General features: G+C 42.9%; 1 protein-coding gene across 2 annotated transcripts; it reads right to left on the bottom strand.

Moving 5' to 3' along the window:
* Positions 1–157,267: 157,267 nt before the first annotated feature.
* SFMBT2 (Scm like with four mbt domains 2) lies at positions 157,268–272,991 on the bottom strand. Of its 2 annotated transcripts, none has more exons than XM_027639811.1 (21): positions 272,704–272,991; positions 258,878–259,047; positions 255,510–255,604; positions 251,909–252,149; positions 225,683–225,771; positions 222,298–222,544; positions 216,658–216,755; positions 204,146–204,247; positions 203,379–203,526; positions 197,398–197,480; positions 194,714–194,840; positions 188,707–188,820; positions 187,391–187,433; positions 186,751–186,821; positions 185,463–185,602; positions 177,944–178,053; positions 170,920–171,095; positions 169,192–169,364; positions 167,172–167,420; positions 166,355–166,483; positions 157,268–164,353 (listed from the first exon to the last, which is right to left on the bottom strand). In XM_027639811.1, the coding sequence occupies exons 2-21, from the start codon at positions 258,981–258,983 to the stop codon at positions 164,213–164,215; spliced, it is 2,682 nt and encodes an 893-aa protein (XP_027495612.1). In that variant the 5' UTR covers positions 258,984–259,047; positions 272,704–272,991; the 3' UTR covers positions 157,268–164,212. The 2 variants fall into 2 exon arrangements, with proteins under 2 accessions (XP_027495612.1, XP_027495611.1); XM_027639810.1 differs by lacking the exon at positions 272,704–272,991 and adding an exon at positions 271,923–272,035.
* Between the last annotated feature and the right edge of the window lie 15,367 nt (positions 272,992–288,358).

Here is a 288,358-nt window from a genome sequence, read left to right as displayed (position 1 = left end):
AGAGAGTCAAGGGTTACGGATGCTACAAAGGAAGAAGGAAGCTTGACTTTCAAAAGAATAGAGTTTTTACAGCAGCCTCAAGTTACATCATATGAACTTAAAAAAAAAAATTTGTGCTCCCAGCTGAAAAGCCTGGGAATAAATGAAACTAAAATAAACCTCTTCAGCTTCATGCACAGAGGAATATTATTCTTTTCCCTGTTGCTATACTTTCAGGTTGGTGTAATTCCAAATAATTCGTTTGTTCTACTTCTGTTTGTGCCAGATTTGGTGAGAAGAGATTCAGACCTAAGCACTGGTTTAATGATTGACTCATCTTTTCCATTACAGAGAGAAAAACAGTGAATAGAGTTTTTATGGCTAAATCTGGATTTTGAACTGCATAAATTAAACATATATATATACATGTTTATATTTATATACATATGCACATATATGTCTGTATGCATGTATATGTATGTGTACTTCCTTTTGAATTTCTCTAAAACACATTGGACCTTGGGTTTTTTTAGACAGACTCTTGAAATGCACCACTTAAAGAGAATTTATGTTCGAGGTAGATCTGAAATGTGAAATTTAGAAGACTGTTTGACAGTGTGACAGGCCAAAATAAAAGAAATGATGCAATCTCTAAAATTGACTGGATAATGGCACATTCTGGTAACCTATTACTCATGTATGTTTTTGTATAAATGTGTATATTCTTCTTCTCTTTTTTTTTTTTTTTTTAATGCAATAATTCAAGGAAAAGCTGTTTTCCAACACATTTCTACAGATATATGAGGATCAATTCAGACTTCAACTATTCGGACATATAAATCAGGCCTGGAGCCCATGAACAGCCCATAATGTTAAAAAAGGTAGAAAGATTTTTCTGTGAATCAATGTTGCCAATATTTATGTGTCCGTACTCTTACTGGAATAAAATTGTTCAAGTGTTTGCAGGATGGAGCTATTAATTAAATAAGAAGTAATATGGGGTAATGTATAACACACTATCTTGCTGTCTTACTGTTGGAGTATCACTTTATCTCTCTCTTTGATAGTAACTGCTTAAAGGGAAAAAGTGGTGCCTTATTATAAATTCTTACTTTGTAAAAAAGGCAATCGCACTGAAGGCAATTAAAATACCAAAGGGCATCTCCTGTGATGTGCATTCACTGGCTCTAATGGCAGTAATGGATTTGAACTCCAGTGAGAGGGAATTAGGGCAAACATTGGGGATGTTTCATCAGCTGTGACCAAGATAGTCTGATCGGGTTGCTCCAGGTTTGTTGGATGCTCCATTGCTTGAGGTTTGAAGAACGAGTCAGGTGAACTTGCATGTGTACAAAAACTTGTGGGAGATTCAAATGAGGAATTAAATTTGGGCATGCAGTGATAGGACAAGGAGTAATGGCTTCAAACTGACAGGGAGGAGATTTATATTAGATAGGAGGAAGAAATTCTTCCCTGTGAGGGTGGTAAGGCCCTGGCACAGGTTGTCCAGAGAAGCTGTGGCTGCCCTAAACCTGGAAATGTTTAAGGACAGCTTGGAGGGGTTTGGAGCAACCTGGGATAGTGGAAGGTGTTCTTTCCCATGGCAGGGGTGTTGGAATTAGAGGATCTTTAAGGTCCCTTCCAGCTCAAACTATTCCATGATTCTATGCTATAGAGAACTGAAACAGGTAGGGTTGATCCCACTCAGGGACAGATGATGGAGGAGATGGTGTCTTGAGATCCTGTTTTACTGTGATTTTATGACTCACACCACCTATGAGTTCAGATTTATATTTTTCTTTAAACATTTGTGTGCAGCACAAATAAGAGCATTTACTCTAGATGAGAAACACAGCGAATTTCAGTGGGCAACATAAGGTTTCAATCCACATCACATTTAATGGAAATTATGCATCTGAGTTACAGACCAAATAACAACACAGAAAACAAGAGGTGTTAAGAGGCTATACATTTGCACCTTGTAGCAAAAAAGTTCTAACTGCAATTAGCTTAATAAAATTTTGCTGTTAGCCTGTGAGCAGTTAATCCTGAGTTCAAAATCCTAAGACCAGCTTTTCTAAATTTAAATGGGAAAACAGAACATTGTATGAAAAATCTATTGCAGCGTGCAAATGACTCATTTGCTTTCTGAACTTTATAAAGTTTCTTTGCTGATGATATGAGAGAGTTTCTCTTTTTTGGATCTTAATATTATGAGTGATGCTCTGTTTCAGAAAGATGGGCACTGAAGAGGAAGTAGCAGCATTAAATGGACGTGGTCACCAGCACTGAGGTCACACTTAAATTGTAATTGACACAAATGGACCATGAAATGTCAGAGACACTTGGAGTCAAACTAATTCTTGCTGAACATGTCTGGAGAGCCAGAGTTCAAATCCTGGAAGTCAAGGCAAAAAGAAGGAACTCAAGCAGACCTTTTAGGATTTCCAGAATTACTTTGGAGCTGCTGATGGGGTTTTGTGCCCACATGGAAAGTGTATAATAGGGTCAAACCTCAAAAAAGCCTGAGTGTCATCCCCTGAAGGTGAGGCTTGCTTAAAATTCTTTGCTGAGCACCCAAAAATGAAGCTTCTCAAAATAGTGGCAGCTTATCAGATTCTTGGGCAATGTGCTGGAGAAGAATCCTTGTGAAGATTAACTCTGTGGGGAATGAGGAACTGGAAGATGCCTGAAGGAATGAAACTCTTCTCAGCCTTGCAAACTTTCTAGAGCTTTTCTGGCCTTGATTTATTGGCTGTCAAGGCTGTCAGGCAGTTTAAACATTACTCCAGCAGCAATCTCATGTACATGTGTATCGAACACAGCAACAGGAGTCAGGTCATGCATCTCATTTCACAAAACAGTAACAAGCCAATCAATACTCCAAGTGAGTTTAACACGTTTTTCCCAACAATGGAAGCTTTTATCCTGGAATCAATATTCTTTGCATACTGGAGATGTAGCTGCATGGCATTTACTGAAAACCACGAGGTATGAGCAAGACACCCCAAGTGCCTCTAAATGAAGTGAACAAAGAACTTGGAATTTGGAAATCTCTGGTTTGGCAAGCTTCCATGAACTGCAAAACATGGAAACACAAGCAGTTAATCAGAAGCAGCTAATGCATGGTAACAGGGTAGTGCACAGTAATTCTCATGTGTGAAAGTTCCACGACGAGAAATAATTGAAACTCAGACCCTGAAGAAAGTGGGGTCTTGGCAAACACCCCTTGGGAGTGATTAATGAACATTTAATGGTGTAAGGAGTAAACTTAAGTAATGAAAAGGAGTCATATATTGCCTGGAAGATGAGCCTGGATATAAACACTAAACAAACTGCATCTGCAGGGAGAGAGAAGAGCCACTGGTTCATTTTGTATCACCACGTTAAGCATGTCACGGAAACGAAAACATTTCTGAGAGCAGCTGGCTGTAAAACACTTCATGCTTTTAATGTTTTTCAGCTAACTCAGGCAGAGGAAGTTAACTGTGAAAATGTGCAGCAGGGATGGAAGGAGTACTGCACTCCACACCGAGACACGTGAGAGTGATCCCTTAAAACAGCTATTACCGAAAGAAGCTGAAAACATAGAAGACTTTATGACTGACTTAAGATTGAAGAGAAATTCTTGCTTTGTGGGAGGGTAGATCCCTTGACAGAGTTCAGAGTGAGAAGGTAATCAGGAACTAAAACATCAGAAAAAGAAGGTATTGGCAGATTAAGAATTAACCCCTGATGATGTGGTTAAGATGCATTAAGGAAAAACTGGGAGATAGTTCCCTCAATGCACAGCCAGAACTGTGACACCTGAACGTGACATCATGAAGGCCCACACTCAGTTGAGGATGTAGTAAGGGCCTTCCAGTGCCATCAACACCAGTGGCAGTTGATGTTTCCATCCATAGCTGCAGTTTTGGGTTTTCTGTGGGGCCAGGTACTGCCCAGAAGCACCACATGTAAGTTTAGCACAGGGTTTATGTGGATGGTTATGTTACTTCAAGACTGCAACACATGCCTACACAAAACCTTTGGAACAGTAATATTGGATTTGGTGACCACCTGTGATAGTAAGCATGTTGGTAAATCCCCTGGTTCTTGAGGCATTATCCAAATGTCTCCACAGACATGATCAGACAGCTGGAGTGTCAGCCTGCAAGGAATCTGACCAACATGGGATTCAAGACTTCACAAAACTTTTCAAAAATTGGGCAGATTAATTAGAGTCCTATGCAGAGTTAATACAGATAAGATGCCCATAAACACTTTCAAGAAGGTGCGTAAGAACAAGAGTTCAAGTCAAACCAGTAGTAGGTCAGAGCAAGGCTTGCTGTTCATAGACTTTCTGTAGTTGTGGCTTTACATTCAGTACCTCTTTATGGATTTTCCTTCTACCAGTTTAGCTGGTTGCTTTTTGCATACCAGACACCTTCCAATATTCACCACATCCTACAAGGAGAATCACATGCACTGGCCTCCTGCAATACAAGTACTTACCAATATCACCACCACCAACAGTGTAGTTATTGCACAGGGGACCTGGAAGACCAGTATCTCCAGAATCTCGTTGAACTGCTCTATCAAACCTCAATAATTTATGACTATCTCTCATAATTTCAAGTTTTGCCTTCTATTAGTGTTGACTAATGTTACTCTTGCCACTCTTTTATTTGGTATTATGGACAAAGGGATCTAGAAAAAGAATATGTGCAGAACTGTGTTTCTAAGAGGTTTTGTTATAAGCCTGGTGGATCCAGCAGTACAGGTGCAGCCAGGACCTGCTTTGGGTCAACTTTGCTAGATTATTTATCTTCGAGTCAGTCCTGAACCAATGTCTGGAAGGAATTTTCAGACCTGTATTGTCTCTGTTCCCTTCCAATTGCTGCAGATAAACCACATACCTTTTGCACCATAACCTGGTTTCCAAAGTCATGGCCTTTGCCAAAGCATCCCAGTCCAGCTGTGACCCTCTGAAGCATCTCCTCATCACATGGTCATGGTGATGGTGCAGCAGCAAACAGCAGGGCTCTGCACCACACAGAATGAAACCACAACCAACACCAGCCCTCCCTCCACCCGAGCAAGGAGGATACGCTACTGGTGGTGATGGGGGCTGCTCCCCTGTCTGCACTCTGTGAGAACTGAGGTTTGGGTGCAGAAGGGCTTTTGTCTCCCAACTGCCTGTCCAAAAGCAAAGAAAAGGAGTTCAAGAAAAGGAGTTAAGGAGTGGACGGAGCCAGGGCAGTCACAAACTTCTGGGCTCAGTAGACAAAATTAATAAAATAAAAAATATAGGAGGGGAGTGAGAGAGGATTTCAGTGGATGAGGGTGTTGAGAGGTGTTTTCTGGAGATCAACAAAGCAGCTCAGAGAAAGTCTATTTAAGTCAGGTTGAAATGTTTTGTTCCTCCCCAGGTTCAGCGGTTTCTTTATTTCCCCTGTATTTAACCATCTGTCTGTTCACAGTTAACTCCACTTCTCAGGGGAAACAGGCTGCTCAAAGTCCCAATGTTTCATTTTGGAAAAGCAGAAATACATCATCTTAACACTTCCACTCCTCTTTTTTTGAGAGGTGAGTTTCTCTATTGAATTCTACACAGGTTGCTCCATACTTTTGGCCAGCCCATTTTTTCCTTTTGTTATCTTCCTCACACACTCCCACTCATCAGCCAGAGCCCATCTCCATGTCTTTTGCTAACCCACCCCATCAGTCTCAGCCACCAGTTCTTGTCCTACTTGTCATTAAGCTGAACAGATATCCCCTGGCTTGGAGGCTGAAAAGCTCTGGAGGGACCTGGCCCAGGGACCAAGAGTCAATGTCCCTCCTGAGATGGTGATCTCTCATTTCTACTCCGCAAGATCCCCTTGGGAACATGATTCCCAGAGCCAAGTGAAATATCTGATACCTATGAGAGAGGAGCATGCAAGAACTGTTTGTGTGGTATGACTATGCCTGATTTGGGCATGAAGTCTCTGAATCACAGACTTTTCCACAGGGTTGAAATCCTCTGACCAGGCCTCCATGAGTTTGGTTCAGCTTTAACTTCCTCATAAACAAGCACCATAATATTTGATTTTCCTTCTAGGAAAAGCAGAAGTTCATGAATCATAAAGGGCCTTGGTTATGAGAACAGCTCTGTTTAACCTTTCACTCTGCTGCCTCAGAACAGCCCTTTGATGCCTATTTCCTGTGGCAAGTGAAAAACAAAAGAAAAGAATAGATGTATGGGAACACCTTTTTATTGTTTTTCTTTTACCCTGTTTTTGATGATTCAGTAGCACCTGTCACACTGTGTTACCTTTCCCTGGGATGAAGGCATAAGGGGAGAGATGGAAACCAGTAGATATGTCCCCACTGTGGATTCACTGGGGCTCGGGGCAGCTGCATCTGGGCAAACTGCAGAGTCCCATGGATCAAGGCCCCAAGACTGAGCTGGGAGTGTCTGAGAGACCATAAACGAGCTGCTTTTAAGGTTTCTGCTTGAGTTTATTTTCCTGTTGCTCAGGTAACTCTGAAGGTGAATGAGTGAGGGGAGGTGAGGGAAGAGTAAGAAACTCTCCAGCCTGTGCCTCCCCACGGAGCCCAAGAGGAAGGAGATATTGTCTCTGTGGTTAGAAAACCAGACATGTGTCAAACGCTTGCATTCGAATTTTTGGTAGAAAAAATTGTCACACGAGATGTGTCGTAGCTTGTGGCAAAGCTTTATCTGCTGGGCCCACCGAGGGTTGGTTTGAGGTGGAAAAATGTAACACCCAAATGCATCTATTTGCCTCCTGCAGAAGGACACTTGCAAACTTTTCCATCTTGGGGTCTTCAGGGGTGTCTCCTCCCTGATGTGTGGCCCACAGCTCTGGAGGAACAAGACTGGCAGCAGCAGCAAAGCAGGTCCCTGAAAATCAGACTTTCTGTCTGCGCTTTTAAGAAAAAGGAGTGTTCGGTCTTTTTTTTTTTTTTTTTTTTAAATGTGTGAAATTCAAGCCCTTGATGAACCAAAGCAGAGTGTGATAAATAAACAAGGTCTGGCATACAATCACTTTACATCATGGGGAAGAAGCACATGGGCACACCCTTTCTGCAATTATTTCGGCACGCAGACTAGAAGAACACCCTTTGCATCATGGTCCCTGACTGCCAGCTCTGTGTAGACCTGTTCACCATCCCAGATCTTAACTTCTCTGTGCTGTTCTAGCATGTGAGGGGTTGGTCTGACTTTATGTGCCTATCATGGTTTAGGCACAAGACAGGCCATACCAATGAGCCTGGGGACAGAGAAGGTGTCCTGACCTATTTAGCTCATTACTACAGGTACAGGACTGTGGGTTCAGTTCAGTTTTGGGCCCCTCACTACAAGAAAGACATTGAAGGTCTGGAGTGAGTCCAGAGGAGGGAAGGGAGCTGGGGAAGCTTCCGGAGAACAAGTCTGACGAGGAGAAGCTGAGAGAGCTGGGAGGCCTCAACCTGGAGAAAAGGAGGGTCAGGAGGGACCTTTTCACTCCCTACAACTCCCTGACAGGAGGGGGGAGCCAGGGGTGGGTCACACTCTGCTCCCAGGGAACAAGTGACAGGACAAGAGGCAACGGCCTCAAGTTGTACAAGCAGAGGTTTAGATTGGATATTCGTAAAAATTTTTTCATCGAAAAAGTGGTCAAGCTCTAGAACAGGCTGCACAAGGAAATAGTGGAATTGCCATTCCTGGAGAGATTTAAAAGCTGTGTAGAAATGGCACTTGGGTACAGTGGTTTAGTGGTGAACACAGTGGTGCTGGGTTAGCAGTTGGGCTCAATCTTAGAGGGCTTTTCCAACCTTAATGATTCTTTGATTCTATGTCATCTTGGCTTTCCAGGGTCTCTTTTAGGTCATTCCCTATACTTAGTTCCCTTATTGGGACTCTACATGACCCAGGACACAGCAGAAAGGACAATTCTTATCCTCATAGTTTTCTTTAGGCAGCAAATGGTGACAACTTGTTGAGATCCTTGATATGCAGACAAATATGCAGACAAGGTTGACTCCTAAATATGTCAATGAAAATAAAATTAGCACTTTAAAGAAAATTATTTCCACCTGACTTACAGTTGGGTGTCTGAAACAAAAGATGCAGGAGAGAGAGCACAGTTTTTGAGGTGGGCACAGATCATCACGTTTTGCCTCAGCAGATGGTTCCTTCACAGGAAGCTGCCGCAAGTTTTGTTCTGTAGCTGAACAGATCATGAAAACCCTCAGTGCTGCCACCTCACTCATCCACACCAGTGGAAAGAAAAGTTAAAGGAACCATTTTCTTCAACCCTTTGGGGGCCTGAAAATCTTTTTACCAAGCTGTGGTTGTCACAATGTTGTGGTGTGGCTTGGGCGGTAAGGCTGAGCAATGATGGTTGGAGAATGTTAGTACTTGGTTTTTTTACTTTTCTTCTATCAGGGAACTAATTTAAGTTGTTCTTTAGTAACAGCTACTCTAATAGAAAATTTTATAAATTGCATTGAATGACCACAACAGCTCAGAGCATAGGACCAGACCTGGCAATTTCTTCCCACAGGTCAATAACACGTGTTTATAGGGAAGGAGGTGGATTACCATGTAGAGATTTCCAGGCTCAGGCCAGCCTGGATGTGTGCAGCACACAGCACAGCTCAGCACAGCTCTGCTGATGTGGGGTGCAATCAGTGCTTCTCCCATCCAGCATCCTACATCCAACTCAGACCAGCCCTTTCTGTGGCTCCTTGGGAAGCCTGGGATGATAATTCTGGTTCTGTTTGAGATTTTCTTCTGAACTTTACTGGACAGGAATAACTGAAGTGCGAATATGAGTATGAACTATCTCAAACTTTCAGCAACAGATTAGAACAACATAAATCCTGTGATGGATTTGTCATCTTAGTAACAAACAGGGTCAAACACACATAAAGGAATATTATACAATTTTTAAGTGACAGGTATTGTGGTCAGAGTGTAGTAGGTTAATCATTCTCAAGATAATGTAAGTGAAATCAGCATTTCTCAAACATATGAAGCTCTTCAAGAACATTCATAGCAGAAAATAATGTAGGAATGGAGTGTGCTTTGCTTACAGATGTTCCAGATGTGGATCCATCAGGACTGGTAGTCACAGCTGAAAGAGTCAGACACTGAAGCCAAGGGAGACTTAAGTATCCTGTAAAAGGACGCTGAGATAGCTTAGAGATGAGAAAGAGGAATTTCTTCTTCCTACAAATAAAATTTTATAAGAAAACTACCCATTGTTAAATGTTAACCTTATGATTACACAGATGTCTGAAGAACCCCTGCTGATTCACATGTGTAGGTCAAATGCATGTGTTGGATCTGTTGATAAGACTAAATTATAAATAAAACTATGATCGGGCATGGGATCATCTTTTCCATCTGGTCAGCAGTTAAAAGAGAGGAGTAAGTGCAAATGAAACACAAAATCTGATCGAGTCACTGTCAAGCTGAGGGGAGACGCTTGGATGTTTGTGGAAATAAATTAACATATGTTATGCGTGAAGGGTACAGTCACTCTTTAAAAGACCCAGTGACAAAAACCTAATCAAATGACAGTTATAATGACTTGAGCCCAAAGGGAACTGTTAAAATAATTATACAACATGCAGAGGGTTGTAACAGCAGGGTGTCACTTACTAAAAGATGAAAGGATCATGTCAAATGGAAGGATTTGTATTCTAAGAGATGCTTGGGGTGCACAAAGAACAGAGCAGAGGAAAGGTGCATCAGGAATCAATTTACATTAAGTAGTTTTGGCCCCAGGGGCTGCATGGTTGGACTGACACCGGAGTGGAACATGGATTGGTTGGTGCAGTGTGTGAACAGGGAAAGGGGATTCAGCCTCAGACCAAAAGACCCTGTGGAGGGTGATGAAGGTTTGCAGCTGGGCTGGCTGGTGCTCTGAGCCACCATCTCTGATTGTCAGAGTACAAGATGCCAGCTACTTAGAACATTAGTCAGTGAGTGACATCAAGACATCTCCTTTTATCCTCACGCAGATCACCTTTGTCTTGCCTAAGGTGGTACTTGCAATGTTCCTGAGTGAAATTTCCAAAATGGAGGCTTGAAGTGCCCAGTGGAGTGTGGAACTAAACTGAGAATTAGTATGGGATTTTTGTCCTAACATAATATATATTTCCTAAGACGACTTTCTTGATTTTTCTCCATCATTTTCTCCATCTGTTCAACTCTGTTTCATGAACTCACTGTTGCAGCAAAAAAAAGGTGTGATGTCAAGACAACATAGGTAAATGCCTTGATGCACAGTTGTGTTTTCCTATATAAATGAAAACAAAAGTAGATATCATGAACTAGGCATCCCTGCACTTCAGGCAAGGCCTATGATAAGTTTAAAGGTGTTGTGCCCCTTATATTGCCATATATTTAATTACAATAGGAACATACCTATGGAATATTAGTGATTATCCTATAAAATGAGAACTTGATAGGGAAATTTGTACCACAGATCTTATGCATTTCACAGGTCAAAAAATTCTACTATCAAAATCTGAAGTCATCTCCTCTTCAGACTGAGAAAAAGAGAATATGTTCTTCCCTGCTCTCTAATTTTCTTAAGAACATGATAGCTTTATTTTTCTAAAATTGAATACTAATAATATGTGTGGCCTGCTTTCACTTCAGAGACTGATTTTCCTGAGGGCCAAGAGGAATACTTTATTCCAAAGCTTTTTATCCTTTAGGCTATCCTCTTCCTGTCAATCTGGATGGATGATCCTTCCTAACAGCTGGGGCTCCCAGAGTTATTCCTAGATTTTTAAGAAGAAATTAAATAGCTGTTGGGGAGCAACAGATAATGGAAATAAGTCTGAGATGCGGACTTGTAGCTTCAGCAAAATGGAAAAGGACGTTTTCAAATATGAACATCGGTGACACTGGAGCCAGACCACATGTTGGATCTGTGACTGTTTAAGATGTACTCTTATCCTATTGTCCAGTAAATTTCTGGTTGTTTACCCAATTCTCTGAGTAATGAATCCGTTTTTCCCTCTGTAGCTCGCAGTTGTTGAAAAATCGTTGTACTGAGAGGGTCTGACTCACTCCTAACTAGCACTGCGTCAGAACTAGGCTGGAATATATATGACAGTGGATAAGAGCCAGTGGCTCAAGCCTGGCTCAGGGATGTCAACTCCTGCTTGGATTGGTTCTGGATTGTATATCCTACCATTAAAAAAAACCCCAAAAAAACCCAAAATACCAAAATTAGCTGAAAATACCATTACAATCTCTGTGTTCATTTTGTCTCTGTGGTTTCCTTTAATATTTCTGTCTCTGAGCACTATTAATTCTGTTAATTCCCAGCTGTTGCTTTTTGAGAAGCAGCCTGATGATCAAGAAACAAATGTTTATACTCTCTTAGCCACAGTACCCAGATATTAAAGGATAGTTCCCTTAATGCTCTACACCACAACTTTACTGACACCTGACATATGGTGTAATTTATCCCTGTTGACAAAAGGAACTGAAATCAGCACGTTTGTTTTACAGCCTAATCCCGTACTTCGTATTGATGTGTTAACAGTGACACATGAGAATTTAACTGCGTGACATAAAATGTACATCAGCATTGAGGGAATGTGCCTGTGCATTGCAGGGAAGGGTTGTTGTGGGGTTTTTTTTGTGTTTTTTTTTTTTTTTTTTTCTTCAGGGAAGACTTTTTTTCTTCACACAGAAATCTGGATAAAATAAGAACAAACCACCTGAGTTGGAAAAAGCAAACGAGTGCAATACTTAAAGAGCAAAAGGAGATAATGCAGCTCTTTGTGATACCCTGAGAGATGCAGATGTTCAAATTTAGAGTCCAATGCCAATCTGTGAGTTTGATGGACGCTCAGTCTCCACTACAGTCCATGGAGACCTAGTGCAGGCAGCCAGCAGAGCCTAAAGAGTGACTCAACATCCCCCTAAGGCAAATGTTAAAGGTCACATGTGGCTTGTACCATTTTAGACACATCCCAGCTGGCCTCCAGCTCTTGCTCTGGATTGATACAGTCTGTCATAGGTCATCTATTATATTTACTAGCCCTGTGCTGACACCTTGGATAACTTAGGGCAGCTCAATTGCCCCAGATGCCCCTAGTTAGGCAATGGACTTGCATCCCTCTGCATGGTCAGCCAGTCACTTGAATCATTAAGGTTAGAGAAGACCTCCAAGATCATCAATTCCAACCTGCTGCCTCTATTATCTCCTGGTCTCAGTCCAATTACCCAGCCATAGTGACACAAACAATAAGATAACCAAACATATTTGTGGCATCTGCATTAGGATTCCTTTATACTTCAGGATCAGCAGCTGGAGTCTGGGTGACTTCCACAACTGAGCTGTGCCCCATGTCCCTCTGATCCACAAAAGAAAGCTTGGCTACATAACACATGAATAGGCTTTAAGATCTCTGCAATCTGGGAGGAATTCAGCTCCAAATTCAGGCACTTGGATTTGAGTGTCTGGAATTGAATACACAGCAAGGATGTGCTCACGAATCAACTTGATTCTGGAGTAAAGATTTGTGAGAGTTGCTATGATGACCAGTTCTGGAAAGAATACTTTCCAGAATTTACATGCTGCAGATCTAACAGGACTAAATCAAACATCTAAGAATATCAGTTATTAAGAATATAAGTTATAGAAATATTATAGATATTAGTTATAGAAATTATATTCATTATAGAAATTAGCTATCAAGCCTAAATTAGAGTTGCTTGTAACTTGTATGGAAAAGTCTAGACCAAACTTAGAATTTCTTGGGTACATTTATCCTATTAATGTAGACCCTGAAACATATTTAGCTGTTTGAAAGTTTGTGTAGCTTTTGGCTTGGAGGAATGGGAAGATCTTTCTTCTTCTGCCTTGGTTTACATATGTTCTAAATTCTTGCCACCTGATTTAGCACAGATCCCCAGTTTTCATACAAAAGTTGCCTGAATTACAAGGCTGTCACCTCTAGAGGAAGAAAAAAGCACAGTGACCAAGTTCCTCTGCCTTCTTTCCCTTGAACCCAGGCAACACTGAGACATCTGCATTTGTGGGTGATCTGGCTGCTCCTGGAAAACAGTGGCAAATCCAGGTAAGGCCTGGGGTCCTTAAAGTGACATAAAAGCAGATGAATTTCACCTGTTTTAATTTTTCTCGGGACTGTAGCCATCATGTGGGAGATTAACATGAATAGGGATGTTGGGCATGAAGGATGAGATTTGTGTGCTCAAATTTAGGTTTTTATTCTGAGAGAAACAGGCACTTCCAGAACACATTCAACTCAGACTAACACACATGTGGAATCATATGAATCATATCCTAAAAATTACCACATTTCCCCTTAATCATAAGTGGGGAATGGGACTGACACCTACAGAAATCATATTAGGTGGGATGAATCCCACCCTCAGTGCCTCTGAAAATGAGGTAATTTTAGCTGATGAGACACAAGGTTGATGTTCCAGACATAAGGGACAATATGCTCTATGAGTCTGTCTGAAAAATATGAGGTCTTCAGGATTTATAAAATCCAGAGAGTCACAGCGTTACTGTCTTGTATGTATTTGTGAGGGAAGACAGGCTCCAGAGCTGCACTGGCCTGAGGACTTCTGTGCATTCAGAATTCTTGCTGTGGCAGGGAGTGACACATTTGGGGTTGCTGAGGACTCTCTAATAGACCAGTCAGATTCATAGACATCTCCTGCTCACAAACTATGGCACTTCTGCCAGGCCTATGATGGATGTAACATACAATTAAAATTTTAAGTTTTAATTATTCTAATACAAAACTTCTTGATCAAGAAAAGTGCCATTTGTGCTCTGTTAGGAAGCCTTTGCCAATACAACAATAACAGAAAAACATCATTACACTATTATGTAAATCTTTCCATGTCCTTTAGCTGATGTTATTTATGTTGCTGTCCTGTCTCCCCACCTGAGAGCACAATATCCTGGGACTGGAAACAGTGGGAGAGGGACAAAATGCTAAAACATAGAATTATTTCTCTATGATGAACTATTACACACCCTAGGATTTTTTTTTGTTTTAAAAAAAGTAGCTAAGTGGGCACCTGCTATAAATGAATGCAGGAACAGGAGCAACTTGTATCTAACTTTCCTAACACTAAAACCCAGGGGAACATCAAATAGCATTACTGCCTGAATAGTTCAGAAAAACCAAGAAGACATATTTCTTGTATCAGTGTGAAGTACAGCTGTGAAACACTTTGACAGATGACAAGGAGATGATAATACCTATATGCTTTCAAAAAGTGATAGAACATATTCTGGGAAGAAAGCTCAATTAAGGACTCTACTTATCATCCTGCTAGCTGTTGTCAGGATGTTCTTGGTCTTCCTCTTCTTTATTTATTTTCTGTTGGACATTTCTGGAGGCAGAACTTTGCTAAGCAGACCTTTACTCTGACCTCAGACTTTATGCTACTTCATCACATACAGTCTGTACCCACCACATAGGTGAGATCTGTGTGCTCTGTAGGAGCCCTCTTGAAGTAACTGTGTCCAGCAAATATTTTACCTTGACCTGAAGCAGAGGCAAAACCCCAAATTACTTCAGGAAACCTGATGCTTTATGCAGTCTGGGTGAGATGTTTATTAACAAAGTACTCATATGTGTTATTAGCTTTAAGTACACAGGGCATGTAAGAGGAGAATTTGTGAGACTCCAACAAGGATTTAAGAATGAGAACATTTCAAGAACAAAGCCCTAGTTTTCCTGCATATTTTATATCCTCTTTAGAAAGAGAAGGAAACACTTCTGGCACTGCTGTCTGCAAGGCACTACAGTGAGGCTGGGAGTCCAAATGTCCAGTGTGCAGAAGACAACCCTTGGCTGGAGGGTCCCCAACATGGGGTCTATCAGTGCCCTCCATTCACCAGCTCTGTCCATCTTTGTGTCTCTGGACTCTTCCACACAATGAAGCCAGTGACACCCTCCCTCAGCACAAAGGAGCTGGACCTTCATGGACATTGAAAGGGACGAGAACAACTTTGAGTAGAAATGTCTGTGTTGACATTGCCTGCTTGACCATGAGCAAGCACAGCAGAGCCCAATTTTGTTTTGTTGAGCGAGGCTGTAACTAATTTTCACACCTATGATCTGGATCAGGTGTGGAGCATGACAAATAGAGAGGTGCAGAACCCTTGTGTCACTTCCTCTGTGACCTCCTGTGCCTGGCACCAAGTCTCATCCTGACCAGAAGCTCTAGATCTTTATGGTCGTGCCATGGAAGAGTGGTCAGGACACCGCAGTGCAGACAGGACTCTGTTTCATGGCACTGTGGGCATAAGAAACCTTCCAGATATCACCTGCTCAGCTGCTGTTTGACACCATCCTCCTCCCACTGCCACAAGAACTTTAAACCCGATGGTTTAAAGCCTCATGAGGCCTTGACAAATTCAGGAGTCAAGGTGAAATCATAGATGAAGTCAACATTCAACTCTTTACCAGCTTTATCAGGGGATTGTCCTGCCTGTGTGGTGAAAGCTGGCTGCTTTTGAATGCAGAGAAACAAGAGTAGGACTCCAGCCTTGTTGAGCTGATTTGGCTTTCAGCATTAAAATCAGCATGGAAAAAAATTAGATGTTTCTGGCTTGTGATTCCTTCCTTCCCTGTTTCCAGCCTCTTCCCTTCATGAACTGTTTTAGTGTTTCCCACATACAAGGAAGGCCCAGGGAGGAAAACTGTTTCCAATCAGGCAGCTCAGTGAAGTGTTGAAGAACTGAGGAGCAAAACTTTCTGGTCCAGCAGGTCAGCTAACAACGTCTCTCACAGAGAAACAAACTGGAGGGGTTCAACTCCTTTAATCCATCTCTGACAGAAACGTGGTTGGGAGCACACACTGTTGTCTGCCTGCCAGAGCACACATCTGCTGCCAGTCCTCCCTGAGTCCACCAGGCAGGTGCAATGAAGTTTAACAGAAGGACAGCAGCCTCAGAGGTGCTACCAGTCAGTCCTACAAGTGTTCAGAGTGTGGGTGCAGGGAAGAACTCAAGCCCTTTGGATTTTCTGTTGTGATTACACCCACAGATCAACACGGAGACTCTTCGTCTCAGTGGAGAGGGGAAGATAAAAATGAAGAATTATGTAAACCAGTTTTTGAAACTAATTAGCCTTCCAGCACCTAAAGAGGGGCTTATAAGAACGTTGGAGAGGGACTTTTCACAGAGGTATGTAGTGATAAGACAAGGGAAAATGGCTTTAAACTGAAGGAGGGTAGATTTAGATTAGATATTAGGAAGAAATTCTTCCCTGTGAGGGTGGTGAGGCCCTGGCACAGGTTGCCCAGAGAAGCTGTGGCTGCCCCATCCCTGGAAGTGTTCAAGTGCAGGTTGGACAGGGCTTGGAGCAACCCGTGGAACAAGATGATCTTTCCAACCTAAACCATTGTATGATTCTGTGATTCTATGAATTAGCACCCCTTTGGCCACAGAGTGATCTACGGGTGACCATGCTTATCAGTTACCTGTCCTGGTTATCTGAGAAAAGTTAGACAGCAGTAACCAGGCCTTTCTGTTTGAAAACTGGATAGTGCAAACTTCCTTCTCTCCCACAAATTGCATAGCTGTTGGGACAAGCTTTTTAGTTACTGCTGAAATGCTGCTGCTTCCATTCCTGGGCTATGGCCCTTCTCCTGTTCGATTGGAAGGATCCAAAGTTCATTCCTGTCAAGCCCTGGTTAAGTAATATTAACCCAGCATCTGCCAGGCTGTTCTGAATAGCTGCTGATATCTTTAAGCTAAAAGAAAAGGCTTTTCAAGTGTTGCATACATTACCCAGAACAGTGGGGAAGGATGTTAATAATTCATTCATGCTCTCAGACTCCGGAGTGTGCTAGATCTTTCAACTTATAACAATAGACATCACCCTGCAGGCTGTCATGTCCTGCTTTTAACAAAGGGAAAGAAAAGAGAGGGGGTGAAAAGGAGGAAGATTTCCTGGGTGGAAAATTTGAAGCTTGATGAAGAATTAAAGCCTGTTAAATGTCTACTTGAGCCAGCCATTGAGCAATAAAACCTATTTGCAACCGGTTGTTAGAAGAAAGAGCTGCGTGTGCAGGAAAATGCATTTGTTGAGAAGATGCTGGCATTGCTTTCCATTGGTTGTGGAATATATCAACCCCCTGGGGTGCCTGTTCAGCAAGTTTTTCTTATTCAAACCACAGCAGAGATAGAAGAGGAAGGAGTTACCCTGAGAAAACATATGTGTAGAATTGTTTTCATGTAACTGGACCATCATTTGAGTATCTGAATTGCCTTCAGATATAGCCTGTCCCCATAGGATATTCCCAGTGGAGGTGATAAGAGTCTCAAGCACCTATTTCCAGTTATACCAGAAATGACAAGAGGACTTGTTTGGGACCTAGGACAAAGCAGGCAGGAAAGCAGCCACTGCTGAAGGCACAGATAGGACTTTTGGGCTGGTGACCATTGCTGAAGTGTGGCCACCCCCAGCAGCAATCACTGTGCCCATCACACAGGGGCAGGGAGAGAAGCCATCACTTCTTTAAGACTTGTGCTGGGTCTGTGTTGCTGCTTTTACCTCCTCCTTCTGCTTACATGAGTGGAACAACTTGAGCTTCTTTGCTCCATCACTCCCAAGGTGGTAAAATCCTGCCTGTCATGTTGAGAAACCCCACACCAGTCTGACAGTCAAGGAGTGTCCTTGTCTTGGACAAACTACATTTTTAAAGAGAAAGACTGAGGTCCTTTGTGTTGTGGGTGCTAAACTGCATCCAAAAATAACAAGAAGGCCCCTCCAGCAAAGAGTGGACCATGTGAATGAGCAAAAGAAGATGACTGAATTGAAATGTTTCCTTCCTGGGTTAGGTAGTAGATAAATAAATAGAATTTAATCCTTCTGAAATCCAACCAACCTTCTAATTTCTGTAACCATGTCAACAGTTCTGAAACATTTAACAAATTCTTTGTGTACCTCCCCTCATTCTCATTCAGAATGATCTCAAATTAGTTGACAAATGGAGAAGAGGCATCAAGTCCTATCACCACATTTAATGACTTGATGAAAACTCTGGTTTTCATGGCATGTGCTGGCCCATTGAATACAGCATTTTACTCCCTGGAGTTCACTTTCTGCTATTTTCCATGGAAAACTTCCCATGGACATTATTGTGCACATGGGAGAATAAAAGCAATGCTTTAATTCTTCCCTTGCACAAGTCGGCACATCAACCACAGAACAGTTTTCCTTCAGAAGGACAGGTTCCCTCAAAGCAGAATTACAGTTTGAGCGCAGCTGCACATAACAACAAATTGGAGGTTTCAGGCTTCGTGCACTCAGTTGTACTTTAAGTTCAGCACAGGCAGATTCTGATGGGAATTATTTATAGCTGCCTGCAAAGATGCTGGGCACCTCTGCACAGAGTGGGAACACTGACACTTTGGAGAGAAAGCCAAGAGAAAGCACTTCACAGTGCAGGGATTGAACATGGTAAGTCATGTTAGGTGAATAGCTGAGGGAAGGAGAGAGAATTGTCCAACAAAATTTTGCTGATGCATTTCTTTTTTACAGTCCTGAACGGAAAATCCATCTGGACAGCTTGTGCCTCTCATGGTTGTAATTTGAGTTCTCCCTCTGGTTGAGGCTGAGTTCAAATTTTGCTGTTCCTTTATGTTTCCTGCTCAGGCTGACACTCTTTTTAAGAGGGGTGGGTGCTGAAGTTTTTCACTCAACGCTTCATATCCATGGGAAAACTTCTCATTTACACTGTGACCCATTGAAGAGACCTGAGAAGGCAGAGGCAAAGGTGACAGGGTGAAGAGGCCTGCCCAAGATCACATAGAAAGGGAATTGGATTTGTATCTGTATGTGCACTAAAGCTGTAGGAGTGATCTTCTCCCCATCTCAGTTTTCCCTAGTTTTCATGCCTTTGTGCAGTGACATACAAAAGATTACAGAGCTGAGAGTGCAAAGGGCTGTGATACAGTAGTTTCTGAAGGACTGTGACCATAAGGCCAAGACATCAGCTCAAACATCTCTTATCTTTGCCCTGTCTCATTTCCATCTGCCAAGTGCTTCCAAAAAGGTCTCTCACAACCTGACAACCTGTAGACAACTCCAAGCTCAAAATTAAATGAGTCCTCTAAGGACACAAAGCCTCTCAATGGGCATTGTTCTGCTGACTTCCATGGAAAAGAAGACTAATTTACACAATTTGTGTGCTTGTGGTATGATCATTTTTGTTCGTGCTACAAACAAAAGCTCCACCAGAACACCAGCACCAGCTGTTTTGTCCTGTAGTGAAGGCAATCCATCAGCTGGCAGTTGCTGCTGAAATTTTTCCAAGAGATGGTGCTCACAGGGCTGGTTTACAGCCAGTGCTGAGCTGTGTTAGGAGTCCTACTACACATCACAGCCGTTCATGTTTTGCTCAATCTTCTCTGATGAGGTGAAAGAAGATGATTTTTAAATGACGGCCAAAATGATTGCCCAAAATAAAAAAAGGTCTGATTTAAGGGCACTTTAAGTTTTTGAGCTAAGACTTGTGACATGGTGGACTGTGGCAAACATCCTCCAATTTCTTCATCCATAAGTGTGCAAGACCACCTGGCATCCAGAGATGCATCAAGGAGCCAATGGTGAGTTTCTAAGGCTGCCTTACACTGAAGAGCTTTCAGGCCACAAAGGGTCATAGCATGGTTTGGTTCAGGAGACCTTAAAGATCATCTGGTTCCAACCCAAGGAAGGGACATCTTCCACTAGAGCAGGTTGCCCATAGTCCCATCCAACCAGGCCTTGAAAATTTCCAGATCACAGGGCATGGAGCAGTGGCAGAAGGCAGAAGCTGGGCCTCCTTTTTGGTGCCCCTGTGCCTGGTGGAGTGACAAAGTGAGGAGAGAAGCTGTTGGCAGAAGGGCATTGAGGCCCAGGAGAGTTTAGGTGAGTTGACAACCCCCTCAAGGAGCCCTCTGAGATGCTAAGCTTGGTCTTTCAGAGCTAAAGCTGCCTCAGGAAGGATTCGTCAGTTGTGCTGGGACGTTGGTTTGACCAAAGCCAGTATCCCTGTAATTATGTGTTGAACAGAGACTTCCCAGGGAACTTTAAATCAATACTTGGGATTTGTCTGTTCGACCCCTTGTCAGCTAGCTCCACCAAGCCCCCTAAAACCTCCTTCATGGGTCGGAGGTCTTCTGAGGCATAGAGATCTCTCTATATGGAGATCATAGAACTTCCTGAGTGAGATCTTAGAGAAGGAGATAGATGGGTACTGCCATGCCTTCCCTTGGCCCCTCCGTTCACCCATCTTCCCTGTCACCCTGGCTGTCTCTTCTGCAGAGGTGCCAGTAGGATGTGACAAGATTGCAAAGAGTCTTGGCACAGGACTCCCAATTTCTTTTTTCATTCTGTCTGCAGGGACGTGCAGCCAAGAAAGTGTCAACTCCATAACTCTGCCCCAGCAGAGCCCTGCAAAATTCCTCAGCCAAAGCAGCTGAATAGGAAAAGTGATGGAGCTGGAAACTTGTCCTTGTCAGCTGGGTTCTCCATCCAACAACTCATAAAAACTCCAACATGAAGGCAGCCAGAACCATTATAGCTTGGTCCTATCTGAGAAATGGCATTCAATGCCCCCACTGTTTATTTAACTCTACACAACAGTTGTGTAATGTCATGCTGTTCTGTCCTCATCGTATTCCACAGAGAGGCTTTTTGGCTAAGGAAATTCATGGGTCAAACTGCCAGGTCTTGGTGTTTTGCAGAGCTCTGCCATGCAAATGATTATTTTAAAAATGGAATCCCGCTAACCCAGAACTTTTGAGACCTGCAAATTTTTTTTCTACTTTAGATATATTTGTGATGAAACACTTGCATAGATTCCCAGGTGTAGTGGGGTTTTTTTTCCAGTCATAATTTTTAAGATCATTTTGGGACTATTGAACCCTTGGACTGGGTTTTTCTTTTTTTCTGATTACACCTGAATGACTTGATTTCCTATTGAAATCACTCAGCTGAAGCCAAGAAGGGTGGCACAGCTGAGAACAAAATTTAGTCTCATGCTCCTCAAACAGGACCTTTAGAATTAACTCTTCAAAACCTGCTCACCTTCCAAAGCTAAACAATGCAGAAGGGAGATGTCTTGAATAAAATATTTCCCCCCCATGCTCAGTAAACAAGAGGGAGCAAAGAGATTTATTTTGCATACAGTAATGCAACTCGTGTATGTGTGTTTACTCTCATATTCCAGTTCTGTTAGAATGTAAGCAAGGAAAATTTAGACCTAGGAAAATCGCTTGCACTGAGTTACAAGTACATCAGTACAGAAATATTCACTTATCACCTGGAAAGTCTGCAGTGACTTTATTCTGCTGTTCTCCAATATCCTCTTGCTTAGATTGTTTTTGTGCAGTAAGACATTTACATTTAACAACAAACACAAGAAGCACAGATTTAGGTTTGATAAAAGCAACTTGCATAGCCACTGAGAATGACATTTAAATGCAATAACTGTTGTGCCAAAGAAATCATAGAATCATAAAATGGTTTGAGTTGGAAGTGACCTTAAAGCTCATCCTGTTCCAATCCCCTTCCATGGGCGGGGACACCTTCCACTATCCCAGGTTGCTCCAAGCCCCGTCCACCCTGGCCTTGGACACTTCCAGGGATGGGGCAGCCACAGCTTCTCTGGGCAACCTGTGCCAGGGCCTCACCACCCTCACAGGGAAGAACGTCTTCCTAACTGCTAATCTAAATCTCTCCTCTTTTAGTTTAAAATCATTCCCACTTGTTCTGTAGCTATTTGTCCATGTAAAAATTCTCTTTCTCTGTTTTTCATAATTCCCACTTAAATTCTGAAAGGATGCACACCAGAGATTTAGCAAAGTCTAAAGCTGTAGATGAGACTAGGTTTGGCATTTTCCCTGGCACAGTGTTTTTGAACATCATGTTATTTTCTTGCTGCCAACCAGTGCTAAGAAGAATATGCCAAATGATCACCACCAAAACACCAACCCTACACCTTCACCTGTGCTTAGGTAAGCAGGTGCAATAGTTATCATAGTCAGAAATGAACACAAGAAATATTCAGTTTCCATTTAACTGTGTCGCAAATAAATAATCATTGACAAATCTCAGGGAACAGGGTTGAGGGGCAGTGACGCTGTAAACGCCCAGGGAAGGGTGAATTCCATTTAAGAAGTTCCTGAAAATATGAACTTGATGTCTTTTCAAAAAGGACCTCCAGTGGTGGAGAGCCCAAGACTGCCTTGGGAAGGTGATTTTTGTGCTTTATCAGTCTCCTGATGGAAACTGATAACCATTCCTGTTACATGCAGGGAGCAAACCACAACACAGCACTGTCTGGCCAACTCAGAGACTGCCAGTGCTGGCTCCAGACCGATCTGTTTTGTGGCTGCTCTCGCAGAGCACGATCAAGAACAGCCTTCCTTCCATTCTCAGCCCTTTTCCCCACTGCACACATGGAGCAACAAATGGTATCTAAATATACGACAAGCGACGGATACAACAAGCAGATGGCGGGAGAACAAGGGCCCAGATCCCTTAGCAGAAACCTGGATCAACTAGTGGATGAATCACCGACTCAAATCAGGGGTAAATACGCAACAGACACTCCATGCCAGCCATTCTGGACGTCTTGAGAGACAAATCCAGGGCTCTCGCTTCCTTGCACGTGTCTTTTCACCGATGTACACAGGAGGGCAGCAGACATTTACTCAGAGTTGGGCACCGCATCCCTTCCCAAGCCCTCCCATAAATAGATGCTGTTGGGATCGTATAAACTGCCCGTCAGCACGAGGGGATGGATGCCTGCGAAATAGCCCCATAAAAAAACCCAAAGTGACTGTGATTAGACAGAGTGCACATTTCACTGTTATGACTAACACAAAGGTTGTCTTGGATTTTTTCCTGCTGTTGGGCTAAATTCATCCCCCACCAGATTATCTCTGGATATTCCTTTCTTCTCTCCAGTTCAGTTTTATAGAGTGTTTGCTATTCCTTGTGTAAGTTTTTGCAGTGGTTTTCATTCTCCAGGGAAAACACACTTTTATATTTCCTACTGAGATGCTGACACAGGCATCTCAAAACTTCTCCTTCCCCTTATTTCCCCATGGACAACACATTGGGGATGGGGAAAGAGGAGAATGAGTTAGAAATATCCTCTAATGAAGTTTGTCAGTGACTATGAAAATCATTATTTAGGTTTGGAAAATAAAAGCCTGCAAGAGAGTGTTTCTCAGCAACGATTCTATTTTTTTGTAAGTGGGTATAATTAAAGCAATTGTCTTTAGCCTGCAAAAATACCCACTGCCTCCTTCCTGCTCCCAGCCCAGATCCATTCACTCCTTTGACTTTGGCTTCTTGCTGACTTTGTCCATGATCCAGCACAAGCAATTCTGCACATTTGTTTTGATGCTGATTCATATTAAAGACTTTTGGGCAGAGCAGTGTATTTTGCCTAAGAATTTGCTCTGGCTGATCCTTATTAAAGTATTAATTGCCATGTGGTTGGATTCTCTTCAGCTGCCTGAAATGAGCTGTGGGTGAGTGTCTAAGCTGAGATGAGCTACCCTTCACAGTCTCCTTGACTACAAGAGGTGTCAGTGCTGGCTACCCACTCTCGAACATCCCATTCCATAGAATCATAGCATCATTAAGGCTGGAAAAGACCTCTAAAACCATCAAGTCCAACCACTAACCCAGCACTGCCAAGCCCACCACGAAACCATAGCCCTAAACAACACATCTACATGTCTTTCAGACACTTCCAGGGACATTTCCCTGGGCAGCCTGTTCCAACACTTGACAATCCTTTCTGTGGAGAAATTTTTTCCTAATGTCTAAAAGTCCCTGGCAATTGAAGCCATTTCTCTCTGTCCTATAACTTGTTACCTGGCACAAGAGGCTGATCCCCACCCACCTCTTTCAGGTAGTTGTAGAGAGAGAGGAGGTCCCCGCTGGGCCCCTTTTCTCCAGGCTGAGCCCCTCCCAGCTTCCTCAGTTGCTCCTCATCATATTTGTGGTCCAGACCTTTCAATAATCTAAAATTATGTAGGAAGAATTCCGAGGCAAAGGCCAATCTTCTTTCCATTTAACTCTGTGCACCAGACCGTGGGTGCACATCTGGTGTACAAAGCACCCCTACAGACCAAGAAGACACTGATCTCTTGGGTAGTTTGCACCACCCTCTGAAATAGCTGTTTTCTTCGGCAGTAGAGAGGGATTTTCCGAAATAACATCCTCAGGTAGGCGCTTAAAATTAGGTAGGGTGATTTGTGCCCAAAAGTCAAATTTTACATGATTTTTGAGCACTGAAATTAATGGGATTTGGGAACCTAGATGCTTTAATAAAAAAACCCAACAGAGTTGATTCATCTGCCCATGATCCTGTTGGTAAATGTGTGATAGGAATTGAACACAGATCTGTGTGTTGGTGTAATCCACTAAGAATAATCATTCCCGCTGCGAGATTCCACGGCCTGACACACACGGAGCAATCCCATCACAAACAACAAGCATCAAAAGTCATGGTGGGAAAATGACTGGAAGTGTATGAAATAGTAACACTGCCTGTTGCTGTAATCTTTAATAGGATAATGTCACTGGGGACTGGGATTATGGGAGATGGTGTGCGGAATGAGGCTGGTTTGTATCACAGGAGTCCACTAAGACAAAACACAAATTAAAGAAAAGCCTGACCAAGCAAAAACCAGACATTGTCCAGCTGTGATTTCATGGCAACAAACAGGATTGGGGATTTTGCTTATCTCAAAGTTTTATCCCGTCTTTTGCCAGAGAATTGCAGCCCAAACCATGAATTCTGATTCGAGGAGTTCACCTCCTGAAACAGAAATGTGGAGGCTGGGAGTGACAGGAATACAGGAACTGTCTCAGTGTGTTAAAATAAAAATCCCTGGCATGGTTTGCATTGGTAGTTGTATTGGGAATACAATGTTAATTGCTGGACTAGGCTTTGGGCAGCTAATGAGTAAAGAATCTCAATGGATTGGGGTCTTAATTACCTCATTTACTTTAACCTGATTTCCTCTAACCCACTAGGTCAGTGGGACTAATCCCAGAACAAGACACCATGTTATGTGATATCTTCAAACAGGTCCAAGGATTTCCAAAGATGAAGAAGGAAGTGGGAAAAGGTGCTAATCTCAGTGGAAATTAGACACCTATGCTTGATATAATGATATGGAAATAACCCTTTGCTACTTACCAGCCTGAAAACCCAAAGGCCCCCAGGGAGCACTGTCGTGCCTGGACTTCTGCTCCTGCCCCCAGTCAAGCTAAGGGAGCACTGTGGAAAGAATTTTACCTGACTTTGGAGGCTTTCAGTGTCATCATCTCCCCTTCTCAAAACTTCTCTCTCTGTTGTACAGACACCTCTACAATTTTCTCTTTCTCTCAGCTGGAAATAAAAAAAAACAATATAGAGTCATAGAATCATTAGGGTTGGAAAAGATGTCCAAGATCATCAAGTCCAACCTTCATCATCAAGTCCAAACCTTCTTATGAATTGAGAACATCACACAGAGGGAAGGCACGTGTCTGAACCAGTAAACTCATGGTAAGTCAGGCTTGGTGAGACCAGCACTTGAGTTAACCATATGAACTCCAAATCTTTATCCTTTTCTTCTACCTGATGCTTGCCATTCTTTACCTCTTAGATCTCACTATTCTCAGAAACTGAAGTTTGCCCTGGGTGCAACTTCTTGGAAGTGATTTGCATAACTCTGCTCACTTTTCCCCCATGGGACTCATTTTGGTTACACTCTACATCCAAGCAAGTATCTGGCCTTCCTTTTCTATTATCCTTTCAGAAGTAGTACTGGGTGTTGCTCAGTGGTGAAAATCAGGTTAGAATGAGGTCCCTGAGCCCGTGGACAAAGTGTCTTCTGGGCTCTATGATGAAGGTGATAAACTCTGCCATCTAGAGAGGACATTTCTCTTCTCATCCTGTCTTACTAACACAGAAGGATGGTCAAAGGATTATAGGAGTTATTCTAATAACTCAAATTAAATGAAATATTCATAAAAAAATAGCCCTGTTTCTGAGTTAAGGGTCTTTTATAGTTCTTTTTGTTTTGTTGTGCTTTATCTCATATTCTGCGCTCCTCGCTTGGTGTCTTCAGCCTTTGTCTCATTAAGAGACAAGAGAAAAAGGAAAATAAATGGAAGAGAATCAGCATTAAAATTCATACCCATAAAAGCTTTCAAGTAAAAATGAGTTGGACATAGCAATTTGTAAGCTAAGTCTCAAATTCATCTCACTTTCTTCAGTGGCCTAAGAGTTGGGCTTTTAGTCTAGGCTACCTCTGTCTTTATTAGCCATAGACACAGGAAAAACAGAGATTTCTCCAGAGACTGCTGTCTAAGATGATTTATCATTAATTGAATAGTCTCACTGGGCCATAAACTGAGCATATCTTGTGCTTGAAGTGACACATATGCCTAAATGATTAGGAACTACAATTATGAGCAGTAAAAGTTGATATTCCTTGGGTTGTGATGACATGCAAAGCCTGTTTATATCAGGGAACCTGAGTCAACCTTTACTGTAGAAATCTGTACCCACACATCTACAGCAGGAACAAAACTGCTCTTTAAAGCTGCTTACTTTGCCTATTTTTAAAATCCAGTAATGGAGAATCCATCACACATGTGGGTAACTTAATTTTATGCCTACTATAATTATGTGGTAAGTTATTCTTCGGAATAGAGTATGTCAGTACCTTTCTTCTTTAGCAGAATATCTAAAGTTTTTAAGTGAAACTAATGTTTTTCCCATTTGTAAAGCCCAGAATGAACATTTTGAGCACCTTGTTTGATCTCCTAACGACAGCTGTCTACAGAATTATACCCCTCTATTCCTGAATTTAGCATCCAAACATAATGCATGCATTTCATGAGGACAACCAACCTTTAGTAAGGTTGAACAAGTGAAATCCAATCAAGTTTCTGATTTATATGTTGATTACCTTTTTTTTTTTTTTACAAATACAGAAAATTTGAAAAGTGAATTTAAAATTAAGGAGTGCAGTCTTTTCCCCCCAGAATAATGTAAACAAGACAATGTTCAACTCTGTTGCTTCCCAACTACTGATCTGCTGCTCTGACCTTGTAATCAGAGAAGACTGTGAGCCCTGCCATTTGTCTTTGAAGGCTGCTAATAATTAAATCCCATTGTTTCACTGAAACAGAACATGACTCTCGCAATTTGTAACCAGAAGCAGTGTAGCTGCATGGAACAATGTTGGATAAACATGCCCTTCAAAGATCAAAGGATGTAGGGCTTTGTCAATTAAAAGAAAAAAAAAATCAGCATAGCTAAGCTGCTGTTTCTCAGCAACTTGGTGTGGGTGCAGATCTGAGGCTGCCCAGATTGCTCTGCTTTCATTCCACAGTCTCGAGGGTCTCCTTATTCCCTGCAGTGCAGGGGGAAGCTGGCACACCCAGATGTGGGTAGGGAGTCTGTGGGCAGAGGGAGAGAGTACCCCCCTCACCACTAATTAAAAGTTCAAAGGATTCGTGCTCCCTCCAAGCAGCACATCTTTGTGGCATTAAACGAAAATCGGCCTCAAAGAGAAAACACACACGCCATGTGTTCAACAAGGCAATGGGCAGGAGGGTAACGGGGAGGATTTGGCTCTGCAGTGACACTGTTTGCTTTCTTTACTTCCCTGTGAGAACCCTTCCCTTCTCCATGGATTTCCACTGGAGTATTTGTCCTCTTTACCAATCAGAAACTCATCTTCATGCCACTTTGCCCATGCAGCTCCAAGAGGAGAGAGGAGAACCCATGGTTGGTTAAGGGGGTCACCCCTTCCCATGAATGGCCATATCTTCAAATGATCCCTTTCCAGTGCAGACGGGGAGTAAATATCTGGTGGAGAGTGGAAACGGTCTCTTTATGGAACTTAAATAGGGCTATAAGGTTTTAATCTGAAATAGGGAAGGAAAAGGCATTTTTATTCTGAGAATGAGGCTATTTGTTCCCTTTACTTCCCATCCTTCTGGACTCCAATGCTTCTAATTATGTTTATCTGGACTCAGATTTAGGAATGAGGGGAATATAAAGTGTGTAATGTTGAACCTATGTGCAAGAGAATTACCTAACCCAGGCTCCTGCTAAAGAATTACAGATATTTGTTGTTTGCTACACTTTTTAATAAAGCAGAGCTATTCTGCCCTGATTCCTGTTTATACTCCATTTTTACTTCCCAGTTCTTAGACAATATCATTCCACTTTGGTGAACATTTTACAGTTTTCCTCAAAATAAATCTCTCTCTCCACCTTCCTGTCTACTAAAGACAAAACCTTATTTTAATGAGTTAAATTCTATTATCAGTTAAACTGAGGAAAGAATCTGGCCCATAAAATTTGACAAATGATGATCATTTTAAAAAATAAAATGTACACATTGTGTCTAAACACAATTGACCTCACTCCCCTCAGCTGTCCTGATGTTCAGCTGCTTGGAAAGTTTCCTCCAGGGGAAACCTTTATTAAATGATTTGTGCATCTTTTACATTTGGTTCCAAATTATCTCGCTCCCTTGTTTTATTTTTTCTTCAGGCTGGCTGCTTGCTAAGGCTAATTTGGTTGTCCTTGCTGGGACTACCATAAATACTCTTTCCCAGTAGTACTTTGTACGCTGAATTAGTCAAGTGATCTTGGTTATAACATTCAAGAAAATAGTCGATAAGATTAAAGACTGGGAGAACTTTATGGTTGGAGACATCCTTGTAAAGTCACCCATAAAGGTGCAAGAGCAAAAAATGCTGACAAGGCCAAAAACATTCCACAGATGCTAAAATTTTGACCTTCAGGATTGTATTAAGAGAGATAACTGTTCACTCTCTCCTCTCCCTACAAATGACTGTATTAAAGCATGACACCCCCTCTGGAACTGGTAACAAGGAGCCTTTCTTAAAAATAGATGAAATATCAGATTAAAAACAAGGAGATAAAGCCTGACCTGCAAATTGAAAGACAAAGCATTGAAGCCTCCATGAGCCTCCAGGAGTTCTGGATCTGACTGCGAAGGTGAGAAGGTGACATCCTACCTGGGGGAAGTGGTACCACGGTCACCAAAGCAACAGAAAAAGTTGTTTTTTCATCTCCATCTTTGCTCTCTGGGCTCTTATTTCACCCTGGCAGCACTTACAACTTTAACCTGTGTAGGGCTGTTCCTGTTTTTATTTTAAAGCTCTAGAGACATCTCATTCACTGAAACCTAATTCCAGGGTAGCAGAGGTGACAACAGGGCTGGAATTATTTCTGACTGGGTGGAATTGATGAAGATCTTTTCGTCAAAAAGTCATCTTTTTTTTTTTATTATTTTTCCAACCAAGCGCAAGTTGGAACATTTAATTTCAGCATTTTTGAAAGCAAATGTTCTTCCTTTTCAGTTTTAAAATAACTGTTTTCAAGTCTGAAATTGCCAATGCTTCATTTAGAAGAGTTCTGAAAATCATTAAAAATGCCCCGTCAGCCACACAAAATGTTTTTACTTGAAATATATCTATTAATTAATTAAAAAAAATTTGCTTTCCCTCCCAAAGTTGACCTTACATGCCTCTCCACCCTTCACCTTCCCAAAAGAGATTTCGAGATCATGAAATCATTATTATTAAGCTTGGAATCAATCATTCTTACAGTTTGCTCAAACCTTTTGAGATGTGGTAGACAGAGCTACTTTCATGTTAAGGTTGACTTTAGACAAAGAAGTCTTCTAATACTAAATTGAAAAGTCTCACTTTATCCTAATGAAAAAGGTGAACAATTACAACAAGAAAAGTATTAAAATATCAACATTTCTTGTAGAGTCAGAAGCCCATATTTGTTTAACTTTTGTACCACACACAGGATAGATATGTCTTTATTTTTACAAGATCTCGATGTTAAAAGGTAAGTCTATTCACCTTATAATAAACCTGGAAAATTGCAGGGTGCAAAAATGCATGAGACAGCATAAACACGATCTGAGACACTTTGGGTATAAGCAACAATTCCACTTTTCTTGTAACAGATGACACCCTTTGACATTAGAACAAGAAATACCTGTTGCCTGCACTGTAACATCTCTTGCAAACAGCTTCTTATTTGTGGCACTGATAAAAAGGCTGTGTTTTTATGTGTTTTATGGAGCTTACCCAACCAGCTTTGCTATGCCAGGTTATCACAGATACATTTTTTTCCAACTCATTTTGAAACCAACTGCTGTTAAGAGGCTGTAACAAGGGATGTAACTTGCTCCTTTCACTGCCATTCAGACAGTTTGAATAAACCCCCATTTCAGCCTTTATGGTCCCTCTTTCCATTATACTTATTTTATTTTACTTTTCTCCGTGGGGATTGAGCCACTTCATTCAGGTCATTTTCTGCTATATCATGTTAACCCATTAAAATGTCAAATAATTTATTGTCCATTCAGTCCACCTGCCTGTCCTTTTCCCCTGAAAAGCACTATCAACTCCATAAGCTCTCCATTCCCCTGCATGTTCAAAGGGCCTCGTGGTTCCCCTCACCTTCTTGTTAAATCTCACTGAAGAACAGTTGCCTTGGAAACCAGGGAGTTAACACCTTGGTTTAACATCCTCACCTTGCCTTGACTTTGGTGGGAGGTGAAGCCATGCAGGACTTCTGAAAGGACACTCAGCCCAGGGCCAGCAGAGAAACCATTAGACACTAACTACTGCTTTCCTCTAGTGTCAGGATGATGGGAAGTGATGCTGGTCCTTACACACCCTCCAATCCTCCACATAAACAGCAGATAGAGGCTGAAACAGCTGATGCTTTTCTGGCATCTGTGGACTCTTTTTAAGAGAGTGTGGAAATGCAAACACATTCTAAATACCATTCAAATGAACAAACTTTTTCTGGAAGTCTAAGACAACCCAGCTTTCTTTGCAGGCTATTTATAATTGTGTCAGTGCATTTGCAAGGGAGCTGACAAGGTCGCTACAGACACGGGGTATGAAACCAGTTTGGATTAAAAAAAGAAAAGAAAACCAAATAAACAGCACATCTTACATGTTCCTTGAGAGGAGAGACAGCATCCTTCCAAGGACTCAGCCAATGTAAGCACTAAATCTCAACATTTCCAAGAAAAACACCCCAGGGTTTGGAAAATTGCCAATGAAAAATGAAGACCTGATTGCAGTGATAATCCCAGCAAGAGGTAACTCCAGCAGATAAACTATACCCTGGGAACAGAACTGGCTCTCCTCAAGCCACCCTGCAAAGTCACTCAAATGCAGCAAGTTTGCTTCCAGTGCCAGCTCAGTCCTGGATCAGGATACCTGTTTCCATGAAGCCTCCAGACCTCCCTATGAGTTCTCCCCAGGCTCACCTGATTCCATACAGAGCCATTTCTTGGATGTGCACCTTGATATAGGTACCACTGGTCAAGGTCCAGAAGAGCAGAGCACCTATCAAGCCTATGCAAACCCAGGAAAAAAAGAAGAGACTTTTGCAGGATCACAGTCTAATGGAAATGAAAAATTCTGCCTCATTCTTAGCTGGAGATCTCAAATGCCTCATTGGAGCTTGCTCCTGATCCTTATGTGCTGGCACTAAGAGGTTCATGTGTTGTGTATCTGAGAAGATGTTTCCCTTCTGAATGAAGGTCATGCCAGATTTTCTTCTCTTCAAATGTGATGGACATTTTTACCCCCAAACAAAAGTTTGCTCCTATGGGGTTGCAAATCTTTCTCTGGGCTGTTCCCACAAGGAATATCACCATCTTCTCATCCACAAACAACATACAGTGTCTTGACTAACCCGAGCCAGAGAGTGGTGAATGCTGAGGCAATTTCTGCTGATCCCAAGTTTTTTTTTCAGATACCAGATTTGGTGAAGATATTTTGCAGAAAGTCTCCAGGAATAGTTTTTAGTACTCCTGTTCTTGGTACTTCTACTGCTCATTCTCAAATAAGTTTTTATTTGCTTTGTTTTCTTTATGTTTGGTTCTGCTATGTATTATAAGTAAATAGGAAAGGAAAAATAAGAAAGGAACTAAAATCCTTAGGGTCAAAAGGTTTTATTTGAGATGGAAAGGACTTTTTGAACTTGAGAAAATGAGCACTGGAAAGAAGTCTGAACTCAACACCCATTTGAGAAGTAGAACCTTCTTCTTTTGCACAGGTCCATCTGAAAGCCTTCCTACCCAAAAGCAGTCTCTTAAAAATTACTGTGCTACAAAAAGGCAGAACTTCCCATGGAAAGATGTGAGGACAAAAATTTGCCATGCCACTTGATGCTTTTCTTCAAAATTCCTCATGTCTTTGTTTCCATCTGGAGCTGATGTTTTTAAAGAGAAATACAAATGACTTGAAAATTATATTTTAGTCACGTCTAGAGGCACTAAATGACATTGGAGCTACCAGCTAATAAATGCTACAGAAACACCAACGAAATTACTTTTCCTTCCTTGAAATATTTTCAACTGGGATACAAGTTAGCAAAAAGGATTCAATATCTTGGGTTCCCCAAGTTCACTCAGGGCACGAGGAATGACTCTCCCATCATCACCCAGAAGTGTATAAAACAGAATCATAGGATAGTTTGGGTTGAAAGGGACCTTAAGGATCATCTAGTGCCAACCACCTTCCATGAGCAGGGACACCTTCCACTACTCCAGGTTGCTCAGGGTCCCATCCAGCCTGGCCTTGAACACTTCCAGTGATGTGGAGTCCACAACCCTCTGAGCAACAAGAAAAGATAGAAAATCAGATTTGAATGACACAATGTAGGATGGACAAAAGCTTGTAGAATGGCAATTACAGAGTTTTTGGTGTGCTTTTTCCAGCACAAGGAACCTACTGAGGATCTGAATCTGTGAGAACAATTGGGCGTGAGAAGGACAGTGCTGATGGGAATATGGCACTGAAGTTTTATCTGGGGCCATGAACTCAGCTGAGCCACCTACAGCAAAACTGTGCTCTTCTGAAAATCCAGCCACGAGCAGAGTTTAAAAAAACTTCTTACTCAAGCTAAAATACACTAGCCCCTACTTTATAGAAGCAGTTGGTGCTAAATGTCTCTCTCCTCTGCCCTTTTCTCCATCATTTGCATTGCCAAATTTTCTTCCAGAGATTGTTCCTCTGCAGGGGCTGAAAGAACAGCTGATAGTGAGAAGCTTTCTAATACCCACAGCAAGGACAGAATAAAGTTGGGGAAGAAGAATTCACTATTACCATCCTAACACTGCAAGGCTGGCACCACACTTGGTGTTCACATGATAACAGAGAACTTCCAGGGCATTCCTAGCCCTTAGGGATCCTGGATCTGAATTCCTTTCCCTGCTGTAAACTGATTTTCTCTCTGATCTTGGGCAAGCCTATATTCAAACAAGTGTCCAGTCTCACCTTGAAAATAAGGATAAATGCATTTCTGAAGTGCAAAATGTTTGGACAAAAGCCTCTTGCTTACAGTAGATGGACTAAGGAGGAGGCAGGTCTGGATCCCTCTGTTGCAGGGATTTACACCTCCAAAAGAGGCTTTTTGTACTGACTAATAATATGCTTCTAATTAAGGCTGTTGCTGTAAAACCTCTAATCTGATAACACATTGTGCAGGAAGCAAGGAGACATCTGTTCCTCTGAACACATCAATATTAAGGTGGATTCTGGATGCAAAATTCTCCCCATGCTGTTTGATAATGCCACTGGCAGGAGACATCTCCTGCCTTAATATTTGGCAGCAAATGTTTTGCAACAAGGCCATGAATTCCATGGAGGATTGTGTGAACATAAGATCTAATTTTCCCTGGCAAAGCATCCATCGTGCATGTGAATTTTTTTGTGGAAGACAACAATACCTCCCGTCAATAAAATCAAGACTAGGTAGAGACACAAACACTCTCACCTCCACCATCTGTGGCCTTTGTTTGGGACTTTCTAAGTGGAAAGCATTTGGAGCTGGGTGAGACTTTCTGATATGGCATCTCTTTGGTGTTTGTATCCAAGCCTCTGAGGGTTGCCCAAGTGCTTTTGGAGCCATGTCATCCTTAAATGATGAGGGAGAACAAGAAGTGGGGCTGCGCAGCTGATGGCCAGAAGAATTACCCTGGGCCTTGGGCAAGGGGAGGTTGTGGAATCACATCAGGCAAAGGGATATATCCATAACGCAAGACAAAGGCAGAAACAGTGACTTTGGGAGGTATTTGTAACACTTCATTTATTGGAAGGCTGAGAGATGGTAGAAGAAAGTGTCGTGTCTGTTGTTGAAGGAGAGGTTTTTGAGTGGAGGGGAGCTGTGTGTTAAGTGGCAAGGTTCTTGTGCATTCGTAAGAGAGATGCCAAAGTGTGACCCCATCACATGGCTTGATGCAAAACTTGTGCTGTTCTTGTCATAGAACAACAGAATCACAGAATGGTTTGGGTTGGAAGGGACCTTAAAGAGCATCTTGTTCCCCTGCCATGGGCAGGGACACCTTCCACTAGACCAGGTTGCTCAGAGCCCCATCCAACCTGGTCTTGAACACCTCCAGGGATGGGGAGTCCACACTCTTTCTGGGTAACCTGTTCCAGTACCTCACCACCCTCACAATAAAGAATTTATTTATAATATCCCATATAACCCTGTCCTCTGTCAGTTTAAAGCCATTCCCCCTTGTCTTGTCACAACATCCCTTGTCCAAAGTCCCTCTCCAACTCTCTTGGAGCCCCTTCAGGATCTGGAAGAGGCTCTAAGTTGTCCCTGGAGCCTTTTCTTCTCCAGGCTGAACAGCCCCGAGTCTCTCAGCCTGGCTCCAAAGCACAGGTGCTCCAGCCCTGTGAACAACTTAGTGACCTTATATGGACCCATTCCAACAGGTCTTTCTCGTGCTGTGTGTCCCAGAGCTGGACACAGCACACAGGGTGGGAGGACTGCAGTCAGGAGTGAGTGGAAGAGCATACCTGGGTTAAGATATTGTTCCCTTCATCCCACAGTTATATTTTACCCCCAGGCCCTACTGCATTCATTGAGGACCTCAAAGCTTCTTCTCAAGGAAAGCAGGATAATGTAAGACTGACTTTTCCAGAACAACCCAAATGCTGTATTGACTCAGCAGTCTGTCTGCACTGATAGTCAAGCACAAATCCCTTGTAGTATTTCATGGAGAGAGCCTCTCCAAGTACCCCTTTTTTTCTCCAACAACTTCCTCCTCAGAGTACTATAAGCCAGAGTTAGTGTCTCCATATTTAACTGCCCTCAATGCCTTTTTCTTCCATGAGTTTCTCCTGCTGCTTTTCTGAACCTGTGTAACGTCACAGCATCCATATCCCCCTGCAGTAAAGACTTGCAGGACTAGGCACAAACTTTGAGAAGAGCTACACATTTCTGCTCTCCTAGGCTTCCACTGGCATTTGCTATTTTTTTTGGTTTGGATTCAAAGTGTACTTGCTACAGTTAGGCTCATTAGCTTTCTGTCAGGCATTTTTTTTCCTTGAACTTGATTTTTTTCTATGCAAGTAGAAAGCAGTTTCTGGTTTTGTCATACAGATGTCTTGGTGCCAGGGGCCAGCCCCTAGAAATAACTTTGTTTCTAACATCCAACACCAGACTTTTTGGTTTTACCAAGAATGGAAGAGGAAGTGTAATGAACTACACGTAGGAGGTGAAAAAATAACCCCCCAACTCACACCTAAACAAAGCAGCACTCAACAACTCAGGACCATGCAACTGACATTGTATATGAAGAAGCAGGAGCAGCTCCTGATGTGAAAGACTTTCTACTTGTCCAGGACATCCACTCTTAAAACAAAGATTGTAATAAACTCAACCAGCAAGAACTCAAAGAAGTGCAGAGGGAATGTGTTTATGGAGGTGGTTCTCCATAAAGGGCTGGTCTCCTATGCAGGGCAATACAGATCTAAAAGGACCTACTGAAGGAATCATGGGTTTTGACATACAGCAGATTTAGGTGTCCCTTTTGGATCCTTTTATTATCTCTAATAATTGTTTTGGTCACAATTTATCACAGAAAAACAAGAACAACCTTTCTAGACATACCTAATCCTGTTGAAGATTCCTTTATAACATATGCATCTCTTCTTATGAAAGGATTCTATGGATTTAGACTAAATTTTGGCCATTGTTGGTGAATCTTTAGAGATGTGTACAGAGACAAAGCCCTGTCTGTCTCCCAGTTGTAGGTTCAGGTCATGTTCAGCCTTGGTGATCATCTGCCTGTGCTGGACACTGGTGAAGCTGCACCTCAAATCCTGGGTTCAGTTTTGGGTTCCTCACTACATGAAAGACATTGAGGTGCTGGAGCATGTCCAGAGAAGGGAACACAAGTATGATGAGGAGCAGCTGAGGGAGCTGGGGGGGCTCAGCCTGGAGAAAAGGAGACTCAGGAGGGACCTTCTTACTCTCTACAACTCCTTGACAGGAGGGGGGAGCCGGGTGGGGGTTGGGCTCTGCTCCCAGGGAACAAGTGACAGGACAAGAGGGAATGGCCTCAAGTTGCACCAGAGGAGGTTAAGTTTGCAAATTAGGAAAAATTTCTTCACTGAAAGGGTGATCAGACACTGGCACAGCTGTCCAGGGCAATGGTGGGGTCACCATCCCTGGAGGGATTTAAAAACCATGTAGATGTGGCACTTGGGCTCAGGGGTTAGCGGAGACCTTGGCAGTGCTGGGTTGGTGGTTGGATTTGGTGACCTTTGAGGTCTCTTCCAACATAAATGAATCTATGGGAGAAGGAGAGAGGCTCCATGCAGAGCCACAAGGCTACCATGTCTAAAGCCAACTCTGCCTTCCAGTGCTTAGAGCAAGGGACATTCAGCTCTCCTACATTTCAGATCCCAGTTTTGATACCAGTTCATCATATGTCCTTGAGCCTCATGTATTTTAGATCTTTAATACATTAGCAGAATGACAAGAAGAGAGCCAGCAGCAGCAGAAGAGGAGGTGAGGGTGCAGTAACACTGAATGATGCGGCAAGAGGTGTCTTCAGAGAAAAAAAAAAAACATCTCTGAGGCTGGCTTGGAGCACGGAAACCTGTGTCAGAATTAAAGATTTGCACTTCTCAGCCATCAGTGTTACACTGGAGGATAGACTGGCAGATAGATTATGCAAATAAGGATCAAAATACTTGCACATCTGCTTCAGTCTTATTTTCTTAGGTTTTTAAAATCATAATCAAAAGTGTATATATTACAGCCCGGATACCCAGAGGAATTCAGATACCTTGTTCCCATGCCACACGCCAGGAAAAATATATCAGAGCACAGGACTAACAAGGAGCAACGTGCTTCACAGCACTTACAGACAGAATGCAAATGTAATACAACTGCTCTTCCCTGTTCATTTGAAAAGAGGCTCCAAACCAAGGGTTCAGATCCATGCAGGACTCAGCATGGCTTGAGGAGCTCCCACACACTGACTCTTTGTGGTTATGACCTGATTGTCTCTTCTCAGTCCGTGAAAAATAACACAGCAGCAACGATGGAACAGGTTGTCCAGAGAAGCTGTGGATCCCTGGAACTGTTCAAGGCCAGGTTGGATGGGGCTCTGAGCAACCTGGTCTAGTGGAAGGTGTCTCTGCCCATGGCAGAGGGCATAGAACGAGACAATCTTTAAGGTCACTTCCAACCTAAACCAATTATATGATTTAATGACATAAGCAGACCTTCTTCTTGCCCCTGTTGCCTGCAGGGGTTGGGTCAGTGTGTTATGACCTCTCCATCCATCTGCCAGTCTCCCTATCTCTGTCTCTGGGATGAAGCCATGGGAGGGCTAATAGGTCTGACCTGCCTAAACCCCTTTTCAACCCTGTCTCCATCCTGTATTAAATATAATCATAGACCTAAACTATCACATTCAAGGACATCAAGCATCAGATCCACAACTCATCAAGATCAGCAGGAGTCTTTCCATTACTACCCCTGAGATTTGCAGAGCTAAGCCCCAGCAAAGAGAAGAGCAGAACTGGCTCTGGTCTTTCCCAAAACTAACAGAAACAGCCAGAAACCTTTCTTTCTACAGCGACCCTCAGCAGATTTGTTGTTTTGTCTTTTATTTTCCCTGAATGAGGTGAGAGTGGATGGTTTTGTACTAGTAAAAAGTTTCCATGGAAAACAAACAAGCTGCCCACTGTCACACCAGGAGCCCACGTGAGCACGGCTGGGATCTCTAGCTGGTCACATCACATGTAAAATTCATGCAGCTCTATCTGTATCTGAGGCACTTGTGCAGCCCAGCCAGGGCTGGGAATGGTTCATGTGCATCCCAGACCATTTCTTCTCCACAGTTTCCAAAAGGTTTCCTGCTCTCCACAGCCAGGCAAGACAGATGAAATCCCCACTTCCCCAAATGCACGTCTCAAAGAAGAGATTTGCTGCTCGGAGCCAAGAACACCGAACTCCTTTACCTTTCATTTTGATGGTTTCCATGGAAACCACAAAATTAAGCTATGCAGTTACTCACTGCAACATTACATAATCTGCCAAACACTCAGTTGTTTTTCAACAAACATGTTTGTTCTGGTTTGCCTCTTTTTTTTTTTTCCCCTTTCCGGTATGATCAGCCCCGCTCTGTGTTGATCTGATTAAATAAGAAGCAATGGTGTAAAATCAGGTATTAAAATGCAACTTCTGTCAGTTCTCCTCTCCAGAGAATGACAGGCTGCCTGCTTCCACTGCCTTGCAGCTGCAGTTAAAGTATTACAGCACAGCTCATCTCCTGATCATATGGATGGGGTTGGATTGGTGAGGGTCTGATCCCAGTTCCGGCCTTGGGGATAATAAATAGGTTGCAGTTCCACAGTTTCAGGTTACTAGCATCCATGCAAATAGTATGCAAAAAAATGGTCATATGCAGTGATTTTTTTGTTTAATTAGGGCCACAAGACAGGGTAGAATGGACTAAATTCCATTCAGTTTCACATCTGGACCTGAGAGATCATATTTTGGACAAGCGCTGTGGAATATCCTGCAATTTTTAGTATGAAAGTCAAATCTCACTATAAAGCAACGTTAATACCAATTTTTCCATGTTTCAGGCACTCAGCTACCCCTGATGGAACCGGACCAGAGACAGCAGTGATGTTTGGGATGAAGGAATGTTCTGTACAATCACCTTTTAACTTTTGTGGCCAGACTTGTTACTTGAAATAGAGCTCAGCAAAGCCACTTAGCTCTTTGTTTTTTCCAGGATACACAACCCTGCCACAGTAGAGAATAGTGCCAAAAGTTTCTCATCATTGGTGAGAATAAGCTGTTCCTTTTATAGCTGCAGAGGGCAAAGGAAAGGCCTCAGCTGGACCTTAGGACTTGCACAGAAAAAAAAGGCAAATGGAAAAAGGAGGCCACAACCACAGAGGGATGTATAAGCAATGTCTTAGGAGAAGGGTATGAAAGGGATTACAAGCTGTGGCTCAACATCTATTACCTTCCAGTGCTGTGTCTCTCAGAATATGTCTTTGCTAGTAAGTTAAAAACTCCCAGGAGATTACTCAGGCCAGAACGAGCCATTATTTGGATGCCTTAGTACTGACTTGGTCCTGTGCCAGGTCTCACATGATGCTGAGGAGTTGTGCACATACAGCACAGAAGAGGTTAACCTATCTGGGGTGCAGAAAAAGAGAGTTCAGGTGTCATGATGTTTTCATGAGGCCCAGAAATCGGCCTTGGTCCATTTTATTTGCCAGTCAGTTAAGACATATTTTCAAAGAAGTTATGAAGTCCAGCATGGGTAGTGCAAATTAAAGCTGACAGAGATGCAGTCGGCTCCTCTTGGCAGCATCCTTCCTTATCTCTTCAATCAATTTATCCCTTCAGCAAAACCCACATCTTCCTTTAGCACTGCCAAGCCTTGGCACAGCACCTTGAAAATCCCTTTTTGGGATGATGCTCTTTGTTTTTGAAATGCTGCTGACAAACCCAAAGGAAAGCTGGGATCCCTTCTCACATCACTGACTATGTTTGCCTTCAGGTGACATCACAAAAACACCACCCATATCCCTGGAAAATCTGTCTTTTCATGGGTTAATCTCATCCAACCTCTTCTCACTCACTGGCTTTGTGTGACATGTGAGACAGTAAATTTAGCATGCTACAAAGTCATAAAATGCTAAGTAACTGAAGCAGCTGCTGGCACATCATTTGAAGATCACACATATCCAATAAAAGAGGCATTTACAATGTTTATAAATAGCTGGAAATAGCAGACAACTAATTATTTGAGTGTCACAAAAACTCTAGGCAACCTCAGTTGACGTAACAACAGATGTCATGACTAATAACTTCCAGCCTGAGATGAGCTGAAGATGAAATTTGAAGGAACTCAAATTTGGAGGTCTCCTGGATTTGCCAAATCAGGTCAGTCTATTTTTCCCATTTCAGTGCTAAATACTGGAGAACTTTCTCTCACTGAATACTTACATATTCCACTCTGAAGTCAAGAGGTTTAGTCAGGTAAACTGCCACTTCTGTAAAGAAACTGGTTATACAGCTGGAGAGGCCAGTGTCAGTATTTCTTGTATCTTTTGAATTGTAGAAAAAACTGTATTTGCTTAAACTGCATAATAAATCTCTGCATTGTTAAGACTGTGTTTAACATTTCTACAGGGTCTATTCCTTTGAATTTTCTGGTTTGCTGTTTCTGTGCTTTCTAAATAACACTTGATGTGAAGAGTTTTCTCACTATATATTAATTTTCTCCTATCTCAAGCAGCATCATTGCTAGATGATTAAACCATGGGATAGTAAAAATTTCACCATAATAGAGACTCACCACTAAGCATAATACTGGTGGTTCTCTTCTTTTTCCTGAACTGGGTTTTATTGAGCTTGCAGACAGACCTTCTTGTGAGAAACTCTATCCATGAACTTGCAACATCTGGATGATCAACCCACAGGCTTATTTGTCTTCCAAAACTTTGTGGTGCAGTTTAACTCCTTTTCATTGTTATTTTTTTAATAAGCAGCTCAAGATTATTAGCTGCAAAGCTCAAAGGCAGTTGTTATCCCCTTGATTTTCTTTCTGTTTCTTTCTGCAGATGGTTGTTCACACATTTCCCTGCTACATGAGAGTAGTGCAGTTACTATAGTTACTCTGGTTACTACTCCTATTTCCAGCCTGAAGGATTATTCAAAACACCAGAACGTGAAAACAGGTACAATGCAGCTACCACTGGTGACGTGTCAGGAGTCTCTTAAGGGAGAAGTTTGTGTCAAGAGGAGTTTTCAACCAGAAAGAAACTCTGTTGTGTGTTTTCTGACACAGTGACATCGGGTGGATAAGCCACAACCATAGTTAAACTTGCAGAACCTTGTTGTCTTCACCCTCACCACGGGGAGTGAGAAACTGGAACTATTCTCCTTTATATAACAGGAAAACTTTCCAAAGGAAACAAATCTTATTAGCAATTCCTTAGAAAAGTCTCCACACCTTGTGACTTTTGGAGGAGAGAATTTCATCAGGGCCATGCATCCTTCCCTATTGAATCCAACTTTAGAGATGCTTCTCTATGGATATCAACTCAAAAGAACATTATTTTGGCTACCAAAGTCTTTAACTGGGATAGCTCAGAAATGACATGCTAAACCAAGGCCCAGTGAAACCTCCCATGCAAAAATCCATTGGTTTGCACCCAATGATCAAGAGTTTCTACCCCCTGGGGCTGTCAGTGGGAAGCCAGCTGGGTTGGCAAACTTTCCTACTCCATGAGGATACACACCTTAAATGTGGGCAACTGCAAAAGGATCTTGAATCTCTCAGACTCCTCAATGTAAAAAAAACCCCTAGACTGAGGAATTCAACAACATCAAATCACGAAGCATAAGAATCAAGCCCTAATTTCTACATAATTGCCTAAAAGTCACATATACATACCTTATATAGATATATAGATCTACATCTATAAATATATATATTAGATACATTATATATCTCATATATATTTTAGATATGCATTATATACATTATATCTATTCTCTCTCTATGTATATATATGAAGAGGTATAAATATCTATATCATACATATCTGTATTTCTAGAAGTCTAAAATATAGATGATTTAATGACCCTGTGACACACATACATTCATGCATATATTACATGTGTCTGTGTAATCAGATGGACATGTAACTAAACACACTTATAAACAATATTAAGGTGTGTCTCTGCATGGCTGTGTATAATTTGAAAGTACAGAAACATTAGGCATTGATTTCTCCTGAACTAACAGGATTTGTGATTGGACCCTGCATCTCAGCAGGATGATTTAGAGCTAGGGAGGGACTTTTGTGCACGACAATTTCCCTCCCTGTTTGGAGGCATTAGCTCCCAGTTTGCAATTCCTTTTAAAACCATCAATGTGAAATGTGCCCTTCTGCAGGTGCTGCAGGTCATGCCAAAACCTGAGTCCTTTGCTGTTGCTCATTGTGAACACTCAGGGTAAGGAGAGGTAACAAGTTGGGTATGTTAAAGTCCCTGATTAAGCATTAACTGAGCACTGCCCACTTTGGAAGGATTTCACACTCACACCAATAGTTTTACACAGACTTTGACCAAATCCACGGCCAATGTCATTGAACATAAAAGCATCCATAGGTGGGCAGGCCACCCCTGTGCACTCTGAGGAATCATCAGTGAGCAAATTTCAGTTCTTTCCAACCCCTGTTTACTACATCCCTAATACAACTATGGCAGAACTTAGCCCAGAACTTGAATTATATTTTCAAGTGGCCAAAAATTACGTCAGTGGTATTTGGCATATAGAATTGAACTGTTCTCCCAACAGTTCAACTTTATGTTCTCTATCCTGAAAATCCAAAGAGCTGTGACTTTTGGATCCTGACTGTAAGTACTTTGTCTCTGCAGGATAGAGAGGATAAGAAAGAACAGTTTGATACCACCAGGAAGCTTCAACATTGTACAGAAAAGAGAGTCCCAGGCGAAATAAATTGTAGGATACCTTGGTCATCCAGCTCTACCAGTCCTGTGGTGTTTTGAGGGTTCATTTCAAGTTAAAGCACAAGTGATGGAGACGTCCCAGTTCCTGTCTTCCTATCAGACCTCAGGATAAATCAGCTGGTTTAACTCTGCTAAGCCATAACTCAAAATAAGTAATTTCTTATTATATGGATCAGAATTACTAGACTGGAACAAGGTAGCAGTGCCTAAATACTCACTGTGCTCTGGCCACTTCTTTGTAATGATTCCTTCCAACGACACGATACAAGAAAAGCTTAAAAAAAAATCAGAAAAGCCTTGATGAGGATAATTTTTGGAATTTATAAGTTACAAACTCACACCTGGCACTCAGCTCTTCTCAGGAAACAGCACTGCAGTTTGCTCTCTACAAGTGGTACTGCTTACTCAGAGAAGACACTTTTAGGGATATTTTTACGCTCCTCAGCCTGTGCATCTGTCTGAAGAGCAGAAGTGACTCCTTGCCTCCCCCTCCCAGTGTGGGCTCTTCATTTATGCAGCGGAGATTCTTATGGTGTCTGGGATGTAATGACCTCAAGGCCTGCTTTCTTCCAGGTTTATTGTCCTCCTGGCTGCCACTCCAGGTACTCAGTGCCAGATGTTCAGGTACTTAGCAATGTCTTTTTGGTGCCCAGCAATCAGAATCTCAAATAATGATCTCATGGTTTGAGTGAAATCTTTGATACTCTTGTGTCTCCTTTAATAGAGTGGCACTTGTTTTTCTTTCCCTCAGTTTCTATCATCTCTCTTCTCCACCTGAACAGTGCGGAGAAGAAAACATGGAAAATTACTCAATAGACACCACAGACAGAATTTCTCATCTACATGTGCGTAGTCACTCAATCTCCCTTTAGTTTAGGAAAAGAATAAATTATTTCCAAAGCCTGGAGAGTTTCCTCTCTGAGAGGTAGAATGGGTGTCTTGTAGATGCACTGATGCCAACCCAAGTGTGCAGTGTCGCACCCCCGCTCCCTGTGACACAGATTCGTGCTATCACCTGGATGAAAAGAACAGGTATTCAGACAAAAAGTTGGCCAAACATCCCTAATGCTGAGAAATTTGCCTGTTCTTCTTTAGAGACCAAAAACTTGGGCGTACTTGGCCATGGATAAAGGTGGAAATAACTCCCACGCTTCATGTCTCTGAAGAACATGCCTTCAGCTTCTGAGCTGCTCAAATTAGGTGTCTTTCATGCACTGACCTAAAAAAAAACCAGCTGAACTGCTGACCCTCTTTGGGTTTTGGCCCTTTTAGATGCATAATGTGGCTGCTTCTTTGCCCCTCTTACTTGACCTCATGCAGAAACTCTGACAGTTTCTGTGCACATTTAAAAGGAGCTGGAAACCACTACCCTAATATAGGCTGTTTCCTTTTCACCTATGCAAGTTTTGTAACATTATGTGTGAGATTGACCTTTAAATCATGGGGAGTTTTCTGGTTTAAACTCTGCCTAAATGAGTATTTCTGTCTCAGCAACAGAATTAGTCTCCTTCTCCAAATGAAGTTCAAGACTTCTTCACTTACAAACTCTCGCTAAAACTGAGGTTCTGCTGAGAAACTACTGTGATGTTTAGAGCTTTCTTTCATTAGGTATGTCCAGAGCATATCTTGCTTTCCCAGTGTTATATGACATTGTTGTTCCCATTACCTGGCCTGTGATTACTTTTTACAGTCTAGAGGAGGAGCTGCCCAATATGAAAGACCAGCTCCTTCTTTTGTGCTGGAATTTACACAGTGCCCCCAGTTGTTAATTTTTTTTTCTGGATCAGGTCTATAATAGAAAATAAAATCATCTGGGAAAATCATCTGTGTGGAGGCAGCACAGAACAGGTTGTGTCCACTAGACTAAAATCTCCTTTCTCCTAACATGCCTCATCTAAACTGAGAAGGCTCCAGGGAAACCCTAGAGCCCCTTCCAGTACCTGAAGGGGACCGACGAGAAAGCTAGAGAGGGACTTTTGACAAGGTCATGGAGTGACAGGACACGGTCAAATGGCTTCAAACTGAAAAAGGGTGGGTTTAGATTAGATGTTAGGATGAAATTATTTACTGTTAGGGTGGTGAGACCCTGGCACAGGTTGCCCAGAGAAGCTGTGGCTGCCCCATCCCTGGAAGTGTCCAAGGCCAGGTCAGACTCTTGGAGCAGCCTGGTCTAGTGGAAGGGGGGCTGAAAATGGCTGATCATTAAGGTCCCTTCCAACCCTAATCAGTTCTATGGTTCTGTGATTCTATGAATTCATGGCCCAGGGCAACTTCCCTGAGCAGCAGAAACCATGTGAAACGTGTTAATAAATGAAGAGCATGAATAATCAGAAGACACATGCCATTTCACCTGCAAGTATAGATAAAACTTGTGTGCTTACAGGAGCAGAAGTATGCACTTAAGGGAGAGGACAGGACTGTGAACAGGAAGGCCATGCCACCCTAATACCCTCTTAGTTTAGCATGAGCATCCTAGCAGACTAGGATAACTATATGACAACTTCATGTTCGAAAAAAACAACTCCCTCTTTTTTTTTTTTTTTTTTTTTGGTAAGACTAGATTGACTCCTGCACCCATACTCTCACACAAAGGAGCAGAGGGGTCTGGTGAACTGTGGGGCTGACACAAAAGGAATGGTTGGGAATGGGCAGCTTGATGAGGGGAGGGAGAGGGACGACTTACAGGCACCAATCATTAGACCGAGTTAGATTGGTGTGAAACTGTAACCTCAGAGCACAATGGTTTGGTGAGCCCAGTGGGCTTCCTATGAATAGGTTGATAGTCAAGTCCCTGACATAGATATGTCCACACAGATATAGTGCTCTTGCTTTCCTCAAGATCTCATTAACCCTCCTGACCCAGATGGCTGACTGCTGGCTCTAACTCATTTTTCCCCCCTTCTCCTTCCATCATTATCCCCCCAGAAATGTTTCTGGTTAATATCTTGCCTTTAAAACTACTGCTTCATTTTCTCTTCTGCCAACAAACTCATCTTCAGTGCAAAGGTGCTAAAGAAGATATATTTTCCCTGCAAACTTTACATCTCAGCAATATGAGCTCTCATCAAGCAGTGACACCAAACTGGGGAGGGGGTGGGTGTTGGAGTAGGATTTGATCTCTTTTTGTTGCAGGAGGTGACCAGGAAGATTTGTCTACATACCTGTGCAGGGACAGAAAGGTTTGGATCCTGCAGCTGGGGCTCAGTCGTCTAAAAGTCTTATGAGTGTAGAGACTGCTTTTATTATTTACTTCTTTCACCTCTGATAAAAACCTCTTCCAAATCAGCACCTGCTCACTGATTGCCACTGTCTCTGGATGACGCCACGGATGAAGTGGGTGCATTACCTGTGCCAGTGGCTCCCAAAACTCTGAGCAACTACAGATCTCTGTCAACTCTAAAATTCCCCATGTTCAGGCCTGTTAGTGCTGATAAGTCTGTAGATTGCTGTGCTTAATTTGACTTTGCATAAAAGCTTCAGACCACAAAGGGCAGTCTCCTGGACCACAGTTTGGACTGAAGCAACATCTTCCAGGTCTTCTGGAAAGCAACTGCCTCTATTCCACATACAAGTCAAAATGTCGAATTCTACAGTTAGGATGCAGTAATACCAGGCACAAGTATAAACTGGGAGAGGAGTGGCAAGAGAGCAGCCCTGCAGAAAGGGACCTGGGAGTGCTGCCTGGCAGAGGCTCAGTAGGAACCAGCAGTGAGGGCAAAGTGCATCCTGGAGTGCATCAAACACAGCATAACCAAAGGAGTTAGCAAGGTAAAGGAGGGTATTATCCTGCTGCTTTCAGTGCTGGTGCAGCCTCACCTTGAGCATCACGTGGAGTTCTGGGCCCCACAATTTAAGATAAGTGTGAAGAAGAAGGCAACAAAGTTGGTGAATGGGCTGGAAGAAATGTCCTGTGAGGACCAGCAAAGGACTCTGGGTTTGTCTAATTTGGAGAAAAGAAGGCTGAGGGGTGACATCATTCTCCCTACAGCTTCCTGAGCAGAGAAAGCAGGGAGGGATATCTGATCTCTTCTCCCTGGTATCCAGTGGCAGGACATGTGGGAATGGTTCAAAGCTGTGCCAGAGAAGGTTTAAGCTGGACATGATGAAGCATTTCTTTACTGAGAGGTGGTCAAACACTGGAACAGGCTTCCTAGAGAGGTGGTTGATGCCCTAGGCCTGTCAGTGTTAAAGAGGTGTTTTGACAATGCCCTTAACAACATGCTTTAAATTTTGGGCAGCCCTGAAATAGTCTGGTATTTGGACTAGATCATCAATACAGGACCCTACCAACTGAAATATTCTATTCTATTCTATTCTACTCTATATTTTTCATTGTGTCATTTAGAAAGCTGTATTATTTGTGCAAAAAAAAAGTTTTAAAATTGGCAGTGTCCTAACTTCCTCAGTGTTGTAAGACTAACTAAGTAGCTTTTTTGCTCAGTACAACCTGTATCTCATACTGACTCTGTTCTCTGACTGCCTCATCCCACAGTGCAAGGAAACAAACAAAAATTAAGAGTTCAGTTTTTCTGTCAACTAGAAATTCCAAGTAAAAAGAAAAGAAGAAACTAAATCCTCTATCTCAGATGAGTGAGATACAGAATATTGTTATTTTTATATCACTCACTCAATCATGAGTTGAGCTATAAAAAGTCCTAAATTCCTCACGTTTCAGTATTGAGATGGAAGTTAATGCTTCATTAGCAGTAAAAGCTTCAGGTTACCTTAGTGAGTAACCTTTTGTTCAAACATGATGTCTGACATTTGCATAAGTACGTCTGTCTCTGAGCTACTGAGATGATGTGACTCACCAGGCTCTTGTAAACAGGTTATTTTTTCTACCTCCTCTCGATGCCATACATCCTCTCACAGTTTGCTTTCTCAGGAGCACAGCTGTCTATAGGGCAATGATGTTCTTAGGATTCATCAACCCTTCACATCAAAACCATCTCTATCATGTACCTGGCAGCTGGTCCCAGAGGTGAGAGAGCCTAAACCAGCCTTGTGTAACTCAGGTGAGCACCTGGGTTACGTGGGATGTAGGTGCAATATACGGTTCTGCAGAAACAGCAAAGCAGAGATGAAATTGCTTTCTCATGGTGTCCCAAAGATCTCTGCACTGCTCCTGATTTCATGCAGTGGGAAGGTGACCTAACAAATTCCTTCTATATACTCCTTCTGTAATTACTTATTTGAGTTTACATGTAAAATTAACATCAGGACTTGTTTAGCCTCAAGCCATCTCTGAACTCTGACACAAGAACAAACTAACCTTTGTGGAGCAGTGCATGCATATCCATACATAGAAAACAAGTTTATATATTTATTTTTGCCTATTATCAAGTATTCCCAGTCACATACTGTAAAATAGACGAGAATCTAGTTCAGGCATCCTGTTAAAATGCTGTCAGCTGTGAGCTCTTTAATATTTTCCCTTCAAGGATCCATAAATATTCAGTGTTCTTGTCCTGAAGGGGCAGTTATTTTAGACTTATGGATGCCTTGACATCCTTAAAAGCTAAAGTCCACCAAAAGTACCAATAAACTTAGTTGTTTCCAGACCCATGTGGAGAAAGGCAGGTGTTAGAAGTGCAAGGTCCCAGTTGCAGCAAACTGGTTTGCAGACTTAACAGGGTAAACAGCAACAAAGTAAAAGCAGGAACAAAGAAATACCTTTCATGGTCACATTTGGGGTGCGATTACGGGAACATGTGAGCTGCCATGGAGAGGCAGAATCTGTCACACACTTTCTTCTCATTTTTCCTCTCCTACTGCCATCTCTTCTGTCCTTCTCTCCTGCTCTGCCTCCCCTTAGTATCAATGCTGCTACTTATCAGAGTGTTCTGGTCCTGCTTAGCTTGGTGAACCATATGGAAAACAGTTCATGAGCCCTTTTTTTGGAAGGAAGGATGGAGGCGAAGGTCCATTCTTTTCCAGGTTAGGCAGTTGTGCTGGCTTTCAGCATCATCCAAGGAACTGGTAAAATATACACAACATGTGACCAGAGATGAGAAAGAGAAAAATCTGGATGTGTAAAACAGGAAATTAGATCCGTTTACTTTGTCCTGTGCAACTTTAACTTCTGATGTTGTGGACTTCTTCCCTGGAGAGTGTATTTACTGTTGTGAGATTTCCTTGATTTGCACATGGTGAAGCCTTGAACAAAAGGTGAGATTTGCCTTTTCTACCTGCAGGATCTGATGAGAAAAGGCAGTTGCCTTCAGAGCAGTAATTGGAACAAATCTCCATGGAGAAGGTAACAGAGCTCTCAGCAAAAGGACAGCAATTAGTGCCTGATTTCCCTTTGATTTAGGATGAGGCCACTAATGAGCACCCATGAAGATACGGACAATGCCATCCTTCTATGGAAGAAAAAACTTGTCCTGGCTTGATGTTTCATACCAACCAAAAAGGATACACCATTTCTTTTTGTTTGCTTTGGGTTTTGTGTGTTTGTGTGTTTGTTTTTATGAGTGTGTGTGACGGGAGTTGTTTCCTTTAGGGGTTTTTTGGGTTTGTTTTTTGTCCATGCAACATCAAATGTTTCAGAGTTTGGACTTTGGGCACTGTCTGCAAGAAGGTGGTGGCACCTGGATTGGAAAGGAAGCTGGAACTCAGTAAATTCCTCTGAGGGGTCTGACCCAGACACTTCCCATACCTCTTTACTTTTTGAAGTAAGGTGTAAAAGCTGACTTCATACACTCTTGAACCTCATGTTTTTCTGCTTCTTTGCACAACATTAAGGAGCCACTCCTAATCCTACAGTGCTCCATAGAGTTATACGTAGGATGCCCATACTGACAAACCAGGGAGACAAAGTCTTTACTCAATAAAGTTCATGTGAAAGGAGAATTGGGTGGTTTCTCTGCAGAATGGGTCTGGTTTCAAGCTCTCCCTTGATTTACATGTGCTGTACCCAGACAACGCTTCCTGGAGAATGGGAAGTAAATTCCAATCAGCCTGATACGCCCTCCTTCCTCTCAGATTGGATACCCAGCCCAACAGGAGGAAAAGGACTGGCTTTAAAATTCAGCAGGTTGTTTCTCTGGTTAAATTGGTGATTTAGATTCTGGTTTGGAGCATAAGGAAGCATAAATTATAACACAAATGAGAATGTGGGAGACAGTGTAGCAAAATTCTGTATTAAAAAAAAAAAGCAGAGAGGGAACAACATTTGGGGAATAAAAAGTAGGGCAGATTTTGAAATACTCTCAAAACCATTTAACACCATCTGTCAGGGGCTTGTGTTGCTAGGGATTTATCATCTCCTATCTACAAAATCCTCTGGCTAGTGAAAACAAATTTGGGAAAAGATGATTAAACTTCTTCTACCCATCAACTCCCACCCCTGCACCCCCACCAGCCAACTCAATCATCCTAACTACACTGGGAGGAGGAATCGCCTGAATCCACGAACAGCTCTATGGAATGACCAGCAATATTTAGAAAATCCTAATTAATAGTTGCAATACTGTCCCTTTTAGCTTGCCACAATGTAGTCTTGATTTTGCACTGTTTATATAGCCCAAAGGGTCAGCCAAGCTCTAAGTGATAATGTCCCTGAGGCAGAGGATTGATTCACAGAAGGGAAGCAGAAACCCCAAAGCACTGGATACAGAAACCTCACAAGCAACTCCCAGGGTTTTTATTACTGCATGTCCTGGAAGACTTTTGGCAAAAATCTACCTTGAATGTTTTTAAATCCTATTGATCACACTTGGCCTAGAAGTTGCCTTTGCAAAGGGCCAATTAATGGTCTGTAGTGCTGCTCTAGTTGTATAATGATACTATGAGCAAGCTAATGGATGTCAAGTGCTGAAATAACCTTCTGGACCAGAAATGGTTAAACGTGTGCGAATTTCAATATCATTTTTATTTCAAATAAGCAATAGAGTCAGTTCCTAATTGCTGTAACACTGCCTTTGGGGAGGAACTAGAACATTATTTGCTCCCACTCAGTAGGTTTCCTTGCTTTCCTACATGCCTCAGGGTACAACATGAGGTGTCCTTACAGATGAGCAGAGAGGGAAAAACATTTGGGGAATAAAAAGTATTCCGTGGAATCCTGGCCATAACAAGATGCAGGGGATGTAAACCCCCCCAGGTCTTCTTTATCCACAGACAAGAATGTAGAGACAGCTACACTAAATATCTCACAGGGTATTTCTGCAGAATAATAGGAAAAAAAATTGCGTTCTTGTACATTTCAATGCAATGGAAAATAATTTGAAAATTACCTGGATGTTACCTTTGTGAAAAGCTTGCTTAAATAATCTAGTTTTAGGGGGGGGAAAAAGTGTTTTAATAATTTTTTACACACTCTACCATTTAAGTTTTTCTAATAAACAGGTTATTTCAACTCCTCTTTAGGCACCAAGTAGCCTGCTATAAATGTCTTAGAAATATGCCTTTAGGTTGAATGTTGTCCTTGATGTCGTTTTTTTTCCTTTCTGAAAGCAAATTATAGACTCCATGCAAATGAAATAATCAGAAAAGACTTTTAAATAAAAGTACGTACGCTGAGACAATTAAATTGTAACTGTCTAATAACAGAGGCTCTGGAATGCCAACAGAACCCCAGGAAGTACAATGGAGAGAAATACTGTCATGAATTATTCCATATACTGGGGAGATGGACCACAGATTGCCAAGGGGTGTGGGCTGGTCTGATTAGTGTGAGGAAAAAAAGGATGTAAAGGGGGTCGGCTCCATGCTCTACTCTGTGCTCTGTAGTGACATCAGTGCTTCCAGAGCCTTTGTTTTTAGGGGAAATAAGACTAAATGTTTGGGATGATGAGAGTTAATAGGTAGAAGGAATTTGAGGAAACAGTGAGAATGGAAGCAGAAGATCAAAGAAATCAGTAGCACAGCACCTGATTTCCCATGGTGGGAGAGGGCTGATTTAGGAAGGTGTGAATGTGGGAGTGGGTTTCCATTTCTAAGCAAGTTATAGACTCTGGGTTTAAATTTTATTGAGGTTGTCCTCAACTAATTTGAATAAGAGATATTCTCAGGACACATTCAGGCATGAGTGTACATTGGTGTTTCTGGAGACACCAAGACCTTGTACTCCTATCCTGCAGTATGACCAACAGTGGTTTTCTGCCAGCTGGAATTTGAATGTGTCATTCTTGGCTCAGCTGAGATGCCATTTTGACACCAATCCAAAGGATGAAGTGGTGTGTGTTTGCTTGCCACAAGCCAGACAATCAATGGCTCATTTTTCATTCATTCATTCTTTCTGTCTCCACAGAAAAGCCGTGTGTGCATCTGCCAGACCTTCTTGCTGGGATATTCCTGACAAATAACAGCTTCCACACAGAATCAGGAAATGTGCTCCTTGGTCATAGCCTGCAGGTATGACACCTCTCCCCATGAGACTGTTCTGGAGCTAACTCCAGGCAAAAGGAAAAGGAATCCAGCACATTGTTGACTCAGGTGTGCATTTTTTTGAGTGCATGGGACCATGAAAGACCCACAGCACTGGACAGGAGAAGGATTCATCAGCTGTGTGCAGATGAAATATGACTGAAGCTTATCTAACATCCAAAAAGTGAAGGTTGACTTTTTCATTGATTTCAATGGCCTTACAATGAAATCTGTGATTCTTTCTTAAGTTAAATGTCAACCAAAGCAGCCAAACATTCCCAGGTGTTTTCAGGCTGCAGAGTCAACAGCAGGCAGCACACACCTGAATTGCTGCAACCACCCAAAATATGCATCCCTTTCTCTTCATCCTGCAAAATGGTCTGAGTGATATGGCAAAGAATAATTTCTCATGTAGGTTACACTGGAACTGTATGTTCTACATGACTGGCCTGTAATGTCAACAAGAGCCACCTCTACACAACTCTTAGAAGAATTTGTCCAAAAAGTGAAGGCAAATGGAACAGCTTGTCTATCCCACTGTTTACAATTTGGAATGGCTAATTCCTAGTATCTGTGAATTTGCTGAACTATTACTAAGTGCTGAGCTCTGGGAAGCTGTGTAAACTTGCAGGCAAATCATACAGGATGTTGTTTTAATCCTATTGGCGCTGATGGCTCAACCCTCTTATCTCTAGAGGTGTTAGAATTTAACCTTGAGTTCAAGAGTACTAACCAGATGGATAATGAACAGGTAGACAGATATAGTGCCAAAATGGATATAAGCTTTTCTTTCATTTCAAATTGGGCTTTAGGAGGAAAGTCTACCTTAGCAACCCTTTACTCCCAGAAAGCAAAGGTTTTGAATGCTGGCTTTTAATAATTCATGCAGTGATTCTTGCTGCACGCTGTGCGGGTATGAATTTGCTTTTCTTCCTTATAAAGCTTACATTCAATTGGGAGAAAAGATCTAATATTTACATGTGTGAGGATTAACCGATCATGGTATTTGTGAGGTGAGAAATCTTATTATTGCCTCAGAACGCATTTATGAAATGGGCTTGAGTTGAGGATTTGAAGTTTCCCACAGCTAAGGGAAGACTGTTCTAGTCAGACAAATGCTATTCTCTGTGACTGCAGAGTAAGTCTGATTCATATCTGAGTCCATAACTGTGCTTGGAATATGTTTAAATGAGTCTTTCAAGTCCCTCTGCTCACTTTATTCAGATCCACACTTCAGTATTCCTCTAACCCAGCTGTGGCAGTGACAAATCAGTTTCCACAGTCACTTAATGGCAACTCTCAGTACTGGGCCACTTGCAGACAGACCAACTGTGATGTCTGTAATTCAGAAGTAATGACATTTGTCCACTGAAAACTCGATCAATGCACTAAATCCTTTTCACTACAAATCAGAGAATTTCAGTTACTACCGAGCTAAGTAGGAGCTACTGACTCCATCAGCACATCACTAAATAAAGAGCTCAAAACCCTCCCCATAATTCTGTCTTCTACCCTACATGTGAATTCTGTCTTCAGACAAGGGTAAATAAAAACACGGACTGATTACAACAAAAGAACTTTCCAAGTTTCCTTTTCATATGAAACCAACCTTTTGTTTCCCTCTCTCTGTTGAAGGATGTCTCCTAGAAGAAATATCAAAAACTGAAGATATTAAAAATGCAGAAAAATAGACTTTCCCTTACATGGGTTTTTCATGATTCGAATTTTTTTGACAGCTTTAGTAACTGCTGAATGGAAAAGTTTTGGGGAGAGGTCTCTGTAGTCCCTGTTGTATTCTACAGGAGCTGGATGAGGAATAGCTCTGAGGATGTGAGACTAAGTTTCCCAGGGCAACTAGAGTCAAACAGGGATTTGAAGATGGCTATACCAATGCCAAGCTGTCATGGTAATCCTTGGATTTTCCTCCCTCCTTCCCAACTGCATCATCCATGGCAGAAACAGAACATCCTCACTAAGCTGGAGGAGACTGGACCAACCTGCAGATGAACCCATTTGCCATTAAAACCCTCATCTACGTCTCTAAAAATGCAAATTTATCTTGAATTTAGCACGGAAGCCAAGCCTACCTGGTGACTCATTTTGCAGTGGGGACCTTTTGAATCATTTCTCCCCACACATAACACACTTAACGCCTGCGCACAGAGAAAGAACTCAGAAGCCCGACTCCTTTCTGTGAACAGCAATGGTTTCAGTCTGAACTGAAGTCATTGATGCTGGGAGAGTTTTGCAGAGGATCTGAGAGTTCCCATGCCTATGTATTGCTTAACCACCAAATCCTCAGCCCAGGGCTGTGTGCACAGAATCCAGCGAAGACAAAGCAGACAGGTATGTCCCCAGCCTGCCCTGACAACAGTGCTCTGTGTTGGGGCCTTGAAGCACCTCCAGTCATTGGGTCAGATGGACACAATCCTGTGTGTGTTGCATGTCACATGGCAGATGGAGCTTGTACAGCAGAGATCTTATTTTTTGCTGGTACATATGAGCCCTCCCAGAAATAACTCTTCCCAGTGAGTGCACGCATGAGGGAATTCTCATAACTTGAACATTGATTTTTTTATATGACCTGATGCAGAATCCTGTCTCTTGTCCCTAATCCATTTGTGCTTGTCATTTAGGTGAGCTGATATAAGCCAAAATGTGCACCTACACAGCCAACATAAGAGAGTGGTGTTAGCTGGGAGCTACGAGTAATCATGGGACAACCTGCACTCAATTAGAATGTATTTGTGTATTCAATTACTCGTGCTCAGAAGTTTATGCAAGATCAAGGCTTAGTATTGTACCCATGGCCTTTATATTCCCTGCATGGGCAGTAACAAAAAGACAATACTCTTTGTCCAAGTTGCAAGGTTTCTGCCAATATTTGCCATCTGGGATACATTCTCTATCTTTGCTCTTGCCTTTCAGTCTGAAGCAGCATCATCTCAATGGCAAGACGTTGTAGTCACACATGCTTAGTGTTTGTTACTTGGCTTATATTCAGACTCCATGGAGAAACACTCATGAAAATTGTCCTGATCAAAGGACAATAGCAACAAAACTCTGCAGACGTGTTAATGAGATATCTGGGGCTGGACAAAGAGTTAAAAGTCGTGCCATTTGAAGGCAGAGTCTTTAATGGATCCATTCTGTGTGGATGCTGGCTATGACAAATCTGTTTCCAAGAACATTGTAAAATTTCAAATGATTCATCTTCTCCTACTGAAGCACCATGGGATTATGTCTGTGCAGTTCTGCCAAAGCTTTCTGGAGAGTTTCTTAGGTTTAAGGTCTCTACTTGGCATCATTACCTACCCTGCAGCTCCTGACAATGCTCCTACAGCTTCATGCAGACAAGAATTTACTGTTAAGACAGCTTGAAAAATGTTTTATTTTTCTTAGAGGCCAACATTTATACCTCTGTGAAAATCAGGTTGATTTCTTTTCCTCTTTTGTTCCTATCTAGGGAGATCCTTCCTCTCTTGGAGCAGGAGCAGGTACAAAGGGGTGACACACCAAGCCCCATTATCCTTTCCAGCACTACGGATGCACTGCTGTCCTGGGAAACTGCCAAAAGCCACAAAAAGGATGCAATCAAAAAGAATTGGTTTCTCCTGGTCCAGGACATCAGCACTGCAGCCGCCAGTGAAACTTTGCATTGAACTCTCAGTAGTGAAAACAACTGATGTGATTTGGTGCCAAACTCTACTGTTTAAAATTTTCCTACAGCAACTCACAATTGGAGTCATATTAAAGTCAAATTGCAAGGATTAATTTTAATAGCATTGAAATGTCTCATTCCACCTGCAATTGTTTAGAAGTTTACAGCACAGTTGTCCAAAAGGTATTTTTGTAGGAAAATGTTATGTGGAAAGAAAAGTAAAAAACTTTTTTTAAAAAGACCTCATTGACCTCATCAACCTCATCAGACAACTTTTTGTTTTAGGTCTGCTTCTAAGAAGACAAAACCTTTAAAACCTTCCACCCAGCGATGTGAAGTGTCCAGCCAGGTAGATGGATGGCCTGTAGGGAAGCACCATTGTCCATGAAAGTGGTCTGGCTTAACATGGCTGTTACAGATGGCCATCAGATTAACTGAGAGACAGACACACAGATCCTGTGTCTATCCTCTAACCCTTCTTTTTTTTTTCTTTTAATGCTAAAGACTCCTTCCCAGCTTCCAAAACCTTCCTGATTAGTCTTTATGAATCCCACAGTCAGAAATTAAGTGGAAATCACAAAGAACCCCTTAAAAGGCTCATTACTTGAATTTTTGGGGGTGTAGAGGTTGAGTGTGGAAAGGACTGATCCCTATGCAGTCACCATTATTTCTATCTTTTATGTGGGCATAAAAGAATGTTAGAAACAACATCTCCTGTCACCCAGTCCTCACTCACATTTGGAACACTCCATCTTTTCAAAAGCCATCTCATAGCAACTGATGGTCTTCTTTCCAGCCTTGAGCAGCTTTTCAGGAGCAATTAAAATGCTTGGGGATGTGTCTGGGGGAGAAGATATTCCTCTGGCCTCTATTTAAATGAAGCTGCTATTCATTCACTAACATTTCTAATTACAAGCACTGTAATTGAAATACTGGAGTAATCTATTTGAGGAAGGGGAGCAGGGGGGAAGGGTGATTTTATGAAAACATGGTTTGGAAAACTTGGTGCCAATGTCAGTTGAGCAAATGTGATTCAGCTTGGGGGGATGCAGGTAAAGATGAAGAAGAGACAAAGGAATGGTGCAGAGACAGCCAGGAAGTGGATGGAGATTTGACACAGTTTGCTCTGTTTGCCTTTTCTAGGGGTTTCTCTATGTCTTCTGTTTGAATTGAGATTCCCCATGGCAGATACTGTCTCCTGTAACTGCAAAGCCCTTGTCTGGGTTACATGAATGTCCTTCCACAGCAAATGCAACCAAGGATCTGCTACAGAAGTTTAGGATGAGACTGAGTTCACAGATTCCAACATCAAACTTGAGAGGACATGATGGGTAAGACAGAGGAAATGACAGCCTGCAGTGAGTCTGGATGCTGGGGTGTACTGAAGAACCAAAAGATTAGAGCTTTTACCCTACCTGATTATCTCACACACTCACTCACTCCCCCCAGCACCACCTGGACGAGGTCTTGATCTCCATTCCCAGCAAGGAACTCCCACTGTTGGTCCAGGCAACAGGTTTAGTCAGTTCCCATGTCTTTGTTCAAACTGGAGGAACCAGGACATGTCACTCCATGAACAAGATACATGGCACTGCCAATGATATTAAGCACATCTGTATGGGCAACTTGAGACTTCACTGTCTGCCAAGATAAGAGCCTAAAGGTGTCACTGCACACATACATGTTCCCCTCTGCACTCCTCACCTGGTCTTAGCTTCGAGAGAAATTCAGTCATCTCCATTCGCTGAGGCAGGAAACATTTTAGTTCTGAGAAAGACTTGGTGTGAATGTTGTAAAAACAGACTGACATATGTATTCCCTTTCTTCAAAAGCTGAAAATCTTAATGGAAACACAGCAGAACAAGAGGCTACAGACAGAGTGCCATGGATGTCAGGCCTATTGAAATGTCTTACAGGAATACATTTTGACAGCTGATCTTGCTCATCCTTCCCTTGAGATGTGTTGAGCTGGTTAGATGAGAGGTTCTCAGGTGGATAGTGGATGTGGCACGGTGAGACAGGAGTCACTTCACAGCAATGTGCCCTGAGGCCATGTCCTGACTGTGCACACTGACAGGTTCTTCTCTAAGCAGCCAGAAACATTTTCCATATCATCAGTGATACCAAGACAACCATTAACTGTGTCCAGGTCCTAACCCTGACAGCAATCAATGTGCCTATGTATCTGTCCCCACGGCCCAACTCCAGGTCTGGCATTAGGAGAGAATATAAGTACTTTGTTCCCCATCACATCTTTGACTGCACTGTTTTTCCCCTTTCCCTGTGGAAAATCAGCTATGCAGTTGTAAGCTCACTCTGTGTTTTGTACGTGATTAAACTCATACTTGTGTCCAGCTCTAGAGTTTAATATTGCCTGAGCAGTAAAGGGCCATGAAAATAGCCAGGCTCCTTCTTTAGATAATAGCCAGCTGTGAAGTCTGGATGTTGCTCCAAATATCCCCATAGTTTGGGTCTGTGCCAAACTGGGGATGCAGTATGAGCTAATCACTCACAGAAATTAGAGGCTGCTCTGAAAGGCAAGTGGTTGTTGTGCTGAATGCACAATATTAAGATCTTATCTTGCTTTACAAGCAGACTAAACCCAGAATGAATCAATTATGAGATTAGAATTAATCCAATAATCCTCTGTTTTTCTGTGCCTGGAATCAGATGGCTCATCTGTAAAGATAGTGTTAGTTACGGCAAATGAGATCACCGTTTGTCCCATTTTATTAAAAGCCTTTCCCAAGCGTTAACAGCTCGGGTGAGAGGTTGAAATGAAATTAAATTGCCATCTCTTCTCTTTGACTGATTGTCATTGTGCACACATCTTTGGCCTCAGCAGCCCAGAGGGGATGGCCAGCACAGGAAACTGTGACTGTTGGAATGGGATGCGGAGAAGTTCTGCTGAGGGATTTCCACCCCTGGATGCAGCTGACAGTGTAACTGGGCTTGTGGTGTGGAAGAAGCCATGAAGCACTACTGGCCTCCTTAATTTCCTTTTACAAACTCCTCTTCCAACGCTGCAGCTCAGGCTCAGGGCAGAAAGCTGAAACGTGCTTCCCTGGCCACCACTTGTGCCTCTCACCAGCCAGGTCCTGCAGCGCTTGTCCTCTCTCCCCTCTTCTGCATGGTTTTTACATTCCCATTTGCCTTGGCCTAAATCTGGAAAGTTGCTCTTCCTAACTTATCTTTTGTGCATGAGACCAAGCCCAATTCTGTCATTTGCCTGGTTTTACTGCTCAATGTACTTCAAAACCAAACTTTTACTTGAGCATTCCATACCTTTCCCTCTTTTTATTTAAAGAATTAAAATAAACCAAACAAAACGAAAGTCCGAAGTAACACTGCTACAGGCTGCTATAATCACTTCTTATTTGGGCCACCAGGGCTTGAAACTGAGATTTTTAGTGCTCATATAGCTCTGTCACTGGGGCTGAGATGTGAACTGTTGAGTGGCACTGTTACCTCTTTGCATGCTCTCAAGGGATGTGCAAGATGCTGCTCATCCCAGAGCTCTCTGGAAAGCTCAGCCACGCCAAAGAGCTGGAGAAAGGTGAAAATGAGACATGCAGAGGTGGTTTTGACTATGGCAAAGTAACAAGACCTATTAGTCAGAGAAGAAAGCTGAGTAGATCAGTGGGTATCACTTCTTTCCACAGGGGTTTGCAGTGCTGTTTTTCACAGGGAAGTTGCCTGTTAGACTGGCACTGGAGATCTGACATTTTGCAAGGCAAGGGTAAGTTTGAGGCTATTACGGAAAAGACCTGGTACAGCCTTTCTTCTCTGTAGTTACCCTATCTGCAAAATGAGGCAGTGAAGCATTTTGCCAGATCTAGATCAATCAGAAGTGTCATGAAATGCATAACACTGAGTATCATCCAGGGGAAGAGATGGGATTCAATGAAGAAGAAGATGACTCTTTTCACTGTGGTCCTGCCTATGTGTCCTTCAGGAAGCTGGGTTTTGTGCAGGGTCTGTGCCTTGAAGATGATTATTTAGAATTTGAAGACTTCTGCTGAGACAAGTGCTCTCCCTGTACCACCTTTCAAATCAAATTTCCAATCAAAACCACTTGGAAAAAAATTGATATCAGTGAATTTTCTTTTCATTCCACTAAAGAGAACCTTGTCAAATTTGTTCAGACTTTCCAAAATAACTGTCTGATGCAGAGACACCTGGATGATCCCAGCTTTCACAATTAATATTGTCAAATTTCAGTGCAACTGAAAACAGAAGCTCAGGAAAAGCATTTTTCCACATCTTTAACATTAGAGCTCTGTTATTGGAATGCACTACTAAATGCCAAAAGCCAAATGGCAGTAGGAAGGTTAGGATGAATGCTTCCATATTAAGTGAACATATTAAGTTCCATATTAAGTTAAGTGAACAGAGCATTTAGTGCACTGTAATCAACAGAAACTGAAGTTAAGGTTTCCAGCCAGTGTGCGTTTTAAACTGTGCCCTTGATCTAAAGCCTTTCTCTAACACCCTATCTCGAAAAACAAATTGCAGTCCCCAACAACAAGGTATAAGCAACAGCCCCATGAATATGTAAAGACCTTTCAGATGATATTTTAAAGCAGCATTCAGTAACCATTATGCCACAGTTAACTGACTTCACCAGGCTTAAAAACAGGAGTCTTTAATTACAGTCGTTTATATTTCCAAAGATAGACTATAACATATTTATAAACAATCTGTGCACTTGGTGAGTAAATGACATACGGCATGAATCATTCCCTAACAGTTCTTATATAATATTCAAAGTGGGCATGAATGTTTCATGAAGGTACTTCCACTACTGAACTTGGTAGGAAACTGAGCTTCTTTCTTTTCTAGGCAGCCTCTTCCATTCCTTTTTCTTCTGTGAAAGCCCTGAAAGCCTCGAATTCCTGTCAGAAAGAAACAACTTTGGATTTGTTGGGCTATTTCCAGTGACGGATCATTGCAACTAAGATTTGTAGCATCTGTGCTAGGAGTGCAGAGAGACACACTTTGTCACAAGAAATTACATCTAAAATAGCAAACCTCTTGTGTCTCACGGATTTGGCACCAGTCCCTTACATGTCATGACGAGATACTCCTCAAACATGTGAGATGTCCAACATGGCACCTCAGACATGAGAAAAGTGTGGGAGATGAATTTGCAGCCATTCAAAGGGTTCTGTTCTTGACTGTGAAACACTGAGGTGATGTTCTTAGTAGCACTTTAAGTGGTAGAAAGGCTTGCACTGGGCTCCATCAATGCTAGACATGGACAAGCCTCCACATAAACCCCAGCTCAATGCTAACTGTCTCAAAAAGTCATCAGGCACATTCCTGGGGGATAGACCCTAGAAAGTAAGTCCTATGAGGAGTAGCTGAGGGAGCTCGGGTTGTTTACCCTGGAGAAAAGGAGGCTCAGGGGGGACCTTCTCACTCTCTACAACTCCCTGAAAGGAGGTTGTAGCCAGATGGGAGTTGGTCTCTTCTCCTACGTAACAAGCAATAGGACAAGAGGAAACGGCCTCAAGTTGTGCCAGGTGAGGTTTAAGCTGGACATTAGGAAAAATTTCTTCATGGAAAGGGTTGTCAAGCATTGGAACTGGCTGCCTAAGGAAGTGGTGGAGTCACCATCCCTGGAGGTATTTAAATAAGTCATGTGGATGTGGCACTTGGGGAAATGGTTTAGTGGTGGGCTTGGCAGTGTTAACAGTTGGACTTGACGTTTATGATCTTAAAGGTCTTTTCCAACCTAAATGACTCTATGATTCTATTAATAATCATAAAAATGGCCTAGATAATTGTAAAAATGGCCTAGATGCTTCTCTAAGGTCAAGGCATCCCTAAACTAACAGTTGACACAAGCTGGCTCACCATATCAAGAAAGAAATGTTTTCTCTGGGTGTTTCCAATTGCATTTATTGTGTCTCAGGTTTTCTAAGGTCTCTGCTCCTGGCCAGTGTTAGAGCAGAGGTGAATGTATTGATCCATACCTCATTTTTCCTTCCAGCCCATGTCTTCCTTAAACCCAAAACAAGTCAGCATATCAAGGGACTGTAAAAGAGAAGAAACCCAAGCTAGCTGCTGCCCAGTGTCAAAAAGGAGCGAGGGGTATGAAACTCCTGAGTTTAGTGGGAAACACATCCAGACATCCTACTGGTAGAGCAGAATGTGTATGTGTGCGTGTGTGTGTGTGTGTATGTGCCAGAAGGGAAGGGGAATTCCTTTTATCCACCCCATGTGATGGTGCTGCAGTTGTTCTGAGCCAATGCACACTGTGACCCCAGGAGAACATCTCACCTGGGGAAAAAAATAGGGTTTTTATGTTGTCACAACTCTTTGCTACCCTCACTCAGTCCTTTGAGGCCTATCTGATCCTCAGATGGACAGAGAGACTCTTCCACATCAGAGGGGTAAAGTTCTGGTGTTCAGGGGAGATCCCACATTTGGGTCTGATTTTCTTATTCGTTGGCAGGACTGACACGACGTGATTTAGTAACATTCATGTGTTGCTCAAATCCATCTCTCCTGTTAAATCAGTTATTGTTGCATCTGCCCAAAGTCAGGGTCTTGGCATAAGGAGGGATTTATGCTCCTTTTCTGACCTTTCTTTTCCCAAGGCAAGTCTGTTCTGCCCATAATCATAATTGGTGAGTGATCCCTCCCTGCCCTTATCCTGACCCATGAGCCTTTCATTATATTTTCTCTCCCCTGTCCAGCTGAGGAGGGGAGTGATGGAGCAGCTTTGGTGGGCACTTGGTATCCAGCCAGGGTCGTCCTGCCACAGGTGAAGAGGAGTAAAAAAACACAGGACATGGGAAATTAGGCTCCAACATTTCCACTCCTTATGGAAGAGTCTGATTCCTCTTCACTTGAGAAATCATGTTTTCTTATAAAAAAATACTATCTTGGGTTAAACAAAACACACAGCAAAATGAGTCCAAGCTTTTAGTGACATTCCTAGGGAAAAGCTGGTAAAACACCCCAGGGAAGCATAGTGAGAGACACTACTGCAATTCACTGAATTTTCATTGAAAACTACGTATTCTGTGAAAGAAATCAGCTATTTTATTTGCAATAGGGGAAAAATAAAAAGGACCTATGCTGGTGCTGGTGTAGAGCTCACTGGTGGGGGCTCACAGCAGGATGCTGCCCAGTGGGCCTGCAGGTTCTGTGCTGTGCCAGCTGTATGGGGCTATTTTGGGGCAATTCAACACCTCTCCAAAACTTCTGTAAAGAAGTCACAGGCAGCTGCAACAGTTTCATCTCAGGTCTGAGACAAGGACCATTTTTACTCTTTCTGTGCTTGTACAGCACTAGCACAAAGGGAGCCTGGTTGTAATTAGGGCTCTAATGTGAGATGATGCTCTAAGAAACATACAATTATACTTCTAAAAACTTTCTGCTTTTGTCTATTACACTTCGAATTCCCTAAATTGGTAGATGTTCAAGTCACTGAACTGTCCAGACAGATTGGATAATGATCCTTTGTGTGGACAGCAGTGAATATTGATGTGAACAATCCATTGTTAGGTGAGTGGCTTTATTGATACATGACAGCTTGGACAGCAGGGGTTACTGGAGTCATCCTGTTCTGCTTTTGCTGTTTTAATCCCCCTAGAAGCCTCAAGGGCCAAATGCAAGTGTGAATGAATAAGTAAGAAGATACCCATTTGCAATATGTCCACAATTGTCTTCCTCAGAGCATTCCCTATCTATAGCCAAGTGTCCCAAAATTACACCAGGCAAATTTCACAGACATCCATTCTTCCCTGACTTTCATTAAAACATGCTGTTCATAGCAGCAATAAAGCATATCGGTTTTAAATGGACCTAGATTTGTATTTTATATGGGCTGCTCAGTTGTTGTTGTTGCAATAATAAATGACATGGAGACAATTTCAGATTGTTCTGACAAAAATCAGGACTCCTAAGGGGAGTCTGCCTCGTGCTCATGAAGTTGTAGCTCTGAGCAACCAGCTTGGAAGATGCAATTAATTTCCCCCTTGTGAGTAAAGCCATTATATAAAATACCACAGTTGCCTTGAGGGCCAAATTGAAGGCACTGAATTATGTATTATCAAAACTGACTTTACAATGATGTCTTCATGGGCACTGCTGTGGCTTGTGAATGGAAAAGGAACGGCAGTTGGCTGCCAGGACTTTATTTCCCTCTCGCTCACTGTAAACAATAAACTGCAAATGGGAAGACTATGATGAGATGGAATGACATTGCTCTTTCCCTTAAGATAGTGGCATAGGAAGGAAAGGAAGTCCTGGGAACTCTGCTTAATTATATTATGTATAGATCCACCCAAATCCACTGTGCTTTGCTCAAGACACAGAGATTTAGGGGTTTTCCACCCCATTTCTCTCCTGTTGGAACAACACTCATGAAAGACCTGAGCTGAGCAGCTACTTCCAATCTACTGGAGCCATTTTATGTCTGGGATAAAAGTCTGAAGCCTCAATATTCACTTTCAGTACCTTCTGCTTCAGGATCATAGAGTCTTTAGAATGGTTTGGGCTGCAAGGGACATTAAAGATCCTCCAGTTCCAACCTCCTGCCACGGGCAGGGATACCTTTCATTAGACCAGATTACTCAGAGCTCCATCCAACCTGTTCTTGAACACTTCCAGGGATGGGGCAGCCACAGCTTCTCAGGGCAACCCATTCCAGTGTCTCACCACCCTCACAGTAAAGAACTTTCTCCTAATATCCAATCTAAATCTACTCTGTCAGTTTGAAGTCATTCCCCTTTGTCCTGTCACTACATGCTCTTGTAAATGCAACACGAACAGAAAATACCCCCATTAAAAACCGTGGAATTTCATCTCCCTTCTGTAGCCACTATACTGGCAAGTAATGTGGAGGTTTTTCCTTGTATTCCATGGGGAAAGAGAGGGAGGAACAGGGGGATTGAGATTATATCAGTGCTCTTGTCAGGCAGAGAAGACCGTATGAGATGTGCCAGAGAACAGGCGTAAAGTCCAGCACATCAAACCAGACCAAGAACTGGTTATTGAAGAGTATTTTCAGCTGGGCATTCACAAGATACATTTCTACACAGAATAAAATCTTTTACATTTCACAATTTCAAGCCAGTAAACCAACATCCTGTATGTTATAGTTATCCTAAACAGGAGGTAAGGAACAAAAAATTGCACTGCCTGGAGCAAAACTGGATGGTTGCTCAGTGAAAAGGGAGAAGTGGGTTTCATTTTTCATGAGTGTTTTCACTTCTTGCTGGCTTCTGATCTCAGTCATCACACTGCTGCTGTGAGGCAGGTATTCACATTCAAAGCAACAACTACTTAATTAAACTTCAGGTACTCTGAACTATTCAAATAGAAATAGAAAAAGGGAAAATATACATATTTCTTCCAGTAAATGATTGTCACACAACAAGTTGTGATAGAAACATCAGCAGTGCAGTGAGACAGGACATATTTTGCTCGTCTTATAAATGATAAAAAACAAATCAAGGTTGTTCCTTTCCCTTCAGTCTCTCATTGTGGCAAACTAAAAGCCTTCAGGAAAGGAAGTCCTGTCCACTCAGGAGAGGAAGCATCCCACAGGACAGATTGCTTCACTGTGACAACTGAAACTTTCCTGGTCTGACTCTCAACAAGGATGAGCCCTTCTCTTTGCTGAGCAGCTCGAAGAGGCAGCAGATGATGTGGCAACACAAGTGGCTGCAGACACGGCACATCTCCCTGTCAGCGGGAAAAAGGCACCACAGACCCCGAGCTGGAACTTACCTTGAGATTCTCCCCCTGGAAAGCCCATGGTTATTTAAAACATGCAGAACTACCTACTAAAAGTAGTTATTATTCCTTTACAGAGGAAAAAATATTAAAACCTTTCAGACAAATAATTCCTGACTAGGGAGATGTGGGATACTTGGGACCAACAAAACAATTTGTGGAAGCCTGTTCCCTCTGCCACACCCCTCCTGCACATGGAGCAGTTCAAATACAGAAAAACCTCTGAATATTCAACTCTCTTTGAGGGATTCCCACTTTATTTTCTCATTCAGCTTGCCTGGGCTATTTGCCAGCTTCTCTTTGTGCTGCAAAGGTAAACCCTAAGCTTACTGCCCTTTCCTCTTGTCCTGAGATGTTCCTGGGAGCTCATGAAATTCTAGGTGACAAAGCAACCACTCAGGGAGCAGGATGAGTGTGTATGTAGTGCACTTGTGCCTGCTGGGCACCTCTACATTGAGAGGAAGAATTGTCTCTTGTCAGAGTTCGAAAGAAATGTTTCTGTTCCTATTAATTAACCACGATGGGAAAATATAGACCTTTACCAGAAATTTTAAAGTCATCAGAAAAACAGTTGAGCAATGCAGAGTAATAAACACTTTAAATGGCTCTATATGAGTACTTTAGATAAAATGTCATCTGGCAATTTCTATCTAGGATCAAAATGATTTATAGGAACCATAGAGGTGGGTTATCCTGACTGTGATTGAGTTAAAACAGATGTCACTGGCCTCTAAAACACCTTTTCCAAGTTCACCTCTGTGCTTAGTGCCCATCGTGATCTGCTCACAGACCTGCTGGGCCACTCTCTGTATGATGAAGTCATGGAAAGGTTTGTGTTGGAAAGTACCTTAAATATCATCTAGTTCCAACCCCCCTGTCACGTTTTTTATCCTTTGTCTACTGAAATAGCCCAAATTTGCTGTTACTCTTCAAATAAGAGGGTTTGTTCCTAACCTCAGGCAAAGTGTATCATTCACAGAAATGTTGTTTGGAAGGAAGCTCTGGAAGTCTCCAGTTCCATCTCCTTTCTGAATCAGGACCATCACCAACACCAGAAGCTGACCCAGCCCTTTGTCTAGCCAACAAAAAAATCCTCTTTAAGATGGAGACTCCATCACCTCTCAGGATGTCGTGGTTGGTAGCATCAAGTTAAGGAGTCTTTACTCACATAGTTACACTGGCAGATTAAGCTTAGAAATAACTCAGGGCAGCGTGAAAAGGAGGTCACTCCTCCCCTTAAATCTTATATGTACACTTACTAGCCCTGCTGAAACCACAGTCATATCTTTGGAGAGCAACAACCTCTGTCCTACATCTGCACAGTGCCTTATCCTGGAGCATTTAAGGTAGTTGCATCATTAAAGAGGTGTCTGTCCTGACAGTCTGTTCTCAGCCCAGGATTCACTCAGGCAGTTCATCCCCTCCTCTTTTTGGGAAGAAGAGGAGGAAATAGCAAACATACTTCACTTGTTTTTGCCAAGGTAAAAGGTAAACATGTGGTATGTGCTGGGGTGAAGTGCCTGCCTATTTACCAAACCCAGGAACTGAAAGGGTAACCAGCCATTTCTCTACGTTCTAGGAGTGTCCTTTAGGCAATTTGGAGGATTTCATGAAACTCTTCAGATTAGTGGGGTTTTTTTTCATATCCAGTAGCAAACAAGTCCTTCTGAAAAGTGGGGAACCAGAGCACAATGTAAATTACTTTTAGTTCTCCTCTCTGGATCTTGTTCCCAATACAAGAATGTGGTGATTTGAAACACAAGAATCTCCTCTTCATTTTTATCTGAAAATAAAGAATAGACTTCTGGGGCATTTCTGTAATCTACACACTAGACAGAAAATATTTCATACCATACAAGAAGTTTCACTGGAATCACAGCCTTTGTTTGAGCACATCCATGTCAAGGATATTGATTCTCCAGATTGACTGATTCCAGACTTGATTCTGCAGGATGCTGGACAGGACTGAGAGGATGTGAACCCCTAGGGCTCATAACTGCCTTTATAGTCATCTACAGGGTGTGAGTCACCTCAACCTCATGTAGATGTTTAGATAGATTGCATGAATTTAGATCACTTTTATAGAAGTATTTTCCTTTTTCTGTTGACAATGTAGCTTAGACAACCAGCTCAGATGGGCTGTCAACGTTGTGACTGAAGATACGGGAGACAAATCCCACACTTTGGTTCCTTCCTTCATCTCACAAAATGCAGGAGCATGGTCTGTGGGGAGAATCTGAATGTTAAAAATAGCTTTGATTGACTTCACTGAAATGTCACTGTAGCACTCTCTCTGAAAGTTTAGCCCTACTAATTTGAAAGATCTGTATCAGTCATCCTGAATTGCTGGGCTCACCAAAAACTGGATTCACATCTATGTTGTAAAATCATCAATACCAGCACCAAAAATTAGCCTGATCAGCTCTGGAGGTTTCCTGTTTAAATGAATTTGGGATGCATAAAGGTTGTTACCATGACACATTTCTAACTGGATGAGTGTTCATTGCACTTAACTTTCTTGGATTCGCTTTGGATGATCTTATTATCATTCCTCTTAAACAAAAGGCCTTATTCTAAATTCCTTTTTCATTTTTTTTCAAATCGCTTTCTTCCTAAACCATCCTGTTGGCTTCAGTGAGATTTCCCTAAGAGTGTTGTACTATGGGAAGGGAGGGCACAGTCTGCCCAGAGTGACTAATTTGGATTTTTAACTCCTTTCCTGAAGCTTCATTTTTATCTTTTCTGTTTATTCCATTATTCATGTCTCAGTCTGTAGCTACTCCAAAGACTGTATTGTAGTCCCTGTCACAGGGATGTATCTTTTGAACACAATGGGGTCCTTTCTGGGAGATGCTGAGCTGCCCCCTTTGGAGTGTTGGTATTCTTTGGTGATTTGCTGAATCCAATCTCCTTTTGTTCTTCCTTTCTTCCAGTGTGTGATCAGTTCACAGCTGGGCATTTTCCAAGTGTGTTGTCTTTCCTGCACACATCCTGCTCTGCAGATGTGGTGCCCTTGCACTTTCAGAGGTTGCTGTGGGTACGTGTGCTGACTCAGTCTTTTGTTCTGGTTAGAAATTGCTCACAGCTGAGCACTTTGTGCTATCACCCGTTCCTTAACTGGCAACCAGTAGAATTCCTGAGATGTAAAATGATGGCCTTTTTCTCTTCAGAAGTAAGGGTACCTCATGGCTGAGGCAGATGAGTTTGGGTAGGAGACTGGGCTTATCTAGAGACATGTAAATTTTCTTAAGTATTCAGTGTTGTTTTCCTGGAAATTCTATTTCTGCTGTGTGTGTCCAAGTCCTCTATGCTGTGCTATAAAGGGCAGGCAAGAAATAATGGAGCTGATTAGAAAGGCAAAGCAAATGTTCAAAAAAAAAATAGTTAAATTTGATTTTAATTATTAGAATTTGCAACTAATGATATTTAGTCTGACTGTGACTGGATCTGATTCATGTAATTTCTTCAGACTTTATTGTTTTTGTCGTATTTATCCAGTGTACCATCTGTTGTTTTACAGTTCTCTGGTTCCTTTTTTTTGCCCAAGGTTTAGTTAAATGAATTTTGTAGACATCAGAAAGCAGTACACCTGGAGGAGATGCCAAGAGGCCACCAAGTCCATGCAGTTTTCTAAAGGCAGCACCAACCACCTAGGTTGCATGGTTATATGACGTGTCATTCTGCAGGAAACCTGTTTCATCTCTTTCTTTACAAAACCTTTTTTATCCTGGACAAATGCAGGATAAAGATTTGGATTTGGAAGATATGTGTCTCAGTTTGGAGAAAAAAAGCTGAAAAATGACACCACTGAAAGGGACCTTTGGAAGAGGTGCTGTAAGAAAGCAAATCAAAGCCTGAGAAGTGATGAGGCAACAGGTCAGTAATTGCCATTTTCGGCTGTAATCTGAAGTTATAAAAAACCCAGTGGGGTTGCCCTGTGCAGACCAGTTGAACTCAGTGGTCCTTGTGGGTCCCTTCCAGGCCAGGATATTCTAGGATTTTATAAGATTATTGCAGGTCATTTCAGCTGGAGGGTTGGAAATCAAACCACTTACTCAATGGATAGAAAAATACAATTGAGGTAAGGGCATAAACAGCAAACTTGAACATTCAGGTTTGACAGCACTGAGATTGATGAATTAAATAGTGCCAGTTCAGCTGATATAAACAGTGGCTGTCCAATGAAATTCAAAAAGAGATTATTGGTCCTTAGCAGCCTAAGGTTTTTCTCATCATTTTTCGTTTAGACCCATCGCCCATTGGTAACACTCTACTAATTATGTCAGGTCAGGAACAAGCCAATGCATTACCAGAATACACTCAACTGGCTGTCTCCATAGGTATTCCCACTAAGAAATGGGAGGACATGGGAAATGAGGGCACAATTTGATAACGTGGAGTAAAGAAGGAGAGAGGAAAAAGGCAAAGGAAGTAGAAATAAGAAGTAGAGCAGTTAGTGCCCTGTAAGTGGAACATTCCTCTTGGTTCAGTCACTGATCAAAGGCAAAACCAAAAAGCAACAGGCAGATGCAGTCACAGAAATCAGAAGACAAAGGGAAGCAGCCAGATCAGTGTGCTGACTCTCATCAGCACCAATCTCCCCACCTTTTCATCCCACTGAGGAAACTTAAAAAAAAAAAAAAGGAAACAATAAAATCGCCAAACTAAATTCTTAGTGTAGTTGCAAACCTAAACAATGTGTAATAGAAATTTTCTTGTGGTCTCTTCTGCCTGTTCCCAAGGTAATGATCTCTTATTACAACAGCTGAATTTGTCACAGATGTTGGTTTTGACTTTGAAATCACTGACAAGGGATCTTAAAACTCCCATTGATTTTTATTAATCAACACCAAATTTGTTATGTCATTCAAGTTAAATATATGTTAAGGAATTTACTGGCTTAGGGATGGAGAGAGATTCTGTTCCATTCTATGACCCAAATCTGGATAAACTTTACCTGCTTCCTTCCTGACATATGCCTGTCTACTCTGTTTCAAGGACCAATATGAGAAGAGTTGAAGTGGGAAATGGGAAAATATGACTTTGAAGGAGATGAAAAAGGATTTAAATCAACCTGTATCAGTTCCAGCCCAGTCTTTCTTTGGTTTGTTGATCAACAGTCAGTCCCTACCAGTGTGTATCTCTATGCCTGTGCCAGATAGCAAGATATGAGTGCTGGGTTCTTATCACTTTGAACTCCCCTCTGTGTCTTTTTCATCTCAGATTTCAAAACCCCTGAGGTTGCACTGTGGTCTTTTATGACAAGTCAGCAACTGTTAATGTCTTCGGAAAACAGCCTGAAAATGGGTGCTCTTGCCTTTGACAGCAACAAACCCCTTCCTGAGCCTGCAGCTAATGCAGAAACACTTTGAAAGCCAGTAAACATGAGATTTCTCTAACCCTCATCATCTTCTTCCATCACAGCCCCTGGCTGGAGGCCTTTTCCCTCCTGTCTCTGTCTGACAAACATTTTGCATAGGGAGTAGAAGTTAATGGTTCAGTTACAGAACAGAGAAGAAATAATTTGTTTAGTGTGACGAAAATTTCTGGCTGAATTGTCCTCAATGTGGTATCACTTCAGCATAGGGGACTGAAAATCTTGTATCCAGGGAAACTGTTTTCTCTTCCTAAGATTTCTCAACCCGGTATGAGAAATTCCAAGACTTGGGATCCACTGAAAAATCACACACCTCTGGAATGAACTTGTTCAATGCTGTGGAAATTGTTGCTTGTTAAGGCTTCCTCTCAGTCATGGCTGCATGAGACAAAAGGATCTGGGTTTGCCAGTCAGGGAGTTTGCAGCAGTGGAAGACATGGATACTGGAAGACATGCAGTAGTGGAAGTTGTTACATGAAATTACTTCACTTCTTTATAAATAAAATTGAGGGGGTTTGCAGTGGTTGAATAAGGCAGCAAAGTCTGGCAGCTGTTCATTTATTGGACCCAAATGCCTTTGTCACATGGAATGGATATCTGAGCGTTAGGGATGAGTGTGCTTTGACAAGATATTAATGGACTGTGACTCTTCTGTCTCTCTGGATTTGTAAGGTCCTTGTGGAAGGGGTTTAAATGTAAATAAATTCATTTTTAAACACAGGATTCAGGGAGGTTTATCTGCACCCTGGGGTGTACATGCCTTGTAGGGTATATGAGCAACACAAAATACTGATGAAGACAAATTCAACCTGTTCTTTAGTCCCAACTCCTCCACTTACAAGACAGAACAGCTGGATTTCAGTGTGAAATAATGGGAAAAATACCTGTGTTTTCATGCATCTCACTTTTCTCATTTTCAAAATGAGTGAGCAAGATTAACAAACAGCCCATGATTAAAAGAACAGTAGAGTAGATAAAATATCGGACTTGAAAGAATGGTCAAGAGAAACTTCTGACAAGATAATAATTCTCAACACTTGCTGGTCATCTTGGTCTGTCCTGCCTAAAGGATGATGGGTTCGAAAGGAGCAGTGAGTGGAATCTGGCTTGGTAAGAATCCTCCTTTGATTATCACATGAGAACATACACATGTGGCCTCTTGACCACAGGAGGAAGTCAGCCTGTGGCTTTCTACCTTCACTTTAAGTCAAACTCACCAGAAAAAAACCCTTCTAACTTTTAATTGAGCCTTATTTGATCTTGACCTCCTCAGATAGTCACCACTCTTAAAAAAAAGTTTTATCCGTGAGATTTCCAGTTATTATTCTCTATGTACAGTGTGAACCTTGATTGATCTTAACCTTGGTCATATCTTCAGAGGCAACAACATCACACCAAAAATTTCAGCTGGAATATTATCAAATTCCATTAAAAAAATGTCTGCAGTGAACACATAAGCTTGTAAATACTCACTGGTTTTACTTGTTTCCCATTGGCCCTTCACAGTTTTTTGATGGGGGCTGGAACTATCAGAGCTTCTTGACAAGATCTGGGAAAAGAGCTAATATTAGAAATTTTACCTTTTGGAGGGCAGCTTCATCCACACACCTGACAACTTCAGAGTGTCCCAAAAATTCATCTTTATATATACAGATATACAGATAGATAGATAGATATTTTCTTTTCCTTTTGACAATTCATGGGGCACTGAAAATCTACCTCTCAGGTGCAGAAATCTGCTCTCAGATGTTGCAGGATCAGGGACAGAAGTACACCACTTTTTAGAGAGAGCAGAAATGGTTTCACAAGTACCAGCCTTGGTGGTCTCACACAGTCAGGAATATGGAGGACCCTGGCATTCCACAGCACTGGATTACAGGACAGAGGATGAGAATTCTTGATAATTGTCTTCGAACTTAAACTCCTTGCTTAGGCAGCAGACCATTATTTTACTACTGTTTTCGCTAACAGCTTAAACATTGCATACTTGTGAGACTGCCTCTAAAAACAGTGGGCTGGGTCACAAAACAGACAGGGAATAATTACTAATTAATCAACCATCAGACTAATAATGGGCCTTCAGTTTTGCCAACAAACCCCACTACTCAATTGCTCCCCTATTACCAATAACTACCAATTTGGAGGCTGCGTTATTGTAGTAGTTTTATTAATATCACATTCAGAAGGATACTGTAGCAATAAACTGGCATAAGGCTGTAAAAAGAGAGTTGTTGTACATATTAATAATGTATTTTATGGTGCAGTTTAATATTCTGAATCCAGGCTGCCTTGCTTTATAATCAGAAGAGGAAAAAAAGCAAGTCGATCAATCATCCTCACCTGTTCTTACAGGAGCCTGATAACTCGTCATGGTGATATATATGGGGATAATATCTTGTTACAAAAATCTTATTATTAAGCAACACTATTAGTTCTGATTTGTTTTAATGCATTATAATAATCTTAGTAATAAGTTTCTAAATGATTTATAGGTGTTTCTTTTTTAAGCAGGAGACGTCTGCAGTCTCTCCAGGAGATGTGATTCATGGCTTGAGTGAAATGGATCTCTCTGAGCAAGAGGAGAGCACTCTTGTTATGTGGACTTCCCAAGGCTGGGCACATTCCTTCCTCCAGGTTTTCTCCATGTGGGAAAAACAGCATCCTAGGTGCTAAAGCTACAGTGATCCATGATGGGCTGCAGAGCAGCCAGGAAGCTGTTGTTGGATTTCCCCTCCCTGGCTTTGCCACAGAAGACCCTTACTTTCACCTGGGGTGGGACAGTTGACTCCCAGTCTGAGAACATGTAGAACTCTGTATGATTTAGGGGTTTAGGAATCTCCATGGGTCCAGATCTTCGTCCTCAGTTTGTAAACCAGACATTTTTTATACTATTTCCCTCTGATAACAGAGTGATGAAAGATTAATTAGCTGTTGAAATATACTCAGATAATATGATGAGAGAGCCCAAACAAATATTTATAAGGAAAAGTCTTTGCCTTCCCTATCTCCATACTGACAACCAGTGGTCTTAGTTTAGCTGATATTTAATATAACTGGCTTTGTGTCCTCTGGGAAGGAAGCTCATGGGAATATTCATTTGCAAAGAGACTTGGACAGATTAGATGGATGATACAATATTTGTCAGCTTGCTCTGACTGTCCTTGTAGCAGAACTGCTTGGGAGCTCTGCAAAGGCCACCAAGGAATTAAGAAAAGTCTCCTGACTAAGCATGGTCAATCCAACAGCATAACACAAGGAGCAGGAACCCTTTGCTCCGCATTTAACACCTTGTCATGACAGGATAAGATGGTTGGACAAGTCCTACTAAATCCTCCCTGTGACTGTGCTCTTTACCTGGCTTAGAAAAGGAAGATTTGTGCTTCTACTGCCAGTCACAGCTGTGACATCTGTTCCACACGTAACAAACTGTAGATCAGAGTGATCTGTCAGAGGGCAACTGGCCCAGCAGATGGACCACCCAAACCATGACGAGGAATAAAATGATCATCCTTGTGGGATGTGCATGACTCCCCTCACTGTTGCAGCTGAGCTTCAGCTGGCGGGTTGGAAATGAGGACAGGAGAAGGTGGCACAACCAAGCAGGATGAAGGGGTAAGTGTGGATTTGCACTTAAAACCCTGACACCCAGCCAAGGGCTCTATTTTCCCTATCACAAGAGATGATTGTTTCTGTCTGCCGTGTAAATTATGGGCTTTTAACTGTAGCTGCAGCCCTTAATTTAACACAAAGAACAGCATTTCTGTTCCTTCCCAATGGAACATGTCATTTGAGTCCAGTGACTCTGATTATGGCCCCCACTTGCTGGTGATGGACAGGGCTCTTCCCCTCCCAGTAAGCTGAGGAACAAGGCCAGATGGCCTCAGCATCAACTGTGGTTTTATAACTCCTGTGAAGGTCTGTAACCTAGACTAGGCCTTCAAGTAAGTTTGCTTCTAATGAGTGATGGACAGGAGTAAAGGATGCCTGGAGTCAAGTCCAGGGGTGGATTCTCACTTGGTGTAAAATCATGTGGTGTAACTTCCACTGGATGGTATTTAAGGCTCTACCCTGGAGAAGTCCTGTATTTGGCTAAGATGAAGCACAGACCAACTAAAACAGTCCTTGCCTAGTTTCTTACTGACCAGGCACACTGAAATGTTTATGGAAAAATTACAGAGGTCCTATTAAACAGAGTTAATATTCTTCATTAATATAATAAAAGTTTACTGTCCTGTTGCAATGGTACTTGACAGAAGTTGGACGACAAAGTCGTAAAAACATTACCCTGAGGAAAGTACCACATAATCGCCCTGTTAAACATGTGTTTTTTACCATAGATTAGCCACTTTACAGATTAATTTTCTAAATATTTCTTAGCTGCACTGAATAATTCATTAAACTAGCATGTTTAGTGACTGCACAGATCACTTCTGTCAGGTCTACCACACTATGTCACTTTGCTGTTGACTAAAAACAATTCCCATTCATCTGGCTTGTTCCAACTGAATAGTTGAGGCTTGTCTTCTCTGTGCTCACATTTCACCAAATGTGAACATTTCACTGAAATCCAGATTTCAGCAGGGACAATGAGAATGTGCTCCAGAGATGTCTAAAATCTTCTGGAGGCATGTTTTGGGTGGGGACAGTCCAAGAAAAGGGATATGAACAGAATGTCATCTCTTGTATGGAAATACCTCATCCTACCCACTCTGTTCAGGTAACTGTGCAACTTCCCTGTCCACTTCCCATCACTTGCAGTTTGCTTGGGGCTGGTGGCTTTGCTGCCTTATTTGCTCAGTGAGTCACTAAATCAGGGCATAGCTGAGTGCTGTGAGGTGATTTTCCCATGGGAGACAGGTTTGTTCCCACAGGGACAGATCCTGGCTCCTTCACCCCACCAGAAGAAAGTGAACCTCAATCAAAATCTAATTTAAAAGGGAAAAAGATGAAGGCTATGCTGTTATTAAAGGCAAATCCCTGCAGATCCCTGAGAATATAGTTGTTGTCTAATGGAAGTCGCTAATAAACCAAAAAAGCACTGTACAGGGAAACAATCCATTATTTATATGACAGGTAAACTGCACAAAGACTCCTTATCAAGTTAACATTCTGGGCCAGATACTGCTGTTCTAATCTCCAAAAAGTCTTAAGAAGTACTTAGGCAGAGGTTTGTTTTTATTCAGTACTTTTGATAGCTACGTGAGCACCTGCCATTTCCCCAAGAGTTGTGCTCTGCATGATTTACGCTGCTGCTGGATTGTTTGGAAATATTCCTTCTGAATACTGACAATAAATTACTGCTTTTCATGATTTAGACATTTTTAAATGTTTCTAATCTCCCCCCCCAGCTCCTTTTATTGTCAACAAATTCAATATTCGTTATACTATCAAGGATATCGTGTTATTCTTTCTTTATTGTTGTATATTATGTATGTTACAGGAATGCTTAGTTGCTCCTCACGTGACACACTAATAATACCCTTCAGCTGGATGTCTCACGTCTCTGAAGATCTTCAAATATTTTGTAAACTTTAATTAACTCCCAAATTTCACATACTGTTATGTCAGGCTAGATACTTAAGGTACTTTTTCCAAGTGCTGATGAGACATCTGCACTCAGGTTGACAAATTTGGGTAAAACAAATCACCTACCCAGTCAAGTGTTTCTGAACTCAGGTCTTTGCAGGTAAACAGGCTTTTTAAGAAGGTATAAAATAGGACAGGGAGAGTCTTTAATATGTAATTTAGTCCATTCCCATCCGATCCATTGTATATAAACCAATCATGGCAGACATTGGTCTAATCTGTTTTAAATTCTCCAGAGGCAGGAATTGTTCCCTGGACATAGTATGTTCCAGTGCTTCAAGGTTTTCCAAAGTCTTTCTACATTTCATAGCATCATGGAATCACTAAGGTTGGAAAAGACCTCTAAGATCATCAAGTCCAACCAGCAATCCCAATATTTTCCTATAATACCTTAGAACAGAATAATGGAATGGTTTGGGTTGGAAGGGACCTTAAAGACCACCTGGTTCAAACTGCCCTGCCATGAGGAGGGAGACCTTCCACAAGACAAAATGGATTTATTAAAAAAAAAATTAACATTCTGTAGAGAAATAGCAAATCATTAATATTTTTGCTTTGATGGTACGTCAACAGTTTTGAAAAGTCTATCATGTAAGAATAAAAAGCAAAAGTGCACCCAGACATGCATCTTATACATCTGCACACACGAACAGCAGACTTAAAGAGCTTTATTAAAATTTCTAGGTGAAAAGAAAGATGAAAAGTTGGGAGATGTCTTTGCTCCTTTCCTTAAAGATCCTTAAGCACTCTTCATGTAGTTCTTTGTGGATTTGCTTTTTAATTACAGCCATATGAACGCTTTTTTATTACTCTGTGAGTAAATAAAACAAGAATTATTATAAAATGAACTGAACTGAGCAAGCTGAGGTTTGTCACATGTGAATAAAAGCTTCATAAATCTACCATTTGAGATTTTAAATTTGTTTTTAAGAGGTTTTCTTGAAGCTGATCCGAATGAGGCAAGGCCAGATTTTTGGTTACTCGCTCAGTAACTACTGGGACTGTTACCTTGCAAATTCACTCCTTGGATCTCAAAAAGGTTCATGTCCTTTCCATTCACTCAGCAGAGATGCAGAACCAACGCACAGCACAATGGAAGAGGCTTGCAGAGCATCACTGAGCAGGTCTATGGCAGAAACAGGTGTTGAACTGTCTTCTGCTGACAGCTGTTCACTGGAGTCCAGCAAATGTCTGAAATTCACCCTGAACTACTCAAAAAGTTCTGTGTTGGCTCTGTGCTTCCAGGATGAGGCAGTTCTCCGTGGGATACACTCTCTGCTGGGAAATCACAGGGTGCCATTGCAAGAAGAACAGCCTTGATGCTTTCATAACTCTTTTTTTTGTCTACAAAACTACTTTGAGCCAACAATCCTACCATCCAACAACACCTCCTTGTGTGCCAATACTCCATGCAGGGCTGGGGGAAAGAGGCAGATGTTTTCTATATTTGCAGCTGATCTAAAACATCTTGGTAAATCTCAGTGGTTTACATGGGAAAATCTGGTCTATAATGTAAGAATGTGTGTCTGCATTTCAGCTGGGGCATGAAAAACACAGGCATCTGGTGGAGTTTTAAATGTTTCCTGGAAAGGTACAGGTCTCAAACACATCCCATCTCGGCTCCAGCCTCATGGGTGTCCCTTGTGCAGCCCAAGGCATCTCATTTGGCCACAGGTACTTTGCTTGCAACCTGGGAGAAAAGCACCAGCAAAGCCACTGCAGCCCAGGGGAGGTTTTCCTCTGGCTTGCAGGATCAGGATTTTGTGAGAGCAGCAGTGAGTGAACCTCGGATTTCATGCTAGAAAATTGGGAGAGATTTGCTGTGAGCTGCCTTATTCCTTGGACCCAAGTTCCATCAAGGCAGGTTTATATTAAGTATTAGGAAAAATTTCTTCATGGAAAGGGCTGTCAAGCACTGAACAGGGTGTCCACGGAAGTGGTGACCACTTCACCACTATCCAAGCAAAGTTTTCCTTTTACTAAGATGGGTCCTGACTGTCCATTGGCTGGTTCCCCTGTATCCAAGCAAGATCTGCCTGGCATAGTTTATTTGGGAGAGCAAGTCTTTGCCGTGTTCTTGATTGTAACAACTTTTTGCTTTCTGGGTACCTCCTGGAGCTCTTGCAAGGAGCTCAGCTCCTGCAGCAGCTGAGCTGTTTCATCAACACTTTTTGCTCCATGCTCAGGGCAATGGCAAAGCAGACTCCATCTTTTAATCGGTCCATTACAGAGGCCTTTTCCAATCCAAATGATTCTGTGATTCCATGACACAAAGGCTGGCACATCCCTGATCTTGTTACCTGCACCCAGGCAGTTTCAGCAGGATTTCAGTTTGTGTCCTTGGAACACATGAGTATCCCGGGGCTGCCCGTGGCTGCAGTGGCTGGGAGGCACCATCCTCAGCAATTGTTATGATCTTCCCACCATCAGTGGTTTGCCCAGTGCCAGCAGTCAGACTCTGACATCTCATCCCAGTGTGAGAATATACTCACTTCTTGATGAATTTGAGAGGAGACAGAGTCATCGAAGCAAAACTATTTTATTAAACAAATCAGGTGAATCAGGTGTCTCTCTCCAAGGAGGCACACCACTCACCAAAATGGACAACCTTTTATATCCTTCCCCTGCCGGGAGTGATCCCCATCCCCTTTCCCATTGACTGGGTACTCAGGGACTTACATTCCCTCCCTCCTGCCTACTTTGCCCCAAGTCTCCCTCCCCCATTCCCCTTTCATCTTCTTCCTCTTTTGGCAAATCTTTAGCACAGCCTTTCCTGTTGCTTCTTAACATGGCTTTGCAGGTGCGAGGAACAGTCAAAAGCACAACTAAGCAATAAGCAGCTCTAAGCAAGAAAGAGGGGTTAGCCTCCCCCACCCCCAGAGTCACTCTGGCTCAGCAAAACATCTCACAGTCCCACCGTCAGTGGTTTGCCCAGTGCCAGTGTCAGACTCTGGCATCCTATCCCAGGCAGGGGCCTGATGCCACTCTGATGTCCTGGCACATATGAATCCATCATGCAGGTCTGGTACAAGCCAGAAAGACACAGAAAGGAGGTGTTCAAAGCCAGGTTGGATGGGGCTCTGAGCAGCCTGGTCTAGTGGGAGGTGTCCCTGCCCAGGGCAGGGGAGTTGAAAACTGATGATCTTTAAGGTCCCTTCCAACCCAAACTATTCTGTAATTTTGTGATTTGATGAAATGGTGGTTGTGATGAGACCACAACCAGAAATGGGGTTGGAAAGAGTCACTGTGAATCAAAGGGCACCTTTGAGTCTGTCACCCAAAGACCTGTTAGTGACAGACTGTGGCATTTTCATGTGAGAGTTAGTGTGACTCAGTGTGGTGAACTCTGTAGCGTGTTTCAGGGGCAGATTGTTTTTAATCCATGGCCCAGAAACTCTGGCTGTCATTTCCTGAGCTGTTGTTGCAATTCTTAAGAGATAGTGGGGTGACTCTGGGGGTGATATAAGGGTAATTTGGTCTGAGAACTCAGGTCCCCTGGAGACAACTGATCATGTGATAGACCTGGGCTAATTTCATAACAGGCAAGTCTACAGCTAGACAAAAAGAAGTGAAAGAACAGGAAGCAAAAATAAGAGCATAAATAAAACAAAAATAACACTTAAAATGGAAAAATATCATAACTTTTAAGCTATTAATGTAACTTAGTAGCTCACAAGTTTTGAAAACGTTGAGAATAATAAATTCTCTTCTGTGATAGCAAAAATATTTCCTCCCTGGCAAATATCCCTGGGTTAAAGCACAGATTTATTTGTAGAGTGGTTTCATAGTAGCTCCAAAATGTAAGATTTTTCTCCCTAAGACTCTAAGCCCTGTGTGATTTAGTGCTGGGGGAAGAGATCACCATTTAATTGATTTTTTAAATAAGCAAATGCTAAAAGCATAAAGATAAAAAGTCCTTCATTCAAGCTTTTTAAGAATAAGTTGTCACGTCAACTAAAACACTAAAACCAAAACAGAGGTATAAATTGTTCGGAGTTTGGATCTACAGCTAATTTAATCCTCTTACGTTTAGTTTAGGGGGGAAAAAAGCACTAACAGCTTGATTTATGTCTAATTCCTCCTGCTGTAAGGCAGAAGAATTGCTGCCAACAGACCAGCACTCATGAACAAGTTGTCAACAATTAATGTCTGCCCTATGCAAAACACGGGACGTGAAAGTGCCTCCAACAAATGCCCAGAGCTTCAGGTGCTCTGAACTAATTCAATGTGGACCAAGCAACTGCACGTTCTTCCTAGAAAGTGCAGATCTCACCCCCACAAAAATATTTTCTAGATCTGTTTTGGTTTTTTTTCCCATGCATCAGGGCTTGCTGTGCTTGTATTGCAGCAGTTCTACTATGATGATGAAAAATAAGAACACAGACATCAGACTTTCACATACAAACATGGAATAAAAAGGTGTGTTCACAGACATCCTGTCCTCAGGTTGCAAACATATCTATCACTGCATACAGCCATGTGATGAACACACAACATATGGCAGCTTAACCATAACAGTAAATAAAAGTAATTCTCTGTGTCAGTAGAAGGAGAGGAGCCACCACATGTCATCTGTGTTTGTCTCCCACCAAAAAGGTTGAAGGAGACAAAGGAAGTTGCAATGGATAGGGATGGACTAAGAGACGCCAATGACAAATTTTATTCTTCCATTTAAGGTATAGAGGAAGAAGAATGGGAAGCTTTTCTGATCCTTTCTGTCTCAGACCAGAGTTTTTCTGTGGCTGTGGATGAGACACATTCATGAGTTGCCTGAGGGAGCCAAGGAGGAGGATTTCTGAGGGAAGAGCAGGGGCGTGTGGTGGAAATTGTTCCCTGAGTCTCACCACTCCACGTGGGGTTGCACAGAAGGGAGGAGCCCTTGAACCTTGAGAGAAAAACAGTGACACCTCTTCCATCAGTCCATGATGGTCCATCCCTTCTTTTCAGAAGCTCTAAAGACCATACCTGGTCTTCTCTCACAGCCCACATCCCACAGGTCAGAGCCCATGAGGTAGAATTTGGCTTGACCTAAGAATAACAAGGATTTCCACCCTGTAGATGTTTTGCAACTGAAAACCGTGGACCTCTTTACTTCCAGCAGGCACAGGTTGTTTTAGTGTCTTTTCCACTACACTGAGATCTCCAGAAATTGCTGCCTGATAATAAACTCTTTAAATCCATGAACTAGATACGTTACTGCTCTCATTTTTGGAGCAGATTGCTATTAGTTTTCACCGAGATTCAATCCACTTTGAGAGTGGTCAGTAATTACAAAGGTTTACGATGGTATTTTAGGAGTTTATTTTCAGAAATACAGTTCTGCTTCCAGGGAAGAAAAAATAAGAGAATAAATGGACCATCATTTAAACAGGAGAATCTTTGGGGCCTGAGTAAAATCCAGTCATCAAGGCCAGTAGATACCCACAACAAATTTGAGCTGACAGATGTTTTCTCCGGGGCTAAATGTGTACCAAAGGGTTTAGGAAACATAAGAAACTAATCATCTCACCCTGAGAGAAATGAGTTAAGTATGAAAGGATTAAAGGAACCCTGAAAACTGAGAGGAAGAGTAAAGAAGCTTTCCATAAACCATCTTTTTTGATACTCAGTAGAGTTTTTTTCACTAGGAATAGTTGTCTAGACGTATTAAAGTCACTATCTGTTCTGCCAGCAGCACATCTCCTCTGTAAAGAAGGGTGCACACACTGCTCTGGAACAAATGCAAATTTGGAGGGATTCATACAACATGCCTTTACTCATCTAGGTGAGTGCTGAGATTTTATTTGGTATTTAACCTTCCTCATTGCAAGATGAGACACAAAAATGCTCCCAAACAGCAAAGACTGAATTGCCATCCTTTTTTGTTTTGGTTTTTTTTTTTTTACAAACAGAAAAACTCTTTTCTCAGTTCTGCAAAAATGGCATATGAGGGTTGGGACATCCCAGAGAATAATGATATCTCATTCCTCTGTTCAGGGAGCTGAATTTAGGGCAATCTGCATTACTGTTTTAAACCCAGGTCCATGGAGTGATAAAGTATGAAAATTGAGAGGTCTGCAACACTCTTCTTACAGCAGAGGTCTAACTACAGGCAGCATTTCATGGATCACAAGGGCCAATTTAATTGGTCTTACACCATAGTCATGACTGTATTTGTAGGGCATAAGCCAGTTTCTGGAAGCCTGGAATCAGGAAGTAGTTTTCCCTTCTTATTTTTCTCCTGCTACTTTTCCATACATCCCTCTGCATTTGGCCATTACCAGAGACAGGAGTGGTATAGCGGGGCATTTCCTCAGGCACCTGCACCTCCCCTTCTCTTTCTGTATTTTCCCTTCCCCAGGGGAGGTTTAGATTGAACATTAGAAAAAAATTCTTCATTGAAAGTGTTGTCAAGCACAGGAAGAGGCTGCCTGGGGAAGTGGTGGAATCACCATCCCTGGAGGGATTTAAAAGACGTTTAGATGTGATATTTGGGGACATGGTTTAGTGGTGGCCCTGGCAGTGCTGAGTTAATGACTGGACTGGATGATCTTAGACGTCTTTTTCAACCTTAATTATTCTGAGATTCCATGATACTTTTCCCTGAATCCTGTTGCTGCCTCAACCCTTTTCCCTGACTGTGCCAGCAAATCCTCATACCTATCTATAGATGGCAGCAGCTTTCCAAATGAGTAGCAGATGCCGATGAACCGAGATGGTCTCTGGCTTCCTACGGACAGAAGTGTTTCACTGCATGAAACAGGTAACAAACTGTACATGAATTTAATGGTATGTACAAAGAAGTTCACTCACTCCTAAGGCGGGAGGGTAAGGGGGAATGTTTTTGGATTTTTTTTTTTTTTTAATGTGCTTCTGAAAAGGTTTGGATTGACAGCAGAGACATACATGGGGGTGGAGGAGGCAGTTGGAGGAAGTGTGTGGATTTCTTTATGCTTCTATTAACTGCCAGCTCAGAAATATTAAAAAAAAAGTATTAAAAAATTGTACTCCCTGACTGTGATTGTTGCTGGCTCTTAACATATGTCAGGCTCTTATCACTTCAGAGCAGCTGGCAAGTTCATGCAGAACCACCAGGCGGCCCAACGTGGCCAATAATCAGTTAAGTACAGATGTCCAAATAGATGTAACTTCCATTAAACTTTAAATAAAGATAATTTATGCTGAGTAAACAGACGAGTGAGCACATTTGCCCAAATACAGATGGCACTACCTGATAGCAGTGCATTAGAAGGGTCATTAAACAGGGAGGTTCAATAACATAGTAGTCAAAGATGGTCTTCTGTAAGGAAAAATAGCTGAGATCAGGGGTATAAAGTCTAACTCTGCATTTATTTTTTTTCCCTGCTTCTTTTTAAATAGGTTGGCAGGTTTGAAGTCTTAATGGGATGTAAAGAGAAACACACTTTCTTCTACACCTGTCTAAAGAAAAAATAAATTAAGAAAAAGGCATTGTAATCTATCTCACTTGGAAACCAGGATAAATGTGCTCCTAAGTATGCAAGGAGAAGATGTTTCTGAAGTTGATGGCCTTAATATGAAGCCTGGTGACTTCAGGAAGGGAGTTCCACTGCAAGGGGCTTTGCCTTTGCCCTGAATCCCCCAAGGAAGGTAGGCACTGTTGTCACACCCACAATGCCACATTCTGCCTTGGAATGGATCCTGCATGGATTACATGCACACACACATGCACACATACAAATGTGCCTGCCTGCCTTCCTTCCTTCCTTCCTCTCTCCCTCCCTTCATCCCTCCCTCCCTTTCCTCTCTCCTTCCCTCTAACTGCACAGTAGGGATGCAGAGTTTTCTTGAGGGCTTCAATGCTACCTCTTCAGTAAGGAGATGGAATTCAACTGAGGACCCAGATGCTGGGTTTTAAGCACCAGATGCTGGGGTTTTGGTCTTCCTAGAACATTGGAAAGCTTAGTAAGGAATAAAAAGGTGAGATCATTGAGCAGAGCCATAGCATCCAGGACATCATGAAGGTGCCCCATCCTGTGGACATCTCAGATGAGCATCCAGCTGGTTGCATGCTGCTGAGTTCAGTGGCCAACCACTGAAAATTCACAGCAGGACTGAGTTCAGATTGGGACAGGGGCTGCCATCACCTCTCTCCTGGCCTCTGTTTGCTTGGTCCAACACAAAGCCCAGGGCTTGGCTGTAACAGTGACAGCATGGCAGGAGTGAGGGGTTTGGTGTCCTCAGCCCTTCAGCTGTGGAGATGAGGACACATTTTGTCAACTGCAGTGCCATTTAACTGACCTGTTAAAGGGAATATCAGCGCCATGTAGACTATCTACATTCACAGGTAACCAATGTTACTTTCTATCTGAGCTCTCTGTAAGTTTATGGTGACAGCCACCTCTCTGACTGTCACCTACTCTGTAATAACTCTACATGTCTCCTTGTCTGTGATCCACAACAGCCACCTTATTTCAGCTTATTTCATGCACTGGAACAATATCCCCATTCTTTTTTAGTCATAGAAAGCACGGATGGGATTTTTCTTGCCTGTTAACAGGTGGGTCTCCAGGCTAAGCTTGTTGTCTGGGTTCCTTCTGCAGCTGGAGGAGCTTCCCAGGGCAACTCATGCCCTGTAAAGAGCTGTGATGAATCACCTCTGGAACTGCTTCTCTCTACTGACTATTGAGAGAGTCCAGATGTCTGCACTAGGCCAGATGCCTTGTTTTCAGATGGCTAATATTAGATAAAAGAAATCCAACTCAAAAGGGAGCATCAGCCTGTCTTTATTATTTTTATTTACTGTGTTCTTCTCTTTGCCTCAGCTTGGTCCTTGTGGAATAAGGATAATGTTACATCAATTCTAATGTGATGTCCTGCTGTCTCAAACCTCCTCTCATCTGTGGTAAAATATTCCAGGGTAGGGAGCACTGGATTCAGGTTACAGTACAATGTACAAGGGAGGGAAATTGGCAATACTTTGGGAAAGGTGCAGTGGGGATGGTGGGGATGGGAAAATGTCAAACTAGGATGAAGACACAAACTCCACCGAGGCATTCCTAGGGAAAGAAAATCCTGCACAAGTGACGTGGATCTCTGCTTCACTGCTCACTGGAGCTCCCTGTTCTGCTTCTCTTTAATGCTGATGAAGAGACCCTGTGAGCCCCAGACCCCCAGATGCTGCTCCCTCACATATTTCCACTTCAAAGCTTCCCTCTGTCCTTGCAGGCAGAACACTGGGGCAAAGGGCAGCCAACCTTCCCCCCTGGCTGTCAGAAAGGTACCCAGGCTCAGCCCTCAGCCTCCAGAAGCCTTTCTGGGACACCTTCAATGGGACAACTTGTTCGGTTATTCCAGATGTGCTTTGAGAAATTAAACACAAAGCTCCTGGTATTTGAGTCTTGCACTTATGAACTTGCCTCCCTTTTATTTGTTATGAAATAATTTATTTTCAACTTATCTGTAGGGTCAAAATCTCTTCTCCCCACGTTACAAGATATTGTCTTTCATTTGACTGTCTCAGCATCCTCCCTCCAGTGACTCATTTTAATCCAGGGCCCTTTTCTAAAAACTCTTGGTCTGGTTTGATCCCATTCATGGCATTGACTTACTCAAAACCTTTCACCTCCCCTCAAATTTCCTCTCCCATCATTTTGAAATCGTGCCTAAAATGATAAAAATGTGTCACATCAAATCCTGTAACTCTTGATGGTGAGATTCTCTAACAAGAACACGTGTTCATACTGCTACAGGCACTGACGAAACATTTTTGCCTGAAATTCTCTCAATAATATTTAAATTAATGGCAAATGGCCGGGATGAGGCACTGAACAACAGAATTTGTTGCTGCATTGAAGATTTCCAGCATCATGTGTTATTCAAAGCATTTAGTTCTTCAGGGTGATTACTTCATTTTACATTTGCTGGCCTCATGCTCATGTCACACCCCAGTTCCTGTGGCTGTCAGATTAAACACTGCTTTATCAGAAGAAATGCCACTGAATTATACAATTTCTTTGGCCATTTAACACCTTTATCTCTGCCTTGCCTCTGACAGGATTATTGACACAGATTTGTCCTGTCCTTGCTTTCCCAGAAAACTCCTAAAATGTATGTAGGAGGACTTCCTAGGGAGTATTTTTAACACACCTTTAGCACATACACAAAACCCCTGTTTAAGTCATGGAAAACTGAGCAGGTACAAATGAGCTTTTCATCTTCGAAATACCATAATTTTTAAAATAAAAAAAATCTCATGAATGCATGAGATTCTTTCTGAATCTTACTGGTTTCTTCCCTGTTAAACACAAGACCCTTGCTCACATAAACCCGTTTCAAGCACCTGAAAGTCACCCCTTGGAGCTGACACTCTCTTGCTGTAAGCAGGTATACAAGCATTAACCTTGATGGAGCTGTCACCCAGGACCAGGTAAAAGGAACTAAAGTCCATCTGAATGGTCTAGAGCACTCAGAGCATCTCTCTGCCTCATGCAGAGGATTTTTTGCTGTTCACACACATGCACAGAGTGACTCTCCATGGGAGAGACAAAGGACCCTGCCAATGCCGTGGGGTCACAGCTCAGGGTCACGGTTGCATGTAGGATCATTTCATCCTTGGACAGTCCCAACCTGAGAGGGGTGACAGAAGGTGACGGGCTCTGCTGTGAGGCAGCCTGTGCCAGATCAGCTGCACAGCTTCTGGTCAGCTCAGAGCACAGCCACAGCAAACAAAATCTGCTTGGAAAGCGTCATCCTGTGTCTGCCTGTGAAATACCCTGTGGTCGTACCCTGAAACACGGCAGGAGGGGAAGCAGGGGGGCTGCCCTGACCTAGGCTTGGCTTTGCTATTCTGTAGCTTAAAGCAACTGCCTTAACCTCCCCAACCATATGAAAAATCATAGAATCATAGAATAGTTTGGGTTGGAAGGGACCTTTAAATGTTATCTAGTCCAATCTCCCTGCAACGAGCAGGGACATCTTCAGCTAGATCAGGTTGCTGAGAGCCCTCTCCAGCCTGACCTTGACCCAGGGATGGGTCAAGAATGATATGTGGAGGGTTTATCCTCTAAAAGAAAGGACTATCCCTAACTCCATGTGAGGTTGGATTAGATTCTAAATTCTAACACCAGCACTGAGGGGTCATTAGAGGTAGCAGCCAGGGAAGAAGTGGGAAGGAAGGATACCCCCACTCACACTTTGGCTGATCTAACTGTAATACTGAGTGAAAAGACTTCAGGTGCTTGGTTCTGACATGACCTGATCATGATATGACCTGATATGACCCAGATCATCAACCATGTAAGATTCATTTGAGGGTCATAAGAAGTTATGACAATCACTTACCCTGACTTTTTGAAGAAGCCAGAGAATCACATACACTGTGGGATGTAGACAGAGCTCTGGTCACCAAGTCTGAATAAGGACCAGTATTCCCCAGGAGGCTAATGGGTCTTCAAACCTCCTGATTCCTTTCTGAGGAAGCTTCCAGATTCCTTCTTCAAGCTGTGAAGTCCAGTTCTGGCTTTAGGCTTTCCTCAGATACAGCAATTTTTGTCCCCGAGAGGTATTATGGTGTTTTTGTGTGTCATCAGCAGTAAGTTTTTCTACTTTGGTGCGTCTCCTTAGGGCCAATTTGTGCTAGACATTGTCAAAACATTTCCTTGTTCATCAAAAAAAAAAAAAAAAAAAAGAAAATATCAAGAGATAACACTTCCTTAGCCAAGATGAGATGTGTCCGTGTTCTGCAGCCAGCAGTCTCACTCCCAGCCATTCCCACCAAGTGATCCACCTGCCAAATGGGATTCCTTCTTCTGGCTGCCGTGATCATTCTCTTTCCAAGAACAACTGCTGAACAGACAACTGACTCATTGCCTTAGAAAGGTACTAGGCAGGCACACATGGGAGAGAAAATCGTGGAGTTGTCCCAGTGTTTGAAATCACAGCTAATTGCCCTGACTCGGCACAGTGGCCACAGCCCCAGCTCTCTGAAGTAGGGGATGGTGGCGTGTGGAGAACACCCTCAGGGAGACATTAGTGAATTGTTCCTCCATTTGCTGCTTTTTAGATGTGATGGTAGTTCTGACACCTTCAATTTAAACACCCAGGGCTGCCAACGTGACTGGAACCCCCAGGGTTTCTCCATGCAACATGTCAGTCTAAGATGGCATTTTTTAAATGACCTTAGTTAGACTGGTGGACACGGCTGTGGGCAAAATGCTGATTTTGGTTTCAGACAGGCTGTATTTAGATATTTAACCTGGTTTAAATAAAGCTCTTTTGGATTGTATTAATTAAAGCAGTTCAATCTTGTGGAAGAAAAACCCAGGAGTAGTTAAAAGAAACCAACAAGTCAAGAAAAAAGCACGAAGGCAGCTCCATCTCAAGGATGCAAATGAATGTTCATGGGGGTTTTTTCCCCTTTATATTACTCAATCTCTAATTTATTTTATTTAGTTTCTGGCCAGAGGCTTAGGAACTAAATATTCTATAGCAAAGAAAATACTCCTCTTGTTTTTAATAGGGGCAGGGAATCATAGAATCATAGAACAGTTAGAGTTGGAAGGCACCTTAAAAATTGTTTAGTTCCAATCTTGAGGTAAGACTCTTACTTGTTCTGCCAGGGTGAGAATACTTCAATTCTGTGAGCAAAATATAATCCTTAGTGTGACCAGATGCCTCCAACCATCTGACTGGTTTAAAATAGGAGGAACAGCTTTTCCAACTAAAGTTATTAGGTCAAATTCTTTCTCCTTTCTCGTCCCAGTTTGCAGCACAGTGATGTCACTGATGCTGCTGGTAAGAAAATGTTGACTGACACAACCTGTCAGAAAAAGAAAGGGTATAAGAAATGGGTTAAATATTTCAGGCTCTGAATTAACAGCCATCTGAGTTAGTATCAACTTATATATTGATGGCAAGAAACTCTGAGTGCTTGCAAAGCAGAGGAAAGGGGCTGATAGATCAGATCAGCCCAAGCACAAAGCACTCTTAAAAATGCACATATACATGGCAAGGTTATTCAGCTCCTGCCTTTGGGTGGAATAATTGCTGTGTGAAACATTAGTGAATCAGCATGAATGTTTCATAAGTTTGAATTTATAAAATATTTCTGATTTTCCTGTACACATGCCTTCCAAAGATAACTTTCAAGTGCTCGTTGTATTATGCATCTCACTTTTCAAGAGAACAGCATGATTTCCTTGAAGACATATCTGTTTAGAGAGTTGCCATGGCAATTTGTTCCCACCCCCCAAAAATACTTAAAAACAGATTTTTTCCATTGTCTTCTGATTTCTGCAGATTACAACATGCTTCACTTTTCTCTCTTCCCTAGAGTGGCTCTAGGTGAGCGTACAGAAAGTGAAATCTCTGATTTTTTTATTTAAATTACCTTCTGATGGAAGCAGAAAGCTTTTTCCTCTAAAGTTTAGTCAAAACCCAGGCAAAATTGTCTTACTATATGAAACAATCATTTATTAGCATGATTTTTTTTTAATCCCAGGAGAACCCTGATAAAAATTGCCTGTGCAAACATAAAACCTCTTTTTACATATGCAAGGTAATTATTAATCCAATTAACCATCTGCATACCAGTATATTTAATTAGTTCTCAGTATTACTCTTTTCTTGCTGTAATTGAACTAACTATCCTGTACAATCTGTAAACCTGACCTAACATTTTGTTGAGCCTTTTTTAAAAAGAAAAGGTAGGTTTTGGTAAAAATGGGATCATATCAAGAATTTTCCGTGTTTCGGTTTTTTGTTTATTTGTTTGTTTTGTTTCTGCTCCCAAAGTAAAGCAATCTGGGATGAGGATTATGTTTTCAAGTACTGGCAAATTATGGTTTTATTTCTAAAGAGAAAAAAAAAAAGAAAAAATTAATATAGTGATATTTTTATCCCCATTAAGTTTTTAACAATTATGCTCTTTGATCATTGTTAATTGCTTGGTCCCTTAGCATAATCAGAGCATTTTGAGTCAAGAACAGACTGCTTTGCTTGTAAACACTCCTTCTTTCCCTCTTTATTGGAAAATAAAATGAAAAACTAATAGTGCTTGACAAGTCCATTCTTAGTCTTGTTTCATATCAGAGGCTGTGCTTTTACAATAATATTGCTCTTCCACAATTCCAGTTTTAATTGCTCTGCTGGGGCGGATGGGTCAGCACAAAGAACATGTCCTGATGTTTGTCCTCCGTGCAGGAAAGTCTCTGAATAACTCCAGGGAACCAAAACATGTGAATGGGTTTAACCAGAGCAGCTCCTGGAGGCTGGAGCTCTTTCCACTGATATGAGGAAAACAAAATGAAAAGGGATATTAGATGGGAGGAGCACAGGGGAAAAATAAATATCATCTACCATCACTTGAGATGCCCTGGAGGCATCTGAGCCCTCCTCACAGGATGACCTGTGGCAGACTATGCCCAAAAGGAAGCAGGCTGGGCACTGGATGGTTGTGTTGAGGAAACTGGACCATATTCTTGTCCTCTACAAACACTGGAGGTTTGCCTGCCAGCCCAGGGCCTCCCAGGTGGAGATACCATCCATTTGTGTCTTAGCAGTAAACTGAAGCTTTGTTTCCTTTTCTGTCTCATCCTGTGGTAAGTCTGCTCCTGACCAAGCCACTGGAAGAACTGGTATTTTCACCATTCTACCTGACCTTTGCATCCCATCCTGGTTTGTCACACTCTGTGCAGGAGGGACAAAATAAGTACCTGCAGCATGAAGTCAGTTCATCAGGCCTTGGATGTTCTTTCCCTAAAGGAGTCCAAGGCACGACCCTGGTTGATCACTGTACACAAACATGGTGGGAGCTCTGTATCTCAGTGGTATGTGGCCCCAGGAAACCCAATTCAGTCACCATGAAATCAGTGTTTGATGAATTTTGGTGCAGAATTTATGAGAATCTGGACTATGTATTAGGAATTGTGGCTAAACCTCAGGTCCTGATGACATATCAAAGACATTACAGTAGCTCAACAAGTGTGCAAGACTCCCAGAGTGCAAGACTTGGTGATTTCAGGCTCTCTGCAGCCTTTAGAGTGTGACAATTATTTTCTGCTCTCCCTGTTATTCTCCTGTTTGAACAACTTAAACCATTACTGCTTCACTGAAACAGTTCCTGCTTGCCTTTGCTATTATGTGTTCTGGAACAATGAACACAATCACCCATTTCAGGATAGGATTTTGACTGTGTGTTTGTAAATAGGCTTCCAAGCAGAAAGGGAGGGTAGGGAAATAAAGGAATTGCTATCTGATTTCCCTGTATCTCACTCTCTCTCTCTCTCTCTCTCTCTCTCTCTCTCAGTATATCTATAAATAAATACAGCTTTCTGATTCTTTGCTGCTTCCCAGTATGGGTTACAAAAGGGTAAATTAGAGTCAGTGGGATTTTCTCTTTTGCCTCACAGATATATCTGTGGTTTAATTACAAAATAATCTAACTACAAAGTTGATCCAACTGAACCAGACACAATGTTCATTTTAGCAATGCAGTGTGCATGTAAGCAGAGAGGAGATTTGAATGCTGATTTCCTCTCTGCCTCATTGCTGTTTAAATAAGAAAAGGCAAAAAAAGAAAATTTATATAAGTAAGGATCACCAAGCTGGAGTGAATGTAAATCTAAGAAATAAGTTATTGAAATATCGAAGACAACTTTGTACTGTGCTATATCAGAGCAATATCTTTGCTCTGTTCTTACCTGTTGTGCTGTTTTTTGGGTCTCACAGGGCAGATTCCACTCAGATCCACTGGTGTCCTAAGCCCTCTGACCTGGCATGTGTCTGTCATGGGCATCTCACAGTCACAGTTGCAGTGATTGGAACATGGACAGGACAAGAGGAATAGCTTATAGGATAAGAGGAAATGGCCTCAAGTTGCATGAGAGGAGGTTTAGGTTGGATATTAGGAAAAATTTCTTCACCGAAAGAGTTGTCAAGCATTGGAACAGGCTGCCCAGGGAAGTGGTGGAATCACCACTCCTGAAAGCATTCAAAAAACATGTGAAAGTGGCACTTAGGAACATGTTTTCATGGTGGACCTGGCAGTGTTAGGTTAACAGTGTGACTTGGTGATCCCAGAGGTATTTTCCAGCCTAAACGATTCTATGATAACAGCCGAAAGCTTTGAGTCTTCAAACAGCATTGGATGTACCATCTCAGGAAAAGGTGTTGGAAGCAAAGGGATCCAAAACTTTGCTGGTGAATGTTGCCATGAACTCGGGAGAGCTGCGTAAAAACCACAGGAATTCAAAATTGCCAACAGTGGATGGTACATCAATGCTAGAAAAAACAGGTTGCTGTCAGCCTGCTTTCGTCTGAAACAAAATAAAGTTGTATGTCACGAGCAGGCCCGTCTTCTTCCTCTGGATTTCACTGTAGGTGTGAGACAGGAACACACCAGAGTACAGACACATTCATCTTCTCATTTGGCCTGAGGATGCCCCAGGAAAAAAACAATCCTTTCAATTCACTGTCTTTGTAACAAGAAACAAGAGCAAAAGCAAGCAAGTTGCTACTTGCCTGTGGGTCCTAAAGGAAATTTAGCTGAACTTCTCTGGAGCTCCCTGAAGATGCTGCCACAGATCTTGCAACTCATACGGATAGTTTCGAGTCATGATAACGAACCTCTGTGTGATTTCCACTTCTGATTCCTCTGATCTTGGCTTCTGACCCCTATATCAGTCAAGAGTTTATGCAGAACCAAGCCACCCTTCTAATAGCCAGCCAAAACACAGCTGTGCCGGACACCTTAGGCTGGTATATGCCGATCCTCATCCTTTGATTCCTCCACCACTGGCTTTTTAGAAATGTTACACCACCAGAGCTGTCAGAGCAGCATAAAACTAATAACCAGGCTGTACTACGTCTTGATGATGTGACAATGGTACTGATGGTGCTTATTCTCAGAGACTACAAGGCAGCATTCCTTTGATTGCTTATGGGAACACTTTACAGTTGAAGTATAATTTCATTTATTAGAGGCAGACAGCTTATAAAAATGTGTGAAACACAACAGGTACCAAAAGGAAAGCTCAGCAAGACTAATGAGGCGCAGGGCTTGTACCTTTAAAGAAAACAAAGGTTTCTACAGAGAAACGGCTGATGCAGTTTGTTTTTTATAGACGTAAATCAATCAAAATATTCAAACCATGTTATCCTGGAGAGATACAGCAAATGCATTTCATCTGAAATTATTGATGACTTTGCTTTTAAATAGAGGAAGGAACCAAAAGGAAAACAGGGAGGAAAAAAATCTTTCACATTCAAAGAAATGCAGCTGGAGTGAAAACCAATCTTACAGAAGGGGGAAATGTGCACAAGTAGAATTGTAATAGTATTGTTACTGTCTTTTCCTCAGAACTGTCTCCCCCCTGTGCGAGCACTCAGGGACAGAATTAAAGTGAAATGTGGTGCAAACATCTTCAGTGTGGATCCAAATGTGAAAAGGTTGGCATGGTTTAAGAGAGACAAAACTGCCCCAAGCAGCCTGTGAAAGGTTTTACAGGTTTGTTTCCCAGCTGGTGAGAGATGTCCTTGCTGAATGGCAGACATGGAGCAAAGATCGAATGAGGAATCAGGATCAAATGGACCCTGTGTGCTTCATCTCTGAACCAGTGCTGAGAGGGGGCTGAAGGGCCAAAAGAGAATCATTGATTAGGATCCTGATTAGGAGGAGGCTCAGAAATCAACAGTGAATGTCCCAGTTGTATGGTCAAAGCAAGAAGATGGAGAAGGCAAAGGCTGCGAGGGGTTTCCAAATGTTAGAAAGCACTGGTCGTATGTGCAGAGGGATGAAAGACCTTCAGTTCCTTTGGAAAGCTCCCAATGGCTTCCTCATATGTTCCTACATATATGTATGTATCTCATGGGCTTGATAAAGGTCTTATCCAACTTAAATTATTCTATGTCTATGTTCTATGCAGAGGTGTGCAATGAGGCACTGACTGATCCTGTGCACACTCCTTGTTGGTGAGCCAAGAGCCACCTTGGCACAGCCTGATGCCATACAGGTGACCTAGACAGGGTTTCTTCAGCCTAGAGGTTTTGAGCATTTATTTTGATATGGATGGCCAAAAAAGAAAAATAAATCCAGGCATTCCTGCCATGCAGTATTTGCTCAGGGGGATTATTGTGTGGTGTTTCTGACCAGGATGCCAAACATCCAGCAGTGCTAAAAACTTTCCCCCTCAAAAAAAAACCTCGCACCTATGAATGAGTGAGGGAAGGAAAACAAGCAAAGGCACCCCAGAATCCTGCACTATACCTTCCAGAGGAGTACTGATTTGGGATCCTACCAGCCTGGAAGAAAGGAGGAGCAGCTGTACCCCACTTGAACCTGTCTTTCCAGACATTTTCAAGACATCCCAGGCTGTAAAGGTCAAGAGAACTCAATTATATTCCTATATCACAGACCTGTTAGAAGTCTTCAGGCAAGTCAATCTCCCTTGATACCTCAATTTCCTCACCTGTTAACTGAAATTGGAGTTACTGATCTATAAGCGTAGAATAATTTGTGTTGCAAGGGACCTTTGAAGGTCCTTTAGTTCAACCTCCTGCCATGGGCAGGGACACCTTCCACCAGACCGGGTTTCTTAGAGCTCCATCCAACTTGGCCTTGAATGCTTCCAGGGATGAGGCATCCACCACTTCTCTGGGAAAACTATTTCAGTGTTTTACCACCTCCTTTGTAAAAAACTTCTTCCTTATATCTAATCTGAATCAACTCTCCTTCAGTTTAAAACCATTATCCCCTGTCCTATCACAATATGCCCTGCTAAAAGGTCTGTCCCCATCTGCCTGTTCTGCTCCAGGCTGAACACCCCCAACTCTCTCAGCCTGTCCTCATAGAGAAGGTGCTCCATCACTCCAGTGATCTTTGTGGCCTCCTCTGGACCCACTCCTACATATCATTGTAAAGAATCTTCAGACACATCTGGGTAGATTGCTGGGCAACAGATGTTAAGTCTTTGGGCCAGCATTTGGAGATAGGCCTGGAGGTGGAGACAGAAGACCTTGGCCTCTCACTGATACTGTGCATTTTTGCCATCTTGGATTAGGAGCCTGTGCTGGCATCTTCTGCCATGGTGCTAACAATTTCTGCCACAGATTAAACAACAGCTCTGAAAGTTTCATCTGGAAGTGCTGTTTAATGCTCTGTTGGCCATGGGCCTTTCTTCACATAGTTTTGTGGGATATGCTCTGTAATTTACGTCTGTTTATCCTAATCACAGCTATTTCTCCTTTGGGCCCTCTATACCAGGTACCCAGAGCCAGGTTTTCTAGTACTCTCTCTAAATACTTTTAGCTTTGGATTACAATCCTAATAAAGGAATTAATGAGTTGAGCTTTGCCAGCTTCTGTTAAGAAAACTACCAAATATGTTTTGTGAGGGAAGAGAACAAGGAAGCAAAATGTTTGATACCTTTCCCTCTCTCTACCACCACCCCATTTCTCTGATGACATTGTTTGTGATCCATCACAGAGTCATTATTTCTTATCCAATTTTTTTTCACATTTTGTTGCATTCAGGTAGGCATAATGGAACTAATTCAGTTCCCATCCTCTTGGCTGTGTGGTTGTGGGTTTTGGCGAAATACAAAAGGAAAGAGTTGGGAGTCTGGCAAATACCTATTTTCTTTCATGTGAAAGACATTTAACACTGCTGGGGAGGGGGAGATTGAGGGAGGAGTCAAGTACCATGTACCTTTGTTTGAAGTCCTGACATGTTCTGAAGAATAAGAGACCTGTGTGTAAAGGAGAATCAAGCCCATGGATGTGAATGGAATAGAACAGAATAGAATCATTAAGTTTGGAAAAGCTCTCTAAGATCATCAGGTCCAACCATATTAACCTAACAGTGCTAGGTCCACCACATCTACACATCTTTTGAATACCTCCAGGGATAGTGACTGCACTGCTTCTCTGGGCAGCCTGTTCCAATGCTTGTGAGTGCCTAAGCTTTGCCTGCCACACAGGAACCACCACTCTACTACTGCATCTTGAGCCCCATCTCTTACTGGAAATGAGCACATCAGTTACAGGGATGCTGTGTTTGGATATAACAGCTCTACATGGATTTCCACCTGGCTGAGTGAGTGTAACCCTGAGCCATTCTCAAGCCCAGACCCACCCCATACTTTCAGCCCTCTTACTCACACTGTCTGATTCCCTTGGCTCAAACATGATGCTCTTCATGGGATGCCAGACTCCTTTCTGTGCCCTCAGGATGTGCTCAGTGCATTACCCCCATTCTGCCCTGACCACCCACAGTTCTCCATGATCCAGTTCTTTCTAAAAGTAATGTGGTTGCTTTCATTATGAACCACATGAAGGCAGCACTAACAGACAAGTCTGAACCGGCTTTTCCCCTTCCTTATATAACTTATGTCAGAGGGAATAGAGCACATGCTTGAGAAAGCTGCCCCAGTGCTCAGGAACATTAACTCCAGGCTATCCCAGCTGATGCCAGCAGGAATGAGGACTCCTGGGTAGGAAACAGCATAATCTCCATTCACTTCTTACACAGCTCTTCTGCTGTGTGAGGACAAGGAAAAGAAATTAGCTGACTTAGCAAGGCGTTGCATTCTGGAACAGGTCACGTATAATATTACACCCAGGGTGTAATCTCAGTGCTGAGTGTTGTGCTCCAAGTGAAGGCTTTGTTACTTGTGCTCAGTGAAGTCACTGCAGCAGAATAAATGCAATGCCAGGACGACTCTGCTTTGCTCTCCCTCCCTTCCCTCCAATGCATAATGGAGAGAAGGTAAAGGGAATGAAGAATATCACTTGCTATTGTGCTCTGGCAGAGAGGGCTCATTTGAACAACTGCCAGCCATGGAATTTCGTCTCAGTTTCCCAGATAAAATCTCCTGTTTCAGGGACTGTATTTACTCTGTGTATTTAATGTGACAATGAAAACTACACGCACCCCAATCTTTTAAATAATGAAACCCCAACAATGAAAATGTCACAGGCAGCCTAATAAGTGGAAAGTTAATAAGTGGCAAAACCAGAAGATAAAATTCTACCCAGTAAAGCAGAAAGGGACCATTCCTATTTCTTACAACTGAAGGAGCACAAAAAACCTTAACTGTTATGCTGTTTCATATCCACCTTAAATATTGAACATTACCATGTAGGTTCTCCTTGCCCACCTTCCTCTGGGCAGAGTGCCTTCAAAGGATGGAACATTGTTCTGTGCCTACAGGATGTGGACCACTTTCAAGAGGTTTTGTTTCATCTAGTTCGAACCCCACTGCCATGTGGACAGGGATGTCACCCACTACACTGGGTTGCTCTGGGCTCCATCAAACCCACCCTCTAACACCTCCAGGGACGGGGCAGCCACAGCTTCTCTGGGCAACACGTTCCAGTGCCTCACCACCCTCCCAGTAAAGAATCTCTTTCCTCTTTAGTAATTCCTTGGTAAAGGATTACCCTTTACTGTCAGCTCTGCCTTAAGTGTGGATGAGCTCAGAGACTCACTTTTCCTGCAAAAGCACTAAGGACAGTAATGAATATCCAAATAATTTGTTGAGAAATGCCAGACTGATGGGGGACAGAGAACTTTGGGACTTCTGGGGTAAGCTATCCAGCAGCAGTCTAAGGAGACAGTGAAGGGACTGTGCTTGTCAAAAAGATGCAAAACAAGACCCAAAGTCATACTTTACATGCACCCTGAGTTACTGCTTGCAGGTAACAGTTCATGATCCTTCTGGGAGTCCCCTATTAAAAGTAAAGCATTTGAAGCTGACTAACAAACTGATCACAGGCTGCATTATTGATTGTACCATTAAGGTCTTCGTTTGAACCATTAGCAGGGTTAATGAAATGATCGAACGCTTCTCTCCAGCACAGCCAGCACTGTGTGTCTTTCCAGCTCCACTTTTAGGGTTCAGGTCACATTGGACCCAAGGGGGACCAGGCTGCTGTCTCTTGTAGGAATAGGTTGGCTGCACTGTAAAACAAACCTATGGATGAAATATTAGCAGGGCATTAGCCATGGAAAAGAATAGGAAAGTTACTATGTACTGGTTCATTATGCAGTAATTTACTAATGAAGTCAGAGGCTGTAAATGTGAGTGTATTTAACTCCACATCTTCTAGTCACTCAGCTGAGGCAGCTGATGTGCAGTTTGCTCCCCTGCACCACCAGCTTCAACAGACAAGAATCATTTGTCTCAGTTACACTGAGAGATCAAAACTCACCTGATTCCCCACCCAAAGAGCAAGATCAAACAGCAGGAACATCAGTCCCAGTTTTTTTGTCTTTTTCAGTCAGCTTTGCAATGTTTTTAACTCCTTCTCAGAACTTTAGGCAAAAAGGACCTTTATTGTTTGGAGGATGAGGGTAAAATAACCTATATTGCCTTGGTCCGGCAGTGGGAATATTTTCTTCCCAGCTGCTGGTCCTTTCCCTCTCCTCACTACCTGTGCTCAGGTTTCCCCTGCATCCCTACAACTCTCCCCACCAGCAGGTGTGGGCAGAAGTAACTCTGCACCCCTGGAGTGTCATAGGCAGGGGTTTGGGTCCAATTCCAGTAGCCCATCACCCACCTCCACAACCAAGAGCAGGCTCTGACTCTCCTTCTCCATCAATATGTCACTGAGACAATTTCAGTGTGAGAAATCAGCACACACTGGTTTGTGCTTTGCTACCTTTTAACTTCAGTTATTTTTCTGTGACGATCCACAAGAACCACAATGTTTTTTAAGTGACTGGCAGAACAATGGTTAAAAAGAAAACATTACATCTTCCTCACAGCGCTTTTACCTTTAGATTTTAAAAGTGTTGCTTAATAAAGTCATTCTGTGGCATGTGTTTAAAACATCTCAGAAGTAATTGAATTCACAGTGCTTTGTAAAATTTCCATCAGTTGCACATGTATGTATATAACTTAACCAACTGCAAATGTAATCTTTCAGAGTCCTTCTCCCATTTTCTTCCTCTCCATCCCAGCAGCTTTTCTTCCCCCACTCTCCCAATTTCCAATGCTGCCTTTGCTGTCTTCATTCCCTTCTCCACAGGTCTTGACTGCCCACAAGCTGACCCATTTCAGAAACCCTTTTATCAGTGTGCACAGTATCTACCTCATTGGGAATAGTGGAAGCTGGCAGCCACCTTTAGTAAAGCTGGTTACACACTCCTATTTCAGGAAAAAAATATATGGAACAAGGAGTTATAATGCTGGTTGCATATTTCTTGGTGGTCATGATTCTTGGTTCCTGTGGACTTGGTACATGGTACATCAGCCTTGAGACAGCCCCTCAAAAGGCCCAAGAGACCCCCATCATTTAACCCAATCCTGCTTCACACAACTGCCATGGCCCCAATAAAACTCAACCCTCCTGCTCTATATCACTTTTTTCCCTACTGGATTGAAAATCCTGGGGAAAATCCAGTTCCAGCTTTGGATGGCTATGGAGAAATTCAGCTTTAGTGATGGCCTAGGAGGTGATGGTGAATAAACACAGATGATGAGAGAAACTGCTCCATCTCGCTGCTACTGCATCTGCAGGGACATAGACACATCATGAGGGGCATGAGCAAGTGAGGAAGGTGACAGAAGGGAAGTAAAAAGTCTTAGAGGGATTTTTACCACTCATCAGAATAAACGAAACATCAGCATTCCTGTGGCTTTGCATGGAATGGGCATTGTTGAGAGGACATGTGGAATTAAGGTATGGGAGTAGTCAGGTAAAGTAACCTTTTCTTTTTTTTTTAAAAGAAACTTAAAAAAAATTATCTTCTTGCTGACCAGTTCTTCATGCCCTTTGCCTTCTATTTCAATCAATTTAAATTGCAAATATCTTATCCCAGTGACTTTCTGCTGACGATTCACCTGTTGAGAATCTGAGCTCACAGGTCTCTCCCTGGGTCTCATCTCTGTTCTCCTCAGGGAAGTGGAAGGACAGCTGCCTACATCCACTCTTATCTCCATAATTTCATTATGCTTTGTAGCTTCTTTGGCTGCTGCTCCATCTTCTCCAAAGTCACCTCTGCAGTGAACACAGAAGCCCAGGGAAGGATTCAGACTCTCACCTTGGGGGATTCAATCCAGTTGCCCAAGCACTGGTAAAACTGGGGGGGTCCTACTTGGTCTCCAAATACTGTTCTAGGCAATAGGGGGCTCCTGTAAATCCCAAGTTGCACTTGCCAACCCTACAAGTATCTCTCAAGCAGCATTCTGTCTGCAACAAGGCTCCTGCCTATGGGCAAATGGCTCAAATCCTTGTCGGATTCTTACAATTGGAACAGCCTGTAACTGCTTTAAAAAGTCTGTATTTGAGCAGGTAGAAGCCACTGCCTTTACTCAATAATAGACCACATGGCACCTGATTTTGTCCTACTACTGGAACAAATGCAGGGAGATAGATCTGCTTACCCTGAGCTTTTCATCAGTCAATCAGTAACCTTTCAAGAAACAAAAATTTTCCTATTTCTATGACTACATTAATTCTCCAACAGCTTTTCTTGATATATCTTCCCTTATTCCCTCAAAAGTGCTGTTCACACGGGGGGAAAGAATGGATTTTAAGCATTTGGTCAGGATTTTTGGATGTCTAGCAACCTAGACACAGCAGATTAACCAAAATGACCTCTGCATATCCTGAAATGCCAAAGATTGATGTTCTCAGGGCAATGCCTGCAGTGCAAGTGATCTGTGTCCTGCTGATTCCGTGCAGCCAACAGATGACTTTGATCCCCACTCTTGGAAAATATAAACCGAGGCCATACAAGTGCATGGACTGCTCTACTGGTCCAACCTGAGCTGAAAATTAAATTTTTTTCTGAGGAAGAGGAATTCTTTGGGAGAATAAAAAGGGCTGGGAAATAAATTTCAGAGGCTGAAGAGTTTAATATTTGGTTTTGAGCAGGCCAGAAACTTTTTGCTTTAAGCAGTCCAATGTTAAACTTTTATATATATATATATATATGGGCAGTATCACCGCAGACATCTGCTTTTCCCACTTTCAGAGATCAGGATTTCTTAGTTTTTTCTTTCTGGCTCAATGCAGCCAATTTTGTGCCTTGTGCCCTGAGAGGAGTGGTCACTTCAGGATCCTGTGTCCCAGTATCATTCCAGGGATGGGACTTGCTTCCATGTAAGGGTCTACGTTGGTGGATGTTTGGGCTTGGGGAGGACACAACTCGCTGCATCCTCATTTTTATCCTAAATCTGTACAAACACTGCCACACATATTTGTTGTTAGGTGCAAGGTATTAAGGGACATGAGCAGCTCAAACACTATAAAGCCTTCAAGGTAAAAGGGCCATATAAAAATCACCATCCTGTCCAAGTTGCTTCTTGCACTGGTGCTCACTGGGATGCTGTGGGTCTTGCTGATCTCTACTTATACCATCCTTCCCTCCCTTGCAGGTAAAATCTGTGTTACCTGCTTAGGACCACAATACTTGTGATTTATTTACTCTGTTTGAAAACAGCTCTTTCACAGAGCACAAATTCTCCTGAATTTATCAATCAAAGAAGAGGCTTTGGAGAGCAATTAATGTTTCCAGGGAGAATAGGTACAAATGGATGTACAGTGACAAAAGGTGTATAAGGGTTTGAAAAAAGGCAGTTTTAAGATGGATTGTTTCTTCCTATGGTTCAAAACAGGAGCTGGATCCTAAAGGAGAAGGGATTGTTCATTGAAAGAGTAACCAAGTTTTGCTATTCCAGCAAGAGAGCAGTCAGTAGCTTAGCTCCAAGGAATTATATTACCAGTCCAGCCTCTCTTTCTTTCCCTCTATTTTCTTTTCCTTTCTGTCTTTGTAAAGTTCTATGTACCTTTCAGTGAAGAAAGGAGAAACATGATTTTAAAATGAGTTGGGGTTGAGCCTTGGGGCAGAAACAATGCTCAGAAACTATGTTTTAATGAATAGAAAATATTACACTATGAAAATCAGTGGCTGTTGCTACTGCCTTTTTTTTTTTTTTAAGATATGTTAATTTTTGTTGCTTTTAAATACTCTTGTTGCTGGGAAACCACCTCATATGCTGTAATTGAAATTGGTTCTTCATATCCCATTTTGTCCTTGGCAGGTTTGAAGTGTTCTTAAAAGCTGAAAAGTCTGCTGAGGAAAGGCAAGGTGCACCTGATGGCAGATCCATTGGCATTTCTTTGGGCAAAAGACATCATGAAATGCATTCAGACAAATTAAAGCATTGGGGCAGGATACACAGTGAAAATGGCAGGGGGTTATGGTGAATATATTGGAGTGTGAGGTAGTGGGTGAGAAGATTTGGAAGGTTGGGAAGGATATTTAATGGACTGTGGGAATTAGAGGTTCTATTTCATACAGATCTGCCTCGGTCTGAAATCACTCTGACATCCAACATTTCTCCCTTCAGGGATTATAACTCTTGCTCCCAAAGTTTTCAAGGCTCTGGTACACAGACAGTTTGCAAAGCTCTGACTGTGTAATAATCAGTTGTATTCTTCATTTGCAGATCAGTTTGCTCTTACTTATGTTTTAAAAGATGTGTCACTTTTCTATCCTTTTTTTCCCCAGTGACTTGTTTAGCACCTTCTGTTATCTTGCGGGATTTATACGAGTAGCTGAGCAATGTGGCTTCAGAGTAAAGATCAGCACACAGCTTAACTCTATTTTAAGATGCTTAATATGCACTCTTGTTCTAAATCATTGTGTCTCTGAGATGAAAATATACTTGCTGTTCCTCTGACATAAATCCCTCTTTTATCTGCGTTGTTTGGCTCCTCCATGGAGTGCAACTTGGCCAGATCTGAGTACTGGGTCCACAGGGAGAAAGTTAAACCAGAAACACTTAAATGTTATTAAATACAAAGCTCTTGACTCTTCACCTTCTTGATTAATGCTGCTTATAACTGTTTCTTATATAAGAAAGAACAAGAGACTCACAGAAACAAAGGCTCTGCTGAAGTTTATGGGCTGAATTGCAGCAACACATGTCCCACTCCCTTTTTTATTCTCATCTGCTCCAGCCTTGCCTCTCCCTTAGCCTGTAAACTCCTCTGTGCACAGCTCTGTTGTGCTCAAGTGCTATTCACATCTTTCATCCTACATAAATAATAATACATCACAGTAATAAAGCAGCTGTTGGGAGTTAATTCCGACCAAACTGCGATCTACCCCCGTGTAACAAGATGTCTGCACAATCACTCTCAGTAATAAGTCCTGGGAAATGCTGTGCAATAATCTCAGTGCTTGATTAATTTTTATTTCATAACAAGTCTTTATTAATGGGCCAGATGCTGATGGGTTTGTTCGTGGTGAGGACTTTCTGACTGCAAGAGATGTGGCCTTAAAAGAAAGGAAAGCAAGTGAAAACCGAGCTACCCAAGGATATTCTGGTGCATCACTGCCAGAATAAAACAGCTAGTGAGTCAAACAAAACAAGATCAGCTTTTAGAAGCAAGTACAATGATTTGCTGCCTCGAAGAGATAATATTCCTCTTTTAGTTTCTTGTGTCATGCAGTAAAAGAACAGTGAAAAGTTCCCAGAATATCTGTGCAGGGAGTTAACATTTCCAAAAAAAAAAAAAAAAAAAGAAGAAAAAGAAAAAAACCTGTACAAAAGAGGTTTTCTTTCTTCCAGGCTCTTCAGAGAAAGGCTGGGTAAAAAGAAAAGAGCGAGGAAAAAGTCTGGGCGAACTCAGAAGAAAAACATCAAGTCTTTTCAGCAGGGAATGAAAGCACAAAGGCAAGTCCCTGGCAAATGTCAATATTTACATGAATCGTGGTAAAACTGCTGGCCTAGGGGGAGAGCAGGGAAGGGTATTCAGAAAAGTGACCTTCTGGCCACCAAGCACAGGCTTTCCTTTGGCACTGCAGGGTGCAGGGTCACCCACCCACAACGACCGAGACAAGAGCCACTGATGTAATGACAACCCTGCCACGCTGAACCAAAACCACCCCAACCAAAAAGCCCCAGTCTCTTGATGAATTGATTTGCAAAGCCAGCAGTTCTCCTAGGAGGGCAAAGCAAGGGTGCAGGGTCTCCACATTCAGGGTGTGAATACCAAAACGAGCCATGCAGTCATCACTGCCTCATACAAATAGGAACAGGGTCCTGGGAGAGGAACTTAAACTGCCTCAGACAACTAAACCCATCCTACACTTAGCTAGTTTAGTGAAGCCACCTTGAGTTTACCCTGGAAATGACGAGGACTGGCTCAGGCCCTGCAGATCTGCACTGATCAAGCCAGATGAAGGAACCAGGCCCCTCCTCAGTCATGTTTCAGATATAATCAGCCTGACAAACCCAATCCATACTTTCTCCTGAAAATCATTAGTCATCATATTAAATCATATTATGTGAACAAATTGCTTCCATCTTCATATTGTTCAAGCAAACAGTCAAGCAAGGGGCAGCTTTGGTTTGAGAAAATGACTTGGCCAGAGCTGATAGCAAATTGTGTGCACTAATTGAAATTCTAAATTAACACCATGTAGCACAGTTTGACTTAATTGCTTTAAAAAGAGTTTTCCAGGGTACAGTCTTGAAGCTTCCACAGTTACACTGCCAAGGCAGTTCTGACTTGTGAAGATGGACGAAACAGTTTAGGAAAGGCTCAAGTGTTCCCTTTGACCACATTGATTTTCCTCTGTGTTTATTAAAATCTCTCTTCAGCTGTTGCAGTACTGCTCCGTGCTTGGTCTCAGGAGGTTTTTCCTCCATGAACACAGATGCAGATATAACAGGACTCTCTAATAACTTCATGCTTTATAGATCCAGCCAGGATCAGACCCTGAGTGATGTCTGAGTACCTCGAGAATGCCAGTGCTCTAATGAGCCCCACACAGGCACGAGGGACAAGACACAGAAGGAACAGGAAAAAAAAAAATCACTGCCCTTTTTGCAAAAAAACAGAGCTAACAAAAGAGATTTTCTAGATAAATGTTGAATCTTAATATAACCACAAACCATGGATATGCACTGCCATTTGAAATGCTGTGGGGAATCAGAGATGCCCAAGAGGGACTGAGAGATGCAGTTGGGTTTAGGGGAGATGTTCACACTGGAGGCCAGGAGGAAACCCCAGACCACCAAAACCAGCACTAGACCCCATGCTCAGACAACTGGATGCCGATTTACATAGGTTAACTTGGGAATTTACAATCACAACGTACACAGAAACATACATGGAGACACTGAGATTTAGAAATTTTAATCTGCAAGCTAAATCCTACAATGGAAGCTAGATGAATTTATCCCACCTCACTGAAACAAGCTCTAACATCTCCAACCCCAGACACATGAGCAAGAAAGATTATGAACTGAGCTTGGCTTGAGTCTCCAGAAACTCATCTGCAAGCCTGTGCTCCTTGGGGTAAAAAGGACAGATTCCAGCTTGAACTTCATCTATGGAAGTGTAAGCATTAAATTAGGATAAAATAGAAAAGGTTAAGTCCAAAGAACAAATTATTGTGGACGTGTTTGTATTTGCACAGCTGAAACAGTTTAAAACCTCTGCTCGTACCAGCTGTATTTCTGTGAGGTGGTTCCAGGGACATCTGCTCTGCCCCAAACAAAGAACTTGAAAAAAAAAAAAAAATCTTTAAATCCTGTCTTAAAGGAAACACCCAGATGGAAAAACGGGGTGTTTCCTAAGAACCACAAATGTAGTTGAACCTGCTTTGTTGGGTGAGTTGGACTAGAGGATCTCCAGAGCTCCCTTCCAACCCCAACCCTTCTGGGATGGTGTGATGCTGTGGGTGATCTGGCTGTCCTTTCAGCTGAGCTGTGGCTGCAGACTTTGTGGGCACTGCCAACCAGCACCTGCACAAATTAAATAAATCACAGCCTCAGGATGGCAACATAATCTGCTGCAGCTCTCCCACAAGCACATCTTTCAGCAGGACACCAGCAGTTCATGTAAATCTCCTCTGCCACATGCACAAACCAGTGTCTTAACCTGGTTCTTTCCTCTTTTGAGACAATAACACAGGGCAGGCAGCACTGAGAGCACGTCTCACACTGATCCTCTTCTCTGTGGAGCTGCTGGGGTTGCTCCTTCTCTGTGTAGGTCACTCATTACACCATCCCAGCACCCTACATTGTTTTTAACTTCAATGTCAACAGCTACAACCACCCAACAGGTTTCTACCAGTGGAACTCCAAATGCCTGGAGATGCTGCAAGAGCACAGCCCTATTTGGCACAAGGACACATGTGAAGCTGTTATATGCCAGTGGTGGAAATATGATCTGTTTTTCACTTAGTGTGTCCTTCTTGTGATATATCTTCGGTCTTTCAATACCTCAAATGGTCAGGCAGAGAAACAGCCACGATCTGCAAAAGCTGGAGGAAGGTTTTTAGATGTTTTAAAAGTTACTCTGCATTATACTAGGCCAGAAAAGGGACAGGAATAGAAGATTTCATTTAGATTATGGATTCCCGAGAGAACAAGCTGCCTATGACTGTGTTTCTGTACGGTGCCTGACATAATACACTCTCTGAATGCATATCCACAAACCTGCACATAGAGCAGAGAGCCCCAAGTGAAACGACAAGAGCCTAACATGCAGTTTGCAGTGCCATTTCCTGGGGTAGAAATGACCCCAGGAATGTTTTACAGGTCTCCATTACAGCAAACCACATCTGAAATATTTATCCTAGTCCATGGAGAGCAATGGGCATTTCCCAGACATGATTCATCTGCACTAACCCAGATTAGTTTCTCCCCAGAAGGCCTTATTTCTCTCTTCTGATTATAAGTGTGGAGGTGGAGAAATTTACCTCTTATGCGTCTACATTTGATTGCACAAATCCCATCAAGGGTGGCAAAGACACCGTGTTGAGAATGCAATTAAATTTCCAAGGAACAAAGGAGTCATTTGACATTTTCTTCTCCAGCCCATCATGGTTATTACAGCAAGGGTGAACAGGCATATGGTGCCCAAGGTTCCCACTGCTGGTGCTGGACACTCTTTATGATCTATATGAAGGATTGAAGGTGGCTGAAGAGTTCCTGGATACTGCAGATGGATATTCTATCCTGAAGTCTCATTTCCAGCAAGCCGAGAAAGGCAAAAACCTCTGGAAAAGAAACACTTCAGCATTTAAGTAGAGCAAGGAAGATACTTGTCATGTAAGATGTGCAATGACCTGTTTGGTGAGAAGATAAAGCCACAGTGGTGAAGTGGTCTCCATCTTCATAGGAGAGTATTCAAGGTGTCAGGATGAGTAGTCAGGAGAGTGTTAAACCAGGAAAAATGGAAGGCAGAGAGGGAGGAATGAATGAGCATTCATTTAGCTCGAAATTAAGATGTCAAGAACAAAATTAATCAAGGCACCAAGGGATGTGAAGAGAAGAAATTCTTTAATTGCCTATACTGCGATGCTGGGAGTCTGAGTAATAAACAAGAACTGGAATTGGAGTAGCTCATTTATGAGTATACATTAGGCCTTGCTGGCATTATTGAAATCTTGGGGGAAGATTTGCATGATTAGAATATTAAAATCACTCATTATAATCTATTTAGGAAGGATAAAGTGGGCAAATGCAGAAGGGGAGTGGCACTCAACATCAAATGTGTTTCTGTGGGAATCAGGTGCCTAAGCACTTCTTGTAAAGCCTTTCAGGCACTTCTGTATGTTTTACATCTGAAGAGACAGAAAGAGATGGATGGCATGGATTTGCAAGGTGAGATCTTTTGAAACCTCAGTTTTTGGAAGGTACATGGTGTTTGTAACCCTTGAAGGACTATATCTCAAAAAAATCAGACTCTTAGTGAATGAAGGGATATTCTGGGCAAATCATTGCTTTTTTACTGTGCACAAAAACTCAGAGCACAGTTTGAATGGCATTACTGAAATTTGCCATAAATAAAATGAGACATAATCAGCTTGATCCTACACTCTGATTAAATACTACAGACATCTTGTGTACAGAATTACAGAGACTAAATGATTCAGAAGAGCATTAATACCTAGCTGTGTTTGACCCTTCCTGGCACTACACACAGAAGAAATCTGGCCCTTTATATTTTTCAATGGCGTAAATTATCGCTGTGCCTTTGGAAGATGCAGTATTGGCAGGTCTGCAGAATAAGAGAGGCTCTAATCATCACTTATTCTTCTTGCTGCTATTTCCCTGACATCACTTTAAATTCTCACCCTCACTATATATACACATATTTTATTTCCTAGGTAATTTTCATGATTCTTTCTACACTTTTCCAGGTGAATGAGCTATTCCCTAAGCACAGAAAATTCTCTAAGCCATTATCTCCTATGTCTTTAAGGCTCACCTTTTTCCTCCCTCCTGCCCTATTCAATCCTTATATCCATTCTGACTTTGGCAACAATTTAATTCATCCTAATTGAAAATCCTACACAGTATCACAGAGTTCATACTGCCAAGCTAATTTCATGCCCTCATTATTGTGATCTTTATTCTGCTTCACACTACAGAAGCCCCCCCCACTCTGCATCATGCTATCAGAAAAACATCTCAAAAACCCAAATGCCAGAACAGCTCCAAAGTTTTTCTTCCCATATGTCAAGAATTATTTATTTTTACCCAAAAGTTCAGAGCTAAACAGTAATAACCTGAATATGTCTTGATTACTCTGAAAAGTTCTTTATGAGAACCGTGTGTGTGTGTGTGTTGTAGAAGGAGTAAAGCCAAAAAGAATCACTGGCTGTCCTGAATTGGAAGGGACCCACAAGGATCATGGAGTCCAACTCCTGGCCCTGCACAAGACACTTCAACAATCCCACCCTGTGCCTGAGAGCGTTGTCCAAACGCTCCTCAAGCTCTGGCAGCCTTGGTGCTGTGACCACTTCCATGAGGAGCCCATTCCAGTGCCGCCCCTCCCCCCCCTCGGGGTGAAGAACCTTTTCCTAATATCCCACCTAAATCTCCCCTGACACAGCTTCCTGCTGTTGGAAGAGATGAGAAGATGTGCTTGACTGGAGGAGCAGCTCACCTCAAAATGGGTGGGTCACTGTGTTGCAAGGTGACAACCAGCAGGTTCTGGCTGGGCTGGGACTCAGCTTGCACAGGTCACCCACAAATCCCTTGGTTGTGTGTAGATTTTTTTCTCTCTCTCTCTCTCTCCAAAAACATGTGCTTTTCTGGTGTAAAAAAAGTATGTCCCTATACTTGTGCTGTCTCTGTTTGAGCCAGTGACTCACTCTGCCTTTTCACAACAAAGCAAACTGAAGTAATGGCAGAGCATGAAAGAAAGACACAATTCAGACTTCACTCCTGATTTTATGCTTGAACAATATTCCTGAGTACAAAGTAACCTCAGTCAGCCTCTTGTCCATACAATGCTGGACTAAGTGAAGGCAAAATTGGGATTAACAAGGTCTGTGGTTTTGCAAAGCTTTGTAAATTTTTTTTCCCCTACAAAATTAGTGTCAGTTTATAAACTGAATCCAGCCACTACAATACAGGGTCCTTCAGCCAATTAGCTAATTAGTGCATGGTTCCCCAGTTCCATCTGAAGCTCAGCCCAAGCTGCTGCAGACACATTTCCCCCCAAGACAGTACGAGATGCCCGTGGTTGTTACAGCACCGTGTTCATCTGGCTGAACAGGCATCTATTCGTATTGACACAGTTCCAGAGGCACTTCCCAGAATCTCCTGGGAAATATTACTTGAAGCAAAACTCATTCAATTAACTCATGGGGAGGCACTGCCATGGCTATGGGGCTGTAAACAAAAGGCAATGTCTGTCACCTAAGACTGGAGTTAAAAGGAGACATCCTGGACATGATGGCAGTGTGGAGAGCAGCAGATTTGGTCTCTGCTCTGTTCATACTAAAGAAAATAACAGGTACTGCTAATAACCAAAGTGAGGAGCAGCAGTAAGGGCAGAAAAATAACAAGAGAAGAGGTTAGAAATATTAGCTGGAAATAAGGGGTGTGATTCAGCTGAATTAAAAAAAAAAAAAAAAAAAAACATGAAAAGGAAATTTGGGACCAAATTTGCAAGGTTTGACGCTGCAGTGGGACATATGAATGAGAGGCATGATATGTAGCAATATAAAAGGAAGACGATCCAAGAAGGAGGAGAAATGACCTGAAAATTGGTTGGGTTGGTGTGCAAAGACTTGAAAAGGCATGTATTACCTGGCTCAGTGAAGTGCAGAATAGAAGAAATAGAAAAAAAAAAGACGACGACGACCTAACCATAGATTTGAACTGCAGGGTAAAGGTTCCATCCCCCAGGCTGCAGGGCACTGCAGTTCTCACTCCTTCACCCTCACAAAGGCTATTTCAGGGGCTGTGCCAAGGGAACAGCAGAGTATAACATAAAACAGGTTTAAATTCCAGCAAACATCCTGGGGGAATACCGAGACCAAGAGAGCAAAGACATCAGCTCTTCTTGGTCGTAGCTACATTGGGATCACTCTTCCTTTGGATTTGTACCTGTGCCTCATGGAGTGTTATGTCCCTACTCATTCCTTCTTGAGTTCTGCCCCTGTGCACCGAGCTCTGCTACTTTCTGTGCAGCATCTTCAGCCGCATCAATTGTATGAGCTTGTGGGGGTCCCAGAGTAAGGAATTTAAGATTCAACTAGACAAAAGTAGTAGGAGCTGCCACTGAGGGATAATTCAGTTTTAATGTAGAGATGCAATTACTGATCTGCTCTTTGGGCTTTGTCCCTGGTTTAGCACACCTGTGTCATTTAGATTAAGTCATTCATCACTGCAGCAGTACATACCTGATCTGAACTGATGGTCCTGGTTAACTGTAGTGTTCAACTTAGTTTATTTCACTAAAGACAAGCAGTAACATTTGCCCTTCCCCAAACCCTTACAAAAAGCAAAACTCTTTAATATATATACCCTTTTAATAAATCATGCATTTCATTGGATAAAATGTACAGTAACGTGTGTGTGCATGTGGGTGGATATATACACTGTGGTGTTTTATTGAAAATCAGGAATATTCTTATGTTTAGGTGGACACAAACTGGCAACTACAAGAAGCCAAGGTTGGAGCAGACCCTCCTTCCCTCATAGGATATTCCTCTAGTGCCCTCATGAGAGCTGAAGAAGTCCCTCAAGGGAGCAGAGATGAGCTAAAGCCAATCCATCATGCAGGAAATAACTGCAGTGAGTGTTGCAAGGCTCCTTGGATTAACTAACCCACTTCAAAACAAGTTTCAGAAGTGATTTATCTTTTCCCCTTAACACTTTTAAGCCAGTTGTCATTGTAATGGGCTAAAACAGCAGCTCCTAAAAAATAAAAAAAAGGAAAAATAAAAAAAATTTAATTAAAAAAAAAATTTAAAAAAGGGGATTATCTTTATTCTTCAAGTGGAAGAGCAATGATTTAGATTTAGCCTGCTATGATATTGCTGTATTCAGGTTTTTGGTTTTTTTTTTTTTTCCCCTCTTTCTTTTTAATGTTTGTCTTCCTTTCACAGGGAAATTGATTGTTTGAAAGAACCAAGATTGATGCACCTAATATTTACAAACAGCACACACTTCTGGACACTCTATTTTCTGGTGTAACCTAATAAGAAATTGATTTGTTAGTTGATGGGTCTTCGCCTTGTTCAACACATTTTAAAATATTTATATATGTACATTAAGACTAATCAGCCTTGAAAATGATGAACAGGCTAGTTAGAATTCTAATAAACTGAATTTTTGGTCCTACAATATCCACTAGAAATGATCAATCTAAAATTTTTCTGTCATCTACACACATATCTAGGAAATATTTCTTAGTTAAGGATGGCTTTTCTGGAATAAGCAAGAATTTTATCACTTTCTTCTGTGATCATCTGTTGTCAGCTCTGTATCCCTCAGGCTTTTGTGTTACTTTTGTTTTGATTTATCATTTGATCTTTTTCATTTTGTCATCTTTGAACACGACTGAAATCCAGCAATGAGGATCATATGAAAAGAAACACGTTTTTGCACGCATTAAAAGCTGAAAGAATTTAATAAGAAGCTTTCCTCCCTGTCTCTCAGAATGGAACATTCATCTGGTTTGTCTGGCTGTTCATGTGGACCTCTGAAGTCCAGCACCACCACACTCCTTATTGGGACAGCAGTGAAGAGTGATGGGATTTGTAGTCCCGAAAGTAAAATGTCCTCACAGAAATAAACTTCCAGAAGGATCAATCTGGGGAAGGATTAAGGGCTGGCTACTTTTGAGGTTAAATACTTGTTTGAATATTGAAGTGGGTGTTGAGACCCTGAAATATTGAAAGAGGAACAAATCCTGTGTTTGGGTTGAAAGGCAACTTAAAGATCATCCATGTGAATTACAATGTAATCATAGAATCATGGAATAGTTTGGGGTGGAAGTGATCTAAAAGATCATTTAGTTCCAGTCCCTCTGTCATGGGTAGAGACCTTCTCAACCTTCCCTCTGTCAGTTTGAAGCCGTCCCCTCTTGTCCTGTCACTCAGTGCTCTTCCCCAGCTTTCTTGGAGTCCTTTCAGGAACTGGAAGGGGCTCTAAGGTCTCCCCAGAGCCTTCTCTTCTCCAGACTGAACACCCCCAGCTCTCCCAGCCTGTCTCCAGAGCAGAGGGGCTCCAGCCCTTGGAGCATCTTCATGACCCGCATCTGGATTCGCTCCAACAGGTCCATGGATCTACATTTGGTCTAAGAAATGCCAAGTAAAAAGAGGAGATGATTTCCCATGACCTTTTGGCTCCAATTATACCAGTTCAAACCAATAACCTCTTAACACTTCAGGCTGCTGAGGTGACCATCTACCCCAGATTCTCTTCAGAACTAATGGTAGATGGTCACAATGAGCACCCACCCCACATTCTTTTCAGCAGAGCTGCTATGGCAGAATGTGTGAACATGCAGCTCAGGGATTATTTTTTGGTCCAGCACAATGAAAATATGACCTATCTTCTAAGCACTAAAACAACTTTATATCTTGAGAGAGCACAGCTCCCATTTAATGTCCTCAGCTCAGGCTGAGCACTTTCTTGTCCCCAGGTTGGTTCCTTAAAAAGCCCTTGGGCTGCTCAGGTTTCCAGGGTTGGAGACTGCCTTACCTGAATCTGTCACTGCTGCTTTTGTTCCCACCCTGTTTCTGTGATCACAGCACTGCACTGCGTAGCTGCTCCCTCCTCAGCAGACTTCCTGACAGGTGATTACTTTACAATAAAGATTTAGGATAAAACAAATGTTGAGTTCCCGGTGACACCCTCCTTTTCTCCCTCCAGCATTTCAAGTCTGGGTTCATTATCACCTCTTTAATTGGGTTATTATAATAGAGCTGACAATCACTTGGTGCCATCCAACGGCATTTTTGATCTCACCAATTTTTTAATGTGTACATGTAGATATATATTAAACCCAGAACAATTAAATTCTTTTCCTTTGTCACATCCTTTCCAAGAATACCAGAGAGCCCAAACTGGATGTAAATGTGTGTAGAGCCAGGAATGACCCAGTCCCCAGCCATTACCTCACCCAAGCAGCTTTATGGCCACTCAGATAACGATTATCAAAGCTATAGAGGATGATGAGGGAACCCAATTTAAACAGCATTTAACAAATTAAGTAAAGGATGGGCATCCTAACACCAAAACCAGCCCAGGACTAGCTACAGCTGCTTCCAGTATGACTGTGTTTAAAGGGAAGTGGTGGATCACTTCACTAGTCTCACCATGGGAGAAGGAAAAGCAGCAAAACAAGGAAGCTCTGCTGGCAGACTCTTAGTCCCAGGAGTGAGTAATATTAATAGACTGCCTGCAATCTATTAGGAAAAGGAATTAATTAGTATCTTTAGATGAGTTTGTTTTGTGTTTGTTTAATTATGCACACAGGGAAAAAAAAATACCATCTGCCCTTTTGAAAAAGAATAAAAATGCAATCACACAGGAGCAGATGCCTGGAGAAGGCAAGTGGAACTGCAGCACACAGCCAAGCTGATGGTTAAGCACTGCTCCATTTCCTGTAAGCACATTTTAAATGGCCAAAACTTTCTTCTGCATTCCCTGAGAGATAATATTATTAAAGGGAACTTTTCTGTGCTGCAGGAAAACTCTTCCATCAACACTAGAAAATGTTTTGGTAACAGTGCAGTCCATTTGGGATAAATTCAACAACCCTAATGATCACAGAACCACTGAGGTTGGAAGGGATCTCTAGAAAGCATCCATTCCACCTCCTCTGTTCAGAGCAGAGGCAACCACCATAGATTTGCCCAACACCAGGTCCAGTAGTTCCTCAAATATCTTTAGAGATGGAGACCCAACCTCTCTGGACAAACTGTTTCAGTGTTCAATCATCCTGACAGTAAAAAACTTTTCTTGTGTTTAAACAATTTGATGTGCTTCAGTTTGTGTCCCTTGTCTCCTGTCCAGCCACTGGGCAACTCTGAGAAAAACTGAGCTTCAACTTCTTCATTCCCCCATCACATATTTATAGACAGTGCTAAGATCCCCCTAGAACTTTGTCTCCTCCAGGCTGAACAGTCACAGGTCTTTCAGTTTCTTATATGCAACCTCTTAATCATCAACAATATTTTAATCACCTGACTGGCTTTCAGTGACTCTATGGCTGTTCCTTCCCAGGTGCAGGACTTCACCTTCACCTCTGTTGAACAAACAGCTTTCCCCTCTGACCATTTTTCCAGCCTATCAACATAATTGTGAAAGCAACGCAACCATTTTAGGTATCAGCCACTCCTCAGAGTTTTGCATCACCTGCAAACTTCCTGAAAGAGTGGCCTGTCCCATCAACCAGATCATTGATAATGGTGTTACTTTGTTGGTCTCAGTACTGGCCTCTGGTGCTCACCACTTGTACCTGATCTCCAGCTGGACTTCATCCCACCAACTGGGACCCTTCCAGTCCAGCAATTAGTTTTCAATCCAACTCACTGTCTGCTTGTCTAACCTGTATTTAATCAGCTTGAAAATGAGGATGTTGTGACAAATGGTGTCAAAAGCCTTGTTAAATTATGAAAACAATCACTGCTCTTCTCTCACCCACTAAACTGGTCATTTCCTTGCAGAAAGCTTTGGTCAGACACAGTTTCATCTTCATGAATCCACGCTGACTACTGAGCATGTAGGGATGACATTTGGAAAGCTTTACCACATCTCTATCTTGGGTGACCTGATCTGGCCCTGCTTCGACCTCTTATACACTCTTTTTTAAAATGTTTGAGCCTTCATTCATCCATGAAGGCTTTGTGCAATCTCTGCTTGTGGGAAGTACCAGTCTTTGCTATATGCAAAGCCTCAAAGCAGCCTTGGTACTAAGGAAGAAGGAATCTGCTCCTCAAATTATTGGGCACAAACCATTTTCCCAGAGGAGCATCAGAAGAAAAGCTTCAAATTCCCATCCAGCTCTTGGCATGTACAGCTACCTTTGACTTTGCAGAGGCTGCATTGCAGTAACTGAGTCCTTTTTCCATAACTGCCTCCATCCAGGATCCCTGGAGTTTTGCAAACCAATAAAAATTTATCAATGCTTTAGAACATGTTCTTCTCTTGAATACATTTTCTTTTCCTTATGGATCTTTTATGGGAGATAATGATAGTTGTAGATGTCAGATAGTTTGGTAGTAGGGATGAACTGCTTGGACAATCACATCCAGTACAGGATATTATGGACAGTGCAGGTGATAAAATCCTTCTCCTTAGTATATTTTCCAAGAGAAGAGGAGGAAAATGGAATTGAATGTTTTTGTGTTATTAATTGCAAACAGTGGCCATATTTAAAAGGCAGAATTTGTTGAATGATGAGCCTGTGATGGGTGTGTGAGAACCAGTAAATCCATATAATCCCTTTGGTTTTCCAAGCCATATTAGCATCACTTGGTATTAAAAAGGAAATTGCTATGATTGTTACGCAGTTGTGGATCACATGTGAAAAGGTACCAGTGCTTTTTAGTGGTACCATGTATTTCCTTAGACTTAGAGATTAAGAGGAAAGATGTTTCTTCAGTTCTTGGAAACTGATGTCGTGGCCTGATGGTAAAATCTCTGATTCATGGAAATGGTTCCATTGGCACTGGTCAGTCTGCTCTCCATGAATGTGACTGCACACCACAAGGGATTATCAGTCTAGATAAGCAAATATTTTCTGTCCAGTGGTCAGTTCCACTTGTTCCAGAAAAACAGGGGGGAAACCTAGGTGCAATCAGTAAATGACCTTTCTGTATTTAGAGATCATTTTCCTTATCATCAGTTCTGATAGGGTGGGTTACAGCCTGGAGTGGTGAGTTTCAACCCTTCTGAAATCATAAATAAGAAGTTTTTTTCCACTGGAAAATACACATCCATGCAACTTCAGCTCCAGCTTGTTTCCACTGTTTCCCTGGGATCATCCTTTCTTGCAATTCCCCATTAAGGACAGAGTAATTTGCTGAATGAAACACAACATTTTACAAAGAGGACACTTCCCCTTTCCAGGTTGCTACGAAGAAGGACTATTTGTCACATACCACCAAACCTCCCATCTCTGGGATTTAGTTTGACTGGAGAACATAAAGTACCATCAAAAATTCTTGTGTTAAAAATGTCCAGGGAAAACTGAGTTCAAGCTTTTCCCCAAATCATTCGTGCTTCAACTGTTTCTTCCTCAGGATGGTTCAGACCTCTGTCCTGCCATGGGCACCTTTATTGCTCATGGACAAGGTCTCAAACAGCCACGTTCAACCTGATGAAATGTAGGAATGGTGACACCCCATCCCTGGAAGTGTCCAAGGCCAGGTTGGATGGGGCTTGGAGCAACCTGGTCTAGTGGAAGTTGTCCCTGCCCATGGCCAGGGGGTTGGAACTGGATGATCCTAAAGGACCATTTCATGTTTCTATGACACATCTTATTTGAGTCTACAGTAGAAAACCATTGGGTGCTGATATTTAATTTAATTTCACTGCTATCTTAAATGGATTTTAGAATTAAGATACACTCCACAGGAATAGTTGCTATATATATTTAATGTGTATCATTTATAAAGAGACAATTTCCTAGGGCTATATGGAGACATCCAGGGGCATGTATCAATATGTATGGGTATAATAGAAAAGAGCTGGAAGGTTTGAGCTGAAATAATCCGTGCTCCAAAAACGTCTATTTTAAACAATGAAACAACAGCAGCAGCATTTGTCTTTGTTTTAGGGATCATGCTGAGTGGCTTAACTGTGCCAGATGGTTTGCTCATGTCTTATGAGTGAAAAGAAATGTCTGTGAGCTCACCCAAACTTGAATTTCCCTTGCTGAGACACTTCTGACATGAAAATAATGAAGATGCTGAGATGAAAGTAACTTATAGGACATTTATTCGATTTCATACTAGATATACAAAGAACAAACCAGACAACGTGTCACAAGAGATAGCAGCAAGGAAAAGACTGAAAAGAAGGAATATATAGAATCTGTACAGGTGCTGCAGGAACATACAGGGTGGGAGTAAAGTTATTTATGAAGGAGCTTGGGGTGCACAGGAAAGATTTGCATTCCCCTGGGATCACACTTGCTGCTTTATCCTCTGCTCCAGGCTGCAGGGCTCAGCTCAGTCCTGAAGGAGAAAGGGGTATTTTATTTCAGTCCAAGTTTCCTTATAAAGAGCTAAGTGAAACTGAAAAATGTCCCTTCATGGCAAATCCTCTGGATATTTCTATTTTGTGTTTTCCCCCAACATCAGGGCAAAAGAAATGTGTGTTTTTCTTTCTACAGAATGGACGAGGGAGCGACAAAGAAATTCAATTTGGAAAGGTCAAAACACAACAGATGTCAAATGCTCTTTTTGACATTTTCAGCTGAAGAGAAATGTTTCGACATGCCTGAAATCAAAACCTTTCCATTTGGGTTGCTGAAAGGTTTTGTTTTGAGTCATGTCAACGTTCAGTTTTGTTTTCTCACAGCAGCACGTGGTCTTGTGGGAACTGTAGTTAAAACAGAAACATTCACATTTCCCCCACTCTCCTAGGCCAGGCTTCCTGCTCATAATAATTACACGCTAATTACAAGTTAATGTAATGTCCATGACACAACACATTTCTTGGCTGGTGGGAAGTCAGCACAGTTACTTAGTGGAAACACAATCCTCTGAGGAGATTATTTTATTGGTGAAAATGGGGCTGAAACTACTGGTCCCATTAGGCTGTACAACAGCAGGAAAATGGAGTTTAATATTTTGCTAAGCTATTTCCAAAAGAAGCACACTCTGAGCAACCCAGAAGGAAAATATAGGTCTTTCACAAAACTCTCAAAAAGTTTCCTTAAAAATTTATACATATATAGAAAAGTTTTTAGGCTGGAAAGGTCTTGTTCATCTGTAATTAGAAATGATGCACCCCATCCTGGTGAGCCACAGCTCTCACAAATGACATGTAGAATAAGTCTTAGTGTCTACAGGAGAAAAGTGTTTTACCAGTGACAGGACACAAAGAATAAAAAGGAAAAAAAAATATAAAATTTTAACTTTGCCACGTAATGGAATATATTCTTTTATTAAACAGCCCTCCTACACAGAAAAATTATATTAAAAAACCCCACCTTAAAACACTGCAGAGCTGATTCCAGTCTGAATGACAATAATTGTAATGTACATTTGTGTGGTGTCAGTCATCCTCACAAAATCCCAAGTGTTTCTTAAGCTGTGAATAAAGAGATCCTTCAGCAGTTATTGGGGTGGAAGGCAACAACCACTCTGCACCGGCAAAGGTGCTCATTGGATATTTTGGGGATGGACTGTGCAGCTGGGAGAAGAGGAGGGGGATTTTATTTGCAAGCACAATTCCTACCAAAGCTCTCTGGCATCAGGGACACCAGCCAGGGATAAAATCCTTTATTTAGGACCTAGGAACCCTAACCAGGGTCTAGGGTTAGATCCCCCAGCTTTGTCCCTGACCCACCCTGGAAAGATTGTCCGAGCTGAAACAGGACTTCAAAGGCTCATGAGGTCCTGAGGTGCCTCCATCTGTGATTTTGCTTTTCCTGCACTCAATTCTGTGTCTTTTCACATGCCTGGAATGAGGGTGGTACACAAAGGATAAAGCAGCCAGGTAGGCATCATGACCAGGTATTCCCCAAGCCAGTGTCTTTGTCACTGAGTGCCTCCAGAACACTCAGCCCCCTACAAGGACTCAGATGCCCAGAAAATGCCCCTTGATTTCCAAACACCACCTGGAAATAGAGTTATTACCCAAGAAATTCATGCAGAAGGGTTGCAAGGACAAACCTGTGCAGAACAGCATAAGGCATCTGCTGGAAGAGGTTATGAGTGCACAGCCTTGAGCAAAGGTGAGATAAAGTAATTTTATCCTTTCAGAGCCTGGACTGTAACCATTTCAAGTAGATTGTTGCTTTTCCAAAACAAAACCAAAAAAAAAGCACCAAAAAACCAAAAATCCTCAAACAAACAGTTTGCTTCCACTGCCTTTTAGGATGATTCAGTCTTTCTTCGTTCTGTTTATAGTGTCAGCTTTTAAAAGCTCTAAACTTGCAGCTCTTGTGCTTGGAGTTTTGTTATGTTTTCTGGTTATACAGAAACTCATTTTCCACTCTCTCCTAGGGACATTCTTGCCCTGCTTTAAAGTCTTCTGGGTGGAAGATGGTGAATGGATAACAGAAAATACAGTTATCATCAAGATTTTAGGTCCCAGATTGGGAAGCAATGGGATCACTACAGTGCTTCTGGACCCAGCATGAGAGAAATGTTCCTTCCAGGAAATTTAAGGAAGGCAAATGGAAAACTGGCAGTCAAAGACATAGAGTGAAGTCCCATAGGGAGCTGAGCTAACCTTGCTGCCAACAAGGGAACCTTGCTTTGGGATAACTCCCTTTTCCCTGTTCCATCCTCATTATTTCTGTTCTTCTCACCTTTCTTTCCCTTTGCAAAAAACACGTGCTGTTAAACTGCTTCAATCCACTTGTGAAAATATCAAAATAAGAGGCTGCATGAGTTAATGTGAGACACAGAGGGAATATAAAACCATGTCCAGAATAGAGCTGCTGTACAAGGAGAAAAAAGTCATCCCTCTGTTGGAGTTGGTGCTCTCCAAAGGGCAGATGAATATTTAACAAGGCAGGGCAAATAAAAAAATAAGCAGAAGGGGAAATAAATGTATAAGAACTGGGGGAAAGACAAGTCACTGGGCATGTATAGAGTTTATTTATAGATTTATTAATGGTATATATAGAATAAATGGCTAAAGGTAACAACATAGAACAGCTGAGTGGGGATGTGATGGTGTGAGCACACACACCTTCTAAGGTTCGCCTACTAATTTATAGCAGAATCCTTCCCGTCAGTAATTTTCGGTGTTCTTCTGATCCTATAAATTACTCTTTTCTTGGAAAGAAAAGGACTGGAGTGAGGCAGACATGAGATGACACCCACTGAAAAGATAAATACAAATATATTGCCTTTTTCCAGCAGCTTTTCTTTCACATTAACAAGCAGAGGAATAAGATGCTGCACAATTGTCTGTAATTACCTGACTTTACAGTCCATCTTCTGTGAGTGAGCAGTCGAGTCTCACTAGTCTTATCCAGTCTTACTTTTTGTCTAGATCCTGACATGGTGACAAAAATCCTGTTGGATTCTTGGGAATTAGGGTTTACACTCTGAATTATGTTGCCAGTGGTGTAAAATTTTCACTGAAACTGCAGTAACTATGGTGGTTTGCACTAAATTTGATACAGGCTTATCAAAGTCACCTTCTCTCATCATGCTTCCTATGGGCTGGAGTGATTGAATGGCATAATTTCTTTTTAGTTTTTTGTATGAATAAATGCATTATGGTGTGACCTCAGATTTCCATATTCACTTACCAAGTTATTATTAATGTTACTAATGTTAACTTTTCTTTCAGACAAACTAAATGCATTAATACAACCAAAAATCCCCAATATTTGATATCAGCAAACACCACTTTTCCTCCTGTTCTTTCATTCCATGGGGTTTTGCACGCCTACAGGTACACTTGTGTGTACTTCCAAGAATAATACTGCCATTCTGGAAGGAATCACCTGGCCCATATTTGTCAGTCAGATCCTTCCAGGTTGGCTGTAATTTCCTACAGCCATAGAATGGTTTGCATTGGAAGGGTCATTAAAGATCATCTCATTCCAACCCCCTACCATGGGCAGGGACACTTTACATTAGACCAGGTTGCTCAGAGCCCCATCCAACCTGGCCTTGAACACTTCCAGGGATGGGGTATCCACAGCTTCTCTGAGCAACCTGTGCCGGGGCCTCACCACCCTCACAGTAAAGAATTTCTTTCAAATATCCAATATAAACTTGCTCTCATGTCTCCATTTTGACACTCAGACAACTATTAATTATTGATTTGGGGTGCCTTGTCTTTTAGAGGACTTGAATTGTTCATGTGTACTGAAAAACTGATTAGAGCGTAAGGGGGTAAAAGGTCTGTATCTGAGAGCTAGAAACACCAAGGATGGTGTAGGACAGAAGGAAGGAAAGAGAAATACATCTCAACATGACAGAAACCTTTCACTTGTCTATAGGCCTCTAATTTTATTATAATGGACAAAGTCCAGACGAAAAAACCCATATGTCTTCAGGCTGCTGCCCACTTGGGATTTCCAGCACTGGTATTTCTTCCCAAACCTGGAAATCCATGAAAAAAATCATACTGATTTTTGGTGTAATCAGGTGACCTTCTTAAATATTGAGTTAAATCAAGGGAACGTTGACACCAGGAGCAGATTTTTTTCCTGGAGTCCAGGGAAGGTTTCCATGTGTGACAACTCTTTCTAAGCCATTCTGAGCAGCAGTTGGAGCTGTCACCTTGTCATGCAGAAGAGTTGCAAGGACAAACCTGTGCAGAACAGCACAAGGCATCTGCTGGAAGAGTTTATGAGTGTACAGCCTTGAGCAGAGGTGAGGTAAAGTAATTTTATCCTTTCAGAGCTTTGGCTGTAACCATATCAAGTGGACTGTTGCATTTCCAAAACAAAAAGAAACTAATTTCCTTCCACTACCTTTTAGGATGATTCAGTCTTTCTTCATTCTCTTTATTCTGTCAGCTACTAAAAGCTCTAAACTTTCAGCTCTTGTGCTTGGAGTTTTGTTGTGTTTTCTTATTATACAGAAATTAATCTCCTCTTGATGTTTTTGCTTGCTTTCGAAAGCTCATTAAAAATAACAAGTAACAAATTGGGTGGAAAAATGAATTGTCGATGAATCATCCTTTTCTTTGTCATCTTGAGAAGACTGAATTCTTTTCAATTCACGAGTAAAGAACAGATCCTTGTTATCCTTGTTAGCCATCTAAATGCCAAAGTGTGGCTGCAAGAGGTGCCATGACCGTGGCCTAGTCTGTGACTTTATCACCTCCTCTTGACGCCTCTGAAGGTGGTTTGTAAAATCTTTGTCAAATGTCCCTTGGGATGCTCCAAAGGCAATCTCTGGTCATAGCCAGGGTGGCTCTTTCAGGCTTTTGGCCAGGATGGACAGAGAACTTTGTCTTGATTGCAGATTTAGGGCATCTCCTTGCAAGATATACTCTTTAAACATCTGAGAGATTAGTCCTTTGGAAGGACTCCTGCACAGCTTAATGAGTTTTTGGAAAGTTTGTGGATCTTCTAAAGAGAATGCAACTGCAGCCACGTGAAGCTTTACTGAAAGCAGAGACACTGTCTTGCTCACATGATGGTAATGCCTTGTGCTAAACATGATGCTAATACGGTGTTTCAAACCCTAGGCAAGATTATGTGACCGAGTTATCACTATGACAAAACAAAACATGTCTCCAAAGACATATCAAACTGTTCACAGATTTGGCCAACAATGATAAAGAGCAGAGCCAGTAAAAAATTCTTAGAAGGGAATATATCTTGAAGGAGATAATGTGCCAGGGAGAGCAGTCACACCTTCTCTTTGCCTTTGGGGAGTCCTTTCTCCTTTCTACAAAATACTAGCATGGATCTCCAATACAGGATATTTTTCCTGCATATTTTAAGCATTGAAGCAGTTAATAATGTTGCCATCAGAATCCTTATCATGTTCATCTGAATAGTCCTCAGGATAATTCCCTTTAAGACTTTCTGCAGACTCGTGCAGATGAGGTTCTCCATTTTCAAAGTGAATCGTGTTATGTGACAACTTATCAGAAGAATGGAATGGGCTAAACAGTTTCAAACCAGAGGAAGGAAACCTCTGCACATACTCGGTAATGAGTTAAAAGCTATGTAACTTTTCAAAGTTAAATAGTAATTTAAACAATTTAAAATAATAATTAACTAATTAAACCCCAAAATTGTGAAGAGTGTTTGTTGATTTGGATTGCAGGAAAAGGCATGACTTGCCCAACAGCCATTTGGCTGTTCCATTAGGTTCCTAATTCCAGCTATTTCCTCTCTTTACATGGCTTGCCTTCGTGATTATAGATGGAATTACTGGGATGTTTTCTAACAGAGATAGATATAACTTAGTACGTCTCAAAATTTAATGTTTATAAACATACCTCTAGGCAAAGGCAATGAAACAACTGAAAAAATAAACCCATCAGTTACACTCTTATAGCCTGCAATACTTTTTGTTCTAGAGCCCATTTGTACTGAGGTAAAATCATGTAACAAAAACATGAAGATCCTCATCCAAAGTCATTGTAATGGGACTTCGAATGAGATTCAAAGGCCTTTTGTGGGGCTTAATTCAGTCTTATGTTCCTAGGAAGAGTTCAAGCCTGAAATATTGCAAAATTCCAAAGAAAATATATAGAAACTCTTGTGGGTTTTGTATTTTGTTTTTAAGAAGATTGACTTATACCCTGATCTGACACCTTGTCCCCCAGCTTCATCCAGCCCCCATGTCCAACCCCAACTCCCTGCATTCCTGCACCTCACCTTGCTGCCCTCACCCACAACCAGAGTCCTCCTCAGTCATATGAACACTTCCCTATTTTGATTTGTGTCTTAAAATGCAGTCATAGAATCATAGAATGGTTTGTATTGAAAGGGACTTTTAAGATCATCTTGTTCCAATTCCTCTGCCATGGGCAGGGACATCTTCCACTAGACCAGGTTGCTCTAAGTCCCATCCAACCTGGCCTTGAACCTTTCCAGGGGTAGGACAGCCACAACTTCTCTGGGAAAACTGTGCCAGGGCCTCACCACCCTCACAGTCAAGAATTTCGTATTAATATCTAACCTAAATATACCCTCCTTCAGGTTAAAGCCATTAATTAAGGATCTCTGGCTCTCTCCATTAAAGCCATCAGCCACATTTGAGTCCTCTTTACTCCAGCACTTACCTGAGTGAAAGCAAGCTGAAATTAACCCTTGGTCCATTAAGTAACATGCCAGACTTACTGATGAAAGATCCACCTCAGAAAATGAGTGTCACATCCTCACACTCCGAGTTGTACATATTAAAGCCTTGTCAACCTCAGTGCTCATCACAGATCCTGCATCTCTTTCTTTCTCTCCTTCTGCTCATAATAAGGCTGCTCACTGTCAGTGCCACGCTCGGAGAGGGCACATGGAACTATGTGGGAGGTGTTTGCTTTATGGGGCTTTATGGTGACGATGGCGAGGCCGCTTCCGATGAGCTCCCGCGAGCTCCTCGTACCCACCCCGTGGGATGGCAGCATGATGGAGAGCTCCCATTACGAGGGCTAGCATGGGGAGGGGATTGCTTTCCACCATCCGGGCCCAAGAGCAGCTAGTCCTCATGATATATTGGAGGGAACGCCGACAAATGCAGCAATGTCACTCCCCGACAGGGAGGACTGCCACGCATGCTGGGGCAAACGAAAATAGATGGGGTGCGTGTAAGTATTCAAACAATAAAAGCTGTGGGAGTAAATCATCTCTTATTGCTTCATACATCTTCTCCGGAGCTGCTTCCTATTCCTTAACCAGCAGAGCCTCCCCAGTAATGCTGATTTTCTTCCTGCTATTCCAGATGCGTTAATATTGTTTACCCAGCTGAGGCAAAAATGCTGACTATTCCCCCCTGCCCATGACACACCTTCACCTCCTCCCCATGCTTGTTTCTTGAGGTACTTTTCCAAGCTAAGAATAGGACTATGAGGGAAGTGAGGGAGTGGAGGAGAGAAATGCACACCATCCTCACAGTGGGAACTGGACAAAGCCACATCTCCACTGTTCCCAGCCAAAGGCGTTTATCACCAGTTGTCATTATTTGTTCTGGAATGTTGATTCGCAGGAGTGGAAGCTGTTTCGCTTCATCTGCTTGGTACATGTTGTCATCCACCATGGAGGAGGCTGCTAAGTCTGGTGTCACGTTTTGTGTTTAATAGCACTGAGTATATCAGGCAAATATTCTGTCCCCATCATCCACACTTTGTAGTTTAATGCACTGGATGGATACTGCATTATTAACAACAGCAATAATAGTAATAATAATAGTAGTAATAATAATAATAATAATAATAATAATAATCTTGACTTTCTGTAGTTCATTTATATGAGGGGATTCCCCCAGCACTGTTCAAAGAGGTATTGCGATCTTAATTTAATATATGGGGAACCTGAGGCAGTAAACCAGCATTTCTTGTTTGTACTGTGGAAAAACTAAATTCCAGACCTTTGCAGATTGGTCCAGATTTATAATCCACTAATTCCTACAGTGTCTTCTGGATAAATAGTTGTAACTGGGTAGTTTTTGCAGTGCTTTTCTGATATCTGCTTTTCCTTAGGAAAGCTGATACACATGAAGTCAAAGTGCCAATCTATACTGGCTTAGGATATAAAGTAAAGAACAAGTGATAAGGAGGGAAAATGTGAATTTTTCTCCCACTGGGCCATGGTCTTCCATACATATAGGACAATATATGTTGTGGTAAGGCATGTGCACAAGCTACTTTGGAGAGATCTTTGTACTGTCTGATCCTATTTTAGTTCATTCATTTGATCATTGTCCTCATTAAACTGGTGAAATGGATTGTTTGGAAAATTCCCCATTTAAAATTCACTCACTTCAGGTTTTTCAGATTGATTGTTTTCAGTTGCTCTGTCTTACACTCTCCCAATGGTGTGAAACAGGATAATCATGTCCTGACACGCCTTGTGGCCCTAATAAGTCTTTCTCTACTTCCAGTTTCTTCAGTATTATTTACCTGAATATTAAGGATATTTGCCTGGAAGATGAAGAACTTTATCTATGTCCTGTTTCCTAAGGTGCTTACGTTTGCTGCTTCAAATATTTAAAGCTATTTTACAGCTTGTGGTAAATGTAATGTAACCACCAGAAGCCAATAGGAAATCTGATGTTAGTGTCCCACTTTTCCAGGTTGCAGGGAATGGACTGAATGGTCCCCAGAAACTCCTTTTCTCAGAGTGGAGGTTGTAGTCAGAGGTTGCTTCAGGATGCATTAATATTTGGGCATGTAAAACCTCAGTATTTCAGACTCAGGCAGTGGTGGCTTGGGGAATCTTTGCAGGTTAAAGCTCAGCACAATTTATTGACTCTGAAAAAGCCTTTATTAATCTGAAAAGGCCTTTTTGAAGCTTTGGGCAACCTCCACGTTGGCCCACAGTGGGGACTAGCATGACTCCAGGGCCTTCTTAGTAAAGAGCTCCCTATGACTTTGTTGCCACCCCACCACAGATCCCACTTTGCCTCCCCAGCTGAAGAAGTGTCTTCTAGGAAGGTCAGCAATGCCACAGTGGGATGTTTGTGGATACAAAGGGAAAACTTTAGTGGGGAGCACTGGGATATGGATTGGGTGGAGGATGCTGAGGCAGTTAGGCATAAAGAAGTAAGGAGAAGGGTTCAGCCAAGGTTGGAACCAACAAATATAAATATTAATAGAGAATTTAGGACATAAATTGATGACAGTGGTGAGAAATAAATGCTTACTTCTCAATTTCATACAGGAAGGACCCAAGGGGAAAGATCATTTAGGTCTTACCTGTCACTTTTCTGGGTCAATGAGTGATCCAGAGCTGTCCCTTCCCCAATTCCCCATCCCTGTTTCTCTCTTTGGACTGATGACATTTATTTCCAGCCCTGTATGAGCCACTGGTAGTTAAATTTTATGCCTTAGGTAACAAACGCCCAAGTTAGTCCTCACAACTGCTGTGGTATCTCAGTGCAAAATTGCAATAAACTCCTGGGATTGTTCCTCCAGGGATCTGCCAGAGCCTTGGTCCGTGGGTAGGAAGACATAGACAAAACTTAAGAGCTTTTTGCATATGTGTTGTAGGTACAATGGATACAGCCCAGTGGGTTTCACAGAGATTTCAGGAATTACAAGAACATGGAAGAATGCAAGGCCAGAGAGATCTGTCTGGGATTCCCCTGGAAGTGCTCTTGCCCAAAGACAAATTCTTTTTTTCTTTTCACCCACAGAGACCAGACAGGGGCTTCTCTGCGTCTTTAACCTGCCAGCCTGGATTTACACCCTTCTGTCTTCTTAATTAAAATATGGCTCTGTCCCTGCTAAAGACCTTGCAGACTCTGGATCTGTTGTATCACCACGGTCAACAATAGCAACCTGGTTTAAAAGAAGTATTAAAAAAGGATATTTAGTCAGTTTATTGAGATCTAGCAGCTGGGAACATCAACTCACCTGCACTTTGACCAGTACATAACACTAGCAGTAAAAAAGTAACAAACTCTGTTTTTTAACTGCCTGCACATAATACAAGCAGTACTGCACCATGCAATAATCATAAAATAAAACCCATCCATGGCACAGATGATTTAACATGTTAGAGGAGGAAGAAAGAGCAACGAAAAGAGAAAAGGAGAGGAGAAAGGAAGGAGGAAGTAGGAAATAAAGGGAAGATGGGAAGAAGAGATGATTATATAAGTCCTCCTTGTGCTTAAGAAGCTGGAAGCCTGTTCACTACTATACAAGGTGCTCTTGCCCATCTCCCTCTGCCACTTTTGGAGGTGCCACCTGTCTGTCCCAACCTTTGCTGGTGGGCACTGCCTCCAACCAAACACCTGCTCCACCTCAGCTGCTCCATTTCGTACATGGCCTCCAACTTCTCGTGAAAGTGAGTTTCTCTCAGGACACTGGGCTGTGAACAAGCACTGCTGGGACATATGAGCATATGTTTTCTCCAGCTGCCTCTCTTGCAGGAGCGTGACCTGTGCTGAGAAGGAGACAGCAAGCATCTGGGAGGAGCCAATGCTGTCATGGCTCTTTGCTCAGTGAATGCCAGCCAAATATCCAAGATAATTAATGGTGAGAAATGATTGGGCCCCAGTGATACCCGTTGCTCTGGACCTGCAGTTGGCTGATGCATCTGTAGCTCCTTACGAGAGCTGAGCGTTCTCCCATCCTTCCCTTGGCAATCCAGCACCAGCTCTGGTCTCCCAGTGTACTTATAGGCACAGACCCACCTGGAACTTGTAGAGATCACAAGTGCCTGAGGCTCATGGGGCTGGTTTTGGCACTGAAGGTATTGTCAGTGCTTAAATATACTCATTACTCCTCTTATTCACAATTTCTTCATTGTTTTAATTCACTATCCTCTCATTTTTGCCCCTTCACTGAGACTTTCCAGTTCTCTGGAGACAGACCTTGGTTAAACTGGTATCTGCGGCTCAGAAGACTCTGTAGCATCAGGCTGCAAACATTATGTTAATTGTTTAGGTTCTTTACCACCTTTCAGATCACGTGGGCCATACCCATCAGGAGCCCCGTCTGCCCAGACTGACTCTGTACAGAGAGACATTGGATAGGCAACAATATCACAGTTACTCAAAATTCATACATTGTGCAAAGACAAATTTCCCCCATAAAAACAATTCAGTTTAAATCTGACTGGATGGGTTTAGAGTAGATGGATTAGCTCCTGCAGGGAAACTGGACAGAAAGACAACCCAGTTACCAGATTAACTGCCTTTCTCGCCTAAATAAAACCAAATACACCCCTACAAAGTAGGAGAGGCATTATTAGAAATCTTCTATTTTTATGGATAGGAATGAATTTTTATGGAGCTGATAATGCAGATAGAACACACAATTGGTCTAGTCAAAATGAAAGATGAATACAAATTGCAAATCAGCTCCTGAGCTATAAAATTTGGTGTAACCTTCTCAGCAATAACTGATTGTTTAGGAGGCTCAAATAGAGTCACAGTGATGTTTCTTCCAGCCTTATTAAGCATCATAGTTGTCATATTAAACCAATGATGTATGAGTATTTGCTTATTGTAATGAGTTCTGGAGACAGTAGCTGGAACAGCAATACAAAAAACCCTCAGGCTGAAGATTTTGGATAATTTTTTCTCAGTCCCTGAGGGAAATATTTCTCTCTTTTATTTCACTAACATCAAAGACTGTCTCAAACCCTGATACAGACAGAACTCCTGAAGCTAAATCTCTGGGATCTAATGCCCCTTCCCCCTCAATGGACTGTAAATGTAACTCCAGATGTATCTGATGTTCTTGTGTATTTTCACTTTCCTGGGAGTAATGGAAAATTATTATTCTTTTGTATATGGTAGGCTAGAGGATCCCAAGTTCCCTTCCAAGCTTTAGCAAAACCCTCTTGGGAAATAAATTTGGAGGTGTCAGTAGTCGTGTTGTTTGGAGGTCAGATTCTTGCTGCAGCAGGAGCTTTGGAGGACTTTAGAGTAGAGTGATATGGGGCACTCCAGGCTCAACTAAGAGAGCTTCAAAGGGAGAAAAAAGATATGTGCTGTTGAAGAAAGCTTGGAGAAACCTTTAGGGAGGAGAGGCAGCCAGGTGATGTTTGATTATCTGATATTCATGCTATACATGTGTCTTATCTGCTCTGGAGCAAGGCCACTTGCAGGACAGCAGTTATTAAGACGATGCTTTGATGTTCTCATAGGCAAATTCAGGTTTTACCTTCAATGCTTCTGTCATAGGAGGTGTTGCAATGACATATCTAGTAGCCATAAACTTCTATATTCCAGCCTGCAGCTCTGTTAAAAGGAATTAGGATGGGAGGCACACTGAGCATCCCCCCACCTTGTGCTTGAACTGATGGTGGGAGAATCACAAAACCTCTTCATTTCTTGATGAAATTTATGTCCATCACTTCTTGTTCTGTCTCCTGTGGGCACACAGAAAGGTTTATCTCCTTTATAACACCCTGGTTATAGCTCCACCTTAATTCTTTCTCCTTTGGCTAAACTCTTCCACTAGTTCCTACACAACATTTACATCACACTTACGATCATATCCCCCTGGGAACACTCCCAATGGCCCAACCATCTTTCTTGAAGTCTCATATCAAAACCAGACATGGGAGGCCACTTGGGACAGACTGGAGAATGGCTTCCATTGTCTTGCAGGCTATTACCCAGCTGACACAACCACACTGTTTGAAACAGCATGAGCATACACATGCTCAGCTTGTTCACCCTGTATTGTATAACTGTTGGTTTGCTCTGCTCTGGAAAGGAAGTTGGAGTCAAACTGAATTATCAGCACTTCCCCTTTTCTCCCTTTTTTCTCTTTAACAGCCAGGTACTTTTTGTTCTTCTTTAATCTTCTGGATTCACATCATTACAGGAGGTATTTAAGCCCCATCTCATGCTCAAGACAAATCCCCTTTGCCACTAAACATATTCCACCTGCACAGGCGAAGAAAAGAGGAGCTAATTCAAGTTGTATTCCCAAACATAATCTGGCCTTTCTTTTCCAGTGCTTGTCTTGGCAGCTAAAAACATTTTTACAGAGCTGTCATATGTCATTATTAGAAGAGTTGCAGCCATGAGCTGAATTAAATCTTTGCAAGGCTGGTATGTTTATTCCATACATTTTGCAGATGGGGTCTTTGTCCTTGGGGAGATAAGTGATTGCCAGGATTATATAGGCTTCATCTATACAGTGTTTGGGATTTGTCCAAGAAACAGAGCACGGTCCCCAGGCCATGTGGTAGAAGCTGTTTTATGTCTATACTGTTCAAACATCAGCAGTCTTTGGAGCTCAAGGTGTGTCCTTGCAGGACACTTTGAGAGCTCTTCCTGCTGTTTTTCATGCCTAGAGAACACGCAGCTGCTCCCAACCCACTGGGGAAAGCTTGAGGATTGCTGGAATAGCCTCAGAAGACAAAAATGGCCTGAGGAAGCAACATCTTGAATGTATGCTGTATGTAAAATACGGATTTCAGCATGAGATATTTTCCAGTCTGTGTCATTCATTTTTGACCAGGAAAGGAATAATTTCACACTGGAGTCGAAAGTGGGTTGAGCTAACATATCTGCAGTTATAGTTGTCATGCTAAAAGAGGCAGTATTCATGCTGGATTAAATATGATAACAAACTTCATTGAATAGAGAAGGCAAAGTGGTACACTCCTTCCTTCTCAAATGTTTCAGAGAGCCTACAGGTATTTTAGAGGTGTCTGGAGTAGTGAAACTTGTCACAGTATAACAGTGGCCTGCTGTTAGATAAACACCAAGACAGGCACTGCCAGGATGTCAGGGGGTTATTAATGGACATTTATGAGTTGCTCTCTGAAGTCACTCTCAGTTAAGTGACTCACTAATGTGACCTGCAGATTGAGGGAGGGGATTCTGCCCCTCTGCTCTGCTGAGACCCCCCCTGCAGAACTGCCTCCAGCTCTGGGGGACAAACATCAGAAGGACGTGGAACTGCTGGAGTGGAGTCCAGAGGAGGCCACGGAGATGCTCCAAGGGCTGGAGCCCCTCTGCTCTGGAGACAGGCTGGGAGAGCTACGGGTGTTCACCTGGAGAAGAGAAGGTTCTGGGTAGACCTTAGAGCCCCTTCCAGGGCCTGAAGGGGCTCCAAGAGAATTGGAGAGGGACTTTGGACAAGGACATGGAGTGACAGGATAAGGGAGAATGGCTTCAAATTGACAGAGGACAGAGTTAGGTGGGATATTGGGAAGAAAGTCTTCACTGTGAGGGTGGTGATGCCCTGGCACAGGTTGCCCAGAGAAACTGTGGCTGCCCCATCCCTGGAAGTGTCCAAGGCCAGGTTGGATGGGGCTCTGAGCAATCTGGTGTAGTGGAAGGTGTCTAGTGATTGGAAGAACACGATCCTTAGAATCCCTTCCAACCCAAATGATTCTGGATTCTATGATTCTGCAAATGTGCATCTTGCCTTGAGAGCCCCCAGACACTTAAACATGTTTGGAGAAAATGGGATTTGTTTTGTTTATGATTCATTTTAGATTTTCTCAGTGTAGGCTTTTCAGGTATCATAACAGACTTAATGAGCAGTTGCTGTATATCCCTGGGTCAACACGGGCAGCAAAGCAGGGTTTGCAGTGTTTTACTGTTGCAGTGATTGCTCACAGAATGAAAAAGATATGATCCTATTTGCCTACTCCTTGACCACCTAACAAAGCAGTATATTTTCCATGCAATACACTATAAACCAGGTTAAAGAGAACATGAGCTTGCACTGTAGTTTCAGACCCCTCTCCTGAGATTATCTCAGAGGTACTTTCCATGATTCACAGCACCAACAAGACTAAAACCATAAAAACACCAGTCAGTTCCTGCAATAAAATTTGAGCTCAAATATTATGTAATTTAAAACTATGGAAATGCAAGTTTATTCCTGTATCTTTGCAGCAGGATGCCCTAGGTTCCCATTTTCCAGTTTTTTTCCTGTAAGAAGAAAGAAGACAAGGAATACAGAAAGAAGAGAGGACGAAGAGGCCAGAAGGCCACTCTGTTATGATTGCAGCAAAACTTACCAATAAAAGCCCTCACCAAATACTGCGGCACTGCAATGTGCCCCTGGGAGTTGGCAAGATCATGTCAGACATGCAGAGCAGAGTGCTTTTGCCGTCATCCTCCCTGATAAATATTGATTTAAAAAGCAAGTTGAACCTCTGTGAGCTCCTAGATACATGCAAGTTGGGTTATTTGGACAATTAACAGAGGTGTTACATGAAAAACTCAGTCACCATCTGCTCCTCTTGAGTCACCAGAGGGCAGGGGAGCCCCTGAGGAGCACAGTGTAATCCCCTGAAATCCAAATCAAGCCCAAGGGATCATGTTTCTCTCTGGTCATTTCAGAGGAGGGATTTCAAACCCTTCTTCAAGTTTCAGACCCTGTAGACACTTTACATTGGCGATGAAGACCCTGAGGAGCAGATTTCCATCTGTTGACTACAGGCTGGCTTTCCTTAGTTATCTTTTGGGTTCACTGGAAAGGCTTAGATGTGGCAAGCTCCTGCTTGACAAGGAGCCAAGGATAATTAGCTGTGCCTCCATTCAGTGCTCCAGGGTTATCTGGGATGAATCCAGACCTGATTACTCCCAAAAGGATGCTCACTCTGACAACTTTCCCAGGGAGGCCTTGTATAGAAAATTTACGCATTTTTGGATGCTCTTCAAGGATGATGCTTCTTCCCAGGCTCTTCTGGAGCCAGGAAGCCTGGAGGCAAGGAGATGTTTCCAGGCTGGATTGTGAATGCTTAAGATGATTATGACATTAACTGAGAGGTGTAGATGAGTTACGACTAAGGGATGCTCGTGTATTGACTCCTAAGAGTCTGGCCTTGAAAGACGTGGAATCTCTTCAGTGTTGGTGAGATGCTTCCCTGTGTAATGTCTGGGAACTCTCCCTGCAGTGGCAGCTGAAGTGTTCCAGCAACAATGGACTGAGGATAACAGTGGTATGGGGGCCAGGGATAGCATTTCCACCCTCAAAGCTTGTTGAATTTAACTCCTGTTAAATACTGAAGGTTCATGGAGGTGGAAAAAAGGCCAGGATTTTAGTCACATGCTTTTTTTTAATAAAAAAGGCTAAAAAGGCATTAGGACCTGATATGGAAAGAAGCTGGGAGACTTGACAGCTTAATTCTTGCCATAGCTAGAAACCTGCAAAATTTAAAAAACTCTCTACTTTTGTTTGTAAATGCAAATTTTTCATAGGTAGTAAGTATAAATACGCTTACAGAGGCTAATATGCCTTATTCTTGTTTTCCTACCTCAGCAAAAAGGTGAAAGAGCGCTCCAAAGTTCCCTGAAGTTAATGAAAATCTTACTTTTTCACTCACAAAGTCCCAGACAGCCTTTTAATTCCTCTTGAACAGGGTGTGACCTGCCTGAAATAAAAGCGTGGGGATCATGAGACTTGGTTCAGTCTCTCCTAGAACAGACAAAATATGCTTGCTGATTTTTTAATGAGAGTACTCTGTGAAGTATTACATCTGTCCATTTTTATATTGCCTTTGTGACATTTCTCTCTCTGTCTCCCTCCCTTGTCTGAAACAAAAGCACCAGTGAAAGACTCACAGCAGAGAGGAGTCAGCCAGCAGACAGCCAGAGGACAGCTCTCTGCAGTTCAGTGTGTCCAGAAAGCCAACCATGGCCTGGGCTGTATCAAAAGAAGAGTGACCAGAAGGTCATGGGTGAGGTTCTGCTCCTCTGCTTCACTCAGGTGGAGATTCCACCTGCAGCTCTGGAGCCCCAACACTGGAAAGACATGGAGCTGTTGGAACCAGTCCAGAGGAGGCCACGGAGATGCTCTGGAGACAGGGTGGGAGAGATGAGGATGTTCAGCCTGGAGAAGAGAAGGCTCCAGGGAGACCTTAGAGCCCCTTCCAGGGCCTAAAGGGGCCCCAAGAGAGCTGGAAAGGGACTTTGAACAAGGGGGAATGGTTTCCCACTGCCAGAGGGCAGGGTTAGATGGGATACTGGAAAGAAATTCTTTACTATGAGGGTGGTGACGCCCTGGCACAGGTTGCCCAGAAAAGTTGTGGCTGTCCCATCCCTGGAAGTGTCCAAGGCCAGGCTGGATGAGGCTCGGAGCAATCTGGTGTTGTGGAAGGTGTCCCTGCCCATGGCAGTGAATTAGAACTAGATAATCTTGAAAGTCTGTTCCAACCCAAACCATTCTATCATTGTGAATACTGTAATGGTCTGGACATGCTTGGTCCAATTTTGGTCCCTGGACTATTCAAGATCACTTCACCTAAGAAACGCTCTGAGTTCCTCTCTGACCTGCCAATAAGCCCATTCAGAGGTGATTTAAATAAAACACAATTTAAAAAAAAGCAAATGAGAAAAAAAGCCGTCAGGAGATGGAGTAATTTGGGTTTATTTTTTAGGTGGGATCTGGGAAACCTTTGTTGTTATATAAACCTTAGGGTAAGAGTCAGATTTCTCTACTGGATTTTACATTGCCTATTTGGTAGATATTTATACATTCATTTGGGTGTGTATGAACAGGTTTATCTTTAGCAGAGCCATTCATTCTATACTTTAGTGGAAGACACTCTTTACTCAGAAGAAAAAATTCTTTAAATGGACAAGAGAAATTTTCTAGACTGGAAAAGTATATACTTTGACATATACTCACACTTTAAGAAACACTTTTCTGTAGCTGGAGCAGCTGTGGAAGCCTGTTTGGATGGCACCACCTCCCAGTTTTCAGTCTGTTCAATTGCTCTCAGAGTTTATAGAACAGAGATTAAAACAGAACTTTGGGGGAAGTGGCTCTGTAAAGCAAAGGAGTTGCAACCAGACCTATTGCTCTTCCTCTGGGGCAGACTGGAGGATAGAGAGGAAAGCAGGGAAAAGCCAGCTGGCTCTGCAGCCCTGGAAATGGAGGGGATTAAACATTTTGACTTTTAGACAGTCAAAGTATTAACTTTTTTTAATCTATTTCCCAGAAGCACAGAGCATTCCACAGTAGATGAGAGGAAAAAGCACTTTTGTATCTAGTTTAACCCAAGCATGACACCTGAAAACTTCTCTGAGCAGTCCATGTCACACCATGATTCCTACTGAAGTTGGATTCTGAAATCCTTCACTTTCCATTTTTGTGTCCCATCAACAACAGCACAATTTGCTTTTTTATCACCTCTGAGGCTCTGCAGTCTAAGGGTACATTCATCCATGAGTGAAGCACAGTCCAGCAGAATTATAAAATCTGTCAGAACTCTTTTGTAATTACTTGCTTTTGAGGAGAGGCAGGTGGAGGTTGTGTTTTGATCTGCAAACTCTTGTACACAGCAATTGATTTAATAGTTTAATAATTAATCAGTGGGGGAAGACTGAAGGCATTTAAAAAGGGCTGATAGGAAATTGATGGCGAGGAGAGCACGTGGCTGCTCAGGGAGAAATAAGGAGTGCATCAGGTTGGACTGAGAAAAATAATCCTGAGAATATTTAGAGAGGCCAGAAATATTCAGTATCACTTAGAAAAGGGCTCTGGCTTTTTACCTTTGCAAGCAGGAATGGCTGAAAAACTTCTCTGGCTTTGTGAGGTGAGAAGAGAAGGACATTTGGTTTTCCAGTGCCTTGCCTGCTGGTCATGGAAAAGGCATGGCAAGGATTCCTTTCCCATGATTTTCTCACCCTCTTTTCTGTGATTGGTACCCTGGGAGACTGTTCTTTCCCAGGAATCCTATAAAGCATGTTTCTTTAGAAGAGAAGGAAGACATATTCTGTAACTTCAGGAAAAGGACTATATACTGCCTGTTTGTGTAGAAATCTCAATCAAACATCTCTAAATTAAACCTCCACTGCCTAATCCAATGTGATTTGGGGAATAGATTATTAATGAATTTAATTAAAATAATAATAAAAGAAAAAGAAACACAAAGGAAATGGTTTTATAATGTGCTCTGGTTTCTCCTTTGCCCAGAGAAAATGTGTTTATCTGACTCATCCAAGCATTTTCAGCTGCCTCTTCAGCTGAAAAACAACTTAACTTGACTATGAGTAAATAATTTTATTTATTTATTTTGCAGGTTGGATTCCAGTTGCACTTTTTGGGGTTAAGCAGCAGCCGCTGAACAGAACATGAGAAGCAGTTCCCCGGATTCGCTGTCATTGGAATAAGACACCCAGCAGTCCTTAGACTAAAAGAAATGCACCAAACTGTTAATTGATTTTTAAAGGAGAATTATGATGCTTTTAACAAGCCACTTATCTTGCTAAGCATTGTTAGGATAGTGTATCTTCCACCGAAATGGCTGTTCCACAATGTGAGTCCCTAATTGCTTATAAAGCACACTGTTTATTGAGTATTAGCTCTAGCATAGCTGTTTATTACAGGAGTGCATTGCTTAATGCTTGTAAAAAGCCATCTTACTTAAATATGCTCTGTCTCCTCCCTTACCCTCCGATGCTCCCATGAACACATGCTCTCCATCGCTAAGTTTGCAGCGGGAAGAGAGGAAAAGTATCAGCAGTGCTGTGGAGAGCTGGAGGAGGTTGCCTGGTAACCGTGAAAAAGGGAGTCTGACTCGGGAGTTTATTGACTATATATTATCTTCCACGCTCTGCCTGCAATTAATAGGTCAGTGACCCAGAGAAACATTTGAGATGAAGTCAAACTATTAGCTGGACAAATGTGTCTCAAGTACCGCTGTGCGCCGGCTCCGAGTGATTGCGATACATTCCCTGCTGGAGGAGGAAGCATGAATCAGGAATGCACTCGGCTGAGCCCGCAGTGTCCTGCAGCTCAGCAGCCTCCCGGGCGTGAGTGATGCCTGTTATCATCATAAGACATGAAGCTTTCAGTTCCTGTGATCTACAGGATGGTTACTCTGCAGCAGAGATGCATCTGCTTTGTCCCGCTCTGCTCTGCGCTGGGGCTGCCTCACCTTGAATATTGTGGCAGTTTTGGTCACTGCAATGTAAGAAAGACATTAAGCTCTTAGAACGTCCAAAGGAGGGCAATGAAGATGGTGAAGGGCCTTGAGGTGAAGTTGTGAGTGGCCTGAAGTTGCATCAGGGGAGGTTTAGGTTGGATATTATAAAAAGGTTCTTCACCCAGAGCGTGGTTGGGCACCAGAACGGGCTCCCCAGAGCAGGGGTCACAGCACCAAGCCTGACAGAGCTCAAGAATCATCTGGGCAATACTCTCAGACACATGGTGTGACTCTTGGGGGTGGTTCTGTGCAGGGTCAGGAGTTGGACTCGATGATCCTTGTGTGATTCTGCGATTCTATTCCAAGGGCATTTGTCATTCCTTTTAGTGACATGGGCAGTATTTTCAGGCATAGGGAGGAAAATGCCATGAGAGAGAAGACAAAGACACAGATATACTGACGCCTGTTTGGTTATAGCTCCTTCTTTAAGAGTAGGAATGACTTTATTTTGCTGCTCCTATGAGGAGCGAGTAGGTAGATTTACCAACCCTTGGTCTCCCCCCCCCTACAACTGAAGCAGGCAGCTAGAAAGATGACACTCAGCTTCTGATGTCTACTTTCTGTGAAGTTAGAAAACCTCTTTTCTTGTCAAAAGAACTGCCTGAACTGTAGGAGTAGCTGAATAAATGTTTTCTGTGTTTGACTGAGATGGATAAACTGTGGGGGATTTGCAGAGTGAACAACTATTTTACTGCACTCTTTAGTTGGTCTTCTTGAACTGCAGCTTGCACTGGTTTTGTGGTGTTCCCTACCAGTGGCCATGTCCCACAACTCTTCACAAAGGAATATGGGGAGGTGGGAGTTGGCCTCTTCTCCCAGGCAGTTAGAGACAGGACAAGGGGAAATGGCCTCAAGTCATGCCAGGGGAGGTTCAGGTTGGATATTGGGAATTGTTTTTTCACTGAAACTATGGTTAAGTATTGGAACGAGCTGCCCAGGGAATTGGTGGAGTCACAGTCCATGGAAGTGTTAAAAAAAACAAGTAGACCTGGCACTTTGTGATCTGGTGGGCATGGAGGTATTAGGTCAAAAGTTAGACTTGATCTTGGAGTCTTTTCCAGCCTTAATGATTCTATGATTCTAAGAGATCAATCCCTAGTTGTATCCCTAGATAAAGACTGTTTTTGAGGACTTGACAAAAGAATATAGAGTCAAGACAGATACTTTCCTATGATGGTCTTGGTGGAACACAAAGCTTCTTAAAAGTGAAATGAAACGATTTGCCAGCGCACAATCATGCTTAGTGTTTTCCTACAGGAAAAAATAAAAGCAGTGGAAAAGAAATATCTTCATTTTAAAACCTGGCTTGCTCTAATATCAAAGAGAAATGCTGCAAACCTACTGGTGCCTTGAACTCAGCAGTCTGGTATAAGATTTTGCATCTTAGCATGCAACTGTTTGTTTCTTGGAAATACGGCTTCTCCATTCTTCTTTCCAGTGAAGCTGTAACACTGCTTTGTGGGGAAAAAGAGAATGATGTGAGAGTAGTATATCAGATTCAGATTTAGAGGCATCAAAGTGTGGTTTGCATGGATTTCTTCTGTTTAAGATCTACTCAGTTCTTTGTTGATGAGCTGGATGAATTCTTAATGTTTCATCTATCTTGTCAACCTATTCTAATGCAAGATTTCCCTCTGCTTAATCTCTCAGACACTTTATTTCGTTAGCAGCAGAAAACAGTATCGTGTTCCTCTGCAGTAGTCTCAAGGGCTTTGTGGATCCTCAAAAAGACCTTTGAAATTAGAAATTACCAGCCATCTTTGTAACCAAAGCTGTGTAACAGTCAATTTCCCGACCGTCTGAAATTAAATACTGTTGCCCCACTTAATGCCATGATTTGGATAAGTTGATTTCTAAGGGAGCTCAGGAAGCTGCAGCAACTTACTTTTAAGTGAAAGTCGCTTTGAAGGAGACCATTTGGGATTTCAAATGGCCTTAAATGGAAAAATCCAAATCCACAGTAAAACTAAATGGGAAAGTCCCTTGAGATCATGTGTTTCAATGAGCTTCACTCACTAAGATTATTAAGAAAAATGTCAGCAAATACAACACTGAAAAATCCACAGAGTATTTCTGCTCACATCAAAAATTTTACAGTCTGAGACTACACTGCTCTATATTTATATCAACTGGTTAATTAAATTACACAGTGTTAGTTTAACTCATTGGGAAAAGATTTTCCTTTGGTACTAATCTCTGAATTAAATGCTAAGACTGCACCATAGAAAAGGCAAGATCACATAATTTATAAATATATATATGTAGATAGATATTTACTTTCAGATATATATGATTATTACAGTTATCTCTGTGCCAGATCAACAAGCTCCACTAAACTACATCTCATCTTGCAGAGAGATACCAGTTCTTGATGACGAAATATTTGCAACATAAGTTTAAGTGCCTTATAAAGTAAAAATCCCAAGTATTTGAGTGTGTACTCTCAATATCCCATCTTTGTAAACTTTCTAACACATTTGTAACACATTTAAAATTAATTAAATGTCTGTTTGTTGATCTGGAAAGGACTGAAGGTTAAGTTGAATACGTGATCAGTCTGGAGTGGACACACCTGTCTTGACTAAGATGCTTCCAGTATATTCGACCAAACTGGTTGTCTAGACTACTTTTATAGTCAGCGGAGGAAAGAAACACTTTCAGAAAAATTTTAAATAATTTTAGAAAAAAATTATCCATGTCACTGTAAAACAATTGTCTAAAATAGGTCACACAAATTCTAAAAATGACTGTCTCCTTTGGCCCAGCTTGGAGCTGAGGGTTAACAGCTGGACCTCGTATGAGTGAAATTCATTTAACTCAGGTGGCTTGTGTATCTCATCAGCTAAATTCAAACCTATGCCATCTGTAGCCACTGAAAAGCAATGGGCTCTTCACAGACAATCAAGTCACCATCTGCTGATGCAACTAGAGGTTGTCATCTTGGAGGGTGAGATCTGGAAGAAGAAAAGTAATAGAAGAAAGTGGTGAGTTATCTTAGTGCTGGTCTCTTTTGCATACTCTGGCTCTACAGCAGTACAATCCATTTCTAGCACAGTCAGGTGAACAGAGCAGGGATACCAGCTCCAAACAACCTCTCCTCGAACCAATTCATCTTTTCTGGAAGGTCTTCTTCATGCGATGGGGACCTCTAGTTAAGCCTTTCCTCTTTTGCCCCATAAGGAGTTGGAAAAATAACTTGTTTAGCAAGTCTGTTGTCAAAACTGTGCTTTGATCTACCTGCATTTTCTTCTGCAGTGTTTGCATGGATGTAATCAATTTGTAAGAAGGCAATCACGCTGCTTTGCTTCTTTTCCTAAGCCTGTAGTAGATAAATGTATTAACACTTTGTGATAACAATCTTCGAGCTGCTTCTAATCCAGTTTTAACTCTCCCACCAACCTCTGAGTAGTATTATTCGTAGTTTTCAAAGGTGGATATCAAAGCCCAAATAACTATTACTTTCAGAAATGGTTACTTAAATCTGGGCAGACACACCACTGAGAAGACCAGGACATGGTCAGTGGAGTTGGTCACAGGATGAGAAGGAGCAGTGGGATGAACACAATGAAAGACAACCCTCACACACACAAAAACCAGCCAACCAAATAAACCCAACCCCACACTCACCCAAAAGAGGTGCATTTTTCAATGCTCTCCGAAGTGGTAGGAAGGAAAAATTGGTAGAGCCATCCTGAATCCAGCTTACACCATCTGAAATGGTTGTCCCTATGCATTCCTTTGGATGTAAGGCCAGAAGAAAACTTTCTATTTGCAAAGCATAGCTTTTGTAAACACACTTTTGTGGTGATGGCTATTTTATTGTCTGACTGATGCACCGTCGGGAGCACAATTCTAAGTTTTCCTGTAGGCTACATTTTTATTTGCAGCCAGATGTCACAATAAAATTGTATAAGAAGAAACGATACAAATAAGATGCCAAATTGAGAAAAAATAATCAGCTCAGGGAGGAAGAAAACACATATCAGTCTCCAAAACATCAGCAGAAACTCTTATATTTCCATTATAAAAATAGATTACATTCTTAATGTAGAGGTCTGACATGCTCTGTAATATTATATTGTCCTGCATATAGTTATCTTGTGAGAAAGCTCTATTGTAAATATTCTCTTGCTAAATCTTTTCTACTGTACCCTATAAATACCTAATATCTATTTGCAACTCAGATTTGGTTAGCACTTCGATGTATTTTGGGGAAAACTGCCATAAGAGTTGCTCATTCTTCATCATATTTGAGGGGTGACTTTTATGTGTTCACCACATATTTTGATAAAAGGGACCCCAGGACAGTTGAATTACTGAAATTCTGCTGAAGTCACAGAATTAAGGAGGTGCAGCACTTTTGGCTTCCCAAGTGATATTTAAATCACTTATGTCCTAATAGCGAGACTGTAGCACTATCAAATTATTAGTCTTACTTTTTTTTACTGAGGTTTCCAAGTATTCTATGGCATTAACACTATAACTGTTAAAAAGTAGGAAAAGTGAACATGTAAATATGAAATTATTTGCCCTAAACTGGATGGTGCCAGGAGTAGACAAAAGGTCTCTTGGAGTCCAGTGTTCACTTCAGCAGGAGAGAAGCTCTGCCCACAGGTGCCTCCAAGAGCTACAGCAGGATCAAGGCAAGGTATGAGCTGAGAACTGAATGTCACTGAATGTGACAGCAGAAATACCTGAACCATCTTTCTTCCCTGTGAGAGTGGTGAGGCCCTGGCACAGGTTGCCCGGAGAAGTTGTGGCTGCCCCATCCCTGGAAGTGTCCAAGGCCAGGCTGGACAGGTATTGGAGCAACTTGGGCTATTGGAAGGTGTCCCTGCCCACAGCAGGGGGTTGGAACTGGATGGTCTTTAAGGTCCCTTCCAAACCAAACTATTCCATGATTCCATTATTTCAGCTGAAATGTGGTTTCACGCCAGACTCCTCTGCAACAATGAAATGTTTCTTTTTGTAATCCAGCACTGAGGTGGAATACCAGGATTCAATTTTCTTGACCTGCAGGAATCTGAAATCACATTCATCCTGTCTTTATGGGAAGTCTGAGATGTAACACAGGAAGGAGCCACACCATGCACCTGAATTACTTCACTTTAAACTTGTTCAAGGCAAGCAAAGATAAAAATCACAGTGGCTGCTAAATATTTTTTCTGGAGCCTCAGACCACCACGCAAAGCAAGTCTTGTGCTCCAGCAGTACTTGTATGCCCCTACCAGGTAAAACCAGATGGTGGAAAAACTTGTGAGAGTGAGCCCTTGGAGAAGGTACTGTCTGTTGTGCTCAGGAGTCCCTGCCCTCTAGGCATGTCTCCAGCCCCTCTCTAATGCATGTTTGAACATTTTATGGAAAGTAGAGAGAAATGTAGGAGAGACTGAAAAAATCAGACTGAAAAAATCAGTCATGGAATAGTTTGGGTTGTAAGGGACTTTTAAAGGTCATCTAGTCCAACCCCCACTATGCAGAACATGAACAATCATTTGTGGTGCTTGGTTAATGGTTGGACTTGATGATCTTAGGGGTCTTTTCCAAACTCAATGATTCTATGATTCCATGATTTGCATCCTCCCAGGCAGAGAGGGGCAGTGGGCAACACCCAAGACTCCAAAACCTGAGCATATTTACCCTGAGCTGCCCCCTGTGGATGAAAGACACCTCAGCCCAGCTTTCCAGTTGTCACAAGTTCCCAAACTATAGATATGAATGAATTATTCTGACAATTCATAGGAAATTTGTGTCAGTTGCCCCCAATCCTCTTTTTTTTTTTATGTGAAAAAAAAAAAATTATTTCCATCTTGAAACAAGTCAAACTGGATGTTTGTATTATGTTTAATTTTGAGGGTAGACAAGGGGGTCAGCCCCCAAACAGTGACTCATTTTTCACAACCAACAGGAAGAGGCACCTGGCATGAGTTTATAAACCCAAGCAGTGGAGACAGGTTACAGTGAGCCCTGCACAAAAACCTACTCTGAAAGAGAAAGCACACATTCCACTCAATAAAAGAATAATAAAGTGTCAGGTAGGAAATAAATATTGAAACTCATTTCCCACCAGGGAAATCTTTTTGCAGTAACTAATTTAGATGGAGAATAAAACAAAAAGGCCCTATATCTCAACCTTGGCAATAACCTGTCACTGAGCACCGCTCACCTCTTGTGTCTGCTTAGACCTGATGCTTGCACGGGAAGAAAAGGTGACAACTGCTTTGGTGTCTCCCTTTATAAATCAAATCAAGTCAAATAAATCATGCACGAAAGGAGTTCCTGCAAAATAATAACAGTGCATTAGGGTCCCTTGGACATTCTTGAGCAGCAAGGACAAGGTTTTTCCTCTCAATGCTGTCAGTAATTACATGAGATACTGCAGGTGAAGGGGTTGCTTTGGTATTCTGTCAAGAAATTAAAATCTTTTCATGGTGAAGGCAAAGCTTTTCAGTTGCCACTGGTGGTTTTCTTGTTTAAACTTCTCTGATGATTAAAACTGAGGCTGGATGAACAATGCAGAAGAGATGGCAAAGTGTTAACCTGTGGAGTACATGGGCTGGAGACCACAAGAAGACAAGTGATGTTTGACTCCCGTGGAAGCAGAAGCAACAAAGTGATGTCCAGGACCCACACAGGCTGTCCCAGCTGTGGTGAACGTGGCACTTCTCCATTCTGGTTTCCCCTTGTGCTCCCTTTCAGGGGGAAACTTCACACTGTGCCACTGGCTCTTCCCTGCAGAGCAGCTCATGGTGACTTTGTGGGTCTGACTGGCAGAAGTGTGTCTGTTGGGATATACATGCACTGCGGGTCCCTGTGAGCAGGTGCACCCCTCACCTGTGGGCTGGCATTACAACCTTTCCCTGGAAAACCAGATGTTGCTCCTGTGTGACCTGCTTGCAGAGCCCTGTATGCAAGCACCACGGGAAGGTCACATCCCCCTTTTTTCTCTTTCTGTTCCTCTGGAAGCAAAAATGGGGAGAGCAGCCGAGTGCCTTCTTAGCAGTCAAAAGGAAAAGGTGGCAACTGCTTTCTGTGTGACAAGTGCCTTCTCAGCAATCAAAAGGAAAACAGTAACAGAGAAAAGAAGAACTAGGAAAAAAAAAAAAACCAGTTAGAATCACTGTCCCTGCCTGCAGAAAGTCCACATCTGAGTTGTCCCCGCTCTGGAATGTATTTGCCTCCATCCCTGACTACCCGGAGCAAAGAATCAAGACCTTGTCATGGTCCTTCCCTGATATCACCTGTCAATGTGCAGAATCCAGCAGATTAGAGTGACTGTTTCCTGAAGGCTTAAAGAGAGTTTCCATTTAAACACCAACATCTACCCTCTCAGATGCTTCATAACTTCTGGGTAGGCTCATCCTCCATCAGGCTTCCTGGTTAACCTCTCCCAACTCCTTCAGTGCCTGTTTCTCTTTGCTGTGCTCCACAGCTCAGTCTGGGCACAAGGCTGTTGCTCACACAGAGACCTCTAGTACTGGATGTGCCCTCCTAGGACACCTGAGGTAACCCCCATGGTACTGATGGGGCACAGGACAGATGGGAGAGATTCATTTTTGGGGCAGTAATTAGAGGTGAGGCAGCATACAGTGGAACACCACTGATAGTGATTGGCACTTGCTTACACAGTTGAATATTCTGCTTTCTGTATTTTCCTTAAAATATTAATAAAAATGTTCATATACCCATAAATATTAATATATTCCTACCTTAATAAAAATATTAATATGTTTATAAAATAGCTTCTTGCAGATGATGCATGCCTGAGTTTCCACAGAGCAAAGCACATCCATCCAATATGAGACAACTTATATATCTCTACAGCCTGAAAAACAACCACAAAAAATTAGGGTGTTCTGGAAGGGGAGAAAAATGTGGAAGAAAGCATGGAGGAAAGCCATTTTACTACCCAGGCAGCATCAGCTCAGAAATGTCTGTGACTGTAGGTGGAAACACCTACACTGGAACTACTCATCCAGGGTGTTACTCCACTACTTTAGTGTCCTGTGCACCATTGGACACTCCTTGAATTACTTGAGCAACCCACACACATTAATAGATGTGCCATCAGCTACCACGGGAAACAGGGAATTGGAAATAGAGCATTATTATCTCAATGGTCTTAAACATCTGAACTAGAGCAGGAGAAATCATTCTATTGGAAAGGTTGTGTCTCTCCAGTGATTTTAAAGAAGTCCAAAAATCCCTTCCAAGAAAGAAATGTCCTGTTTACCCCAAAACTCTGAAAGTCTAAGTGGTAATGCAGAGAAAAAACAGTTCTCACCACCCTCACCTACACCTGGAGTGTGAGATTCCTTCATCTCATGTTTGTCTTGCTCTGGCATCTCATCAATATCTCCTTACAAGTCCTTAGCACAAGGAAACTTGTCTTCCTGCTACACCTCTAAAGCATCATGTAATTTTATGTGAATGCTGCATTAAAATAAATAACTGTGTGTTTCTGTGTCTAAGGGTCTCAAGCCCAGAAAATAAATTGCCCATCTCACTTTACAGCTTTACCATTGGCACCTTGAAGAAGTAGCTCATTAACGAGTGAAGGAGGATGCAGAAGAGGGGGGGAATCCAATTTCTAGCTTGCAGTATTTTGCTAAAAACGTTGATAACAATTTCTGCTATTAGTCTCTGTCAGAAATGCCAGAGTCATTACTGAGATGGTGTGGCCAGAGGGCACCCAGCATCACAGCTCGCTGTGGAGTCTGAATAAACATTATAAAGCACAGAAAAATGGTCTGTGTTTGAAAGTTTTCAAGTAATTAAAGAAGTACTCAGCTCTGTTGGTAGCAGACAGTCAAGCTGGAAGGAAATCACACCTTCTGCTTTACCACACCCCAGCTAAATCACTGCATTGTGGTTGCTGTCCCAGCCTGCATCTGTGTGGGTAGGGCTGGCTGAGCACACATTTGAGTGTCTGGCCCAAGCAGCAAATGGATCCACGCAGGATCCCCTTGGAGCACACTAGAATGCATACTTTGCATTGAGGTGAGAGTTCAACAATCATTTTCCCCCTTCCCACAGTTCCTTTCCTTACGCCAGCTGATGTTATGTTACACAGTACCATCCAGGAGAGCTGAGCTCACCTGTACACCACCGTGTCCATCAGGTCAGGACTCAAATGTGAAGACAGAAGAGTTCTTGGATGGTGAGAAGAGAGGCACCCACAGAGCTGCCAATCAAGATCAAAAATCTTATTGCCCCAAAGCACAGTAAGTTGTCAGTGGCTACTTGTGTGCTTCCATGAGGACCACGTTCCCAAGAAGAAAAGGCCAATAACATCTTTGAATGTGTTCCCAGTATTTCATAGAAATCATAGAATATCCTGAGTTGGAAGGGATCCACAAGGATAATTGAGTTGAATTCCTGACCCTGCACAGGACTACCCCAAGAATCCCACCCTGTGCCTTCTACAAGCCAGTGGAGATTTCTGCCTCTTGTGTGTTCACATTCCCCAGGGATTTCCACAGGCATTGGGTACTGAAGGGACATTGTGAATCTGGGTTTTCACCTTCCTGAGCACGAAAGTACCCACCAGCTGCAAGATCCAAGAAGCTTGAGATCTACTGTCTTTACTACTGACTCTCCTCTGAATAAATGAAGTAATGATTCACCTTTTGGGCACTCTGCGAGAATTACTTAATGTTTGGGAGACGTTTTAATGATATGAAGTGTGGTAAAAATGCTAAGTATTATTATTGTTCCACTTTGTCTTCCACTTAAATATAAAGGGAGGATTGTACAGCTACTTCCCAAGTGTCTCCCAAGGGTGTTTCTAAAGCAATTATGTTGGCTGACACTGTTGAGCTTCAGAAAATGGAAACGATTCAGGGGCTGACCAATCAGCCCCTTTGCCAGCAGATGAATCTAACGACTTCAAAGCTATTCATTAGGCAGTTCTATGAATTGATTACATAAATTAGCATGCTGCTGACAAGGCAGGGAAGGGAGGAGAAGATGGGAGAGGAGGCCGACATAACACATCCCTCATTTGGCAAAGACAGTGGTTATTAGGAGCCCGGAGCTAATGAAAGAGACAGATCCATTAGGCACGTGTCGCTGTAGGGGATTGATTGCTCCCCCTGAAAAAGGGCTGCTCCTCTTGTTAACTGGAGGATTATATTTGTTCTAGCTTGTTGATCCAGGGGCAACTGTCACATTTAACAAAAAAAAAAAGAAAGTGTGGTTTGTAAAGAGAGGGAAGGGAGATGACAAACCTGTTATTGAAATCTTCCAAGACCAAGCACTGCAAGGCAGGTTGGTTTAGTTGTTAAAAGGGAAGACCTATGAGGAGGAGGATTTTTTGTCTGAAGCAGCTCTATTTGGGAGAATTCCAGTCAGAACCGCTGGAAACAGGAAGTTTTTCAGTGGAAACTTTGAATGACAAAATCTAACCGGCACACTTGAACCCTGCCTCTGATGAAAACTGCCTGTTCAGGAGTAGCACAACGCTAAGTCTCAGTGAAGGCTCCCTTGAGCTTTGCAAAGCTGGACCAGAGCTAAGAGGATCAGATCCTTTGTGCAAAACCTCATCAGACCTCAGCTCACTGCAGCCAGACCCCGTCTGTCTGTGTTTGGAGCTTGCTTTCCCCTCTGCACTAGTTGGTATGTTTGTTCCTACCTGTAGTCCCAGCACACTGTAAAATCCTTCACTCATGTTTGGAGCCACTTTAATTTCAGGTGGGTCAACCATGAGCTGACAACATCATCTCTCCAGGCAAAGCAAGTATCATTTCACAGAGCAACTTCCTTCCATGATAACTGGAGAGGGATTAAATAAAACAGACTGATTTTAATGATTTATTCAACTTCTTTATTCACAGCTCTCTGGACAGTCCTGTCAGTAGCTCCCTGTTTAGTTTAGTACAGAATATTCCTGTGTAGCTCTAAGTACAGATAAATCCCTTGTATTTTTTGCTAGAAGTAGGTTTTCCATCTATTGGAGTTGCTTCTGGCTCTGCTTTAGGGGAAGCTGGGTTCAGTAAGCTTTTGTTGCTGGCCTGTACTGCAGCATGATCTGAGTAATCTCTAATTAGAGGGGCATAAGTGTGTTGTTCAGCCCTTCAAACCCTTAAGTATATGCTTAAATTAAGCACATGTTGAAGGGCTCTTCTGAATCAGGAGCCTGGGCAAGCTCAGGACGAGTTTTCTGCTGTATGTTGAAATTACTGCAATCCATTATTCCAAGTGCAGCTCAGGCATTGAAACTAAACAAAAGCTCTTGGAAAAAGAAACTCTTCAGCAAAAGTCACATTTTACAGACTCTGCTTGGTGTGTTTGATGCTGCTATTTGTTTAGCAAAGGAACATAACACCCTTGTCATTTTGTGAGTCATGTTAGTTAACAAAATATTTTGTACTCTTTCAAGAATGAATTGATCTTTTACTCTGTAGCTTTCTTGCCAAAGAGGCAGGAATCCTGAATGTGGTCTCTATTCAGATCTCTTCCAAATTTGCAAGAAAAATGTTTTGATTTAAAAAGGCAACCAGTCACAAGCTGGTGAGTGTGGCTCCAGGAACAGACCTCCCCACAGTTCCGGGTGGCTTGCTCGTTTCTGCTGGAGAAAAAACAGGGTTTGATGGATCACCAAGAAAATCCATTATGGCAACTGAATGCTGATGGCAGCTGCACAAATTTAGAACAACTGACTTTTCATGTTGCAGTAAGAATTCAGCAAGATCAGAAACTACCAGAGCATCATTAAATTTCGATATTTAATGGAGCAGCTTTGTGCAACAATTGAACTTCAGAGATGATTTTTCTGTCCTTCAGCATTGGAGTAATTTGGTGGATTTGTTATTAACCAAGAAAAAAAAACAGCTGGGATAGAATATCTTGCTAACTCTGGCTGCCCAGGGATTACACAGAGCCTGCTGTATTATGCAGTTGTTCCTTTGCATATTTCACTGACTCTGGGGGAAATATTAAAATTTATAATTTCCATATAGCCAGATTATCGTACACTCTCCATTGATTGTTCTCTCAATTTTTTATAATCTGTCAATTTTCACACTTTTTAAAAAGACAATTTGACTGCCTTAATGCCAGAAAAAAAAAAATCTCACAGGGTATTTTCTTTCTTTTTCTTTCCTCAGCACAGGAAAGACTATTTTTAGGGCTAGAAACCTATCATTATCATTCATTGAACACCTTCCCTTGCCATTGCAGATAAACACTGAGTTTAACAGTTTTTAGCCTTGAAAAAAAATAAATAAAATTACAAATCTGCTTCCAGGAAGTCTTTGGTAAATAACATGTCACCATGGATTGCCACATTAATAGAGAGTGTGAAATACAAGTGTGAAGTCTACGATATATCTATACCCTGTGCTTTTATATGTCATAATATTTAGTTATCCACAGCTAAAGAACTCACAAGATTTCTGAAGTGCAGTAAGCAGTACTTTGCACATTTTACAGACAGGGAGATGGAAAAACACACAGAATAGATGTGGTGGCTGGCAGGAGCTCCTCAAGTACAGCTCTTGGTACTGATCTGCCATCTTCCTATCCCATGCACAGCCCAGTGCCTCCAGATTTCATTCAAATAAGAATGAAATAATAAGAATGGATGAGATAAAAGGCTTAATAAGAGGAGGTACAAAGCTTGTCAACAGAGAGACACATGTGAATGCTTTTTCACAATAATTAATGGTGGGAATTAAAAGTGGATTTGTCAGTTCCTTTTTCAAGTCTCAGTGTCAATACTTGCTCCAAACGAATTGCCCTTAAGTTTATTTGCACAAGAACCTGCTGTTGGGGGGACAGAACAGCAGCAATGGGTGTTCTGATGTTTTGACCATCACCCACCAGTTCTCTACAAACTGAGGCTGATCCGAGTGTCCTCGGATCAGGGAGTAGGATAACAAATGCAATCACCTTCATTCTCCACTGCGCAAGGTGCAGAGGTTTTCTGCAGATCAGATGGTCCCAAGGTAACCTGACAAAGCCACTCTACTGGGAGCAGGGGCTTTCTAGGAGGGGCACGGCAGAAAAGGGTCTTGAGTCAGGCTCTAGTGCTGCTGCCAAAATACTTTTCACTGAAGAAAATGATGAAGTATGCACTGCTAGAGGTCAAGTGCCTCTCTCATGAGATAAGCAGAGGGGATAAGAGGCAAAACTATTAGGAAGAAGTCCTTGATTATGAGCATGGTGAGACACTGGACCAAGTTGTCTAGAAAATTTGGGGATGCCCTATTCTTGGAAGTGTTCAAGGCCAGGTTGGATGGGGCTTGGAGCAACCTGGTCTAGTGGAAGGTGTCCCTGTCCATGGCAGAGTGTTGGAACTAGAGAATATTTAAGGTCCCTTCCAACCCAAACCATTCCGTGATTCTATGAAAATAATAGGGAAATAGTCATGCTGTTTTGGAAGCCACTAAACTCTTCACACTGATGTGATCCTCTGGTATGGCTAAAAATACATGGCAGAAACAGAGACTCTGAGCACCTTCCTAAACAAACCTCAATGGAAAACTGCTACAGAGGAAAAAAAGTTGTAGAGCCAGAGAACAACATACCCATTCAAGCACTTTTAAGGTTTCATTAGTTCCTAATGAAAGCTTTGCAGATGGAGGAGGCAGCAATTAACAATTAACAGCAATTAACAATTATTCCTTCTGCTTGCTTCCTGCTGGAAAAGGGAGACAATTAAAGTCTTTAATCCTGTCCCTGCTCTTGTCCCTCTCTACCTTGGGAATTATGTTATCAGGGAATCATTTTATTTATCAAAGTACTTGCTTTGGCTTGTGGTAAACGGTCAATGCCTCAGGGTCAGGTTTTTAGAAATGCCTGAAGATGCAGCTGAGTACTTCCTTCTTAGGTGCTTTGGGAGGGAAAGAGGAAAATGGCATTTTAAAATGTTAAAGTCTTTGTTTTTTTTTAACGGAGCAAAGTCAAGCTTTCATCTAACTGAAAAGCATGGATAACTGGTGGTAAAACTGAAGTGGGGTCAGTAGGGAAAGACTGGTCAGCTTTTATGGAGGAACTATCAGTATGTCAAGAGAATGAGCTGTATGAGACACAACAACTCTCCTGCCCTGCACGTGGTATGAAGAAGTGTCTGCCTTTGTCCCTTGGACTATGGCAACTCCTGTACCTGATTCCAGTGTAAATCCATGTGCAACTGAAAGAGATGATCCTTTCTTCCTTTCCTCCTTTCCCTCCCAAGTGCTTGCTTCTCCCCATCCCAAAATACTGATGGAAGAGCTTGTGCATCCAGGTAGATAGACCGGGAAAATGAGCCAGCTGAGAGATAAAATATAAAATATATATGTAAACTTATATAAACTTTATAAAACCCATATAAAACGGGTTAGTCTTTTTCCAGATGAATTTCCCAACTGCCGAATATTGATGCCACCATGAGTGAAAAAGCCAGACTGATACAGGGAGAGGAGGGGACCACTCACTGAAGCAGGAAGCACTAACATTAAGGTGACAGTGTAACCTTGGCTGGTGGGTTAAGTGCATTACATTGCTCCATGTTTACTATGGACCACAAACCTATATTTAGGTAGTTATTACAAGTAGATGAACAAAAGTTCATACTAGTTCTTCGTCTCCTGTCACTTTTTCACACCTCTATGCTCAGAAACTACCAACCTGTTTTCATCCAGAACGGGCAGACTGAGGAAGAGATATTGTTGAATAATATTGCATGACCCACTAATCCTGATCTGTGAATGCAAGAGATATTCTGTAATTAATCATTTAGAAACAGGCCATTAATACTCCAAAGACTGTAATTTATATACCTTCTGCCAGCTTTGCTATCCAGATCAGAGGATAAAAGACAGGGGTTGCAAGGATCTGAGAAGGAAGCAGCCCACAAATCTTCACTGCAAGCTCAGCACTGAGAAAAGTTCGTGAGCATTAAACTGCTCATCCATCTCAGAGCAGCTGCCTGGACCCCACGTATTCCTTCAGAGACAGAAACAACAAAGAAAGTGTGGATTTGGGTGTCTCAATAAGGCTAATGGAAGCCTAAGTGTGGGTGTCTGTGATCATACCTGGTACAGTCAGGATCGTACCTGGACCTGCAGGAGCAGAAATCCAACTGAGACTTGAGCGAGTTGACATAAAATGGTTGTTTACCACTATGAGAGACCCCAAAATGCCATTTCTGCTAATGCCTCAAGAGAGTGTGATGTTTCCTTGGATTTGCCATCCCATTCATTCTTGGATGCCCTGAGGTGATCACGAGCTCCAGCCCTGGCTGGAGTCAGGTTAGAAGCTCCCTGCCAAGGCAACTGAAAATTAAATAACACTTATCCTAGTGCTTTTCTGCTCTGCCCTTAGTGGCTGCAAGCCTCAGCCCATAGGTTGCCTGAACAGCCCAGACTTCCCTGTTCTGTGCTCATATAAGACAAGACTGATCTGACTCCTGTCTGGAGTCAGAAGGGATGAGATTCCTCCAGAAAATGCATGATGCTGGATCCTCAAGCCTTTTTCTCTACAATGCCATCAGCCAGGCTTCCCCTTGCCTGCTCTTTTCTGCTCTTAGTCACTTCCTAAAACCAGAGTGGTCACAGAATCACAGAATGGTTTGGGTTGGAACGGATCTTAAAGGTCATCTCGTTCCAAGCCCCTGCCCTGGACAGGGACATCTTCCACAGGTGTCCTCACTTGGAGCAATACCTAAGGAAGATACAACCAAGATGTTCACTTCGTAAACTAAGATTTCCATCAGTATTTAGTCTGCATTGTAAGATGGTGTCTAGGACATGTTTTATGACAATTTTTTTCCAACTCTGTATTCTCTGAAATGTTGCCAAATTTCATCATTATTCCAAAATTTAAAGTCCCTTTCTTTCCACTTCTAAAAATTCTGCCAAGTATCCACTAGATTATTTGAACCAAACCTGTCTTCAGATGCCTGTCAATAATACTTATAAAAAATGCAGCAAATGCTTCTTTGCCTCACATCTCTAATGCTCTATCAGTAAAAATTAAAGATAGATTTGTCTGAAATAAGTTATAATTTAGAGTGTCTTTTCCTATTCTACATGAAGGGACTCATCTTCAAAGCAACTGCACAAATCCCATTAACAGCAATAACAGAATTTGTGCAAGTAACTCCCCAAACACCACTTTGAACATTAAGCCCTTTACTTAATTCAATATCAGATAAAAACACGATCTAAGGAAATGCAAAGACTGGATATTCTGGTTTGTGTTCCACAATGGGCTGGAGACTCTCACACACAGACACACACACAGATACCACAGCTCAACAATGGTAAATGGAAACAGAAAAGCTGTTTTTTATTAGAGGAATTAAATGGTGGTGGGGGGGAAGAAGTAAAGAGAAAGGCCCCAAAGAGCAACCTCAAATAGCAGCTCCATTCCCAGAAGAGAAGTAAAACCTGGAAACACATTTCTGAAAATGGTGGGATTTGGTTTCAGAGGAGTCATGGCAGAAAACATCTCCCCAAACTGGGTGCATCACTCTGCAGCCTGCAACTAAATTTCCAGCCTCTTCTCCAGTTTCCATCTTCTCTCCTTTCTGTCCTACTGTCTATCCCATCAATCACTAGGCATCCTGGCTCCCAGCTTCTTTTAAGTCAAAGGAAAGACTGTCTTCACTAGGTATGGACCTGACCCCTCCATCACATGCATCCCAAGCTTTGATCATTCTGCATCTGAACCTCATGGTGAGGACCTTCTTTGAGACCTGTGGGCACAATAATGAGCTCAGGACTCGTGATGGAAATGATTACCACACTGGTTCACTTGAAATCTAATCCATCTTAACTATGAATTTTCTTCTCTTACTTTTATTAATTGCTACATTAATCACTAGTCATATTGAGCTTTTCAAAATGAAGTGGCCCTTCAATGGCAACATCAGCTCAGTGGTTTTGCCTGGGAATATTACACTTCATCATCCAAATGCCATCACTTTTTTTTATATGCTGTGGAAGTGCTGGGCAATGGCTTGTTGCTGGAGGTCTTATTTTGACACTCATCTGAAGGTCAGGTTAAACAAATGCCAAATAGGAATAAGATTTGTCTAATTGGTCCTGCCTTGCAGAGGGGAAACAGTCAACCTGAACCTCAAGGTGTCCTGCAGCACTATTTTTTCTCTGGCTTTAAGATTTTATGATTTATTAGAGAAGACAGTATAATTACAGCTTCAGCTGAGATGTAGTTATAAAATCAACTTATAGTAATTGAGTACAGACACCATAGCAAGAGGTGTATCACATTTAAGTAAATATTGTAGTAGTAGAGGGACTTTGAGGACCATTAAATTTCACAGAAAGGCATGAATCTTGAAATTAAAAAAGCAATAAAAATGCTATCAAAAGCAGCAGTAACAGCAACAGCATGGTTATTAAAAACAATAATTATTTGCCTTGGAAGTCTGTCTAGAAACCTTAGCAATGAAATATAACTGCTTGTTTTGTTCATTCTGTACGCAGAAAAGAAAGATGTTGTTTCCCCAGAGATCTGAAAATCAGACTTTATTTTTTGTAGGATTTTTTTATGGAGTAGTTGGCAACATGTTGGTGTTCATACTGCCACTTCCATGGGTGCTTGATTGTGTCAACAAAACAAGTTGCCATTTTATATGACAACTATATTTCATGTGCTGGTCATTAATTTCAAGGAGTTCAGTTGGAAAATCTTGCCACCTTTTTACTAAAAATCACTTCACATTACATTCTTCAAAAATTAGCTCTCTGCAGAGCTCTGAGCGTGTCTTCCCTGAGCTGGGGAAGAAATTTAAAAACCAGTGTCTGACCTTTGCATTACTTTTAAATGACTATGTAATAAACTGCAGGCAGATACATGGATTTATCTTTACATCTGGATGCTGAAGAATATCATAAACCATTCAAGCTTTTGCTCTTTTAGTTTTATGTCACCATCAGATTGATCTCAGAATTATTTCCTTTCATAAATCCTTCCCATCTTCTACATCACTTTTCAGTGAGGTCTTCTGTGGTCTAGCAAGCCATTTGTGAACACACATCACAACCCATTGCTCTGATGCTTTGCTCTCCAGGTTGCTTGGACAGGTTACTTCACTGACCACCTGTACTTCTGCCCCTCCCAAAGCATGGGCTGTGGTACAGTATCATAACAAGTAAGACCAAAGGATTTTCATCCCAAGACTGTATTAACATTGTAAAAACAATCTTTTCAGTGGCTTGGTCCTTTTGTAATTCACCCTAAACCCACCTGCTCGCCCATTGTTGTATTTTTGCCTGATAAAAAACAGCCAGTCTTGATGAAATAAGAAAATAGAGGAAGATGGAAGGAGCAATTCTGTTTCTCCCCTTCTGCTGTATCCGCAAGAATGGTACTGATGGAGCAAAAACAGAACAAAACAAGGGTTGTCCAAGTTCTTGTCATCTAATTCTGTGCTCACTTTCTCCCATGCACCCACCAATGGATGCTGTCGGGGTGTGCACCACCCCACTTTCACTGGGGGATGGGGTGGGGGGTGATGAGATCAATGAAAAGTGCTTGGTAGCCAAGCAGGCCCAACAGAGACCTTCACAGCAGAACTCAGGATGCCACTGAGAGGTCTGAAAAGAGAGACAACTTGTAAAGCTGGAACATAAGCTCCTCAATGCATCCTTGATGCATCCTGTGACTGCAGAGAAAATGTTATATGAGACATGTAAGAAACACAAGGTTGTGTTTCACAAAACATGTCAACATCTCTGCAGCTCACCCTTTGGAATACACAAACTGCTCTTTTCCACCACTGCAGGATGGCTTTGCCCACCTTCAATGGCTGCTGTGTACCTGGAGAAGTTGTATTTTGTGTCTCTACTCCATGTGCTGTGGCCCTGCTGTAATACTTGTAGTGCCACCATCAGCTCCTCTGTCCCTAAACCCTTCTTTGCCTATTGCTCGTTGCATCACCTTCATTCCTGTCTTTCACCCTGATCTCTATCACTCTCCTAAAAGGTCTTTAGAAAATCTTGTGTCTCTTCAGCCACCATCATTCTTGTTTCATGTTCTCCCGTTCTGCTTCTGGGAAGAACTTGCAGGCACATAAACCCAAACCCTGAAGCTTGGCATTTATGGAGTGCTGAGCCAGGGAGTCTGTGCTGTACCTCCCTGGAGGTCTGGGGGTTTAGTGAGGGAAGACTCTGGTCCAGGCAGCTTGGGCACATTCATCAGGCCTTTGTGTGGACTATGCAGAGCACACAGACACATCAAAATACAGCCCAGTTAAACAAAAAACTACGCTGGATGGTTTATTCTTACTTTATTAACAACGTAGCTTACGACTGTTTCAAGTAAAAAGGGGATTTATTTAATTCTGAATAAAAATTAAAATATAACTCTGAATATAGATTTTCACTTATTTACATGAAAACATATATACAGAATAGAATCTTACAGCAAACTAACAACATGCCCTTTGCCCTCTGAACTTTAAAAAGTAAAAACACCAGCATTGATTGATTTATATGTATATATATATATACACATACATATACACACACATATATATACATATATATACACACACATACATATTTGTAACACACCAAAGGGATTTATGTACACAAACTGTAAGTCAGACTTTCAGTACAAACTGGAATTCAAAACAATTCAAGGGTTTCCAACGTGCATCACCACGAAAGGACCATAAACTGCTGGTTGTGGAGAAAATTTCTGCCATTCCGTAAGAAACAGGAGGGTTTAAGTGCTTGCCTTGTCCTACCATGGTACATGAAAACACTCAACTCCCCTCAAAGCCTGCACTTCAGACTTTCACCTCTGTTGGACCACACAGGTGAAGGCTTCTGGAATAACTGCATGTGTTGGCACATCCTGACCAGGTTTGGCAGAACAGGGATTGGGAAATTTGATGCATACATTTATTTATAATGCATAAATTATGAACATTTATATGTCCATAATCTCCAGTGAGACTGGAGCAACCACAAGCAGGTAGGGTGCCTTGGGAATGAGCATTTTCATCCTGTTACATCCTAACACAGAGTATTTTGTAGACCCACAACCTGAACTCAGGGCATTGTCACCTCTTCCTATGGGACAGAGCTCAGATGTTAGCCCAGTATCTCCTATGGAGGTCTGAAAGGTGCAAGAGGAGGTTCTTCAGCCCCCAAAACCCAGTAGACACTCAGGAGTCAAGTACAAGGAAGCAAGGCTGATTTTCTTACTATCCAGCTAAGGGGCCTGGAGACATCTGAACCAAATTTCTGCATCTCCACTGGGAAAGCAAAATATGAACCTTTCAGCATTGTAGCTCTGAGTCTATAATCAGCTTCTTTCCCTCCTCTCACCTGGCCCCTTTAGGGACTCAAAACATCTTTGCTGTGAAAAAGAAAAGCTTCCAGGAACGATGCTCATGGGCCCCAGCTGTGCTTCTCTGTTGTGAGAGGTCCCTCTCCACAAAGATACCTCTCTCCTTCCTAAATCCCACCCTCCCCTCTCCCACATCCTTGGCAGTCATCAAGACCTACCTTCTTCATTGTAAAAATTAACATAAAAGACTAAAAGAAAGAAAGGCCACAAGTATTTAAAACTACAACCCATGTTGGGTTTGTGCAGTTCACGTGTCCCCCACGAGAGAATTCCCGTGCATGGCACCAAACCACTGCAAAACCACTCTTCTTCTGCAGGACAGCTGACATTTAAAGGACTGCTGGGCTGTAAAACCCTCATCTTTGATGACTGGCTCATATTCTATAGGCAGCCATTAAAGTCATTTATACTTCTTGCTGGGGTACTGTACCAAAGCATAAATGAGAATATTAAAAGCTTCTGCTCCTTCATTGGGAGTTCATGAGCACCTAAGGACACAAGCCCTCTCTTGTGAAGTCTGGCAGACTGCAGCTGAATTTCTGCCTACTAGGAGCAGGAGGCATTTCAATTTTCTGATAATTAAGTGCAGGGTTTTTGAATTTTAAGTGAAAAAAAAAATGGTGAAGACTTTGTCCCATAGCCCACCCATTTCTGAGGGCCCTAACACTAACCTCAGTTATTTCTGGATCAAATCCTGAGTAACAGATTCCTTTAGTTTTGGGTCAGCTGATGTGATGAATATTACTGAGGGGAAAATATACATGCATCTACATTTTGAAAGAGTTTTTACATAAATATACTGTACAAAATGTCTCCAAAACTCACAGGATTGGGGGTGAGGGGGTATTTGTTGAGTGTATCTGAGCTAAAAAGTGTACAGTCACAAGTTAAAAAAAAAAAATCCTCATGTTCAAGACATTGCAGATTACAGAAAAATATTTCCTGGAGAAGGGAATCAGCTTTGTAATCCCAAGCAATGGAAAATACAGCATGATGTATCTTAGCACCAAAATGGAGCCCTTGAGACTAAATTTATCCACGTGTAATAAAGCTGGTTTTAATAGTGTTCAGTTGCAGCATGTTCCTCTCTTTTGGCACTTGAATTTGGAAATGAGAGGAACAGTCTGAGTTCATCATTTTCCAGACACACTGCACCAGAGAAGCAAAAAGTATTTGAAGTGGCCTGATTTTACAGAGCTTCTAAAACACTGAGGTGGCACAGCAGCTCTGCCACATTCAATTTTGTGTCCTGCAAAGACCAAGGCAGGCTTTTCAGGTGACTAAATGTCGATCACGGTAGCCCAGCACTGCCTGGTTTGTCTTCCAAGAGCTGAGCTGGTGTTTGCTCCAAACCACAGGACTGGGGACTGCAAAAGTCTGAAGGTTAAAGCCAAGGAATGGTGACTCTCCACATTAAGGCAAATTAGCTGTTTGCCCACAGTGAAATATTAAAGGGGCTTTAGGTGTCTAACTTACTGAGAAACTTTGCAAATCCTAATAAACATCCAGATACCTCTGGCAGTGGGTCAGGCCATCTCAGCTAGGATGTGCATCTGCAAGATGCTTCACTAAGGACAGGGTGTGGAACCATCAGCCTGGATTTTGGTGTTTCCTGAAGGAACCCAGCATTTTTAGGAGGTTTCTGCACCCTACAGGACCAAACTATGAAGGGTTACGGCATGTGGTTAACATGCTGGAGCTGGAGACCCTGAAATCCTTCTCAGAGCTGAGAGGCCATCATGCCTCTGAGAGGTAGAAAAAGCCAGGGTTTAGTCTTCCTGGCATTGAGGAAAAAAATGGGAGTGTGGATGGGAGCTGTGTTTTGGGGTTGAAAAAGGAAAAAGTGCCCTGAAACCAAAGAGAGCATTTTTCCTCAAGGTAGGAGAGGAGCATCCACAAGAGCAGGAGGAAGTCAGGACAGCCAGCCAGGGAATCATGGACATTCCCTAAGTTAATGCTTTAATCCAATTTCAGGAACAAGTGCTTTGGGTCTGAAAACTGGGAATTAGCTAATTCTGTCAAGTTAAGTGCTGAAAGGATTGTGAATGGAGCAGGGACCTGCCCACAGATCTGTTCAACCTGACAGTGCAAGCTCGAAAGGAGCCAGGGCAGATGAGGATGGGCAGGTACCACACACTCTTCAACCCCCTGCTCTTCTTCCAGAAATGACCATCCTTGACCCTGTGCCTGAAGAGAGAGCAGTAACAGGTGCCTGCACACCCTTCTTGTGGGAGTAAAGTGGTCTGTGTGAATGTGCTGCAGTTCAGCATCCAAGAAGAACAGCAGAGTTGCTCTCCAGCCCTTGGGCAATGGCCTTGGATAATCTTCAATTCAGCACTTCACAGCTGTGGCCTTTAGCAGCTGATAACACAATAAACTTCAGGCCTGGATGCCAAATTCAGAACAGGGAGGGGAGAAGATGTGGCTTCACCACTAATATTAGTGTATCTGTGAAGTTGCACCAGCTCTGAAAATTTAACTTAGAACCAGGTCTGGACCAAAAAAACCCACACTTCCAGTGGTTTATACTTCTATATTGCAAAGTAAAGTGATATTTTACCCTAGGAAGATCAGGTTTCTCTCATTTCCTTTGAAGTACATTACTCCAAAGCCTTACTAATGTTCCAGAATTGAAATGAAGTCCAGGCAAGAGTAATTAGTTCCTTCTGATCTCTGCTCAATTCAAGTATACTTGTCCAGCTAAACTACACACCATCCACTTTCCACTTGTGTAAGAAACTGCCCAAGAAACTCAGCTCCAGCTTTTCTTGAAAGCCATCAGTGCAACAGACAGCAGTACCCCAATCCCACATTTCTTCCCAACCTTCAGACTAAAAAGAAATAATAAAGCATTTACCACCCAAGGTAACTTTAACATAAAGATTTCAGGTTATCAGCTTCTCTGAAAGAACAGAGAGTGATAAACAAGGTGACACTGAAGAACAATGAACTGAAAGACAAATTGTGAGGACAAAGAAAACTGAGGAAATAAAAGAGCGGCGCAAGATAAAATTAGAACTCTTTTTTTTGTTGTTTAATAGGTGAGTTTTAAATATGATTTCGCTTCCCTGAACAATCAGTAAAGATTCCCATGTTCTCGGCTCAATGCTTTACCCATTCCCTACTCAGCCAACATCAGAGCTGGTTGCTCTCAGAGTCTGTGTCTGTCTGCTCCCCAGTTTTGCCTCCATGAGTAATTAGCTGCCACAGGAATATCTACAGTTACAAGGTTGATGGAGAAAAAAAATGACATTCTTGCAACATGTCCCAGAAAGCGTTAAATGTCTCTTGACAAATCCCAGAGGCAAGAAACTCCAAGAACATCGGAGCAGCAAAGGATGCTCTGAAGAAGGTGGATGTGGCAAGTAAAGGATCAGTGCTGGGATGCTGTTTAAACAAACAGCCATTCTGCCTCCCTTCCTTGAAATGTCCTCACACGCCAGTTCTCCCGAGAGAATTCTCTCCTGCTGACAGATGTAACACCAGAACTGGGCTGAAGGAAGGAGGAGCTGGGAGAAGCACCCTCCCTGATCTTCTCAGCTGTGCTCTCATTTTGCTGGCTCCAATCCTTTTGTCTTCAGAGATGAAACAAGGAGCAACATTTTTAGGGGACCCTGAGAGGGATCCAAAGTGCTTATCAAACCAGTTGCATTGACACATTTCTCTGCTACTGTCAGTAGGAAATCCAGTCTGAAACCCAGTTTTTTAATGTCTGCCCCACTACAGAACCTTATTCCTGGATTTCTGAGAAACAAAAAACCACCATTTGATGCAGAGGCAACTGCTACTCCCTTGAGTTGGCTAAAACTTGAACAAGACCTTCAGTACAAAGCAACAGCTGAGAATAGATCCAGTCCTGCTGCTCTCCCATGTAAAGAAAATTCTGATGAAGTCTCAAGAGTTGGCAGGATCTGGCCCAGCCTGCAGCACTTCCACCCATCACATTCCTCAGTGGCAAATCAGGAAATTCAGATACACGACAAACAGAGTCAATACTTCTTAACATATTCTCTGGGGCAGATTCCAATGTAGTCCAGAACATTTATTTCTGAAGGTTCCCCCTTCACTCCAGAGAATTTAAGAAAGAAAACTGATGAGGGAGAATGCAGCAGCTTCAGCCTGGTGTTGGTCAGCAAGTTCTTCTGAGCACAGGATGGTCAGCAGGACCCTCTGATCCAAGTCTGCTGCCTCTATACGGGATGCGCTTGACGTGAGGGTTATCTGGCCATAGGCACTGGCTTCAGATTTAGGGCTAGAAGTGACATTTCTTTCTGAAGAGGTTTTCACTGAGTGGGCTTTGGCATTAGGGCACTGTAACAGACCTGTGTATAATTTCCAAGCCGATTCCCTGAGGCCAGGGATCAGGGGTCTGTTTATGGCGTGAGAACAAAAGTCCGCCAGTGACAGTGGTTTTCTATGAAAACAGGCTAAAACAGCACGAACCACTTTTGAAGGGTGGGATTCATTTGCACCTTAAAGTTAGAGCAAAATTCTGACATGATCCCAGTTTGGTTTTTTGGGAGAACTTCTCATCTCTGTGATGCCACCAACCTCTGCTGAGTTAAAGAAAATTCATGCTCAACAGGTGTGACTAATGGTCTCATACATCCCTGCAAAGTAAACGGGATAAAACCAGAAATCCAGGGTGTCCAACCGATTTCCTCGCTCTCTCTGATGTTTTACCCTGTTTGGCATGAAGCCAGCCCCCAGTTTCACTAGCCAAGGTGGCACTGGACACTCTGGGGGCTTTATAAAGAAACAGAGAACCATTAAGGTTGGAAAATACCTTCAAGATTATTGAGTCCAATCTCTGAGTGATCACTACCTTGTCAACTAAAAAACAGCACTAAGTACCAGGTCCAGTCATTAAATATAGACCATGTTTGATTGGATCCTAAACACTGTGGTTACACAGCCTGAAAAGACTGATGCTTTTTACTCCCACTCTGCAACCAGATTCATGAAGGTGCAGATGAAACCAGCATTCCCTCAACAATCTCATCATTAAATCTGAACAGCCTTTTTTTTTTTCACCCTGTGGGGCTCAAAGTCAGGTCTTTGAACTGACTTGCATTTAAAAGGATGGGCTTGACTATGAAAGCTTTCATGTTCCTGTACAAGAATGGAGCATTGTACAGATCCCATCACAGAGACATTCAGCTTATTGTGCAGAGCCAGCATGGCTCAGGATGTGCCACCAGGTCTTGTGTCACCCCTGCCAGTTTGCTGCATCTTTGTCTGATCCTGTAGAGACCATGGGTTGAGTTCTGTTTCACAAATCACTCAGGAATAACACAGCGGATGACTGGTGTAACACTTTGTCCTTTTGTAAAACTGGAGAGGCAGGAGAAAACAAAGCCCATTGATCACCAGGATCAAATTTGCAGTAAACCTCAGGTAATGCTACAAACAATCACTTACATTTCAATATGAAAGAAGTGTGCCAAGAGTTGGCCAAAATAAATGTTCATGTTCAGAAATTGGCTTAGACAAACCATCACCATCTGACCCTTCTCCTTGGTGATGTGTCTGCCACAAGTAGGTTTGTTTTAAGGACGACAAACCATCTGATCCATGCTGGCCCTGCACCACTGGGTGACAGGTTGGTGAGGCTCCTGAGGAGGGGTGCCAGCAGTCTCTCGGTGTGCTTTACAAGTATAGAAGAATTAGTTCCATTTGTTGCTAGTTCTCCTTTATGTTTGGGTATTTTTCCCCCTTCAGATTAATTCCCAGTGCTTCCAATTCGGCACGTTCTTGGAAAAGAAAAGGGATATGGGGAAAAAAACACCCCTTGAACCGGTTGAAATGTTAAAAAAGAGCAGGAACAACAGGGAGGACAGAAAGAAGTGGAGAAGTGCAGTCAGTTGGCATATTGTGCATAGAACGCAACTTTTACTCGCTCGATTTGGTGGCACAGTTTGATGGCTGGACCGAGCTTCAGCTCCATGCACTCCTGCACCGTGGGCAGTGTCAGCAACAGAAGGGCTTGGCCATCGATGTCCTGGGAAAGAAAAGACAGGGAAAATGTGAGGCTTTTTTTGTGGAATCTTGGGGCAGAAAGTATAACCAAGTTTGGAGAAGCAAGACAGGAAGTTTGCCCCAAAAATTAAAGGTTGTCCTCTGCCCTTTTCTCCCACTTTGGTGCTGCCCATCTTCTTTCTCAGGGATACATCATGCTTTTCCAGAAGTTGTCTAGTGTGTCTTCATAGGCTCTTTCACCTTCCAGTTTGGGAAGAGCCTGCCAGCTGCTGAAATGAGGGATCACCTTCTAAAGAAACCCTGCAGGGTCCATGGAGACCTGATCAGTCCCATTTTATGCCTGAGGAACTGAAATAGGGGTGAGGCTGCAGAGAGCACACCAGGAGACACAGGAGGCAGCTGAATGGAGAAAATGATGACGGTCCCTCTGCCAATTCAGACCATTCTCCCAACTCCTCTGGCCCATGATTTGCTCAGCACTGGTTTATTTCTGGCTTGTTCCATGCCATGTTCCCCGATCCACCCAGGACCTGCCTTGTTCCACTTTAGCTGCTGAATGACCAAGACAAAGGGGCCAGGACTGCCTGGAGCCCTTGCAACTTCCAATGTCCCAAAATGGTGTAGACTGGAAGGGACCTCTGGAGGTCATGTCTTTCCCTATGCACCAAATTCCATGAGTTAGCACCCCAGATGAGCAACTTTACTGGGGACCACTGCTGGCTTTATGATCCCCTTCTTAATTAAGAAGCTCAAGTCCTCTTTATTCTTTAAAGGACTGAGAAGCAGACAAGCAGGCTACAAAACTTCTTTTTACTCCTTAGGGAGGATCAGAGTCTATGCACAACAACTCACACAAACTCCCCAGGACAGCCCTGATTAGTCAGAATTGCACACAAGGAGGATTTGGACACTTTAAGTGCTGCTTTGATCAGGACTGTCCATGGCTAAGGTTCTTCCTCCACTCAAGCTTCATGGCATAGCCCATTGCACCAGAGCTTCACAAGGAAAAGCTCCAGTCATGTGTGTTTGATTAAAGTCCTTATAAAACTCTCTGGCAAAGAAGAGGAATGGTTGGTTTTCAAGCCCTGGAGTTATTCCAGGATTATTAACAAATGGTTGGAGCACACTGTGACACAGTGACTACACCATCCTGCTATGGAGAGTTTCAGCCTTGCTCTAGACTCACACTTCACCTTCTCCCAGTCGAAGGCAGCTGCCTCAGGTACAGAGTTATTCTTGGTGAAGAATCAGAGACAGTTCAATGTGCAGTTGGCCATACCACTGATTGCCATCAGCCATGGCCTAATTAGCCACACTTGTTTCTTCCTATGATTTGCTTGCGCTGCCCTTCATTTTCAGCAGTGGCTGCTACTCATTAGCCAAGAAATGGCTCTTTCCATATAAATTTTACCCATTCACACTGGTTTGAGATGAAGAGTATTGGCTTCTGCTCCTGCAAACCTTTCTGCTTAATGGAGAGATGACTGGCATCTCCTAAAATCAGGTCATCCAAGGGCCTGACTGGAAAATCTTCAGAGGAATGTAGGTAGCAATTAGATGTCTACATACTCAAGGCAGCTAGGTGTTAATGAAAAAATTCAGGCCAGTTTTGGGTTCAAGCAGCATTTTTCTGCTTCCCAGGTAAATAATTTAAAACAGGGTGGAACCCATGTGGCCAGGAGAAAGTTTGCCATGTACCAGAAAACCACTACCTGTTTTACACTGAGGTGCTTACCCATGTGATACCAGAATGGCACTGTGGGCCTTGGCATGAAATGTCTAAGCCTGCTCAGGACTCAGACTATTGAGTTTCTGGTCTCTCTGAGGATCTGGCAAGGATCTGACTCCAGTTTCCAAGGGTTTTCATGCCGCCAAAATCTGTGCTACAACATGGCCTGAAGAGATCTAAAGTTTGGTCATAATACCTTTATCAAAGGCCCAGGCCCAGCTATCAAGGTGGTATGTGCTGTGATTTGAACAGACACCACAGACACAAAGAGACAAGTTACGTAAAGACTTCTACCTGCTCCTGAAATATTTTGGCAAGGGGTGCGCAGTCGGTGAGTTTAATGAACCTCACAACATCTGTCACAGTCCACTCCAATGGGTTACTGTCCAGGACAAGCTTCTCTTCCTCTTCTTGCTTAATTTCCTGCAAACAAAAAAAACCCAAAAGCTTTTACAAAGCAAACTACCTTGTGTGGAGAACCAGGGCAGGGGTGCCCTCCTCAGATGAGGAAGGTTTGGCACTGCACTGGTGTGGCCTCACCTTGAATATTTTGGCAGTTTTGGTCACTGCAATATTAAGAAAGGTATTAAGCTCTTAGAGAGTGTCCAAAGGAGGGCAACGAGTATGGTGAAGGGCCTTGTGGGGGAAGTGTGTGAGGAGTGGCTGAGGGCACTTGGTGTGTTCAGATGGAGGAGACTGAGGGGAGACCTCACTGCAGTTACAGCTTCCTGGGGAGGGGAAGAGGAGGGGCAGGCACTGATCTCTGCTCTGTGGGGACCAGGGACAGGACTCCAGGGAATGGCCTGAAGTTGTGTCAGGGCAGGGTTAGGTTGGACATTAGGAAAAGGCTCTTCCCCCAGAGGGTGGTCGGGCACTGACCAGGCTCCCCAGGGCAGTGTTTACAGCACCGAGGCTGACAGAGTTCAAGAAGCATTTGGATGATCCTCTCAGGCACATGGTGTGACTCTTGGGGTGTCCTGTGCAGGGCTAAGGGTTGGATTCGATGATCCCTGTGGATCCCTTCCAACTCAGCATATTCTGTGATTCTGCGACAGGTAACTTAGGAAGAATACTGCTATTAATTGGGGATGAAGCCTATGGACACACTCACTTCCTTGACCTGTGAGCACTTCTCTGCCTCGCTGTAGGAGTGGGGCTGTGGTCTCCGGCTCCGCCGGGCCCTCTCCGTGGTGGGGGGCCTGTCTGACTCGGTGCTGCTCCTCAGGGTGACGGCTCGCCGGGGCCTGGCTGAGGGCACCTCGGCCGAGGATGTGTCCGTCTGGTCATCCCGGAGCTCCGAGCTGGTCTCCTCACTTCCCGTCTCATCCTCCATCGCGTCCGGCTCGTCATCTTCGCTCTCCTGCGCCAGAGAAACAGCGTCCAGGCTCGGAGATTAATCCAGTAGCAAACCAAAAGGCACTGGGTCAAACTGCATGCCCGTGACCACGCTTGTCCAGGGTGACATTTACTGTAACCCAATTACCTCATTTTCATTACAGTGCTAAGTAAATTAGCCCTCGACTTAGATTTGTTATGAAATGTAGACGGAAAAAAAATGCACAACGGAAAGTCCTTTTTCTCCTTCCAACTAAAGGTCAACAGCAATAACTCATCTGGCATGAAATGTTCCTCTGTTGGGCTGGTACCTCAAAACCCGTGGCACTGCAGATGAGTAGGAGGAGGGGAAATGGAAAATTCTAAAGGGATAAAATGAAACTCAGGTTGCTCGAGATGAAATAAGATCAGAAATAGGCTGAAATTTATACCTTCACATTGCTTCAAAGTGTCATGGGTGTTACTGGTATTGAAAGGAAGGAAATTTTGGTGCCATTTAAAAATATTTAGATGTACAAGTACTAAATCAAGTACTTGATTTCTCAGCTGACATTTCCATAAATCTCAGGGGAGAAGAATTCACCCAGATTTCCCTGCTTTCAGCCCAACACCTAACTGCTGAAGGGGAAGCACAAACTTCCATTTAAAGGATATTATACCGGCTTCTCGTTATTTCTGTCACACAGAGCTTGCAAGCACACACCAACTGATGGGAACTGTGCATTTTCGACTTTATATATACATACACTGCCCAAATGGTTTCGACAGCTTAGTTCTGATCAAAGTGTGAGCATGCATGCAAGCCACATGCTCAGGTCTTGAGTGAAAGAGCAGTTTTAGACAAAGACAGTTGTATCAGCTGACAGGTTGAAAAACTTGGGTAATGGTTGATTTAGGCTTAAGTTTAAGTTCCTTTGAAGCAGGTATAATCTGAGGAAATGAAGCAGAACTACAACTAAATGAGGACCAAGCCATGAAGATGCAAGCAATCAACTGAAAGCTGAGTAAAATAACCCCCTCCAGCCCAAGCAGAGGGAATTGAGGTAAATCAGTTTTATTTCACATTGCACAAAGCTGCAATCACTGGTACTCAGCTGAGGAAGGGAAACCACACATGAACTTTGTTATTCTTATCATGGGAAAACCACCCAGAAACAATCCACATAGAACTAATTCTGCTCCAGACTGTATTTGGACACGAATCATTGCTGAAGTTGAGATCCTGTTAGATCACACAACATACTGAGGCCTCAAATACCCTGTATTGGGGACACAAACCACTTGTCTGTATTCTAAAGCTTCTAAAGTTACTATTGCTTGATGTTATGAGCCAAAAAATATTACCAATAATTAATGAAAAAATAAAATTCCTTGAAACCACAATGGCTCGTGAGCTATTTTTATTTATTATAATATTTGGACATCCTAGACATGAATCTGGTAGATGCTGTGAAAAGCATCTAAGAGGCTAATCTGCCTGCTTACAAGGAAGCAAAAGAAAACAAAGATATAATATTAGGCAGCATGTTAGTCAGTGAGCATTAGGAAGGTGGGAGCAAAAAATCTAGAGTTTGCTAACTCTAAAATGGACAAGGTAAAAATCCCCAAAGTGTCCCAATAAAACCAGTCTGATGTTAGAAGAACAGAGTAGCAAAGAAGGAAGGATTCAAAACAGAAAATTAGGAAAATGGAAGTGTCTGGGTGTGCTGAGAAACCCCACATAAGGAAAATGCAGAATGAGGGACAAAAACAAGCACCAAGGGGCTTCTGCTGATTTACCCCTGTGCAACACATACCTCTGCAGAGCCTGCAGCATTCGAATCAACAGCTGATGATCTCCTTTTCTTCTGCACAAAGATGGATTTCCGCCTTTTCCTGCGTCTGGCTGGCTTGACATGGCCACTTTTCATGTTGTTATTTTCCCCAATTGGTGGCTTAATGATTTTTTTCCTCTTCCCATAGTAATAAGCTGGAGAAATGAAGCAAAATGCCCATAAAAAGCTTTAACCACCAAAGGAAGGAAACTTTGGTGTGCCTCTTGCTGCAGATTCAGGACTGCACTCTACAGGCACACTTTAAACTTTAAAATACAGTGATATGGAAAAAATGTCCAGTGTAAATATAAGATGTCATGTCGGACCAGCACAGAGTGTTACAGCTCTTGTGTATCCAGATTTATTGATGATGAGTGAAGAATTCAGAATTTAACAATATGTGTTTAGGTAAAGCTTCCACTAAGCCGAGCGGCGACTTGGAGGGAGAGAGGCCAGTGTGTTTCAGATCTGATACAACGCAGATCTTTGTGATTTAACAGCCTTAGACACACTTTCACTTGCTAATGTTTTCAGCAGAAAGTGGATAGGGCCAGCAATTCTCAATCACACATGAAGGAACAGGTTTTTATTGCCTTCAACTATTTTGTGGCCCAAGCTGAAGTTAAGGATGTGAGAGTCCTCTGACCTTACACTGGGTGCTTGTGTTAAATGCATTTTGACATGCTCTGGGGGTGAAAGATACTCTGCCTTTGACCAGCCAGGGTATCCCAGGACAGCTAAAATGGCACTTGGCACCCATGTCAAAGTTTATAACTGACCAAGTTGTTCATCAAATCAATGGAGTTTTGAGGAACAATTCATGCAGCCACATACCACCATCAGCTTTGAGATGAGACCATCCCAGCTGGAGCTCCCCCAACTGCACTCCTCCAGCTCTCCATTTCCTACCAGCAGGAGTCTAGCTCAGGTGTAGACTTCTACAGAAACCCATCCTAAGTGATCTGAGTATCTCCCTGAGCCTGTTTCTCCTTTTACTCTGCCACCAACCAGAAGATAATTGCTTTAAATCAATCTTATTGCTTTTTGCAGCCTTCGTGGAAGAAGGATAGCACTCACTTCCAATTTCCTGACCTGCCTGAAGAGCCAATAATATCAGTAACATTGACAACAAGTGCTATACACATGCCTAACTGTACACAAGCCTTCCTGTATGGGCAGGAACATGTTTAAATATTAAACACCCTGAGCAGAGAGAGTTAATGCTCCCAAACTCCTTCCACCACCTCAGCATTGTGATAGTGCCCTGTGCTGGTGCATATGCCAACAACTCTTCACTGAGTTGGAAAGGATTCATCTCACCTAACAAAGCTGTCTCAGATATAGCAGTTTAAATCTCATCTTACCACTTACAGGTTCCTTTTATGTGCTCTTCATGTTAACTTTACATATCAAGAAAACTCAATACTTCCAAAAATTAATGACTTTCAAACAGATACACTCCGGTGGAGTGAGATGGATGGTTTCCTGGAGATGCCTGTTTCTCTGTACAGAATATTAAAGGAACATGTGGGTGGCCTGTTCAGGATTAAATAACTGCTCTTAGACGAGATGAATCCTAATCAGTATTAACAATATTACACAGTAATACCAGTATTAACAGCATTGCACAACTCCTGTTCTTCATCACACACAATCTCCCACTGCTCTGATTCCCAGCTGGCACCAAGAGGCATTTTGGCCAGTACTCACTGTACTTGGTTTTAGTGTGAATGGAGCAGTTCTCGGGGCAGACTTCGGCCACCAGCACAGGGCTGAACAGGTTGGGGCAGCACTCCAGCTTGGCACAGACCCTCCTGCAGAAATCTGCCACCTGATCCGACGTCCGCACAATCTTAACAGTTGCCCTGTAAGTCTTCCCTCTGTACCTAGAGAAGAGTGAAAAATCCATGTTACCAGTCAAGCAACACCCTCTTATGCTCCAGACCAGACTCTCCTCTGTTAGGGGAGTGACTTTCCTTGGGAGAGTGTCTCTCTTGGGAAGGCAGGCAGAACAGGTCTGTTTGTTTCAGTTGCTTCATTTCAGATGGATGTGAAGAAGGAAAGGTTGAAATAAATCAGAGGCGTGGACATGATTCGGGAAGGAATGCATGTGCAGTCTGGCTATGTCTGTAGATATGGCAAAAGATAGAAAAAAATCTCAGTAGGTTTGGTGAGGAAGGATACTACACAGGACAGCAAGCCCATATGATGAAGTGATGCAAAGTTTTTGGGAGGGGATGTAGTCTCTCTTCATACACTGACCCATGATGAGATGCTTTACATCCCTTGCAGAGCTTTCTGGTCAGCACCCTGTGTTTGGGCACTGGAGATGGTACTTTTGGTCTTCTCCATTGCCATCTTTCTTGCTCCCATACAACACTCCAGCTCCCAACAATCCCACTGTGCCATCTGTGGCTACTGGGACACTGTGAGGAAGTATCTGAGTGAAATGGTTCTCTCTTCCACACAGGGTCCAGATGATTTTGGCACTCTGAGATATGGACAATACAAAACCCAAGGACCTCACCAGGAATATCTGGAGTTGTGTAATGGGGCTGCAGCAACAGGCCCTAAAAACTGACTCCTACAGGGAGAAACCTTAGAGCAGAAACCTGCAATGAAAGGTTTGTCTTAAATTTGTTATGCTACTAAAACATTTATTTCCGTGTTTTAATACAAAGTGTTTCTGAGCGATAAATGGCTAAGAAAGATACAGTTACACCCCTGCTGTACTACACTGTAGATGTGAACTCTGAAAAACCAATTATCCCCATAATTTATTAAACAGCAGCACCAAGCTATCGTAAACAGTGAGATAAGGCTTTTAAAACATCTCTTACACGTCTTGGGGAATGCAACACAAGAGACAATCACACGAGTGCCTGGTGTTATGGCATTATAAATGTGCCCAGGGAAGAGAAAAGTGACACACACGAAAGAAAAAGAGGGAGAGACAGCAAAAGAAAGATTACTGGATGGGAGGCAAGGAAAGACAAAGATACAGTCATCAGGAAAAAACGAGACAAAGCATTTTGGAGTGTGTTCAGATCCATAAATTCCTAGCAGGGAATCAGCTGGTGATAGTCAGATACGGAAGAGGAAAAGGAGGTGGTGGTGGTGCAACAATGTTGTGGCCTGAGCATTAAAATATGCAGCATGTGCCCACACTCCATTCCCTCTCTGACGGTTTCATTGAGTCACACAAAGCAACTGGAACACCATCTTTTGCTGCACTCCCTTCCCAGCAGCTTTTTCTGGAAACACTGGACTGTGGGAAAAGTACTTGAAACTGCGGTACAGAAAGTGTTATAAAGGAGAACCCAAATGAAACTTGGGTCTGAGAATAGCCCAGTCTACCCACCCTCACATCATGAAAGACTCAGTCCAAACTATCGCCTCAACAAAAAACTCTTCCATAACCTGAATGAGCATTTCCACGAGGTGCCAGGCTCTGATATCCTATTTGGGGCCTGACCAAGGACCTCAAGCCATGGAGACAATCCTGGATTCAGTCTCATGAATGAACGAATGACTTTATGAGCCAACTTTTCACACACCTTCAGAGGCCTGGACAGATGCTGTAAAATGGAAAACTGTTCCTTCCAGGTACAGAGAACTGTTATCCCAGCTTCCCTATAAAACAGCTGCACAGGCAGGCTTGGCTAAAGAGAGTTTGGCAATACTTAATATCAAAAGATCAAATTCCACAGGTATTTGAATATATCTACTTAAAAATGTTTTATATTTCTTTCCAATGTGTTTGAAGAGACTCCTGCCCTTATTACTTCTCCAGGAGCCATTAGGTTTAACAACAGCCCAGAGCACTGGGTCAGTAAGCCTGACTCTTGTGACAGGCTGCAGAATTTCACTATAATACCTTCATCTCAACCCAAATAACTTTGGTTGGACTTCCAGACAAGCAGCAGCCTCCCCTCAAGGGTCTCCACACTGGAAGAAAGCTGGCAGAAGGAGCACCTGTACCTATAACTCATGTGCTTACAGCTCATTTTAGGTCTGGATGTGTCTGAACTAAACTTACATTTATTTGTCCTTGTTCTGACTTTCACTACCAGGATGAAAAGACTGTGTCTGGTTTTGTTTCCTTGCAAACGCGCTATAATCAAATTGCCTCTTGATCTTCTTTCTTACAAGCTAAGAAAGCTGCCTGATGGGTATTATTCAAGGATGGCTGACTTTTTCTAACTGTGTGCTTCCTATTGTGTTTGCCTGCCCAGAAAGGACCCATTGTACTACAGAGCCTGCTGAAAGGAAAAGATGAAACCAGGAAAATGAACAACTGACTGATTTCATAGTCTGCTTTGAATGCAACACACATGTTAATTAACAGAACGGATGGTAAATGGAGATCACTATGACTGCAGTGATCAGTCTCAATAACCCAAGGTGTTAGTACTGGCCACAGCAATATTTTTTACATAATTTTGGCCTTGGTAGCCCCTCTTTCAACTATAAACCAGGTTCTATTAATATTTTCCATATTCCTCACACACTGAAGATTTTTAACACAAGCACCACCAAATGTAATCTGAGCTGTTCTAGGACAGCCATGTGCAAGGAGCTCATTTGGATATAATCAGAAAACCCTTTTCCACCAGCATCTCTCAAAAAATTACCAACTTCTGATACTCCTATGGATGTTTTTATACCAGGACTATCATCCCAACCACGTGTAACTACCAAGTAATCTGCACACACAGCATGGCAGCAATGGAGACTTGGAAAACTGCTGTGTCAAGGACAGTATTTTCAATTTTCTTTGAAATCACTGTTCTTTTAAAAAATTATTTTTCAGCTAAAACCAAAGAAATCTTCCTTCTCTCTTTATCTGCCCTCAGATCCCAAAACTGGAGAAAACCTTATGGCTGAAACTACTTCCACGAAAAATACACTTGGGATCTTTGCTGACCCACAAGCGAAACTATTAAATGAACAGTATTTTTTCTGCACCATCATTCATCTGTTGAAGCTTCCTTTTGTCCTAAAACAGATCAGAGGTTCATCAGAACACAATATCTTCCAGGAGCTCCACTTCAGGACTGTTGTGTGATGGCACAAAAAGTCTTGTGCTGAAGACACTTCAAACAGCAAGAACACCAAGATTACCCTCATTTTCAAAAGTCCCATTCTAAGGAGTTCTGACAGTTCTTGAGACTAATTTGAACAACTCAGGAGCTAAAAGTCTCGATTTCCCTTGGGGAGACCAAAACCTCCTGTCTATTCTTTTGCAAGAAATTTGCATTTTGTCTTACTACCTGAAAGTCCGCCAGACATAAGAAGAAACTTCCTTCAGAGCTACTTAATCACCCAGTGACACTCTGAACTCCTGAAGACAGGATTCAGAAAGGGAACTGGAATGCTCTGGTTGTAAAGGCACGTTTCGTAAGTCTCCTCCTGAAATAAAGGGTTCAAGTCATTCCACTGGTCCTAATGACTTCCCTCCAGTATTTGGCACAGAAGGCCACCTGGTCACATTAATTCCTCCTTGAAGTGCTTCAGAGGCAGAGCTGATGTGGAAGAAAAACCAAATCACGCAAGCTGTAGCTTTGTACTGACCTTTGAGGAGACCCATTGCTAACTGGCTGCCACCTGGACTTCATGTCAATGATTGTGTCCAGTTAACTTTCCACTCATCACACACACGTTCAATCTTTATCTGCACAGCTTGGCTTTAAGGACACTGTGGGAGACTGTGTGGAAAGCCTTGCTAAAATGAACATAAATTCATTTCCACTGTTTTTTCCTCAACCACCAAACCAGTCATCTCATCACATCAGGCACAACTCGACCTTTGGTTCTTGCCAGTCACCTACTGGTCCTGCATGCTCTTGGAAATGGCTTCCAAGAGTATTTCCCTATAACCTTCCCAGGAATGTTAGGCTGACAGCCTGCACTTAGTTGGATTCTCCCTCTTGCCCTTCCCAAGAAGGGATGTGACGCATTGCCTTTTCCCAGATATCAAAAAACTTCCCTCATCCTTCCAAACATGACAGTGAGTGGCCTTGCAATGACATTACTCTCAGGCAGAGCTGGCTGCACCCCAACTGGTTCCATGCACTTGTGCACACCCAGTTTGCAGTTTCCAGTGTATTTAACTACTTTTCCACTTACTGTGGGTAACATTTCACTCCCTCAAACAGGATCAGGGACCTGGGAGGCTTGAAAGCAACCCTTACTAGCAAAGGCTGAGGCAAAGAAGACTACAAATACCTCAGCATCACCTACCACAAGTGAAAGGCAGTCTTCTAAAACATCTGCAGTAAAGAGACTTTCTTTGAAATGCAGCCTCATAAATAAGCAATGATGTCTGAGACAGGGGTAAATATTCCTAGACTTCAGCTACTGGATTTGAGCAGCAATCAAAATTTCATTTAGTGGAGGTGTCCAGAAACATTCATATATCTTATTTTGATCAACTGGGCTTCATACAAGACCCAATACACTGGTACTGTTTATATCCAAAGTCCTTCAAAAAAATGTAAGTCCAAACAACCCCACTTACAGCCTTTAGAAATTAAAACCCTTAAAAAGCACAAAGTCCCTCGAGCATTTTATGTAAAATTGGGAAGGCAAATCTAGATGTAGGCACTGAACTTAAAGCACCAAAACTATGAGGGCTGAATGCCTACAGCTTCGGCTGGCCCTCCTGGGAATTCAGAGGATCAAGCCTGACATTTCTAACTCATCATCACCAATAAATCAGGTTTGACTATTTTCATGGAAAGCCAGCAGCGCTGATGGGAAATGACTGCCCTCACACATTGCAGACACATCCCTTTGGACAATCTAAATTGTTTATCTTCTTTGCAAGGTGAGCGTAATTGATTCTGCTCTGGTCACTGAAGACAGCAGAGCAAACTAAACACAGGCTGCCCCAGGACTGACATAATGCATTCCTGCCAGGGCATGATTTGGCATTTGGGCCAGTGGGAAAAACAGCCTTCTCTTCTCCTCACCACCCTCCTCCCTCCCCTTTGCTCTACCTCACTGCACCGTCACCACAAACAAACAACAACATTGCCGAGATCCAAGGAGGTGTCAGTTCCCATCAGGAGGAAGGAGGTGACATGACATGTCACACGACAGCAGCGCTGCTCCAGCTGTAGAACTGTCATCATTAGCAGCAAGGCACCATCAGAAGCCCGTGTAGCTGGAAGTTGGGATACACAGGCTCATTACAGGTCTCTGTTTAAGCTTCTGGAGCGTAACTGACTGTCACACCTGATGTAATGTGTCATGTGCCCTTTGTATGTTCCACAGTGTCTGATTTCATGACCATGTTTTGCTTTCTGCTCCTGAACAATCAAATGCAATTAAAACTTCTTGATGAAGCAACTCAAGCAAACTCAGGAAGTCCTAGGGCAGCCAGACACTCTTGGAGCATATCAACCTGCTGTCATCCACATCTAGAAGCTCAGTTCTTTGCAGGGCAGGATATTAAGATGGGGCATTACAACGAGATCTCACAGCTGTAGGAGTGTAAGTACCTGTTCTATGTACCTGTAGAGTGCATTATCTGAAGTTTGGCAGTACAAGGTGTGGGAGCCTGGAATCAGTGGAAAGCAGGTCATGGACAATGACTTGTTTTTTTATGAAAATCTGCTTTTAGATTTCCATCCACAACATTTTAATTGACAAACACAAAAGCATGACTTTACACACGGGCGAAAGCAGCAAATTAAAAATGATATTTTCTAGTAGCTTTTCATTTCTACTTGCACTCCTCCTTCACAAAAGCAGTTTAAGAGTATGCAGAATAAAAGGTTCTGAATTCTTTCCCTCAAACAGAGAATGCATGAACTTTCTAGAGTATCTGCATGGGCCAAGATCAAATACAATAGCAATCAATAGTGCTGTATGTGGCAGCCAATCATTTCTAATAACCAAAAGAAAATTGCTTTTCTTTGAAAAAGAGTAACAGAGTTCAGTAAAAAGGGTGAGCTTCACTGCATTTAACTTCAGCACTCAGAAAGTCAAGGTGACCATTAGTCAAGGAAGAGAGCTGTTTTCAAAGAACTGTTTGTTGACATCCATCTTGAAGTGGGAAGAATTGCTCTTCAGAGGGACTCTGGAGAGAGCTGAGGTGAGACTCCCCTCTTTTAGAGAGACAATGGTTAGTGAAATATATCCTAACTATATCCATTAAACAAAGAAGACATAAATGAGTAGATTTTAAAGTTGGAAAGAGAAATTGAGTATTTACTAGACACATATTCTAGAAAGGCATCAAATCTCGACCTGAATCTCCAATTTGCTACTATTTTGTCCCAATCAGCCTCCTGCTAAAAAATGTGTCCCTGCTAATTTGTCTGAACTTTTTTTTGCACCATTCATTCTCACCAGTTTTTTCTGCATTAGCCTGACAGGCTCTATATTAAAAACAGCAATACTCCTACATTTAGAAAGCCAGGAATTGAGTTAATTCAGTAATAACCAAGCTTATAAGAACAGCTTATCATAAAACTCAGGACTTCACTTCATCAAAAACTGGATGGCTGCTTGGAGAAAGACAATAGAAATGAACTGTTCAGGTGAATATTTCATTTCTGAAGTTGCTATAGAAAGAATCAAATAATTCAATGAAGCAAAAAGATAATTAGAAAAGTAAAACTCTCACGATAGAAAAAAAAATCTTTTCTTCTCTCCTTTTCTTTTCTTCTTAGTCAGTTCCATTTTTGAAACCTCCCAAATAAAAGAACACACAGTGAAGACTTACTTTGCTTTAAGTGTTTCCTCTTGGAAATTCCACTGAGGGTCTTCCACTAGCTGCAGTTCTCGTAAAACACTCCCTGGCTTGTAAGCTGCATTGATCACCATGCTGAGAACCTATTGAGAGACAAAACCAACAACACTGATGGGTCTAAAAGCAGTCCTTGACCACACTGAATATGGTCCCAGGTGCTGCACAGACAAGAGCAGCTTACAGGTCCCTATTTGTGTCCAAAATTGCACGGGGTAAGTCCTAGATGCAATGAGTAGAGGTCCCAGAGTGGATCAATGTGTATTGTAGGTGACACCTGAGTCTGATATGGTAAGTGCATTAAATGATGCCAGCTAACCCCAAAAACCTCCTGCTCATCAGTAATTTTTGTCTCTCTTGTGGAAAGACAGACACTCTCTCCCATTTGTTGCATCTATAGAGGCTCGATTTAACAAAAAAAAATGAAAATAGTTCTGAAAGCACAACCAGGTACAGTGTCAGTGCACCATCACATACTGAACATTGAAGGGAAATTCATACACTTGAGGTCAGCAATATGCTTAAATGCCTGAGTGCTGTGTGCCTTGACTGTATTAGCAGAATATTAATGAAGTCTACACAAAAAGAGTTTGCAGGAGGTGTGCCTGAAACCCAGTGTGTGTCCACTCTGTACAACAAAACACATGTGCCAATCCATTTAATCCAAAGTCACCGAGAATAAAAATGATTCCTTCTATTGGCTCAGGGAATCCAAGCTTTAATAGTCTACGCTTGGCCTAGGGAGATAAACACAAGAAAAACAAATCTCTGAACAGCACCAGACCAGTGTGTTTGAACACTCTGAATTGTGTGCACATGAATGACTCCACAGTGAGTCTGGATTGGTTTTCATCTAATTTAGCTCTTTACCTAATGCCTGTTCTTAATTCTTTGGGGGCCTGCAAATGATTTCAGTATGATTAACATCTTAAAAGTTTCCCCAGCACCCATAAACGCAGTTCATCAGAAATGAAAAAATAACTAGGTCATGCTACAAAGACCAATGTGTTTATGTTTGGGTTTTGTCTTTTTTCCTTTGGGTTGATTTTTTTTTTCTTTAAATCCAGCAACCTGAGGATTTGCTAACATTTTGAAAACCCTGTAGGATTAATCATTTCCAGGTAAGGGCTTCACTTAATGCTGCTCAGTACCCTGTAAAATGGCATTAGTTGGAATTGCTTGGATAGGTTATTTACCAGATGCAAAATTTAATCTATCCTTGGGCCCTAGGAAACATTACTCAAACCACTCTTCAAGAAAGTACTGTTAGAGACACCAAAGTCATGCCTAATAATAGCACCAACATCTTATGCAGCTCTGATCATCTGTACATTTCAGAGCACTCTATAAGGAAGGGCAGGAGCACAGTTCCTACCTCATACACAGGGAAACTACTACACAGATTTACCTATAGCTCTCCAGCTGTTTCTATTTCATCACACAACCCTTTACACTAGTTACCAAGCCACACTGATTCCAAGAGAATGGTTGATGAGAAGCTCGTTGCAGTATGAGAAGCTTGGCGTGACCTGGCAATGTGAGCTGGAAGCCCTGGAAGCCAACTGTGTCCTGGGTTGCATCCCCAGGAGCATGGGCAGCAGGTGAGGGAAGGGATTCTGCTCTCATGAGACTCCACTTGGAGTGCTGCATCCAGCTCTGGGGCCCCAAACGCATGAAGGGCGTGCCGGAGCAAGTCCAGAGGAGGCCACAAAGATGCTCCAAGGGCTGGAGCATCTCTGCTCTGGAGACAGGCAGAGAGCTGAGGGTGTTCAGCCTGGAGAAGAGAAGGCTTCAGGTAGACCTTACAGTATCTTCCAGTACCTGAAGGGGCTACAAGAGCGTTGAAGAGGGACTTCTGACAAGGGCATGGAGTGACAGGAGAAGGGGTAATGGCTTCAAACAGAGAGGGCATGTTTAGATCAGATACCAGGAAGAAATTCTTTAATGTCAGGTGCTGAGGCACTGGAACAGGCTGTCCAGAGAAGCTGTGGAAGCCTCATCCCTGGAAGTGTTCAATGCTGGACAGGGCTTGGAGCAACCTGGTCTAGTGGAAGGTGTCCCTGCCCATGGACAGGGGGGTCAGAACTAGAGAATCTTTAAGGTCCCTTCCAATCCAAACCATTCTAGAACAATGTGAAGAAAGCTCCAGAGTGAGCCCATCCAGTTGCTCAACCACATCTTTTCTTGCCTGTCTCCCACCAAAAGAACTGATGGGGCACTGCCTTCTGACACACAGACACTGAGACCTGATGTAGAGAAGCCAAAGGTGAGTTTTCGAAACACCAAGTGCCTGTGTAGGTCCTACACTCATTTGCAACTCATCAGGTGTGTTCCCCTCTTGATCAGCAAATCCATGGAGCTATTTAACAACTACAAGGGAGCCTGTTGGCAAAGCTCTTCTTAAGCCCACATCTACACCCACTCTGTTTGCTGGTGGGACAGCCAGGAGCAGAAAGCGTCTTGCCGACCAATTTCTGGAAACAGTGCTGTCCTGCCCCTTTACCAATTGTCAGAATAGTAAGGAAATGAGCAAGAAAAGAAAACCCAACTCTGCAACACCAGTGTGGCCCTGTCTGGGCATTATCCCAGATCCTAATCAATTCCAGCCCTGCAAAGGGACCCGCAATGCCAGGACTTTTCTCAAAGCTGGCTTATCATCAGCAGGACTCTGTAAACTTCCAAACTCAGTTTAAAAAAAAAGAGTGTTTTGTAAGAACAACCATTTCCCTTTCAGGGAAGAAAAAAATGTTTTTTAAAACCTCTGCCTTTTACTCTTCTTGTACCTCAAATAAGTCACTGGGTTTGGCATTTCACCCTACAACAGAGTTCTCTACCATGTTACCTTCTAACAACATTATCGCCTCATATTACACAGAGATGTAAACAAACAGATTCTTGGGAAAAAACTAACAGTTATTAAAACAAAAACAGTGACAAAACCTAGATCAGCTTCCAGCTTTCCAGTTTCTGACTTTCTCTGGAGATGAAAAGTTACGTCAACCATATCAGACTGGTCAAATTCCCTTTGGCTGGAGTGGGGACCAGTCTGAGATTTTTTGTAGTTTATTTTCAGCCCTCTCCATCAGGAATGGTTTGGGTGCAGCCAATTGTGCCTTGGAGCAGAGTGGGGGACAAGGCAATACCAGCCTTTGCTGCTATGCATAGATGAGGTTTTATTTTGATAAACTTTGATGAACTTTGGATTTTCAGAGGATGGAGTCACATCACTGACTGTGATCACTCAGCACCACCACAGGCCTCTACCCAACCTCACAAGCACCTGACATCTTAGCAACAAAGTTTTCCAGTTCCTGTATTTTCTCAGGCACAAGGGCTCTTTTCTGAGCATATCCAGACATGCCTAATGCCACTGGGAAGTTCATCACTTTTCTTCCCATTATATCTCTTTGGTATTCACACAGTTCCTATCTTTACCTTGCTTTAAATGGTCCCAACCCTGGATGAAGTTTTCTCAGGAGTTAACACTGACAAGGTGCAGCTCAAAATACCATCACAACCTCTTCTGTCCTGTTCAAGGTCCCAGTGATCAGCATCCTTAGGAGGAGAAGCTCAATTTCCCTCCTCTATCTGAGATATAAGCCCACAGTTACCTAACAAGTGGGATGTTAAGTCCCAGGCTCAAGGCAGGGCAATTAACTTTATTTTATTTTACATGGAATACTGATGGGGCACAGAAAGAGAAAGGAAAATGAGCTATTTGGGATTCTTTCATTAGGTGGTCAAGGATCTAAAAGCCATCTTTTGTCATAGCCAAAGCAGTAGCACGGAAGTGTTGACATGCTTAGGGTAGTCCACAACATTCAAAGATACAGATGGTCAGATCCTAACCTGGAGGAACTATTACAGACAAGCTGAAGTCCACAGAGCTGTCTTGAGGAGGATGTCAGTGAACTCTCTTGCAGAAATGCAGTTTATACCTTTCCAGACTTTAGAGGTTTCTGATCAGTAATGACAACTCTATCAGCCTGGCTAAATCATATACCTAAGGTTCAGTGCAAGCTATTTAATTTTCTGAGCACCATGATTTAATTATGCAAATTTCTCCTAAGAAGTCATGCTGTGCTACAAAAAGTTCAAGTTGCAGAGTGCAATAGCCTTTCTTCACAAATGCTAGCTGATTTCTCCTGTTTGCATCAGTTGGACAGACACATTACCTTTAAGTCCGTTTTCTTTTTAAACAGAGAAAGAGCAAAGTGTCTTAAAAATAGTAAGAGCAGTAAGCAATGAGGCTAATTAATCTTTACAGCATATTTCTCTAAAATATGGTGGGTTATAGATCATCTGGAGTCTTAAAAAGACACCTCATTCCATTTTACAATGTTGCTGTGGAGTTGTTGGCGTAGACGAACGAACTGTTCATAAGTGTTTTTTAGATATTCTGACCCAAGAAACTAAATCTAAACCTGACAATGTGTGTTTAATTTAACTTAAAGTCAGCATTTATTACATATCACAGCTACTTTACAGTCACCATTTTTCAGCCCAGGTGCAATTGCTGGATGGCAATAGCTGATGCCTCCACTGTATTTGGCTCCAAGTTTCAACTTCTTTTCCAAGAAAATATCTCAGGAATGAGAAAAACTTTACAGCTGATGTCAAACAACAGGCATTACCAACTCACTTGCCTCTTACAGTGAAAGAAACCACAGTAAACCACTGGTCCCAGCAGAAACTTGTGCTGACACTGGGAATAATGAACAGCTTAGGCTTTAGAAATAAATTTGGCACTAAACAGCACAAGAGCTACTTGTTGCTCACCTAAGGCTTTGCAGGGATGCAAGAGTACACACAGGGTGATGCTTCTCTGCATCAGTGATGGAGGTAAGGACAAGATCTTGTGGGAAAAGAGGGCTGAGGAGCATCATGAACTACAGCTGTGTTGAATTTCTGGATACAGCCCTCAGGGTTGAGTGTGGAGGAAGGTAGAGGATGGGGAGCTACTTCCACAGCACCCAGCCAGGAACAAGGTCTCCCATCAACTGATGCCAGAGAGGACATCTGCTCTCTTCTTGCTTCAGGTAAGAATGGATGGGGAATGGGACAGGAGTTGGGTGTTCAGCTGGTTTTAGTCCAGACTTTCTATAAGTCTCAAACACAGAAGCATCTCCATCACAGAGACTGCTGCCCACAGTGAACTGGCTGGCAAACAGCACAGGTTTTTAACCAGAGTAGCTCTAAAGGCAGCGAGTTATGGCTGGAGATCAGGGTGATTAAAGAGGTTCTCATCAGGCTGCTACTGCTTCAGTTCCCCTTTCACAGCTGTGTTTGGAGTTGTCTTTCCCACCCTCCCCCATGTGTTGCCAAAGTAAAGCCCATCTATAATTTATCTATTCCAGACAAGTTATGCTGATGCATAATTTACAACAGCTTGCAATTTTCCTATATAATGAGAAAGATAATTATAAAGCATTTGTAGTCTTGGGGACACACCATCAGCAGGTGTAAAGAAAAACCAAAGCATCAAGCTCAGCACCAAGACTGTGTCTGGAGGGATGGGGACCCTTGTGAGCTCCTCAGCTCTGCAAACCCTCGCATTTACAGCCTTGGGCTGGAGGAGGTACCTCCTGCACTGCTCTCACCACTCAGCTCCACAGTCCTTCTGGGCACTCTGGTATCTGTTACAGAACATCATCTCAATGCAGGGATGTATTCTTTGCCAGTTCTTGCCTGCTCCATGTGCTGGGTACCCCTATCCTCCCCACTGCCCACAGTTCTCTGAGCTCCTGGTACCTCTCTTATCTCAGCAACAGCTGACAGGAGTCAGGTGTATCGCCCCTACAGCAACACCATGAATTTCTTCTCTTCACCCTTTCCAGAATTTGGAACTGGTTCCCATGGCCAGAATGAGCTTAAGGCCATTAATAAGCTTGAATTTATCTGCAAAATAACACTGACCAATGCTGGGCCATTGCCACTGTCCTGTTCCTTGGGAAGTTGTTCATGTCTCCAAAAACAAGATTCCCATGTCTCTATGACACTGCTATTTGTTCCTTCAGAAAACAATTCTGCAAGGAGGCAGAGCAAGAGAAAATAGACTGTTCTGTATGAAGTTCAGGCTGGTTTTCAAAGTGGGCAGTTAGTCCCATTCTTGAGGAATTTGGAGAATTTTGTGTTAGCAAAGGCTGAAATACCAAGGGAGGACCTGGCAGAAGCTCTGCACAGCTTACATTTTCAAAATCCAAATTCCAGGAGGAAAGGAGGAAGAAGCATTAGCATAAGTATTGACTGTGCATGCTTCATGTTTTTCCCCCATGTTGCTTTTTCATGGCCTGTTTTTCAAGTAGCAGCAGATTGCTAATGCTCCCCATCAGCAAGCCACGATGGACTTGCTTTCAAATTTGGCAGCTGTCAACTCTTGCTCTGCAACCACTTTATCCTGCTTTCTCCTGAGGGCTGTTTTTGACTTGCTTCTCTGAGACCCAAGCATCCCACCTGCACGGGCAGCTGGATTTCTGGGCTTTTGTGTATAAATTAGTGCAGGTGATGAGGAACTGAGTGGAGACATGGGAGTCACACTGCAGTACAGTACTGGATGTTTTCAAAAGTGGTGGTTTATTTGGGAGAAATCTCACCTTCCAGGTATTCCTGTTAAGGCCTGGATTCATCTTATTTCAGACAACTGCAAACATCCTGAGCTGGGCACTGAGGGTCTTTCAAATACATCAGATTAACAGATGCTTGGAAGTTTCCATGTTTTTCCACCAAGGGCAGAGGGAGCTCAGATATTCCCCTGCATCTACAGCAAGTGGGATTTATTTAGGTACAGAACTGAATGCTTGAAGGTCTGGATTTCTCGAAGACCCGAGTCAAACTGAAACAGTGCCCAATGAAATTCTGTTCATCCACAAGTACCATCCTGTCCTCTGCCACCTGCAGTCACCTTGCCTTTTATCTCTGCATGGACTACAATATTTGTGGAAAATACTTATGAATTTGTTTCAAATCAGGCAGCTTTTCTCTGAGGTGAACAGCAACTGCTCAGTACTCCAGATTCATCCCAAAGCAAGCCCTGACTGGGTCAGGATGAGATCAGCACATAGCACACACCCCTGCTTAGTTTTCCATCCTGTTCCCCAATGTTTTGGGCCCCACTGGACCATGGTCACAAACACATGGTCACTCACACTGAATCTGCTGCCCAACAGCATTGTGGATGCTGAGAAACAGGCTGATGGCAACAACCACAGAGGCCCTCTTTGGGGATGGCTCTGGTCAGAACCTGAATTCTCTTGCACAGTTAGACAAACCTTACTCCCAAACCAACACAATTCCCCATATTTCAAAAACTTCACCTCTCCCATCAAAACCCACAATGCACATACCTGCCCCATATTCCCAGCTTGCAGTTTTGCCTTATGGAAACCACTACAGAGCTCCAGGACAATTTTAGGTGCACTGTTTCTGAATTCTGGGCCTGGCAAGCCACGCCCATACTTTTCCCCTGAGATCCCCCCAAAAGACAGCTGAGCCATACCTCCTTGAGGACCAGCACACACTTGCCAGGCCCCACAGACTGAGGTAGCTCTGCGATCCTGCCTTTGTTTAAATATGGACCTGAGAAGCAGCGGTGGTTGATGTAGAGCTGGGGGCAGCAGTATCTCCCATTGATGGTGCCTGCAAGGAGAAAGTAGCATTGATGTGCCTGTTGCACTGTTTTATGATAAATCAAGAGCACTTCCTCCTCCTAGATGTGGGAAGGAGGGGAGAAGTGTAGAGAGGGCACAGAATTCTTCCCTGGGACAGAGGGTAGGGAAGCCCCCGCTACTCAAATCTGTCCAACAGGGGAAAAGCAAATGTTTTTAATAGTGACTGATTTGGCTGCACTCCCTGCTGAAAGGAGAATGGAGAAAGGATTTCATTCATGACAGCACTCATTGCTCTTTCATAACTCTCGTTGCAGATGGACATGAGCAACTCAGTTGCAACCTGCCTGAAAGGGGATGTAGGAACTGACTCTCAAAGACAGGGAATCAGCTCAGGGAGAACATTCATGTGGAAAGCCCTAGAAACCCCTCTTCAGCTACTGTCCAACACAGTAAGCACTGCAGTGCCATTCCCCTGATCCAACATGGGTCTACAGAACAATCTTCCTTGCCTGGGTTAATTATAATTGGCTCCTTTATAGCCCATGGAGAGAAACAGGCACTTTTAGATGTTATTCATGTGCCATCCAAGTGGTTATCCACTCCTTTGGCTATCATACCCAAAAAGACCCTTTCATCCCCGTTTGATTGTAACAGGGCCTGGGATGTTGGCTCCAATGCCAACGTGTGTCCCACAGACTGCTGAAAAAAAAATGAGTTAAATCCTGCCCCTCCTGCTGAGTCTGCACCATTAGCTGGATGAATATTGCACTCTCAGAGCCTCCTGCCATTGCTAAAGGGGAGAAAACTTTGCAGCAGCCATGCCACACAGTCCTGATGCCAACACAGGGACCCATTGAGGCCTGGTGTACACAATTTCACTGATGCCAATTAACAAGTCAGATCCATCTCCACCAGGGTTTCATTAGCCTGGCCCTAACATCATTCAGCTGAAATGAGCAAGCTCCAGGGGAACTCTGACAGTCCCAGCAAGACACTCCAGCTCACTGTGGAGGACCAGATCCTCACCTGCTGTTCATCATGCACTGTTGGTGGGTTTACACCACTTTATACCCCCAGAGGATGTGGTTCCATCTCCCCACCCATATGACAGCTCTCTCCCTTTATGGGGTCATCCCCCTCCACACAGGCAATGGGTCCTTGAAATAAGAGCCTTACCTGTTGTGTCTGGCTGAGGAACCAGGCAGAGGTCATGAGGTATTTTCTCAACAGGCACTGTGGATGGTAACCTGCCAAAGAGCAATTTTGGTGTCATTAAAAGTGTCAGACAGGACAAAAGGCCAGAACCAGCCTTCAGGATTGACCAGAAGATACACCAGCACCTGCCTGGGGCAAGGAAAGGAGATACTTCAAACACAACCCCACTTCCACATGGTTTATCACAGCCCAGGGCCAGAGTACTGCAGAAGAAGGAGCCTGATCCACCCTTCCTTCAAAAATATACTCTGATCTGTAAGCTTTAGCCCTGCAGGCTGAAAATACTCTTACTTAAACCCCTTAAATTCCAGTTTCTATAAACTGGAAGGGATAGATAGGGAAATGCCCTCCTGGTACATGTCCATCTTCCCTAAGAATCCCTTACTGGCCATCAGACACGGGCTGCAAAGACCCAACCAGTAAAACAGTTTCTGCTACAGAGACTTTCTAGCAAATATACTGGATTTAAAAGAATCCTCTTGTCGACTGTGCTGCAGTGTCTGGACAGTAGTTAGCTAAGCCACACAGCTGCTGTGTATTATCCCCCCTGGAAGACTTGATGCATTCCTGTAAAAATAACACCTTAAATAAAAAAACTTACTGCTTTTCTGGTTGCACAACTGCAATTCTTCTCTTCCTTCGCACTGCAAAAATGAAGCAAGGAAGAAAAAAATCATTTTGTACCCTTCTGTCCTATAAAGTGCACCCTGAATGCATAAAAAGCTGTGTAAATGCACTGACAATAAAAAGACTTCCAACACAATGAAATGGTACTTAATTACTATCACCATCTTTCCTTGGTATTTTTTAACTAAGTCACTACATCATTAAAACCTACTTTAAAGATGTAATAATACATTTAATCTTTCCTCTGGAATGCTAATATTGTGTTTTATGGGATCAGTATAAAAGAAAAAATTAAAATAAAAACACAAATATTTTTCCATACAGCAACACATATGGATAAGATTACATTTTACAAGCATGATTACCTCCAGCATAATTTATCCCTCACTATAAATTGTGATAAGGCTACATAATGTTGCCATAGCAGTATTCTCTCAAATTAGGCCCTGGCTGTCTGATTTTTAACTTAAGCATATTTAACTCTTTGAAAGGGTTGACACATTTTAAAATCTGCCTTTCAGATGCTAATTAATATAACAGTGAGGCTAATTTTTCACCTGGTGGCTTGAGATTCGTTGGATAGTTTGGAACAGGAGAGCAACACTAAGACACTGAGCTCTCGTTAACTGCCTTCAAATGCAAATAGAAAGGAAAGAAATTTGTCTTAATATGCACTGGAGGCAGGACAAAACACTGTGGTCTTAATTGTGCTGGGAGAGATTTTAAATTAAACACTAGGAAAATCTCTGAGCTTGTAAGGGTGGTGAAATAAGGGGACAGATACCCTGGGAAGGGGCAGAAACTCCGTCACAGAAGGGCAACAAATATTTCTCAATTTAGATGGAAAGGAGTACCACCTGGATGGTCTCTATATTTCACCCTATATTTTATGAGGTTTTTCTCCAGTTTGAGGTCTTCTTCTCTAATTCATTCAGCTGCCCAAGTGAACTTGGCTCAGCACTACAAAATCTGCTCAGCACTACAAAGTCTGACAACCCCATTGCAAATCCACAACCAACTGTGTAATCCCAAAGCATGTAAGAACCTTCCCCAGTCCCCCCAAAAATCCCATTTGTGGAGGGTTCATCACAGAGACAAGTACAAATTGCCTAATTCCAGTCTGGTCACTAATTAGATTTATTACTATTTATTACAGTACATTTACAGCCTGGTTATTAGTCTCCTAGTTAGGATGACAAGTTTCAAAAGTGGGATTATAGACAGAAGACAAATTCCCTGATATATCCAGTGATGTAATATCCAGGCTGCTTGGAGTCTCCATGTACTTACAAACAGCTTTGTGTGGTGGAGTCAGGTTATAAGCATTCGCTTCACACCAGCCCACAGGGAAAATGTCCATGGACTCGACATCAACTATGTACTCTGGAGAGGGCATCTGTAAACCTATAAACACAAATTTATAATGTGATTTAGATGCAGGAATACCAAACTCGGAGCCACCCGAGCGTTCATCACAAACCAAGGGAAGCGAATGATGGAACGTGTGAAAATAAATCTGCTTCCCTGCATCAAAATCAGGCACCATTTCATCTCCAGTTTTGCACAGACAGCAAGGATAGGGCTGTTGCATTTACAGTGCAGTGTGATTCAGAGGAAAACGCCACTAAGAGCACTGTAAGGGTGTGCAGTGAAGCAACCAAAAGCCAGTAAGGTTAAAGATGCACAACCTTCTCCAACAAAAGAGCCTGATTTGACTCATGGATTTTTTTGTGGAGTTGCACAAGTGAGTCAGCAGGACTTGTTGGATGCTTGCTCCTAATGCTAAGAGAATGTATAGGGGCTTTAACAGGATGGTAGCTAAAGTGATAGACAGGCTTTTATGCCTCAATGCCCCCCTGAAGCTTTTTTTGTAGTTCTGCCCTTGAGTCACTGTTTTTAATGGTGGGAGGTGGCCACTCTTTCTCTAGAAGTGCCAAGAATTGTCCTAGGGTTCCTCACTGCACATGAAACAAGAGCTGATCATCCAACAAGGGAGAGGCAGGATAAAAACCCCAAGTGGGACACATGCACCAAGGTCTCTGGCACAATACTGACTCCAAAACTTCACTTAAAGTCTGTGTTTAAAGAAATCTCTTCCAGTTTGGTTATGTCTCCTTTAGAAGACGTCTTCCAGTCTTAGTTTATGTGAGTCACACTCACAGAATAATAGAATCATTTAGGTTGGAAAATGTGGCAGGAAATCTGCAGTATATGAGAAAACTGTGGTTTAAACATGTTTCAAAATGGCTTTTTGTAGTCTCTTTGCTAACTCATGCTTTCTTCTTCCCGACACCCCCTGTGAAGGACTATTGTCTCCCATATAGGAATGTCCTGGGAAGATGTCCTAAGGTGTTCTCATTGGACCTTGTTAACCCCTTCCTGTGATTGGATGTTCCTGTAAGCCCCTTAAAACTTCTAATCGGTTACTCTGTGAGTCCTTCAAACCCTATAAACGTAAGCCCCCAACAATAAACTCTCTCTTGCCTCCTCTCCACGCCAGTGTGCTGTCTCTGTGCCTACCATGGAGCCACGTGAGTGGGAGGAGGGGAGAGCACCTCCCCCCTCCAGGCTCAGGACATGAAGAAACCCCTGGCGCTGGAGTTCCCCCCCATCCACTTAAGCCGTCGGAAATGTTTCCTCAGATGGAAATGGAACTAGAACTGGGCCACCCCACACCATGGGGGGAAAGAGATCCAGAGGAAAAGACCTCTAAGATCATTGAGTCCAACCATTAACCAGTACTGCCAAGCCCACCACTAAACCATGTCTCCAAACACCATATCTACATGGTTTCTGAACACTTCCAGGGATGATTATTCCACCACTTCCCTGGGCAGCCTATTCAGAAGCTAGGGCACCCTTTCAGGGAAAGAAATTTTTCCTACTTCTTTTCCTAATTTTCCTGTTTTCCACCCAAATGCCATTGCAGCAAATGAAAATATTCCTGTTGGCTTTGAGTTCTTCTGAAAACAACTCCACGTCCTGAGTCAAGGCACCATTTAATTACCCCAAATCAAGTTCATCTGTGTCAGGCCAGCAACTTCACCCCCCTCTGCCAATTCCACCCTAGGACCTACAGCTCCAGCACCAGCATGAGGTGATCTCCTAATAAAAGAGACCAAAGGATCAGCACCATCCTTGCCTTGGCATCTGTTACAACATCTCTGCCTCCTGCTTGAGGCAGCAGTGTTTGACTGTGCACAGCCAGATGACTACAGGGAACTTCCACTAATGAATGTTCACCAAGGGCTTGTGGTGTGATTGAAACAGTAATTGAACTTTGTGATGGGAACAGCATCCTGAGACTGAGATGCAGCATTTGGATTGATCTTGTCTCTAGGAATAAACTTGCTGCACTCTGAGAGGGTGTGGATGCGTGAAAACCCAAAGAAAGCAGGAAAATAGGTGCTGGTGTCCACACTGCTGGAGGAAATAATTAAACAATGAAATCATGATGTCTGCATAGACTCATGGGTGTCTCCATGGTGTTTCTCTGAGATAAGCATCGTATTCATACATTGAAAATAAACGTTTACTTCACTGGGATACGGGGCAGAAAAGAGGATGGGATGAAAGCACGTGGTACAGCACACAATTTGCTGAATGCAAGATCTCAGCAGCTGACATTCCCTGCAAAACCATTTCCCTCCATAAGAAAGTATCCCAAGGTCACTGCTCAGTCTGAACCTCACGAAAGCTGCACTCTCCAGTGGGGAAAACATTTTTACCCAACACCAGGAATCGTGCCAAGGAACCAGTGTGAGAACAGCTGAAGTCAGTGGCAAGACATGCACAAAGTGAGCAAGCCATGGATCAAACTCTAAAGCGAGCAAGAAATCAGCACAGTCCCCACTGACATGTCACCAGGCCTGGGAAAAACCACTATTTTCATTATTGTAACGACATTACTCTGACCAAATGGACTTGATGCTGTTAGAGGTGTTTTCCAACCTTAATGATTCTGTGATTCTAAATTATTCTAAAAATAAACAGATCGAATGTACTTTCCTGCTGGAAGGCAGCAACAGGTGTGACATGAAGGGTCTTTTCTCACCAAAATGGTTCTATGAGCCTATGAACATTCTGGTTTTGGAGTTTACAGCTGCAGCCACCCTGACAAGCAAGGAAGCACCATAATGTCTGTTCTCCTGCAACACCTCTATTCCTCTTTAAGACATATTCACAGCTACTCAGTCCTCCCTGGCACTGCCTCTGCCCTCTGGCAATTGATAACCCTGCCTTCCACTTCCAACATCCTACTGTTGCCTTTGGCCTCACTCATGGAAGTGGAAAACAGCTTGTTTGAGATTCATTAGTTTCATTTGCTTGCATTTTATGCTGCCATCTTCTCAGACTGAGAAATGCCCATGAGACTTGGGAGGTTAAATGGAAAAGAACAGGGACACTGGAAACAGGGTGAGTAAAACTTCTGTGACCTGTTATGAATCTTACAGGGTGGGAAGAATAGAGCAGCAGCTCTAGAAAAATGTCGAAGGGGAATTTATGGGAAACTCCCTGGAGAAGTGATTAACAAAAGGGTTTTCCTCAAAATTCCTAGGCTGTGCAGAGAGGGTACATTATTACTTGTATAAATTCGCACCAGAAAGCTCCAGCTTTCAAATCTAAAATGAACCAGTAAAAATTAACAATGTAGATGATGAGCAATAAAGTAGCAGAAAGCGCCGGGATGCACCGAAGCATCCCATCAGTCCTGGGCTTCTCCTCCACCACGGGGGAACTACACTGCTTCTCATTAAATGCTTGCCCTGAAGTTTACAGAGTTTTGCTACTGTACAAAGTGTGATTTATTAGGCAATGTTGCCTCATGTCTGACTCGACGCTGCTTAACTACCACGTCCTGGTTTATGGCTGCAGTTTGGGCTGTCAGACAGCGAAACTGGGGAGGGCAACAATGAAAGCTTCAGACGTGCCCATGACAAATGGTGGGACCCGAGGTCTTCAGCAAGAGGCTCCCATGGTACTTGGGGAGTCTTGCTGCTTCCAGAATATAAATAATCAGTTAGAAACAACAGTATATCAATGGAGCGAAAAAAACACGCCACAGCTCAAGCCACATTTATTTTACAACTCCACAAGCAGGGTTTTGTGTTGTTTGGTTTTTTTTAACGCCTCTTTTAGCATAACTGTGCATACTGTAGTGATGTATTTCTACAGTAGCAAAGATTTCTTTTTATTTTTGCAGTCTTTTGCATCTTTTCCTTTTACTACAGATCATTCTATTCCTGGTATCGAGATATAAACCAAGTGTAAAGCATTTATATAGTAGAACTCAAAAGACAAGGAGATGTACACAGGTAAGTTGTAAAAAACATCCTTTAGGAAATTGAGAGAGTAAAAGGCCGGGGGAAAGAGATGAGGGAGGGAAGCAAGGTGGGAGTGTGTTGTCCTGTCCCTGCCTCTATCCACGTTTTATGCATATAAAGGTGAAGGCACCTGGTCATTTAAAAAGGGAAGTTGCCAAAATTTGTCAGATTCCTTGACCAGATGAGTGTAAATTCAATAACAGCCTTAGTGAGAATGGAATTTCAAACAAGTGTTGATTTCAGTTCTTTAACAAGCCTGCCCCGTGTGTGGACCAGGCTACATATGAGGTGTTGATACCTTGAATTAGAAGCAACCAGTTACCTCAGAGGAAAAAAACATAACCTGTAATTGCACAGAGCTCTACCAAAAGCAAAAAAACAGAGGAATTCTCTCTTTAGGCAACAATTGACTAAAAAAATCTTCAAGAATGGGATTTATCATAGAGGAGTCAGGAAAGACTGACAAAAATAACATAGAATGTTATTTTTTAGAATAACATAGAATGTAATTTTTGTAGAGCAAAGCCACTGAGCATCTGCCTGTCCTGCATTTTAGAGCAAGCTGCTGGCACAAATGATACTTTGGGTTACCTACCAATCTTTTTATTAACTGGAGGTGATATGCCAGGTGATGACAAAGAAATACATTTAGTATCGATCTTGCTTTCACTGTCTTCCAAACGCAAAATATGGAGAGTTGAGCATCTTGCTGTAGAGGTAAAGTGCCCTTTTTTGCAGATCAGGCTTGAGTTTTCATCTCACATGGGATTTCTGCAAGAACCTCTAGTCTCAACCCCAGTCCCTCTGTTCTTTTCTGAAATCGTGAGCTCAACTATGTTTTGTACTCACACTAAACCTTTTGTAACTGTTTTACCCTGGAAGAGGCAAAATCTTACTGTGGGCCACTGGAAATGCCTTTGCCATGTTCATGGTTCTCCAGAAAAAAGCAAATAGATATACTCCATTTGTAGTTGATGCTGAGCCAATTAATATTGATTTCAGAGGAAAACTGAAGCTTTTACATCCCTTACAACCAGTAGCTTCAAACATGGCTAAAAATCAAACTATGTTGTGACAATGACAGATGCTTGTTATGGTTTATCACAGGGCCCATCAAAAACACTTAAATGAACATGGCTTTCTGCCCTCTGAATTTTACAAATTACAGTTTTTAAAGCAATAGTAAAGAAAAATCCCTGTGTTGTTTTAAATTACACATACTTAGTCAGTCCTTGCCCAGACGAATTGAAAAAAGTCCTAAGTGCAAAAACAAACCAAAAAAAAGCAGCTGATTTATGCTTCATTTCAAGAAAGGTGGAGATGAAAGTTTTGATTTGTTATTATGGTTTGCTAGAATTCAGCACTGTCCTAACACTGCTTGTACAGTGTTAGGTGTCTCCTACAGGGTGAGGGCTTTCTAAAGTCTATAGAATAGTTACTGACTTCAAGATTCCTCTTAGATCAACAAAGAAAACTACATGGTCACAGGGAGGAGGGAAGTGAGCACGGGATGGCCATGGTGAAGAACAGCATATATTGCAAAAGTTTTACGGACACAGGTAAAAAAAGGAGAGGGAGGGAGAGAGGGAAGGAGAGAGGGAGAAAGGGTTAGGGAAGTTGGTTGCTGGGGGACAGGAAAGACCATGACAGCACGCTGGGAATCACAGTGGAAGTCTCAGCTGTACAAGTGAGGCAAACTTCCATTCCCAGGATGGAGGTCTACCATGAGGGCAGGAAAGAGGTTTCTGTGGTCAGTGGAGGTCATGCTGATAAGAGTCCACATGGATGGGAGGGTGGAAGGGCTTGCAGCTCCCTCAGAGAAAGATCAGGGAAAGATAATTCTTTAGAACACACTATGGGTCAAGATGTATAAAACTGAAAAGCTGAAGAAAGTGATTTTGTGCAGAGGATGAAGGACAAAATTGAGTGAGTGAGTGAGCCAGGCAAACACAAGAAGCTGTTACAGCACTTACCTTCCAGGTGAAGCCACATTAACCGTCCTTTCACTGAGGTGACAGAAGCAACACATATCTCTGCAGGGTTCCTGGGGTTCACTGCCTCCAGCTTCATGTTCTTAGTAAAGCCACGGCTGAAGGATGTCTGAAAGAGTCAAGAGCCAACACTGAAATACGGCACTGCAGCACTGTGTGACTTCAATCAGGTTGTCCAGTGGGAAGCACAAATTTAGCATGGTTCGCTTTTCACTGGAAGTGCAGGATACACTGAAGAACAAAAAGGCATCTGGATTCAAAATGGAGCTGCCCTGGACACCTGTACTGGGTTTGAAAGGTCAGGTTTTGGTGGCAGAGGGGCTACAGTAGTGGCTTCTGTGAGAAGATGCCATAAGCTTGCTCCATGTCCAATAAAGCCAATGCCAGTCTGCTCCAAGACAGACCCACCACTGGCCACGGCCAAGCTCATCAGCAACAATGGTAGCACCTCTGCATCTCTCTCTTTTTGCCCACAGGAGCATGAAAAGGTTCCCCTTCTTGGCTGAGATTGTGGCTAATAATAACAATTGAGATGGGTAATAATTGTCACTGACTCAAAATGACACCAATCTCCCATCCAGGTACTCCATGTGAGAAATTGGAAGCCAGGCTCAAATTCAATACTTCTGCCATTTTTATAGCAACAAGGACCATCGGAATTTCAACTTGAGCAATCACTGGGAGCTCTCTGTGAGACCAAAAACTTCTGGATTTGGTCTTTTTTTCATCCAAGAGCGTGCCGCTAGTCTCAAATATCACTTGGACTGTCTCAAGCCTTGCTCAGCACCCAGATCAGCTTCACCCTGTTAAAGCTGCTTATGGTCAGTACTGCAGAAAAGCAGGGTGAGTTTGTTTAAATGCCTTTTAGTTGCCTAACAAGGAAACATCATTTATCATCGCACCGTCTCCTTTCATTGCCACTCGGTGCTGGAGGCTCATTTGTACAGAATCAATGGCAAAACAGTTAGCTGGGAGTTTATTTTACTAAGCATTTGGTCATGTCAATCCATTTCATAACTGCCTCTCCTTGTTGAAAATTCCCCCTGGGAAAACAGTTACAGCACATCTACTGCCAGCACCAGGTCTGGCTGCACGAGGTGGAAGATGTGCTTGCAAAAAGCTTCTATCAAAGAGCCCCTCAGAGCCTCAATCAAGTGGACAAACCTGCCAGGGAGGTTGAACAAATGACAACAGAGAGATTGCATCTCTCTGCAAAGAACTGTGTTATCAAGAGCGAGAGAATAACAGACACATGTTCATTTGGTGAATGTTTCTTTAGGAGAAAAAAAAGAAGGGCAAAAAAGTGCTCAGACTTGATTTAATCTTGGAGGATATTAAACAGAGACTGTTCTCAAGGCTGCCAGTGCTAAGAGAACAGATCCATTACTTGGCAAAATGAAAAGAGATACAAAGAAAAGGGAGGGGTGACTGCAGAAGAGAAGAAACACGACAATTTTCCCTCTCTATTGGTGTGAACCAGCACTGTCCAGCTTCCCTCACCACTTTCAGTAATCTTCACTTAAAGTCCCTTTAGGTAGAGGGTTCTGCATAGGATGGCACAATAAATGGGGTAAAGAAATCCTTACTCTAATTTGATTCTCAAGTCAGGGTCTGTTGAGGTACAGGTCTTCTGAATTCATCAACAAAAAATTCATCAGTTTACTATCAAAGCTTCCAATAGAGGCTGCCCTTGGGCCACCACACATGACCAAGGTCATGCAAAACCTGTGCTTGGTGAGATTGTCTCCATTCTGCTTTCCATAAACACCTCATCCCCCAGTCCTGTGACTTCTGAGAAGAGTGAAAATGTAATTCCTAGAGGAACTTGCTTGTCCATCATCCACTACACCAGTTTATTTCACAAACCCTTCTGTGCTCATTTTCGTTGCACCAGTAACATTTAGGTACAACCATCAGTAACATTTTCAGTTATTGATGGGATCTCAACTTCCATCAATTGATGGGCACATGAAGAAGAGTATCCAGTTACTGGAAGAGGCAAAAAGCTGGATCTGCCTTTCCCCAAGTGATGAATACCTGTCAGATCAAGTCACACAGGATTGTCATCACCATAAAACAGCCTGTAAAACTTTATTTCCAAAGCCTTGAATCTTATGGACTCCAGTACAATGATGGGCTGCTCACTCTCACATCACTGCTGTTGCATCAAGGAAGCACATGAAGTGTCCCAAACCCCATCCATGAGGGTTAATCACTCCTCTCATACTATGAACTCAATATTTCCAACCTTAGCTTTGAAAGACATGTGGTTTGGTTATATGTATCCCCCTGGGAACCAGAGAAAACATCCAAAATGTGAAAAGGGACAGATGAAACCATGCAATTTCTTTACCTAGTTGTTGGTTTTTTTTTTAAGAGCACTTGAATTACTTGTTATGGTCAGTTGAGATCCTTCTTGTGCTAAGTGCTGTACAGAATCAGAGAGGAGATGAAGAGCAGAAAACTAATCAGATAAAGACAAGAGGAAGAGAAAAGTTTCTTCTCTTTTAGGGATGGAGACCTGGAACACTTTTCCAGTTCCCTTCCTAAGGCAGACTCATGATGGTCTGGGGAACCTCCCAAAGCCTTGCTGCAGCTTTCTGTGAAAGCCAGATTTTTTCCCATGGACAGACATGAGCAATGCCAAGGCCAAAGGAAGAACTTACATTTCTAAAGCACAGGTGAGGTGCTGCCTCCGCTCCGCACTGCTTCTGGTAGTCTGCCCAGTCAAAGTCCTGGCCAGAGTAACCTGCAGGAGGACAAAACAGAAAGTGCCATCAGCCACCACTTCACAACAGAGAGAGAGAGCACAAAAGCAGATGAACATATGTGTTTCAGCATCCCATCCCACCGCAGTGAACTGTGCAGCATCACCAAGCAATTTCTCTGGATGCCCCTTTATACTCCATGAGAGCCAATGTCAACACTTCTCCAGCCCTCACTCACACACCTTCTGCATTTCACATTAAAAACTCAAACTCTTCATTAAGAAGTAGTAAAACATAAATATTTTCCTTATTTTCCCTTTTCTGTTAGCATCTACCAACTTTTAATAAACCCATAACTACTGGGAAGTGCAGCTGTCCCCAGTTTCCAGGTGGGGCTGCTCATGGACTTCTTTCTCCTTCCTTTAGCTATCTGAAAGATGGGTTTGTGGAGCTGGACATGGGTTATGAGCTGGTCCCTCAGCAGTGGACAGGGAGAGGATCAGCACAATCAGAAGCTGATTCATCCTCTCTTTCAAAGCCCTCTCTTCATTGACATGGATGTACCCTCCATGACTGACTTCCCAGCTGAATCCCATCACAGAGAGAACTTTAGAGAAATCTGGAGCAGAGCTGGAAAACGACCACAAAATTCCCAATCTCAGCAACTACATGATCCCTTCAGCCTCTGCTTCTAGGTAAAAGTGAGCATCTCTCAAAGAGTCCCACCACAGAAAAACAAATCAGGTCTCTGCTCATCCACTATTCTTACTTGGCTACTTAGGCAATAAACTCTTGGGACAGAAAGGTTTTCTTTTTAATTTGCTTTTTGGGGCTTTTTTTGCCTGCCTCTTAATCTGTATTTTTACAGTGCTTGAAACCAGTGAGGGCTAATCCTGCCCAGGGCCCTGTGGATACTCTAATAACATTATGGCAGAACTACTCTCACTGGAAAGTTTCAGGAGTCACCCAAAGGTCAAGTTCTCCCCTCATTCTCCCTTCCTGGCATCTAGCCCGGCCTCATTTCACAGAACATCCCTAAATGTCTTTTGCATTGATAGTCAAAAAGGGACACTCAAGATCAGATGTGAATTAATCACCTATAACAATGAAAATTGCGACATTTTTTATGGGCAAGGATTGGAATACTGAGTGTAGTCCCTTATCAGTCAGCCAGATCCCAAAAATGAGGGTAAAAATTTTGAAAATGAAGTCCCAAGCATCCTGCTAAGATGCAAAGTATATGGGATAAGATGAACTTCTAATTCTAATGATTGCACACATGACAAATTATAACGATAAAGCCTTGAGCTAAGATGCCTGTCTCTGTGGGGCATGAAAGTGCATAATAATTAGAAAACTAGAAATAAACATGCACAGGGAAGGAAAAAAAAGGGCAACTACTTATAAAGAATGTTCATGTTTCATATAAAAAATACCCCTGCACTGTTTTTTTAGCAAACAACTTCTGCAACAGTATTTTCTTCCCTCTTCTTCTCCATCTCCTTTTTTCTCTCCAGTTATTTGCTTGCCAGATACTTTTCAGCTTCATAAAACGAAATGGAAAATCGGAGATGTGCACATCACTTGATGTCAGAGGGGGATCTGTCTGATCATGTACAGAAATTTGCAGTGGGGACATCTACAGCTGTGCCAGTCACCCTGGGTTCCCCAAGGAGTCAACAAGAGAAACAGGCAGATCTAGAGGTGGTCTGTTTGTTCTCCTGCAGACAGAGCAGAATTGCCCTGTGGAAGTCCCTCTCACTCTCCATCAATGCCAGAAGTTGGGGATGAGCTCATGGGGGGACAGCCACGACACAGTTGTATAAATGACATCACCTGGGGTTCACTTCAGCTGCCAGAGAATCAAAAACCTGACCATACCCTGAACTTCTTCTCATCTCTGATTTAAACCCCTCATGGGCAGGTTTTGCATCTCATTTGCAAGCTACACAAACCTTGTCAGAGTGGATGGAAAATGCACATTAAAGAGGTTTCAGTGAGGTGTAAAAACTTGACTGCGCTGTCACTGCACAACCACCGCTTGGCTTAGCCCTGCACCACTGAAATCACTGGAAGATCTTTCCCTTTAGACTTCAGAAGGAATGAAAAAAGGGAGGGCTGTTAGAGAGTTTGCCATAATTCACTTCAGCAGCAGAATGAAGATGATTCCAAGAGAAGCACACCCAGGAACTTCAAACAAGCCCTGACCTGTACATGGCCTTTTTATGGAACATCACAGTGACACTGCACCTCAATTACTGTGTCCAGTTCTGGGCCCATCACTTCAAGAAGACATTTTCATGCTGGATTGTACCCAGAAAAGGGCAACTGAGCTGGGAAAGGGTCTAGTGAGTAAGTCATATGAGGAGCAGCTGAGGGAGCTGGGGTTATTTAGCCCAGAGAACAAGAGGCTCAGGGAGACGTTATCACTCTACAACTACCTGAAGGAGGTTGTAGCCAGGTGGGGATTGGGCTCTTCTCCCAGGTAACAAGCAACAGGACAAGAGGAAACAGCCTCAAGCTGTGATAGGGGAAGTTCAGGTTGGACATTAGGAAGGATTTCTTCACTGAAGGAGTTGTCAGGCATTGGAATGGACTGCCCAGGGAAGTGGTAGAGTCACCATCCCTGAAAGTGTTCAAGAAACAACTGGACGTGGCACTTGGTGCTGTGGTCTGGCTCACCAAGTGGTGATCAGTCAAAGGTTGGACTCCATGACCTTGGAAGCCTTTTCCAACCTTAGTGATTCTGTGGTTCCATGATCATGCCACAAGCTGCCTCCCTTAGTATATGGGGAGGCACCACATACCCAGTGCCTCCATTAGCACATGGCATTCACACACCGTTATCCTGGAAGGCTCAGCCCAAGTAACAACACTGAAAGCTGTGTTTGCACAATTCATCTGCTGCTCCTACAAACATTTAAAACCTCGCTGTGTTTGCTATCTCAGCTCTCACCATGGAAGAGCCCAGTAGTCTAACAAGAAGCAAATATAACAATACAAATGTACTGGAGGCTTCGGAAGTGGCATTTCCTTAGTAAGGCTTACAACTAGGAGCACTATCAAAATGTTTTTCCCCCCCCTCTTAATAGCTCATAAAACAATGGTTGTTACTCTAAAGGGAAGTGGTCTATAAATCCAGCTCTAATAAATATAAACAGTGCTTGTTCAATGTTTATACAGCAGCAGTAAATGGGTATTCATTTTTGGCACTGTACAGGAAAATACTGCTCTCTATTTGTAGTAGCAAATGTTTGCACCTCCTGTTCATGACTCATTTACTTTATGTTTGGCTTCAATAAACCCCTGAGAGGCAAAAAGGGATGAGAATGGTTATCAGATAAATAAAGGACTCTGAACTCAAATACCCCAACATGGCACATTGTTCTGGTGAAATTAATTCAGTTAATTTTTAGAACAGAAAACCTCCTCGTCAATCACAAATTAAGAAAAAAACCCAAGCCCACAATACAGCAAAGAAATTCTTTTCACACAAAGAAAAAGGCACTTCTTCCACTGCCATCTTTTGCTTCATGGGAACTTCTTGACTTTCAACAGGGAGAGCCATTTGGGCAACACTAAAGAGAACCATAGATTTATAAAGGTTGGAAAAGACCTCTCAGATCGAGTCCAACCTTTGATCCATCACCATCTTCTCAACTAGACCACATCAAGTTATTTCTTTAACACTTCCAGGGATGGTGACTCCACCACTGCCCTGGAGAGACTGTTTCAGTGCTTGAGCACCTTTCTGGTGAAGTAATACTGTCAGCCTATTCTCTGTTAGGGGTGACATTGGCTGGGAATGTGTGAGCACTGGGGTAGCAGGAGGCTGGTCCAATCTGGTGCAAGAAGGGGTAATTCTGGACACTCCAGGGCAGGCAGAGCTGTGATCAGGGTGGAAATGGTGGAATTTCCTCCTAGTGCAGACCAGCTCATTAGCAGCCAGCTCATACCAGAGCCTTCCCCACTTGGCAGCATTGCAGCCCCCTCATATCAGTCCTGGCCATTTTTTTCACCCAAAGCCGGTATTATTCTGCTCAGAGAAGTCCGGCACCCTCAGCAGAGGTCTGGATGCTTTTCACTTTTCCCCTGGTTTCTTTTTTTCTGGTCTGTGGGGTTTTGTTGTGTTCAGTTTGGGAGTTTTTATTCTTAAATGAATCATTCTAGTGTCTGATTACATTTCACCAACTCGGAGAACCTGTCTACCGACCAAAAAAGGTTTTTGACACCAAAGGTGCTAAAATGCAGTTTGGGCATGCAGCCCTCATACACAGTGTAAAAAATACAGCAACATCTAGAATGCATCTATCTGCCACTGGCTTTATGCCTTTTAAATAGCTTCCCTTCAGGATTTCTGATCTCACAGAAGAAAGCAAATTTTATTTTCATCAGAGGAATAAGGGGAGACTTGCTACATTTTCTCAGGCGTCCAGGCAGACCCCAGTCACCAGGCATCACAAAGGATCATAGAATCACAGAATGGTTTGGGCTGCAAGACGCCTTGAAGATCCCCTAATTCCAACCCCTGCCAAGGGCAGGGACACCTTCCACTACACCAGGTTGCTGGTCTGATGCACCAGTCCAGGTAAAAACTTTCCCCTTGGACTTTACTGGCTAAGTTGAAAAAACATTCATAGAACGGATGCTTCAGACACATCTAAAAATGTTGGCATCTAAAAAAGCGTTTGCATGTACTTGACCCATAAAACACCATCTCAGACAGGCTTTGTACCAGCACAGATTGGAAATTATTAGGCCACGACCCTGTAAAGAGAAATGTCTGGCCCATGGTCTGCTTCAGTTAATTATCCAGCCTGGGGGAAGCTGCATGTGAATTTGGGTGGAAAAAAATGAAAATACTTCATCTGCTTTCATTTTTAGCAACTTTTCTGACCATTATCAGTGAGAATTTACACAGGTATTATCATTTCACCTGGATTTAAGCAGGAGGGAGCTAAAGCCCCAGACAGCACATTTACTGAACACATTTATTTCCGTATAAGCAGCAGAGTAATAATGGATGCACCGTATGCAGCTGCACGCACAGGGCTCCAGGACTTTGGTGGGAATTTCAAATTGCATCTGCTGAAAAAGCAGAGGACTCTGAATCCAGTACAGAATAACCCTTCACTTCCCTGGGTTTGGCAGCACCATACTTTTTCCAAAACGAAGACAAATCTTTGTACACAAAACTAAGTGGGATTTTTTTTTTTTTTTGAGGCATTTCTTTTTCTCCCGAGCAACGCCAGTTTTTGGCAATGGACCAATGAGCCAGCCAGCTTCAAAAATATAAAATTCCAGAGAACCAGCACATTTTTCAAGCAAAGAAATATTGCTGGGACACCGTAGGGGGTTGTCTGAAACGAAGAGTAATTAACTGCACCACTAGAAAGCTGGGGAATAGCACCGTTGGAGGCTGCTTCTCCTGGCTCTGACCTGAACACTGCTCACAATGAGCCCTTGCCTGGGATTTTCTGAGACAGCCAAGGAAATGCCTACACACTCCTGGGCTGTTGAGTTCAGTTTGGACATTCAGATTTAGGAGCTTTGTTTGGCCTCAGTGTTGTATCCAGGTGGGTGCTATAGGGAGATGCCTGGTTTGCCCGCTGTATGATGGGACTTTTAATGCTCCTTTTGTTCTCTACATACACAAAGAATTGCTAGGATTCATTTAACAGGAATTCACAAGGATAAATTCAACCTGATTCAGACTTCAGAGCACATGGGCATTAATCCACCATCAAGACACATTTGCTAAGAAGTTCATGGGCTGGTGTGAGCTCTGGCTCACAGCCCCAGTCACTCCAGAGAGCTACTCTGGCTTGAGATATTTCAGATGATGCTCTGCAGCAACCACCACTACAGTTTTAAAGTCAATAATAACATGCAAATTTGCTTCAGAGGAAACCTGAAAATCACTGAGAAGGAATACGAACCCTTGGGAGGTGTCAGATTGACTCCGTTTTTAAGGCACCACTGTATTGGCAAGATCCCTAAGGAATCTGCATGGCAAAGCATTGAGATTTTGCTGGGTTCAGGTCTCAAGTCATCAATGGTCACTTGTAAATAATGATTGTTAAAAACCTAAGGGATGAAAAAGAAGAGAACAAAGTCAGAACATTAGGTAACGTGGAAAGCAGTGGGATCAAACTGCTGAAAATAACCTGCTCTCACCTAACTCTTTCCATCAAAGTATTTCCACCAAAGACATCAAAGCCTGAGTTTTAGAGATGGGTAAACTGAGAAAAGGGAAAGCACTGGGGTTCAGGGTCACTCAGGGGGCTCACAGTTGAGCAGGGACTGAAGGAGATTCTGGAGACTTCACCGCCCTCCTCCCTCCTGCCTTTGACAGTGTGGATTAAACATCCAGCTACTGCCTCCATTCAGCTGTTTTATTTCCAAAGGTTTGCCAGACGGGCAGGGAAAATACATATGGACGTAGGGGAGACAGAGACAAAAGAGTTTTGCATGGAAGTGGTGGATGAACGTGCTCATCCCCATTGGTTCTAAGTGCATACAGTCAGCTGGGATGCTTGCGGGAAAGACTCAATTCATTAATTACGAACATCCATGGATTTTAAAAATATTTCTTCATGTGTTCTCTAGCCCATTAAGCACCACTCTCAAATTTTATTAAATGTGGTGGAAATCAGTAAGAGGTTCCTCACCAGGCTGTTTTCATCCCTCATTTCCGAGCGCTCACCTTGGTCACTGATGCAGGACAGACATGAAAGGGCTCCCTCAAATTCACTGCCTCCAGCTTCATCCCCACAGTGAAGAAGTGGTTTCTCAAATCAGCATGATCCTGCGGGAAGACATGGGAAGAGGAACACATGGTGACATCCAACAAGGAGCCAATACATTTGAAAATCTATTTGAAAGGTGTCCACGTGGATTTTGTCACTTAGCTGAGTGCTTCTGATCCTATGTTCTTTTCGTGCCAATCCAACAACAGAAAGAGAGGGAATAATTTCACTCCTAGAGGACACATCTACAGGACCAAGCTCATCATATCTAAAGTACAGTGCATGTCCACCTCATCAGCAGCATCTAAGCAGAACTCAGTCAACAAGGAGATTGTGTTCACCAAAACGAGGCCCTGCCTGAGAAATGGCTGCTTGAAAATCATCCCCCGGCAGAACCTCTTCACCTCTGACCAGAGAGCAACTAGGGGTCCAAGAACATCAGGTCTCATCCTGACATTTCTCAGGGTAATGCACAACATGGACGGAAACAGCTCAGGATGGCCCTGATTTGCCCTGATGGATGTCCAGCACCTGCAGGGCACCAAATTAAGCACCTGCACTGGTGTCCAAGATGGCAAGTTGGAAAGGTATTTTTTCCAGACAGGAGACTGAAGGTGGACTAAGGCCTGGACACTGAACTCAGACCCAAAATGTGGGCAACAAGGGAACATGTTGATGGGAAAACAGGCAGCTGTGCTCAAGTACATGCCCAACAGAACACTTTCACCTGGGATCAAACCCCAGAGGGTTCCCTAAAGCAGCCTTGGGGATGGCAGTAGGATCCTGAAACTCATAAGCAACCCAGATTCAACTTCCCAACTTGCCACCAGTTTACTGTTTAACATCTAATTACTTCATCCCTTGTGACCCCTATCTAATAGTCATACAAGCTGGCATCCTAATTCCAGAGCAATGACTGCATTTTGTGTTCATTCAATAAAAATGTCCTACAGTAGTTCCAAACCATCAGTGCATCAGCCAATACAAGCATAAAAAGAGATGATGTTATATTTAACACACATTCACAGGCTGCTCCAAAATACATGCAGAAAGCTTGCTATCTAATAAGTGGTTAGCAATGACAAACCCATCTACATTCATTGCTACATGCTGTATTCTTGTTCTAAAATGATTTTCTATTGATCCAAAGTTGTATGTCATCATGCTTTCTTTTCCCAAGAACTGTCTCCGCTTGTTAGACTTAACAACTTCTATTTTGGGATCTTACATTCCCGGTGCTGCCAGAGATAAGGATTTTTACAAGCTCCAACCATGGCTAAATGAATTGTTGTTTTCATCTTACAACCCTGCGATGTTACGGAGCCTTTTCTGTGAGAAACAAAAAGCAGTTTAAAAAAAAAAATAAATTCATAACGGGTTTAGTCTCAGAGCAGAAGTATACACTGATGGGGAAACTGAGGAAGATTTAACAGTAATGGCCTGGGGCTCAAAGAACTAATGGCTGAAGAAGGAGCAGAAATCCAGGAGTCTGAGAGCCCTCCAGTATAGCAGGCACTCTTTACAGGGGCATGCAGTGATAGGATGAGAGGGAATGGCTTTAAGTTGAAAGAAGGCAGATTTAGATTAGATATCAGGAAGAAATCTTCTCCATGAGGCTGGTGAGGCACTGGAACAAGTAGCCAAGAGAAGTTGTGGATGCCTCATTCCTGGAAGTGTTCAAGGTTAGGCTGGATGGGGCTCTGGGCAACCTGGTCTAGTGGAAGGTGTCCCTGCCCATGACTCAGGGTCAGAACTGGATGATCTTTAAGGTCCTTTCCAACCCAAACCATTCTGTGATTCTATGATTCTATAACCATCAGTGATACTTGCATTTGCTGGTCACCATTTCCATATCACTAGGGCATCAGAAATACAGGAGATCCATTTCTAGCAGCTTTGCACAGATAATGTTTCACTGAATTAAAGTCTAAAGCAGGGAAGAGAATGTGGCTCCTTGTACACAGAGGTTTCACAGTACCAGGGACAGAAACATTATCAAAACCTGCCAACTTTAATACTGAAAAGGCGTCAGCAGGAGAAGACGGTGGCTGCAAAAATCCAACCTCACCAGCACTGAACTTCAAATCTCTAAAGGCAAAAAGCATCTGGACTGGAGGGCTGCCTCCTCCTGCACTAGGATCCACACCCAGCGTCTCTTAATCGTCAGGGCGAGGTTGTAAAGAAAAGGCAACTTTGCAAAATGTGCATCTGGAAACAAGCTTACACTGCAGCATCGTCCCACCAAACCTTCCAGGATTCAATTCACGCTCCAATCCAGCTCGATACATAATAAGCCAAGATCCACTAAAGTACTTAATCATGTTTAGCTTTAAACATGCAAGTAGTTTCATCAACTTTTAAAGTGATTTGTTGATTGAGACCAAAATACATCGACACCAAATCACACTGCTTCTCATTTTTATCTGAATCATTTTCTTTGGTCTCTTTCCATCTATTTGCTTTGGCTTTTTTCAAAGGGGAAAAATAACCAGATAGGAAAAAAAAAAAAGCTAATAATATTTAAAGCTATTTTACTTCAAAAGCACATCCCCTTTTCTCCATGTGCTATGTACCTTGGGATCAAATCCTCCTTCTCATTCAGCACAGCAAGTAAATATTTTCCCCATTAAATTAGCAGCAAGAGTGAACTCACAAGAGAAGTTCACGGGATCTCTAGTACATCTCCCTTGTGAGGGTCAAAATCCTCTTTGAAGCAGGAGCCTGCATTTATTTGGAGAAATGCCGTGGAAGTAAAAAGCCTGTCTGCGTTAAATGTCATTTTTGAGATGGAAAAGCTTTCATGGAGAAAAAGCCTTTGTACTGTACCTCTCTGGAAAATGGTCAGGGTCTGGATATTTGATCTGGCTTGTATATTTGCTAAAGAGAAGCATCAAAATTTACCGAAGCAGCTTTAGATTTTTGCAGCCACAAAAGAAAAAAAAAAAAGATCCTGATGCTATTCTCTGGTTCCAGCGCTGGAGCTGCCTCAGCCAGCAGGGAATTACTTAGGATTTGGCATATGCTCCTCTTCAAAACTCCAATTAATTTACATAATTTCTAAGAATAGGTTCCACAGAAGTGATGGCAAAGCTTTTAATTAGTATTAGACTCAAAGTGATACACTGGATAATGAACTGCTCTCTCTTCCCTTTATTCACTTTGACAGGAATGACGCCTGTTTAATAAAAGCAGCCACAAGAAGAGGACTGGAGGGGTGAGACTTTCCCCTGGTCCCTGCCAGGCTCTGCAGCTGAACAAAAGAAATGCCTGAAATGATTGTGGGCAGCAGAATTCGACCCTTTGCTGCCATTTCATGGCATCCAATGCCACCAACAAGGATGTCACCAGCCATGATTTTCTAGCAACTTCTCCAAGTGAGCTTCAATTTTCTTTGAAATGGAGATGAATAGGAAGAATACTTTGGACCAGTTGGAGCATTTTATAGCCTTGTGGTTGGTGAATCTTTACTCCTATTGGAAGTCAGTGTTTCACAGGAGCAGCCTCACTGACCACACGGAAGTTCAGGCTGGATATGGGGAAAAATTTCTTCACTGAATGGGATGTCAAGTGTTGGAACAGGTTGCCCAGAGAAGTAGTAGAGTCACCACCACTGGAGGAATTTAAAAAACATGCAGATGTGGCACGTGGGGACGTGGTTTAGTGCTGGGGCTTGGCAGTGTTGGGTTAGTGGTTGGACTCAATGATCTTAAGAGGTGTTTTCCAACCTAAATGTTTCAATGATTCTGTGACTCTATGATTTACACCAGCAGACTGCCTGTCCTGGGGTTCACAAGCCCTGAGTAGGTGATGGCAATATCCTCTGAACTGCTGTAGAGCAGCCAAGTAAACTGGATCAACAACCAACAAGGATGCAGGAGAGTTCCCTACAGCAAAGACAAAAATCGTGCCACAAAAAGTACAACAAATCAACGTGGTGCATGTTTCAGAAATGTCAGGTGAATTGGGAGCCTAAAGGTCATTCTGAAAGAGATCCACAGATTTAGAACAGCATTCCAGCTCTTAAGGATGCAGATAAGGTTTGGGAAGTACCTGTGTGGGTGACATGCTGAAGTCCTAATAATAAAGTCACAAAGCACTGGCTTTAGGTCTTGAACTCAAAAAGTGGTATTTCAAAATCATCATAGTCATTTATCTGTCCTGCTACTTAAGTATCTTGCTAGATGTGGTTTCTTGAGTATTTCTGCTCAACAAAGGTAATTTAAGTGTAAATAAACTCAATTTTGTCCATGTCACAAGAGTGGAGCACAGATAATTTTACAATGCACTCGGTAGAGCTGATAGAGCAGGGAGGGGTGGCTAAGCTGCTTTTGTCTGTGACACTCAGGGAAGCTGCACTATGAGCTTGCTGCTCAAGCTGTGTCCCCAAATACAAGGAAGGGCATCAACTTCAGATTGTGAAATCCTCATTTTTAACCCGTTCCGCTCAAGATCACTGGAATCATCTCATTTTAAACCCAGCAGCTTATACAGTGCATAGATAAGAGCAAAAGGCTCTCCTTTGAGCCTGATTTTGAAATTTGAGGCTGATTTTCAAAAGGTCTAAAAGTCAGGGCTCTTTTGGTCCCGGACAGTCAGATCCACACAAATTATAAAAGTACAACTTCATGCAAAATTCAGAACTAAGTCTGAATGCTGAAAAGTTGCAAGGTTGAGAGGCTGATTAGAAACACTGAGCCTTTAATAAATTATTGACCTGAGCCTCCTTTAATCCCCACCAACTGTAAGAGTGTGAAATGCTCTTGCCTTCAGCCCCATCTCTCCTGGTTTGCCCTGTTAAAAGACAGAAGAAGCGGGGCCCATCTGGTATGACTGGGAAAATATTAGTTGATTCAGTTTTTGTTTTCAAAGAAATCGCTTCCCCTCAGTGTTTTCTCTAATTCTCCAAGAAACTGGCTGTTTCTAATAGCCTAATTTTAATCACAAAGCTCATGTGTGGTAACCAGTCACAAACACAATAATAGCAGTGGTTAAACTGCCTCTACAGGAATCTGGCATTTGTTTTTTAATTGAGAAAAAAAAAAAAAGAAAAAAAGAAAGAAACCCTACCAAATGCAATCCTTTGCATTATTTGCAGATGAATCAGTCTCGTTTGAGATTCATCAACTTCCTTGGCTAAACAAGGAGCAATTTGCCCTGAAGGTACAATCTCTGCAGGGAGACAGAAATCCCCTGGTATGACACAGCCCGCTCAAACTGTCCCTCGTTTTGACAAAAGCCATCAGAGGAAGACCAAAGTGTAGAGATGTGGGGTGGGATGAAGAGAAAAGGGTGGTGGGAGGGAGGTTTCAAAGACACTGTGACCCTGAAGTAATGAGCACGAGAGCCAGCTACAAACTGCACCTACTGAAGAGCCCCTCAAAAACTGCAGATGCTTCTGCCGAGGATCGAATTCAGCCCTACGGATTTTAAGCTCCGCTTGTTGAATAAAAAATAGTTACCATAGAAACAGCAACATTGCAGAGTAGCCAGCAGAAATCCAAATACACCTTCTCCGTATGGCTCGGCCCAATGCAGATGGCATTAGGGCATAGATCCCCTCCCACGCAGCGCCTGCTCCGCTTCAGCACGGGCAGCAGAGGTAAGAGAGACAGATATGCACCCACTTGGGGTTTTTTTTGGTGTGTTTGGTTTGGGTTTTAAGACATCCACAAGCATTCACCATCGAAACCTGGCTGTGTCACACGCATAGGTCCCATTTCACAGGTGAGAAAGTCAAACCGAAAGGGAAACACAGGTGGGGAAACACCTATTTGAGTGCTCAAAGTGAAACCAGCAGTGTCTCTTCTCACACACAGCAAGGCATCACCTCGACTGTGAAGAGGGACTGAGTCTGCCCTCAGTAACATCATGGCAGGAATCATTAAGAAATCAGTAGGAATTTGTTAGAGAAGGATCAGGAACCAATTCAATGCACACTGTGGGCTGCAACTCCTCTGAAAAACAGCTACAGAGCAAAGCTGGCTTTTGCTTTCTTTGAGGAAATTCATTCACCTGTAAATCATAGAATAATAGACTTATAGAATGGTTTGAGTTGTAAGGGTCCTTAGGACCATCTCATTCCAACTCTCCTGCCATGGGAGGGACATCCCCCACTGGACCAGGCTGCTCAAAGCCCCATCCAACCTGGCCTTGAACACATCCAGGGAAGGGGAATCTACAGCTTCTCTGGGCAACCTGTTCCAGTGCCTCACCACCCTCACAGTAAAGAATTTCTTCCTAACATCTAATCTAAACACACCCTCTTTCAGTTTTAAGCTGCTACCCCTTGTCCTATCACTACATGCCCTTGAAAAATGCCCTAAATGGATGACTTTTAGCTATCACCCATCCCCTAAACAGAAGTAGATGCTGGTTGCAGGTGCACATTAACCCTTCTCATGGGAAACGCTGCCCAAGGACACGGAAGGTAAGAACTTGTCATGCACAGATTCCCCACACAGAGCCTGGGTGCAGTAAGTAAACTAAACTAGGCTCTTTTGTTGACCTCTCCCCATCCTGAGAGACCCCGGCGTGTAATGGAGAAAGAAAACCCCACATGCCAGAGGGATGAGGAGGGCTGAGGGACCTGTTCCTCGCTCAGTCCATCTGCTTGGCTTGAACTGTGTCTGGCAGATCTCTTCCAAGCCTGACTTTCATATGTTGCTTCCAAACAGACCCTGGGGGCATCTCAGGCAGGGCTTGGCTTCGCTCACCTCCTTGGATTGCTCTCCCCACCCGCATCCTTGCAAAGCCCATGGTCAGGAGGGAGCTGCTCAGAGGTAAAAACTGTTCCCTGGCCCACAGAGGTACCACCAGACTCATTCTCTCATCTTTGGTATCAGAGACATCCTTAGTCCAAGAGCTGTGAAGGTAGCTATGTTTGAAAGGACCTCTGTGGTGGTGATTGGGTCTTACAAAGAGAAACAGCTTTAAGGAGCAGAGACAGGAGTGGGTCAAAAGCGGAACAACAGAGGGATTGGGACATCGCGCACGTCTCCCAGCCCAGCGAATCGCAGCCATGGAAAAGGGCTGGTAAATCCACGGATGGGGAAGAACAGATGGAGTATAAATAATCTGGCAGCCTGCAAACAACATGGCGACTCACAGGCTATTACAGCACAGCGTGTGGAGCGAGGGCCAGCCAAGCCACCGGTGCATGAAGGAGCCCGGGATTGCTTATGTTGGGATTTGGCTTCCAACCGAAACCAAAAGCACGTTCGTTTGAAGCTGCTGCATCGGCACGTGCCCGTCTATTAGGGGGTGGATGGAGACAGAAAAACCCTCTTGGACTTCAAGCCTGTTCATACAGCCAGGTCAGGATTTGTCTCTGAGCAGAAAGTATCCCTTGGGTTTCTCTAACTTAGGTTTAAACTCTTCCAGAATGACAAGTATTGGAAGAAAAAGCCGTAAAACATGCAAAATGTTTATTTAAAATCTGAGAGATGTTGTCCTCCTTTTTGGGGGAGGAGGAATCAGTCTTCAAGAAATAGTCCATCTCATTCTTATTACTAAAATGCACAATTCATCCAATGGAAAAATTATGTTTTAGAGGGAGGGAAGGGATCTTTTTTAATATTTGTCTTCAAACTTTTGAGTGCAGAACTAGAACCACCACTCCACCACAAATTTCAGTGGGGCAGCTTTTGCCTGGTGATGGGTGGTTCCTCCATCAGTCTCCTTGGGAGAGATTCGTCCCAACTGATTCCTTCCATATCATTAGTCTTGCCATTAATTAGTACTGATAACAGGAAACATCCAAAAGCTCCTGATAGAAATAGGAGCACAGGGGCTGGGCATAGTGTAGAGGTATTTTTGGTAGAGAGAGAAAAATTTCATGCTGGAAAAAACACACAAAAACTTTACGAAAGGAGGAGCAGAGGGTGGAGACAAGAGGAATGAGACAAAAGGCTACACATCAGGAATTGCCACCTGTCTTAGATAACACCCTTCCCTCCTAAGTATCAATTATTTAACAGAGTTCAGGTTAGAGATGTGGGGAGTGACATCTCCATCCAGGCCAGACACTTAAAACAACTGGGGGCAATTTGGAATAGGATGCCCATATGCAACACCTATGGAAAGATGATGAGCACCCCAAATCCTGGATAGGGTTTAGTTGCCCAAACAGAGGTGTCTGAGATGAGCTGAAAGACACATGAGGATCCATGACATCTGCACAGGACCCACGGATACAGCACAGGAGATCAGAGAAAGCATAATGGGATGTCTGAGAAGATCCCCAGCTGTGGGCCTCTCTCTAGGAAACTAAATCCCATGATCTCTGTCCAGCATTCGTCTTACACAAACTATTCAGCTGTAACTCTAAAATACGACTTATTCGTAATATTAGGGCTAGAAAGTGAGTTGGGAGCTTGGCTCCCTTTTAGAGAGCACCAGCAATGTCAGCACTGAAACAAATCACTGAAATTGTCACATATAACTTGAAATCAGGCCCTGGTTTGACCACACTTCATATCCAAAGCCCTGACCATTTTCTCAGGTGACCTCTGAAGCCTAAGCCATCATTTATAACTGGTACTTAACCAACCATGGGGCATCCCTACAGCACCCTTAAATGAAAGCAGACAACAGCAAAGGACACATCTCCTTGGGCTGTGTCCTTTTGGAAGGATTTGTGCTCCTAAACCATTCAGACACCCTTGAAAATCCTGCCTGCATTTATTTTTCTTTTAAGGATCAACATGTTTTCTGAAAAGAGCGGAACAACAAAGTAGCAGGTGTGCTGCAAAAAAGCTTTTGTGAAGAGAAAAAATTATTCCAGGATGTGCAGTTTGCAAAACACCATGTTTAGTAGCTGCATAATAGCAGCATTTTCTGGCAGTTGAACATCACGTTCCTTCTCAAAGGATCCTAAAGCATTTTACAAACACTTTCAACATATGGCCAAGTGTAAAATAGCACCAGGAAAAAAAAAAAAGAAAAAAAAAAAAAGAAAATCCTGTATGCAGCTTTCTCCCTGATTTTTACAACCGGCTCGTGTGGTCTGGTGGCTGGTGTCATCTTCTTGGATGCCAAGGGGCATCAGGGTTGTGCTTTTGTAAGGGATTTTTGGATCTGCTGCTGAAGACCACCACGTGCCAAGTTGAGTCTTGCCACACTTCTGAGCATTGATAACTCAGGCTCAAATTCGTGGTTTATGAGTTCTCAAGGCAGAACCCAACACCAAAACCAAAGAGCATCATCACTGACAGCAGCAATGGGCTGATAGACCCTGAAGAGGAGCCACTTCTCACACAACAAACACAAATCTGCTTTCCCAGTAGCACCTCCTGGGACCAGTTTGATGTCACTGCCCACAGTCATGCACAGCTCTAAGGACAACAGAAGTTAAAGCTGTAACCCAGCCAAACATGTACATGCTCACCCTCAGGACTGCTCATGTAGACCAAGCACACAACTATGCTCTCCTCAGTGATGGAATTCTGCAGGGAAATGTGGGACAGGCAGCAGGTAATCCCTCGGTGTGCAGTTTACCATGTCTGCCAAAGTAAACATTCCCATCTTTCCAGAAGGTCTTTAAGAGTTGCCAGCTGTCAAACTCTGTGTTTTATATCTCATCTAACACATGACAGCTACAGCAGCACAGAGCCCAAGGCACCATGAAGAAACAGTACTTCTGTGCTGGCTTTGCAAAAGTAAAATTAAAAAATTGAAAAGAAATTATTAAGACACCTTTGAATTCAACACTTTCTGCCAGGATCTGGGATTCTCCTTGAAGGTCCCACACATAAATATTGGGTTACTTTGCAAGATCAGTCAAGTTTACTTTCATATAGTCTCCTAAAGCCCTTCCTTAACTCATTACTAGAGGAAGCCATGCTCACAGGCACAGACAAGATCTCATATTTTCCTCTTTAATTAAAATGCACAAGATGGGGTTGATTCACCCTACATAGTATCATCATAGTATCATAGTATAGATTGGGTTGGAAAAGACCTCCAAGATCATCAAGTCCAACCCCTGATCCAACTCCAATTACTATATCATGGCACTAAGGGCCACGTCCAATCTCTTTTTAAAAACCTCCAGGGATGGTGAATCCACCACCTCTCTGGGTAGGCCGTTCCAATGCCTGATAACCCTCTCTGTAAAGAATTTCTTCCTAACATCTAACCTAAACCTCCCCTGGCAGAGCTTGAGCCCATGTCCCCTTGTCCTATTGTTGGTTGCCTGGGAGAAGAGACCAACCCCCACCTGGCTATAACCTCCCTTCAGGTAGCTGAAGAGAGTGATGAGGTCGCCTCTAAGCCTTCTCTTCTCCAGACTGAACAACCCCAGCTCTCTCAGCCTCTCCTCATAGGACTTGTGCTCCAGTCCCTTCACCAGCCTCGTTGCTCTTCTCTGGACCCGCTCCAGCACCTCAATATCCTTCCTGAACTGAGGGGCCCAGAGCTGAACACAATACTCCAGGTGTGGCCTCACCAATGCAGAGTACAGGGGAAGGATCACTTCCCTGCTCCTGCTGGCCACACTGTTCTTGATGCAGGCCAGGATGCCATTGGCCTTCTTGGCCACCTGAGCACACTGCTGGCTCATGTTCAGCCTCCTGTCGATCAGCACCCCCAGGTCCCTTTCCACCTGGCTGCTCTCTAGCCACTCTGTGCCCAGCCTATAGCGCTGCATGGGCAGAATAAAGTGATGCCCACACACAAACCACTTATTCAGCCTCCTGCCTTCCCAGCACCAGAACCAGGGGCTCAGACTCCACCAAAGACTAAATTCAGCCCATCTTGTACTCATCTTCCACATTATAAATAAAGAAACCCTATTGACCTAATCCTGCCTTCTTACCACATTTAGCCCCAAAGTAACTCTCCTCTTGGGCCATTCAAGCATTCCAATGTTTTGCATTGTCTTCTAAGAGGTTCATCTTTGGAAGCTCAAACCACATGGCACAGCAACTGGGATTTGCTGAATTCTAATTTATGACACTCATGCAATAATTAAAATAAGTGGGTATAAGTCTGGCATGCTGAGAAGAGGCAGCAAAACAGCTGTTAGTTATAAACTTCTTTAAAAAAAGGATGTTTTATGAGCCTCATCACAAATATTCTTCACTCTTTCATACAGACAGGAATAAAATACACGCATCAGCCATTCCCTACTGGGATTAAATCCCTGCCCCATGCAATGTGTTTTTGATCTTGAAACTGCCAATGCAAACTTTAATAGAGTTGGCAAATTGAGGCATTGGATGAAATAAATGGCAGAGACTCAAAAATCTCCAAACACCATTTCCATCACAACACGGGGCTCCTCAACCCCAAATTCGAGCCCAAGGCCGACACAGTCGGCAGAGCTTTCACACTGGAAGCAAGTGAGCCACTGCCTGGGCCATAAGCAAAGCATTCTCAAATTAAGGTTGCTAATTTAAGTGCATCTCAGCTGGGTGAGGAGCCTGGATTCCTCATGGGAAGCTGCTGGTATGTCCCTTCAGAAAGGGTGAAAGTGGTATGTAAGCCAGGATGGGGCATGATGAGTGCCTTCTTCCAATATAAAATTAGAGAATCATTTAGGTTGGAAAACCCCTCTAAGATCGAGGTCAACCATTAACCCAGCACTGCCAAGGCCACTGCTAAATCAAGTGCCACATCCACACATGTACTCCAGCAATTCCAAAGATGTTTTTGAGTACATCAGTGCAATGTTGCTTAAAGGGCACGGAAGGAATTCGGATGGTCTTCAGACTGATGGTGGGGAGGGCACTGTGATACACCAGGTCCCCAGGCAAGAGGTGACAGTGGAGACAGTGGGGCACAGCTGTGCTTCCACACACCTCCCTGAGCATCCTCTTGCACCCACAGCCGTGCTGCCCATCACACTGAGGGTGTAAGTATTAGGAACCAGACAGGCACAGCTAGAAATTAGGATTATCTGGAGCTATCATGATTAACAGCAGTGCAGATTTGGATGGGAAATTAAAGCTGGTGCCTCAGGGCCGAAGCACATCTCTAACTATTAAAAACCAGAGTGACAAAAAAAAAAAAAAAAAAGATGTGGAAATAAAATTATCTCCCTTTTCTGCTACAGGTCCCTGAAGGAGGTTTCTCTGCCTTGTGGCTTGTGATCAGATGAAAATTTTGGTGCAAGGCTCATAGAAATCTGTCCTGTTTGTGTCAACTTTTATATTTGCAGCCTTACAACTTCACGGTGATATATGATGTCTTTGCACAGGTCTAACAGAATAAAACACATGAAAAATAAAGCTGAGGAAATCACTGCTGATCACCCCCAGCCCCTAGAAAACACTGACCATGAAATCACTTATCAGAATGGAAAGTCCACGCATAAAAATGTGTTTTATACAAGCACCCTACTTGCGACCTCTCATGGTTATATATTAGAGCAAAGGCCATTCCTGCAGAAGTTTAGCATAAACTGCTAAATATTGCATGATATTTATTCATTATGGGTTCCATAAGTGAAGGAAAAATGTATGTCTTTTACCTTGAACACTTCCATTGGAAGAGGAAAATTTGCTGCATCATTAAGGGATTTTTCCAGAGCGCATTTCCACTCAGATATAGTCTTCAGAGAATAGATATCTAAAGCAAAAAAAAAAAAAAAATCAAAAAAAAAATTAAGAGGTGACTGTTTAGAGACCAAACATTTTTTAAATACTTAAGTTCTTATGTCATACAAATGGACAGTACAAGTGAAATGAACAGTGTGTATATTCCAAGTTGTACAGCATGGATAAATTCAACACAAAAGCAACTAGCAGGGACATACTGGAGGGATATCCTGGAGTGAAACCCAGAAAAATGCACATCCTTCAATTACTGCAGAAGAAACGAGAATTGTATTATCTCATTACTTGAAAATAGCAAAAAACTCTCCTTTGATTTCTCAAAACACTTGATGGTTTCTAGTTTGAGGAGCCTCAGGTCTTCAGCCAATATTGGTTATATTTGAACAAAACAAACATTATCTTTACTAAGGCTCCTGTTCATTGAAAGTGTTGGTTTGGTTTTAATTGCAGGATTGCGGGTGGGGGGAAGGTATGTGTGGGAAGAAACATTTCAGCTAAATCTCTACCCATACACATTTTTTTTGGTACCACACTCAATCCTGAGCATCACACCAGTTCAAAGACTCACACTCATGAATTTCCATCATTATACTTTTAGGCAACATCTTTGTGCAGCTTCACATTGCTTTCAGTGAGTTTCTTTACACAGGTTTAATATTATTAAATCATTATATTAACAAGCCCTTTATGGTTCAGTGCAGTGAAATGCCTATGAATCATCAAAGGAAACAATGTAGGAAATAATACTGTGATGAAGAATATTACACTGGATTTACTTCTGCCCTAGAAAACATATTGTTATCTTGCACATAACAAGTTATTGCAGAACATTCATATCAAGGCCTTAAAGAGACAAGATAGGTAGATAGATTTCAACAATTATTAAAATGGAAATGAACATTTACTCAGTAATAAACCTGATATGGAGTGAACAGTGTGAAGCTTTTCTTTCGCCAGTTTGGCTTCACACAATTACATCACAGTTCAATTTGGTCCAATTTGCATTTAAATTCTGTACATCTAACAACCATACATATTTACTAGCTAGCAAAGATTTACTGCTGTATCTTACAATTCTGAAGGAGGAAATAAAAAATATGTACAAAAAAAAAGGAATTGGCAAGCACTGTTTCCACCTTGCTCTGATGGTACAAGGGAATTTTATGCTCAGGACTTTACAGATTTAAGACCTTATCAAAACAGGATTTGCAGAATCACTCACTGGAAGTGAATGTATTTATACTTCCACTATATCAAATCTCCCTACTTCAGAACAGACATCAAGGATATGCATATGAATTTAAACACCCTTAAAGGGAAATGTTAACCTTTCAGGGTAGCATTTTTAATTCCTCAGCTGTCTGGTTATTAATGGCAATACAGATTTCAAGCCTTTGTTTGCAGCGTGTGCAGCGGTCACAAGTGTTAAGAAGTGCCCTCTTTATCTAATTGTTCGTTATTTTACAGCCCTGTTTCTCCACTTCTCCCTCACTTGCAGGAGCTCTGATCAACTTGAAGCGCAGGCAGGGGAATGACTCACCCTGTTTCTTTTTGGTTTAAATGATGCCAAACAGGGAAAGACTCAACACAATATGATTTTGCCCCATGTTGCAGCCAGCCCGTTGTTTCAACCAACAAAAGGTCTGAGTTAAGGAAAACCCTGCCTGATGCCTCCCTGCTGGAAACAGACCCTCATTATCTATGTGATGGCAGTGAAGCACAGGAAAGAAAGAAGTGGCATTTTAGGCAACTGTGCTCAAAATCAGTGAAAAAAAGCAGCAACTTCTTTAAGCAGTGTCAACAAACATCAATACAGAGGCAACTCCAGTGCTTTCAATAACCAGCAAGGAATATCATATGCGCATTTAATTAGTTGCAGATCACTTATGCTGGTGAGTATATGGACACTAAATTGCATGGTTAAAAGAGCATAAAGCATTTTATTTAAGTGCTAGGGTTGCAGGTAATTGAACCAAGTGTACTGTGTCAATTTGTATTAAGGTTAACAAGTAGTGAGCAATTAAAACAACTGGCAATTTGTCTTTAAACAGAAAGTAACACGAAATGAGATGATCTCGTCCTGCATAAACAGCTGAGCTAAGACCATCAGCGGCTCTGTGTCAAGTAGCCTCTGCCAATTTTCACTAGCAAGAAGGTTTATTTGGGATTCAGATATATGACTGAAGGAGAAGATAAGCTATGACCCCTTTGCTTTGGTTAATTGGGTTCATGAGACATACAAAGTCCCTGGAAGTTGCCATTTGGAGAAGACAGCCAGAATCACGGCACGGTTTGGGTTAGAAGGGACCTTAAAGATCATCTATTCCAACCCCCTAAGGACCCTCTTGCACATTCTTGTACATTAAGTGGGTGTTAGGAAGTGAATGGCTTCAGGAAGGAGACCTCTCTACCCAAAATACTGTATATGTTTGGATCCATGGAATCTCCTCTATCTGAGATACTCTGCATCTCAAAAGACGGACCTCAAACTGCTCTGTAAGATGAAACCCAACCTGACATATCCCCAAAGGTGGATCAACAGGGAAAAATCACAGCTCAGACATAAAGGGAAATAAAGCTGAGGGTGGATATGCAGCATCCAAGTTGAGGGCAGGCAAAGCACTGGCTGAGGCTCAGAACTGATGTATAACTGAACATCCTTGTTTGACAGCAAGGGAACACACAGCCTGATTTGGGAGGAGCTGCATGTCCTCAGCATCTTGTCAGAGGAGATTCACAACAGCTTTGATATACAGTCTAAGGCTGTTCCTGTTATCAACCAAGGAGTCAGATGCCAAAAATTTAGACAACCAGGTCTGTGTTCATTGGTTTCAAACCCCATGAGTGAAAAAAGTAGGCTTATGAAGATGTCATTTCATCTTACCTACGTTAGACATGTCTCAAGCATCCCCTTTTCTCCACCCATCATAAAGAGAAAGCAATTGCTCGTGCTGCACTGTCTTCTGTGTCTACACTACAGCAGGTGAAACTAATCCCTGGTGTGTAAAAACCAACATACTGCCCACAGACTCTCTCCTTCCTAAGAAGGTCCACACCAGGTCTTTTAAACAAAGGTCTTTCTAGTCCAAATCCTCTTTAACACAGAAGTAACTAGCAAGCATGTAAGCAGTCAAGGATGTATCCCTGGCCACCAGTCTTTAGGAAACTGCATTCTTTGCCAGTTTGTGTAGTAGCTTCATCCTTGAGTTTCTTTAGTGCTTCTGCTGCAAGCATCTCATCCTGATAACTCTCTACTGCTTCCCTGCCTGCTTGCTCCAAGATTCTTTTCGCAGACACTTTAATTTGAAACAGATCCCCCAAGACCAGCCTCTTGGCTCCTCTTTTCTCTCTTCTTCCTCTGATTTAACGTCTCATACACTTTACTCATCCATTGCTTCATGAGTATGTAGATGTTATGTGGGTATCAAATGGCTGATATACTCCACTATATCAGAAGTGGAAAAACTGGCATTCCTGCCTCTGGAAACTCATCAGATTCCCATTTCTGACTGGCTACTCCCTCAGTGCAGAGTCTGACAACTGCATAGACCAGAAGGAGGTCATCTAAGAAAGATCCTTAAGGGCAGTGTTCAGGAGAGGACTTGTTTGAAAACGGGTTAAGACCAGAAGGGTCTTTTCTCAGCAAACTCCTATGAGACCCAACTTTAGGACATGTGAAGTAATGACCACCTATTTAAGTCAATGGAAGTCAGGAATAAGATCTGGGCATTGAATTCATTAATAACAACACTCACTAAAAATTGAATGACCAGAAAAATGCCAAGCAGAAGAAATATGTATCAGATGAAGACAGATGAGAACAAAAGAGAGAAATTTCAAAAGCAGTTAATCCAGGAGAGGGGATTCCCTGGTTTCACAGAAATGTAACTTCAGCAAATAAAGAGTCCAGTAACAAGTGTAAAGACAAGTGAAAAAAAAAATGAAAAGAAAAAGGAAGGGGGTGTATGGAATCCATAGGGAAGGAAGCACAACAATAAAATGAGGAAAAAAGGACAAAAGGAGGAAAGAGCAGAAAGTGAACGAAATAAACAAAGAGGAAGCACAAATCTCCTTCGGGCCATTTCTCTATTGATTCACCAAACCTATACAGGCCAAGAGGGCTCAAAGGCAGGCAACAGGAAAGTGTTCCTCTGTAACACAAAGTTACAGAGTAAGCAACATTCACGATCTCCTGCATTCCCGTCTAATGTAGAAGTGATGGGGAACATTGATTCCTACCTATCAGTGAAGAAAAACACAGGTTTCCAAAAAGCATTCAAGACCCAAGTCCCAGACAAACTTGTGGGCACAACGATTGCATGGATGGGGGTGAACTCTCTGAACCAGGTGTGATGGGCAGAAGCCACATCAGAAATATCCTCCCAAAGGAGGGCTATCTTTCTGCTACCATTACTCATGGTAAAACATCACCAACAGCACAATGGAAATGAGGCACAGACCTGCACAAGCTGTTCACCTACACAGGAAAAGGTGGCTCAATTTCTGATCCCAGACTGGCTTAACTGCAGTCCCAATCCCTCCCCATTAAAGCTGGTTTGAACACTAAACTCAACCCTAAAGAGTTTTTCTCCAAGCTGTGATCTCCCAATGTTGCATACTGTCTGACAGATTTGCAAAAACCTCACTTCCTTGCAAAAAATGCAGGGGAAAAAAATCTGTGGTATTTTAAATCTGAAGGATCCCATCTACCCTTACTCAAAGGAGTAAGGTTATATGGCCAGCTCAAATGCCAGGTTGGATGGGGCTTGGAAAAACCTGATCCAGTGGAAAGTGTCCCTGCCCATGGCAAGAGGGTTGGAACTAGATGATCTTTAAGGTCCCTCCCAACCCAAACCATTCCAGGATTCCATGATTTTCTCAGCTTATAGCAGAGGAACCCTCGATGTGCAGTTTCACACGGACAGGCAGGTAAACCCAGCACCCTCACTGCACTTTCTGACTGCATTGAGACCATGAGGGTCTCTAAACACTTTCTCCAGCCCTGGGAAATTTCATGGAGGTCTACTGATACCCAAGAGAAATGTGTGTGGCCATGGAAAGACACATGGGAAAGAGGTCTTTGGTTGAGGGGAAAGCAAAAGGTGAGTATATGGTGAGAGGTATCACCTAGGACTTCATTAGGACAGCAGAGGACTGGTACCCAGTGAGGCCTCCCTCAGGATGCTTAAATTATGGCCAGAAAGACCTGGCCCCTAAAACACCACTGAAAAGGGCTGGACAAACAGGCACATATCCTTGGACTATCCCTACCAGCTCTGCTTCTTGGTGGAAAACTGCACAGACTGCTTTGAATGGACACTGCATCCTTCTAGGAGTGAGCTAGAAGTAAAACGAATTTATTAAATAAATTTAACAGAGTTTACCTGACCCACTTTGAACCCAAATCAGATGGCTCTCACGTGCCACATGTGTCACAGACAGAAACTGCTGACAAAGCAATGTGAACGCTGGAGAAGCAGAAACGGGTTGCACAAGTATCTCAAAACATCAGTGAATGCCAAAAAGGAAGGTAGTATTTTTAGGAGGCTCTTTACCTGCAGGTGGGTCCATTCTGTATTTATTCTCTTGACACCAACCGACTGGTCGAAGTCTGCAATCCAAGTAAAACAACCACTGGTCATAGGATTCAGTCTCCTCCAATCCCACATAGCGAAGGCGTAATCTTCCTCCAACATTTTCAACCACACTAACTATCCAGTACTGAAAGGGATTCTGGGAATCCTGCAGCTCTATTAAGGAATCAACTGTAATGAGGTCTACAGGGTTTTTTCCTCGCAGAGGCTGTTTGAATAGAAGCAAAACTCCTTATTTTAAACTTTATTTGAAGACTTCTCAAGGAAACAGATGACAGCAGAAGATTATTTTTGTTTTTCACACCATCATCCAAGCGATCAGCAAACAGTCTGTTCTTCTTCTATTTTACCCAATGTCTTCCAAGTGCAAATTCAGAAGTAAAACAGAAAACAACAGTTGTGCTAATTTCTCAATTGACATCATCAACAACAACAACAAAAAAAGAATAATAAAAGGTGGAACAGCTCATAAGGTACACCCACTTGGGATGCTCCTGAACAACTCAAAGGATTTCAAACCAAGTTCTCATTGATTGCAGCTGATAAGAACCAATCACAGGACTGGACCCTGCCATTTACCTAAAAGATGACCACTTTGGGCATGACCCTGAAATTTCACTCTGTGTGCTGATCTTTTCCACCAAAGGGTTTATCTCGTTCCTACCGGCATGGGGAGTAAATGATTCCCCACAGCCACGGATCCAAGAGTCTGTGGTGGTTATTCCAAAGCTCAAAGCCAAGAGCAGCTTTGTGGTCTTAGGATCAAAGGCCAAGGCACACAGGATTTGCTGGGTCAAGCCACCATGCCCAAGAAATCCCAGTGGCTGAGGTTATTTGCTTCCATGTAGTATTTTCCGTGATCCCGAGTTTGCAACCATTTACACATGGGTGTAACTTTACACCTGCAAAGCTGCCAACCACAGGCATTAAAAAACCATGAGATGCTTTGCAGAATGACACCTTTGGGGCTCTGTTTTTGTTTTGTGACTCTGACATCTGGTTAGATTTCTTATTTTTTATTAAAAGCAAGTTTGAATTCTTATGCAATGTCTCGATTCCAGGGCTTTAGGAGCAGCATTAAAAGACCCCAAGATTGGAAGCACTGCTCCCCAAAGGAGATGCTAAGCAAAGGTAAAATATATTAAAAACAAGGACTTTTTCTTTTCCTGTGTGTTCGTCCTACTTTTACTTAATTAAACAATATAAACCTCTCACATTACTTTTAAAAATATTAATACTGTAAATCAGAGCCAGTCCAGGATGGTTCTTTCTAGTAGTGGCTACAAAACAAAATAGGGAGATAGCCTTATTTTTAAAAAAGTTCCTTTTCCTGTTGAATTTCAAAAATATTCAGAATTTTGAGAAGCAACTGATTTTCATACATCTCTCTTTATCCAAAAATGCAGGCAACAGAATGAGAATGTGATAAAAAATGTAACTAAAATTTTCTAAAACCTTATTACACATACAATCTTAACCAGCTTTATGACTAATAGACATTTCTCAGAACAACATATTTGCTATTATAAGCTACTTTACAGTGTAAGCTACAAGCATCTGTATAATCTCTTCAAATATTATTTTATGGCAAAATGCAGCGTCAAAATTTAATAATATAATAGAAATCCACTTTAATGTGGGGTTTTTTTTTTCCTCTCACACATCTGCTTCATTGCAACAAAACATTCTTTAATAGGAAACGATGGTGTAACGATTTAACTTATTATATAAATCCCTGGCAGTATCAAAGTGAATATTGCCTCTCTGATTTGTGTGCTAAATTTTAAGCCAAGGGGTTGTCACTCACCCCACAAGAACTGAATGGCTAAGACTAATAATCAGTTTGCATGAAATATTAACATTTACTATAATGCAAGAACTCTTGATATGCATAGCCAGCATGTAGAAAAAAATGTTTAAAAGTAGCACTACATATTGATTTAACAGAGTAACAACAATCTGCAGCACTCAACAACAGCAAATCTGTCAACAGGGGCCAACATGCATCGCACGACACAGACAGTACTGAGCACATAAAACACCAGAAGAGGGTCAGAAACTGTTTCAAGTCAACACAACGTTTTCTCTCTCTGCATTTCTGCCTGGGGCTACCTCTTTTCTCTGCCTGAGGAGAGGTTTGGAATACACCAGAGATGGGGGTTGGACACCATCAGCTTCTTGCATATGGCAGCTGGGAGTGGTCCAGGAATGGGGATGCAGCAGGACATGGATTATTTGGGATGTGCAAGGGTTGTTCATCTCTCAGACTGGTAGGGGGTGGGCAGGGGAATCCCTAATGGTAAACTATTAATTATCCCTGCCAGGCACCTCATACTGCACAGGCACGTGGAAAAGGGATGCAGCCGTAGTTGGTGTAACTGATCAGGGACAAAATGATCAAAAATGGTGCCTGGATGCAGACTTGCTTCCCAAAAGGTAAAATGAGTGCTTACACTAAGGTAAACCACCTGTATGCCTTCACTCAGCCTAGAGAGGGGCAGAGAGAACGATCTCTTGCAGGACCATCTGTCACCTCTCCAAATGCCCCCACTGCATTCACATGAGAGCAGGGGAGGCCTCGATGGAAAAGGCACTCTGCTACCACAGTTTCAAGGTGAATCTGTGGGATTTTGGTCCAGGATCTCAAGGAACACTGAGGCTGCCCCAGGTGCAAGTCACCCCTTGAATATGCTGCACGAACTGGACTCTTGGCTTTATGGGTGCATCTAAAAACAGACCCTTCTGCTCTTGAGACCACTGATGTCTGAGGCCACCTCTCCCAGTTTCCTTGTTAAATGTCCTTGGGGGAGCTCCTTCCACATACACATAAACCTGACAGTGCTCCCAATCAACCTACTAAAATCCCCTCTCCTCCAACCTGTGTCACAGAATCACAGAACGGTTTGGGTTGGATGACCTTAAAGGTCATCTCATTCCATAGGCAGGGACACCTTCCCTTAGGCACCATCTAACCTGGTCTTGAACGCTTCCAAGGATGGGGCAGGGATGACTTGAAAGCTCAGGTCACTGGTTTGGTGGATCTAATGGGGCACTGAAGGGCTGCATCCTCCTTCCTGTGGATCCCCTACGTGCTCTCCTTCCCACCCAGTCTTTTTTTGCGTACCCAGCTTTCTAAGCACCACCCTCCACTCAAAGGCAAAACAAACTACCCATCACCACTGGGTCAGAAGCAGAACCAGCAGAGTGAAGGCAACATTGCCACTGACTTTTGGCCAGTTCTGGCTCAGATCCCAGAGAGATGGCACACAGACAAACCAGGAACAAACACTGCTGCAGCACTCACACCACGACACCGTATGGAGAGGAACTGCAATCTAATACATACACCTTCCAGCAAATTGGCAGGAGCTGTCCGGGCACCGGTCAAATCGTGGATGAGAAACTCTGTCCAGTCCATGTATTTCTCTTTGATTGCTGGGGAAAGAGGAGGAAAGAAAAGAAATGCTTAGCACAGCAGACTGCAACGACTTGCCATGTGTATGTCACGCAAAGGACTTGCCATGTTTGCTGAGAAGCAATTCTTCACTATGAGAGGGGAGGAGACACTGGCACAGGTTGCCCAGAGAAGCTGTGGATTCCCCATCCCTTCAAGTGTTCAAGACCAGGTTGGATGGGGCTCTGAGCAACCTGGTCTAGTGGAAGGTGTCCCTGCCCATGGCAGGGGGTTGGAACCAGATGGTCATTAAGGTCCTTCCAACCCAAACCATTCCGTGATTCAATGATTTTAGAAACATCTCCTTGGGGTTTAAAAGCTCTAAACCTTTGGATACAATTGCAGTTCAGACCAGGAGAAAAGCTGGTTTGTTGTCCAGACCCTTGGGCAACCTGTGCACACAGTTAAATCCCAAAGTAAGGGAAAGTGTTGCTCCACTGTAGTCACTGACAGTGATTTACAACACGGTGGCTTATCATCTCCATCTCTCCCATTCAAAATTGGCCACTGCTTGTGTAACTGCTCGTTTCCTGCTTATCACATAGGCTAAGGTGTGATTTATAAAGTCTCTTTGTATGTTCAGTAATGGCCTCTGAGGGGAAAAAAAAAAGCTGTGGAAACTTTCAATTCCTTGACAGGAAATCAGAAACTCCAGGTGCTTTCCCCATAAAGCAGAAAAATCACCCCTGAGAACATCATGTATCAGCTGTTGAGTCAATACACTTTCAAGAAGAAAGACTTAAGGAATTTATCAGGAACTTCTGTTACATTTAGAAAAAAACTAAGTAATTTCTGAGCTAAATATTGTAAGTTTGGGTTACTTTAGGACATGTATCCACAAATTTTTATAAGATTTGAACTGAAATATATAAAAGTTGCCTCTAGGATTCCCATTCTGGGTCAGTTTCAGTTGAAACAGGTAAAAGTCGTGCACCAAAAGGCAGTAATTCAGCAAATGTCAGCTTCAGAGATACAGATGCCTCTTCAAATGCATTGTGCATTTGCAATCAGAAATCAAGAAATCAGACTTTAATTCCACCTGACTGTAAATGGGAATTAAATTACATTGGAAACATCACTCTCTCCCCCCAAAAAAATCTTACTTATGTGTGAGAGAACAAACAGGGATATAGTTATGTTGTTAACTTAGCAACACCTACAGAAAGGAAAAATCACAAGCATTTGAAAACTTCAACATTTCCTCTCAATAAAAAACCGGATACATGGTTTAAAGACCATTCCCCCATGTATGCAGTCCATACAGCTGGGCACGGATAAAGATTGCAGCCATGCCCAGCAGACCTTACCTCAACCTCATTTCTCACTTCTGCTCCTTCCCCAAAAGCCAGTTCTCCCAGCTTGAACTATACATCCAGTTCATAGTTCTAAATTACTTTAGAAGTGCATTTAAAAGTATTTAAAATTACCAAACCATGAAGTGCTGGACTTGAGCCTCCATAAAATAACAGTTGAACTTGCCTGGAACCATTCTAAGTCTTTTACAGCACTGATTGTGCATGATTTCCAGGAGATTTATGTCCCTTGCATTATTGAAGAGGGAAGAATAGCCTGAGAAGAAATGGTTTAGACATGACACTTTGTCTCTCAACACTCCTGTTGAGTACACCTCATCAGTTCTTGTCCACCTACATCAGGATAAAGAAAATAAGCTTAATTTTGGCATCAGTGAGAAGATAGTAGTAATTGTTGTACTGAATGAGACCAGAGTCCCCCTAGCTCAGGCTTCTGCCTCTTTATGTGAACAGTACTGGGTGCAGCATAGAAAGGTGCAAGTTGAACTTGATTTTGGCTCATACCCACAGAGTTGTCAGCCAAATTTTGAATGCCAGAGCTTCACTCCTAAGGAATGACAAATGTGATGAAAAGAACACAGTTCAAACTTTCAAAGCTGGCAGGAGTCAGGGGTGGGGGGGAATGGGATTTTCGAAGTTGACAACAGATTTCAGGGTTTTTCCATTTCCAGATGCCCAGTTTGAGATGTCTTAGCAGCGCCCGACTCACAGATCTTCCTGTCTGTCAGCACATAGTTTGAAATCTAAATAAGATGGTGCCCCTCTCCCCACTCAAATCTGGATTGGAGGCTTCAAAAGTCCGAAACTGCCAATGTGACCTTTGTTTTCAGATTCAGACTTTGTTTTCAGCTTTTTAGACTCAGATAAAAAAAACCCACCAAGCTATTCTCAGTTTCTGGTTGGTTTCAGAGCTATCCTCCCCATACAAATCTAATTTCCAAGGTTTTGCTTTATTTTATTCTGCTCTTGCAGTGTAGATAAGGTGACTCTGAAAAGCTCTGAGAGACAATAAATTGCACTGGAAGTTTAAAAAACAGGGATTTGTACCTTCTTCTGTGCCTGTAGAGCACAATCAGCCTTCTCAGTTCTACAGTTCAAGTCACTACAATGCAAACATTAATTTCTAGTAGTAATGAAGTGAATCTGAACCATCATGATACCTGTAAAAGCTTTGGAGGACCAAGCAAAATGTTAAACAAGAATATTCAAACTAAGGAAAATCAGCTGCATGAATAAGAATAGCTGTCAGTGTAATGCTTGGGTGCCCAACCTGAGCATCCATCTGCAGGAATGCCGGTGCTTCTCTGGCATATCACACTCAGCACCTGTGAACTGAAGCACTGAACTTTAAACCACTAATTCACATTTTCATTTGTGGAGAAGACTCAGCTGAACATCTCCTACTGCAGACAGGCTGGGAGAACTCTGCTTTTAGAGCCCATCTGCAGCTGGCTGCCCAACCATGGGATGGGAAGGTGTCCAGGACAAAGGATCCTGTTCCATGGTGACTTAAACTCCACTAGTATTGCTATTTTCAAAACACTTTCTTCCTGCCTTAAATAATTTCAGGGAGTCAGGAGTGGTCCATGAGGTTCAGATATCCATGTTTTCTCTACATTTCAATAAATCCATCTTCCCAAGAGAACTCTGTGAGCTCCTACCCAGAAACTGTAAAGATATGTAGTGATAGGACAAGAGGGAATGGCCCTAAGCTGAAGAAGGACAGGTTTAGATTAGATATTAGGAAGTTCTTTATGCAGAGAGTGGTGAGGCTCTGGAACACGTTGTCCAGACAAGTTGTGGACTCCCCATCCCTGGAAGTGTTCAAGGCCAGGTTGGATGGGGCTCTGAGCAACTTGGGATAGTGGAAGGTGTCCCTGCCCAAGAGAGGGGTTTGGCACGAGATGAGCTTCAAGATCCCTTCCAACCTAAACTATTCTATGATTCTATGATTTGAATACACCTCTGGGATCTCAGTTAATACCTGTGGTGCTGCGGGAGGAAGGGGAAACACTCAAGAAATAAAGCAGAAGAAACCTCCTTGTCAAATCCTTGCAAAGAGAACCATTTCATACAGGAAGGTAGGTCCTTCTACAAAAGCCAAAAGCTACGGAGGAAAAAATGTGTCCTCCAAACCTTCAAACAGAAATACTCTGAAGGAGTCCCCTCCAAACAAAAAGTGTGATGTGCAGAAGCAGCATTTTACAAGAGCATGATTAACGTCACCATAATTCATGCTCTTACTGAGCTGCACAGACTCAAATGGTGGTAAGAAATCTGCATAGTAAGAAAGTCCCTGGTATTTATGCCTGGTTGACATAGGAGGAAACATCCCTCATCCCTAATTCTCTGCAATTCAGGGAGCTGACAAAACCAGGAAGAAGACTTTCACCAATGCATAAAATCCCCTCCAAGTACCAAAATCTACTGTCCCTTTGCACACTCACCCTTCCCTCACCAGACACAGCTCGTCTGTGAAGATGGAACCTTGGAAAGGGACTGTCACCACAGTGGGGCACCAAATAGTCCCAATGACAAGAAAGGATTTGAGATATTCCAGTTATATTGAGGTTACTTTGGCAATTATATCCTAAGCAGTGATAGGTTGCCTGATGAAGACAACAGCAACATAATCACACTGGTTGGTCCTCTAGAGCAGGAAGAAAAAGGAGATCTACGACAAAGCTTGACCAAAAGAGTCCTAATAGCATTTTGAGCACCAAACTCATCTTAGTGCCAGTCTCATAGTCCTGCACAGGGTCTGCTGTGCACAGAAAGGACCAAGACAAGCCTGTGCCATCGTTTGAGATCCTCAGGGCCAAATGCCATCACATTTATCATGGTGAGAGGCCATGATTCGAGAGAAGCAGAGACACAGTAGCAGAAAATAAGACTCAGTTTAATAATCTCACTGATGCAATGGTCACTGTGTGAGCTGAATGGAATTACTAAACATTAGATAAACCAGACAGGAGACAGGTACTAGCAACACTCTCACCGTGGAAAAAGCATCAGTCAGAGCTTGCACTAGATTAGCCACAGTACAGCCCAAACAAAAGGTATGCCCTGCACAAAGTGATGCTCCCAAAACGCCAATGCTCTCACAACTGCTTCTCTTTCCTGGTCTAGCAGCAACATCACAGCCCTGTCTGAGCTGCAGCCTGTGCACACAGATGTGCCTGTTTCCTTTGGATTGGGTTCAGTTCCTCTTGGAGCCACTGCAGGTGGTTGTTTTAACACCTCTGCAGCTCCAAGGCCAAAGGCTTTAAAGCATCTCCCTGACATAAAAATGCCACAGAACCACCTGCCTTAGAGCCAAGCAGCCCAGAGTAGAGGCCAGATCTGCATGTTGAGGAGCCAAAGTGAATCCATCACAGAGCCAGTAACTCTGCTTCAGATCACACTCACGCAGGACTAACTGCACAGAGAGGAAAACCCATCTGGATCCAGACCACTACACAAAGACCTGAAAGAGATCCCACATTTCCCTCTCCAACTCCCCAGGAGTAGTTGTAGTGATGCACCAGTTCCCAGACTCAGTGCTGGGTAGGTAAATGCTGAACCCAGGCTTTGCCTCCTCCTAAGAAACCTTGGTGAAATTGTCCACACCTGGAAAAGTAAAAACCAAGTCTCTGCAGCTCACTGCCTTTGTGTCTTGCACCGGAAAATGCAAAGCCCCCCTGCCTCCTTCCATGAAAAATACTCATTTCAGAGAGCACCTTCTCGTTTGGCAAATAGTGCAGTGGAATCTTAAATTAAAAAGAAAAAGGACCCTTCCACATTAAGACTGTATTTATTTCTGCAGAAGTCACAGTACAGGTGATAAAAGTGAGCTCCCCTTCCACAGGGCTGAACTCCATCACAAAACAGATTGCACCCAATACCCCTCAAATAACAGTAACTCTTCCCATTTCTTTCTCCACTCAATTCAGCCTGTCTCGACCTCCCTGCCTCCCATTCCCATCTCCCCTTTTGATCCTCTGCCATTTCCTCACTTTTACTCATTCATCTCATTTTCCCAAGCCGTGTCTTGAGACTCCAGGTTGTACCTGGGCCTGACTGCTCCAAACCTGGGCACAGTGGCAGCACCTGAGGACCAGGGGCTGACATGCAAAGTACCATCAGCACTGCTCACTGGACACGAGATTTTGCCCAAAACCTGCCTTTTCCCCTTGCACTGTGCAGCTGACCATGAAAGCCATGCCAAGAGCAGCTGGAAAAGGCCGGAGCAATGCACACCCTGCATCACATCCCCTCCAATCCCACTAAACACGTGCCTGAGAGCCAGGACAGCAGCTTCATTCCCTGCAACCCTGTAAATCTCTGTGCCCTGCCTCAGCCACAGTGCATAATAGGTTCAGATTTATCTGCCTCTCTAGAGAAATAAGAGATTAAAAGAACATTTACAGTCCTGTAAAAGCACTGAGTCACCGGCGCTCCATTCAATGAATATGAGATACTATTATCACATTAGCAGCTCTTGGGATTTCATCTAGTTTCCTACATGTTGCTGTTTTTCTTAAAGCCACTCCTCTCAGGTCATGGGTTTCAATGAAAATTCTCATTTTCTTTTTTTTTTCCCTTTTTTTCAAGAACAGGATGCTGTAAAGTGCAAGAAAAACCTTGAAATCTGAAAGACCAGTAAGACAATGGAAAGAACACACATTTTGTTTTCTCCTTTCATGATTGCTTCCCCCCCTCCCCCAAATCATTCATTTGATTGATAAGAACAATACTCAGGGATTTGAACTGCTGCATTTCTTAAAATAAAGGGATAGTGGCACCTTATTGACATACAGAACCTAAACAGGCTCCTCCTTGGAAACCCCTCAACATATGTCATGGGTACTCCTGCCCAACAACTGTTGGTATAAAAGGACCATGCTTTCAGCCACCAGGGACAATTCAGTGTGCCATTGCTTCGAAATAATGCATGACAATATAAAATAATATATAATGAATAACTGAAAACCCATGTCCTTCTATCTACCCCCTGTTTGAGCACACTGAGTACAAGCTCACAGGCATGAGGACAGTGTAACACCAGCCCATCTGACAGGACCTGAGCTGCTGCCACCAGTAACAGGGCCAAAGACAAAGCAATAATATCAAATTATGCTTTAAAAAAATTTTTTTTTATTTAATAACCCAGGATCACTAGCAACCTGTCGACACCTCTCCTGGAGAATCCCCACTGGAACTCATCAACCTCTCAACAATGGAGTTTTAATTTTCTCATATGGTGAAGAACAGCATCTTAAACAGCTTTATAAAATGGTTTAGGTTCTTTAGAACAAATCTGCTAAGTGACAACAATTTTGGTGTGGAAAATATTTTTATTATTAAAAATTTAACTCCTTCCTAGGACTGGAATGAACAGAAATAGTTAACAAGAATTATAGCTGGGCAGGACCTGGGCAATTCTTCTCACTTCATTGTGAAATCAACTAAAATATCAGGATGTCATAAAAAATTTGATTTAAAAGGATGTTCTGATATATATAGTTATAAATTTAACATATACCAAAGTTACTGGGGAAGGGGAATATCAATCCATTCCACTCCAACCAGTCTGATGGCAGCACAAGCAGGAAATGCCCAGAGCCTGGAGAAGGATCACAGACCAGCAGGAAACCACCTGAAGAGCAGCACAAAGGAATTCCAGCCACTCCAGCCAGCAGGGACAGGTGACATTATAGTGGGGGTCTGCTTCAGGTCACCCAGCATAGAAAACCAAGGTTGGATGGGGCTTGGAGCAACCTGGACTAGTTGAAGGTGTCTCTGCCCATGGCAGGGGTGTGGAATCAGATGATCTTAAAGGTCCCTTCCGACCCAAACCATCCTGTGACTCTGTGATAAGATATGCAGTTTTTAGAAGCTAAACAGCATATTGCAAAAATATATAAAGCTTACAATATTGATATTTTCTTTTGATTTAAAAGTTGTCACATATTCGATGTAATATTTATATGTTATAAAAATCTTAAAATAGAAATGTTATAACTATGTTACAAAGGTCTAAATGACACAGTCAGAATGAGATGTCTTTATATCAAAATAACATAGAATGCTAAAACAATTTGTTTAGACTTCACCCATCAAAACAATTTGTCAAAACTGACATGTTCTCACAAAATATTTCCATTTTGATAAAACAGCATTTTGACAGAAAACGGTTGAATCCCCACATTTTCATTCAGCTTGCTGAACTGTATACATCCTTGAGAACCAGACTGGATGTGAAAACAGGATGGGAATGTGAGTGATGTCCCTGCTCCTGTGCCCCTAAGCAGAAGGCTCAGGTTGTTTCTGAACCCTCCCCAAGACCTTCAGGGAACACACTTTGCTGCACACCCTACAAAGGCAGATCCCCCATTATTTCCAAAACAAAATAAGTTAAAACTACATTTTAAAAAAAAAATCTACTTAAGTGATTTAATGGCATTTTCTATAAAAATGACTGTTTGCTTTGAATTCTTTTGTAGACTCCCTGAATAAAAGCCAAATGGGGCTGGAGACATCTTCAAACAAATTTCTTACTTAAAACTTCAAACAGTCTTCTGTTCTCACAGCAGCAGAGTTCTATGGTTTGAATTGGACCACAAAATAATGCAAATGAAGTCCAAAAGAAAAAAAAAAAAAGCGCATCAAAAGCTGTTGATCTGTTTTCCTAATGGTGCAGCCACAAATACAAAGATATACCAACTTCAGAGCTCAGGAATCAGCTTCTGTACACCTGTCTTAAATATGGAAAGTGTTCAAGGAAAATATTACAGAGAGGATTTTTGTGAAAACCAGAAGTTATAAGCAACTGTCCATCAAAGAATACACACGCTCAAAAGACACTCCTGGAGTCAGCAGTACTCTGGTCCCATTCATGTGAATTTACAACTGACTTATAAACAGATGTTAGAAGGAAGGGTGATATCTGAAGGAAAACGTATAGCTCTTTTATCCTGCTAGAAGATGCTCCTTCAAGCTATTGATTGATCTACGAGCTCTTACAGCTCTTAGTTATCTTTTTTTTTTTAAATAAAACTGAACAAGTGCTAACTTCAAATTAATGTTTAGCCCGCAGGAGCTATTTAATATAATAAGAATATTCTGCACGCTTTTTCAGTTGTCTTCAAAACACTTGGAGCCCCTTGGTTTTTCAGCCTGCCCAAAGCACTCTGATCCCATTTCCCAGAGAAGATTATGCTGTACTTTTTATGGTCTTCACCCAGGAAAGGGGCAACACACAGGTTTTAATCCTTGCATACACAATTCCACATGCAAGAACACTCCTTGACTAGAAAATGTAGAGGAAAAAAAGCAGAGAAAGGCAGGAACATATGCTTTAGGTTCTCACTGGAACAATTCCCTTACAGTTTTTTCTGTTCAGTTACACTGAATTTCACTATAATCCACCCATTATCCTTCCTGCTGCCATTCAAGGTTTCCAGAAATTATCTACTTACATTCTCTCGGTCAAAACAAGCAAGTCCATGTGCAAAAAAACTGTCTCCCTGTCCACAGAAGACTTTGCTTCCTAACATCCTTTGAGCCATTCACAGATGTGCACACTATCCCCCTCGGGTTTCTCTAGTCCTTAATTAACTGTTATCTCTTTAACAATAAAAAAAAAAGCAGCAGGTGGTTTGGGAATTGCTTTTCATTTCTTGAAGCTTGCACTGGCCTGTGCTACGACTCCAACCCAGCTGTGGGAGCTGCAGGTGGAAGGAGGAGAGGAGCTGGATGCTGTGGCAGAAAACAATCAGTGTGTGCAAGCAGGGTGAGTGGCTGCTTTTATACTGAAGTTATTTTTTTGAGTGATGCAAGATCTTGCAGAAATCCTCTCCATTAACTCACTGCAACCCAGGAATCTGAGAAAGACACTTTGTCCAGCAAGAAATAAGCAGCAGGGGGGTCACCACCAAATGCTGAGGCACTTCCATGCAGTAGGTTAGCCAGTCTTCATCCCAAATACAACATTATGGAAACAGTTTTCCTGAGATCCCACACCTGTGGCTTTCTGCTCACAAGCCAAACTGTTCAAGATCAGAAATTTGCCTCATAGATCCCAACAGCCTAAGAGATCCCAAAAGGAGAGTGACCTGTATGCCAGGAACCCCTATCAGCCTGCCCTGACTGACTGAGCACAGCAGCCTCAGGTGCCCATCCAGCAGTAAATGATCTACTCATAAGTACTGTGATTAATTACTTCCCTTCGGTTAAAGTCAATACTTGGCTTGCACTGCATTATTTAAAATTTAAAAAAAAAAAAAAGGATAAAAAGAAGAGGTGCATGGATAATGGTCTATCTTCGTGGTGTTACCTATCAACTGCAGTCAGATTATGGAGATAAATAATAGAAGTAAATTTATCAGCTCCATTTGCACTTGTCATGTCACTGAAAGACTTCACACAAGTGTAATCAGCACCACACAGCCAGGGACCACTGAAACACAGCTCTGCTCTCCCTTGGGATATGGGAATGGGGGAGGGAGATGCAGATGGAAGATGGCAACAGGTAAGGGGAATTAATCTCTTCCCACCCTTACCCTTGCAGAGATGTAACCAATTAATTCTCCTGTTCCCTCAACATAACAAAAAGTCACCTGTGGCCATCCAGCCTCAACAGGGGGGAATTCAAGGATGAAGCACCCAAATTTTTGGAGCATTTATCATGCATGACTCTATTTATAACCTAGGTTAATGGTTGGGACTCAGTGACCTTAGAGGTCATTTCCAGCCCAAATGATTTTATGATTATTTATTTTTAGGTGGTTGTACATTAATTTCACCTGGAACACAATTCCTCAACCTTGTTATCCAGACCTGGTACTGAAAAAACAGAAACACCTCCATTAACATCACCATGAATTGGGAAGAAAATGCAGAATATCCTCTGGACATAAACATTTTTAAGTGAGTCAGTTCTCTGATCTCTTGTATCTGCAGGTATGAATGAAGGCTGATTATTCTGATTTTGCTATAGCATCCAACATGTTAAAAAAAGGCCGATTTTTTTTCTCAATTACATCTGCTAGAAATTAGGAGAAAACCTGATGCATAACTACAAAGGCCACAGTGTTTTACTTTGAGCAACTGGTTTCTGCTTCTCCAAAATTCCTTACCGAAACAGAAACTGTGCACTCTTTAAACACAGCAATAACATGGCTCTCTGCCCAATTCAATTCCAGGCACAAAGTAACTAAATTTCATTGTTATCAACAACAGTCTTAGAAATGAATCAGGAACAGCTGACTTAAATGATCTTGGGTATGTACACGCACAGACAGAATTCCTGGAAGGTATTTCTGGAAGGCAGGCAATGCCCAGATTTTGAAAGCTCTGCACAAACCACATAACCATAGGGGTTCCTCCATCATTAGTATCAATGTCCATTAGGGTGATGGCTCACTGTGAAAACGAGCATCCAAACCCCTCAGCTCTCACCACTTAACCCCAAGCCTCCACGTACATTCCTTGATTATTTTTTCCTCCGTGTGCATTAAGCGCCGTGCTCCGTGCACAGAAGAGATGGATCACGTGCAACGAGGGCTCCAACTCCCAACCTTCAGACCCAGGAGTCTTAAGGAAAGCCTTGTCAAATCAGCAGTTCAGAGAAAGGGGGGGAGGGGGGCAACCTGGAATTTTGATTGTAATTTCTAAACCCATTTTTATCCCACAGAGATAAAAAATAATAATAATAAAATTTTAAGAGCTCTGTTATCCAGGAAAAATCAGCATCTTAACTGAAGTGCTCAGAAGCAAACCAGATCACAGAGCTCAGAGTGTGACTGCAGGACACGGGTTTTGAGTGCACCTATATGAGACACAGGTACCTCCACAAGATTCCCTGCACAAAACTTCACTTAGCAGGCAGTTGCACGGTTATTTCCTTCCAAATTGTAGCCCCTCTGGGTGAAAACCAAGGAAGTATTTAGTCATCTTTGCAGGCACAGAGATTTGCTGTTATAAGCAGATAGAAACACACAGACATCCTGTAAAAACACAAAAACTTTACCCTGGTAAAGCCTACATGTAGCACTTCATAGCTTCTTGTATACTAGTTCCAGATGAGAAATGTAGAAAGAGGGGGAAAAAACATGCAGACAAAGCAAATTTAAGTAATTCCTGGATAAATCTCCATCAAAGTTAGCAATCATAACCACAGCCAGAACAACTGTAGCCACCAGCTTGGTTCAGACCCTGAATCAGTAAGTCTGGCTAACATTGGGCCAATAGTGGTTATCAATTAGCAGGGAGTCTTTTTGACTTCATTTGCATTATTTTGTGGTCCAATTAGCAATTTCACATCAAATTGCCTTGCACCAGGCGTCTCTGATGCCAGAAAATGCAGGCAGTGGAAGAAAGGAGGTCTGGAGGTTACCTGACCCTGATTAAAATGCCAGACACTCTCCCCTTGTTTTGGTAATGGACACAAGAGGCACCTCCGTGCCCTGTCTCTGAGATCTCACAGACCAGCCCCAAATGGGTTCTGTGGCTTAACAACATCTAAAAGTTATGGGCCACTCTGTACAGGGATGTCACTGCAGTATAAATATCATGCCCAAGGCTCTGACCTCACACCTCCAAACTCTATTCGATTATCTCACATACTCAGTGCCTTTTCTCACTTCTAAACCCCACAGTCGCTTTCTGAAGGATATTCTTTGGAGACAGCTCTGTAAAATGCAACAAATTTACAGCAGCACAATGTTCTTACATAAAGCATAAACCAGTTCACTGCACAATTACCTTTTTTTCCCTGGCAATGCCAACAGTCTACAACAAATATCCACTACGAATAAAAGCATCAAAACATAGAAGACAAACAGAGGAATGCGATGTCCAAGAAATCCATTCTGTGTTTGGGTTGTTTTTTTGGTATTTTTTTTCATTTTCTGTATTGTACAGATAGAAGAGAATGAGTGGGGATGATGCTTGAAGTTTATTAAATGCATTATATTGTTCAATGCACTGCAAAAGAAACACCAATTAAAAAAAATAAAAGGATGGAAATTCTGGTTAATGCTTAAAAGTAGGGGTTTTTTAGAATCATAGAATGGTTTGGAGACTGGAAAGAACCTTAAACATCCTCTAATTCCAACCCTGCTACCATGGGCAGGGACACCTTCCACTAGACCAGGTTGCTCAAGTCCCCATCCACCCTGGCCATGAAAATTTCCAGGGATGGGGCATCCATAATTTCTCTGGTAATGTGTTCCAATTTTTTTCCTGGTTTTTTTTTCTCCCCCCTCACAAACAGAGATTTGAAAGGAAAAAACAAGCCATTAAAAGTTTCAGCCTCAACCCCCAACACAACAATGCATCTCAAAGGTGAAAAAGGCAGAGGGATATCTTGTGGGAAAACCCCAGCAGGATTCAGGGTCACCACTCACTCTGGTGCCACAGAGCTCAAGTTGGTGAGGTACAAACAGCAGAGCAGGACTTAGTAGGTCTAATTTAAGGATTTGCCCACGGTTCTACCCAAATCTCACTGCTCACACACAGAACTCAGGGCAACAGTGGAAATCTAACCATCCCCGTGACCCAAGAGTGAGCCAGCACACTCCAAAATTATCATGGAAACAGCAAACAAGCCTTGCTCACCAGGACTTCAACTTCTGACACCCCATGAAGCAGAAACATATGTTTTCAAAAAAATCATCAAACTCATTTTGCAATTTACAGTGTGTTCTGTAATTAATCACATTTGTATTGCCAGCTCCTAATGACTGAATCCCGTTTAATCACTCCGGAGCCTCTCGGCTGTGTGATGTAAGCACCACAAATCAGAACCTAGAGGGCCTTATGAACATTCATCACGCATCCTTCCCGAAATTAATGGTACAGTCTAAGCACAGCCAGGCCCCATGAGGTGCTTAACATCCTATGCACAAGATGTAAATTCATAATCATCATCATAACACCATCAAAGAAATACTCCGTGAAGGCTCACTTTGTGCTTGCTAAACATGTGTTTTCTTCACTTGAAACTAGAAAAAGGGCTTGAACTATAAATCCCAGGATCAAAAGCATCCCCCAAACTTTGAAGAGTTTAAATCTGAATCAGAGATCAGCGTGGAACATTATGCAAGGCATCGTCTGAAATGAGAACTGCACTGTGTTACAGGACCTGAAATGTGAGCAGCTTTTCCACAGTGCTCCAAATTTCCTTTGAATGCTAAAACTTTATCTTCTTCAATCTGGGATTTTTTGACTGGAGATGATGGTGCTCCCATGAACCCAAATGCTTTCACTGCTAAATCAAGCATCAGTGCAGAGCCATGGCTTGTGAGCCTTTCATCTCATCTTCATCATAAAATGTCTCCTCTAAGTTTTTTTGGCTTCTTTCTTTCTAAATAAATTTTTGATGTTCTACAGGAAGAGGTCTTGCAAATAGATCCACCCGCTGATGCCCAGGCTGACAAGCTCAAGAACAGCAGAAAGACTCAAAGCAAGGCAAGACTATGGAAAAAGGTGCAGATGCCTCACATTGCCAGGGATTCCTCAGCAACATTCCCAGGGTTGCCAGGCATGGGAGACTTGTGGGATTTCCCCCTCTTTAGTGTCTGTAATCACCACAGCAGAGCCTTTTCAGTAAAACTGGTACAATAGATAGCAGGATGGTTTCCTGAGTCTGGCAAAGTTTTCCCTGGATATATTTTCTAGATCAACTCGAGCAGTTTAGGAAGTAGCTACATTTTTACACCATGGCCTGAAAATGCTGACTTTCCCCTTGTTTCTTCATCCATTCCCAAAGGACAGTGGGGGAAAAAGCTTTTTTTAGCTACTAACGCAGGAGGTGGATGCTCTGCCTCACAACACAAACTAAACCATCAATCAGGATGGGTTTCATCACATCCTTAAGCCTATTTAGAGTGGGTGTTTTTTTTCCTTTTGTGACCAAAGTAAAAAAAAAAAATGAGAGCACACACAAAGACCCAGAAACAAATTATTTGGGAATTCAGAGCAAAAGCTTTCCAATGTCACACAAAAGGGCCAGAACTGACCCAGAAATTGGAATCTGGGTTAGACGAACTGATTTTTGATTGTCATCAGGAAAATGCTTTATAGGAGCATCACTTAAATCTGTGCACTGTGTAACAGCCACCTCCACGGGCTCCAGGAGCATATGGGCTGCTTCAGGAAACAAATCCCTTCCACGGTGACTGGGAGCCCACATTATCATGCATAACGAAGGAAAAATCAAGTGCAAGTCACAGCTGGCTCAGGATCATGCTGGTGCTTGCATCTGCCACTAACAGCCTCCCAAATTCACTATACCCATGCTCCTCATGAGCAAAATCTGAGGTGCCCCCAGGTGCATCTGAAGGAAGGCTCTGCTGAAGACGTGACACAGGACACACTGGTTTGTCCTTGGCCTAAAAGAGCTCAGAAAATCCTCCCTCAGCTCAAGTCTAAGAGATATTATTTAATCCTCAAACTGATCAAAGAGGTCCACTGTAGAAACATGTACATCAACTTTGGCATGCTCTGGATCAAATCCCTTGTGCTATTTACCCTTCACACTTCCTGTCCAATGCACCACAAATCATCTCCTTCTCTGATATAAGGACTGAAAACTGTGCCTAACTTAGAATATTAAGGGTAGGGTTGGTTTTTTTTAAGTCTCCACAGATGACTCCAATGGTGACTAATTAAATTTGACCATGTTTTACCTATTATATATATCATTAACTATCTAGGCCTAGTCTTACAGTTAAGGTAGCATTTACATTCCAGAACTCCTCTGGGGAAAATTACAGGAGACCGGGGGAGGGAAATTAAATGCAATTACCAAGAACGACTATTTAAAAATCTCTCAAGCTAATAATTTTTAAAGAATATTTTATTAAAAATGCAGTCAGCTAGACATCAGTTAAGCTGACAATGACCAAAAAGAGTGGTTTGCACCCACTGTTACACTTTCAGGGTCAATCCTCCCATTCTTTTCTGTGGCTTCTGGGTTTTCTAGCTCCACAGCTTCAGAGCACATATCCCAGGAGGTGATGTGAGTGTGGAAAAACAACTCTGGATATTCACTATTGGATATTAAAGGTGTGGAGATCTCCAGAGTTATGAGTGAGATGCACACATCAATGGTATTTGCTCAGATAATGACACTGTAGTATCCTCAATGACAACACACTATGCCTACAAATGGAGCTGTAATTCTTCTGTTCAACAGTGAACTGATGCTCAAATGTTCTGAATTTTATTCTGTATTCACATGGTCTGAAACAGAGGGTTGGATGATGCCAAATAGTGGCTCAACACAGAGCAACAGGGCCAGTACTTCTAAAACTTACTGTCTCCTCAACCTCCTCCTTTTATTTAGGAGCCTCATTGAGACTGACAATAAAATAATTTACATCTTGGCACTTAAAGGTCTTGGGAGGAAGATTTTGCTGGTTCGTGCAAAGGATGGAAGAGGGTTTTGCATCAGCAAAGGGAGATTTTACTTGAAATGGTCTCAAAGGTACCAGTCAAAAATCTACCCTGTTCCATCTGCTGCTGAAGAACAAGGAAATTTCAGGAAATCTCTATTTACAGAAAAGCCTGATGTCTGTCCATAGCCTTTCCTGCAGTATTTCCTTGGAAATACAGATTCTCATTCACAGTCTCTGCCTCACACTCCAATTACTCTTTTCCTCCCATATCTTTGTTCCTCCAGCACAACTTGTACTAAATGTCAGGTCCAAAACCAATGGTTTAGTCACAGTGGCTGCAGTGTTATCCTGTGCACTGTGATCAGAATCATGAGCAGCAGAAGGTGAAGCTGTGGGGTCTCAGCTGCTCATCTTAAGTGCTCCAAGCCTCCTGAGCAGAGCCTGAGTCCCACTGAAACACGTTCTCCTTGCAGGAGGTCAGGAGCTGCAGCAGAAATGGGTTCTGCCAACATTTTGGGCTGGGTAAGTCAACTTCTGCAGCTCAGCACCACTGCAAGGACTTCTGCTCCATCAACCTTTGCCAAAGTTGAACTCCTTTGCTGTGCAACGGGCTTGAACTTTGACCTCTACAGACATAACCTAACACATGGCCTAATAACACTAAAGAATAAATGAGACTGAGATCTGTAGAGGTTTGGACAAGCAAAGCTTCCTCAGTTTTTAATACGACCCCTCTTCTAATACAAAGCCCTGGTCATAATGTTGTACAAACCTCATGGAGCTGTACTCCATCCAGCCAAGAGGGATAAAATTCAGTTCTCAAAGCTGCCCACTACAAAAACAAGTGGTTCCATAGGGAGAGAAAAAAAAAAAAAAAGCCAGGAGGGGGGAAGGAGCTCAGTTTCTTTGGCAAAAGCAGCTTAGAAATGCTTTATTCTATGCACCTGTGTCCAATGCCACCACTCCATACAAAGTGCATCAGCGTCCAAGTTTGAGCAGATCCTCAGCTCACGTTGATGCCTTCCCAAAGTTAGCTCTACCCCTTTGATCCCCTTTGCTTTTATCTCCTTACTGTGTCTCACTTGCTTTTCACTTGCATGGTCCAGCTGTGAAAGTATCAACTTTCACAAACTCAGGTCCCTGCGGATTTTTTAAAAGTTATTGCAAAAGACATGGAGCACAGAGCTAATACACATCCTGATCTCCTCCTGGCCATTTGTCATGACAGCCAACCATGAAGAAACATCACTAGCACACCCAAGCCCCAGCCTTGCCAAGAGCCTGAGCTTGAGGAGAATTTCAATCTCCCTGCATAAATCTCCAAAATCCAGCACAAAGGTGTCCAAACCTCGCCGGCCCTATGGGGTCAGATTCCAGAGCACTTCGGGCTAGTTCCAGTCCTTCAGGCAGCAAACTGGGTGCTGAAGGCTTCCAAAACCCAAAACCCCTACTTGATTACATTCAGGAATGACCAACATGCCCAAGTGATCTCCCTGCTGGATAATGACCTCAGCTGGGGTCCTGTGACACCTAAAGCCATGATGGCAGAGAACGGTTGGCTGCTCAGCCTTTAGGGAAAGGAAAAATTCAGAGCGTGTTCTCTGCCTTGAAAACCCAGATGCACACCACAGGGGCAGGATGGAATGAATCATTCTTTGATATTCAAGCATCTTCCAAACAGTGGAACAGGTATCAGGAGAAAACAAACAGAACCGAGTACAGCGCTGTGTACAGAAATGAACTAATATCAAGCTTGACTGAAAAAGTTGATTAAATTAGTTTAATTTAAAAGCCCAAACAAACCCTGAAGGAGGTTCTTTGTTTATTGCTTTTTACCGACAGCACACGTTACAGAAGAAGCACCATGTGGGCATGAAATATTTATTCATTAAATCTTTCATAAAGCTCCACACTATTGGTTTCACTCAAGATATATTTATAACTTGTCAAAGTCCCCGAAAAATCACTGCTTTTCTTTCCCCCACCTCTATTTCCTCCCCCATGCACTGTTTATAAAAGGATTAGTCAGATTTCAGTTTTCATTTCAATATTCCTGATCCTCAGCTCTGCTGTTGCTTGTACACAAGGTGCTGCTTCTTTAATCAGAAAAGGATTCATAGTTCAGCCTTCCCTGCACCGCCCAAAAGGGACCCTTATGGTGCTGCAAACCATACGGTTGCTTTACAACATTCCTGCCCTGGGAATGGCAACATCATTCATTACAGAGGAAGGCTGCAGTACGTGGGAATAAAAGCCAAGGCAGACAGTCCACCTAGGCAAGGGAGAAAGTGCATTCATTTCAGTATGGGCACGTCTGAGTCACTGGCTATCAAACCTCACCTCGCTGGTGAACCACTTCTTGAACCCTTCCTTGGCTACCAGCCAACCTCCAGATTAAACCCATGCTCCGAGCTGGGTTAATAACACACTTGTGTAAACAGTGCTGTATTATCCTCAGTGTTTGCTGTAAAACTATGTAATATTGTTTTACAAGGTTTGCTGACTATATAGCTCTGTCCAGCACAGGAATGAGGACAGGTTATAGCTACAGATGAAAGCATTTTCCTCCCACAAGGGTGCAAAAATCCAGGATTTGCATTAGAGGGCAACTGCATCAGTGAAACTGTCAGCTCTCCAAAGAGCTGCACTGATATCTAACCTAGCTGTAGGCCAAACCAAATTAGCCTTAGCAATACTCTACTCCACTCCTGGAAGACCTTTGCCTGGAGTATTGCATCCAGCTCTGGGGTCCCCAGCACAGGAAGGACATGGACCTGTTGGAGCGAGGCCAGAGGAGGCACCAAGATGATCAGAGGGATGAAGCACCTCTCCTATGAGGAAAGGCTGAGAGAACTGGGATTGTTCAACCTGGAGAAGAGAAGGCTTCAGGATGACCAAATTGTGGCCTTCCAGTATCTGCAGGAAGCCTACAAGAAAGATGGAGAGAGACTTTGGACAAGAGTATGGAGTTAAAGGACAAGGGGGAATGACTTTTAACTGAAAGAGAGTAGATTTAGATTAGATATCAGGAAGACATTTTTCCTGGTGAGTGTAGTGAAGCACTATCAACCCCAGAGAAGCTGTGGATGCCCCATCCCTGGAAGTGTTCAAAGGATTGTATGGAGCAACCTGGTCTAGCGGAAAGCATCCCTGCCCATGGTATGGGGTTGGAAATGCATGATCTTTAAGGTCCCTTCCAACCCAAACCCTTCTATGATTCTATGATAAAAAAGCATCCAAAACCAGCTGCTGAATAGGCACTTTAGGTGCACTGCAGGGTCCCACAGAGTTTTGGTGACCATAGTCACTGCACCCCTGCCTTGTTGGACCATGGTCTAATCAGGCCTGCTCCTGTTTCCCTTCCTCCATTTGTTTGTGAGAATAAATAAATATAAATACAGCATAAGCAGATGTTCTTGTTACTGGAAACTAGGCTTGCTGGGTACATTTCTGCTGAAATGGCTTCTTACTGGAAAATTAGGTTTTGATTAAAGTGTGTTCTTTTCTTGCTTTTAGTAAACAGAGCCTGCTTCGTGTGCAAGCTTTGGGCCTTTTTTTTTTTTTTTTTTAACTGGAAAACCAAACCATCTTACACAGTTTCGGTCTTTCCAACACCAGATCCTCAGCAAAGGCTGGGCTCCTGAGGCACAAGAGCATTCTGAGAGGCATCATGGAGACATCTCGAGATGACTCCTATAAGGAGAGGCCAGATCCTCGTGAAAGTCCAACCCAGACAAAAGGGAAAGGAAGAACCATCACTCAAGTCTGTGGCGCTTAGTCTGCTGTGACTCAAGACAACACTTTGGGTGTTTAATCCCAAAGACAACCGTCCTGACATTTTTGAGGGGAAAAACAATCATTTTTTTTTCCCCAAAGGAAAATATTGATGACAAAAAGCAGAGGTTTTGCCTTTATGGTTTTGTGAAGGGAAAGAACACCTTCTCTAAGCCAGTTAGACCAAAAACTCAACAGAGAAGCACAAAGAGCGACCTCAGCTGATGAGGCTTCGCCCCAGGGAAAACCTTCCCCTTAGCAGAGAGCCTGACAGTACCCCATGGCCGTGTACCTAAACCACAGGGTCACTGCAGAGCCACAGCTGGGAGACTTGTGGGAGGTATGTTCCCTAAGGACCACCTCTATTGCACTCCCAAAAAACCTGAAACAAAAGGACTTGTGTTTAACCAAACACTGATTTTTCCCCCTCATTTGCCTCCCCCACTCACAGCAGTCCCAGTTAAAGCCAAGCAGAGCACACCTCACATTTCCCACTCAGGCAGTGCTTCTTTGTCCAAGTTTCACAACTGAAACATCAGGATAAATCATTTACTCCCAAGTCCACCTTATAAACCTGCCAGCAACTCATCCCTGCAAGGTTCTCTGCAGCTATGCCTCTAGACCTGAAAAATTATATTAAAAGGAAAATCAAAACAGAAAAGGTTGACCTCAAGCCCAGCAGACCTGGAGATGATCAAAAATCTCTGCATTTGATAAAGTCTACAACTCAAACTCCTTGCAAAGCCTGACCCACCAGCCAGGCTGTGCCACATTTACACAATAGTTCCACAATTAATTACATTCCCAAAAGGCACGTGGGGGCCTGTTACACTCAGTTTACCCCAGAAAGGCCTCACTTGGTAATTTTAAGTCTTTTGAGAGCAACTTAAGCCAGCAGCACATGCAAAAGATTTGCAGTTTCACACAATAGTGAAAAGACCATTTTCCCTATCAGGACAACATTATCCTGGTGCCACACGAGCAACGGACTGACTCCTGAATTTTCACATCCCTGTTGGAGGGATCTGAGTCATGTCAAGGAAGGGAAAGAAAAACTACTGTGGGTGCTGTAATGACAATACGTTTTTCTCAGGAGCAAGTCTGCAAGGGGCTTTGTGGGGCCAGGGGGAAAGGCCAAGCCATGACATGTTCCAGTGATTTCCAGCTGCTGTAAGCGCCCAACAGACACCAGAGTCAACTGACATGACTCCCACTAGGGCAAATTTCAGTCCCAAAACCCCTGGATCTTCAGTCAAAGCCAGCATTATTTTTACCTCCTCTCCTCCCCTTTGCCTTTACTAGGAGAAAAAAAATGCTATTTTTTATATGCTCGTTAAGTATAATCTGCTAAATATTCTATGCCAATGCATAAAGCTGCCTACTATGCTAATAGAATACTTAATTGACATTTATTTGCTGACTAGTTATTTATGCTAACGTCACCCCTGCATAATTAATAGTCTGCTAAAGTCGGCTTGAAAAGCACACATAAAACACTGTACTAGGAGTCATTTACAGCATTTAAAATAAAGAAATCCTGCCATCTATTTACACTAGCTCAGTTTTGGTTTTGATGGAATAAGGGGATAAAGATTGGGCAGAGAAGATTTTAAAAAACAGCCCTATATACTACTTTAGAAACATCCACAGTCTTTGACAGTGCAACCTGCCAAAGAAGATTTCCGAGTTTCATTTTACTTGGCTCCAGGGCCCAGTTCTTAGCTGATGTAAAACACCATAAGCTCATTGAATGCCTACTCATGTTCTCCAGCCTCAAGCTCTTAGGAAGTAACATTTCAGGTGAGCCTTCAGTGTTAAGAGCTAAACCAGGGCCAGATCTGCTCTCAATTACACTAGCAGAAAAGCAAACTCATCTCAGGTAAGTTAATGGAGATGAGCCAACTCCTCAGAAAGATAAAAGAGGAAGTCCCCCCTGCCCAGTTGATCCCTCTATCTGCACCCTAATCATAGACCTGTAGGCATAGTTTAATTTTTATGTCCTCTGGCGTGAGATTACCAGGGGAAAGTTGGCTTCAGTTTGAAAAAACAAATAATATCCATGATTGTATTTTCTGAGTGGGAAGCTCTGGAGGCCCTCATCTATTGTCAGAAATATTATCTGTGTGTCTTTCTCTGAAGAACCCATAGTCAAGACTTTGTGGACACAAGTGACCTCCAAGAATGATGCTGGAAGGCCACATCTCCACCACGCTGAGCTGTGACTGTCAAAAAAGCCTTCTGTGCACTCAGGGAGTCTTGAATGACACCAAATCCACACCTGCAACACACCAGACCATCTTCTGACTATGCGGAATCCACTGAGTCCTCATGCCATAAGTTTTGACATGGTCAACCAGATCCATTTCTCCCCTCTCCTTTACACCAGTGATCTCAAGGAGTAGGATTTTGCCCTGTGATAGATTCAGATATATAGATATATAAAAACAAAACAAACAAAAAAGCAACAAGCTGTCATTTGGAGGCAGCTCAGTTTGCCATGGCACAAGTTTTATTTCCTTCTTCATCCATGCCCTGCCCAGAATCTGACCCAGCACTTGAAATTTGAGTGAAATTTCCCTCCCTTGGCCTGGATCCAGGGTAGAAGTTGAAACAGACACATGACAACCTATTCAAATAGGGACTAAGTAACATTTGCCTTCACAGAAATCCTAGGCAGGCAAAATACTTTATGTTCAACACTCTTAACAGTATATTTGGTAATTAAACTTAAGAAAGTTTAGCACCATGCAAGAGGGACTCATTTCATCCCCGAATGAGGCTTTTGAGCTTTAATTCCCCTTATATTGGTGAAACACAGAAGTAAAAGCTGCTCTTCTACACAGAATCACAGTATGATTGATCACTGTGATCACCAAATCCAGGTACAGCTGGTGTTCAGAGGTTTTTTCCATCTGTCCCAGTTCACTGTATAATCAAAACATAGACCCGGTTCTCTCCCTGCTGTATTTCTTTCCACCTCAAGCCTCCTCTCTCTCCTAGTTTACACGGCAGGCAGACTCCAGCCCACCACGTGGATCTGCACACAGCAATGCCCTATTTGAATTTCCATCTGTCAATAACATTAAAGCAGAACCACCACAGCAATTACAAGTGTACACAATAATCTTGTCGTCCAGCGTCTTTAGCGCGTCCCAGAATGCATTAAGACGGTGCCAGGAGAGACTGGGCTCTGTTGGCTCAGCTGTAAATCTGCAATCTGTACAAAAACACCCACGTGTCAATCACGAGACGTTCCTGTTCTCCTCGTGGTTCACGATGCATAATTTAACTACTACGCTTGTCAGGTTCTCCACGCTGCTCGTGCACCCGATGGTAAATGTGTTCATGAACTCAACTGTCATCAACAAAGGGAAACAGTACGTGGAGATAACAGGCTAAAGGAGGCAAGAGGCCTCTTTTCCTTTCACAGTTAAAGGAATTGCCAGTCAGGGAAAGTTTAGTCAGGCTTAAATTTTTAATGCTCAATGGGTAAAACGTCCCAAGGGTTGAAGGATGTTGACAAACAACCACATCAGCTCTGTGCTGAGGAGGAAGACAGTGTTTGGGGAAGACATAGGAGGGGATTAATGCCGTCCCTGTTCCCATGCAGGTTGATATAAGGGGAAATTTTAACTAACTGCCGGAAAGACCTGTGTTATATCTCACAACCCTGTAGTGAAGAAAACAAATCCTACCATACCACCACAGCCTTGCCACTGTCAGTGAACTATGAAGCAGGTTGTCCTTCCTAATACAAATTACAACTGCCGAAGGGCCTTGTCAGAAAGGATGAAAATTTCACACTCAGCTACATCAGGCAGTAGTTACCCACTGCTTACACCACAGTTAATATGCAATAAAAAAGAAATCTCTGTCCCAGGACGTGACATTAGAGCTGATCAGTGCCAAATCTACAGACCATAAGGACAGCTTCACACTTGCCTCAGCTAGTTCATGAATAAACATCCAATTCATTCAAATGAGTTCTATATTAACTAATTTAAATAATTTTCATTTTGCTTTGAATGGTAAACAGATCTATTCTGCCAGGATAGTTGAGTTTGCAATTCAAATTACACACCGATTTGTAATGAGAAAAATATAATTAATGGCAAAGCTTGAAGTAACTACAATTTTACTCCTTGATTTCCTGTGGAAGAGAAGGAGGGGGTGGAGGGTGAAGCTCTCAGGCACACATGCACTCACACACCATCCTTCCATAAGCCAATACATTCTAGTGCCAATTCCAGTATTTTGCTTGAGCAGTCCTGCTCTAGAGCACTGCACCACCGTGGGAGGACACAACATGACTTGACATTCTCCTCACAGGCCACAGACACTGTGATGCAACACTGACATCACCCAATAAATAATCATGCAGCAGTCTGTAGATTAAATGACTTCCTTCTATTGGGATCATAAACAATAATTATTTGGCAGCTGCCCCTTAGAAGCTCTGTGTGTGCTGGACATTAAATCAAGTTCTATTGATTTGCTAAACTGAGTCAGCCCATTTTCCTCGTATCTCTCTCCCACCTAATGAGATTCTTTGTCCCATCACTCCACCATTCTTGTCTGGCATCACATTTGTAAGTCAAGCACTGATCAGTCCGATCTGATCCGTAAGCAGAAACAGAGCACTGTCCCAGCGCTGTCGTTCTGGCCGTTAAACAAGTCCTTCTTGGCAGATCCACTTTTTAACCAAAGCCTTCAGCTCCTGATTAAAATCAAACCCTAATGACAGATAACCAGCTCTGGCCACACTGCTTGCATGGTCCTGCCAACAGATACCTTCACGGTAATCAAGATGTGCAGAATCAGTCCCTTTGGAAACGGGCCCACGCAATTTGAAGCTGGTTTTTGTTTCTCCCAGAAGTCTGACAACAAAATAGTGTGCAATGGTAAAAAGGTAAAAAAATCTTCACAGAGTTCATAGAGAACATCAGTTTCTCTTTTACTGATGCACAGATTCTATGATTCTCTCAGTCCTGAAGGCTCAAATCATCTTGGGCATTTTAGATGCCTCATTCCAAAACACGAACCCAGTTCTTAAATGATTAAATCTCTTTTGAAATAACAACCTGTGCATTTAATTTATCCTTTCTGAAAACTATACTAAGATATATACAACAGAGTTTATTCACTGAGAATGGGAGTGGGTGGAAAAAAAAAACCCAAACAAAAACCAACTGGGCAGTTGCCCAAATTTAAGACCCCGGTGTACAGTTACATCACCCATCCAGAGGAGAAGGGACGTATTACACACTTGCAGTCATTCAAGCAAGACAATTCACACAAAGTAGCCACGACCCAAAGGGCAAATTCCAACATATCCAGGAAAAGCAGCTGCCTCCGGTTATAAGGCAATTGTTATTTTCTATTATGACATTCGATAAGATCTCTTACCCCCTTGACCCTCACATTTCCAGATTTAGTTTGTAGCACTGTACACCTTTCAGGTAATGTTGATTATAATCCACATAATAAAATGTAGTTTAAGAGACCCATAAAATAAAATACCTCACCCCTCTCACATCAGCTTGATTTACTGGTGCTAAGCCAAGAGATTTCTCAGACATATTTATCTTCAGGACTTTTTTTTTTTTTTTTTTTTTTTTTTAAATAATCAATCTTGTGTTTATTCAAAACACACAGACCAGGAAAAAAAAGTAAGTTTAGCTCAGATTTGGGCATACACAAGGCAGGAATGTCAGCTCTGATTCAAAGACTGTGTCTACAGCTCACTTCAGTGGGAAGTCAGGCAACACTTACACCAGAAGAAATCCCACATGGCATACAACTGGCACATGCACTGTTTTCAATGCTCACATGTAACAGGAAGAAAAAGAGTAACTTCAGCAGTAGAATCCTTAAATGAGACTTTTCATTTATGTATGCACAAGCTGGAGGCTAAATATTCATCTCTTCTTCCCTTGATCCAGAATAAATGGGATATATGGTAGGAATACTTACCAGAAACACTGACAATATGCCTCTGCTTGGAGCTATGTAGTCGTAAGGATACATAGCTGCTCTGGTGATGTACATAGTACATATATACATATATAAAACATATATATATTCTTACACACTGGGGATCAAATTCCATTATTAACAAACTGCTACACCTACAGCTCTTGCCTTCAGTTTTTGTGCACCTAAGACCTGACAATCGGGACATGCCCTAACCTATAATGACCAAATTTTGCTACCTCTAATCATGTGTATCTACCACTGGAATTAAAAGCTGCCAGAATCTGGCAATGGAAGGTTTTAAACTGAGTGCACAGCCAACTTCTGATTTTGGTCACACCCAAACTAATCTTGCTTATTTTAGTTTGTTCTCACTCGGAGTTTCATCCCTCCTTTCTACGAGAACAGGACAGTTTTCTCCACTAAGTGAAAATCACAGCTTTACAGTTTAGCAGTAAGTTTCCATGTTAAGACAACACTTCCTACGGAAGCGCCTTCTGTTGTCACCAACCAGGGCAAAAATGCCTTTGCTAGAGGCTGACTGGCAAACTGAGTCACCCACTGACCCGTGGGGACATGACCCTGACTGCCCCACCCAACACCAGCTGAGGGTCTGGAATACCCACCCCAGACCAATTGGAGATCCGGAGATTACCAAAACAGCCAGAACTCACCATCTGGAGGCATCAGGACCTTGTTGTTCTGTGTACACCAGCCCACGGGGTGCAGATCTGCTGTCATCACATCACACCAGAAGTCTGCCCTGCGGTCGTCCCCGTAGCCGCAGTAACGAAGCAGCAAGAGCTGTCCACATGTTGTGATGATCGTAGCCACCCAGTACGTGTCTGGATTGCTCTTGTTGGCCACTTCTAATTTCATCCCTGGTTGGAAGCTGCTTTGAAGGCTGATTTCAACCTTGCAAAATGAGAAAGGTGTGGTGTTACCTTTGCTTCTTTGCAGGGAGACCCCCCTTCCCCTGATAATGCTGCCCTTAAAGTGCAGCTCTAGGATAGGACACAAGTTGATTTTGCTTCTTAATCAAACCACCTCCTTCACATCTGCCTAGGAAGTTCCATTCCTACTTCACTGGCACATACCCCATCATGAGAGGTCCCACATGCTCCAAAGAGTTATTCCAGGTGCACTATATCTAAGAGAGGAGCAGAACCCATCTTCATTTCCTAAATCTCACAAATTCCTGGGAGAAAGGTGATAAAACTCAAATGAGGGATCGTTTCCCACTGTACAGCTTCATCAGGTAAATCACTGGACACATGTAAGGTAGAAAGGCAGGTATGAAGCACCTCTAGGAGTTGAGCCCAACTACAGTAACTAGTCATACAGCAACACTGAAGCATCTCTTGAGGCTCGACAAGCATCAAGGGCTCAATGCTCTACCAGGTAGACCAAGTGTTTTCACTGAACCCATCTGCAGCAGCTCAAGCCTCAAGTAATTCACCCTCCCGGCACCCTGGTAAATGAGCTATGACCCATCACTGCAAAAAAGTAAATTGTTTAGGTCACTGTCCTGCCACCTGACGAAGATGTCACTTCCATTTACCTAAGCAATGACAGGTCACATGTAACTTGCCTTAGGACACTGGAGATGACAGTGCATCTCTTTTGGGATACTGCAGGGCCTGCTGTAGGAACAGCATAACTTGTGTTCCAAAGGCCAGTGGGATGTCTCTACCTGTTGTTGATAAAGAAGAGGTGGATGCCAATTCACTGGTTCAGGTGTCAGCCTTGTCTTCAGAAAACCATCCAAAATGTAGCCTGTCACTCCCTACAAGATGTTTAAGGACAGCTTCTTTACAGGTTTATTAGAATCTTACCCGATACTGAAACAAGAGAAACTGTAAATCTGGATAAGCCTGCCTCTGGTTAACTTCTCATTTAAATGACAGGTTTAAATGCCTCCTTTACTCATGGTAAGTGTAACATGGTCTACTTGGTGAACTGAGGATTTCACAGACTTGGGGATGACAAGCTGCTGAAAAAACACTCCTTAGGCACGTGAGCAGTGCTCCCTCAGTGCTCATCCCACTCCAGCTTCTTACCCAAGGGCTGCCCAGCCAAACCCATTTATTATCTGCAGGTAGCAGCACTCCATGCGCCTTTACTTGTGTGGGCACTTCCAGCACCATCGATACCTGGAGTCACAGAACAGGTGAAAGGGACCTTTGGAGATGGCCTAAGATTGAAGAAGGTCTCTTTAACTGCTTTACTTAGTGATAAAACCGGATCTTGGCTCTTGTGGTGCTCAGGGTCCTCATAAATAATCCAGGGTACAGACTGTCCCGTGCCCCAGTACAAACTGGATCTCCTGGTCCCCTCCAGCACAGACTGGATCTCCTGGCCTCGTCCCAGTACAGACTGGCAGCTGTAGCTCAAAGCACCCAAGCCTGATAACTGCAGAGAGTGATTCATTTGTAGTTTTTCTCCTGTGCTCACCATAATATCAGTGAGGTATTCTGGAGGGAAGGGACTCATGACTGGAAATCACAAGAGCGGAATCAAACAGACAGATAACAGAATCTCTGACAGCTTTCAGATTCCTGATCAGCTCAGGTCTTTTGGAGAATCATTTTTCAGACTGTGAAGCATAGTCACCAAGGACTGTTCTCACAACTAAGTTATCTCATTTCAACAGTCCTGGGATTGAGGTGCTGCTGCAGTCAGCAGGATCAGCAGGATGACTTGGGCATCTCCATGCACCTGAAGACATCTTTAAGGCCTTCATGAAGTACAAAACTTTCTGGAGCAGAAAACTGGGTCAAGATGCTCACTCCAGACAGCTGCTGGATCAAGAATAAACTCTACAATAAGTATTGCCTGTAATTCTCCAGCATAGAGAATTATGGTCCTTCATCCTGCAGTACTCCACTCTTGTTATAATGAACTCAAAGCAAGGATAGAGGACTATATCATTTTTTCAGATCTAGATGAAGGAAAGGTTTTTCATCCCTGCAGCTCCTTAGCCCTACAAAATAAGGCACAAAATCACTTGGAGACAAGGGTGGTTGGACTAGATGATCTCCAGATGTCCCTTCCAACCCCAGCCATTCCATAACTGTGATTAACAGCATGACAGCAGACACCCAAACCAAGACTTCTCTTAAAGCAGCAACAGGTCCTTCAGGAAAGTTCCCTCTCACTGCAGCCCAACTACACTGCCCCCAAAGGACATCTCTGCCAGACAGGAGACACAGTGTAAGGCTGCTTCCCACATCTGACGGGTCAGTTGGGAGGATGAACAGCACCATCTTCATGAGATTTGCAGCTGAGGACAGAGAACCATGAGGACTTGTCATGGCTTCATTCAGTTGAAGGCATCACAGCACCATCCCAGTAGGCCTCAACATCTCTTACAGCACAGTCTTTTACTTGAATGACAAAGATGTCCTGGAAAATCTACCAGTCTGGCCACAAAAGCACACCCTTGACTGTGATGAAGAAGTCAAGAATCAGTCTAGTTTCTGTCCCATGTCCTCGTGAAATCACACACGTGGAACAGAAGACATTAAACAAGTAGTGGCAGATGGAGAAGTTGGTCCCAAACAACAAGATCCTTGATGGGCTCTGCCTGGAGACAGAATCCTTTCTTCAAAGCATGCTCTGATACTCTCCATCAGTAAATACTTCAGAGAATTCCAATGCTATTTCTACTAAAACAGACCAGAGCCACAGACCACGCTGTAGCTACCACAGCTGTCTGTATGATCCGTGTTCACCCAGGAAAAGCACCACCTACCCAACAACATGGTTCTCACACCTCTGAGACAGCATCTCCAGGCAAGAGGTTGAGAGATGGCTTCCTGCAGGCCATGCTGTACTCTATGGCTGAGTAACCCTGCCAGTCAGTAAATCATGCACTAAAAGGAGCTTTGGAGAAATAAGAAAACTCTTGTGAGATGTACCTCTACTGGTTGGGATGGACAGCAATAAATGCAGAAGGGGAAATAAATGAAGAGAAAAAAATAAAATGAGTGCATTATAAGCAAAAGAAGAGCAATATAAGCCCTCAAAAATGAAAAATTTCATCAAAAGGCAGACTATAAGGAAGTGGCACAGACAGAGCTCCAAGCTGTGACTGCAAACACACCAAGGTCACCTAACACCAGTTGGGGGGCTATTCCCATTCAGGTTGCCACACATGTGGAGGGATGATTTCTCCTTGAAATGGTCTGACCCCACTTCAGTTCTCCAGTGACCCCCTGAAAACCAGAAGAGAGAACACGCGGAACACCCGCGAGGCTCAGGCAAAGCACGTACGTGTTTGAAGGAGGTGTGGGGAGCAGCACTGGCTCCTGTTTCCTCCAGAAATTCGTCCCAGTTGAAGTCTGCATCCTCAATGCTGGAGCCCTCATCTGTGCAAACGCAAAAAAAAAAAAAAAAAAAAAAAAAAAGAATGAAAGAAAGAAAAGCAGCCTAAAACACAGCCAAAGAAGGCAAAAGTTATGTCAAAGAGTTCAGGGTGAGAATAGCAACCAGTATAAACATCAACAGAAGGGAAAACAGAAAGCTTGCCTTAAAGATCTGTGTTTTGACCAGCTCTTACTATGCTTTCAGCCGACTTTGGGACTTTAGCAGCCAACACTGAGATCAGAAATGACTCTGCTTTCATAGCAGTGGGGGAACAAAACTGTCATACAGGCACTTCTGCTCTTTTATTTAGTATTTGATGACTCTCTTGCTGCAAGGGAGGTGGCTGCCTGCCCATTATCACAAGGGTGCAGTGGCCTTGCTTGTGCCCCAAAAGTGGGTCACCCAGTACTGTTAACTCCAGCAGTGCCCTGGTGATAATACGAGAAGTTGCTTCTGTTGGCCGAGCAAAAAGTGGAACAAACACCCCAATCCTTGGGGCTGGGGAGCCCAATTTTCAGTTCTGCCACCCTTTCTCTCCTTCCTCAGCATCTCTCCACTCATAAATCTCAGACAAGGTCCCCATGCCTCCCTCCTCCCCTAGATGCTTTTCCCCAAATCCTCCAGCACCCCTCACTAGACCACTACTGCCTTCTTACTCCCTGCACTTGTTCTTGCCCCATTCCAGATTTGGGGCTCTGCATCATGTCTCCCCATCCCACTGCTGCCCCACATGATCTTTCCCCACAGGGAAGGACTTGACAGGACTACTCTTTCTTTTATTTCTTTCTTTATAACTGCACTGAGTAGAGCCAAGGCCCCAAACCATTGCTGAAACACACAGAGAGCAATAATTAAAAATAAATCTTCTTTCACTTACAGAAAATCAGCCAAATCTGATTGTTTTCATTTTGTTCCCAAGCAATCTAGCAAGCCCAGTTTCATCCCCAGAGCAAAAATATTTACAGTCTAGCAATGAGCTCTTTGCAATAAGCATTTATCAGGCAAACTCTGCAAGACCCTTTACCTGCCCAAACATTCATCAGTGTGGTCATGATGTAATTAAAGTGACTCATGACAAACTGAATTAAGAACCCTCCCCAGACAGTTTTATGAAGAAAACAGCAGGGTTAATTTATTGCAATTATTGCTATAGGTCTCTAGTTTTCAGGACGAGAAAATTATGCTGTGCAAAGGGAATCTCTCGTTATTAAAAGGGGAAGACATAGGTTTTTATTTGCTGCCTATGGCGCCAGGCATACATAGATGAGGGGGGAAAAGGGGATCAGAAGAGAGTTTTTTGAGACAGAGCTGGTGGAGGGTAAAGAGTCTGGGAGTCCAAAGCTGAGCTGTCAGTGCTGTTAAACACTTCCACGCTGCTGCATCAAACTCAAATAACCTGCTTAAATATGAAGATGTAAATCAACACTTACTCCAGTGATAAAGTGGTTACCAGATGACTCTTCAACTCAGCAAGACAAGAAATATGAGCCAGTTCCCTCAGCCCATGATGCTCTTTGTATAGTCTCAATTTTTATTCTTGTTTTTGCTCTAACCTGCTGTGTGAGTCAAGGCAAGTATCTCCTTTTCTCCAGCCTTCTTCAGCAGTCTTGTGGGAGGAAGTCATTCCACAGAGCAGTGGGGGCAGAGATTTTTACTCAGTTCAGTATATAATCTCTGGCCCTTACAAGGAGTGATGTCTCCAGGGAGTCCAAGTCTTCTCCAGAATTCAGCAATAGCTTTTCAGTAGTGTTACCACAAAGATGCTATTTATGGATGCATCAAGTCCTCCTGTACTTCATGACCTCATTAACCCTGACCTACTCTGCCACACACCAACACAGACAGACTCACTGGCCCCACTGTTCCCACAGCTCCACCAGCAGGTTCATCCCCAGGCAGTCCAGCAAAACTCACAACAGCACCTGTTCAAAAAAATATCACCCAGATCTCTCCTTTCTAAACCCAAACAGAGAGACTTCAAGACCCAGACAGGAGGCAGAGTGAGAGCTGCAGCCTTCCTTCCCTGTCAGCTCATTTCTCTCTGACACATCACCCGTCTGGCTTCTCCACCATGTTTTATCTGCAGACTTTATCAGGAAATTACTTTTACAAGGTCTGTAAAAATAATGTCAGAGCACTCATTCATCACAGCATCAGTGGTTTATTTTGCTTCATTCCATCACAAAGAATTTTGAAGGGACTGTATGCTTCCAAAATGGTTTTCTTTTAATGGACTTTGTTCCCTGTTAGAAATCTGTAAGGGACAGGGGATCCAGAGCAGAGACAGCCTGGCCCAGGGATGAGACCAGCCCAAAGGACCCAGTACCACCCACACATGTAATAGGACTGCACACAAATCTCCTCATCCATCAGAAAAGCCCAACTGCTGAGGAGCAGAGGACACCCTGAAAGGTGATAAATTTGGCCTTAGACCTGTTTTACATATCAGCTCCTTTTCCAATTATTGGTACTTAGGTCCAGAGCTTTTTCTAAATGAAAGAGTCAAGGCTGGCTGGCTCACAATACAGGATGTATAAACAAGCCCAGGATGGCAAATAAAATCAACAAGTCATTATCTGTGAGCCTCTCAATGGCTTTAAAGTGCTCATCCATTGACACTATAAAAATGCAACTGTTCCAGCTGTTACCAGCTTCCCAGGATGTTTGGCTATGGGAAATAAAGGGGAAAAAAAGACTTAAAACCTGTGGCTCCAGAAACATGGAATTTTCACAGGCTTCAGTGAAGGAGAACACATTTGTAGCAAATTGCTTAGACATCTTATTTATAGTACAAAGATAAACTCATGACCCTTTGAGTGAACAGAGAACTGAAATGCTTTAGTAGTTAACACACCAAGTGTGCAGAGAGGGGGGACAGACAAGCACCTGATCAACCACAAACCTCCAGCACGGCCACAGGAGAGTCACCAAGATCCATATTCTCAAAGAAATTCAGGTACCACCAGCCAGTTCTTCTCATCCCAAACCAGTGTCTACAGCTGGACAACTGAATCTCATCCTAGAGGCTCCTACCACCCTCCCATGGATATAAATGGATCCAGTGGTGACTAAATCAGGTTGCAGGACACGAATCCCACCTCAAGAGAGGAGCCTGCATCACATGAGCTACCAGGATTGAGATGTTCTCCACTGCCCCATCTCCTCTTCATCCTCAGTGGGGACACGCAGGAAGCTCCAAATGGCAACTCAACCCAAAGTCACAGCTGGAGGGCTGCAACAGTGACAACAACCCAAGGGGGTGAAGGGGAGCTCACCTGAATCAAACTGCTCCCCATTGCCGTTTGCTGGGCTCTGACCCTTCTCTGGGGAGAGATGCTGGGTCTCTCTCATGGTGGCAATGAAAGATGCCCTCGTCTCCATGGTTCAGAGGAAAAGGCTTTGCCTTCCTAATTCATCCTGCAGCAGGGAGTGCCTGGAGGACAAGCTAGAAGAAAAAAAGAAAAAAAAAAACCAATGAGTGGTTTGTTCTACCTACACCAATCTCTTCCCTCAGCCTTTCCTAGTGGTTTTCATGTTATCCCATCTTGATACAGTTGGACTTCATGATCTTAGAGGTCTTTTCCAACCTAAACAATTCTGTGATTCTCTGACTTGTAAGCCTTTGATCCCGTTCTCATCTCCAAGCTGACCCTAGAGGTGGATGAAAACCACAACAAAGGATCTTAGTGGGAATAATATCGTAACAGCAATAATAATAATAATAATAACAACAGAGAAGATTATAAGGTAATAAACAGCATCCACAGGTTTCACATCCCAAAGTTCACTCCTGCTCCCAGTACCACCAATAGAGAGAGAAGGACCAGCCCACAGGGTGGCACAACCTTTGCCAAAAAAAAAGGCAGGAAATGTCAACTCAACTACCCTCCAGCAAGTCCAGCCCTTGGTTTACAACTTTTTGGTAGCTAACACTGTGTGGGATGTACCTCCTGCTCCACAAACATTCAAACTTCCAAAGGGGGAGATTTCTGGTAATGAAACAGAAGAAACACAGAAGAGAAAATACTTGGGAGCAACTGGAATAACTCTAGAAAATGAAATTCAGCAGGTAAAATGCAAATATCCTAATGAAACAGTGCTGGTTGCAACTTTATTGAATGAAGATGGACCTAAAGTAACTGTATCAGTTAGTAACATGCAGGGTGGCAAATACTAACTCATTTTAAATTGGCTTATGTTGGTAGAGGAGATTCTTCCAGAAGTAATGACCCTAGTAAACACAAAGTTGAATAAAAACACACAAAAACGAAAAATTATATGAGAAAGGGCATACAGGCTTACCAGATCTTACATCAGACACCAGACTAAATGAGAACTGTATTTCTAGCTACAGTAAGCCACCAGACAAGCAATACCCCAGGATACACCTTTAGGAGTAGATTAAAAAGAACTCCAAAGCGAGATTTCAGTAAAAACTCTCTGAGATGGCGATAAATTATGAGGTGTCAGAGCAGGACTGAAAAAGAGAAACCAAGAGCTGGGATTATGGGCACAGAGGGAGTCAGCTATTCAGACAAGATATGCTAAAGCAAAGACAGAGAGCAGGGAAGGTGTGTGCCCAGAATATCCTATGTGGAAGACTAGTCCTGCTTATTAGTGGATGCCTCCAAGACCTGCATGGCAGAGAGGACTGTGATGGTAGCACCAGCGTCAAATGCTCGACAAGAAGTGTGACTAAAAGTAGGAAAAAAGTTTACTGCCCGAGGCCAGGCAAAGCAGGAGTAATAAGACTATAAAAATATTATGGGATTTTTTCAACTTTTACTACTCTGGAGGCATATTCTAGAAGACTGGATATGGTGGTTATAAAACAGAAAGAAGGGGAGTGTTCTGTCCCAGATTTTTCATTCCCAGTTTTTAAGGCCGTTCCAATGACAATTTTAAAGAAGAAATGCACGTGCGTGAGCAGCTATAGGAGGAACTGAAAAAGATGAGAAGTATGTCAAGTCTAAGTGTGTCCATTAACTGGACCATGGTGGGACTGTCTGCTGGAGAGATGCAAATTGCAATCAAACCGTGGGTGTGCACAAAGCATCCCTGGTGGAAGCAAATTACCAAGGCAGGTGATACAATCCCTCCATCAGCAACATCCCCACCCCAAAGGAACCTGTTAAGGAAAGTTAAAAAAAATTTTTAAAAATTGAGATCATAAATCAGCTCACAGCAATATGGTTGTTGGTCTCTTCATAAAGTGCTCAGTATACTTTGAGAGCTCCACAAATAATAATCATCCCTTCCCCACTGCAATGACCACCACAGCACTTCATCTTTATTCTTTGCTGACATGAGACTTGCTAATGAATTAAGTGTATTATATACTACGAGTATTTTGAGTGCAGCTAACCTCAGAACATACACATCACTCATCCCCAGTGTATATTAAGTTTCAATTAACTATGAAACTCAAAGCAATCAGTTTACTGAAAGTCAAAAAAACGTTTCTCCTGTGGTAGAGAATACTTCCGTAAACATCATTAATAATAAATTAGTTAAGTATCAGGATTTTACATCAAGCTTGTTAAATGGGAGAGGAGGGGAAGTGTCAGCTTAAGCTAAACCTTAGGTGGACTCAGCTGGTTTCATTTTTGCCTAGGAACAGACAATGATGGAAGGTAACCTGGCTCTACTAAAAAAATTCAAAGAACAGAAACAGAGAGATCAATTTAAACACAACAAATCCATCATTTTAAAGAGAACTCAAGGGTAACAATATAAATACCAGGAAGAAACATAAGCCTCTTGGTATTGCAGTTGAATCTTGTGACGCTCCTGTGATGCTGATAAAACAAAGTTATGAGCTGATAAAACGCTGAAGGTGTCCAATCAGGCAGCAACAGTATTTGCTTTTTCTTATGCAGTCAAGCCCCAGATCTGCCACCAGATCTGGGCAGATGAGAAGGGCTCTCATTCCTCTGGATCAGGGAATTTCCCCTGATCAGAAATGGAAAATGGATGGGAAAATCAGTAGGAACCTGCCCGAGGTGTCTGCAGAACGACTGGGATCCACACTCGGTGTCACATCTGGGGCTGGGTTTGAACCCACTTCAATTAAAAGGGAGAAATGAAGAATCTCTTAGGTAGATTCAGCAACATCATCAACATTTTTGCTTTTTAACTCTATTTTAATCTATTTTTTGCTTAAGTTATGGACAACTTACTGGTTTTAAAATGTCATATCGAGAGCACCCATATCCCAAGAAAACTGGATCTTTCAGAGGCTATAGCTTGGCTTCTTATTTTGGGAATAACTAGTTTACTAGTTATGGTAGGAGAGCACTTTAGGATTTTTCCAACACTATGTGACAACAAAACCAAACTCTTATGCAAACACAAGCTTCAAAATAGCTCTGAGCTTTGGTGTTGATATAACTAACTAGCAAAGAAAGCTGACATAGGGTATTAATTTTTCACTTCTTATTAATTGCTGCTAATTAACACTTCAGAGTCCCCAGCCATACTTTTAACAGTAGCACACTGGCTGGCCTGCAATCATCAACATTACACAACTGTACAGCACACACCACTGTACTCCAATTCCTCTGTCAGTCTGAAGTCCACTGGAAAACCAGTCTGTCCACTGGAAACCAAATGAAGGACCACAAGCCACATTGCCAGCCTGTAAACCAGGGGATGGGAAACAACACCAAAAGAGGCTCAAGGTGACATTACACCAGGCAGGAGCACAAAGCAAAATACTATGAAATGCATTTGAAAGAGCAGGGAGGGGGGGAAACCCCTGGTTTCAGATCCCTTGTTCATTGTTTCTGCACAGTGGTGGTTCAAACCGATCCGATTCTTCCCCCACGCAGCTCCCATTCCCTTGGCATTTAATTCAGATCCAGGCTCTTAATTCACAGGCAGAAAAAGGCAGCCAATATAATAAAGAATCTCTTTTATTTCCTTCTTCCCACGGCTGTCAGTCTCAGCCCTGCCTTTATCTCCAACGCGCTGCCTCGTCATTGTATCAATATTGGCTCTTTGTACGAGCGCCAGCCTTGGCTTCCTCACACCATTTCACATTTCCCATCTCCTCTCGACTCCATCCTGGTTTTCCTTCCTTTGGAAGGTCCCCTACCCACACACAAATCCTTCCTTAAAGTTATTCCTGAAAAACTTACTATCTCCCTCCAACGTATGCTTGGTTAATTGGGATCGACATACAAAAGGCAGGCAGCTGGAACAGAGGATGCAAAAAAGATCCTGCAGCTTTGAAACCTCCTGCCCAGATAGTGCATCAGGTATGCCAATGTAATGCTGAGTCCTGAATGGTGGAGAAGCAGAAATCCCACTGCCTCCTCCAAAATTTAGTAACATTCCCTGACTTGAGATGGTCCCACCTCTCAGTATGGAGCCACTTGATGAGTGCAGAAGGGCTGCAGTATCACAGGGCTGCAGAATCACAGAATGCTTTGGGTTAGAAGGGACTCAGAAGGATCACCAAGTCCAACTGCTGGCCCTGCACAAGACAACCCCAAAAATCTCACCAAGTGCCCAGGGTGTTGTCCAAATGCTTCTTGAACTCTGTCAGGCTTTGGGCCATGACCACCTCCCTGGGGAGCCTGTTCCAGTGCCCAGCCACTCTCTGGGTAAGGAACTTTCTCCTAATATCCAAACTAAACATGCCCTAACACAGATTTACACCGTTCCCCTGGAAGTCAGGGAACAGTAAGGGCTGCCAGCACAACCCTGTGTCCTTGGTGAAGAGCCCCTGCCAGGGATGTGGCTGATGGGAGGGTGGGTCCATGAGCAGCTCAGGGCTTACTGCATTTCTGGAGGTTGACCCTGGTTACATGATCGGGTTTTTTCCAGCCCATTTGGAGGGAAGCTGAACACGGGGTGGCCCCAGCAGACTTTCTTGTTGAATGCCTCTGCTGATTCCACCCAAAGGCAGGCTCTACCATGAGCACTTTCATGTAGCCTTTACCATCTTCAAGATTTTGCAGGACTGTGAGTGAAAACATCACTGCAAAGCAGACAAGGAATCCAGTTGTCCCCTCTTCCATCCTACTTCCAGAACACATCTTTTTTTTATGCCACCCACCTGACCAAGTGGTAAAATGGGGACCCCTAGGCCTGGAGCAAATGAAGCAATTGCCAAGGTAGGACACAGGTGATGCTGGACCAGGTCCTGACTCCATTGTTGACTTCACCTTGGGCATTTTCCAGAAAATCCCAATGAAACAGCACTACAAGCAACGTGGAGCAGGGTGAAGGGGGACTCAACCCTGTGGGACACAATCTAGGATGCACTGCTAGTGGCAGCGTGCCACAACATTCACACCCCTGAGCATCTGCACAGTGCAAGGGAGGCTCATTCAAAAGGGCTATTGAACACATCAACTAAGTTTTACCTCCTAGAAAAAGGGTCTGTCTCTCCTCTCAGACAAAGCACCAGTTGGAAACCTTTTAAGGACTATTTCTTCCAAATTCCTGGGGGTTTTTTTAATTATTTATTTGAGAGCATCCCTTTCCAAATGTTTTCAATTATATCAAGTGACAATTTCTCTTTCATATTGAAGACCCCACAGGATTTTATTAAGGGAAATTTACTGCTTTGAACAGCTCTGTGTTGTACTCTGGGGTGGAAGAAACAAATCCCACATAATCTGGAGAACTAGGAATGTTCACAATATTCAAATATATAAAAACCAGCTGAATGAGGAAAGAGTATAATCTGTTTTCCACCTTCTTTGTAGATCGAAGAGGGCAGCTTGGGTTTAAACTGCAGGGGGGTGGGACATTTGATCTGGGCATAAGAAGAAATTAGTGATCATGAATCTGGTGAAGAAATGGGATAGATTGTTGGAAGGCCACAGAATCTTGCTTTTTGGAGGGGTTAGGATGTTGATCTGTCCAGAAACAGATTTTGGTACAGTCAATTGTGCCCTGGGGTAAGAGATGGTCTGTACAAGCCATGGAGTTCCCTTCCAGTCCTCCTACTCCAGCCATTCAGCAGGGCTGATCCTTCTGCTCTTCAAGTCAGCGTTTGTGCAGCAGCACAGAAAATAAATGGCTAAGCCTGGAGGGAAAACATGAAGAAACAGGAACTAGGGAACCACCAGAGCAGGGATGGTCTGGATTGTCCACCTCAAAGCCAAAAGGGACAGAAACCCAACTTTTCTGAAGATGAGTGGTGGAGAAAGGACATATGCAAGGTGGTGACAGCCCTCGTAACTCAACTGGTCCTTGTTCTCCTCTCATCCTGCTCTGGTGCCAAATGCCTCATACTTTTTATGCCAATAGAGACAAACCCGCTTCACAAAGCAATTTTCTCATCCTCCCTACCTGGCACACTCCAGAGCTCAGGATACACACAGAGATAAATGGCAGTAAGATAACAGAAAGTAAAATAAACCTAATTAGAGACTCTTAACTTGTTTACAGCAAAAAGCCCCGCAGTATTAAGAAAAGAAATAAGACAGATGACAGGTAGACACACAGACTTGGGTACACATCCCGCTCTTGGCTGTCTTATGCATAAATATGGACCAGGACCTAGAGATGGACTTAACATAAAAACCTGCCACACTGAGGGCTACATCAAACATCTGAAATGAAGGGCAATTTTTCATTAAATTTTCCTTCTTGTGAGAGAGCTGGATGTTTTAACCATGGAGAAGAAGGCATTACTGCTCCATCTGTATCCTGCCTTCTCCCCTGTGAACCCCGGACATCCCCACACCTTCAGCATTCCACAAAGCACACGTATCAAGGAGAGGGAGGTCATCACATACTAATCCTTCCTGTTTCCAGCTGTTCTGTCACCTACTAGGTGGCTGCCACCTTCTCCACGACTCAACAGGCAGTACCCATGAGGTTGACCCCATTTTGGTAGAGCATTTCTACTCATTTTAAGTACCCAACACACACAAACTACTTGGGAATAAGGTATATTTAAGATTAGGCATCTTCTGTAGCTCTCAGCTGAATCAGGGACACAAAGAAGGTTGGGTCAATGTCCCCAGTGCCCTTTACAGTAGGAAAAAGAACTGCAGGAAAGAAGCACAGCAACCACCTGCAACACCCTAGTCTTCTCCCACCTCTGTGTTTGAAACCCAGCTGAACTCAAGAAGCCTTTTAGCTTGAAGACAAACAGCTGCTTATCATCCTGAGACATCTCATCTTGTTAGGTAAAGCCACAGAATCATAGAATGGTTTGAGTTGGAAGGGACCTTAAAAATCATCTTGTTCCAACCCCCATCATCTGATGCTTATCACCTCAAAACACCAGCCACATGGATCAAATCAATCAGTCAGACCCCCTGAGTGGGACCAATCAGCCAAATGATAGAACTCACCCAGCAGGAAACACAAAACACTGTTTTCATGGACTTAATTTAGAGCCCAATTCAAAAGTCCCTCATCAGTCAAAATTCCTGTTGTCCAGGGCAATCAGTTCCGCCTTCTATGTCTCTGCAGCAGTCAGAGCCATTTTCAAAAGAAACCCCAAAACCACAAGATGCAAACCAGAACCCAGCAAACATCTGCCATCTGATTCCAACACTTCTTATGAAAAATGACATTTCAGGTCTTGGCAGTGTTTGGTTCACTGAAATAGCACAGTTGATCAGCACTTGGGCTTAGTCCTACACATGCTCACATCCCTGTCAGTGCTTTACATCCAGAGGTAGCTTCACTGATGGACAGGATTTGCCAAAAAAAAAAAAAAGGAGAACCAGCCCTCACAGCCATCCCCAGCCACCCACAGCAGGAAGAAAAGGACTGTTCTTTCTGCCAAGCATGTAAGGGCAGCCAGCAGACCCCTGACAAGGTCTATCCAGAACCAAATTCCACAAGACAAGACATTTTAACTCAAGAGTCCTACAAGTCATATTTACAGGGCTAATTCCACCCAATTTCTCTGAGAAAAAAACAAACGTGAACTGCTCCAGGACATCCAGGTTTAATTCCCCATCATCACCCATCCAACAGAGCATCTTGGAGTCTGGTCTTACACTTGCACCGAGCTCCCACCCTGGACCTTGCTCAAAACATCTTCCAAGAAACAGTTAATTATTACTTTTTGCTGTCCTTTCTTTAAAGTGGTATTTTTAATGCGCTCAGGAAAGCTATTGCTTTCCACCCAGAAGTCTCCACAAGGAACTTATGGCCCCTTAGACTCTAAGGATCTTCAACCTATGGTTGTCTTGTCTGATCTCTCACACCGCAGGGGCAAGAATAATGTAACCTCCTGGACTTTAGTGGAGGGAATTCACCTTCCTTGCCAAGCCAATAGATGCAACACTTTCTAATAACTTATATTCAAATTGGGTCTCGGGACTTTACCCAGGAAAATAGGACTCTCTTGCACAAGTCACCCAGTGATGCTAAGAGCATTAATCATGAAAGCAAGAATCATGAGTGAGAGTAAAAATAGCAAAGATTCTGCACATACCTTTTTTTAAGCCTCACACCTACTCAGAACTGATCTCTTGGTCAGCTCTCAAGAACTGCCTGGGGTGGGTTTTTTCTTTCTTTTTCTTACTATTTAATTTTAGAACAACGCTTCTGATTCATAAAAAAATGGGAGTAACTGTGAACACATTTTCCAAATCAGCTTTCCCAAGAATGCTTTGTTTAGGTCTTGCAAAAGGCCAATCTCAAAATAAACTTTTTCAGGAGTTTTTTAAATGCCAGTGATGGAGTCTTTGCTCTTATTTCTGTATTTTCCTATTTTGCAGCTCAAAACTTTTTAATCACTGTAGTAGTCATATCCTAGACACAGAAAATGCAGGAAAGAGGAATCTTTTGGAAAAAAAAAAAAAAACCACAGGATGGATCTGACTGGTTTCATCAGGATCTGTCATGAAAAGATCAACAGTTTCACATGATGAGTTTCAAATACTGAAAAGGTACCATTGGCTACTCTAATCCTAAAAAAAACCCACCCTGCTATCAGGGACCACATGTTACAATGATAAAACAAACTCATATTTGCAAGTGGCATCACTATTATCAATAGCAAAATCATTTAATGTTCAGCATTGAGGACCCTACTGCACCAGCTGATACACTCTGTGCCAATATTCATAGTAATAAAATACTTCTGACACCTCTGGGTCAATCTAAAACATGGGCCCTGTGGTCACCACATCTGTTTTTCTCTGTGAACCCTCAGAAACTCACCTCTGTCTGCTCTGCTTCAAGTTTTGGCTACTTGTCTCACGTTCTGAAGCTTTCCACAACTCCTTTACTTTGTCACTTGGACACAGCCAGGGACCAGCCACCTCCTTCAACCACCACCACCCTTGCAAATCTCCTCAGATTCCCTCCATGCCCTCACCCCACACTAACAGTAGTTTAGCCAGCAAAAGGTCCTTGAGGAAGCACAGAATGGTTTGGGTTGGAAGGGACCTTAAGGATCATCTCACGCCACCCCCTGCCATGGGACACCTTCCACTAGACCAGGTTGCTCCAAGCCCCGTCCAACCTGGCCTTGAACACTTCCAGGGATCCAGGGGCAGCCACAGCTTCTCTGGGTAACCTGTGCCAGGGCCTCCCCACCCTCACATTCTAGAAATTCTTTCTAATATCTGCTGAAGAAACAAGGCAGCACCTTGTCTACCGTGTCCTGTCCTTCAGCAAGGTAAGGTCACGTCCCCTCGCTGACGTTCTCATATCAGGTCAGCATCCCATGGCTCTGAAAGGCCAGAAACAGTGACTCAAAATACATGTATGTCTTTCATGGGCCACAGCTCAGCACAGCACAAGCCAAGGGTGGGGGAAAAGCATCCTCAGCCTGAAGAGTTGATGCTTGTGGTGTTTATTTTATTTCTAGTAACACCACCATAAAGTTTTAATAAATACTTCATTAAAACATCAACTGCTTGTCCAGCCAGTCAATTATCACTCATAATCACAGCTATATAACTATACACTGTCTTCTACAGATGTTCCTACATCTGTGCAAAACACACTCTCCACCTCTGCCACATGTAACATCTGTTGAATATTTGTAAATGTTTTCTCAATATATAAATGAAATTATACCATCTTGCTTATAATGTATTTTCTGTCCCACTACGCTGTGCACTCCTTAAATCATTCAAAAGGTATTTCCTTGCTGTTTATAGTGTACTGGTCTCTCGATAGCTCTTGGCTGTATCTATTTAAATGGCTTTTAGATTTTCACTTAGTTACAGATTACACCGAGCCTCCATCTTATCACAGGAGTTATTAGGACCTAATCCTTTATAAGCACTGAATTTATTAGACTTGTGAGAATATTTTCTTCCCTTTCATAAATAATCTGTTGGAGGTGGGGGGGGGGGAAAAGGAGGAAAAAAGCCATTTGCATCCCTGCTCACCCAGGCAACAGTCCCAACCCCAGAGAGAAAACCTGCCTCACCTCCTTTTCCTTTGCCACTACCAAAGGAAATCAAATTTGTTTTTACCTAAAGGCTTCTAGGGAGGGAAAACAAACTGCACTAAATCCTGGCCAGCACCCATCTGCTACTGCAGGAAGAAACTCCTCAGAGGAGGTTTGCCTGGTACAACCAGAGCTAACCCTATTGCACCTCACTGGTGCTGAAGGAGGGGTCTGCTTGGGGTCCATGCAGCAACAGAACCTCCCTCTCCTTGAGGGAAATGGGAGCAAAGTGGTCCCATAAATACAAGTCCCTTTGGCTTGTGTGGTTGTCCCATGGCAAAGAGACAAGAGTGGGGGGATAGGGGGTCACCCCACCCGGGGTTGGGTGTCAGCTGCAGAGCCTCAGACAGGCAACGCTGACACAAAGCAAGGTGCTCCCATCAGAGAGGGCAGTTTGCAAGGGAAGAGTCATTTCAAGCTGCTTTTTCCATTATTAAGTAGGTCCCTCCAAAGCAAAGGGGAAAAAGGTGAACGGGGGGAAGAGGGATGAGACCCCAGGTACAGAGGGATCTCCAGAGACCTTTGTAAACTCCCTCCAACCCCACATTCCCATCACGCAACCAGGTGAAGCTGCTTCTCTGCTCAGACACCGGGTCACCGCTACACGACTTTCTTCCACAGAACACCAGGGGCACAGTCTGATTTTAAAAACAAAGCTGTCCTGTCCAACGGGCAGCAGATTTGGGGATGGAGAGATGCATGATATGGGAGAGCCGGGAGGTACCTTCCCATTTTGGCTCCATCCCTTCCCACCCCACAGAAAACCCCACGGGCTGACATCACTCCACTGCAGCTCTTGGATTTTGCCACCCAAGTCCCACCAGTCTGACAGCTGCCTTCCAAGCCCCTCTGCTTGTAATAAATGCTGTTTTCTGCTATTTTGATAAGAAATCACAATTTTCCCTAGGTCTGCTCCTCTGCCCCCTCCCCACCACATCCTGCAATGGGAGTTCCCTGAGCCGCTAGCTGGGTCCTGGGAGGGGCTGGAGAAAGGAGGGGGAAAATGGGTGGGAAGATGGATCAGAGCCCTTTCGGAATGGGAAACCTCACCCTGAGGTGTGTAAAGAGTGTCTCCAAGCGCTCCTGTTAAATGAAATCATGGTGGGGAGCACCTGCAAAAGGCACAGGGAACTGAGCTGGCAGATCAGCTCTTCCCCCGCTCCAGGATCCTCCCTGGCTCCTCCATCCCTACCCGGGCACTGACAGCCTGCGATGCTGGGAGCATCCCATCGCCTCCCGTGCCACAAAACATCGATGCTCCAAAGTTAACACCTCACAACCACGGTGAAACAACTCCAGAACACCAGCAACGAAGTGCTCCCTCCACGGGAACAGGGGAGCTTCTCCTGCCTCTGAGGCAGCCTCGCTCCTCCACTCCCTCGGAAAACACATTCGGAAAAGGCAGCCGGGGAAGGGCACAAACTCCCCGAAAACTCCTCGCACACTCATTCTCTTGTTTTGCCAAAGCTGCGATTCGCCTCCCTCGCTGCGGGCTTTTAAGCGTCTCTCTGCAAAAGCGACGCTGGTTGCACTGCTAAAGTCACTTGTTTGCAGCCCAAATTTCCGTGCAGAGCAATTCCACAGTGCTTCTGCTGAACAACAGCAAAAAAACCCACCCCAGACATCCCCAGCTGACTGCGCCCAGTAAGGCTTGACAGCTCCAACAGGACATCTCATCCCACGACACTGTCTACTGTTAATGCAAAATAAATCAGCGCTCTGCCTCCCGGCATTTTTTTTTTTTCTTTCTCATGGAACGTCTGCAATTTTGGCATTCAAAGGCAAATCGGCCGCGCTCCCAACTCCGCAGGTCCCTTCCCAGCACACACAAATGCCCGGTACTTTTCCCACCACCGGGTCCTGGTGGGGGGGAAGGACCCCGAGGATGGATCCCATCCTCATCCCTCCGCATTAATCCACCAGCGCACCTCTCCGAGCAACAAAAGAGAGTTGAACCCAGCGTGTGGTACCTCGCCTTTCCTCTTTTCCTCCTCTCAAAATGTTTATTTTCAGTTTTTAAAGACACCTTACTTAACCCGCCATGTTGAGAACAAGCTTTATAAATATTCATTTACCGCAGTTCGGAAGCGCTACGGGAAAATACGTCTAGATCAGAGCTGCATATTTTGGCAGAGCTGATCGCTTTCTTCTCTTTTCTCTCTTATTTTTTTTTCCTTCCCTCTCGCCTTTTGCAGCGGCTTTTTTTTTTTTTTTGGTCCCCTTTCCCCCGCAGATTCAGAAGAAACCCACCCGCACACCCCAAATAACTCTTTTCCGCGATGTGCATGAGCCTTGTAAATTTGAAAGGAGGTCGTGCAAGCGTTTGTCAGGAGAGCAGAAAAACGATGGGTATTACTTTAAAAAAATTTAAAAAAAAAAATTAAAATTAAAAAAAAATAAGAAAAGGTGGGGAAAAGGAAGAGGACAGGAAAAAAAAGGGGGGAAAGAAGAAGAAGGATAAAGAAAAAGGGGGGAAAGGGAAAAAAAAGAAAAGGGGGGGAAAAAAAGAAATGAGAGCATCTAAAACGCGATCCGACGAGGTAAAAAGAAACCCCCTGCACGCTCGTGGTGAATCTCACAGGCACCGCAGCCCCGCCCGTGATCCCCCCGTCGTGCCCAGCCCGGGGAGCGGCTCCGAGCGCCGGTCCCGGCCAGGGGCTCAGCCCCAGCCGCCCGCCAACACTTCCCAACAACTCCACCGCGCTCTTCCCCTTTGGAAAAGATGGGGAGGAAAAAAAAATACCCACACCCATCTCCCACGTTGGAAAAAAAAAATAATACTTTTAATACATTTTGAGAGAGGGAAAGAGACTCCCTCCACCCAAAAGCGCTGCAAAACCCGACAAATAAAATAAAGGGAAACGCCAGCCGGGAGCGTTTTGGGAAGGGGTGGCGGAGGGGGGGGTAGAATGCAGATCGCGGTGCCTTACCTGTGCGAGTTTGGGTTATTTTGGGGTGTTTTTCCCCGCGGCCAGCCCCCCGCGGAGCGATGCGCGGAGCAGCGCGGAGCGGAGCACGCCCGTCCCTGTCCCTGTCCCTGTCCCTATCCCCGTCCCTGCGCCCGCACCCGCGGCACGCTCATTCCAATATGGCATCCGCGCAGTGCGCATGCCTGCCGCTCTTTTTAGGGCTTTTTTTTTTTTTTTTTTTTTAATATATTTAGCAGCCAACTCCTCCTGTGACCTTTTTCAGCAGTTTCAAGAAAAGGAATTAAGAAAACCCACGAAAGGCATCACACGCGCATCCCAACACCATCACCCCCCCCCCCCCCCCCCCCCCCCCCCCCCCCCCCCCCCCCCCCCCACCCCGCCGAGCCGCGCCTCCGGCAGGGACATGGATCAATTAGCCGGGGGAGGGATGGAATCCACGCGTGGAGGGATGAAATCCACGCTCGGGGTTGATGGATTGACGCCGCGGTTCGGCCGCGCTCCGCGGTGCGGGGCAGCGCGCAGCGGGGACACGGGCTGGCCGCCCGCGCCTTAAATGCCATAAAATGCCATAAAATACCATACAGCCTTTAATACCGGAGCTCTGCCTCCGAGCTTCCCCTCCCCGCCGCCTTTTATTTCGGTTTTCTTCCTTATTTCGCGTCGCGAAGAAACTTCCAGGGAGGGAGATGGGGAAAGAGAAATGGGGAAAGAGGGAAAGAGAAAAATGCGCCGCATCCCTCAACCTGCCCGTTCCCTCCGTTCCGCCGGGCTCCGGCATTACCTGTTTTGTTCCCCGCTGCAGAAAATAAATAAAATATGTAAAGAAAAGCAGGCGAAGGCACAAGGCAGGATGTAAAATCAACTGGTGGGCACCCTCAGCCCTCCCGGCGCGCAGGGACACGCACAACTTTCCTTCCTTTGCTCCTCAGGTTATTTCTTTCGGGTTATTTGGTGTTTTTTTTCTTTCTTCAGCGGTTGCAGGGGATTCGCGGCAGAATCGCGCTGCACGTCGGTGTGTGCGGCTGTGCTGGCGTGGGGGAGTTTGCACGTACAGACACACTGCGGGATTTTTCTGGTTATTTATATTTTTTCCCCCCTTTCGAGAAAATCATCCCCGCTGCAGAGCTGGAAAATCATGCCAGACACCATTGCCCATGTCCCCCGCCCCGGCTGTTCCTGCTCCTGGGGATGCCAGAAAATCCCCAGGGGTGGGGGGGAGGGGGATAAACCCCTCTCTGCAGCCGGGGTTACTCGGGATGCTCCGACCGGCGGGACCCGGCAGATCTCGGAGCTTCCCCTACCCCGCTTTGCTCAGCAGCGGGGCTGGGGGTGTATTTTGCAGGGTTTTTGCTCTCTGTCTTGCAGCCTTGCTCAGGGGGTGCGTGATGCGAATTGAAGGGGGTTTTTGGAGCCCCAGCTCCCGTCTCCTCTCAGGCAGGCGGGGGCCACGCCCCTGGTAGGATTGAGGATGCGAGTCGATGCTTTTGGAGCATCTTCTGGGATGCTGGTGCAGGGCTGGTGCAGGGCACACACATTCAACAGGTGTGGAGGAGATCGGAAGGAAGGGACATTAACCAGCCCTGGGCTTTGTCCTTTCCACCGTGAAATTAACCCCAAACGCTGCTGTGTCCATCCCCACACCCAGGCGGCCAAATTTACATCTCACTGCCCGGGCTCAGATGCAAGTGGCTGACTCCACTTGCGTTTCTCCTGTCGCTTCTGAGCTGAGGTTTGAAGTTTCCAAGTTGATTTTGTGAGCATCCCTTCTTGCAGGAGCAGGGGAATGCTGCAGGGAGGGTGTTCTCACACTTAAGGACACAGCAGAGAGGTGACACTGATTTCCCATAGGTGACCCCACCTACTCTCTGCCCCACTGCAAACACCAGCACTCTTTTCACTGGTTCTGGCTGGGGATTCATCACTCAATCTCCCAAAACCCTTTCTCTTCCCCTCTCTCCAACCCCCTTATCTTCCACCAGCCTTTCACAGACACCCACCCCAGCACATCACAGCAATTTTGTTGTGCAAGTGAGGAGTGGAATAAAGATGAAGAAAGATGTGATTTGTTTCTGGGATACATCTGAGGAGAAGATATTGAAAAATGGAGAAAAGAGCAAATATTGCAGACAGTGTTTCTTCACTACAATCCGTGTTCTTGCCATTCACACTCCATCTCTGAGAGGCCAAGAACATGGGTTCAGCCTCTCCTGTTCCAGCAGATTTCCTGGAAAACATGCAAATCAAGCATTTTTCAGGCTTTAGGCTGGATGGGATTTCAAAACAACAAAGGAACACTGTCAGAACTTCAAAGTAAGACAAAAAAACCCAACAGATGCCAGGAGAACATTGAAGTCCCATTTCTCCAGATGATTGTGGAAGTGGGTGACATTTTCAGCATGGTGACATTTCAGAGTTTCAACATACTTTTGAAAGGAAGATGCTCTGCAATCACCATGTCTGTGTTCTCGCTCTTTTTGAGCTGCTCTGAATTAGGTTGCACTGAGACTCCTCTCACAGCAGCCTATTTTCATCCAAAGGTGGTGGTGGGTGACACCACCATCATCCAGCTCAGGGACACGGCCGCAGTGGCTCTCACAGCATTCCAGGGGTTTATCCTTCTCCTTTCCATTAACCTCACATGCCTCTGTGCTTCATTTCCATCCAAGCTTAAGTGCTCTTTTGAGGAGTTTTGGTTCCACTGTCTTCTCTGGAGCTCCTTCTTTGTTCTTGGCCTTGGTTTTCTCTGTCCTGCCCTCTTTTAGTTTTACTTAGAGACTATTTCTGAAACACTGACAGTGCAATTGGCCCTGTATATAGAGATATAGAAGAAAGCAATCTCCTTACCCATGTGTCTCCATGACTTCTTGTGATCTAAATTAGCTCTGTAGATAGTGTCCAAAGAGGTGGAATGAAAAATAAATTAATAGTAATTAAAGCTAACGAACAAAATTCCTTTGGAAGTTTTCTAAGTGGCTGCTATAATAAAACTTTCAGATATGAATGAAAAGTGCAGATTTATATCAAATTTGATCTGAAGATGACTCTAACAGCTCCTGTTGGCAGCAAAGACTTTGCATCTTGCTCACAGATGAGAATACAAATTGGTTTAGTGGACAGGAACTGCAATAATAGCTGAGAGATTTCATTTTAATACTGCCTAAATCACTGGGAAAAAAGAAAGCATCTCGAGAAATACTGAATTGTCCCTGTGTAGTATCCCAAGATGTAAAATGGATTTAAACCTTGGCAGAAAAACTACACTGAGGTTGGCTCCAGTTCCAGCCTCAGTGACACTCAGGGATGCATCTTCAACTGATCTGAAGCAAATACCTTAATTTCACTGCTGTACATGCTCCTTAATGCCACATCTGTTGGCAACCACCTAAACTTGTATTTTAAGTTGGGACAGAAGTTTCACATCTAAATTTTGGTGGGGTTTTTTTGGTTTTTGGGTGTTTTTGTTTGTTTGTTTGTTTTTTATTTAAGTACTTTTATGCAAATTGCACTGATAGAAGAAGGAGATTTACCTGAGCACCAAGTACCCAAGTCGTGATGATCATCCATCTGCTCTTGCCTCTGATGATCACTCCCAAAGGATTTGTTCACATCCCAAGTTTCCCATAGCTGAACACAAGAAACATGTTCAACCCTGAGAAATTCAGGTAGCCCCATTACTTTAGATCAGAAATCAACAGTTCCTGTTTTCCAGGATGAGATTATCAAGACACAAAATATCTCCCATTTTCTAGGCTGTTGCTTTCAGTAGGTTCAAGTTTTTGGAGGGCAGATGGGAAGGTAAAAAGATCCCCTACATAGAGAGGCACAAATACACTAGAGATAATGGCATTAACACTCTTAATTCCTCTCTTTTCCCATGGCTTGGGAAGATAAATACCCTGGGAGTCATTATGGGATATGTAGATGGTTGTGCATTTGGGTATCTATTTCTGGCCCAAATTTAGCCAGGTTCCTGAAGGACTCAGACCATCCCACAGGCTTAACATGGAGCTAAGATGAAGTCTGTGTTCATAAACACGAGTAAATGGCAGGTAGTGCAAATGATGGGATCTGAGCCAACCTTTCTACAGGTAAAATAGCAAAACTCAGGTTCTGGAGTTTCATCTGTGATAAACACTATCAGACAGGGCAAAAGTTATTTGGTGGCAGCCAGGTTTATACCCAAAGGATATGGTTATCTCCACTTTGGGAGATATTTCCCTGCTTTTGGGATGCTCCTATCTAGTTGCACTGCAATGAAAAAGGGGCAAGGCTGTGCAGCTGACACTGTTGAATTATTTGGGGATGGTTAGACGTGTCCAAGCTGAGTGAGATGAAGGATGAAGAGTGTCTAACAGGAGCTTGATGTCAGAGAGGAGACCAACAGGACAAGTACAGCTCCTATTAGTTCCTCTGTCACAGAAATCCCTTCTCTCTGGGGCTGCTCCTGAGTTCAAGGCACAGTTACTCTGCATTTTCCTCCTCCATTCAACAAACCGTGACCTTCAGCTTCTAAGTTTTACAGTTTTCAAACCACCTTATCACAATCTTTACTGGAGGTAAAAACACCATCAAGCCCTTAATTCTCTTGGCAGTTTGCGGGCCACAGCTATCACTGTCTTCATTTTATCCATCAGCCCTGATTCAGGGAGAAGTTGGTTCCTGGAAGCTGGTATTAGGACGCTGGAAGACTAGTTTCACAGTGCCATCTCCTGGAGATCAGATTTAGGCTGCATTTCGAAGACACCCTTTTTTGTCTGACCCGGCGCTTTGAAGGCCGGTGTTTAAGGCATGATCTAAAGAAAAGATTAGCATAAGTGAAGTTAATCCAAAATTTAAACTCCCTCTTTATGCTTCAGAGTAAGAGTCTTTCTTCTTAAACGCTGTGAACAGCAAAGGGATTGCTGGCTTGGGATTTAGTAACGCTCACTGGGTTATAGGCTCACAAGCTTTGCACCTCTTGGCACCACCAGCCCTGTGTGCAGTGATTGCAAAGGTAAAAAGCTTGTCCCTGGCTGTACCCATGAAGCAACTCAAGGAATACTAGGGCAAAGGGATCATCCACTCTCAGGGCCAGGAATCCCCGCAGCCTCCAGCAGCAGCTGCCCTGCAGAGCCCTGCCCAGGACACGTACACCACCTGTAGACCCACCCATCAATTCCACAGCCCAAAGCAGTTTGATTACCAAATTTTATTTATTTTTGCTGCCTGTTGATCAGAAATCACTGCATAATAGTTGTGACTTTATTCAGCAGAGAGGCAATAACTGGCTTTAACATTAAACAATAACTGGAAAAGCTGAGCCAATGCCTCATGCCTGCAGCTCAAGAATGCCCAGAAAGCATGGTCTCTGTGCTAAACAATACCTCTTCCACCTTAGCAGTAAATGAAAAGGAAGCACATGTTATATCCAATAAATCACAGCGCTGAGGTTCAATACTGAGGCTCGTAGCTATGAGCCTTATTGATCATGCCAGCACTACGGAAAAGATCCACTCTCATATTGAGAACTTGCTCGTTTCTACCACTTACAGATTTTTCATTGACAGGAAAATGTCTCCTGGTTTGTTTAGCCTCTATGAGCTGCTGTTGGGAAGGGAGGCTGGGGAAACTGAGGCAGGAGGAGCTGACATCTCACACACAGAAATGCAGTCCCAGGGAAAGGCTATGGCAACAGAAATGGATGTAGAGCTCAGACACAGCATAGTGGTTCAAGTTTTCATTTAACAGTGGTGTTTCTGCCCAGCTCTGTGATGTCAAACAAGTAAATTCTCAATTTCCCTTCCCTTTAATACAGGAATCTCTATAATGGTAGAACAAGAACCTCAGACTGACAGGGTATGACCAGGAGCCCACACCTTACAAAAAAGTGTAAATTAGGCGTCACATCTGCATTTCACATAATTGCTGCAGCACCCTGATGGGGGATGAGAGCATTTGCTGCACGTTGAGTGAATTCTGTACCAGAGTATGCAAAATATTGGGTCGTTCTGTCTCTCCATGTGCCCTCCTTGCGTGGTGGGCTCTAAAGCCAGTCCAGGCACTTTCACAGTTTCAGTACTGAACTGGATGTATGAGCTGGTCAGCTGTGGCAGAAATGCTTCAGCACATTCCCACAACAGCCCAAAAGCCCTTCCATGACACTCTTTGTGCTCAAGTTTCTCTGGTGAACATCTCTCCTGGCAAAAAACCCTAATCTTGCAATTACCCATTTGACCTCCTTCCAGCCCCCATCCACCACTATCCCCAAAATAACAGTGAGGACTTAAAAGGTCACATGAGTAATTTTGGGTTTTTTTACAATACCAGGATGAAAATGATGCATTTGGAAGCATCTCTCTGAAGCTGACTATGAAACAGGCTTGAGGATGGCTTTTGCTCTTTTAATGGCTCCCTCAGTATTAAGGAGGAAGATTAAGAAAGAAATGTCCCTAATTGCATATAAAGGCCCCGGCTTCCACAACAGACTAAATGTACATTGTATTCAGCTTAATCTCCATCTGCCCCTAAGAGCATAATTGATTTTTTATTTTAATTTGAAGAGGCTGACACTCTACTTCTTCCTTGCCAGGTTGCTAAGCACATTTAATAAGGATGCATATGAGTGGAGAAGTCTACAATATGCCATTAAAGGTAATAGGTAACATATTTAAGGTCATAATGAGCTCAGGACTAAGTACCTCAGTCCAGGGATCGGGAGGGAAGGTGTATAAATACTTTCCTTACTAGAACTCTGCTGAGCAAGACATGGCTGTGGGCTAATAAAGAAGAAAACAGAGGGGTTTTTTCCATGAAATGAATTTTCTGATCTCATTTCAGACCATGCCCCTTTGGTATTTCATTGCTGTCTGCAGGTGACCCTGGCTTTAGTCTGGCTGACCTCTGACAAGTTGACAGCCTCTGTGCCTGTTTCCCCACTTCTAAAATGGAGAGGAATAACACCCTGGCTTTATAAACTGCTCGAAGAATTCACTGCTGAAAAAGCCATATCCTGTACCTTATAACTGAGCATTCTGTACCTTATAACTGTACTACCCAGTGAGTCTTTTATTCCAAAGCAAATCCTGTCACCCCTCTCCCATTACACCCCTCATCCCCACACTCCAGGGATGCAGCTATGCAGGATCCACTCCCATCTGAGATAATGCAAAATCTCTGAAATATTCCTAAATCCACTCCTTTTTTTTTTGAAATATCATGTACTCACAGGTCTTACCTGCACCGCTGATACCACACAAGCCTAAGATACAATTTCTTGAAATGAAAGATTTTAAAAACTAATATTCCATGCACAGATCACCCTCTGCAGCACAGTGATTTCTGCTCTCCTGGTTTCCCTCTTCCTCAGTCTTGGCAAAGACTTGCTGCTGGGCAGTTCTTTGAGGTGTGCAAGGTGTGGATGTCAATGAGGATGAGGAAGGTTAGGATGTCCCACATTAGCTTTCAGCCCCTATAGATGGATTTATTTTTTTTTTAATAAAAAATACTGAGTTAATGGTTGGAATCAATGATCTTAGAGGTCTTTTCCAACTGTAATGATTCCATGATTCTGTGATTCTATATCCCTCTTAAATGAGATGTTTTCTTACTCTCCTCTGAAGCTTGAGGACACAGCAGAACAGGTGACATCCATTGTGGGTCTCTGCACACAGTCAGCAGTTTGGGACTTCCCTTTCATTGTGCCCTGGAGCTCTTGATGGACTGTTTGGGAATTAAACCACATAAATTTAAACAAATACAGAAAAAGATACCTGCAGCAAAACCCTGATTGCTCTGCTGCTGTTTCGTTCCACTGGACACAGATGAATGAATAACCTTTGCTTCCCCCAAAATTTTGCCTTTAGGAAAGAAGCACCGTGCAGATGAGAAACTGAAACTTGGGTGAATTAAAAGCCAGGTCCACAAACACACTTAAGAATTTAAATCCTTCTTTAATTTTCTATTGCAAACAACAGGGTTTAGGAATGTAGGAACACTTTTAAGTGACTTAAGAACACTTAACAAGCCCAAAAGGCTGCAACCAGCTGTGGATGTGACCCCAGGATCTCACCTTCTAGGAAAGCATCTTTGCTCAAGGCAAGTCCTCAAAGTCCTTAGCTTTATTATGACATTGATAGCCTCCTCTCCACTTCTGGACTCTCAATAAACCTGCCCAGGACATGTCTGGTTACATCCAGGCACACCCAGTCTTGTATGGAGCCTTAGTAAGCTTTAGTCCCATTGCAGCATCTGGTCTATTTGAAATTCACATCCACTCTGAATCCTGCAGAGAGACTCAGCTCCTACATCTGTCACAAAGTTGAAGCCAAACCCCCCAAAAAATTCAAGCTTGAAAAAAATTGCAGCTGCTGCCACATGTAGAGAGAGCAAAAATCCTCAACACCCATCCTGGCTGCCCACAAATTCCCATAAAGGGAATGCGATACAACTTCAGCCCCAAAACCCAGGATTCTTTCCTGAATATTCCCTCAGTGAAGAGTGACTTGGGTTTTGCTGGATCCCCATGGGCACAATAAAGCCTGTACTCTTACATAATCCACATATAGACCCTGGAAGGATTGCAGAGGGGGAAAAAAGCTGGATTTTGACTGTGTGCAGACATCCTCACACAGAGCCCACAGTGCCATCTGAGTCAACCACTCTGATTTAGATGATGGCACTGATCTGACATCCTAAAATGCAGCATGGGACATGGTCAGTGAGAACTGAGGACATTTAATAAGACAGAGGTTTTGTGCAGTTCAACCTAGTTGCTACTTCCTTTTTGATTTTGTAACCCACTGTAAATGTGAGGTATAAATGTAAAGCTTCTTGGCATGATGTTTTGAGCAAAGAATAGCTTTTAGTGCTCTGAAAAAAAGTTTTTGTCTAAAGGAACACAACTCTTTACACAGGACAAACCACATTTTTGTTTGCTCAATGCAAACTTTTGCTTTTTTGTTCACATCCACAATTTCATAATGTAAAATGAGAGAAGGTTTTACCCCGACAAATCTTGTTAGTCCTCATCTCAATGTCCTTTAATTTGCCTCCTTGCAAACAAAAGGATGTTGCACAGTCCTGTCAAGAGGAATTGATTGCTGACAAGCATTGGATTTAAAGTACTGTTTAGGTAAACAAATCATGATTAGAGTCAATTAATTGATTGTGTTACTGTCTGTGAAATATCCAGGATCCACAAAAGGCAGCTCATTATCCATTAGCATAAACAAAGAGTGAAAAGTAGGAGCTGTGGCAAAGGGGCCACAGCTCCTACTTTGGAAGAGATGCCAACAAGAAAGGGCCAGGGCAAATATTGTCTGCTGAAAAGCAACGTCAGGGGTGAAAGCTCATGTGACAATGGCTTCTTAAACTGGCAAGTGCAGTGTCACTGTCACTTAATTGGGATTTGTCAATGGATGTCAGCATCTCCATGTAGGTCAGGAGATGGATTCAAATGTCTCAATGGAAATGTACAGTGCTGTTTGATTTGTCTTAGGGTGTCCCACCTGGTCTCCAGCTACTGCTCTGAAAGGGTGGGACATCTGACATGTCTTCTGCCATATCTCCTGGAAAGTCTTCTAGTTCAAGCCACCAAATCCCACCCCAAGTGTCCAAGTTCAAAGTCAATGGAGATCCAGCAGCCAGTTGGTCAGTGGGATCTGGAGAACAACAGAGCTGAGCAAATGCAGATACCAAACTTAGGGGTGAGCTGAACTGCTCTCAGGACTCGACTGGCTGCACCGACCAGATATAAGGGGATAAACTGACACCTCAAATTGATTCTTCAGATTAATCTCACTCCTTAGACAACTCAATAACACCTTCGAGAGCTTCTAGGGTACCCAAGACTGCATCCCAGAAGCAAGAATTGGGATTCTTTTCTGGGGAAATGTCAGCATTTTGGGGAAATTTCCATAATTTCCATGCTCTGTTCCTGGAAGTGTTCAAGGCCAGATTCAATGGAGCTCTGAGCAACCTGGTCTAGTTGAAGGTGTCCCTGCTCATGGTACAGGTGTTGGAACTAGATGATCTTTAAGGTCCCTTCCAACTATAACTTTTATGTCCTTCAATCCCTACACAATGGTTTGTGCCCAGCCCTGTGGTAGGAGGGGAACAGTGATCCATGACCACAGATACAGATCCCAATCTGACCAATGTGACAGCACAGGACAGAGGACTCGTGTCCTTCCTCTGCTGAATAACAACTGGTGTCAAGGTAGGAAAGGAATTTAATTTTCCACATGACAAGCTTCAAAATGCACTTGATTTTCAGCTCAAATTTTCAAAAAATCAAGCCACTAAAAGTAGCTTTCCCAACATGGATGGGACTGTGCTTCCTGGCAGAACAGGCTCCAAAGGCTTTTCTCCAGCTTTGCTGTAGAAAAAAGGCAGAAAACTCAGCATGCAAAGTCACTCAAAGGCATTTGCACAGCAAAAGCAGCATTTTCAAAGGAGGCAGAGAAAACTCAGACCCAGTGGGAAAGGGTCAACATTTCCTTTGGACTGCTTGGAAAATCCTCCCTGTGTGAGCTCAGAGAGGTGGCTCCTGTCAGGGCAAACCATGTGATTATGGAACAATTTCCCAAAAGTGATTAGTGCCAGCGCTTGCAGGTTGGAGGCACAGAAAGGTGACTTTCCCACGTGACTGGTCACAGTCCAAGGATCCATCACCAGGCCATTCTGCCTCCCCATTTTTCATCTCACCAGGTAGTTTTAATGCTAATCTGCTTAAATGCCTTTTCATAGCTGGTAGCTCGAGGCAAGTTGAGTTAAGAAACCTTTACAGCTGTACAGTCGTTTACAGGGCTGCTTTAAGACATGGCATATATTATGTATGGAGCTTTATAACAACCATCCGTATCAGAGCTGATGGAGAACATGGAAGCAATACAGCACAACTCCTTCCTACAGCACTTTGTTACAGGTGACAAGAGATAGGAGATGCAAAGACTGAGTAAAACCGGGAAGAGGAAATTATTTTCCTGAGAGACTTCTAAAGAATTTAATGATAAATAAGACTTTCAAAGCTACAGTGAAACAAAGGGCTCCTTTAATTAAAAAGAAATCTGATCCCATAAAATGTTTAAGGTTCATCTGGCTGAGCCAGGATATATTGAGTTAACTGCATCTGAAGTATTAATCCTCTTTGTAATTGGGGGAGAAAATCACTTCAGGGACCTGGATAAGAAACTCATCTCCCTCCAGGGTAAATATCAAATATTGTATCTATGCTTGAGGCTTCCTAACTTCCATGTGTGAGTGTTCACTCCAGTCATGCCCTGTCAGAGAGCAAAGTAAAATGTCTCCCAGGACTAAAGCAGCCTGTGAAGAAGCCTGTGAAGCCCCTTGTTCTGGCCCTTCAGGTGAGAAGAGTCCCAAATCCAAACCACAGCCAAGAAGAAACCCTGGTCCCACAGATTCCAGTAGGGAGCAGAGATTCCCCACAGCATCACAACCCATATAGCAAAATAAAGCAGGTACTTATGAGCTCTGCTGCACTGGAGCCACACTGCTTTGAACATCTTTGAATTAGACCCTAGAAGAGGGTGGTAACTGGGAAGAGTTTTCCTCCCAGAAGACAAATCAGAGTCTGCAAAACTACCTTAAATTCTCTGTTGCTGTCATCCTTCCCAAAGCATACAGAAGTTCAAATCATCCTGCCTCCTATCCCAAAGCAAAGCTCTCATCTCCCACCTCCATTTTTGAAGGCTGATTATAAACAGAAAGTCTTGCTCCTCCTGGAGTTTAATCCATTTAGCTTTCATGACAAAGACAAGCACAAAAGTTGAGTTTCACTCTTAGTGATTTCAGCCTTTTTTATTCTGGAGATCTCAAGAGCCAGCTCCTGTAAATAAAACCACTTTCTAGCACTACACACTTCTCATTTACACCCACAGAGCACCTGGGCCAGCTTTTCCAAGAAATCCATTTGTGTTTTCACTCCTTACCATGGCATAATATGCACAAACTTGTATAAAGACGCTATAAGAAGTTCATAAGAAGGACACATGGTGTAATGAGACTAAATGAAAATATATGTAATGAAAGCTTGGAGAGAAAGCACTTGCACACTGGTTATGAAGAGCTAATGTCCACTTTAAGTGGCATCAAGAGCTGGAGCAATTGAAAGATAACAAGGAGAAATGAGTAATGAATCAATTTTATTGTGTGCTGTTGAGCAGTCCTCACTGGAAGAGAGTGTATTGATAAAAGGGATGGATGGGAAGTGACAGCAGCAGGGACAAGCACTCCCACACTTTCTGAAGAACCAAATGATTTCTGGAATTATTTTTGCCTTAGCCAATAGGATCCTGTTGAAAAAAAATTTGGGATGTTTTCTTGTGGAAATCAGTATAGACACAGCAAATGTGCACTCTATTTATGGAGAGTGAAAATACCAGTTTTACTGGAGAGACAAACTCATTTTGCATCTTTCTTGAGGGTGGCCATGCTGGCTTCCCCAGGAAAGGTGACCTGCCCGTGGGACTCATCTCTGCTGGCACAGCTCCCTCCTTCATGCATTATGTCCCTAAGCCACCACTCCCCATTTCACCTCTTTGGTTTGGTATGGGTTCCAAATTCACACTTGCCTCCATGGACTCACAGAATGGTTTGGGTTGGAAGGGACCTTAAAGATCATTTTGTTCCAACTCCCTGCCATGGACAGGGACACCTTCCACTAGACCAGGTCTCTCAGAGCCCCATCCAGCCTGGGCTTGAACCCTGCTGTAGACACACCTATCCAGAAACCATAAAGCTGCTGTAATACATTCCCTGTTGAAAACAGAGGAAAATGAGCCCACATGGACATTTCTTCCTGCTGCAGCAAGACTGATTCCTGTACCCAAGCTGGCTGGGGTGTCTTCACTCTAGGCTGAATGGTGGAGACCCATTTGGCAACTGTTTTCTTGCTGTTCCCCATGTTTCAATTTTTTTTTGTCTCTGTTTAATTCTTCATCAAAGCAGCATTTATGTCTGATTTCAGAAATTTGAATCAGTTCTGAATCTCACTGACTAATGTTATTTCACCCCCGTGTTAACTTGCAAACACCTGTGATGGCAAGCAGATGTCTTCTGGGCTTTGGAAATCCCTGGGCATTCAGAGGTTTGTGTTTCAGTTGTAACATCCAGAATTGAGGAGATGGGGAGGGCAAGAACATATGGCCTACATCAGCATTAACCCAACAGGTTAAAAAGCTACAGCAGCAGCTTTTTATTAGGGCAAGGCTGAAAGTAGAAAAAAAAACAGTAGAAGAAAGTAGAAACACTGTTTAGGGTGAGTCTGAAATAAGCACTGAATTAAAAATAATTTCTTATTGAATGGTACAAACCTATTCCTCCCGGGCAAAGAGGAAAAGTCTCAGGCTTGGGCCCTGGCCTTGAGCTATGCCAAAAGCAAAGATCTCAGCAGAACCTGTGGGACAAGATGGCAAAAGTCACTTGGCATAGATCCCCTTGCAAAAACTTAACTTTCCTGCCTGTAGAATTACTATTCTGGTGCAATGAGTAAAATTTAGGCCAGTTGAAATCTTGTTTTCAACTGCATGTAGCAGAGGAAGGTGTCTGTAAAACTTCCTCCCTTCACTGGTGCAACGCTGTCAGAAAAACTTTCTGAGATTAGACCTTGTCTCAGACACATACAGTGACTGGGGTCTGTAAATCACTCTGTAAGTCAATTTTCTAACACTTTTTGTTATAAAAAGAACTCTTCCTATATTATGTTCATAACATCATGGAATAATTTAGGTTGGAAAAGACCTCTAAGATCACTGAGTCAAACCATTAACCCAGTACCACCACGTTCAGCACTAAACCATATCCCCAAGTGCCACATCCACACACTCCCAGGGATGGGGGCTCTACCACTTCCCTGGGCAGCCTGTCCCAATGCCTGAGCACCACTTCAGTGAAGGAATCAGGTAGGATGGGGATCTGAGCAACCTGGTCTAGTGGAAGGCAGGGGGCTGGCAACTAGATGGTCTTTAAGGTCTCTTCCAAACCACACCATTCTATGATTCTACAAGGCATCTTGTCTAAGCCATTCACCCAGGCTCTCCCTAAGGTCAGGAGGGTGATAAATTGCTCCCAGAAGAGGCTTCCCATTGACTGCAGGAAGCCCAAGAGAGTAGCTTAGATAGAGGAGGATTAGTTTGGATCCCCCGTGAGTGTCTTGCCCTCTGTAGTTATGGAAAGCAAGAGCAGGGCTGTGGGGTGGGATGGATTTGTGTGGTCATCTATAGCAGCTGCTGTCCTGCTCCTTCAAGTATTTTTCTCTTCTCCTGCTAAAGAGGGAAATGCAGTAAAAAGCCTTGACTCCCCTGGGATGCAGCTTCTCTGGGATACAGCTGCCAGGCATTTTGTCCAGCTTTCTATCCACATTTTGGAATCAGAGACAGAAATACAGCCTGGTCTGAGAGCTGTGCTCATCTGGGCACTGGGGCTCCCCTGCAAATAGCTTTAAGGATCCTTCCAGATGCTAAATTCAGGCATGGGGTGAGGAAACACAATTTGAGGAAGCCTAGAAAGCCAGCTTTGACTGCAAGGCTGCATCTCAGAGTCTTTAAACTGCTCAAAAGCAACTTATCCAATGCCCTGCAGTAACAGCCTCCCCTCCACAACTGAAGGAAATGGTGAGCTCATTATGGGTACAGGTTTATGCTGTAATATTTCTGCTTAAAAAGAAGTTGTATGTTGGCTATTTGTGGCATGGATCCAGTGTTTGGGAACTAAAACGTGAAGACCATCTCCAGTACATGGACTCTTTCAACTGAGATTGTTTTGTGTCAGATCTAAAAGAGTGGGATTTGCAGATCTGATCTAATGCCAGCTGGATCCAGGAAGAAGATTGCCCTTGAATTCAAAACCACGGGACTAACCTAAGTAACCTCATCACTGTGTTCATTGCTTTGGAAAACCACTGGAGAGCACGATGAATAAAAAAATATTAACAGCAAAGTTATTGTTTTAAATACAATACATATTTTAGAGCAAAGTGTTTTACTAACCACCACCAGATTTGAGGTTACCCACCACAAGAGAAATGAGCAATTCCCCCCTTGGTGTTTTCTTTGTGACTTTTGTTTCTTGCTTAAATACTTGAAGTCACTAGGAAGGGAGGATTAAACCCAAAATCGAGACCCCAGCAGCACTTCAAGAAGAACTGGCTTAGCTGATCAGTTCTTGTGCCTCCTCCAGCACACACCCAGTGTTTGCATGTTGGATGATGAGCTGGGCTGGGACTCACACTGTGTGGTTTCCTGGGTAGGATCCTAATGATGCCAAGGAAAGTAACTCAAGTCTCATTGCTTTAATTCCTCCTCCAGTAGGATCATTATGGGCTTCTTGTATAGCTACCAATGACTTGGCAGCTTCCACACTTGACTTTTATCCTGAAGAAAGTGTGTGCATGTTTCTCATCAGACACCAACTAAAGGAGTAAAAAACAACAACAGTTTTAAGACAGCTGGCGGTTTATTTTAGCAATCCCCGGGAAGAAACACTGTAGGTAGCACAGAGGCAGATTTTACTGAGGTTTCTAGGCTGAAGTCAGGCTTCTTCCTGAACCTTAAGAAGGCTTGTTTGCTGCAATATTTGTTGCATCATTTCTAATCTGAGCACTATTAGCACCCCTTTTCCTGCACACCTGGGTGTTTTTCCAGAAGGAAACACCCCCATTAATCCAAGTGAAACTTAGCCAAAGGGTCAAGTCCTCTTCCGAAAGCTTTTTGGTACCTGTAAGGTAACATCATGCTCCTGTAGTTCTGCACCTCAGATTGCACAGTAAATGCAAAACAGAGTCCTGGAGAAGGTTATTGGCTTAAGGTTGGGGAGCATTTGCTGATTCGGAAACATCCCAGGAGAGGTAACTCAGGTCTCCTTCAGGATGACTGTTTGCAGCCTGAATCGAAATAATATCTCTACTGCAGCTGTAAAAAATGCATTAAAGAAAGTAGAAATGATGACTTAGCTATAACATTTATAAAACATCAAGGATGGCTTGTGAAGGAACCTGTGGTTTTCAAGTGCTAATGGAGAAAGGCTTGGGAACAGTGAACATTCGCCAGGTCTTGGCGAATTAGCATTTTATTTCAAGGTTTTCTATGAGTGATAGAACTCAGGGGAAAACAATCAAGGTCCTCTCTGGTTCGTGCTACATGAATTTTGTGAATATGTAACATTTCTCCAATTGGGTAGGTCTCCGTTTCCTAACTGATCTTTTCGCATAAATAGTTACCCAGGCTGTCAGACTCTGACATCCAGCTAAAGATCTGAAAGGATTCATCCAAACCCAGGGCCCCGCAGAGAAAAAGGTTTCCTTTTCCCTGAGGCAATCTCAGGTCTGCCAGAGAGACACAAGAGCTGTAAAGAACAAAACTGTATTTGATTGGATTTTTTCTCTTCAGCTTTTTTTTTTTTTTTCCTGAGGAGGAGTCTGATTCCCCTGAAGTGGAAGGGTG

This window comes from Corapipo altera, unplaced genomic scaffold (genome assembly GCF_003945725.1).
Source record: "Corapipo altera isolate COAL_440 unplaced genomic scaffold, ASM394572v1 1b, whole genome shotgun sequence".
Taxonomy (NCBI): Eukaryota; Metazoa; Chordata; class Aves; order Passeriformes; family Pipridae; genus Corapipo; species Corapipo altera.
Note: the sequence above shows the minus strand (reverse complement) of the source record. Positions and strands in the feature narration are given on the sequence as shown.

Coding starts and splice junctions, on each gene's coding strand:
- SFMBT2 (XM_027639811.1), bottom strand. CDS start 258,983: ATGGAGACGAGGGCATCTTTCATTGCCACCATGAGAGAGACCCAGCAT. Junction 255,605..258,877: donor TGGGGAGCAGTTTGATTCAG/GTGAGCTCCCCT, acceptor GCGTTTGCACAG/ATGAGGGCTCCAGCATTGAG. Junction 204,248..216,657: donor TTCCAATGGAAGTGTTCAAG/GTAAAAGACATA, acceptor GTCTTCCCGCAG/GATCATGCTGATTTGAGAAA.